This window comes from Aotus nancymaae, unplaced genomic scaffold (assembly GCF_030222135.1).
Source record: "Aotus nancymaae isolate 86718 unplaced genomic scaffold, 86718_ANA_hifiasm-v0.15.2.pri h1tg000076l, whole genome shotgun sequence".
Lineage (NCBI taxonomy): Eukaryota > Metazoa > Chordata > Mammalia > Primates > Aotidae > Aotus > Aotus nancymaae.
The window spans coordinates 11264377-11517903 of NW_026988491.1; the positions used below are offsets into that span (position 1 = coordinate 11264377).

Here is a 253527-nt window from a genome sequence, read left to right on the forward strand (position 1 = left end):
TGCTGTGGCCCTTTGGTTATGATGAGCCTTCCCTCTGGAAGATGTGACACGAAACCAGCAGCCTGGCGTTGCTAGCGCCTAGGAAAACGCCCGGCACAGGGTAAGCCCTCGGTAACTACTTGCTGAAGGTGTGACGTGGTCACTACAGTGGCTTCACATTGAGTAACAAGAGAAGGGGGGCAGGAGAGCCTGACCCTGGCTGACACCGTGTGCCCGGGTGCCCTGCACACCCCTTACTTCACTTGTCACAGTGACCTGAGAGGTAGCTTAACCCCCACCCGCTCCCGGCCAAGCTCAGGAGGAGGCAGAAGAGGCCGGCGGCTGGGAGCTAGGCTCTGGTGTCCATGATCCTGGCTTGGCCACCCCTTGGCTACGTGTCTTAGTTCTCTGACTCCAGCTCCTCATTTGTAAAAGGGGGATGGTAAGACTGCACTATAAGAACTAAATTAGCGAATATATATAACACATGCTTAGTTCATGTAGAGACATGGCAGGTCGTAAACAGGAACCAGGGCAATTTCCATTATCGCCATTATCACTGGGACAGGCCCAGGTCGGTTCACCCTGAGGCCGGTGCTCTCTGCACAACGTCCCTCCCTCCTCTGGAGGGGGAGTGATGGAGTCCTCTGGGGCACAGGGGCTGAAAGAAGCCGAGACCCCCAACGGAGGGTGACAGGGAAGGCCTGGGACGCCAGATCTTGGCCGGCAGCCTGATGTAAAAGGCGATGAGACACCTTGTGGGTCTCCAATCAGGGGAGTGAAACGATGAAAGTGGTGTTTTAGAAGATTAATCTGGCAGCAGAAACAGGATGGAGAACAGTCGAGCTCAGTGCATACGATGACGCCGGCTGCCCAGCTCCCCCAGCAAAGCGAAGCCCCGGGCCTCTGTGCTTAGGCTTCCCGGCAGCTGGATAGGCCAGGCCTCCAGCAAGAGACAGGCACCAAGGGAGGCCGGCAGAGGGCACTGTTCTCCCGGTGACAGGAGCCACCTCCAGGGAGGTCTGGCATCTGGCTAGCCAGGAGCTGGCGGCAAAACAGATTCAGAATGAGGAGGGCGCCGATAGCCCTGTCTCAGCCTCGGGACAGCTGTGGGAAAACGTATGAAAATGCTGGGCCAGGCCCTTTCAAAACCCCCCGCGGGCTCTGCTTTTGCAGCGGAGGCCCTTTAGGGAGCCAGTGCGACCTGCTGCGCAGAGCGGGCAGGACCACCTCCTCGGGCAAGGTGATGGCCGGAAGCACCAGCCTCACAGAAGGGAGGGCCAGGGTTCTGAGTGGGGCTCCCGGCTGCTCTGGAACTGGCAACGACACCTCGGCCAAAGTGCACAGTGGAGCTAGGGCCACCCTGGCCAAGGGAGGAAGGAGCTGCTGCTTCTACATTTTCTCTAATTTTATTTAAAGGCGTCATTATATATTAACAGTGCAGAGGTAATTCTATCTTCTCTGATAGCACGGCACGGTCCGCTCTAGCCTTTACATCAGTGCCTGGAAAACCTTCACCTTCTCCTGGTACAGCTGGTGGAACTGCTTGGCCAGGCAGTGGAAAGGGGCTTCAAAGTTTTCCATCTCCTTCTGGAAAGACAGTGTGAAAAGTTAGCTGTGTTACTTACAGAAGGGTCAGCGGGCCAGCACTCACTCAGTGCTTGCCTCATTCAGGGGCTACCCACTTTCCGCCTCATTTCATCTTCAGATCCTTTGGGGTAGTCACTCTCATGATGCCAATTTTACAGGAAGGAAACTCAGATGGATTCAGGAGACTCACAGATGAAGGTACCTTGCAGGAAACCACACCCCTTGTGAATGGTGGAGCTGGGGCCTGAACCCACATCTGTGTCTGCAGAGCCTGCGGTTTTAGTTGCAATCACTGTACGTGTGATGAGATGTGAAAATGAGACCTTTCTCGCTTAGTTTTCACTGAGGCTCCAAAGGCCAAAGCAAAATACCAGACGATCAGGAGCCCCTAGTCCCGAAGAAGAGCTAGACAGCAGGGGGCGCCCTCTTCCCAGGCTGGTGCTGGACCCCGGCTTGGGAGCAATCCAGGTGAGGCTGCGGCTGGCTGAGCCAGGAGATGGCTGCCAGTGGGACGGCCTCGCTGCCTCCCCCATCAAACTAAACGGCCACAGCTGTACTTCCCTGGACCAGCGGGGCCAAGTAGAGCCAGCTGGAGCTTTCTTAAGGGGCTCAGCTGGGACCACCTCCGGGAGGGTGATGGGTCCCAATAAGAACAAACAGCCAGGAACCGAGGCTGCAGGAGGAGTGGAGGGAAACCACCTGTGAGAAGCAGCCTGCAGGTGACACAGTGCCACTGATGGGGGGAGGGGCATCTCAGAGGTGCCCACGAGGCACCAGCTGGACCCACCCGGCAGGTATGGAGTGGGCCACGAAAGACCCCAACAAACACACCACGCTGCTCACTCTGGTCTCTCCCTCCCGAAGCCTGTGAGAGGAGGTGCGGCTTTAAATCAAGTTCAGAATTTTGATAGTCATCCAGGATGGGGCACTTTAATAACTGAAATAATGAGTATTTTTTGACTAAAGGAGCCCCAAAGAATTTCTGTTAAGAGAGAAAAGAGAAGTTGAGGAACCTGCACTGGATTTTATCTTTGGGGTGGAAAAAAATGGGCGCCTCCACGGTATGAGGGGACAGGCTGGAGGGGAAGGAAACGGCGCCCTCTCAACAGCCGCTCTTGCTCTGTGGGTGCCTGGGTGCAGTTAAAAAAAAAAAAAAACTTCTTTGAGAAACAGTTGGCAGAAAAAGGAATGTACTACTTTCAAGACAGTAGCTCAAGCTATGAATGCACTAAGGACCTGTTTTGAAACGATCCCTGGCAGCTAGCAAAAATGCAACCTTGAGAAGAGGCCGTGAAGTATCCCCAACGAAACAGAAGGATTTCCAAACCGAAGAACGGTGCAGAAGGCATCAAGCTCAGTGCCTCTGCTTCACAGATGAGTAGTCTGGGGCCCAGTGGGTTGGTGCAGGGCCCAGCCCAACATCCAGATTCTCCAACTGGGGAAGAGCTGCCTTTTCTTGAGGCCAGCTGGGATGAGAGAAATGTGCAGAGGAAACCAAGTCCCATGGAGAAAGTCACCTGGACTTGCCAGCACGGGAAAGCTAAGCAAGGAAAACAGTTGGCCAAGAGGAAGAGAGGTGGTAATGCTGAGAGAGTGCTGAGGAGAGAGTGGACAGTTTGGAGCTAAGACGGGCACTGACAGTACGCTCCCAACAGCCAAGGACTTGAAGGCCATCACCCTCCACTGGACACAGAGCAAGAATTCAGTACCTCCCACTGGGCACCCCTGGTTGTGCAGAGCATAACGTGCTAGGCAATGCCAATATCGGAGTCGAACACTGCATCCGTCAAAATTAGAGGTAAGAATCGGATGGGAAAAGAATGAGGCCTACATAGCACCTGCATGGGGATTTCTAAATGGATTCGAAAGCACTCCAAAATGCAATCTTGGGAAAACTCAACAGAAAAGGGAAGGAATTCAATGCAGGTGAGCCTCAATAGACACCATGGAGTGCTTCTGAAATAGATGGAAACTGAACTATTTTCCAGGTACATTAAGAGGGTTGCCAATGACAGGAATCCTTTTGTCTGATGACTAATCATCCTCTCGCTTACAGAGTCGGGACACCTGTGGAGGAGGTCTGTTTAGCATGAAGGATTCTCAGGGCAGGTCCAGGCTGGCGTTGAGTCTGGCCTAGAATTCTGTTCTGCAGAGTCCCGAAGCAAGCTCCAAGGGAGGCCAGGGTACCCCTCCTAGAAAACCCAAGTTTTCCAGCTGGACAGGCCTGACTTCTAGTCCCGTTTCTAGCTCTTGTTTAACTGTGCGACCAGGGCAAAGCTACCTACACAACCTTTCTGAGTCTCTGTCATCTGTATAACAGGGACAGGAGTGTTACCTTGTAGGATTAAAGAAACAATGTGTGCAAAACAGCACACAGTAGGCCTTCAACAAACGTTACTTCCCACTCCTTGCTTGGCTGGGGGGGGCAGTGATCACGGATTGTTTTTGCACTTGTTTGTATTTAATTTTGTCCAACTCCTTACAGCAATGAACAATATTTTTAAATATTTTAACTTCTGTTTGAAGAAATGCTTTGCAGTTTTTCTTTTTTTTTTTTTGGCCTGAAATTTTCAAATATTGAAGGGTGTTAGTCAAAGAACCATGTAGGGACCTCCTTTGGGTTGGCAGGATGGTCACTGCGGCGTTTAGGCAGAAGAGGAGATGGGCTTGGTGTCGGCTTGGCTGTGTCTCAGGCTGCATTTGGTTATGTTTCCTTTTTAATTACAGCTTTCTTAAGAGCTGCCAGTGATGCCTCTGTGAGCCTCAACTCAGGGGGGACTAGTTAACTTGCACAGATAATAGCACGTGCTTACTGCAGCCTCTTCAAGCGTAATTTACACCCACCCACTTCAACACCTGAACAGAGTTTAAACAGGGAGACCACTGGCCTTTGGTGACTCATGTTTTGGAGGTGGAGGTGGGTTTTAATTTCTGAGTTCTATCAAGTGTGCCAGGGGATGTGGGATATTGGGGTGTGGGGACAGTTTCACAAATGAATGGAGGAAGGGGGAATACTGAAATCCTGTTTGCTAGGGGCACTACAGCTCACTGCTTTTCACAAAGGTGAGCGGCAGAAAAGATGAGGAATCCTCTATACAGGAAAAGCTCACTGATTTGAACTTCATTAATTTAGCATTTGTGATAAACTGCACCAGAGCCAAGGGTGATACTAACTCTGCACAAGCCAGGATACAAGGATTTAGTAATAACAGTATAAACAAGATTACTAGGGGCAATGTTTATACCTGAAGAAGGCTGACATCTACTGAGTGTTAACCAGGCACCAGACTTTGTGATCCGTGTTTGATGTGCACCGTATTACCTAATTCTCATATTTAGGAGAAGGGATGTATTTGATTATCCTCATTTTACAAGCCTGAGGCACCAGCAGGTTAAATAACACATCCAGGAACTCACAGCTAGTTCTGCTACTCAAAATGGGAGGTAAGGGCGCCTGCCTTTAGCACTATACGTTTCCTAAGGAAGCATCCTGCTTTGGGGGTTTTATAAGCTCGGACAGCAGCGTTGGGGTTATTACTTGTGGGGGTCTGGCTTGTAGACTCTGACTTAGCAATGGATGAATCAAGCACACTGACACACAGATACGATGCATTGCTAGTTCGCCTGAGGGTCCTGGTGGCTTACAGGCATTTTGGAGAGTGCTGTAAACAGCTGCAACTGCTGGCCGTTCTCAGCTAGTGAGATGTGCATATACCTGTAGAGAAAGTTAACTTCCTTCTGAGAGGGCTGTTTGGCTTAAAGGTTAGTTTAAGACATGAGTAAACAAGTTAGTTAGGTCAACTCTTTTACATACTTTAGCCACCTGCTTTACTTATTAACTAAATGTAAGGGGATTTGGGCTGCTTTTAGCTGAAACTTATTGAAACTATAAAAAAACTTTTAGGCCTTCTAGAAGGGTTTGAGACTATATTCTGAAACTTTTTCTACTAGTTTTCCCTTGATATTTTTGCTGCTTCCCACAGAGCAGCACTGGTGAAGGTTCTTAGGAGCCACAACAGAAGTGCCTAGAGCCAAAGTCTAGTTTGAGCAGACGATGACCTCCAGAATATTAACCAGCCCATGGCTCTTTTAAGGGCCACAGAATCAGGTCTAAAGGCCACAAGGTGAGGTCCAAGTTATGACCATGACTGTGCCAGGCCTGGGTGGTCTGCCCAGCTAGCAACCCTGGCACGGGGCCCGGCGACCCACACCTGGGCCCCTGCTGGCTCTGAGATGGATGTTCAGGGCCACTCCTGCTCCTACAGGACAGATCATTACTTTATGCCCTTCCTAGTGGAGTCTCATGTGATGTGTCTGCTTGGTGTGGCCTGGGTCACATGCCTGCACCTTGGCTTCAGGGAGGCTGGGACTTTAAAACTCCCAAACAGAGGAAGCAGGTTCCTAGGTGCTGGACAGATAAAATCAGCATATACTAGGCTGGTGCAAAAGGAATTGAGGTTTTTGCCATTAAAAGTGTACTGAAGATGCTGGTAACACATAACTTGCTTTTTCTCCTTCCTGAGGTCTTCTGCTCTTTGTGGCCTGGAGTCACCCTGGGGCTACAGCAGGGTGAGGACAGGTGGCACCGATGGGAATTCGGGACCATGAGTCCTAGTCCTGGCTCTGCCCTTCACTAATCATGTGACTTTGGATAAGTCACTTGAGCTCTTCAACATGGGAATGGAAACTGTGGGGCCAACGTCTGGCTCACAGGACTGATTGTGAGGCCACATGAAACAATGTTCCAACATCTGAGCCCATAATATCACGTGGAAGCATCAAGGGTCATGCCCACCGCACGCAGGACACTTGTATTTCTTACTAGGTGAGATCCAACTTTTCCCAGGGTTGGCTGGCTCATCTGCCTTAGTGCTATGTCTGAGTGGCTACTGCTATATTGAGAAAAGATCCTGGGCTAAGAATGTAAACACCACTTCCAAATGAGACTCTGCATATGGTGGAATAACAGCTCCCCGCACGTGAGGTCACAGGAAAGACCGCTGCCAGCAGAGGCCCACTCCAGACTTGGCTACGAGGCAAGCGGAGCTACTCACCACGGATGTTTCAAAACATTCCAGGCCCTGGCCCAGAGCCCACGCCTGGGCCTCGGCGGAGTCCACTGCTCGTCTGCCGGCCAGGTCTATCTTGTTCCCAACTAAAACACCTACTCAAAAGAAGCAACCAAAATATGGCACTTTACTGTCACAGGCTGGAAGGACAGTGGGAGGAGAGATACGAGCACTATTTTTGAGGGGTGTAAACCATCCTGACAGCCGCCTGACTGTGGTGGTGATCCCCATAGGGAAAGCTGGGGGGTCTCTCGTGCTGGCCCCAAAAAGACCAGTGGGCTTTGCTTTTCATGCACAGCTTCTGCCAGATCTGTTTTCTAGACCTCATGTGTATCTGTCTCCCTTGCCTTCTTAAAAGGCTGCAAACGGGCGAAGGCGAGGGCCAAATTGATGTGCGCCTTTGTAATAATTCCTAGCACATGCAGCAAACTGTAAACTGGTCATTAATACTAATCTAAGGACCTGACTCGGAGTCAGGGATTCAGAGGTAATTTAGTTCAGCTCCCAGCTGCATCAGCTGCAGCTAATTTTTGAGCCTGTCTCTGGAGATCACTTTCCTGGTCTATAATGAGGAGAATTTGTTGATCTCACACAGGGATGGAAAATAAACTGATTTAAAGCATTCAGAAGTGACAACGGGACCTGAATGTTTACTTGTATCCCACATACAATGAGGAACTCTTCCCTGGGGTTAGCTTTCTGGAATTAACAACTGATATGAAAGAGCCCTCCCCTGAGTCTCCCCACAGCCCTTCAAGGTGGTGTCCTCATTCCCATTTCCTGGACTGGGAGAGGTGTGGGAACTCACCATGGCTGGCATGGCTGCTAAGCAGCAGGGCCAGTGTATGCCCTAGGCCATCAAAGCCCAGGGTCCCTTCTCCGCCCACAGCTACCTCTGCAATGCCCTAGTGTTCTTGAACCGAAGGACAGAGGCTGCTGGGAAACATGGGTGTCTGCAGCTCCCACCTGGGAGACAGATGCCTGGAGCCTGGGACTGAGCCTTCTCCAGCCACTTGCCGCAGTTCTTGAAGGACTGTTCATTGGTCACATCATAGATGAGACATAAGACGTTGGGACTCTCCCACTGTGCAAGAGGGACAGGATGAGCATGTGTCAGTAACAGAAAAAGCGACTTCAGGGCTGGGAGACAATCTGGCCTTCCAAGGGAAAGGATATGGAGGGGTAGAGGGAAATGAAAAACTATAAAGGGGATGGGAGTCAGAAAACAGCCACAGCCACAGAAGTCAAACAATTCTCCCACAGGAATGAATGGGAGGGCCACGTTCAGTGGCAGGAGGCAGGGGCAGTGCTGTGGAGGACGAGAGCTCATGTCTGGGCCAGGCTCTGCTGGGCACTTCTGTGTATTGCTGTGAAACCTCCCAACTTGGTAGAGTCAGCCTGAATATTCCCACTTTGTAACTGAAGAAACCCAATTCAGGGAGGGTAAGTGACTTGTCCAGGCCAGAGAGGCTTTAAAAACAACGACACCGATGACAGAGACGGGGGACAGGGGAGTTCTTCTCTATCTGGAAATCCGCTTTCACCTGCTGCCGGCCTCATTCATTCATTCATTCTCCCGCTCATTCTGATTGAGAGCCCACCACCATGTAAGTTACATGTTTGTGCTTTGCAGCCCTGAAAGTAGATTCTTTCTTCATCAGCCAGCCCTGGAAGCTTGTTTGCTTGCATCTTCTTAATAAGGGCTGGCTGTTTAAAATGCAGAGGGCACTTTCTGCTTCTCCTGCCATGTCTGCATCAGCCTAATCCAAACCACACTGACAAGTGGACAGGGCTCCATGACCCAATTAAGAACCAAGGCTACACTCTCAGGGGTTGTTGCCGTCAGGAGCTGCTCAGAGTCCCGGGACGTCCTGCTGCCTGCTCCTGGACATAGGATGGCCCTGTACAGGCTGTGGGTGTGCGCCCTGGTGCTCGTGACTCTTGGTCATGCCCTGGTTTCTGCACCATTAGGACCATTTCATGCCCTGACCTTGCACCATTAGGACCTGGTTTATTTCTGGGGTGTCAGTAACCTCCTAGGGGACAGAGGAGAATCCCTTTCCCTCCAGATTGGATTCCCATTCGGATCCTTGGAAGGCCAGCCCAGAGTCCACTCTGGAGGGCTCCTCCTCATCCTACAAGGCTCTGCTGGCTCCTGGCAGTGTCCAGGATGGGAGGACTGTACACTACACTGATGAACCCTTCACTCCACAGATTCAGTCTTGAACTTCTGCTAGAACACACTGAGCTCTGCTACATGCACACAGGAGACACCTCAGCATGGTTTTAACTCAGGAAACCCTCCATCCAGGCTTCGGTGAGGGGGTCCTGGAGAGGTCTGGCATCAAGCAAAAGCCAGAGCGGGTGAGCCAGGAGTCAGGGCCGGCTGGAGGGAGGGTGTGAGCTAATGGCTCACATGGCCTGGATTTGCCCAAATACATCTTCCTTTCTGCCAGACATGGCAGCCCCAGTGCCAGGCCATGCACACGGTAGGCAATTGGGATGAACATCATGAACCAGTGCATGAAGCCACCCTGCATGAAATCACTGTCATTAGATCTGCTTCTCTTAGACGGCAAAGAAAAGGGGGCAGAAAAGTTTCCATTAAAATGTGGCTGTTCTTGGAAAGGCAGGGGAGGGCTCTGGAGAACTCAAACCCTCTAATTAGCTCACTGGCCCAGATTAGTGGAGACTGTTACCGTGGAAGGTACAGCGAGCGGATCCTGTGGGGCTGGCGGGACACGGGTGAGCGGGGCATGGTGAGCCCTGGGCAGCAGCGGGGGCATGTCCCGCAGCAAACCCCAGTGGAACAGCTCTGTGGAAGTCCCGGTCCCTGCTCCAGGGGTGGGCCAAGAAAGTGAGCCTCATCATAGGCTAAGGGCTCTATGGCACTCTCCAGAGGGGCAGGAGGCAGTTGGTATTGTTCTGGGAGGTAGGGGACACCATCTGCAAGGGCACCATCAGGAGGGGGTTGCTCAAAAGAAGGGAGGCCCCGCAGGGGGAGGGCTGCAAGGACTGTGCCGCAGGGCTCTTTGCCTGTTGGCTCCTGGCCACCCCAGAGCTATGGCCCGGGCAGTCACGCACATCAGCCATTCCGTTCTTGCCAAGTAGCCACGAGTCCCGGGCTGGGAGGAATGCTCCTTAAAGAATTTTGCCATGGGAACTTTGTGACAGCACAGTGCAGTGAAATTGCTGTGTGAGCACTCTCAGGGGCAAACGCTTTGGCAGGAGGTGGTAGTGGTCAGGAAAAAGACCACGTGCTACTTGCCAATTTATCCAGCATTTCGGAAAACAGCTCCTTGCCGGCAGAGTCAAAAATGAAGAGTTCCTACAATCAGAAAAGCAAAAGTCTTCCATGGACAAACCACAGGCTACGTACGAGTCACCAGCACCACCGTCAGCTCACCCCCGACTTGTCTTAGGGTGAAATACAGGTACCCACATTTTCATACAGGCTCTGTCTTTTCTCCCAGGCACGAGAGAAGACGATGGGGAAAGGAGCGAACTGCAGAGTCTTAGGCAGTACAACGGGTTCTCGCACCAACCAGCACTTTCTGTGCAGAGTCTCACCTCTCCTAACCCTGAGTGCAAAAATCCCAGGAACAAGCTGACTTCCCACCTGGCAGAACAGAATGCTAAACAGGCCGACAAGCACTCTGGTTTCCAAAAGGTCACTCTGCACTTTGTTAACCAAATTGATTTTCAAATCTTAGAACATTTCTTTCTAAAGGAGGTCACTGAGTAGGCCTGGGGAAGGTGTTTAAAGTAGGACATTCTGCCACCCTTCTGGGATGGCTAAGGTGTGATGCGGAGGGTGTGGGGTGACCCTTCCTGCCCTGTCCAAACCTTCCCCCGCCCAGGTGAGAGCCCCCAGTGCTGCTCCCCTAGGAAATCTCCCCTCGGCGACCCCCCGAGCTCCCTCCTGGCACTGGGTATTCCTGGGGCCTCTGATGCCCGGCATATGCCGTCTGAACATCGGTGCCACAGTCTGTTTGTGTATTGGTTACCTGTGCACCCATCTTACCTTTGTCTATAACAGAAGTACTTATACTGTTTTTTTTGCTCACAGACCTGTTTAGGAATCTGATGAAAGCTACAAACCCTCTCTCTAGAAAAGCACACACAAACATGACATCTTACAATTCAATTTCAAGAGCCCCAGGTTCCCATAAAGACTCAAGAAACTTGATAGTAGATAACAAGCTCATTGAGGGCCAGGTCCATAGCCTAGTCTTCCTCCTTCCTCCTCCTCCTCCTCCTCCTCAGTCCCTCCCTTGAATGCTTCCCAATTCTATTCCTAAATGCTCAGACAAACCCAGGCCATCACCTTGTTCCGCATCTCTCCTAGGGAGGCTGGTGTGACCACAGGGACCTTGACGCAGCTGGGGTAGCCCTGAGTTCCCTTGGGTAAAGGCATCACTCACCACACTGTCTCCCGTGTCAGGAACTGGCACTGTCTTCACCACCAAATCTATTCCTGTTGTCTGCCGAGGAACACCAAGAATGTTAGCACTGAGGGCCCCTGAAGGGGGAGCGTGTTACGGGAGGACACACAAGCACCGCAATCCCAGGAGGGCTATCTCCAATGGAAGGGTCTCTTGATGGGAAGTGGCTCAGCGTGCATAAGTCAGGGAGGACCAACTGGTCCTCTGCACCTCCCTGCCCCCAAGTGAGCTGCTACACATGGTGACCAAGTTGCTTGGGGCCAGTCTGCTCTGCAGCTGACCTCTCACCCCAGGCTAGTGGAAAAGACCATCTCCACGTGGCCCTTCAAGCAGCCTCTCAACAGCCAACTTAAGGCTTCTTCAAGGAACTTTGCAGTCACTCGCTCATGGTGAACCGAGCACTTGTCTTTAAGCTGTAGCCCCAGCTCACCAGTGTATAGCTCTTCTGGAAATGGGCTCCATCACTGCGGAACATCTGGGCCAGGGCGGTCTTGCCCACTGCTGGGTCTCCTGTTAGGTCAGAACAGAAAAAACAATGCCCCAGTCCTCATCTGACTTGAGAATCTCCCGCTGCAGAACATTCGTCTAGAAACCAGAAACTTCAATGAGTTTTCAAAGATGGACTTGCCTCTCAGGGGACTTGTTCTGAGGCCTCGGGCAGGGCATAGGTCAATGAGACTGATCTGCAAACCTCACAACAGCGAGAGCACATTTCTGCACAGCTAAGCCTTTCATCCACAGGAACTGACCCAGAAGATAACAGAGCTTACGGAGGGCTTTGGGGCTCTGAAAACAGAACTGACGCTCTTCCACTGAAACGCGCCCTATGGGGAAAAGCTGTCACTTCCAAACTGGAATTTACTTTGAAGTCTTGAAGGTAAAGAAGTATGACTGGCACTGACATGCAGACTCACCTGTCAACTGACCCAATCTGGGTCAACAGCTTCCACCTGAATACTTTTTTGGGGTCGGGGGATGGGGGCTGGGAGGGTCTCTGCATTTGTGGGAAGCAAGAAGTCTGAGGCTATGTTCATCATCCTGAAATCTGTTTCCAAATGCTATGCTCCGTCTCGATCACAGAGTGCCTGTTTATGACCCCAGGATTCATCTTCCCAGGGGCCTCTCCACTGATTCTTTTTTTTCTTTTGAGATGGAGTTTTGCTCTTGTTGCCCAGGCTGGAGTGCAATGGCACAATCTCGCTCACCGCAACCTCTGCCTCCCGGGTTCAAGTGATTCTCCTGCCTTAGCCTCCCTAGTAGTAGGAATTACAGGCACGCGCCACCACACCCTTCTAATTTTGTATAGTAGAGATGGGGTTTCTCCATGTTGGTCAGGCTGGTCTTGAACTACTGACCTCAGGGGATCTGCCTGCCTTGGCCTCCCAAAGTGCTGGGATTACAGGCATGAGCCACCGCGCCCGGCCCCTCTCCACCAATTCTATCTGCAGTAGCAGCCATCTCCACCAAGCTTGTCTCTTGCCTACTGACTTGATCTCCCTTTCCTTTGCTGGTCAACAGCCCCAGAAACTGGTCTCTCAGAACTAAAGGTTTATGTCGCAGTTTTCAGTCTGAGACCTGAGTCTTTCACAAGACTGCTGGGAGCCATTTAATCCAGCGCTCCTCCTGTGCCCGTCATGGATGCTGGAAACTCTCCCTGCCCATCTTTAATTCCCCTTTACCCTCCCCAATTTCCCTCCCCTGGCTCTGCCGAGCCTCCTCTGATGCCGACTGTGTCCATTTGCAATCTCTTTTCCTCCCGAGTCTCACATGGACTTGCACTCCACCGTCCAGGCCCCGGCAGAAAGTGTGCTTTCTGCTTCTCATCTGGATCCTTAGCAAAATCAGCACCGTACTCTGCGGCTTCCCGCTCGCATCACTTGGTGCCACCTCTTCACCTTTGCTTCCCATTTTACAGTCGCCTTCAACACTTCTTTCCTCGACTTCTCAACAGCCTGCCACTGTTCACTTTTCAGTTTTGACTTTTCCCACCTATAATTTTCTCTTGTAAGACAATTATTTCACTGCTTGTGGCGTTTCATTTTATGTGAACTCCTCTAGGTTTGAGTGAGCTATTGAGGTCCTGCTTTTCTATTTGTCACCACTCCTTAGATGGGAACCAACATGTGCTGAGCCCCACTCATGGACCTGCTCACACAATCTCATTCATTCCTTCCCCCCGAAGCTATCATTACCCTTGCCTGACAGATGAAGAGACTGAGGCTCAGAGAGGCTGGGTTGCCCAGGATTCCAACCTCACACTCTTCCCAGGCCCTGCTCCTCTCCTAGAGCTCAGGGACCACTTTTGACCCCCCTCCTTTTTTTGAGAGGGAGTCTCTGCTGCCCAGGCTGGAGTGCAGAGGCACAATCTCGGCTCGCTGCAACCTCCGCCTCCCGGGTTCAAGCAATTCTCATGCCTTAGCCTCCTGAGTAGCTAGGACTACAGGTGCATGCCACCACAGCTGGCTAATTTTTCTATTTTTGGTAGAGACAGGGTTTCACCATGGCCAGCCTGTTCTCAAACTCTTGACCTCAGGTGATCCGCCTGCCTCAGCCTCCCAAAGTGCTGGGATTACAGGCATGAGTTCTGACCCATTTTTAATGCTGCCCCTCTAGGGCCTCCTCACCTCAGCCTTCCATGACACTGGGGCAACCACCACCAAGACTGTCCCGGGGCACCCATCTATCTCGGAGCAAGCAGAGCGCATCGCTTTTCCTTCCTTGGGCCCTGACTGTGCCCACCCTCCCACCTCCAGTTCTGCTCCTGAATCCAGCTGGAAATCAGCTCCTCCTGCTTGTGAGATTCCCCACAGATTTGTTCTGCTTAATTTCATAAATCTTTCCTCTGACTGTCAGTCAGAGTCACCAACACTTACGGGAAACCGCCTGTGTTGGCTATGAGGGCTCAGAAGCACAGGGAGGTGAAATAACTGATAAACACATTTGCAGAGCAACAGGATGACAAGTGCAAATTCAAATAGCACAAACTGAGAACCAAGGTGTCTGGGGAGCATCGAAGAAAGAAATGAAGGGGAGGGTTCATTGGTGAGGGAGGCTTCCCAGGGGCAAGGACTGGGCCTGGAGGTGACAGCAGGCAGGGCTCTGCAGGACACAGAGGATGACGTCTGCAAGGGCATGATGTGAGGTCACCTGCGACCTCACAGTTGCCAAGGCCGATGGCCTTTTCTTGGTTCTCACCCTCCTTGACGTCTCTGAAGGATGAGTCAGCCTGAAGCAGCCCCTTCCTTCCTAAGTCCTGTCTCTGTGGCCTCGGTGACCCTGCCCTGGCCTGGTTCTCCTGACATCTGCCCCTCGAGTGTGGGCATTCCCATGGGCCTGTCCTTGGTGGCACTGTGCTCCCAGTCCACTCCGTCCCACTGACTCTCGTCACCTTGACTGAAGGCAGGATCTACCTCCCAAGCTTTGTCTGTATATCCAAAAACCCGTGTGCCTTGCCACTAGAATGAAGGACCTTCTTCCAACCTCAATCTCTCTACGGCCAAGCTCCATCATGCCCTGGTCCTGCGTGGGTTGCCCTTCTCGCCCATGCTTTCTGTTTGTGATGCCCCTGGGTGTTTTCATTGTCCCCAGATTCAACGGGTCACCTTGGACTGCTCCTCCTTCCTCCCATCTCCAGGAGGCCTCCCTTGCATTCCTGACCTCCTTGGCTAAGTTCTCAGGCTCAGCCTCCCTGCTGACCCCGCCCCAGTGAGCTTAGACCGCGCGCCTGGTTTTCTGTCTCAGCCCCGAGTCCATCCTGCCGTGGTGTGCTGGGGAGGGGACTCTACAGACACGTTTCTCCCTTGCTAGGAGGTTCCCGTTAGGCTCTGCCAACGGGGGTTCTGGAGGAAGAAGGGAAGTCCGGGGTCGGGGAGAGGACATTGCTCTTCCTGCCTCTTCTCTTTTTTCTTAGCACCACCCTAGCAATGGCCTGCACCCCAGCAGCACTAACTGCTTCCTGTCTCTTTGTGTGTGTGTGTGTGTGTGTGTGTTTGCACTCTCAGACCAGCCTTATTGTTGCCTCCTGAGGAGCCAGCAGCAGCGGGCAGTGCCCTCTTCTCAGAGATCTGCACCTTGGCTCCCAGAGCCCCTCCTCCCTGCTTCTGGGCTCTGAGAACCCCACCTGCTTCCCTCTGCTTCCCCAGCCCGAGAGGCAGTGGCCCTTCTTCCTGCAGTTACTACCTGTGCTGCCTCAGTCTCCCCTTTTCCCTTTCCAGTCCTCCGGCACATGTGTAATTAACATCCTACTGAAATTCTCACTGTTGTAATGCCGAGTAGAGTTCCTGGTTTTCGCCTGGCCCCTGACTTATGTAGTCCTGGGTACCAAGAGTGGTCTCAAAACACGGACCCTCCAAGATGGTTTGGAACTGGTTTGGTGCGTCCTGCCCTGAACACAGGGCTGAGCTCTTCCCAATGGAAAATGGGTCCTGGTGCTCTGTGGCATGTGCTGGTGTCACACAGCGGGTGACTGAATTCCTAAGGTGCCAGCACCAGCTGGGCTGGGCCCCTTCCTCAGGGGTCTGGACCCCAGCTCCCTGGGGCTGTTTAAGCTTCTGACACCCACAACCTCTGTCTGCCACTCTGTGTCATCTCAATGCTGCCTTCTTGCTTCTTCAGTTCTCCAACACCTGATGAAGCCATTCCATATATTAAAATTTCTCTGCTGAAATGACTGCGTTTTCTGCCTTCCTGACTGCACCTTGACTGAAAACGCTTCCTTTCTCTTCCTTTTTCTCCCTGCTCTAATCCGCCCAGAGCGTGGCATCAACAGATGGGCCCTCATAACACAGTGCCCCCATCTTGGCAAACCTTCACACAAACCCACTGAGGATTTCTTCATGGCCCACCCATCCCCATGGTCAGCACTACCTCACCTTCCCACTCTCTCCCCAACAATCCCTTACCCCAAATCTAGGCTCTGCATTCCTGTCTGCCCCGTCCCTGGAAATTCCTCAAGGCCACCCCCTTCTAGGTACTCCTAGACCAAATTCAAATCCCGTCCATTTCTGCAAGGAAAGCTCAAATAATATTCTTCCTGCACCGCCTTTGAAAGCCATCTCTCCCTCTGTCTTTATGTGTGTGGCTAACGCAGACCAATGCTTACTGGTAGCGTGAGATATGACGTCAGAGCAACCCTCCCAGGAAGCTCTATTACTATCTCCATGTATATCAAGAGGCAGAATATCATGGTACTTAAGAGCGCAGACTCTGGAGCCAAACTCCAGCTCCATTGCTTTCTAGCTGTTGTGACTTTAAATCAGCTACTTAACCTCTCTATGCCTCAGTTGCAAAATGTGTAACATAGGATAATCCTAGCAACTACCTTGCAGAATTGTTATGAGGATTTAATGAGTCAATATGTACAGTGCCTGGCAGATAATACTATTTAAGTGGGTTTTTTTTAAAGTAAACAAAATATAGATAAATGTCACATGCTGTTTCCTCTCTTCTCCAGAACCAGAACAAGTAGCAGCTGTGCCTTGAGGTATTTCCCAACCTGGCACACAAAGAGCACTCGCTGTGTGTTCGCTGCGCTAGAACTTCTCACGCACATCTTAGTTCTTCCTTGAGTGCAACTGACTCACGCTTGCATTCCCACTGTACCTTGCATGGTGACTCACACATAGTAGGTGCTCAGCCAGTATCTGTTCAAAGCATCAACACTTGAACTGAACATCAGCTCCTTCAATGACTAGTTATGTGAGAGAAAAAACAGAGCAACTCAGTTTAAACAGCAGGGCTATGGGGCGTGGATGGAAAAATAAAACCAATGCTGTAGGTGTGTGTGGGTATGTGTGGGTGTGTGGGTGTGTGTGTGTGCGCGTGTGGTGGGCATGGCAAAGCGGGCTGATTTCTGGGCTGAGGTCTTTTGGTCCCCGGAAACTTTCAAGAGGAAATGCTGTGGAGGCCTTGAAAAGAGGTTTCAGGCCAGGCGCAGTGTCTCACGCCTGTAATCCCAGCACTTTGGAAGGCTGAGGTGGGTGGCTCACTTGAGGTCTGGAGTTCAAGACCAGCCTGACCAACATGGTGAAACTCCATCTCTACTACAAATACAAAAATTAGCTGGGCATGGTAGCATGTGCCTGTAATCCCAGCTACCTGGGAGGCTGAGACACGAGAATCGCTTGAACCTGGGAGGCAGAAGTTGCAGTGAGCTGAGATTGTGCATCACTGCATTCCAGCCTGGGTGACAGAGTGAAACTGTGTCAAAAAAAAAAGTGTGTGTGGGGGGGGTAGGCGTGGTGGCTCACACCTGTAATCCCAGCACTTTGGAAGACTGAGGCGGGCGGATCACTCAAGGTCAGGAGTTCAAGATCGCCTGGCCAACATGGTGAAACCCCTTCTCTACTAAAAAATATGAAAAAATTAGCTAGTTGTCGGGGCAGGCACCTGTAATCCCAGCTACTCGGGAGGCTGAGGCAGAAGAATTTCTTGAACCCAGGAGGCAGAGGTTGCAGTGAGCCGAGATTGCGCCATTGCACTCCAGCCTGGGCAACAAGAGCGAAACTCCATCTCAAAAAAAAAAAAAAAAAAAAAAGGAACAGAGGATGAGGATCATGGCTTGAGGACAGCGTAGCCTGGGCTAAAGCCCTGGAAATCAGGTCGGAAGCCAGGGTCTGGATCACACAGTTCTGCTACTTCCAGCTGTGTGACCCACAGCTAATGTTCTCATTTTTCTGGAACTCAGTTACCTCATCTGTAAATGAGGATGGCAATACCACCAATCCTACAGGGTTGCTGTGAGGATTCAGTGAGACCACCTGTAATCAAGGGTCTATCCCAGAGCTGATGTACAAAAAGTGATCAGTAAGTTAGCTCCACGCTGAAAACCGAATTTAAAAGAACAGAGATAAGCCCATTTTTTTAAAAAAAATATAACTTCAGAAAATAATGTTCCTACCTTATCCATAAAGAAATTAAAGCTCAAAAAAGTGCTTTGTCCAAGACGACACAGCCAGTAAGAGGAACAGGCAGAATTACTTTTGTTACAAAACACTGCCTCCTCTGGTGCTCTGGAAACAGGAGACTCTCCTGAGAACCATTAATTTCTTTTGCTTCAGTATGATTCAGTTACTACTGTCAGTCATCTTTCTATGTGACCCTTTTACTTTCAAATTATAAAAGCCATTAAAAATATGATCATTTGCTTTCAGTCTGGAAGAGGGGACTTTTTTAAAAAAGGAATCTCTTTTTCTCTATGTAATTTCTCACCACTTCTTTCCTGAGCTGGTGGGGAAGCCTGGAAAGGTCACAGCTTTCAACGGAAACACAAGTTAAGAGTTTTGGAGTCGGGCAGACCTAGGGGCTGAAATCCTGTATATGACCTTCACTAGGGGTTGACCTTGGCTGACATCTCTCAGTGCCTCAGTCAGTAAGATCAGAACAATCCAGTACCCACCCCAGAGTGCTACAGTGGGACGATTTCATGAAATATGTGTGCCTCGTGTGCAGTAAGGATCCAGTAACGTGCATATGTGTTTCGTGTAGTCAAAGGTCTATAATCCAAGCTATTGTTTTTCTAAATATGCAGACTGATACCGTGCACTAAAAATACGTAAGCCACATAGTCATCCATTCTAAAAGTATTAATTGAGTATTACTATGTTCCAGGCATTGTTCTGGGCGCTTGGGATGTATCGGTCAACAAAACAAAGATTGCTGCCTTCGGGAGACTCAACATTTATGTCCTTCTTGGAGTGGGGCAGCACAGTAAATTTGGGTCTTAAAGACAACACATAAGTGCCTTTTGCGAACTCTGGTCACTACACTCCTGTCACCGTTATCAGAGGGGGTGAGGTCAAGAGAAAAAAAAATCCCACAGTAAAGACGCCCAAAGCCACTGAGCCTAACTTCAGTAAATGTTTAGCTGAAGGACTCAAGGTTTGCTCAAGTTCTGTTTTAGCTCCAGAGTTTTAACTAGTGATTTTTTAACGAGTCCGTTCAACTGGTGAAGGTGGTCTCAGCGTATGGCAGGGAGCAGGGGGAATCCGCTGGAGCTGCGAATGTGCCCTGGAGGATCATTCTTTGGCGGTTAATGTAATTTACTGTATCAGTAATGGCAGTAACTCGCCTTTGGGAGAAAGATAGGAAAAGAAGGTAGGAAATTTAGGTGAACAAAAGCTTTGGATGAATTTTGAGGGCTCGGGACTCCAGAGACCGCTGTATTCAAGCGCAAGTTTTCAGACTCACCTGCCAGGATGCATTTGGCTGCCAGCTTCACCATGGTAACCAACACTCCCGCGAGCCGTACCCAGAGGACAAGAGCAGCTGCTAGAGGAGCGAGTGGGTGGGCTTCGGGCCCTGGGCCGGCCTGGAACGGGGAGGTGGGGAGGGCTGATCTCAAGGGCCGGTGGCCGCGGCGGGCTGGGGATGACCGGGCCCAGCCCTCCTGGGCTGTGGGCGGATAATGGGCGCTGGGAGCGGGTGGGTAAGGGGGTCCAGGTGGGTCCGGCTCGAGGTCCGACACGGCAGTCTGAAAAGATGCAAGCGAGCGGACACGGCCTGTGCTCCCGGCCCAGCTCCTCAGCCAAGCCCTCCCCAGCGGGGCCAGGGAAAGATTTCCTCCCGCCCCAAGTACCGCGCCAAACGCACACTCCCGGAAACCATAACCCACCTGCCCCGCCTCCGATTGGTTGCCGCCAAAAGCTCCCACCCTCGAGGGCTCGAAGAGATCCAATGGGAGTAGGGGGGCGGGGATGATAGCCTTTTCTTGAGACACAATTCGTAGAGTTATTTGTTGTTCAAATTCATTCTGCTGGACAAGTGGTTGTAAGTGACGTCAGTCAGCTTTATATCCCGCCCCTGCGGAGCCATAGAGTCCCGAGGAGTAGAAGCCTTCGCGTCAGGACGACAGAAGCGGTAAGAGAAGCTTTTTGACTGGTCGGAGGCCGGCTTGACCCGTCTTCGGGAGGAGTGGGGATTCGCCACTCCCGCTGTCCTTCTGGAAGTGGGTTCGCCTACCAGGGGCGAAGTCTAGCAGGTCGAGCTCTAGGCGTTCTGGGGCGATGCCAGCGCAGTGGGTCAGGCCGCCGCTGCTGAGGCCGTATTGACTTCGTTTGAGTTCGCAGCGGTTCTAGTGGCTTCCCCGGTTCCCGGGTTCTGCACAGCGCGGCTATTATAGTGCGTCGAGAAGTTCAGTTCCTGCCCCGCATCCCTCAGGGAAATCTCATTTTAAAAGCCCAAAGATGTTATGAGCGTTAAAATCTAAAATATGAAGGTGTTTCAAGTGATGTTTGTGAATAAAGGGAGAACGGATACACTTTGATGGGGCTGAGCGGTGAGACTCGGGAACTTGACGTCGTACTTTCCTCTTAGTCCATTTACTGTCTTGCAAAAGGAGGATACATCACTCACCACGTCGCCCGTCACCCAGGGAGGCTCTGTCTACGCGACTGTTTACCGGGTTAGGGGTGCCTCTTGCACGTGGTTGGAGAGTGAGAGACCTAAATCACTGCCGTCTTTCTGACCTGGGAAAGTTAACTCATCCCTCAGCCTCTCAGGGTGGGCCTAGGAGAAACCACCTCGTGGGGTGGTTGGGATGGAAGGAGAGAAACCTATGAGTTAGTAGGTTCACCAGTGATTGTGGGGTGCATGAGAGAGACGAAGCTTATCTGGACAGATTTGGTTTATCATCGCTGTCATTGGTTGGCCGAATGTACCCCCTGTCCTCACTCTCTCGGGGCCCCTGGGATTTCTGACGGCCCATGCTGACGGGAAGAGCAGCCCCTCAGTAAAGGTGCCTGTGCGAAGGCTCCACATTCCCTCCAGACACCTAGAACATTCCACTTCTCCACCACTCTGCATCTCAGGGTGGCCGCCAGCCTTGTGTCGGGGAATGCACACACACACACTATGAATGACTGACAGTTTCGGCTCTGAATCTGGAGTAAAACAATGCAAGTTGTCTGAAATGTTCTTTCCTTGGGATTCATTCCTGGCCTTATGGCAAGTGGGGTTCAACCTGGGGGCTGCCCATCTGTGATCTTTGGTAAAGAAAAGAGCAACATTTAGACAAGTCACTGTGCCACAGGTGGATACAGAACTCCCTACACCTCCAGGAGCATTCCTAACCCTGGGTGGGTGGAGAGGAAGTCGGGAAGGATATTCTGGAAGGAGAGCTTCGTAGGAATTTGCGAGGTGGACATAGGAAGGCGAATTCTGGGTGGATGGGTCAGCACGTGCAAAGGCTCAGAGCTCTGGGAGGGCAGAAGATGGAATACACAGTGGAATGGCAAGGCCCAGAGTAGAACCCTTGTTTGAGGAATTCATTCAACAAATATTCTGTTGAGTGCTTACTAAGCACTGGGACATAGAGGTGGACAGAACCATCAAGCCCAGTGGAGTGGCAGATGATCAGGCAATGAAGATCTATGATTGCATGTTGTCACTGTTGAATGTAGAGAACTTGGTGCAGGAAGAGTAAATACCCCACACTCTGATGATCCCTGGACCGCCACATTAGCATCACCTGGGTATTGGTAAGAAATGCATATTCCCAAGCCCCACCCCTGACCAGCTGAACTCTAGAGGTGGGGCCCACAGTCTGCTTCCATAAGCCCTCCTGGTGATTCCGACAGATGCTCATGTTGAGAACTGGTTTTCTTTTTTATTTTTTGAGACAGAATTTTATTCTTGTTGCCCAGGTGCAATGGTGCAATCTCGGCTCACCGCAACCTCCACCTCCTGGGTTCAAGTGACTCTCCTGCCTCAGCCTCTGAGTAGCTGGGATTACAGGCATGCGCTGCCATGCCCAACTAATTTTTTTTTTTTTTGAGATGGAGTCTCGCTCTTTCACCCAGGCTGGAGTCAGTGGTGCATCTTGGTTCACTGCAACCTCTGCCTTCCAGGTTCAAGCGATTCTCCTGCCTCAGCCTTCCTAGTAGCTGGGACTACAGGTGCACGCCACCACACCTGGCTAATTTTTTGTTTGTTTGTTTGTTTTTGTTTTTTTAGTAGAGATGGGGTTTCGCCATATTGACCAGGCTGATCTCGAACTCCTGACCTCATGATCCGCCCGCCTCAGCCTTCCAAAGTGCTGGGATTAGAGGCATGAGCCATCTCGCCTGGCCTCCCCAAACGTTTTCAATGTGCAGTTGGTTGAATCCAGAGATGTGGAACCCATGGACGCAGAGGGCCAAATGTATTCCATATTTATTAGTTTATTTGTATGGTATCTGTTACCCTCCACTAGAAGGTAAACTTCATGAGAACCGACACTTGGTCTCTTTTGTTCACCTAGTATCTAGGACAGTCCCTGCATGGCCAGGCACTCGGTAAATATTCATAAGAATGAATGAATGACTCTCATAGGGTTTACCCTTCTTGTGCATTCATTCATTCAATAAGCACCAACTCTTGAATCCCAATTTTTGGGCAAGCAATGGGCTTATTGCTGGGAGGTGTGCCATGACCATTCAGATGGGGGTAACCTGATCCTGGGTCTTCTCCCACCCCCAGCCTGCACCCCTAGCTACACCCGTATGCTCTGTGGAAGAGAAAGGGTTAACAGTGCTGCTTCCCAAAGCCAGAGACTAGACTGCTGTGGCTGATTACCGGGGCTTTGGGTAAGAGGGGAGTGGAGGGCAGCTGCTGACAGGTTGTTCCTAGGAACTGTTCAATCATCCTGGGGTTGAACATGTCCCAACATCCCTGATGAGCAGCATGTGGATGAGCCGCAGCTCCCTGCCAGGCACAGCAGCAACATTCCATGCACAGTGCCAGGGCTGATCGTGCCCACTGCAGGGCCCAAGGTCCTTCGCCATTGTGCCATGACAGCCAGGGGGTTCTCCCTCTGCTCGGGCCCCATCACAGTCCCGTCATTTATACGGTGTAACAGCAGAACTATTGGATACAATCCAACAATTGGGTAAATAGGAGGTTTTAGGGGAAATTAAATAATTGAGAGTTATTCTGCATGAATCCTCAAGAAGAATACCTTTCGTACATTAAGGAAGATTTGCTCAAGTGCCCTTGTGTCAGAGGCAATGCCAAAAAGAGAGAACTAGGAGATCTGTAGGAATTTTATGTATTTAGATCAGCGTTTCCCTACCTCGGCACTATTGACATTTGGGGATGAAGAGTTCTTCGTTATGGGGGCTGTCCTGAGCAATATGGGATGTTTGACAGCACCTTTCCTTGTCTTGCCACCTTTCCTCTATCTCAATCTCCTCCCACCTGCTCCTGTAGGCGCTTTGAGGCTCAGAAGAGTCACCACATGCAGGGGGTCCCCAGCACACCTGACACGTAGTAAGACTCAGTGGGCATCAGCTCTGATGAACAGCCACTGGGGTGGCGACGACTCCGTGGAGGGAGATTTATAATGCGGCCGTGCCGTTCTGTTTTACAATTTCCTATAATGCATCTGGTGCACTGCTTTCTCTTGGTAATGACCTTTGCTGTTCTTTTTCCCACTGTTCACGTGGGCCTGGTTGTTTATGACTCCGCTGATGCAGTGCTTGGCGGTGGCCATCTCAATAAAGGGCAGGGGAAATGGGATTGACTCACCTTCTGTGCGCCCGGAATGCAAAGTGGAGCCCTGAGCTGTGGCCTCGGCGGGGCACGGAGGCCGTGATATCCCGATTTTGTCAGCAGGGGGCAGCAGCCGCCGGGAAAATATCTGCTGCAAGAGGAGGGCTGCCGCCTTTTGGTTTACTTTGCTGCCGCCTTTATTTAAAGTTGAGCAAATCATCCCTCCAAAGCCACCCCGGAGGCCCCCTTGAACAGCCCGAGATACCCCATCTGCAGAAGCCAAGAGCTGCTTTTCCAGAACGTTCCACGTTAGTGCGTCTCTGTCCGTTTTTTCACCAACTGAGAATGAGAGGCGGAGACATCCCCTGGGCGCCTCCCTTTGAGACGCGGTGCTTTGATTTACAACCCGGAGCCCAGGGCTCCTGAACCCCGCTGGAGGTTTCTTCTCGCACCTGCTGCCGTCCCTTGTGCCTGCCTTCCACACTCCACGTGTAAAGCCTGTGTGGTGGTGGTCGAGAAGGGGCCCAGGAATTCCGGGTGCCTCAGGCTGAAGCTATGTCAAACTCTGCTAGAGGCAAAGTTAAGGGGGTCCCTGATGCTCTACCCTTTTTTTTCCCTTCCCCAGCCCCTACTCTGTATAACACCACGCAGCTGCGCGACACCATGCGGGTCCCAGACCAGCCCTCTTCCGGCAGCTGCACCCACGCTCAGGCCCATCTTAGTTAATTCCTCATCTCCCGCTGCACGTGGAAACTAACAGCCGAGTCTCATTCCTCCCTCAGGCCCTGGAATGCACTGTAGACCCCCTGTGCTCCATTTTCCACCCAGCGGCCAGCATTGTCTTTTAAAAAATCTTAATTTCAGTTAGGTAATCTCACCCCAAGGTTTAACATTTAAAAGAGAAAAATCTACAGAGAACACCCCCTCCCGTCCCTGACAGTTGCTTGTATACCTTTTCCGAGAGATTTTACATCTATCCCAGCACAAAGGTGCATACACATTCTTATTCTGTCTCTTCTCCTCTCTGCAGATAGAAGCCAGCACCCACACTCCAGCATTTTGCTTTTCCATCTAATGTACTTTGGAGGGGCCCCGTGTCTGTATTCAAAGTGACCCTCGGTCTTTTGTGTGGCTGAGCCCATTCAGCTGTAGAAAGCGGTGTTCCTGAATCTCATCACACTTCCACTGAAAGTCCCCCAAAGCCTTCCTGCTGTGCTTGGGGTACAGTCCACCTTCCCCATGGAGCTATCAGCCCTGGTGAGCAGGCAGTACCTCCTACCTGGCCAGTTTCATCTTCCGGGCAGCTGGCTGTCTGCATCCTCACACTTGACTTGCCCATTCTGCCTCAGGACCTTAATCCTGCCGCCCCCACTGATCTAGTTAACTCCTGTATGCCTTTCTCAGTTCAAGCATCACTTGCCCTTCACATCCTGCACACTCTGGATGCCAGTGGCAGTCACCACCACTTGTAGTTACCGGTAGGACACACCACTGCAGGCTCTAGAGGCAGACAGACCCCTGGGGTTCAAATCCCATCTCCACCACTTCCTCACTGTGTGACCTTGGGCAGCGGACTGCACCTCTCTGTCCCTGTTTCCTCTCATGTGGAATGGGAGCATGAATAGATCCCTGGTCCTGGGGTTTTGCAGTGGGGATTAAATGACTGGCCAGAGCAAGCCTCTTCTACCTGTTGCTGCAAACCTTTGAGCAGGGACCGTGTCTCCTTGGCAGCCATCACATCCTGGTGCCTGGTCGATAGTAGGAATTGTATAAGTAAGCATCAAAGTAAGCATCAAAATGACTGCACTTTAGTATGGGTCTCTAGGAATCATTGTCTTAACTCACTGGTTCTCAAACTGAGCACTTCATGATACTAGTTAATAGAATAATAACAGCCCAGACAGGCGCAGTGACTCACGCCTATAATCCCAGCACTTTAGGAGGCTGAGGCAGGTGGATCATCTGAGGTCAGGAGTTCGAGACCAGCCTGACCAATATGATGAAACCCTGTCTCTACTAAAAATACAAAAATTAGCTGGTGTGGTGTAGTCCCAGCTACTCAGGAGGCTGAGGCAGGAGAATCACTTGAACCTGGGAGGTGGAGTCTGCAGTGAGCCAAGATGGCACTGCTGCACTCCAGCCTGGACGACAGAATAATTCATCTCAAAAGAAGAAAAAAAATTAATAATGATAATAACAGCATGCCATCACTACCCAGGCCAGGCTGTCTCCTTAGATTGTGTCATCTCACCCTCACAACCATCTGGACAGGCAGGTAGCATTATGATCTCAAGATCCCTATTTTACAAGTGAGGAAACTGAGGCACAAAGAGATTAAGTGGCTTTTGTCAGAGGTCACACAGTAGCAGAGCTAGGAGTCAAATTTGGGAAGCTTTCTAGGAAACAGTAAACATTTGGAAAACATTGTCTTAACCCAAAAATGCTTATCTCTGTGACTAAGGGAGGGAGCTCTGCCTAATTCTATTCTGGGCAGGTATCAAGATGAAGCTCAGATGCCCCTTCTTCCCGCTACCTCCAACCCTGCAGCCCACATCCTGATCTACCCCTGGACTCCCAGAGAGGGGAGGTGCCTGCTCTGCTCACACCGATCCATCTAATTAAGAATTTGCAGCCCCCGATATCCCCTCTGGCTGGTGCCCTGACTCTTATCCCCTCTGAGCCTTCTGCATCTGCTGCCCACTGCCACCCCTGCTGCCAACACAAGCTCGAGCCCTTCCCAGATCTCCAAGGGAGACCATCCCTTGTTTCCATGTTTCACCCTTCAATGTATGGCACCTCCAGGGATTCTCCCAGCGCTCTTTCATTCCCTCACCTCCACTTATTCCATAATATGCTGCAAACCATCTTACCCCCAACCTGTGTCAAAGGTCACTCATCACTGGGCATGGTGGCTCATGCCTGTAATCCCAGCATTTTGGAAGACCGAGGTGGGCGGATCACTTGAGGTTGGGAATTCGAGACCAGCCTGACCAACACGGTGAAACCCCATCTCTACTAAGAATATAAAAATCAGCTGGTCCTGGTGGCACGTGCTTGTAGTCCCAGCTACTTGGGAGGCCGAGGCATAAGAATTGCTTGAACCCAGGAGGCGGAGGTTGCAGTGAGCTGAGATTGCACCACTGCACTTCTGCCTGGGTGACAGAGTGAGACTGTCTCAAAAGAAAACAAAAAATGTCACTCGTGGCTGGGTGGTCAAGTCCAATGCCAGGGTTTAGGATAGGGGACATTTTGCACTTACCATGTGCCAGGCCTGGAATAAGCACTTAAGCAACATGGTAACCACATGAAGTGAGGACTATCATTATGCCCATTCTACAGATGAGGCATAGGGAAGTTTAGCAACACACTAGCCATGAATCCACCTTCTTAGCCATTGACCACACTATCTCCAATGGAGCATCTCTGCAGAGGTGGCATGGCCTCTCCTTCCTCCTGGCATTCTCGAAGACACCTCTTCTCCTGCTTTTCTTCCTGCCCCCTCCCCATCCACTGGGGTTTCTCCCATGCCTTGGAGGCTTCTCTGCTCCCTGCTCCTGAAGTGGCTCCCCTAGGGCTCATCCTGGCCCTTCCTTCCCTCCGGGGGCTTCCTGGTGAGCAGTTGCTCTGTGACTTGACAGACAGCAAGCCACTTGACATGGCCAGGCTTGGGACAATAATACCTGTAATCTCCTTCTTCTTTAAAGGTTACCATGAGGGTCAAAACTGACACCACGTAGTGCCTAAGACATGCTTTGCAAACTGTGAAGTGCTGGACAAAGGTAACAACTGTCCCTGTTACCATGATCAGCTCCGTTTAGAGATTGGTTCCCTCATTCTCTCCTCTAAATATTCTTGGTGCAAGTCGTCAAGCACCCAAATGTGGCATCTGGGAGGTGGAATTCAGCAGCCTTCTAACAGGTTGTGAAAATACCGATAAGTGTTCAGGCTACAAAGTCGGGGGGCAGGGGGGTTTCTCCAATGGAATCGCAGGGTAAACACAGGCTGGCCGAGAGGAGAGGGTTACCCGACTGACTGGGCCAGCCGGGCAGGCCTCCAGGCCACCTCCTGAGCCTCTTGGAGCTGTAAACAGGCGTGATTGTTTTGGCAGGAGACATCCCACTCTGGCTGTCAAAGAGGAAGCTGATGAGATGCAAAGCAGCCCAGACCCTTTCAATTTCTCCCACACGAGGGTGGTGTGACCAGTGGTGTGAACACTGGTAGAGCGATGGAGGATAGACATTTAAGTCAACAGATCTGAGATTAAAATCTGTGCAAAACATGTGTCTATGGCCCACTCTCAGGAGTCCCATCTCGCTTGCTGGGAAAGATTTTGAAAATCCTACCAGTTTTTGTTGGGAAAACACAGTTTTGAGATGTGCTGAGCTGGAGAGCGAGTTCTGAATTGTATAAAATACTCCCTGAATGCTGGACTTCACCTGTCTGATAGCTCTTACCTGGGCTCCATCCATTTTCCAGAGGAGGAAACTGAAGCTCAGTTAAATGCATCAAATGACATGTGGACACGAAATAGCTAATAAGAAGAAGGACTGAAACGAGAATTCAAATCCTCTCTCTCCAAACCTGACCCCCCTGGCTTACTGGCTGGGTGACCTCGGGAGAGCTCGTGACCTTCTCTGAGCCTCTGTTTTCTTATCTGTGAAGTGGGGCTGATGGTAAGACCTACCCCTGAGAGCTGAGAGGGTTAGATGGGATTCTACAGGGAAATCACTTGGCCCAGCTGAAGAGTAAACACTGAGTGAATGGTCCCTGTTATTACCACTTTAGAGCCCACGGTTGTTAAATACATAGATGAGTGGATGAATAAATAAATGCACTCTTATCTCTACCGAGGACTGGAAGCTTTCTTTGCAAGAAACCCACGAAGTGTAGGCAATTTCCTTTTGATGGCAGTAAGTGCCCACTGAAGCAGTTTATGGTGGCAGAAGAATTGGGCCTCGCTTCTGCTGTAATTCACATTCTTGAAGATCATTCCAAAAGCAGAGAAAGGGCTGGCCCCAGCTCATCCGAGATACGATCTCTCTGGTGTTGCTGACAAGGTGACATTTTGGGTGATTATGCAAGAAATCTTCCAAGGACGGACCCTCTGCTCCAGCAAAAAGCTTTGAATTTTGCAAAACTGCCAGAGCACAGCAGTTTCTCCTCTGGCACTGGCTCACCCGGTGAGCTTTGCAGGCATCCCAGAATTGACTCTGAAGTACTGTGCCCATCCCATGGCCCTCTGCTGGCCTCTTGAGAGTTAACAGATGTGAGCGCTGGAGGAGAGAGTTACAAGTGGCCGGGGTGGTAAGAGCAAGGTCGAGGCTTCTTGCTGGAGCACAGCCAAGGCGGCCTCGCAGGCTCCCTGGTGAATACGCAGAGCATCAGAGCACGCTCTGTTTCCACAGCACGGTGTTCAAAGGCCTGGTCCCACAGCGACTGCTTCCCTGCAGCATTCTGCTCTGGACTGCGGAGAGCTGGCTGCTTTCTTTTCTTTCTTTCTTTTTTGTTTGTTTGTTTGTTTGTTTGGAATTTCGCTCGTCGCCCAGGCTGGAGTGCAGTGGTGCGATCTCAGCTCACTGCAACCTCTGCCTCCTGAGTTCAAGCGATTCTCCTGCCTCAGCCTCCTGAGTGGCTGGGATTACTGACATGCGCCACCATGCCCAGCGAATTTTGTATTTTTAGTAGAGGCAGGGTTTCTTCATGTTGGCCAGGCTGGTCTCCAACTCCCGACCTCAGGTGATCCGCCCCCCTTGGCCTCCCAAAGTGCTGGGATTACAGGTGTGAGCCACTGTGCCTGGCTGGCCCTTTTCTTTCTTAGCGTGAGAATGATCTGTCTTTCAATTGCCCAACTTAGGTGGCACATCTTCTATGGTACCTTTTTATTTTTAATTTTTTTAGAGACACAGGAACTCCTGATGTTGCCCAGGCCGGACTCAAACTCCTGGGCTCCTGTGATCCTCCCTCCTTTGCCTCTGGAGGAGCTGGGACTGCAGGTGCACACCAACGCACCCTGTACGGCACCTTTTTCTGCCTGTATTGGTTTCTCAGGGCTGTTGTAACAAGTGACTATAAATTAGGTGACTTGATAGAGATTTATTCTGCCATGGTTCTGGAGGCCAGCAGTCTGAGATCCAGGTGTCAGCAGACTCCCTGTGAAGGCTCTGGGAAGAATCTCTCCTTGCCTCTTCCGGCTGCTGGTCCCTGGCTGTGGCAGCATCACCCCAGTCTCTGCCTCCGCCTCTACTGGGCTTTCTTCTCTGGACTTCTGCCCATCTTCTCGTTTTCTGTCTCTTTTAAGGACACCTGTCATTGGATTTAGGGTCCATCCTAATCCGGAAGGATCTCATCTCGTGATTTGTATGGCATTGATTAGAATTATGTCAGCTTCAGGTGCAGACTGCGGCGACTTAACCAAACAGGGGCCTGTTTTCCTTCTGTCACAGGCACTCTTTGTCATTGTTGTTTTTGTTCGTCTGCTTTTAGAGATGGAGTCTCGCTCTGTCGCCCAGACTGGGGTGCAGTGGCATGATCTCAGCTCACTGCAAACTCCACCTCCTGGGTTCAAGCGATTCTCCTGCCTTGGTCTCCCAAGTAATTGGATTACTGGTGTGCACCATCACACCTGGCTAATTATTATATTTTTCGTAGAGATGGGGTTTCACCATGTTGGCCAGGCTGGTCTCAAACTTCTGGACTCAAGTGATCTGCCTGCCTCGGCCTCCCAAAGTGCTGGGATTATGGGCGTGAGCCGCCCTTAGGCTGGCAGCTTGCAGGCCAGCGGGAGGGCTTTAAGGAGCCATCAGGGACCCAGGCTTCTCCTACATTTCTAATGCCACCATCATCAGCTATGTCTTAGTTTCTGTGGTCATAGGAAGGCAGCTCTATCTCTGGGCACCAAGGTTGCATCCTAGACACAGTGAAAGAGGAAGGCCAAGGCCAGAGGCTTCTGGGTCTCCTTCTCCAGAGGCTTCCGTGCAAACCCCACCCAGGGCTGTCTGTGGACACCCATAGACCAAAACCGTGACCCCTTCTCAGGGGAGTATTTTCCACAGGGCACTTTGGTGCCCTGCCCCTAAATGGGGTTCTGATGGAAAGAAAGAGGTGAGAATTAGTGGTGAGTAGGCAACAGTGATGACCAGTGGGTAATAATGTCACCTATAAAAAATTAAACTTCAGCTGGGGGCCATGGCTCATGCCTGTAATCTCAGCACTTTGGGAGGCTGAGGTGGACAGATCACCTAAGGTTGGGAGTTCGAGACCAGCCTGGCCAACATGGAGAAAGCCTGTCTCTACTAAAAATACAAAATTAGCTGGGTATGGTGGCGGGCACCTGTAATCCCAGCTACTTAGGAGGCTGAGGCAGGAGAATCGCTTGAACCTGGGAGGTGGAGGTTGTGGTGAGCCAAGATCGCACCATTGCACTTCAGCCTGGACAACAAGAGCAAAACTCCATCACACACACAAAAAAAGTTAAACTTCACAGCATACGCACGTCCCCAGGTCACTAGAGCATAGCCTCGATATTCTAAAGGACACGAGATAGTATGTTTGTGAATGCCCATCACGTTTCCCAACCTCCACCCTTCCTACACTGCAGCAGCTACCTGTCTGTACACTGCTGCCTGACCTTGAGGGAGGCTGGGGCCAGGTGTGGGCACTAAGGTACGTCCAGAGGAGCAGTGTCAGGAGCAGCAGCTGGTGGTGATGCCAGCAGTAGGAGACAGCATCAGAGCCAGGAGTGGCAGGCACACTGCAGGGACAGACAGCCCCCAAGCAGAGCAGCCCGCAGGAGGGACAGGAACTGCAAACTCATCTCCTGAACGCAGTGACATCAGAACATCAGAGCCTTAACTCCACTGGTATTCTGAACCCTGGGTCAGGTCAAGAAGCAGAAAATAAAAAGAACGGCCTGGAAACTTCTCTGCCTCTTTAGGAAGTGGCACTGTCTTTGGATGCATCCGGGTGACACCTGTGCTCAGTAGATATCTGGTGAATGATTGATTCCACAAGGCAACCAGAAGCCAGCAGGAGGACAAATGGTTTTTTAATGACCTGTAAGGCATCTCAGATCACAGCACCTCCGAGTTGGGAGGAACATGTTGTCTAGGGGAAGTCTCCTGCTGGTGCCTGAAGACTTCTTTCAAGTTCCCTCATCTCTGTTTGCATGTCTCTCTTGACGGGATGCTCACTGCCTTGCTGAACAGCTGGTCTTACTGCTCTGCAGCTCCAAGGGTAGACGGGGCTTCCTTAGGTTTAGTCAAGAGCTGTTGCCTGCTCAATCCCACTAGTTGGTCCTGATTTCGTGCTTGCAGAATCACACAAAATAAATCCAGTTGCTCTTCAGATTCTACTCCCTGCCTCTAGTTATAGAAAGTCTTAATCTTCTCCACATGTGGGTACTTTGCTTTCTTTTTTGCTTTGTTTTCTGTGTTTATTTACTCAACAAAGCTGTATTAAGCACCTCCTTTGTGGCAGGGACTGTACGCAGTGCTGGGGTTACAATGGTGAAGGATTCTAGCTCGCAGGAAACCTATGAACCAAACAGGGAAGATGAGTGAGGACGATGATGATTGTGGTGAAATTCACATAATACATAATTAACCATTTTAAAGTATGCAAGTCCGTGGCATTTAGAGCTTTCACAATCTTGTATAACCACCACTTCTAGCTTCAAAACTTGTCATCACCCCAGAATGCCTTGTGCCATTAAGTAATCACTCCTGTCTGTCTCCTGGAAACCACCAATGTGTCTTCTCTAAGGACTGACCTATTTTGGATATTTCATATATTTATTTATTTATGTATTTTATTTTTTTGAAGACAAAGTCTCATTCTGTTGACCAGGCTAGAGTGCAATAGCACAAATTCAGCTCACTGCAACCTCTGCCTGCTGGGTTCAAGTGATTGTCTGTCTCGGCCTCCTGAGTAGCTGGGACTACAGGCATGTGCCACCACTTTGGCTAATTTTTGTATTTTTAGTAGAGATAGGTTTCATCATGTTGGCCAGGCTGGTCTCAAACTCCTGGCCTCAAGTGATCCGCCTGCCTCAACCTCCCAAAAAGAAACCAAAACACGTTTTTATCTAAGTTTCTGTGTGGATATGTTTTCATTTCTCTTGGATATGTACCCAGGAATGGAATTTCTGGAACATATAGAAACTCCTGTCCCAGAAACTTGTGTCCTAATTTTTTTGTTGTTTTTTTGAGATGGAGACTTGCTCTGTCGCCCAGGCTGGAGTGCAGTGGCATGATCTCCACTCACTGCAACCTCCGCCTCCCGGGTTCAAGCGATTCTCTTACCTCAGCCTCCTGAGTAGCTGGGACTACAGGCATGTGCCTGTAGTTGAGTATCCCATATGCCTGTAGTTGAGTACGCCACCATGCCCGGCTAATTTTTTGTGTTTTTAGCAGAGATGGGATTTCACCGTGTTAGCCAGGATGGTCTTAATCTCCTGACCTCGTGATCCGCCTGCCTTGACCTCCCAAAGTGCTGGGATTACAGGCGTTAGCCACTGTGCCCAGCCTCCTAACTTTTTAAGGAATGGGCAAACTATTTTTCACAGTGACTGCACCACTTTATGCTGTCACCAGCAATACATGAGAGTACCAATTTCTCAGCATCCTTGCCAATACTTCTTATTTTCATGGTTTTTGACAAGAGCTATCCTGGTGGGTGTACAGGCACCTCATTGTGATTTTGTCGCATCTCCTTAATTACAAATGGTGCTGAGCATCTTCTCATGTGCCTGGTGGCCATTTGTATATCATCATTGGAGAAATGTCTCTTCAAGTCGTTTGTCCACTTTTTAATTGGGTTGCATGATGGTTAATTTTATGTGTCAATTTGATTGGGCCACAGGGTGCCCAGACATTTGATGAAATATTATCCCGGGTGATTCTGTGAGGATGTTTTGGGATAAGTTCATATTTAAATTAGCTGAATAAAGTGATTGCCCTCCCTAATGTGGGTGAGACTCATCCAATTAGTTGAAGGCCTGAATGGAACAAAAAGGCTGACCCTCCTCCAAGGAAAAGAAAATTTCTTTAACCTGGCTGCCTTCAGCCTGAGATATTGGCTTTTTTCCCCGCCTCTGGACTCAGAAGCTACGCCATCAGCTCTCCTGGGCCTCCAGCTTGCCGATTCACCCTGCAGATACTGGGGCTTGTCCATCTCCCTAATTGTGTGAGCCAGTTCCGTATAACAAATCTTTTGTTGTTGTTATTGTTGTTATTGAGACAGAATTTTGCTCTTGTTGCCCAGGCCGGAGTGCAATGGCACAGTCCTAACTCACTGCTGGGACTACAAGCATGCATCACTATGCCCAGCTAATTTTGTATTTTTAGTAGAGATGGGGTTTCACCATGTTGGTCAGGCCGGTCTCGAACTCCCGACCTCAGGTGATCCACTTGCCTCAGCCTCCCAAAGTGGTGGGATTACAGGCATGAGCCACCGTGCCTGGCCACAACAAATCTTTTTATGTACTATATACATGTGTGTACACACATACACACACACACGCACACACACACACCCACCCCTACAAGTTGAGAAATCTCAGATCTGAAAATCCGAAATCTGAAATGCTCTGAAATCTGAAACTTTTTGAGGGTCATTGTGATGCTCAAAGGAAGTGCTCATTGGAGCAGTCTGAATTTTGAATTTTTGGATTTGGAATGCTTATTCGGTAAATATAATGCAAGTACTTCACAATCCAAAAAAATCCAAAATACTGCTGCTCCCAAGCATTTTGGATAAGGGATACTCAACTTGGGCATGCACACACATACATATACCCAGAGTCAATTAGTTCTGTTTCTCTGGAGGACTCTAATATAGGTTGTTTTTGTTGTTGTTGAGGCACAGGCGTTCTTTATATATTCAGGATTCTAAATCCTTACTAGATGTAGGATTCACAACTATTTTGGTCCCTTTGAGAAGACAGATGGTTAGAGAAGCAATTAATATGAAGTGGAGTTCGCAGGGGGGCAGGAAGCACAGGGCAGGAGCCCCTCAGCACTGAAGCTCCCGAGAGCTGGCTGATGTATCATGGAGCCAATGCTTCTGGCACTGAGTAGGTGCTCAATAAAGAGTTATTGCCAGTAAGAATGAGCAACTACACTTGGATGTTGGGTGGGAACAAACAGGCCTCTCCAGAGGGAGCCTCATGGAAGCTGAAGCCTGAGGCTGGTGTCGCGATGAGCCAGGCTGGGGAGGAACAGTGAAGTAGCTGAAGGAATAGCTTATGTGAGGGCCCAGAGGAGAGGGAGGACATGGCAGTTTTGAGGCATGACACATTCTATGTAGTTGAAACACACAATGCAGGGAATGAATGTAGGGTTGTGGGGGCTACATGGGGGAGGTGAGAGAGGAGAACGCAGGAGAGTAGCGAGAAAGGGGAAATGTGGACCGGGCCAGACATGAGGGGCTTTGTGGGCCGTGAAGGAGTTTGGGGCCCTCTGAGAAAGAGAGAGGGAGAGCAAAGCTATGAAGCATTAATGAATGAGTGGTAGCCATAAGAAGGCCCTGTGCTCTCAGGGTCCTGGGAGGATATAGGGGAAGCTGACTCCTCCAGGCTCCTCGCAGTTTAAATTCTGGCTCTGTCCCCTATCAGGCAAAAAGTGGGGTCAAACAAATGGATTCAGGAGTCTCAGTAAAGATACTTAAGCTGCATCTACTCATCTGTATGACAGGGGCCGTGAGGAGCCTGCGGGCTCCAGCGACAGGCTAGAGGATCGTGTCCTAAGCCCCCAGATTTGACCCTCACAAGGTCCCAAATAAAGGACACAGAAACACATGTCTTCTACCATTTCCTGCGAATGACTTTTCTGAGGGGGTACAGGGAGATGGGAAACTGAGGCAGGGCAGGGCAACTGAGAGTGGAAATTGAGGGGGGCCTTTTGCGGTACAGTTTGGGGTCCAAGTGGGGAGCTCAGGCCTTCCTCCTCCAGCGGCACTGATGCAGGAGGAAGAGAAGGGAGCCGAGAACACCAGGCCTCTGTCCCATTTGCTGAACCATGTCTTGTCAACAGTCTTCTGGGTCTAAATAAACCAACATCAGATTCACCCAAATTGAATCTTCCTAGACTGATTTTGTCTCAGTGGCCGCAGGTGCCTTGAGGATGGAGAATCTTTACTGGGGAAGCAGAGGGGAAAAGAGGCTGAATGCTTTGGGAAGTGATTGCTTCAATGAGGTCAGCCTTCTAAAGTGTTTAGCTGTACCGGACACAAGAAAGCACTCAGAAATTGTCAAGTCAGGGAATACATGTTTGCAGTTTTCACTTTTATTCGCTGTGTGGTTTGGGCAAGTTGCCTAACCTCTCTGGACTGTCCTGTAAAAGATAGAGAGACATCTCTTCCTTGGATGGCTACGGTGTGGATTAAGACAAGGTACCTTAGTCCATTTGGACTGGTATAACAAAATGCCTTAGGCTGGGTAATTTATAAACAACAGAAATTTATTGCTCACAGTTCTAGAGGCTGGGAAGTCCAAGATCAAGGTGCTGGAAGACTGGGTGTCTGGTGAGGGCTCTCTGCTTCATAGATGGCGTCCTGTTGTTATAGCCTCACATGGTGGAAGGGTGGAGAGCTAGCAGCCTCCCTCAGGCCTCTTGTATGAGGGTATTCATCCCATCCATGAGGGCTCGACTTCCATGACCCAGTCACCTCTCAAAGGCCCCATCTTCTAGTACCATCACCTTGAGAGTTGGGTTTTGACTGTGAATTTTGGAGGGACACAAACCTTCAGACCATAGCAGATGGTATATGCAAAGTGTCCGGCAAGAAGCAGGGGGAGACAGCCCCAGAGCTGCAGCCCTAAACAGTCATATTCTCCAGGGACATGATTGACAGCAGAGGGCGGCTCAATCCTGACTCTCCCACCCATCCTTCCTCTCCATGGAGTCTTTGTTCCGATTCTCCTGGCTCGTCTTCCCTTCCCCACTGAGTCCCCTGTCTCCCACCTCTGGGATATCAACCCATCCAGGGAGCCAGTGATCATTCATCACTTGATGAAGCTGGGCTGCTCCTGGCTCTTATCAAAACCACTCAGGGACAGATTGATTTGAGGCCCTTCCTCCGGCCTGAGCTTTCTCCTTCCTGCTCCCAGCCTCTCAGACAGAAAGGCATGGAGATAAACAGCGAGCCTCCTCTGATCGTGACAATGAAGAGACAGAGCTGCATTCAGCGGATGAGAAAACCCAGACGTGGCTGCTGATGCGGGTGTCAGGCCGATGGGTGGCTGGAGACTGAGGAACTGGACTCCAGTGATACTCAGCCACAGAGGGGTGTGCTGGGTGGGGAGGGCTTCCTGTCATGCTTGAATTCCTTACTGAGCTAGCAGGTCCCCATGGATGGCACTATGGCAGGGATGGGATAGCAGGGGCCTGGGGCCAAGCCCCGTTCTGCTCTGCTCTGCTCTGCACTGCTATGTGGCTTTGAGTGAGTCACAAGCCACGCTGGGCCTTTGTGACCACATCTGCATCAGGATGAGTGAAGCCCAGCATCTTTTTTGGTGCCAGGTCCTGGGATCCAGCAGGATGGGCCCCCTGCAGACAGGCCCTGATTTCAGGCATCACATGGTCTTTGGGAGGGGTGGATGGGAATCAGATTGTCACATACTGTTTTTTTCATTTCACTTACAGGAGGGGAGGGGCTCTAATGTCAGTGGAGGTGATGCTCCAGAGTGGATTCCTGAGGATGAAGAGGACTGAGCCAGGGAAAGGGGGGTGATGAGGACAGGGAGGCAGAATGGTCCAGACTGAGGGAGAAGGGCTGGGATGGAGGCTGGGTCATGCCCATAGGCAGGAACTCTGTGTTTGGCTCTGGGATTTGATTCTATAGATTGGGCAGTTGCTGGACAGCTTTAAACAGAACAATGTGATTTGATATACGTTTTGGAAAGAGCCCTTGGGCTCTGGGTGGAGAGTGGGTTTGGGAGGGGGAGGGGAGGCCAGGAGACAGGCCGGGGACCACTGCAGGGGTCCCTGGACACCAGGGCGGTCCCCCCAGTGTCTCCCAGAGACTGGGAGAAGCCAGCCCCCTTGACATGGTGAAGGTTGCAGTATAGAAAGATGCCAAAGCTGTGTTCCAGACACTGACTGGATAACAGTCGTATTTGAACAGATGTCTATGTCTGAATTGGAGACTCTTTACAAATGGGAGACCCAGGCTGCCAGGCTCCCCTGTGTCACGTCCAGTCCTGCCCGTGAGGGGGCCCAGATGTAGATGGTGACCAAGAGCGAGACAAACGGCCAGCCAAGTGGAACATGATACGGGAGGCAGGAGGAAGAGGGCTTGGCGAGTGACTGCCGGGTTCAGCGAGGCTGTCCCTTGTCATTCCACCTCCCCCGCCACACTCCCGTGCTCCCTTCCCGTCCCCCCTCCACACAAACTGCCCACCGCTGTCACCTTGTGCAGTGAACAGTGGTATGTTGGGTCATTAAGCTCTGCATTTAATTCCAGCTCTGCCTCTTGCTGGCTGTGTGTCCTCAGAGGGCCTCGGCTTTCTTGCCTGTGACGGGGGTAATGGGAGTGCTTATTGCTGAGGCTTGTTGAAAGGAGGAAATGAGGTGCTGTGGCTTAGTAAATAGAACCCTCCCACTCCCAAGGTGGCTGCCATTGCTGCTGCCTCTGTTATCCCTCAGGGGCCTTAAGCCCTTGCAGGGAAGCTGTTTCCTCCTTGACCTGCCCAGGCCCCAGGCACAGTCTTTTCATGACAGGGTCCTGGAGCCTGGAGCCTGGAGCCCGGCATCCCCCGAGAGGTCAAAGGGCCATGCTCTCCCACCTGTGGCTGCTGCGCCGTTGGCAGCCCTGAGTCTGGATTGCACGGTGTAGGCTGTCATTCTGGTGTGGAACAAGAGGCACTGAGGCCACTCCAGGCCGGCGGGCAGCTGTCACTGTCGTCCTGACCTGCCTATCCTCTTGCAGGGCCCTGATCTGGTTTCTGGGTGAAATGCTCTGGCTCCCCAGCCCCAGCCCCTCCCCCTGCATTCCACACAAGCCTAGCATGGGGGGCCCCCTTCCTCTTCCCTAGCTCCACCTCGGTGTGTAAAGTTGGGCCCTTTGAGACCTCACATGAAGACCCATGTCTGCATTGATTCTGACTGTGGTCAGGAGCATGTGTGTGTACACACGCCCTCATGCCTGCCCACTGCATATGCCACTCACACACATTCCCACTCCCAGGCTCGTTCCCACGTGCTCCACCTCTGGCTCACCTGCCACCTTTCTGGAGGACTTGGCGCCTGGCTGAGCCCCCTGCAGGGCAGCCCTTTGGGGTTTGCTGCAGTGTTGACTTAGTTCCCAGTACTGGTCTCGAATCCCCTCCGAGACCTGGGCCTGCCTGCTCTGAGCCTGGCTGCCACCCTGGATGGGGGTCTACCCATCCCTGCCCCTCAGCCTAGGTCCTCATGGGTTGTCTGCTTGGGGCTGGGCCCTCAGGGAGAACCTCCCTGACTGCCCTGCCCAGGGCGGCACCTCAGAGCACAGGGGAGGTGGCAGGGCGTGGAGTCTGGTGAGAGAGAGACTATCACTCCAGTGCTCCCTCCCCACCCAGGGAAATCTCAAATAACCTCCCCAAGGCTGTCTTGGGGAATAGCAGAAGTTATTCTGCAGGGGCTTGGCCGTTTTCACCCTCAGTATCTGTCCCCACTTCTCGTTTCCACAGGGGCACCCCTCTCCCACTCTCAGGCCATGAGCCTTGTGTGTGACCCACCCCATCTGTCTCCAATCAGGATCCCTCCTCCCGGCCTCTGTGTCTGATTCAGGAAGGGACACGGCTCTGGAGGTGATACTGGGGGTGTGGTCCTGGAGCCTCTCTGTGCTGGCTGTGTAACTTTTGGCTGACATTTAAATTCTATGTGCCTTAGCTTCCTCATCTATACAAGGGATGTAACAATAGCACACATTTCATAGGGCTGTTGTGCAGATCGAATCCTGTAAAGGGCTCAGCACAGCGTAAATGCTCAGTAAACATTAGCTACTAGTATTAATGGGACTAAATCTGGGGCCTTCTGATGGAGTGGTTGGGAACAAGAAGTTCTTTTTTTTTGCTAGTAATGCTGAATGTTCACCTTGAGCTGCTGGGGGAATCTTATCATCATGAAGGGAGAGCCCTCCTGATAACAAATTCAGCACAAAGGAAAGCAGTGCTCAGAAAGGGGAAAAGAGGGACTTAGTCCTGATGATATCACTTGAGTCCCTTGATCCAGCTGTTCCTGAAGACCTACCCCTAACTATTCAGGCACATAAGCCAATCAAGTCCTTTGTTTCCTTCCTTTTTAGCTTAAGTTACTTGAGTTGGGTTTCTGTCATTTGTAACAAAAAGTCTTCATAGTATCCATCCATCTATGTGTCCATCCATCCATCCACCCACCCACCCATCCACCCATTCATCCATACATCCATTCACCCACCTACTCATCCATTTACCCATTTGTGCATCCATCCATCCATCCATCCATCCATCCATCCATCCATCCATCCACTCATTCATCCATACATTCATTCACCCATCCATTCATCCATTTACCCATCTGGCCACCCATCTATCCATCCATCCATCCATCCATCCATCCATCCATCCATCCATCCATCCACTCATTCATCCATACATTCATTCACCCATCCATTCATCCATTTACCCATCTGGCCACCCATCTATCCATCCATCCATCCATTCACCCACCCATCCACCCACATATCCACCCATGCATCCATCCCCCCACTCACCCACCCATCTACCCACCCATCCGTCCATCTACTCATCCACCCATCCATCTAGCTTATCCATCTATCCATGCATCCATCCATCTATCCATCCATGCATCCATCCATGCATCCATCCATCCACCCACCCACCCACCCACCTACCCATCCACCTACCCATCCACAGACCTGCATTCAAACCCCAACACTAACAAATTCTATTTCTGTGGGCTTAGACATCTCATTTCCCCTCTCTGAGACTTAGTTTTTCAGAGAATAGGAGTTTCATCACCTACCTTATGGGGTGGTTTTGGGGAGTAAGTGGGTAACCTCTGTAGAGTGCCATGCTTAGTACTTAGTGTAGAAAAGAGGGTGTTCCCTTTCATTCCCTCCTATCACATCTTTTCTAGCTGTTGAAATCTGGCCCCCACCCCCTCCCAGATGCATCTAGAAAGCCAGTGCCTGACCAGGCCTGGGTCTTCCTGAGCATGCAGAGTCTGACTGGTACAGCCTTTATTGCTTCTTCAGCATTTTCCAGAAGAATGGTGTCATTAGGGGGTCACAGGGGATGGGGGGAGTAAAAAACATAAACAAACTGAACAGAAATGCAGGAGGGTGGTAAGAGGGGCTGAGATTCAGTGTTCAGGGCAGAGAGGTGGAAGACCTGGGGCAGTCAGTGCTTCTTAGCTTTCAGCCACCAGAGTGGAGAATTCTGCAGAAGAAAATGACAAAGGAAAGTGAGTCAGAGGCGGGGGTGCAAAAGAGACTGTTCACCTGACTGTGGGACCCTGGGTGGTGCTTTCTCTGGGGTCTTGCGTCTGCTACAGGAGACCCAGAGAGTGAGTGTGAAAATGAATGAATGAATGAATAAATGAATGAATAGGCAGGTGAGTGACGTGAGTTGGGAAATGATGGGCCTACCATATCTTTTGCTTCATCATGTCTTACCACATGCAAAAGTATTAATAATAGCTACAATAATAATCATAGCAATAATAACAATAATAGTTTTCTGAATGCTTATCATATGCCCGTCACTATTCGAAATACTTTATAGGCAATATCTTATTTGCCTCAGACAATAATCCTATCTGATGCATTTTATCATTGTTCCTATTCTAGGGATGAAGAAACTGAAGTTCAGGGTCCAGCAATATTTCTGGACTTCTCTGCTGCTTTTCTCCCCAGAAGAGGAGAGAGGACAAGGAGTTTGCTGCCACATGCTACTATGTGTCTCTGAGATGCCATGTCCCAGCTGCTGGGGAGCAAAGGTTCTCAGGCAAGTCCCCACTGCCCTAGAAAATGCAGTGTTGTCTCAGCCAGGAACGGTGACTCATGCGTGTAATTCTAGCACTTTGGGAGGCTGAGGCAGGTGGATCACCTGAGGTCAGGAGTTTGAGACCAGCCTGGCCAACATTGGTGAAACCCTGTCTCTACTAAAAATGCAAAAATTAGCTCGGCATGGTGACACACGCCTGTAATCCCAGCTACTCAGGAGGCTGAGGCAGAATTGCTTGAACCTAGGAGGTGGAGGTTGCAGTAAGCAGAGATGGCGCCACTGCACTCCAGCCTGGGCGACAGAGTGAGACTCCATCTCAAAAAAAAAAAGGAAAAAGGAAATTGCAGTATTGTGATGTGGGGAGAGCACAGGCTGGGGATTGAAAGTTAGGGGTTCCAGGCCTAGTCTGGCCCTATTTGCTGGAAAGTGTATCTCTCTGGGTTTCAGTTCCCTCATCCATCAGTGGAGTGAGGAGAGGGGCCAGTAATAATTCCTTGGGAGAGACAAATAAAAATCTCATTGTGAAATGGTTTCAAAAAGGCCACAAAAAGTATCTGGGACTTATCTGAGGTGAGCTGCATCCTCCCTGGACTTTGTATGGAAGACAAATGTAAAAACCCACTTAGGCAATTTCTTGGTTTTCATCACTGTACTATGGTTATGTAAAATATTAACATCAGGGGAGCTGGGTGAAGGGGGCACAGGGCTCTCTGCACCATTACTGCAGTTCTTATGTAAATCCACAATTATTTCAAAATAAAAAAGTGAAAACACACACACACACAACCAAACCAACACATGCCATGTTGTAGAAATAACCTGGCACTGCCCCTGGCCAGATGAAGGGACACAGACCTGGGCGCCTCACCTTTCCGAGATTTGACTTAGGAAATAGACACCACCCTCTCCCGTCCCCAGGCTGTCCCCTAGGATAGGAAAGGTGGGTGACCTGGATATGGGGATGCAAGGTGGGAGAGAGTGAGGGTCCACCAGCTGGTCTGGGAACCCCCAGGCTCTCTGGCTGAGTGGTAACAGCAGTGCCAAGGATGGAGTCTCAGATAGATACCAAAACCACAAACACTCATACAGAATCCCTCCCATAGGGCAGGCGCCAAAGTGCTTGCTTTCTCAGCCAGGAGCCTGTGATCTTCCAGGACCTAGGTAGGGCAGGTGGTTCTTTTGAGAGGTCTTTTATTAGTAGTACTTTTATTAATTATAGCTAGTAAATAACATTTATTGAATGCCAACGTCGGAAGCATTTTGCACGTATTGTCTCATTGAGTTCTTATGACTACTCCATGGGAGACACACTGAGGCTCAAAAGTTAAGTAGCTTGACCATGGTCACACAGCAGACATGATTCAAGCTAGAAATGCTCTTAGGCTTCTTTCTTCTCCCCAGTAGTTTCCAACCTACTTTGACCTAGGTATAGAGTGACACGTGTCCCAGCTCAGATATCACCATCCCAACACATTTGTCCTTTTTTATTGACTTCATAGTCCTTGGCACTCTCTGAAATAATCTTATTTATGCACTTATTTTTGTCAGTCTCCCCCTCTAGAATGTAAACTCTAGAGGGCAGGGGAGCCTCTCTCTTGTTCACTGCTCTCCTGGCAGCCAGAGTGTTCCTGGCACACAGTAGGTGCTCATAAATAAACACCGGGTGCATGGTTAGAGGGATGGATGGATGGATAGAGGGAGGGAAAGAGGGAGGGATGGATGGAGGGGTAGATGGATGGCTGGAGGGAGGGAGGGATGGATGGAGGGGTAGATGAATGGATGGATGGAGGGATGGATGGATGGATTGGGAATGGATGGATGGAGGGAGGGATAGAAGGAGGAATAGTGGATGGATGGATGGATGGATTGAAGGGTGGGTGAATGGATGGGTGGATGGATGAATGGATGGATGAGATGGGTCATGAGTCCTGGATGGATGGATGACATGGGTCATGAGTCCTTCTTAGGGTTCACAAGTTCTGACTTACACCATATAATTCACACAACAGTCTAAGAGGATTCTAATTTTATAGATGGAAACACGGAGGCTGGAAGGTGAGGTGTCAGGGCCATGTGGAAAACAAGAGGCAGAGTGCAATGGTGCAGTCTCAGCTCACTGCAACCTACGCCTCCCGGATTCAAGTGATTCTCCTGCCTCAGCCTCCCTCCCAAGTAGCTGGGATTACAGGCACCCACCACCACACCTAGCTAATTTTTATATTTTTAGTGCAGACAGGGTTTCACCATGTTGGCCAGGCTGGTCTCGAACTGCTGACCTCAGGCGATCCACCCACCTCGGCCTCCCAAAGTGCTGGGATTACAGGCGTGAGCCACTGGGCCCTGCCAAGTCAGGCATTTTGGAGCCAGACTTTGGGAAGTACTTTGGAGCTGTGGGGTTTTTGAAAGCCCCGCCCTGCTGCCCACCCTGCAATCTGCTCTGAAGCAGTTAGGACGTCACAATAGCCACATGCCCTGGCTTTCTGCAGAGAACACAGAACTCTAATTTTATCCCCTCAGAACCTTGAACAGGGAACTTTGTAGATAAATTGAGGGCAGAAGCCACTTCTTCCGTGACTGCCGTATCTGCCTCAGGGCTGAGCTCTTGGGAGCCAGGCAATTAACTAACAGGTCTCCTAGCCACACGCCTCCTCTAAAATGCTCAGGTCTGTCCTTAAAGAGAAACAAATGACCACACAAAGATCCAGGAAACTCTAGGTCAGTTGAATTGGCTGTCGTGGGATTCCAGAATGGGGAATGGAGCTTTGCATGACGAGTTCTGGTCTTGACTTTGCCATCTGGATAAGACATGCATGCTGTCCCTGGATAAGATGCCTCATCCTCCCTGGTCTTGGTATTCTTACAGGTGAGTGTCAGGTGTAGAAGACGCCTTTCTGACTGTCACATGGTGTTTGAAGCAAGCAAGCTGGGGTTAACTCCCAGCTCTCATTTCTTCTTTCTGTGACCTTCAACTAGATACGTTGCCTCGCTTGTAAAATGGAGCTCATGATAGTACCTAGTTCCTTAAGTCATTCAGAGCAGCCAGCACTAAAGCTCTTGGTCACAGGCCTGATGCATGGCAAGCTCTTGGTATCTGGCGGTGTTGCAACCCAGGTGTTTCTACACCTCAAGCCACTTTGACACCAAGGCTATAAATGCCTGGCTGCTGCCTGGCAAGAAGCGGGGGCTCTAAATGGTACTGTCACTGGTATTTGTTAACATTCTTGTTCTTGTTGCCATTATTTATCTCCATTATCCCAGCACTTCCTGCCTCCACCCTGGTACCTACCTACAACCCTCCAGCAACCCTGGACCTAAGTCTGAAACTTGTTCTGTCACTACCTGGATAGGTGGTCATCCATCACTACTTTAGCTCTCTGAGCCTCAGTTTTCTCATCTGTAAAGTGGGTATAACAATGCCTGCTTGTGTAACTATTAGAAAGACCAGAGAGGGTAATTTCCCTGGCACATAGCAACTGGCTTACAAGCATTTGTTTCACCTCCTCTGTGGATCTCGCCAGCACAACAGACACGGGTTGGGGCTTTGACATAACGTTAACCACAAAAATCCTGAAACTAAGCAGGACAAGGAAGATATAAACAAAGGGCACGGAAAGCCTAAAGAGCAACCAGCTGCCCTGGTATGAGTTTCCAGCTCATCTATCCCAGCAGAGCCAGCATCCCATCTCTGCCACACCCATCCATGACAACTAGTTTCTGATCCTCAGTTTCTCAATAAAATGGGGATACAGAGACTATCTCCTTATAGGGTTATGGTAAGGGCTCCATGAGATAGTGGAGGAGAGCCTAGCACAGTGCCTGGCACACAGTGGGAATGCAACTAAATCAGCTCTTAATGTTGACAGGTAGGAAAGACAGTGTTCCTTTGGAGGCATCCAGAATGTTCATTCTCTTCTAAGACTCGCCAGTACGGCATTACCTTTGCAGTCTAAAACCTCGCCCAAGACCCCCTGGGGCCAGTTCACAGATGTCATCATTGTCCAATCAGAAAGAGACAAAGGAGGCAGAAGGTGGGGACAGGTGTGGGAGGGAGGCAGCAGAGGGAGGATCAGAGGACTGGAGGATTCTGTTGTTTTCTTTCCCTTAGGAAACTGAAATTAGCCTAATTAGGTCTGCCCCAGTCTGAGGCTGTGGGGATTGGATGAATTTAGAAGCTATTGACAGGTGAGACCAGCTCACGCTGATAGCCCACAGCGAAACTGAGACGGCCATTGAGTCAGCGGCTGGAAGGCTCTTTCCCTCCCTCTGTTGCGATGATGACCGGGATGAAGGAGCCGGCCTCCTGGTTTATCACCTCGCCTCTAAATAGCTCCCAGGCTAGGTTTCTTATAAATTGGTATGGCAAGCAAGGATCACCTTCCCATCCCAGAGAACTGGGAGGCAGGGTCACGCGGGGCCAAGCCAGACAGCCGCAAGGAGGCCGCGTCAACAGTTCTGGGGCTTGCTCCGTGCCAGGCACTGCGCGGTGTGTTACTCCATTTCATCCTTGTCGGCTCTCTCATCTTCTTTTTTTTTTTCAGGGAAACTGAGGCTGAGTGTCACTCAGCTAGGAAGATTCTAACAGGTGTGGCTGGGGCCAGGGTACGTCTCTTCCTCAAGGGTTGGCATTAAATGGCCCTGCATTCTGACTCCAGCTGCAACCCCTAGAGGCAGAAGGAGAGGGATACATGGAGAGGGAATGTCTTTTTCCACCCTAGCAGCTGCTCCCTTTCGCAGGAGGCCAGTTATATAAAGAAGGCTGCTTCCTCTCCCCTTGCTAAATCTTTTCTAGAGCAGCATAAGGCCAGAGCTAGGGAAATCCACACGGGAATAAAAGGAGCAGATTGTTAAGCACAGAAGCCATTTATAACTAAAATGTCTCAGCTCAGCTTAGGGGAGGGAGTGGTGGAGTCAGGAGACCTGGGTCCCGTTGGGCCAAGGACTTCCTATGTGACTTTGGCACTTCCTGTCTACGGGGCCTCAGTTTTCACATCTCTCAGTGGGGATCACTGTGTCCCCTAGACCTCATTGAGCTGGTACCAGGGTGCAATGAGATGGGCAAAGCACTGTGCACCTCCAGGCTCTGCCCTCAGGACCCTGGCCTTGATATGTACATCCTGCCCTGCTTGGAAATCAAATCCCCGTAGCAGCCAGAGGGCTGGAATTACAGAGAGAGGCAAATTCTCCTTCTATCCCTCTCACTTTTCTCCCGCTTTAGACTCAGTTTCCTTTCTGTTGAGGATTCCACCACTTTCAAAAGGTTTTAGGTGTCTTACGAGCAAAGCATTCCCATAGAATAAGCGGAAAGGAGTAATTTCCAGAACATTCCCTTCATTCGAGCAACAACCCTGTATGGTGAGTATTTTCCTCCCCACTTTCCAGAGGTAGGAATGGAAGTCCTGAGAGAGGAAAAGATATAGCCATTCCCACTGCGGGTCTCCAGCATTTGGCTTGCTAATTTCTGCCTGACTCAGGTACTCCAGCCCCAGGCCTTAGGCTACCACTCTGCCTCTCAAGGTAAATAGGCTACTTAAGAATGAAAGAAAACAGATTTTGTCAGAGGGAGGCAGAAAAGGCAAATTCCTTCAGGCGTGTGAGTGAGTGGCGGGGGGCGCTGCAAGGTTAGGCAGTAATGATGATGGCATTTTTCAGCAACAGAGCAAAATGCAAACCCCAGACTCTTGAGATACACTGAAAGCAGAGGACGGGGGATCCGTCACGGGGAATGGGTTTCAGGAAGGACGTAGCTAGGACTATGTGCATGCATGTGTGCACATGGGGCATGAGAATCTTCTCTGCAGCAAGATATTAGAAGTCAAGGTTTGAAGAGGACCCTGATGCTTTGTAGCAAGTTGCTCTGCCTCCCTGGGCCTCAGTTTCCTTGTCTGTACCCGTAATAAAGATATCTTGTAGAGCTGTCGGGAGGTTTGAATGAGCTAAAAGAGGTCAGGCCTGTGTGCAGTACTTGGCTCGCAGGAGGTGGGAATGGGTGCTCACCTTGATTCCTGTCGGTCTGCACATCCTGCGAGGGCAGGCACTGAGTGTGGAAGGCCCGAGCTGCGGACACATTCCCATGTGAAGCATGATGGCAAGGGTCCTGGCTGGACCACTGAGCCTCCATCCTAACTCTGCTACAGAGAGACCCTGGACACGCCACTTCTCGCAATGCCTCAGTTTCTTCACTTGCAAAATGGGGATAGTGGCGGCATCTACTTCCTAGGATTATCGAAAGGCAGTGGTTCTCTAAGTGTGGTTCGCCAGATCATTAGCACCATCTGCTAACTTGTTAGGAATGCAAAAGTGTAGGTCCTGCCGAAGGAATCAGACACTCCTGGGGCCTGGCACAGCCATCTGTGTTGCCAGAGGCCTCCAGGTGATGCTGACAGCCGCTCCCAGTTGGAGACCTGTTATGAAGGTGAAGCGCTTGAAAAGGCACCTGCCACATAGCCCGCCGTGTCTGCTTTTTGTGCCTGGGCTTTGCAACAGCAGCTGCTTTAAAAAAAATTTTTTTTGGCACCCTTCACCTCTTTTTCTAGTTTCTCTTTCCTTTTCAGCCTTAACCTCTCTCCCCTGCCCCCATCTCAGCTCTGCACCAGCCTTTCAGGGTGGCCTTTGAGAATCAATCAACCACATCTATAAAAGCCTTTGAGCTTCCTGGAAGAAGTTGCCCCAGAGACAGGAATGCAAAGGGTTATTATTAGAACTTTGTCTTCCTGCCCCCTCCCTTCAATACAGGATCTTCAAGAACCTGGTAAATATCACTCACCTTTAGAAGGACAAACAGAGCTGGGAAGAGAGGCAGTCTCGGGTTTGGGGCTCCCCCAGCACCTGCTACCGACAGGTCCGCACAGATCCCCACCCTCGGCTTGCCAATCTTCTCCCCCTCCATACAGCAGTTATGCATCCTCATCACTGCACAGTGCAGCCCAGAGCTGGGCATGTGTTTATTCATTCATTCATTCAACCCATAAACTTTTCTTGTTCTCCCACTATGGGGCAGGCCCTAGTCTAGGTTCTGGGATTAGAACTGAATGAAGTTGCTGCTCAGTGGACCTGACATCCTAGTGGAGGAGAAAGAAATAGGCAAGAAGTCAAATAAATAAAATCGTCTTATGGTAAACTAGACTGAATGAATGAATGAATGAATGGAGTGAAGCAGGCAGCACAGGTCATGTGCTTCAGAGCTCAACAGACCTGACTTCAGATCTTGATCTTTTCTCTTCCTAGCCTAAAGAGTTTATGCAAGCCCTTAGCCTGTCTGAGCCTCAGTGTGCACATCTATAAAATGGGAATCATAATAGTATACACTTCAATGATAACTAGGAAGATTAAATGAGTAAAATGCTAAGCACAGTGCCTGGCACGTGTTGAGTGCTCAGTGAAGTTAGATGCTATTGCCATCATCATTCAAGGTCACACAGCTGAGCCTACCTAGAGAAGTGGTCCTCTGTGTACAGGTTAATCCACTGGGACATCTGTGAAATCCCAGAGCTGGAATGCACTCCCGCAATTGGCTAGTGATCTGCCCCATGGTTTTACAGACGAGGCACTTTGTGATCACAGGGGGCCTGGGACTTGCCCCAGATCCCACCAGGAGTTGAAGGCATCTTCCAGCTAGTAGGTGAGGCTCAGGCCCTGTGGTCTTTAGAGGGAGCGACAGCAAGGCAGAGTATCTGAAACAGAATGTCCTGGGACCCCAAAAGTTTCTGCGTCCCAACTTGCCGCCTATTGAGCATCCTTGTACCCACCCTTCCTGCATTAGGGTGTTGGAAGTGAGGAAGGGGGCGTCTGCATCCTCCCACTTGAAAAGCGTGAGCTGTGGGGCCCCATTGCCTCAGGGTGGTCTGTGCTTATTGTTTATTTTATGTCTTGCCTGTGAGCTCAGTGGTGGCTGCACAGGTGGGCCTGGACCATGCTGTTGGGTTTGAATCCTGGCTCTGGCCCTCGCTGGCAATGTGACCTTGCACTCCCTCCCTGGGTTGCTCTTTCTACATCTGCACTTAACGTCCTCTGTCATCCCAAGGTCGAATGAGGTAACCGAGCCCAGCCCTAGGGTGGACGCACATGACATCCCCAGATAATAATTCTTTCCTCCCATTGTTGGCAAAACAATCTTCTTGCCCCTTTCTGAATATACCCTAAACTTTCCAGCCTTGGCTGATGCCAACGCCTTGCTTGGACCCCACTCCCTCTGCCCCCCGCAGTCTGCAACATAGCCTCCAAGTCTGCACAAAATGCCTGCTGCCTGCACCTCTGCCTCTGGCTGGCACTATCACTCATTTGTGTATATGCGTAGAGCTGCAAACAATGTGCAGATAATAAAAACGACGTTGCATGGCAGGGCGCGGTGGCTCACGCCTGTAATCCCAGCATATTGGGAGGCCGAGATGGGTGGATCACTTGAGGTCAGGAGTTTGAGACCAGCCTGGCCAACATGGCGAAATCCCATCTCTACTAAAAATACAAAAATTAGCCTGGCATGGTGGTGTGTGCCTGAAATCCCACCTACTCAAAGGCTGAGGCAGGAGAATTGCTTGAACCTAGGAGGCGGAGGTTGCAGGGGAGCTGAGATTGCGCCACTGCATTCTAGCCTGGGCGACAGAGAAGGACTATCTAAAAAAAAAAAAAAAAAGATGGCATTGCAGTTGCCATTTATTGAGCATTTACTATGTGCCGGGCACTGCAGGCCACATTCCCATGTTATAATGCCTAGTTTACAGACGAGGAAACTGGGGCTCAGGGCTAAAGAGCAGCTGCTCAGGGGCACCCAGCCAGGAAACGGGCCTGAATTATTTTTACCTCCTCCATTGCCGGGCACAGAGTTGCTACTTAGTCAACATCTGCTGGATTTGTTAAGAGAGTTTAGTTGATGCTTTAAGATCTGAGTGTGGCAGAGAGGGAGGCAGCGGGGGAGGGAGGGAACTGGGCCAGGTCTGACTTGGTTTTTCATGTAGCTTGTCTGTGAGCAGCCAGCCGTGAAGACCCGGCCCAGGGCTTCTGAGCTACGGCATATTGGCTGCAAATAAAAATGGAAGGCAGGTCTAGAGGCCTGGGTCAGGGTTCAGGTGGGAGCCAGGCCTTGGGGTGGAGCTGTCTGAGAAGCAGATTGGTGGGGATGGGGTGTGAGGGACAGTCTGCCAGGCACTAGAAGCCCCAGGAGCAGCCAAACCAACAATGCCTTTCTAGTACCCTCTACTCCAGAAGCCCCAGGAGTGGCCAGGCCAACAATGCCTTTCCAATACCCTCTTTGAAGCCACCTCCCTCCTTCCCAGCCACAAGAAGGGTAGCTGGCATCAGATGGCCAGGGGACCCCCTACATTTGACCTTAATAGTGATTCTCCATTCTCATTACTGGCAGGAAACAAGCAGAAATAAACAAGAAAAAAAGCCCCATAACTCATACATTATGAAAGTACACCTACTTTCATAATCCTTATACCTTTCCCAAAGCAATTTTGTTTTCACAGAAACTTAATTTTCACAATGAGCCCCAATAGGTCTTAGGAGAAGCTCATGCACCCATTTGCCAGGCAAGGGAACGTAGGTGTGCAGAGGTGATGTGTTCAAGATCACAGCTGGCAAGGGGCAGAGAAGGAGCAGAGCACGGGGGTCTGGGCTTATACTCAGGCAGCAGATGTTTATGAAGCACCTGCTTTGTGTCAGGTATTGGCTAGATACTGGGGCTAGAAGGATGAATGCAACCTATTTCCTAGTTTTAAAAAAAAAAAACTAACAAATACGTATATAGCATTTAATCCATGCAAGGTACTATTCTAAGCACTTTACATATTAACACATCTAACCCTCATAACCATGCTATAAGAACTATCATTATCTTCAGTTCAGAGATGAGAACATGGAGGCCCAGAGTAGTTATCTAATTGTGCAAGTTCACACAGCTAGAAAGTGGTAGGGCTGGGATTTGAACCCAGAGATCCTGGAGTCCAGAGGCCAAGCACCTACACACAGTTTTCTCTGAGACTAGCAGAAAAGCCTATCATGGGAGAAAATGGCAGCTTAGCATGCCATTTTCTCATCGAGACCCCACTCCACCACTGTGTCCTAGCCCTTTGCACTAGGCTAAGCACCGTCAATGTCCATTTGCCCACCTGCAAAATGGAGGTAATTCCCACAGAAGTCATAATGCTAAGAGATGGCAATGCAGGTGTGCTCTATGAGTGCCACATGGAGCCTAATGCAGAAGGAAGTGGATGGTGGCCACCGGCCTCTCGCCTGTGCTGAGATCGAAGCTTGCAAAGCAAGGCAGGACCAGGTCTTCCCCGTCCAAATTCCCCGCTGCTTTCTGACTTACTGTTTTTCCTGGCTCTGCTGTGAGGTTAGAATAGTATACTTGAGTAAAGCCCTAACAGGTTTTGAGACTTGGGGTCACAGGACACCAGGACAAGATGCTGAGGAGGACAGGAGTTAGGAATTTCCATCCCTGGAATCTGAGAATGTGAGAGGCAGAGGATCCTTGGGGATTAGTCGGCCTTGTTTCCTTGGATTACAGATGGGAGAGAGAGGCCCAGCGAATGAGAAACACTACCCAAGGTCGCAGAGCTTGGATCAGTATTCATGCAAAAGTGCAGGCAGAGTTCAGGAAAAAAATCCCAAATCCTCCTGCATCCCCTATCCAGCAGGAAAAAAAAGAATCTGTTCCTTTAGGTTTTTACATTAGGATAATACACCAGTTTTTCTTTGCCTGGAGTATGTGGCAGAGCTCTCAGATCTAGACTGCCTTTTTTCTTCTAATCTTGGGGAATGAGGGACCTCCATACCATCCCTTCCTTGTGACAGATGTAGCTTCAAACTTTTTGCATCCAACACCTCAATATCCACAGTATGCCCAGACCCCAGGTCACGGCTACCCACCGTCAACCCCAATTTTGCCATCTCCATCTTTGTCTCCAGCAGCCATCAGCGTCTTAGTTTCTTTAGCAGACAGGTCTCTGGCATCTGGGGAGAAGCCTTTTAGGATGAATCTGGAGGAGAAAAGGAAGAAAGCCGGTGAGGGAGTCCGGCCGAGGTCGCCTCGAAGGACACTGGATGGAGGGTGGGCTGGTGTCTGGTGTCTGCGTGGGGAAAGGGGTGGCTGCGCTAGGTAGCCTGGTCAGTGGCTGTGCTGTCATGGGTGAGTATTCAGGGAAGGACAGGCTGTCCTTGGCGAAGGGTCGATCCCACTTCAGGGAGGGTACCTACATTGGTTAATTTTTTTTTTTTTTTTTTTTTTTAACTGATCAAGCACAGACCTACATTCTATACATTGGTTAATTTATTCAACAAATATCCACTAACAGCCATTTCTGTGTCAGGCCTATGCTGGAAAGGGGGGTCACAGTGGTGATCTTTGGAAGGCACTGGAAAAAATAAGGAGGTCATGTGCTCTGAGAGAGACCACATGGTGTGATGGGCACAATGAGAGGAGAAGTGGAGGAGGGCGCTCAAAAGCTGTATCCACCCACCTAGGGCGAGGGGAGGAGTGGGGAGGCTTCCTGGTGAAGGTGATGCCTGGAGGACAGGGGGAAGTCAGCCTCTGCGAGTGAGAGAGAGAGAGAGTGTGTGTGTGTGTGTGTACGCGCGCGTGCATAAGTGTGCATGTATGTTGGATGTGAGTGGGGAGAACATGAAGGTTCTAGACAGAAGGTACCCTTGTGAGACAGTTTTAGGGGACAGACAGGATGGGTGGGCAGGTGCCTGCTTGAAAGGCCTCTTTTTTTTAACACCCACCCCTCTTCTTTTTTTGACAAACTCAAGGCTATCTTGGCCAGAAAGTGACATAAGGCAACCTGGGTCAGTAGACGTGGCTGGGTGGCCGAGGGGATTGTGGCAGGAGATGCTTTTGCAGATGGAAGCATACATTTTGTTAGCCACAGTCTTTTCCTTCTCTGCTTTTCTCCAAGGACCCCTGGACCCCTAAAGCTGGTTCTGCATCCCTGGCTTGCCCAGAAATTGCACCAGCCACACTGGTACAGGAAGGCTAGGGTCTGCAGGATGGTGGAAAGTGTCTTTTAGACAAATGAAAATCAATGAGATACTTAAGTGAATGGTTTCTGCCCTGCCTGTGGTGTTAGGCAGCAAGAAAGACTACCCCTTCATTTGTATTAAATTATTAAGTAGCATCATTCCATTAGCAATATTAAGTGGCTATAATTTAACCTAGTTAGCTGCACTTTCAGCAGAGGTACTCTTCTGAAGCAGCTGCGCCGGGAAGCCTTCTCCCCTGGCCCCCTGGGTCCAAGCCCTGCCTTCAAGCACGGTTACTTTCTGTGAAGGGGGCAGAGTGAAAGGCATGTCTGATGGACACTTGGAAGCCAGAGTCCCAGCCCCCACTCCCTCGTGCGCAGCCTCAGGCTGGGCAGCGCCTGCAGGCCTCCGCTTACCCCAGCTCATCCTCCTCGATGAAGCCACTTTTGTCCTTGTCCAGGATGTGAAACACCTTCTTCACGTCGTCCGCACTCTTTTTCTTCAGGCCGACCATTTGGAAGAACTTTTTGTGGTCAAAGGAGTCGGCAGCTGTGTCGGGAAGAGTAGGGTCAAACAAGGACCAAGAAGGGCAGTAGGGAAGTGGAGGAGAATGGGGGATGTCGAGGCATTTGTTGATGGATTCCCACATGCCAGTCATGGGGAATGAGAGGTATCCACCTCCATTGGAGGCTGAGGGAGCCCGGGCAAGGGAGGATGCCCTGTCCAAGGTCACACAGCTGGGAGTGGAAGAGGTGTGTTCACACCCAGACCTCCCTGGCTCTCAAGCTGGCCCCCACACCCCGCCTCCACTGCACCCATTGCTGATGATAGGAGTAGCACCTAAGAACCAAAGACTTTTGCTCTTCTGAGAACCTTGCATCCATGAAGCCTTTTGGGTGTCAGTTGGTTGGGAGTGGGCTGGGAAATTGAAGGTGGCATGAACGTGGTAGCGGGAGGAGGGGGAGGAGGGTTGACCTTCTTTCTAGACCGCAGACTATATTGCCAGAAAATTGACATAGAAAGGACAAGTTTCTCTCAAGGTCACACAGTGGGAGGAGGAGGGACAGACCCAGAAGTCCTGACTCTACGCAGAAACCCATTTCTGAGGCAGTGGGAAGGGGGTGTTGGGAGTCTCACAAGAATTACGCAGTTAAGTTTCTTCCCAGATGGGCTTCAGGTCAAGGGGGTGGGTTTCCCAGGACCCTGGGAGGGTGGCTTGTGCACAGGGGAGGAGGTGCGAAGCAGAAAGGAATGGTGGTCCTTTACAGCCTGCAATTTTCTATGTCTTGGGATCCTCTTTTAGAACACCCGGGGAAGGGTACAAGTTTTGATCATGTACCGTGTGTGTAGGGGGTGGCTGCTGAAGTCATGTTCTCTTCCCCTCAGCACTGGGCTAGAGGCAAGGAAAGTTGCCCTGTCCACCTCCGACACTAGACTGAGCGACCCAGTTCTAGTAACCCTTCTGCCCAGCTAGGTGACCTTGGGCAAGTGTCTGTCATCTCCAAGCCAGTTCCCTGATTTCCCCATCTGGGCGACAGGGGAGGAGGAAGGCGGGCACCTAAGTGCTGAAGTCCCGGGCAGCTCGGGCGGCTCAGAGAGGTGAGACTGCCAGTTCCCCTCCCCGGCTCGCCTAAGGAGGTTGGAGGTTTGAGGCTCTGAGGATGCCCCGTGCAGGATTGGGCAGAGCTGCGCGCCGGCTCCAAGGTGACCGAAGGTCACCTCGCCTGCAGGTCCGTTGCTGAACCCCAGTAAGGGAACTAGGACACTCAGGGGGCCAGCAATGGCTGCCGCCTGGCGGGAAAAGTCCTGTCCAGAATGAGGGTCCAGGAAAGGGGTCGCTTGGAAAGGAGGATGCGCCCTCTCCACGTGCCTTAGGATGTCTGGAGAGCGCATACAATGACCCTGGAGGTCTCTCCTCCGACCCTGGTCTTCGTCCTTGGTCCCGGACCCTGAGTCCTCCTAGCGTGGCCACCCGGCCTTCGGCACCCTCAAGTTTCTGTTACTTGGGCAGGGCGCCTGCTTCCCCGGCCGCTCCCCGCGCCAAGTCCGGCCCGGACAGAGTTTGGGAACTGCCAAGGACGCCCCCCGCCCCGACCCCGCCGGCGCCCAACGGGAAGCCTGGGCAGGAGCGCGCTGGGGAGGACCCGCGGCGGGGCTCCGCGGAGTGCAGGGGCGCAGGTGGTGGACGAGGGGGAGAGGGATGGGGAGGGGAGCGCGCTGCTCACCGCTAAAGGCTCCCACCGCCTTCTTGATGTCTTCAGCGTTGAGCAAGTCTGTCATCGACATCCTGCAAGTGTTTGAGCGGGCAGAGCAAGTGCGAAAAGATTAAAAAGTGCTTTTCTCATCATTTCTGCTCATATGACCAGCGCTGCAGTGCTGCGCGCCGGGCGCACGCCCGCCGGGCCTGGCATGGCGCCAGGGGCCCGGGCTCTGAGCGCAGCGGGAGAGGCTCAGTCCAGCCGCGAGGCTGAGCAGGGCGGGCCGCGGGCAGGAGGGCGCGCGGACCTGCTCGAGCTCCTGCACCGCCAGGCCGGGGGTCCTCGGGATCCCAGGGGCTGCGGCCAGGACACGAGGGGAGGGGGCCACCTCTGGGATTTAGGGGGCACCGGCATCACCAGCGGGGTCTGGAAGTCCACCTGCCATCAAGGGCACGGAGGAAGTGCGGGATCTCCGATTTTGGCACCTCAGAGGATGTTCTGCTGCCTGGGGGAAGATCTTGAACCTCAGGGGCCAGCCTGCACCCCGGGACCCCTAGACCCTGCTCGCTTTCTCTCTCCACTCCTACCTCAGCCTCTGCTCTGGTCTGTCCTGGATGCAAATTTATGCTGCAAAATCTGAGCTCTGAGGTCCTGAAACCTGACCCGACAGACTCAGGGAGGAGGTGGCAGGGACAGGTATGGGCCGGAGTTGCTAGGGCCTCATCCCACATCTGGCCAGTGATGCACATTCTAGAACCTGATTTAAATTTTTATTTTTTAATTTTTTGCTGACTTGATTTTTCAAAGAACAATTCTCAGATCTCTTGCTTTACTGGTCTCCTGGGCCCTGGGGTCGTGGGTCCAGAATCCCACTGCTCCCATAAACTTTTTTGGGCAAAGTAGGTTGGGGGGGTTACTTGGAATTGCTATGCTTCCTCCCAGGAAGCCCCACATATGTTTGAAAGGAGGGTAGCACCTTCAGACCACACTTTCTAGACAACATAAGCAGGCATAGGGGTCTGAACTTCACCTCTGGAATATGTCACGGTGCCTATCTTTATGCAGCCAGAGACCGGTTGTGTTCTTCCCCAGGGTTCCCAAGGTTTCAAGCTGCAATCAGCTGCTTCTAGAGTGTGTGAGCACTGTACGGGGAGTCAGGAGGCCTGTGTTCTAGATCCTGGGCTGCACTAAGTCCCTGGGTGACCTTCGGTTGTGACCTTTGCTGGGCTTCTGTCTCTCTGATGTGTTGATGTCAGTGGTCCTTTGCAGTGGGACCTGGGAACTCCAACTTAAGGTATGAGCAGGTAGGCAGGGCCTGGGGCTGTGATTGCCCTGGGTGGTGTGGACCAGGGAGAGCAGCTGTCCAGCTCCCCAGTAGCTCAAATTCCCTGACACTCACTGTCAACACTGTCTCCTGCAGCTCAGCCATGGATGGCTGCCCTTCCTGGAAACCTTAGGACGCCACGGCTGGCTCCAGTTGCCCCCTCCCTGTGAGTCAGCTCCTTCAGGCCACAGCCTGCCAGTGTCTTCCAAGGCACCCAGGCTGCAGCTCCTGACCTGATGCGTCTTGGCTCCAGGACTTCCCAGGACCCCTCAGCTGCCCTGGCCCCTGCTGCTACTGCTGTCACTTCTGCACCTTGTCCCCAACTGGGCTGCTGACTCAGACATACTGGGCTCCTCTGCTATCATTTCAACTCCCAGGCTCTGCTCACTCCAGGGGCCTAGTTGGAGAACTGATTTCCCCAGCCGAAGGACGCTTCAGCTATGCCAGTGGAGAAACTGGGGCAGCAGAGAGTCTGGGAGTGGCCGAAGGACACATGGCGAAACAATAGCAAGCAGGGCCCACCCCTAGGCTCACTCACGTGGAGTTCAGTGACCCTCTGTATGAGCCTCTCTGATCACCAGCTTCATCAGGCCCCACACATCTCAGCCACACACTGGCTCCTGGTGAGCCCCTAAGCAGTGACCCTGTGACAAAGGCTGGAGCCTCGACAGGAGCCCAGTCTTCCTCTGCCTCCTTCCTCTATCTCTGCCTGCTGCTGAGTTCTCCCATCAACTTGACACCCCCTCCTGGCCTGAGTCCTCCCAGCCACAGCACCAATGTCGTTAGGTCACCCATCAGCCCTCAGTAGTCCTCCTCTGGCCTCCTCTGCCCTCTGGGTCCCCTTTGATGGCATCACCAGCTGTCTGGCTTCACCCTGGGGAATTTGAGGCCCAGCCACCAGGGAAGGGGGAGGGGTTTGCCCCAGGCCACACCAGGAGTCTGGGTGGAGGAGCAGGATTGGGTACTCTCAGCCTCGCACTCCCCAGCTGCCTTGCTTCCAGCACCCCCTGGGTCACTAGGGACAGGGAGATGTTGCTATCCCTTCCAGCTGTCTCATCTGGCTGCATCCCTCTATCCTCCAACCTCGGTTGCTGCCACTCACCTCAGGTGGGGGTGGAGGGCTGGAGCCTGCACTGAAAGGCTGGGCAGGTGGGAGGTCCTGTCAGGAAGTGAGCCTGGTGGTGGGATGGCCACCTATATAGGCTTCTGCTCTGGCTATTTTGGGAGGTGGCGCTCTCCGCAGCCCCTGGCCCCCTCCCCTTCCGGTGTCAGGTACTCCCCAACCACGGTGCTGGGTGTCTGTATCACATTCAGCCTCCCTGGACCCATCAGGCCAGGCCTATTAATAACTCTTGGCCCCTGCTTCCCTCCAGCACCCAAAATTGAGGCCCAGGCAGGGCTTGCCTCTTCCATGAAGCCTTCCGTGACCACTGTAGATGGCAGCCATGTTTCCTTCCTCCAAATCCTGCCAGGAAAGGAAAAGAAACAGCAAGGAAAAGAATGAAACAAGAATTGTCCTCTGTGCATGGGGCTGGGTCCCATTCTTAGGCTTACATGATCTCTCACTCCAGTCTTGCCAGGTACATGTGGCCGCTCTCGCACATAAGTGACCTGCTGCCCAAAGCTGTGGGCCTGGGGCTGGGAGCAGACTCAGCACTTCGGTGCAAGGATCTAGTGCAAGGATCTAGAGGAGATGTTCTGCAAATTCTCAGCCAAGTGGCTTCCTCTGTCTGTTTCAGTCTTTTCATCTGTAAAATGAGCTCAATCCGAGGTAAACTGTGCTCTCTAGATGTGCTAGGGCCAGGGGAAAATGGACCCCCTGAAATTGTATTCAAAATGTCACATGCACATGACATTTTGAGAACGAAGGCCCTAGCCGGGCGTGGTGGCACATGCCTGTAATCTCAGCTACTCGGGATGCTTAGGCAGGAGAATCTCTTGAACCCTGGAAGCAGAGGTTGTGGTGGGCTGAGATCGTGTCATTGCACTCCAGCCTGGGCAACAAGAGTGAAACTCTGTCTCAAAAACAAATAAACAAATAAAACATAATGAGGAGCAAAGGCCCAAGCCCTTTATAATTTGCAAAGAGACCTCTGATGTTGTCTGTCTTGGATTGGAGATGACCGTCCAGGGATGTGTTTTGAGAAGCATGAACAGTCAAATAAATTCAACAAATATGTAGCGAATATCTAACCTGAACACCATGAAGTGTTCCTCTCCTCATCCCTAACCTGAAAATAATCTCCAGGGCACTGAGATTGTCAGTGGTGGGGTCTAGTTCTTGACAGTGACATGAGGAAGCCCAGGCTCCATGTGAAGGCTGTTTGGAAGCTCCATGGATACAAAGAGCCCAGGGCGGGCTGTGTGGGGGAAGCTGGGGCTGGAGCCTCCTTGAGTGTGGTGCTGGGGCCTGGGTGAGGTTGGTGGTGGTGGTAACAGGGAGGAGTGTGCAGATGGGGGGGATCTCCAGGGGATCATCTTCCAGACTTGGGGTGGTGGCATGAATAAGAGGGACAAATACAAGTGGACCCTAAATTTTCAAGCTGGGGTTTGCTGAAGAAGGAAGGTGTTGATTTTGAAGGCGGGGAGTCTAGGAAGGAGACGATGCTCATTTGGGGGGATGATACAGTGAGTGGTGTTGAATCCTAGGATGTTAGGGCTGGGAGAGCCTCCGTGGTGATCGGCTACAACCTGCTGCAAACCACATCATGTTATACATGAAGAAACCGAGGCCGAGGTGACTGACCCAAATCCCCCAGAGAGTAGTGGAGGAGCCAAGAGCTGCTGCTGGGTTTAGGGGGGCTGGGGAACACTGGTGGAGATGTGTCTGAACTCTGGAGTGAGGTCAGGGCTGGACACAGGGGACTTTGGTAGTCATCAGAGAGGTCAAGGAATTGAAGTCATGGGCATGGCTGAGCTCAGGGAGTAGGGATGCAGCAGAGCCTTGAGGATGAACCCTTGAGGAAGATCCCTGGCTGGGGCCTAGGAAAATAATCACACTTATTTGTGGAACACTGTGCTGGGTCCTGCGTGCATAGCATCACACTTTGATTCTTGTATGTGGGAAGTAAAATGGTTCCCCTCTAAAATTTCCTTTCTTGTTAAAGAATAAGTCATAAGTGTGCTAGTAATTCTTTGTGAAGCGCTATCCTATGTAGCTGACAGACAGGCCATGCTTACAGGCATGTAGTACATTCTATGTCCTTGTACTTTAACCAAGATACCTGTGCTGGACGTGCTCACAGGCATGTCCCAGCTCTCCATGGCCTTTACCTGTTTAGAAAAGTTTTAAGTTGCTAGCCAGTCGGGTTTAGTTTAGATTGTGAGGTCTGGCTCCAGCCAATGGAGATCAGACACAGCAGTAAGGATGACCCCAGATGCGTAGGGGATAAATTTGTGTGTATTCCTTTGTTCATTGTACTCTCGTCGCAAGATGGCTAGTGGGAGTACTCTTCCTGCAGCCCAAGAAGTAAAAATTGCATTGCTGAAAGATCCTTTGTCTCAGTGCTGATTTTCTTTGTGGCACCGAGCATCTATTTTCAACATTGTATCCCCTTAAGAAGTAGGCAAAACCTTCTTCATTTTACTGATGACGAAAGAACAAGGCTCAGAGAGATTGGGCAGCTTGTCTAAGGTCACAGAATGGAGGTAGGATTTCAGCCCAGGTTCTCTGACTCCAAAGCAATTGCTTCTTTCTACCACACTATTCTGCTTCTAGGATGAGACCAGAAGACCGGGGCAGCACCTACCACAGGTGAATTCTGGGGAGCCCAGATGGCCTTCCTCTTTGTCCCCATAGGTCTTCTTCATGTAGCTCTAATTGAGCAAATCTAGATGGGCTGAACCATGTCATGTGTGTATGTGTGTGTGTGTGGGGGGGGGTGGGATGTGGATTTATTGAGCACCTACTGTGTACCTAGTGCCTTATGTACTTTGTCTCAGAAGTTTGAAGAAATAGTGTCTCAGAGAGTTTTAGTGACTTACCTAAGGCCACACAGGCAGGAGGTAAATGGGAGAGCTGGGATTTAAACTGAGCACTTTCTGATTCTGAAGCATCTTTCCCCCTACAATACTTACAGCAGGGTAAAGATGTCCTAAAGCCTGAGTCGAGTATCTGGAAACATGACCCAGTTTCTTTTGCTCTGAATCTGTGTTAATGGAAGCAGCCTTCATTTTATTAATTTGGTTAATTTTACAAGGGCCTCGATGCCAGAAAATGGGTTTATCAGTCAGGTCTGCTTTTGCCTGTAAGTAATGAGAAAATCTGACTCAGGCCAGCTTAAGACAGCAGGGGATTTGTTAACTCATGCAACTAAAAAGTCCAGGAAGGTTCAAGCATGGTTTGAGCCAGAACCCAAACACCCTTCAGGAAGATGCTGTTTCTCTTACTTCTCAGCTATACCTTGTGCCACCCTCTCAAACTGGTTGACCCCTGAGAGTGGCAAGATGGCTATCCCTGCAATGCCACAAATTTTCAGATCCAAGTCCTTTGGGGGAAAGGGAGTCTACTGCCCAAGAGCTTGCTCAAAAGTCCCAGAGCTATACAAAAATTAGCCGGGCATGGTGGCGTGCTAGTAGTCCCAGTTACTCGGGAGGCTGAGGCAAGAGAATCACTTGAACCCGGGAGGCAGAGGTTGCAGTGAGCCAAGATTGCTCCACTGCACTCCAGCCTGGTGACAGAGCAAGACTCTGTCTCAAAAAAAAAAAAAAAAAAAATTCCCAGAGCTGCACCCCATTGGTTGTGATGGTTGTGATTAGCTCAGCTTGGCCTACATCATCCTGAACTGTCACTGCTGATTACGAAATGCACACAGGCCTGGGGCATGAGATACCCTTCAAGCTTGGAGGGGGCAGAATGTCAACCCCATTGGAATGGCCTGGAGAGGAGGACTGTCCCTGGACAGAGAAGTGAGGGGTTCTGAGCTGTCAAAGCCCATGAAGTGGTTGTTGAGGTGAGTCCCTGGGGGCTGGGGCTGCCCAAGTGTGCCAGGTGCAGGGGAAGTTCATGCTCTAAGTCCTTGGTGAGAGTAATGCCAGTTTCCCTGCATCAGACTTCTAGAGCATGACTCACTTTGGGGCCTAAAGTTGCCTTCCGGGACTTATGACCACCACACCAGGTCCATCCTGCTCTACATGAGACCTTGCAGACTCCCACCTGCCTAGGACCTCTGCCTGAAGGCAGCAGCAGTGCTCAGTGGAATTTTCCTCTAGCTTCAGGGTTTCTTACTGTGAGCAGAAAGGAGGCCTGTCAGTAGCTAGGCAGATGCCACCATCTCACACTGACACCCCTTTCTACCCCGTAAAATGAGGCGTGGTCTTTAGCTGAGCACAACCACACAGTTCCAGTAACATTTATGTTACCTGAGTGGATCCCATTTTCTTTTTTCTACAGATGAAAACTTTTTTTTTCTTTCGTTTTTTTTCTTTCTGAGATGGAGTCTCACTGTGTTGCCCAGGCTGGAGTGCAGTGGCACAGTCTCTGCTCACTGCAACCTCCGCCTCCCAGGTTCAAGCAATTGTCCTGCCCTAGCCTCCCAAGTAGCTGGGATTACGGGTGCGTACCACCATGCCCAGCTAATTTTTTTGTATTTTTAGTAGAGAGGTTTCACCATGCTGGCCAAACTGGTCTTGAACTCCTGATCTCGTGATCCGCCCGCCTTGGGTTCCCAAAGTGCTGGGATTACAGGCATGAGCCACCGCGCCCAGCCTACACATGAAAGCTTTTTACGGATAAACCAAACTGAGGTTCAGAGAAATCAAGTCACTTGCCCAAGGTCATGCAGCTCACCAGGACCAGAGCCTGGTCTGCCTATCTCCACTCATGCCCAGTGCTCTCCCCAAAGTCCGCTCTGGCCTCCCAGCTGGTGGAGGGGAGGAGGGCAGTGTGTGTGGGCCAGCAATCTCTTAGCTGCTGCCTGCCAGGAGACGAGCATTCAGCTGTTAGCTTTGCTGGTGATATTTCATTAGTTCACACTATTTCCACCTGCTGTGGCTGGGAACAGGATACAGAGTTCCTCATGTCCAGAGCTCCGGCAGGCTGGGTGGACATCACAGGATCTAATGATATCTATGAGATCAGCCCTGTGGGATGATGTGTATTAACTTGAAGGAATCTCGGTGGCATTCCTGAGAGCGAGTTCTCTAGCCTGTGGCCTTGTTTCCCCTTCCTCCCCTCACCCATGCTTAAGCATGATTTCCCCCCCGGGAGACAGCGGCCACCGGGAAGGCAGTCCTGAGGATGGTAGGGGCACGCAGACAGACGGCCCTGGGTGCCTGCCCCGGCTCCACCCACTTCCCCACTGTGTGACCCTGAGCCAGTCAGTTCACCTCTCTGGGCCTCAGTTTTTCCATCTGTAAAATGGAGCTAAGGAGGAAGCTGTAGTGAATACTAAATGAGATAGTGTCTGAGAAAGGCTACAAAATCTGACACAAACAAGAATCGGGGGTTGCCGTTGTGAGGAGCTGCCCTTGATCCTGGCCTGCCCCTGAATGAGAGGACCCAGAATCGCTTTATGGATAGAAACCTGGAGAACCAGAGTTGCCTACCTTTGAAAACCGCTGGCTCGCCAGGAAGGTCTCCAAGACCAGGACCCAGTGTCCTTGCTGGGGAGATGAGGAGTCACTCAGAGGGGAAGAAGGGGAGATACGGAGAATTGAACCTGGAAGGGGCTGGGGCTGGGGCTCAGACCCACTGTGGTCTGGAAGGTCCTGGGGCTCTGGGAAGAGGGTGGGTTAGGGCTCAAGAGGCCCGGGTGAACGGAGCTCTCGGCCACCTGGGTTTATGCTCTTCCCTGAAAGACTCCATCCCATCCCAGTGGTGCCCAGAGGAACCCCAGGACAGAGTAGAATGATCCTTGATGGAGGTGTGTGTCTGTGTGTACCTGCATCTGTGTGGTGTGTCTGTGTGTGGTGTGTGTGTATGGTGTGTGTGTGGTGTGTTTGTGTGTGGTGTGTGTGGGGTGAGGGTGTGGTGTGTCTGTGTGTGGTGTGTGTATGTGGTATGGGTGTGTGATGTGTGTGGTATATCTGTGTGTGGGATGTGTGGGATGTGTGTAGTGTGTCTGTGTGGGGTGTGTGTGGGGTACGTGTGTATGGCATGTGTGGGGAGTGTGTGTGATGTGTCTGTGTATGGTGTATGTGGTATGTGTGGTATGTCTGTGTGTGGTGTGTTGGGTGTGTGTGGTTTGTCTATGTGTGGTGTGTGGGGGGCATATGTGTGTGGTGTGTGGTATGTCTGTGTGTGACGTGTGTGGTGTGTGTGGTATGTGTGTCTGCATGGGGTGTGTGGTGTGTGTCTGTGGTATGTGTGTGGTGTGCATCTTTGTGTTTGTATGGCATGTCTGTGTGTATAGGGTGTGTATCTGTATGGGTTTCTGTATGGTGTGTCGGTGTGTAAGGTGTGTGTGGTGTATACATGTGTATTGATGTACGGCATGTCTATGTATGGTGTGTTTGCATGTGTATTGAGGGAGAAGATGAGTTTGCATGTGTGTGTGTGTGTGTGTGTGTGTCAGAGACAGGGTGCAGTGGCATGATCATAGCTCACCACCGCCTTGAATTCCCAACCTCACGTGATCCTTCCACCTTGGCCTCCCAAAGCACTGGGATTACAGGCATGAGCCACTGCACCTGGCCTCTATGTGTTTTTTGGGGACTCCCATCCAGTGCTCTTCCCTGGCTCTTGCGAGGGCCAGTGGCTGACCCTGTAGAGGCATCCGACAACCCACATGTGTCCTCTTCAGCATCCAGCTTCTTTGCATCAAAATCAGGCAAGTTCTAGTGCTCTGAACTCTCCCATGGCGAAGGGGGAAAATCAAGGGCTCACCTCTAATGACTTATCTACACCCTGGTGCTATGGGCTGGCTTTGTCCCCCCAAAATCCCTATGTCGAAGCCCCTCACCCCCAGTACCTCAGAATGAGAGTGCATTTAGAGACAGGATCTTTACAAAAGTGATTAAATTAAATGATTAAATTAAAATGAGGTCTTTAGAATGGGTCCTAATGCAATATGGCTTGTGTCCTTACAAGCAGGGGAGATTAGGACACAGATGCACACAGGGAGGAGAAGCCATCTACAGCCAAAGAGAGGCCTCAGAAGAAAACGCCTTGATCCCAGACTTCTGGCCTTGAGAAGGGTAGGGGGATACGTCTCTGTTACTCAGTCCCCCACCCAAGCTGGCTAACACACACGCCGGGCAATAGAAAGAGCCTGCTGAGGGTGCTTGAGGCAGAGGGTCTCCATTCCCATGATCACAATGCAGATGCAGCTTTGAATTCCCGACCTCATGTGATCCTTCTACCTTCGCCTCCCAAAGCTTTGGGATTACACATGCTCGTGGAAACTCTCAAAATCCTTTGAAACGGTGACATTTCCTTTCTCTTAAAAATTTTATTATAAATATGACATGTACTTTTTAAAGAAACAATAGAAAATAGAGGAGCTACATAGGGCCGGGGGTGGGGGGCGTGTCACCAGTAATCTCTTGCTACCCAAATACAGCCATGGTTACCATTGATGTTAGAGGCTTTCTGCCCTCTCACTTCTACTTGACCATCTACCTGCTGATCACCCTTCATTTTGTAGCATGAATGTCACCTCTTACCAGAAGTCCTCCTTGGTTTCTTCCCCGACCTCATGCCCCTCCTAGAACTCTGCATTTGCCCTGATAACGGCCTCCTGTTATTCTGCTTGTTCTCTCTGTGTTTCCAGTTGCCTTTTCAGCTGGGAGTATGAGGCACCACCACAGCGTTCAGCTTCTTTCCAGGACAGACTCCAAGGAGAATAAATCAAATGGGGGATGGTTTTATTTTTGGCTCTGTGTGCACAGTGCTCGTTCTCTTAAGACATTCCTGGATTCCTACTTACAGTGCTGTCGAAATCCACTGATTCACCTGCACTTTAGAGGCACCTGCTGGTGTGTAATTAGCCTTCCAGGAACTGTGGACTTCCCTGGGAGTGACAGCCTCCTGTCCCCGCGAATCTTAATTCCTGATCCAAAATGGCAGCCCACCTTGCGATAAGGGAGGGTGCTCTGGGGAGCAGGGAACCGGGTATTTGAAACTGGCTGAGCAAATCTGGAATGTATGGTGGCTATCTGCCTCTGCGTTGCTTCAGCCAATAGGGGGATGCTTCGTGTTGGTACCAATGTAAAGGCCCCAGGTAATACAGTGGATGTGTTTTAAGGACATTGCTGAACCAGTTTTTCTTATTAAATATTTATTGCTTTCATCCTGATTCTGGGTCAAATTCGACTGAGAAAAAAATGTTTTTCAATTCAGAGGCTGAATCAGTTTGAAAACGCAGTAGTTCCCATTTTGTTTCAATACTGCAGACTAACCCACAGCTCATGTTGGGGTTTAGGACCAAGGTTTGCAGAATGGCAATGGCTGAGAATTGAGAAATAAACACAAACACCAATCGAGGCAGAGAGGAAAGGAACTGAGGTGGCAGGATGGCCCTCCCCGCTTCCTTCCTCCCTCTCCTCCTCCTCCTCCTCCTCCTCCCCCCCCCTCCTCCCCCCACCGCTGTCTCTCTCCCTCTTTGTTCCTTTCTTTCCTGTTTCCTTATCTTGCCTGTCTTTTCCCCAAGTCTCAAGAGTGCTTGGTCTCACAGGTCTACAGGATTAGAAAGCCCTTAGTCACCAATCCAACCATCTCATTTTCTAAAGGTTTTCCCTTGTATTACTTTTTAAATTATGGTAAAAGAAACACATAAAATTCACCATGTTAACCATTTGTAAGTGCAGAATTCAGTCCTGTTAGGTGTATTCACATTGTTTGTCAAGCATTACATTTTACAAATGGGAACCTTGAGGCGCAGAGAAGGCATACGATGTCCAAGAAAAATGGCAGAGGAGGGACTCACCTGGGTCTGTGGATCTGACTTCCGGGCCCTCAAAGGAGGGCAGGACGTGTCTCAAGGGATGAGGAAAGGTAGAAGGGAGAAAGACAAGGCACACACCAGGGATGCTGTGTCGACTTTAGGCCACAGTGTGAGCTCTGCTCTCTGCTCCTCAACTAGAAAATGTGTAAAATATTAAATAATGCTCAGTGAAAGAAGCCTGACCGAAGAGGTTACATAGCATATGTGTATGAACTATCCAGACAAGGTCAAATTGGAGACAGAAAGCAGGTAGGTGGTTGCCAGGGGGCTGGAGGGAAGGAGGAATAGGAAGTAACTGCTCAATGGGTTTTATGGGACCCAGGTCAATGTGGCACCAAGGAATCAAGGAGGGCTTCTGGGAAGAGGTGATGCTTAGGCCTCTTTGATTCCTTCTCCCTGCTCGCACACCACTCTCATATTCACCTGTGTTGACTATGATCATTGCTGTGGAGCAATTGTCCATGGAATTGTCTGCTCCCAACCTGACTACGAGCTTGTGGAGGTCAACTGTTTAATGGATGTTGAGGTCAATTGCATGATGGGGTGATAAAAATGTCTGGGACCCAGATAGAGCTGGTGGTTGTACAATGTTCCGCACACTCTGAACTCTGAAGGCATCAGATGCCACTGAATTGTCTCCTTTAAAGCAGTTCATTTTATGTTACATGAATTTCATTTCAATTAAAAACATCTCCCATTCTCCCCACAAGATCCTTAGTGAATCTGATAGATGACAGCATATCAGATGACTGTGACTTTTACTGATTGTATTAGTCATTTCCCACACTGCTATAAAGGCATACCTGAGACTGGGTGATTTCTAAGGAAAAGAGGTTTTTTTTTTTTTTTTTTTTTTTTTTGAGACAGAGTTTCGCTCTTGTTACCCAGGCTGGAGTGCAATGGCGCGATCTCGGCTCACCGCAACCTCCGCCTCCTGGGTTCAGGCAATTCTCCTGCCTCAGCCTCCTGAGTAGCTGGGATTACAGGCACGCGCCACCATGCCCAGCTAATTTTTTGTATTAGTAGAGACGGGGTTTCACCATGTTGACCAGGATGGTCTCGATCTCTTGACCTCGTGATCCACCCGCCTCGGCCTCCCAAAGTGCTGGGATTACAGGCTTGAGCCACCGCGCCCGGCAGGAAAAGAGGTTTAATCGGCTCACGGTTCTGCAGGTGGTACAGGCTTCTGCTTCTGGGGATGCCTCAGGAAACTTACAATCATGGTGGAAGGGTGAAGGGGCAGCCAGCATGCCTTACATGGCAGGAGCAGGAGGAAGAGGTGGGGAGGTGCCATATACTTTTAAACAAGCCGCCATCCAACTACCAACCTGAGGAATCCTTAGAGATAGTCTCCCATTGAAGATTGAGGTTTAGGATGGTTTTTCCATGGCAATAGATCCTTGAACTACACCTAACAGTTTCTCTTTAGGGTTGGGGATCATAGTACCCCAAAAGCTCTCTCTAAAGAACAACCTGCAAACTTCGTCTTCTCTACTTCTTCAACTTTAACCCTTTTATGCCTTCCAAGGCATGAAAAGTCAACAGCCACTAACCTGATTTTTTTTTTTTTTTCACCTTCTCCTTTGCAAGTCCAGCACGAAGGATCTAGAACAGGGCTTGGCAAACTATAGTCTGTGGCCAAATGAGCCATGGCCCACAAAACCTGTTTACCGTCTGTCTGTTTAAGAAAAAGTGTCCAGTTTGAAATATGATGCAGGCAACAGTGTCTGATGGGCCAGGCTCATGTCACCTGCTCATCTGTATCAGTCTGCATGGACTCAGTTGTGCTGCAGTAACAAACAATCCCCCAAGTTTCAGGGACTGGAATCTCACTTTGGAATGTGAGAACAGGTAGCAGCTCTTATCTTAGACCCTCAGCTAAAACCTAGGTGGAAATACTTGCATTTTAACAGACTGTTACGGATGTTTGATGAATGGAGCATTCCATGTCCAAATACATTCAAGAAATGCACAATGATCACTCCTGTAATCCCAGCACTTTGGGAGGCTGAGGCAGTCAGATTACCTGAGATCAGGAGTTTGAGTCCAGCCTGGACAAATGGTGAAACCCTGTCTGTACTAAAAATACAAAAATTAGCCAGGCGTGGTGGTGTGCACCTGTAGTCCCAGCTACTCAAGAGGCTAAGGCAGGAGAATTGCTTGTACCCAGGGGGTGGAGGTTGCAGTGAGCTGAGATTGCACCCCTGCACTCCAGCCTGGATGATACAGCCAGACCCCCTCAAAAAAAAAAGAAAAAAGAAAGAGAGGGAGAGAGAAAGAAAGAAAGAGAAAGAGAGAGAGAGAGAGAAATACACAGTAGAAAAATAAAAGGCAAACAAGATTCTTTCATTGCATTGCAGTCTTCTCTCCAAGGGGGGAAGAAGAGGTCTGTAATGTGCTATTGTCCTGTATCTCCTGGACCCTTTCCGCTGGAGCACCTCCCTTGACACTTGAGGAACTCCTGTTGCTAGATGCAGGATGGTGGACACTGAGAGAGGCACCTGGAGCCAGGCAGAGTTTTTCCATCCTGTGTCTTCATCTTACCCTTTTTGCCCTCTTTCTTCCTTAGGGTTATCTGGCTGACTGCTCATCTGGCCATAAGCCCTTTTGTTCCTTTTAGGACATGAGAAACATACAGTTCCCAGAGGGAGATGAGGAGGGGAGCCGGGGATTTTGCTTTTGAAGGATGCAAGGAAAGGACAAAGTTGAATCCAGTGATCTCACTTTCTTTCTTTTTTGTCACCATTAAAGCTATGATTTGCCACTTAGCCCCTCTTGGAACAGTTTCGTGGTTCGCTGGAGTTACTTCTGAGCAGATTTCTTTATGATCAGAAGGAATATTTTATACCAGGAGGAAATTATTCTGCTCAGCCTTCCTGCACATTCCTTTGACATGGCAGGTTCCTCTATTGAGGGCTGTTTTAACCTCTAGCTTCTCCCTTTGATATATTCAGAAGTCCTCAGAAATGCTGAGCCATCATCCTCACTCCTGATGCCTTTGCTCTCCTGTTTGCCATCATTCTGGGAACTAAAAAAGAATTAAATTGTGGTGGAAATGGTCGCAGAATGCTCTTTTCTCTTTGGAAAGCTAATGTTAATTTGGTGAGAGATTTATGCAGGAAGCTTAAAGAATCTGTTCAAAGAAACATTGAGTTGATTTTCTAATTGACCACCAAGGTGCATTTACGTGTGTGACATCTGCAGATGCTACACACATAAAGCTTTAGTGATTTGGTGACTGGCAAAAAGGCAATATTTTTTCTGATTGGCATAATTTCCACGTCCAATTTACTGGAACCCTGTGAGTGACCAAGACACCTTTTCAGTGAAGTCTACTGCTCTATGTGTTCAAAAAACATAAAATTGAGAGGTTTGGCCATGGTTGTGTATGTGCATCATCTGTGATCCAAGTGGAATTTAATGGTGGAATTTGGGGCTTAACAATGGAATCATGGGGGTGATATTTGGGCCTCAGGGCACTTACTCCGCAGAAATGAGTGATGGGGCCTGTGTTAGTCCATTTTCACACTGCTGACAAAGACATATCCAAGACTGAACAATTTACAAAAGAAAGAGGTTTATTGGATTCACAGTTCCACATGGCTGGGAGGCCTCAGAATCATGGTGGAAGGTGAAAGGCACGTCTCACATGGCAGCAGACAAGAGAAGAGAACTTTTGCAGGGAAGCTCCCCTTTATCAAACCATCAGATCTCACAAGACTTATTCACTATCATGAGAATAGCAGGGGAAAGATAGGCCCCCATGTTTCAATTATCTCTCACTGGGCCTCTCTCACAACACCACATGGGAATTATGGGAGCTGCAATTCAAGATGAGATTTGGGTGAGGACATGGTCAAACTGTATCAGGGCCTATTCCTATGGAGCAGACTGTGTGTGTGTGTGTGTGTGTGTGTGTGTGTGTGTAAGGTTGTCAAGTCAGCAAGTGGTCAGGCTCCTCCTGGGCTGGTTCCCACCTGTCTTCAACACCACCCAGGTGGCGTGCATGTCTCATGGCTGTTGTGCTGCCTGAGCCTGTGTGATTGGAGCGGGAGCTGGCATTTCTCCAGCCCCTGTTTTCCGCCAGGTGTTTTGTGGTGCTTTCTAATTGTTCCTCCCAGGAGCCTCCTTGCAAGCTGGCGCCGGGCTGCACTTTTGGCCCAGCCTCGATGTGCCGGCCAGTTCAACTTGGGAGCCTTCAGCACTGAGGGCCAGCCCCAGTCTGCAGTGTCTGCACAGGATGGCCAGTCCCTGCCAATCCGGCAGGTCCTCAGAGGCCAGGCTGAGCAGCTGGGGCCTCGTAGCAGGACACAGGGTCACAGCTAGACCCAAGCAGAGAGTCTGCTGGGCCTGAGTGTCCAGGTGTGAGGGAAGGGCTTCCTCCCTCCAGAGGACAGGGATGCAGGTTCCAGCCAGGTAGACCTTCCTTCCTGCTTTGTGACTATGTCCAGAGCAGGGAGAGTCTCATCCACATTCCTAATATGTGACAGGAGCAGCACGGGGCACACCCACTCTGCTCACTTGAGGGATCCCCAGGAGCTGCTCTGGGGTGCCTGAAGCCTCGCCATCACAGCTGGCATGTGGCCACCATGAGTCCTTTTTGTTGTTGTTGTTTTTCTTTTTTGAGATAGAGGCTCACGCTGTCGACCAGGCTGGAGTGCAGTGGTGCGGTCTCAGCTCACTGCAACCTCTGCCTCCCAGGTTCAAGAGATTCTCCTGCCTCAGTCTCCCAAGTAGCTGGGGACTACAGGCATGCGCCCCCATGCCCGGCTATTTTTTTTTTTTTTTTAATTTTTGGAAGAGACGGGGTTTCATCATGTTGGAAAGGCTGGTCTTGAACTCCTGAACTCAGGTGATCCACCTGCCTCTGCCCCTCAAAGTGCTGGGATTACAGGTGTGAATCATCGCACACAGCCCATCAGTTCTCTTGTACTGTCGACCCATGTCTGACCTTTCCTGTGCCTACGCTACCATAGAGGATAAATGTAAACCAAACACTTCAGATGGAAAACACATCACTCTTCTCCCAATTCTCAACCCTCAAAGTGCTTCCCTTAGCACATGGAAGAAAATGCCACCTCCTCCCACAACCTCACTTTTCACTCAGCCCTTCCTCCTTTACTGCCGGTGCTGATGGCCCTGCTGGTCCTAGAACATACCTTGGAATCTTCTACCCCGGATACCCACATGGCCGTCTCTAGGACCTCATCCCAGTCTCTGCACAAATGTCACCTCATCAGAGAGGCCTTCCCTGGCCACCATGGCCAAAGAGACACCCAGCCCTACCCTCATTTCTCTCTCTCTCTCTCTCTCTCTGTCTCTATCTACTTCCTTTGCTTTGAAATTCTCTTGCTGCTTGACTGTGGATTATATATTCCTTTGTTTCTCATTTTTCTCCCTCACGAGAAAGAAAATCTCAGGTGTTTCTTCACTGCCACAACAGTGCCTGGCAATAATTGAGTCCTCAGTAAATATATGTGGAATGAATGGATGAATCTTTACAATGATGGAAGTAACTCAGTACACACATGGTACCCCGGTGGCGGGACTCTAAATGCTTCTAATTGAAGGGAGATGCTGCCGTGACCAGATTCCAGGAGGGAAGGGAGAGCGTGACCCCCAGCCCTCAGGACAGATGGGGAGTGGCTGCTCCCACCACGGCTCACTGAGACGCATCTGATACACTGTGTTTGCCACTCCAAAGTTTAATTTAGCTGATGTCTTGGCTGCAAGCAACAGCTGGTAAATTTAGTTGGGGGATTAAGAAACATATAAGATGCATAGCTCCTTAAAAGGAGCTGGATGTCAGGGGAAAACCAAAGCCGGGCGCATCCTGAAGTTGGCTGTGAAAGGCAAGGCAGCCGCCCTCTCGGAGCAGGCCAAGGGGCTGTGTTTGCTAAATCTTCCGAGGGGTGGCATCCCTGCATGGAGGTGGCGGAGGGCGAGCCCAGACACATCCAGTGGCTGCCGTGTGGCTGAGCAACCCAGGGAAATTCCTTCAACCTGCTGGCAAGGATAGACACAGCTCAGAAGACATGAGTCTGCCCAGAAACCATAAACAAATAGATTGACAAGCATTACTGTAGCAAATGTAAAACTTGTGTGGGACCAAAAAAAAAAAAATGCCATAGACCAAGTTCAAAGCAAACAACAAAATGGCCAAAAAATACTTTCAGACAAGTGCTAGAAAAAGGACCAATGCTGTTGATTTGCCAAGAGCTCATAATCAATAAGAAAAAGATAAACAGTCCAGTAGAAAAGAGGGGGCTAAGGCGTAGGCAGGAGGGTGATAGGAAAAGAAATACAAATGGCCAATAAATGTATGAAAATATGCTCAGCCTCCTCTGCCTTCAGAGAAATATGAACCAAAATCAGGTACTTTTTTTTAAAAACTTATCAGATGGTCATTTTTTTTTTTTTTTTGAGACAGAATCTCGCTCTGCAACCCAGGCTGGAGTGCAGTGGCTCAATCTTGGCTCACTGCCACCTCTGCCTCCTGGGTTCAAACTATTCTCCTGTCTTAGCCTCCTGAGTAGCTGGTATTACAGGCACCTGCCACCACACCCGGCTAATTTTTGTATTTTTAGTAGAGACGGGATTTCATCATGTTGGTCAGGCTGGTCTCGAACTCCTGACTTCATGATCCACCCGCCTTGGCCTCCCAAAGTGCTGGGATTGCAGGATTTAAGTACTGTTGTATTCAGTGATGGCAATGAATTAAGACAATGCAAATTACTATTTTAGGAGGGAAGTTTGGAGATTTCCATCCAAATTAAAAATGCACATGAGGCTGGACGTGGTGGCTCATGCTGGTAATCCCAGCACTTTGGGAGACCAAGGTAGATGGATTGCTTGAGGTCAGGAGTTCAAGACCAGCCCGGCCAACATGGCAAAACCCCATTGCTACTAAAAATACAAAAATTAGCTGGGCATGGTGGCAGGCGCCTGTCATCCCAGCTACTTGGGAGGCTGAGGCAGGAGAATTGCTTGAACCTGGGTGGCAGAGGTTGCAGCGAGCTGAGATCTCACCACTGCACTCCAGCCTGGGAAGAGCAAGACTCTGTCTCAAGAAAAAAAAAATACAAAAACAGTACATGCTCTTTGACCTAGCAATTTCACTACAAGGTGGTAAGCCTCCAAATATTCTTTTACTTTTAATATATGACTTTATTATATGAATAAACATGAATATCTCTCAAAGGAACATTCATTTCAGAATACAAGCACACCTCATTTGATTGGGTTCTGCTTTGTTGCACTTTGCAGATACTGCGTTTTTCACAAATTGAAGGTTTGTGGAAACCTTGCATCCAGGAACTCTATCAGTGCCATTTTCCCAAGAATGTGTGATCACCTTATGTCTCTGTACCACATTTTGGCAATTCTTGCAATATTTCCAGCTTTTTCATCATTATTATTATTATTATTTTGTTTGTTTGTTTTGAGATGGAGTTTCACTCTTGTTGCCCAGGCTGGAGTATAATTCCACAATCTCAGCTCACTGCAACTTCCACCTCCCAGGTTCAAGAGATTCCCCTGCCTCAGCCTCCCCTGTAGCTGGAATGACAGGCTCCTGCTACCATGCCCAGCTAATTTTGTATTTTTAGTAGAGATGGGGTTTCTCCATGTTGGTCAGGCTCGTCTCGAACTCTTGACCTCAGGTGATCTGCCTGTCTTGGCCTCCCAAAGTGCTGGGATTACAGGTGTGAGCCACTGCAGCCGGCCTGTTCATTATCATTGTATCTGTTACGGTGATTTGTGATCAGTGATTGTCGTTGATGTTTCTATTGTAATTGCCATGAGCCATGACTATGTAAGGTGTCAAGCTTAATCAATAACATTGTGTGTGTTCTCACTGCTCCATGGAATGGCCATTCCCTGTCTCTCTCGCTGTTCCCTGAAACACAAAGGTATTGAAATTACGCCAGTCAATAACCCTAAAATGGCCTCTAAGTGTTCAAGTGAAAGGAAAAGGCCTCCCTCTTACTTTAAATCAAAAGCTAGAAATGATTAAACTTGATGAGAAAGGCATGCCAAAAGCCGAGAGAGGCCGAAAGGTAGGCACCAAAAGGTTGGGTAAGTTGTGAATGCAAAGGAAAAGTTCTTGAAGGAAATTAAAAGTTCTACTCCAGTGAACACATGAATGATAAGAAAGTGAAACAGCCTTATTGACGATATGGAGAAAGTTTGAGCGATCTCGATAGAAAATCAAACAAGCTACAACATTGCCTTAAGCCACAGCCTGATCCAGAGCAAGACCCTACCTCTCTTCAATTCTGTGAAGGCTGAGAGAGTTGAGGAAGCTGCAGAAGAAAAGCTGGAAGGCAAAAGAGCAGTAAGGCATGAGGTTTAAGGAAAGAAGGTGTCTCTGTAACATTGAAGTGCAAGGTGAAGCAGCAGGTGCTGCGGGAGAAGCTGCAGCAAGTTATCCAGAAGATCTGGCTAATATCACTGATGAAGGTGGCTACACTAAGTAAGATACTTTCCATGTGGATGAAACAGCCTTCTTTTGGAAGAAGATACCATCTAGGACTTTCATAGCTAGAGAGGGGAAGGCAATGCCTGGTTTCAAAGCTTCAAAGGACAGGCTGACTCTCTTGTTAGGGGCCAATGCAGCTGGTGACTTCAAGTTGAAGCCAATGCTGATTTACCATTCTGAAAATTTTAGGGCCCTTAAGAATGATGCTAAATCTACTCTACCAGTGCTCTATAAATGGAACAACTAAGCCTAGATGCAGTACATCGGTTTACAGCATGGTTTGCTGACACTTTAAACCCACTGTTGAGACCTATTGCTCAGAAAAAAGATTCCCTTGAAAATATTACTGCTTACTGATAATGTGCCTGGTTACCCAAGGGCTCTGATAGAGTACCAGGAGATTAATGTTGTTTTCATGCCTGCTAACACAACCATTCTGCAGCCCATGAATCAAGGAGTAATTTCAACTTTCAGGTCTTATTATTTAAGAAACACATTTCACAAGGCTTCAGCTTCCATAGACAGTGAGTCCTCTGATGGATTTGGGCAAAATAAATTGAAAACCTTCTGGAAAAGATTCACTGTTCTAAATGCCATTCAATACATTTTTGAATCATGGGAGGAGGCCAAAATATAAACATTACAGGAGTTTGGAAGAAGTTGATTCCAACCCTCATGGATGACCTTGAGAAGTTCAAGACTACAGTGCAGGAAGGAACTGCAGATGTGGTAGAAATAGCAAGAGAAGTAGAATTAGAAGTGGAGCCCGAACACATGACTGCATTGCTGCAATCTCATGATTCAACTTGAATGGATGAGAAGTTGCTTTTTTATGGACGATCAAAGAAAGTGGTTTCTTGAGATGAGATGTACTCCTGTGAAGATGCTGTGAATATTGTTGCAATGACAACGAAGGATGTAGACTATTCCATAAACTTCATCAATAAAGCATCAGCAGGGTTTGAGAGGATTGATTCCAATTTTGAAAGAAGTTCTACTGTGGGCAGAATGATACCCAACAGCATCACACGGTGCAGAGAAATCTTTCTTCCAAAATCCTGTTAATGTTGACGTTTCATCTTGCTTGGTGATGATGATGATGGTGGTGACTATCACGGTGATGATGATGATGGTGGTGACTATCACGGTGATGATGAGGATGGTGGTGGTGATGATGAGGATGGCGATGGTGGTATTGATTATGGTGATGACAGGAGAAAGAATAAGACCAGGGGCAGAGGAGGGACCAACACAAGAAGAATGAAAAGGAGGGAAAAAGGGAAAAACCAACCGGAAGCTACAGTGTGCTAGGCACTTTACATTCATCAGCTCATTCAATTCTTTTAATTATGCCATGAGACATACAGTAGCCATCCCCATCTGAATTTTATGATGGAGCAAACAGAGGTCAATGTTGTGACTTGTCTGAGGTCTCCCAACATGCAATGGTAGAGCCAACATTTGAACCTTCAGCTCTGAAGATTTCTTCCTAGTTCCATGCCTTCTCATAGTGCCCAGCACAGCATTTGGTACATAGTAGGTGCTCTCATAATTTATTTCTAAAAGAGTTTGTACCTCAAAGTTATGCTTTGGGAGTTGCTGCAAGATTTGTGGCCCATTTTTGGGGTGTCCCCAGAGTGTGCTGGTTATTAAGCTGTCATCTCATAGAAGCCCCTCATTCATCCTTCCTTTTTCAGCTCCTGGTCTAAGGCTGGGATACTGCAAACCAATTTCTACACTGCCAGCTTCCTCCTGTGAGGTCCTGCCACTGGTGGGTGCTAGAGGGAGCCTGCGAGGCTGGAGGAGAAGAGCCTTGTGCTTTCCTTTCCACTTGCCCATCCCCTCAGCATTCTCTCAGCCTCACTTATTCACCCAGCACTGGCCCCTCACCCTGGCAGCAGCACTTGGTTGCCACCTCCAGTTTTTCCCAGAACCCTCCAAATCAGCCCCATCACAATCCTTCAAGATCTCAGGATCAACTGGCCAGTGCCCCCTCCTCAGCCATCCACATCCCAGCTTGCGGAGTCTCTTTTTGGAGCTTCTGGGTTCTGTTCACCACCATCTTTCCCCTTTGTTCTGACAGCCCTGGGCCAAAGCTCCTTCCTGAAGTTACTATCTCTAGGCATCTCAATTAAGTCTCCTTTTGCCTTTTCCATCCCCAGAGACCTGTCTGACCGATTCCCTATATTAAATTCCCTCTGTTAAAGTAACTGGTGTATGTGCTTTCTGGTTTTGACTGGACCCTGACTGATGCATGAGGTCAATTTGATTTGGACAGGACAACTAGACTTTCTTTCTAGTTGTAACCATCCTTCAGTTCTCAGTCTTGGGAAGGAGGGAAGAGAGAGAGAGAGAGAATGAATCAGACTAACACAATTTCACATCAGAAGTAAAGCTTGGCCATGAATAAATAAATGGATTTTACAACTTACCTAGCTGTCTCTGTCCTCTTAGTTTTTGCTTCCTACTTTTACAGCCCTGGCAGGCAAAGGTGTGAGTGCAATGAATCGAAGTCCTTGGAGTCTGGATTTGACCCCTTTCAGCATCTTCACTCTGGTCTCAAGCACCAGAGAGGGTCATGTTCTGGCTCAACTGGGGCCACAAACTCTTTCCTGGATTTATTCTTAGAATATCAAAGTCGGACTGAAACTGTCAAAGTGTTTTAGTAAATGCCGAGGAAAAACAACTAAGTAAATGCAAAGAGGGCATGGATGTAAGCAAGTCTTGCTTAGTGCCTGGAGCCTGTTTGCAGCCTGTCCTTCAAGAGAATCCACAGAATCATGGCTTTCCTGGTCCCTCCCTGCCTAGTTCCTGGGCTGCTTCCTTGAGAACAGTGCCATCTGCCACCTACTCCCATGGCTGTCTGCTTGGCTCCCTGATCCTATTAGTGCTGAGAATGGTGAGTTAATTCATTTATTAATTCATATATTAATTCATGTAACCACCCTATGAGATAGGCACTCCTCTTAGCCCCATTTTACCGATGAACAAAACTGAGCCACAGAGAGGCTAAGTAACTTTCCTAAAGTCACTCAGCTGGTAAATAGCACGCTAGAATTTTAACTCAATTAATCTGGATCCAGTGCCTTCCTCTGATCGAACCTCTCAGTTCTGTCTCAGGGACATCCCTCCTCTCCAGGATGCTCATTCTGCAGGGACATGGCCTCATTTTTGCATACTTCCATAGGCTGTAAGCTTATTCCTTCAAAAGGCAGCCTGGATTATTAGAAAATTATTTATATTGAGCCTGCATTTCCTTTCTATTTGCTTTGAGCCCCATTCCTGGATTTCCCCTTCAAGACACAGAATAAATGTACATTTCTTCAAAACCAACGTGCATCTTTTTCTGAGTTCTCCCCTCTTCTCACATTGACTATGCTTGTCTGACTCTGCTGTCTTCTAGTATTGGTCCAAAATTATGCTTTGGGAGTTGCTGCAAGGTTTGTAGCCTATTTCTTTGGAAGTCCCCAGAGTGTGCTGGTTATCAAACTGTCATATCATAAAGACCTCAATTCACTTCGCCTGTAGCTCCCGGTCCAAGGCTGGGATTCTGCAAACCCATTTCCACACTGCCAGCTGCCTCCTGGACTGGTCACTTACACACTCTTTGCCTTCACTTCCTCATCTGTAAAGTGGAAATTGAATGAGTACACATCTCGCTGGGTATTTTATCTGAAAAACCCCTGGAGCAGTGCTGAGCATACAATATTGTTCTGCAACCTTAACCTGCCCGATCTTTCAAATGGGCAGGACTATTGAGGCTTGCTTGGTACACGGTGCGGTTGTGTGGAACCAGCCACAGACCTGTGATTTGGCTTTCTGTCTGTGTATCTCCACTGTCCTCCTCCTCAGACCCTATCATCCCTGCCCTGAGCCCACCCTCAGCCCAATGACCAGTTTCTAGTTTTGCCCAGCTGCAACCTCTCTTCCCTTTAGCACCTATGGTGTTCTTGATAAAACACAAACCTCACCCAGTTCAGATCCTTCCCGCACCTCTCCTGGCCTGCCTGATCAAGTTCAGACACCATGGCTTGACTTATAAGCCCCTCTTTGGTTCAACTGCTGCTGACCTCCCAGCCTCTCCTCTCCTGTTTCTCCCCTACTCCTTCATCTTGAACCAAACGTAGCAACTCCTGGGTCCCTAAGCCTTGCCTGACTTTGTGTTATACCTGCTTTGCGTCTGATTCCGCAAGGCCTAGCACTGTGCCTGGCAGCCATCCGAGGCTCTGCAAACCTTGGCTGGTGTGTGATCCAAATAGGATGATGTGGAGAAGTGGATGCTCTGTATGCCACTGCTGCATCGGTGGCAGTTTACGCCATTATTTTTTCCAGGGGTCATAGTCAAAACGATTGTCTGATCCAAGAGCAGTGTCCAGGTGGCCCCAGATGTGCTGAGCATTAACCATTTAGGTGCTGGATGTGAGGAGGTTCTGGGTGTGCCGGGGGCGGGGGTGACACCGGCGCTGGGGGTGGGGTGGACAATGCGTGGAACCAAGTGCTACAGATGCATGTCCACATTGTAACAACTGGTACAGCTCCAGCGTTCTCTGCAGAAAGCGCTTTCTTTCCCTGGGGTCCCATTTCCTTCCCTTCTCTCCCCAGCTTCCCCAGGCCTTGCCTTGTTGCTCTGCCGGCCACCCCAGCACAGCCCTCTCAGAAGGCTTTTATTTTGAAACCTGCACAGGGGCTCTGGTGACCTGTTTTCCCCAGAGTTTGCCCACAGGGCTTGGAAAGCCTCCCGGACTACATGGCACTGTGAACACCAATCTGGCCTGGTTCTTTTTGCCTAAAGATCCCTCACCCCAGGCCCCCACTCTCAAGATGGGGACGATGGAACGTGGAGCCCATGGCATACACTAAACGAACAACGTTGAACGGCATGTAAAATAATGGTTCACCACCTGACACCATCCACATGAGCTTGCAGATTGGCTTAGCCTTTGAGAGGACAGGTTTAGGATTGACAGCCCTCGGGCAGATGGGAGCCGGGTGACCTTGCACCGGGGGTCCTCATCCATCAGGTAGGATGATGATCTCCAAGCGGGAAATCCTCTCTCCTATGTGGCTGTTGCTTCGTGTTTTTCATGGCATCCAATGGGTTAGCTTGTTGGTTACCCATCAGGTCCATGGAAAGCCATCTTTGAATATGTGACAAAGTTGGAAATGTCTGCAAGGGAAGCAGCAGAAAGTGGTTGAGGTGGCCCTTCCATGCGGGGACTCACTGTACAAGGGTGTATTCGTGTGAATACAGGCCTGGGCGCAGTGAGGTTGGGGGAGCCACCTGCTCCAGGAATTTCAGCTGGGAAAGGAGAGGAATGAGGCTGGAGTCAGGATGGAGCACAGCTGGGTGAGAGCGATATGGACCCATTTTCTTAGCCACTGCAAGGCCTGGAGGGATGGGATGTGTGGGGTTTGTCATATCCAGGAAAGGCCTCCCCGGAGTTTGCATGAATGACAAATCTCAGGACCAATGACAAGGCCAGGTGCGCCCCTGTTGCAATTATTCAGGCAGGAGGGGAGGGAAGTCTGAATTGAAGCCCAGGCTGAAGGGATGGGGAGGAGCAGTTGGAGGGTCCTTAAAGAGGTGAAATACATTCCTGACAGATTGGCCGTGGCAGGTGAAGGAGACAAGGAGACCAAGGTGACTCCAGGTTTCTGGCTTCCGTAAATGGTGGAGACAGAGCTCAGGAGGAAGAGCCGCTGTGGAGCGAAAGGAACCACCGGCTTGGAGGGGCTGGGGGGACGCTGTGGGGAGGAAGGGGGTCCAGGAGGCAGCTGGGACACACGGCCTGGTGCCCAGGGAGTGACCGCAGAGTTTTCCATGTGCAGATGGTAACAGAGTGCTCAGGAGTAAGGAAACCCCCACCCAGAGCATGTGTAGGGGAGAAGGTGGCTGAGAGTGGGGAGGCACCTGGGAGGAGCCCTGGTCTCAGAGGAGAAGGTGTGGGAGCAAGTGGTGCAGGGGTTGGGGGAGCAGAGGCAGCATTGCCGGCATTAGGTAATAGCAGAAACCTGAGCTGCAGAAGGACCCCAGGTGGGGGCTGGGGATAGAGGTACACTGAGGGCTGCAGGCTGAGGATAGGGGTACACTGAGGGCTGCGGGCTGGGGATAGGGGTACACTGAGGGCTGTGGGCTGGGAATAGGGGTACACTGAGGGCTGCGGGCTGGGGATAGGGGTACACTGAGGGCTGTGGGCTGGGGATAGGGGTACACTGAGGGCTGCGGGCTGGGGATAGGGGTACACTGAGGGCTGCGGGCTGGGGATAGGGGTACACTGAGGGCTGCGGGCTGGGGATAGGGGTACACTGAGGGCTGTGGCTCAGAGGCCACAGCTAGGAGCAGGTGGCCAAAGGGCCAGGAGCTGAAAAGACAGTTGCAGAACTACCAGGACTACGTGTTACAAAGCTCTCTGGTTCCTGGCTGTGCAATTCCGAGAGAGTGGGGAAACCTGAGCAGTTGCGCCACACTGTGGGCATGAGAGAGGGAAAGCTCTCCCCTTAATATAGAGGGTGGAGCTCACGAGGAGCCAGAGATGCGTTTATTTCAGTCACCTGGGCCCTGGCCTCGCTTTGCAAGAGGGGAATGCCTGAGACAGGAAGCCCGTCCTACTGTGAGTCTACCCACTTGCTTTGTCTCCTTCTTCACTCTTGGCCTCCATCCTCCCCTCCTTTTCTCCTTCACTTCCTCCCACAAGTGCTTATTGGTCCTGTTTTGGACACCGGTGATTCATAGATGAATGTGACATGGTTCTTGCGCCCAAACGTGCCGGTGGTATGGAATCTTTAGCAGGAGGGGATGAGAAGTGAAGATGCTGACAGAGGCTGGAATTAAGGTGACATCTCTAGCTGGGGAGGGTGCTGACCCCAGTCTTGAAGGGAAGTCTTTGCTCAGTTTTGGATCTCGGATGATGCAACGAATCAAATGGATGAAGAAAAGCCATAAAATTATAGAGATGGGAGGAAAATGGGGAGAACGCATCAGGAGAAGTCAAGTTGATGTACAGGATGATGAGCAGGCAGAGGAAGGGAGGAAGACATGGTGCCTAGACTGGAGGGAAGGTATGGGGTGGGCGAGGGGCTTCAGAGTGCTGCAGTGCAGAGGAGGGAGGAGAGGGCTTGTGGAAAGGGGAGGTTGGCATTCCTTTGTAGTTCATATTTGGAGGCATGACTAATTTTTGAATACGGCCTCAGGCAGATGCTGGTCAGCCTGAAGCCACTGCTTTCCTGCTGGCTGTAGATTTTTCCCCTTTTGACACCTTTAGGAAAGTCAAATTCCAATATATCTGTGCTAGGCAAACTGGAGCCAGAGGAGCCCTGCTTTCCTGGGCAGTTTCAAAGGCAGTGGCATCATAGCAGCAGCAGGAATCGCAGGTAGACCCTCAGGGAGCATGGGACCCTCGGGCAGCTGTTCTGCCTCACCCCTCACCCAGGATTCACCTTCCTGAGCGCTTGTTATCTCTCTATGTGAACTGTTGCAAGGGAGTTTCTTTGCTGTTAACTCTGGTGCAGTGTCCACACAGACCTGCTTGCTTTTATAAATAAAGCTTTATTGGAAGATAGTTATGCACATTCAACTATTTATTATTTTTGGCTGCTTTTGGGCTGTGACAGCAGAATTCAGCACTTGTGACAGACAACTCCCTGCAAAGCCTAAAATATTTACTATCTGGCCCTTTATAGAAAATGTGGGAAGTAGAAAAGTTCATCTTTCAAGTTTCCTATCTTATTAAATAATAAATCGTAAGTGTGCTGTTAACTCTTTGTTAAGCCCTATGTAGCTGATAGACATGCCATGCTTACAGGCACATAGTATATTCTATGTCCTTGTACTTTAACCAAGATATCTGTGCTGGACATGCTCACAGGCATGTCCCATCTTGCAGCCTATGCCCCTTACCTGTTTAGAAAAGTTTTAAGTTGTTAGCCAATCGGGTTTTAGATTGTAAAGTCTGGCTCCAGTCAACAAAGATTAGACACAGCAGTAAGGACAACCCCAAATGCGTAAGGGATAAATATGTCTGCTTTTTCTTTGCTCATTGTACTCTTGTGGCAAGATGGCTAGCGAGAGTACCCTTCCTGCAGTGCAGGAAGTAAAAAAGTAAAAATTGCTTTGCTAAGAGATCCTTTGTCTCAGTGCTAATTTTCTTTGGGGCACCGAGCATCTGTTTCCAACAGAAAACATTTGTCACCTGGGTGTGGTAGCTCACACCTGTAATCCCAGCACTTTAGGAAGCTGAAACGGGTGGATCACTTGAGGCCAGGAGTTCGAGACCACCCTGGCCAACATGGTAAAACCCCGTCTCTACTAAAAATACAAAAATTAGCCTGGCATATGGCAGGTGTCTGTAATCTCAGCTACTCAGGAGGCTGAGGTATGAGAATTGCTTGAACCCTGGAGGTGGAGGTTGCAGTGAACTGATATTGTGCCACTGCACTCCAGCCTGGGTGACAGAGAGAGGCTCCATCAAAAAAATAAAATAAAAAAAAAAAGAAGGAAGGAAAGAAAGAAAGAAAATAAAGTATTTGACAATCCCTGCTCCAGTGGGTAGGGTACAGGTTCAGCTGCTATAACAAGCACCAATAAATCAGCTGCTTAAACACAAACACAATAGAAACAATCTGAACAGAAGCAGGGTCAGAGATCCAAGCTGTTTTGTTGCTTAACTATTCTCCATAGTTGGCCTCTCCAGCCAGCTGGAAGGGAAGATGGGAAATGGAAGACACACCTTCTCTCTTTAAGGGCACAGCCTGATGGTGTGCCCATGGCTTCCCTTCCCACTCCATTGGCCAGCACCTGGTCACATGGTCACAGGTAGCTGCGAGGTAGGTTGGCAAATGTTCTCTTTAGCTGGTTGACCACGAGTCCAGCTGCAACTCAGGGACTTTATCACGAAAGGAAAAAGGAGAGAGTGGATCATATGGGATGTTAGCAGTCTCTGCTGCACCTGATCGAGAAGAACAAAGACACAGAGTGCAGAAGAGAAGGATTTGGCGTTCCCTGCAGGGTATTGGAAGAAAATCTGTAACATGCTCAAATGAAGTAGGTGTCAATAACTGATATAAAATACCTTCTTATTCCACTTCCTCCCCCAAATATTTATTAAGCCCTCATTTACGTTAGGCTCCATTTGGGTGCATTTTGCAGGTAAATAACCTGAGGTTCGGGGTGCCTGGGTGAGCTGTTTGAGTTCATATCCAGAGAGTGAGAGCTCTTCCTGCCTGACTGCCCTGCTTCCCTTGGGACACCCTGGAGCTGGGTGCTGGGTCTTGCTGCCTGCTAGGCTGGCTGGGTTTGGCAACACAGAAAACACACAAGTTATGTTGCAAGTGAGAATTCTACAGAGGAGACGCTTGAACAGATTTTGGATGACTGAAAGGGAAAAGGAGACACTGAGGTAACCAGAGATAGAAACTTCAGGAAGCAGCCATCACTCCTGTGGCCATGGGAACAGAGGGGAAGAGAGTGGGGTTGCCTCAGGCTGGAAGCTTAGAGCTCGGGGGAGGAGCTGGGACTCAGAACTGCAGACCTCTGAGGAAGGGATGGGGTGAGACTGGCTCTGGAAATGTTTAAAAAACGACAAACTAGAATCAACTGCTGCTGGGCCAAGATGGCTTCCAGGGCAGGGCAGTTGGGTCCCTGCAGCAAATTCAAAGGAGCAAGCCCCTCCCTCCTCTCCATCCTTCCAGTCTCCCTCCAGCACCCCCTCCTGGCCAAGAGCCGCGGAAATCAGCCGGCAAAGTAGAAACAGGGTTTGGAGTCCCAGCTCTGGCCCCATAAAGCAGAGGGTAGAAAAAATGTTTGGAGCTGGGAGAAAATCGTTTAATAACCATCCCAGAGGCTGTGACTCATTTAGACTCCCAGTCTGTACAGACCTGGAGCCACTGCCTCTGAGCCAGTGCACACTGGGTACCTTGGAGCCTCTGTCTCCTGATACATGGGTCGGTGGGAATGCAAAATTGTTTGACTGCTTGGAAAACAGTTTTGTCCCCGCTCCCCCGTTTTTTTTTTTTGAGAGGGTGTCTTGCTTTGTCGCCCAGGCTGGAGTGCAGTGGCGTGATCTCAGCTCACCTCAATCTCCGTCTCCTGGTTTCAAGCGATCCTCCAGCCTTAGCCTCCCGAGTAGTTGGGATTACAGGCGCCCACCACCACGCCCGGCTATTTTTGTATTTTTAGTAGAGACGGAGTTTCACCATGGTGGCCAGGCTGGTCTCGAACTCCTGATATAAGATGATCCACCCGCCATGGCCTTCCAAAGTGCTGGGATTACAGGCGTGAGCCACCACGCCCGGCCTGGAAAACAGTTTTCCTATAAAGTTATATATGCATCTGCCATATGACCCAGCATCTCTCTCTCTCTCATCCAAGAGAAATGAAGCCACATGCTCACTCAAACATTTATGCTTGATGTTTGTAGCCCCGTGGTTTTAACAGCCTAGAAAAAAAACCTGGAAAGCAAACTGGGGGGAAAAAAAACGTAATGTTCATGAACGTGTGCAGGGAAAACAACTTATGTTATATCCATACAAAATACTACTATAAAATACTACATATAGAAAATACTACTTGACAATAAAAAGAATGAATACTTACGTACATATCAACATTGGTGAATTTCAATAGCGTTATACTATGTGAAATAAAACAGGCAGAAAATATCACATACTCTGTGGTTTTGTCCGAAATTTCTGAAATGGCAAAATAGCACGATCGAAAGTGGATTAGTCATTGCCAGGTCTTAGGGGTAGGGGAAAGAGATTGGCTGCAAAGGGTCCTGAGGGATCTTTTGAGAGAATGGAAATGTCTTATATGATGATTCTGGTGTTGGTTACACAACTGTTGAAACCCATGGAATTGTATACTGTAAGTTGGTAAATTTTATTGTGTATAATTTGTATCTTGATAAAGCTGAATTTTTTCTTAAATATTGTATTTGGGCTCTGGGGTACATGTGCACGTCCTGCATCCTGCAGGATTGTTACATAGGTGCATACATGCCATGGTGGTTTGCTGTCTCCACAGGCTCCTCCCCGCCCCCCCTACCCCCACACCCCCGTCACCTACATCAGGCATTTCTCCCAGTGTTATCCCTCCCCATCCTTCCTGCCCCCTGCCGCTGTCCCTTCCCTCCCCCCCTCCACCCCCACACCTAGGTCTGTGAGTGTTGTTCCCTTCCCTGCGCCCAAGTGTTCTTATTGTTCATCACCCGCCTATGAGTGAAAACATGCGGTGTTTGGTTTTCTGTTCTTGTGTCAGTTTGCTGAGAATGATGGTTTCTAGGTTCATCCATGTCTCTACAAAGGACATGAACTCATCATTTTTTATGGCTGCATAATATTCCATGGTATATATGTGCCACATTTTTTTGTCCAGTCTATCATTGATGGCATTTGGGTTGGTTCCAGGTCTTTGCTATTGTAAACAGCGCTGTGGTGAACATAGGTGTGCATGTGTCTTTATGATAGAACAATTTATAATCCTTTGGGTATATACCCAGTAATGGGATTGCTGGGTCAAATGGAATTTCTATTTCTAGATCCTTGAGGAATTGCCACACTGTCTTCCATAATGGTTGAACTAATTTACACTCCCACCAACAGTGTAAAAGTGTTCCTATTTCTCCACATCCTCTCCAGCATCTGTTGTCTCCAGATATTTTAATGATTGCCATTCTAACTGGCATGAGATGGTATCTCAACGTGGTTTTGATTTGCATTTCTCTAATGACCAGTGATGATGAGCATTTTTTCATATGTTTGTTCACTGCATATTTGTCTTCTTTTGGAAAGTGCCTGTTCATATCCTTTGCCCACTTTTGAATGGGTTTGTTTGTTTTTTTCTTGTAAATCTGCTTTAGTTCTTTGTAGATTCTGGATATTAGCCCTTTGATGGGTAGATTGCAAAATTTTTTTCCCTTTTTGTTGGTTGCCAGTTTACTCTAATGATTGTTTCTTTTGCTGTGCAGAAGCTCTTAAGTTTAATTAGGTCCCATTTGTCTATTTTGGCTTTTGTTGCCATTGCTTTTGGTGTTTTAGTCATGAAGTCCTTGCCTATGCCTATGTCCTGAATGGTATTGCCTATGTTTTCTCCTAGGGTTTTTATGGTGTTAATTCTTATGTTTAAATCTTTAATCCATCTGGAGTTAATTTTTGTATAAGGTGTAAGGAAGGGGTCCAGTTTCAGCTTCCTGCATATGGCTAGCCAGTTTTCCCAACACCATTTATTAAACAGGGAATCTTTTCCCCATTGCATGTTTTTGCCCAGTTTGTCAAAGATCAGATGGTTGTAGATGGGTGGTGTTGCTTCCAAGGCCTCTGTTCTGTTCCATTGGTCTATATCTCTATTTTGGTACCAGTACCATGCTGTTTTGCTTACTGTAGCCTTGTAGTATAGTTTGAAGTCAGGTAGTGTGATGCCTCCAGCTTTGTTCTTTTTGCTTAGGATTGTCTTGGCTATGTGGGCTCTCTTTTGGTTCCATATGAAGTTTAAAGTGGTTTTTCCCAGTTCTGTGAAGAAGGTCAATGGTAGCTTGATGGGGATAGCATTGAATCTATAAATTACTTTGGGCAGTATGGCCATTTTCACAATATTGATTCTTCCTAACTGTGAGCATGGAATGTTTTTCCATCTGTTTGTGTAGAGCCTGGAGCAATGGGACACAGGCCCATGTACCACGATTTTATTCTGTTTGTAGCAATTGTAAATGGGAGTTCGCTCATGATTTGGCTCTCTGTTTGTCTGTTATTGGTGTATAGGAATGCTTGTGATTTCTGCACATTGATTTTCTGTCCTGAGACTTTGCCGAAGTTGCTTATCAGCTTAAGGAGGTTTTGGGCTGAGACAATGAGGTCTTCTAAATATACAATCATGTCATCTGCAAATAAGGACAATTTGACTTCTTCTTTTCCTAATTGAATGCACTTTATTTCTTTTTCTTGCCTAATTGCTCTGGCTAGAACTTCCAATACTATATTGCATAGGAGTGGTAAGAGAGGGCATCCTTGTCTAGTGCCAGTTTTTAAAGGGAATGCTTCTAATTTTTGCCCATTCAGTATGATATTGGCTGTGGGCTTGTCATAAATAGCTTTTATTGTTTTGAGATACATTCCATCGATACCTAGTTTTTTGAGCGTTTTTAGCATAAAGGGCTGTTGAATTTTGTTGAAGGCCTTCTCTGCATCTATTGAGATAATCATGTGGTTTTTGTCTTTGGTTCTGTGTATGTGGTGAATTACGTTTATAGACTTGCGTATGTTGAACCAGCCTTGCATCCCTGGGATGAAGCCTACTTGATCGTGGTGGATAAGCTGATAAAGCTGATTTTTAAAAATTGAAGTAGAACGTTGTTAGAAGTGATGCTTCTTCCCTTTGCTTCTAATACCACCCTCCTGCAAGGCCCTATCCAAGTAGTGAACTAAGGCATCTTAAAAGAATATAAACCCAATTGTATCACTCCTTGTTTAAAACACTTGGATGGTTTCTCTTTCCTCTTAGAATGAAATCCTGAGACTCACCATGACCTGCAAGTCCATCTGTCCTGCTCACTGACCCTGACATGTGTCGAGCCTGGAGCAATGGGACACAGGCCGATGTACCATGATTCTAAATATGTACAGTTATGAGTCAAGCCAATAGATGGCTAAAAAGTAAGTTCTCTCCTACTTTGACAATGTACCTTCATGACAAACTGGAACATAGAGTTTTTAGACTCCTTGGAGTTCTGTCCCAGAATGTAAGGTTAATTAAAGGCAGACTGTAGGCTACAGCCTACTTCCCTTACCTTTCCACCCCCGGATCCATCTGAAACCTCCAGGCTACCTGCCAGGCCGCTGTAGAAATTTGTATTTGTAACCTCTAGGGACTGAAGATAGCACTGGAGGTGGAACTGAATGTAAAACATGTATCTCCCAGTTTTCCCCAAATTGTACTTGATTCTGTGTGTGTATACATTGTGTGAGCATGTGTGTGCATGCATGTGTGTATTTGCATGTGTGTGCATGCATGCATGTGCATTTCTAGGTGCCTGTGCATGTGTGAATGTGTGTGCATGTGTACATGTGCATGTGTATATGTACCTGTGTGCACATGTATATATGTGCATTGTGTTATTTGCATATGTGTGCATGTGTATATGTGCCTGTGTTATGTGTATATGTGCCTGTGTTATGTGTATATGTGCCTATGTGTGCATGCATGTGTATGCATGTGTATATGTGCATGTGTTGTGTGTATATGTGCCTGTGTGTGCATGTGTATATGTGCATGTGCGTTATGTGTATATGTTCCTGTGTGTACATGCATGTGTGTATAGATACATGTATGCATGTGTATATGTGCATTGTGTTATGTGTATGTGTGCATGTGTGTTATGTGTATATGTGCTTATGTGTGCATGTGTGTATATGTGTGTGCATGTGTATGTGTGCATATATGTGCATGCATATGTATATGTGCCTTGTGCACGCATATGTGTGCCTGTGTATGTGTGTGCATGTGTATATGTGCATATATATGTGTTATATGTATGTGCCTGTGTGCATGTATATATGTACATGTGTGTATGTGTATATGTGCCCATGTTATTTGTATATGTGCCTGTGTGTTCATTCATGTGTGTGTATATATACGTGTGTGTGTATGTGTGCCTGTGTGTGCATGTGTGTTTATGTACCTCAAAAGCAATGTAAGCTACTTGAGGGCAGCAACTGTGCTGGATTCATCTCTGTATCTTTTATACCTGGTGCAGAGTGGATGCTAGATGAATGCTTGTGGAGTGAATGAATGAATGAGGGCCAGCACAGCATAGTTATTAACAAACAGAGTGGGTCTTGAAGTCAGCCTGATTTGAGGTCCACATCTTACTCTGCCTGTCATTAAGCAAATCACTTTGATTTATTCTAATCCTGTAAAGCCTGGGTTTCCTTATCTCCTGATGGGGTAAGAATACCACTATTTTATGGGGGCTGGTGTGAGGATTAAGTAACAACAGTCAGAGCCAACATGAACCAAGCTGGACTGTGGGCCAGGCACTGTACTAAGGGCTTTGCAAATGCTGGCTCACGTGTTCCTCCTGGCAATTTTACCGTGTAGGGGTGGTTATACAGTCAACTCTCAGAGTGACTTGGCTGTTACCGTATTTATGAGGGTGGAGAGGAGATTCTGCTCAGAGAGCAGCTTCTCTTGAGTGCAGCTCAGATTCTGGCTGATGGGGCGGTCTGGAGAGGTTGTCGGAGCTAGTGGCTTGCGCACTCTGCCTGGCCGGCTACAATTTGACCCTCTGCTTGGCCGGGTCCTTCTAATGTGACTTATGACATTCAACCTCTAGGTGGCGCTGCAGAGCGAGGACTTGACTGCTGATCGCGGCGCCCCCTGGCGGTCTGTTCCCGTCAACACTTAAGATTAAACGCAGAGCCGGTTCCGCAAGTGAAGTGCGTGTCCTGGTGCCCCCGCGTGGTAAAAGAAGATGACAGATGCGGAAAAAAAGTTAGAATTTAATGTTAATTGCGTGACAGAGAGGACCAAGCTGTGCAGCAGGGGGAGTCAGTAAAGAGAGGGACCAAGCCACACCAAGGAATGATCGTCAATAATTACATTAACGTCTAGAATTTACTGACCACCTACTATGTGCCAGGCACTGTCCTAAGCATTTGGTGTTCATTGCCTTATGTAACACACCTCTAGTAAGTACGTGTCTCAAGAACAGTGGCTGTGTTTCATTTAGGACCTAGCACACAGTAGGTCTCTGGCACATAGTAGGTGCTCAACACATTTGTAAATGAGTGAACAATACAATAATCCTACAATTTTCCCCTCCAAATAACAGTAATGTAGAGGCAAATATTATCTCCATTTAGAAAAACGAACGATGGTGGGAGAGGTTGCACAGCTAGTGCATGACAGAGCCAGGGTACATGAGATTTAGACCCAGCTCTGCCGTGTGCCAGAGTTTCCTAAGAGAAGAGCAGGCTCTCTGCCTTCAGGGAGCTTGCTGTCTAATTGGCTGCATCTATACCCTCCCTGTCTTCAAATACTGCATGGGGGGCCTGCCAGGGATGGCTATTTATGGCTCAGGGAGGAGGTCCAGTGAAGTTTCCCTCATAAATTATAAAGGAAGACACATGTGGGTCAGGATTGGGGAATTGAGTGCATGAGGGATCCCCAGGAATCTTACACAGTCCAGTCAGGGATTTTCCTTCTCTTACCTGGGAGAGTGGCTGATGTAGGCAGCAAGCATTTGCCCTCCTCTTCCCTATCACGGAGTTTCAGTTCCTGTGGCTGGAACTCTCAGCCCTGGCTGCTGGCTGCTTTTGAGTGGTGGGTTTCCTCATCTCCAAAATGGGGGCGATGGCTTATCTTGTATACCCCAGCCCCTGCATGAGGAAGGATTGAAAAGTGCTGTGCATTTTTTATGATTTGCACATCCAGTTTCCATTCAGATTCTGGGGTTCCCCCAGGCGTGGTCTGGGTGTATTAGACTTTTTCCTGGGGACGTGGTTATGAATGGACATTAGTAACTGGTGTTATGAGATGCCCAGATGCCTTTCTCTGAATGGCCTCTGGTATCTGTTTTTGAGTTCTTGAGTATATATATTCTTTTCAGCATTCCATGGCCTTTATTATTGTCAGGCTGTCACTGAACTGTCACTTGCATTTGACTTCCCTGGGGAATTTTCTTCCCTCTCCTAACTCACTACTTTAAGAGTTGGCAGGAAGAGAGGACCAGTCTCCTTGTTTATTTCTTCTGTGAATAGAAGATGCCAGTGTCAATGCATAGACTTTGAGCTACCAATTCTGGCCATTCAATGGCTTTTTTTGTTTGTTTATTCAGAGGCTGTGGGATGTGGAGGTTATAAAAAATCAGGTCTCCATATGTGAGAGGTCACTTCAGGCATTTCTTTGCATTTACCCAAAACAGACTCCATCGATACTTGATTAATGGAACGTGTGAAGGGCTTGGCTCCTCTACCAGGACGTTCCTCTGCCTCATTCTCCCTCTGTAGCAGCAGCAGCAAGAGCCCAGTTCTGGAGAGGGAGTAGAAGGTACGGGCATTGCAGCAGCAGCAGGACGGGAGCCCATTGCTGACAGAGGGCCTGGCCTCAAATTACACTGTATCAGAGCTCGGGCATAAAATTAGCAGCAGTGCTCTGTGTGTGAGGAGGCAGAGAAATACCTGTATTCAGCAGAACCATGGGCAGGGTCAGAAGAAAAGGAGAGAAAGAGGGGAGGAGGGGAGGAACTGGCCCATCACAGGCTCTTCCCTGGACACCCTTGTCCCCCAGGTGGAGAGATGGCTTCCCAGTGGCTGAGTCAGGGCCACAGGAGGTTTTGGGGGGTAGTGGGGGCTGGGGTTTGGGAAGGCCAGACCTGAAAAAACCTGGGAAGGTAAAGTTGAGGGCTTGACCCACATGAAACACACACACACACAGATGTACACACCGAAAATGGTAAAAAAGAATAAGCAACTTCCAAGTGTCTACGCACTTTGATAAATTTTTCTACTAATTCTTACTACAACTCCATTAGGCAAGCCTGTTTTACAGATTGGTGAAGAAGAAAGGTTCAAAGAGGACATGTCAGCTTGCCTGAGTTCACCTATTATAAATGCACTCGTGTTTATACTCATTGGGCACTGATTTCAATCTGAACACCTAAGTGTATTCTCTCCTACTCACAAGGCCACCACTATACACATCATATGCTCTTTTATAGACACAACATAAACTCACACTTGCCTACACAAGCTGTATGTGTTTAGACACACATAGGTGTTTCCCACTGTAGGCATATGCTACACACACTATTTACACAATCACCTGCAAATTCTGTATGCGCTTGCTTGCTAAAATTGTTTTGCCACTTCCTGCCCTTCCTGCCAACTGGAGATCAACGTCTTCCTCTTCCCTCAGTTATGGCTGGCTGCTTGCACCTCTTGCTACTCACAGGCACCTGCACTAATAACCCTCTTCTGTTATTTCCGCATCTCATGTTTTATCCTCTAGCCTGGGAGCCCCGAGACACCAGCAACTCATTGGACTTCTTGTTTGTATTATTTCTAGTTCTTCGGGTGTGAATTCTTCATGGTGTGGAGGCTCTGAGCAGTCTTTCACAGCTGATGATTTGTACTTTTTGTCTGTGAGTTGACAGAGCAGGCCCTGCAGAGTCACTAACTCCAAATTGTTTTTATGTAATGCCTCGGCTTAGGGTTTTTGCACCACGTGGGCAGCTTATCTCCAGGTCTTACACCAGTGCAGAGGGCAGGCTTGAGGCTGCTCCGGTACACATGTCCCTGGTTCCACCCATAGCCTGCGAGAGGACCTCAACTCCTGCCGTGACTCCAGGCAGATGGCTAAGAAACTCTGTTCCCATAATGTTTTGACACCCACTTCACACGGAGAGCTCAGATTTGCCTTCCTGCCAACAGCACAACCTATGGCCTGTACCTAGTCCCAGATTTGGCATTAAAATCTGAGCCCCAGCAATGCATATCCAGTCTCGGTTTTCCCATGGGCTGTGTGCCATGTTCCCCTCTCCCTGGCACAGATTTCTGACCTCTCTCTTTGATCCTACCTGAAAATTATGCTTTCTTGTCTTTCAGCCAGGATTTGCATGTGTAAAATTGTTTAAAAGGCCTTTCTGCTCTGCATCTGTGAATATGAGTGTGAGAGTGTGTGTGGCTGCTGGGGAGTTACGGGTGTGGCTGTGACTATGACTCCTGTGGACCTCTTCTCGGAGAGGTTCCTTCAGAATCAAATAGCCACACGTGTCAGGAGCCACAGTCACTGAGTAGCAGTGTTTCATTCATTCAATGAAGACTGGTTGAGCACTTGCAATGTGGCAGGCATGCTGCTAGCAGGGAGGCAGTCATTAAACATACAGATACACAAACCTCACATGACAATAGTTATGCATGCTTTGCAGTACGTGTGCAGGGATCTGTAAGAGAATGTAGGTGGGAGGGCCTTCATTTAGGGTGAGGGGTCAGGGAAGTCCTCGCTAAAGATGTAACTTCTAAGCTGAGATGCAAAGGAGGCAGTGAAGCGCTCATTCCAGCAGAGAGGATACCATGCGCGAAGGCCTTGGGGTAGATGTCTTAGAACATTCTAGAAATGGAAAGGAAGCCAGTGAGAAAAAGGGAGCTCAGGAGTGGAGGCTGGGGAAGGCTGCAGGGCCTCAAGAGCATTGGAGGTATGCAGAGCAAGGACTCCAGACTTTCTCCTGAGCACAGAGTGACAGGGCAGGACAGTTGAAGCAGGGAGGGTGAAACTCACTCTGACTGGCAGACCTGTGAAAGAGGATTGGCTGGGCATGGAGAGCTAAGGATGAGGAAAGGATACCCCAGAGTGCCAGGGAACACAAACCAAACTTCACACTCTAGGACAACAGAGGCTAGAGGAACCAGGAGGGCTTCCTGGAGGAGGTGGCATTTACTCTGGGCCTAAAGGATCACAGGAAAATGGAGGCCAGCATTCCAGGCCTGGGGAAGAGTTTGGGCAAGGCTTAGCAGTGAGAGAATGAGGGTTGGGCTTGATGGGCCAGAGGATGTGAAGTTCCCCAGGGGAGGGGGACCCCCTGATGGCTGGGACCCCATCTCTGATGGAGCAAGGCTTCTATGCCCAACTGAGGCTTGACACCAAGGATTGGCATCAAGGAAGTGGATTGCTGCAAAACTGGCATCCGAGGGTCCACTTCCTCAATTGCTGTGCAGCTGGGAGGTAAGAGGAAGTGTGGGCCATAGGCTAGACCCAGAGAGCCTGAAGGAGGAGCCTCTGCCAGAGTGGAGAGAAGCAGGCCTATGCCTCCCCAAAGGCAGCTCCCGGGGACTCCCAGGACCGCAGACTGAGACGAGACGCAGGGTGGCTGGAGGAAGTGAGAGGTGAACTCAGCCTGGGACCAGGTGGGCGAGACTCTCCACCTGCTCCCTGGGACCATCGCCCACCATGGCTGTGGCCCAGCAGCTGCGGGCCGAGAGGTGAGTGCCGGGGTGTGGCTGCCCCCAGGACTTCTCACTGCTTCTAATAGGCCTTGGGGACAAAGGCTGGTCCTTCTGCAGCCCCCGACCAACAGGAGAGGCTGGGGTTGAGTCAGAACCCAAATACTCAGAAATGCAGCCTCTCAGAACAGCTTTAAGGAACCTCCGAGCTGTGGCTCACCATCCTCAGACACAAATGAGAGCACGGAGGCTCCAAGAGGGTGAGCAACTTGCCAACGGCCACACGAGTGAGTGGGAGTGTCTGGAGAGGAACGCACTTGTCCCGGGTCCCAGGCTGGGGCCCTTTGCTCCACATGGTGATCAGCACTTTCCATCATCTGTGCAAACAGAATTCATAGAATCTGGCTTGTTCTTCCTCTATTCAGGGCTTGGCTCAAATGCCACCTCCTCCAAGAAGCCTTCCCTGATGGCCCCCACCTCACTGCTGTCTGATCCTTTGCCCTGTTCCCCTTTTCTGCCTAGTCCTTATATTCCTGGAATAATATAGGCTCATTTATTATTTTTTTCTTTAGCAGTGGCTCCCCCGTGAGAAGCAAGCTCCGTGAGAGGTTCTGTCTGCTTTGATCACTGCTATATCCCTAGAAGTTAGCTCCTTCCTATTGCGCACCAGGACCAAGGGCTCCATAAATGTTGCTGAATGAATGAATGAATCCATGAATGAATGGATGGATGGATCTTTGAGGTGGAAAATGTCTTCGATTCTTCTAGTCCTAACTTGCCATTGTACAGATGGGAAACCTGAGGCCCAGGGAGAATAAGATACTTACTCAGGGTCACAGAGAGTGGCTGGCAGGGCTGGGGCGTGGACACAACCTCACCAGGGTCTAGCCTCGTCTCTTGGCAAGCATCTCCAGAATTTTTCCTCCATAGCCAGGACTGCCCTAGGAGCTGTGAAGGCCTTGAGGTCACAGGGCCTGGCCCTGCACCCACTGGATTGGAACAGCAGGTGACTGCTGTGATTTATGTGGAGGCCACTCGGGGGTCATCAGAGACAGGCCAGGCTGGCGTGGGCCTACGAGGGGAACCTGCGGGGTGGGTGGGGACAAGGGCAGCAGAAACAAATGCTTGCGGGGAGTCCGTGTGGCCCTGCTGAGCTCAGAGCCGGGTCCTGGAGCTGGGTAAGGCTGGCCAACATGAATTTCTTCCTCCTGACACGTTCTCTTGGGGGACCCAGCTGCACGCAAACTTGAATCTTCCGGAAACAGCAGCTGTTTGAGGCTTGGACACTTCCTGCTTTCTGGGGTAAAAGGTTCAGGGGATGATGGTGAGACCCAGTTGGCAGGCCTGTGGGTGCCCTCTCCCCGGCTCCCTGTCCCCTTTCAGCCGCCTTGGCCCTCAGACAGGGTGGGACTGCCTTTCACGAGGCCTTGAGCCAGGCACTGGGGGCACGGGGGCTCCCTGTACCTCAAAGACCTCATCTGAGAGCAAGCCCGGATTATTCTGCAGAGAGTACAAGGCGAGGGTGCAGGTTTGCAGAGCAGGACTTTCTAGAACCCCAAGGCAAGACATCCAGGGATGGAGAGGGCTGCTGCAGGGGTGGCAAGTTCGGTTCCAACAGACATATTTTGAGCACCACTATGTGCCGGGTGCCACAAAACCTGCCCTGGCTGCCCTCGAAGGATTCTTCCAATTTCGGCCTCCCTGAGGACAGGCTCCAAAGTGGACCATTCATGAACGGCACTAGTGTGTCTTGAGCCAGAATGTCCCAGCCCAGCAGGGCCTGGGTGGGGTCCCCAAGGGGGGCGGGGGCGGCTAATCCAGGGAACTTCCAGTTGGGTTTGCTGCTCTTCTTGCCTGCCCCGCAGGCAGCCAGGCCATTCTCACACTGCCCATCAAAACACTCCATAAATGCAGACGGGGGTAGTGGCCGTGTATTGAGCACCTACTGTATGCCGGGCTCTGTTCTGGGCACTGGGACGTAGGGTGAGCAGAGTCCCTGCCCTGATGGAGATTTTAGGGCTATGTTTGTTACAGATGAGACTGCATGACCACCCGGAGACATAAGCACCTCTCTTGTCCCCATTTTACAGAGGAGGGAAGGAGCTGGAGCACAGGGAGGAATCTTCCCGAGGGGGCTTGGTCTTCTTATCCCCAGGGCTGTTCCTGTGCCTCGAGCATTTGCCAGCATGTGTCCTGCTTGACCCCTTCCTCGGCCCTGGCCAGCCCAGGGAAAACTCAAGGTCCCTCTGCGAGGCATCGAGGTGCCTCCTGAGCAGGTCCTGCCTGTCTCTCCGGCTGTTCTCTCACCGTGTTCCACCTCCCCGCTCTGTGCTCCAGCCATGCTCAGCTCCCTGCGGTTCCCTGAACCTGCCCTTCTTGAATGGCTGTGGCCTTTGCACCTGCCGCTCCCCCTGCCTGAAAGGCCTTTTCTGCTGTCCCGTGACTAACTCCTCTTTGCTTTTCCTGTCTGACCACTGGTGCTGCTTCTTCCAGGAAGCCCTCCTTGACCACCCTTGGCCCGAGGATGCCCTCTGACACTGCTTGAGCCGCCATAGTACAAGCTCCTGCTCCCAATGTCTCCTGCCTGCTGCATGATCGATTCTTTGAGGGAATATAATAATGGCCAGGCTCCTGTGCTTTGCCTTCTCAGCACTGTGCCTGTTTGAATTTTGTCATTATTTGTTTAGTGTTCACCGTCCCCTTCCCTTCTCCTTGGAGCTGTGAGCTCTGAGAAGCCCATATGTCCTAATGGGCTTAGAACAGTGTCTGGCCCACAGGCAGTGCCACATACAGGTTCGCTAAAATTATAATTATTTTAGATGAGGGCACAGGCTGAGAAGGGCTGGGATTTTTTTAAAGTTCACACAGCAAGTTGCCGGGAAGCTCAGAGAGTGGGGCAGTATGGTGGGGTTTGGTAACAAAATTCTGGAGCCAGACTGCTTGGGCTCAGATCCCAGCTTCCCGACTTACTCGGGCTAATCTCACTGTGCTTCAGTCTCCCAATCTGTGCAAAGGCGACGCTGTCTTAGAAGAGCTCCTGGTGCCCTCAGAAAATAGGTAGCTGCTGTTCTTATTACCCAACCTGCCTGCTGCCCTGCTCAGGGCTGTTCCTACCCTTCAGGTTCCTTCTTGCCCACCACCGCTGCCCCCCCCCCAGCCCCGCCACCATCATACTGCACAGGAAATTACCCAGGACAAGCACAGCCTCAGGGGAGAAAGTGGAGGAGGAAGCTTTTCCCAAGGGTATCACCACGGGGGCATGTCTGGAGAGTGGGGCCGGGAGAGGGGATTTCCTCTACCTGCCCATTGCCACCCTGAGTCACCTCCGGGTGCAGCACCCTGAGTTCTGATGCAGCCTCAGATCCCAGGTCATGTGGGTCCGGCATGCACTGGGAATAGGGTGTGTAGACTCCTGAGGTCCCAGCCAGCTCTGGGGCGTTGGCCTTGGCAGCCCCTGCAATCCTGCCCGCCCCACGTTTCCCAATTGCTGCACCAGAAGAATCACAATTGCTTCTTGTTTCCTTGCCTGTCTCCAAGTGTCTGGACTCAGTGACCTCAGCAACCCCTGGCTGTTCCTCCTTCCTCTCCTTGGCAGTCTGTTTTCTCTTCCCCTCTCTGTCCCTCTCAGCCCCCTCCTCCATTCCTTGATAGCTCTTCATTGAGTCAGGAGCGGGGGTCTTACCCACAAGCCACGTGTTTTAGAGACGAAGTTTCCCTCTTGTTGCCCAGGCTGCGATCTCGGCTCACTGCAACTTTTGCCTCCCAGGTTCAAGTAATTCTTCTGCCTCAGTCTCCCAAGTAGCTGGGATTACAGGCATGCACCACCATGCCTGGCTAATTTTGTATTTTTAGTAGAGATGGGGTTTCCTCATGTTGGTCAGGCTGGTCTTGAACTCCTGACCTCAAGTGATCTGCCTGCCTCAGTTTCCCAAAGTGCAGGGATTACAGGCGTGAGCCACCACGCCTGGCCCAGAAGGGTCTTCTTATCTGGCCCCTTTTAGCCAAGACCCCCATGCTGAGATCCTGAGCTACACAGCAGGCCTCTCAAATTAGCATGCCCGAAACTGAATCCATCAACCCTGCCCCTCGCTGCCATCCTGGCCAGAAGTGTGGGTGTCACTCTTCACACTGCCTTTTCTTTCACCTCCATATCCAAATAATTCCCAACCTCTCCTGGTCATAACTTAGGAACAAGAAATTGGTAATGTGTCTGTTGAAAATTCATTAGGCTGCAGGGAATGGGAACACAGATGATGGCTTAAACAAACAGGGACTTATTTGGTCACATAACAAGAAGTCCACTTTGGGAGGTCAGGAGTTTGAGACCAGCCTGGCCGACATGGTGAAACCCCGTCCGCACTAAAAATACAAAATTAGCTAGCTGTGGTGGCACATGCCTGTAATCCCAGTTACCTGGGAGGCTGAGGCAGGAGAATCACTTGAACCTGGAAGGCGGAGGTTACAGTGAGATGAGATTGCACCACTGCTCTCCAGCCTGGGAACAGAGCAAGACTCTGACACACACACACACACACACACACAAAAGTTCAGAGCTAAGCCCTAGTTGGTTCTACAGGCCAGTGACATCAGGACTAGTATCCCAGAGATTCCTTTGGCCCTTCTCGTGTCTTGCTGCATGCAGACAACATAGCTGCTGTAGGTCCAGATGTCATACTTGCTTCAAGACTGCCTTCAAAGGGGAAGACCATGCTGACCTTGTCCCTCCCTTGGAATCAGAAAAGTGAACACTCTGGAGAAGCCCCTCCACCAGGCTTGCTCTTAGGTCTCATTGGCCAGAACTGGTCACATGGTTGCTCCTAGCTGCAAGGGAGGCTGGGAAACAGGAGCTACATGGTGATGCTTGGCTCAGACTCATCATGATCTATCACCTCGGGGCTAGGCACGTGGCCGCTCTAAACAAAACCGGTGCTTGGCTGGCCAGGAGGAAGCAGGGGATACAGCAAATGCTCAGTGTCCACCAAGAGTGGTGGCCATTGTGTCTATCTCCCCCTGTCTCTGCTGTCTGGCTCAGGTGCACACAATCTCTCAGTCAGACCACTTCAGGGCCTCCCAGTGCTGCTCTCTCCCCTGAGTCTCTGCCGTTCTTTCCTCCCCACACGACTGCCTGAGCTGGCCCCTAAAGCCAACATCATATTGTGTTTTATTTTATTTCTTTTTTTTTTTTTTCTGAGATGGAGTCTGACTCTGTCACCCGGGCTGTAGTGCAGTAGCATGATCTTGGCTCACTGCAACTTCTGCCTCCTCATTCAAGCCATTCTCCTGCCTCGGCCTCCTGAGTAGCTGGGATTACAGACACTCGCCACCATGCCCAGCTAATTTTTTGGTATTTTTAATAGAGATGGCGTTTCGCCATGTTGGCCAGGCTGGTCTCAAACTCCTGACCTCAAGTGATCCTTCTACCTCAGCCTCCCAAAATGTTGGGAAATACAGGCATGAGCCACCACACCCGGCCTGTTTTACTTTCTTTCAAAGCCCTATGTGGCTCCCCATTGCTACAGAAGTTCCCTGCTTGGCCCCTGGGACCCTCAGACTGGTCTCACCTGCCCATTCAGTCTCAGATCACACTGGCCCCAGCCACACAGATCGGGGTCCACTCCATAGGTCATGCTGCTCCCACTGCCTGGAAGACCCTCCCTAGTTTCCACCTGGCAGATGCCTCTTCTACCCTCTAGACTTGCTCACATGTCACCTCCTTTGTGAGGATTTCCCCAACCTGGGCACAATGAGGCAGTCTCTCTGTGGGGCTCCCATAGCACTCCACCCAGGGCACGTGTTGACTTTGTTTACCCCTGTGACCCAGGGCCTAGGACCGGGCCTGGTATGGAGATGTTTGATGCCTTGCTCCAGGACGAATCTGTGCAGTTGACAACAATGTGTTAGACTGTAATTTGGCTATTGCCTTATGGCCGCCAGCGTCCCATCCCTACACTCAAGGCCTGGGCTGTGTCTTGTTATCTCCGTATTTCCAGGGTCAGTGGCTGGACCTGGTCGGGGAAGGGGTGCTGAGAGACCAGTGTGGGATCCACATCGTTGGTTCACTGTGCACTCTACCTCATACCCGGTGAGCCCACCAAACACATCAGGGTGATAACCAGGATTTCTTTTCCTCTGCTTCGCACAGCGACTTTGAACAGCTTCCGGATGACGTTGCCATCTCAGCCAACATCGCCGACATTGAAGAGAAGAGAGGCTTCACCAGCTACTTTGTAAGAGACATTCCAGGTCCTTCACCCGACAACCTCTGAACTTCCACTCAGCTGACCTCTGAACCTTGCACTCTGACCTCTGAGCCTCCAACTGTCTGATCTCTTAACTTCTGTCTCAGTGCTGCTACTCAACAGGACCTATTTTGCCCATTTGCCATTATCCTGGGAGATTCTGATTATTGCATCTTGGGGCAGGTCTAGTTCATATCTAGTGGGTAGAATCCAGGATGCTGCTAAACACCCCACCGTGCGCAGGACAGCCCTGTCCCCGGTAAAGAACTATCCTGCCCCAGCGTGGCATGAAGGTTGAGAAACCCTGATCTTGTCCTTTGATCTCTGAACCTCCACCTGGAGAGTCGGGGGTGAGGGGCTTTGGTGTTGCCGCCACAACACTCCTGTCATATGCAGACACAGATGGAGGGGGCACCCTGTGCCCGCAGCACAGCCAGCGGTGGGTCCACTCTGCACCGTGACCTTCAAGTGCAGAAGGGATGGCTGCAAGGGATGGCTCCTCATTTCTTGGGCCTGAGTGTGGGTATGGCCTTTTTCCAAGGGCTCTTGTCTCTACTGCTGGGTCTCACTTCCTCAACTTTTTCCAGCTTTTTTTTTTATTTTTTTAGCAAAGCTCGCCTACTTCTAGGGCACCAGCCTTTTGACTTGACAGGTGTCTCCTCCTCCAGAAATCCTTCTGCGTCCTTATCCTCATCATTTTCCCCCTACCCCAACCTTCTCCTCCTCTTTTCCCCTCCACCTCCTTTTAGCTTCTGCTCCTGGCCTCTGAGCCCTCCCCCAACCCCTGTCCTCCCTAGGTTTTTGTCATCGAGGTGAAGACGAAAGGAGGATCCAAGTACCTCATCTACCGCCGCTACCGCCAGTTCTATGCTTTGCAGAGCAAGCTGGAGGAGCGGTTCGGGCGGGAGAGCAAGAGCAGTGCCCTGGCCTGTACCCTGCCCACGCTCCCAGGTAGGCACCACTCCCATCCTGCTGCTGCTGAGCTGTTGGCTCTCCTTCCTTCCAGGGCCCCGACACTGTCCTGTGATTTTATCTCAACCTCATGTGAAAACTGTTCATGTAATTTACAGCCCCGCCCCCAGCAGTCACGAGCTGCTGGCCCTCCCCGCACAGCTCCCCTGCCTCTGGCTGTGGCTTCCACCCCAAGCACTCCAGCCTCACAGCCACAGAGCTCTGATGATCTTGGTGGCCACCCACTCCTGCTGTTTACTACTAGGAGGCCACAGTCTGGAGCACGTCAGCACCCGGCCTTCCTTCCTTGGAGACAGGAATCCCCGAGTCTGGCCCCTAAACACAGTGACTCACCTCCCGGCCTGCCCTCAGCTTCCTCCCACGAGACCAGCCCTCTGACTTCATGGTCTCAGCTTCCAGCATCCCTGTGGCTCTCCTTACTCCCCTGTCCTGCCAGGAAGCTGGGCAGGATCATGCCTCTGCTTGCAAAGAGTCCCCTCGCCCCCTGGCCTCCTGGTCCTTCCTCCCCGGCTGCGTCTTAACGTGCACCTTGGACAGCGCCACACCCATAGCTGCTCAGTACCTGCCCCCAGGAGGAGGAAACCCTACCATGAGTGGGTTACATGGGGGTGTCTCAGCAGTGCCCTCCATCCCCTGCAGGCCAGAGAGAGGGAAACCATTGTCTCCCTTCCCCAAGCCTCAGGGACCCTTCGCCAAGCTCCGCCCCTGCCTCCAGCTTGTGTTCTCTGTATCTCTGTCTCTCTCTCTATCTCAGCCTATGACCCTGCTCCTCCTTATCCAGCACCACCAAGGAACTCGAAGCTCCCCCAGGAGTCTTCCTGCTCTAAGCCAGCCTCCCCTCTCAGACTCCATCACTTTCCCTCTTCTCTCTTTTGGGGGTCTCCACTGACAATCCCATTTTCCTTGCTATCTGAGGATAGTCCTGGAGATTCAGGCAAGTTGGGGAGCCTGCAGGAACACAGCCTTTGGGAAGGCAGGTGTCTGGTGGGAGCACAACATTCTGGAGCTCATGCACCTGTCTTTGGTTCTGACCCTGATATTCATCTTCTCCTTGATATACCAACTCCCTCTACTAAGCGTCTCCACAGCCTCAACCCCCTTCTGTCTTTAAACAATTCTGAGCCCTGAAACAGCGTTCTCACAACAAGCCTCCCCGAGCCTCCGTGTCCCCAGGGTCCCCAAAGATCTCTTTGTTCTTCCTTTGGCCTGCACTGCACCTTGACAATTCATGCACTGTCTCACCTTGGCATTGCCATCCTCTCCTTAACCCCTCAGCTTGGCTTAGCTCTGACCACTCCACTGAAATTCCTCTCGGTGCGGTGGGCCATGACCCATCACTTCTGGCTTCCGTGGGCAGTGCCAGGCCTCATCTTCATGCCCCCACTCCTCTGTTAAGCTTTCTCCACCCTCCCGAGGCACCAGTGCCTCCCAATCCCCTTCCCATCTTACTGGCGAATCCTTCAGTGTCTCTGTTACAGAATCAACCTTCTCTGCCGCTCCTTGGAAGGTGGGCGTCCTCTGAAGGGACGTCCTCTGTCCCCTGCCTTGTCTTCTCATTCCAAACACTCACCCTGGCAAACTGACCCATGTCTGGGACTTTAATTGTCACCTTCTTACTTCTACCTCCCAAATGTCTAGCTCTAGCCCAGACCCTCCTACCACCACCAGCACCAGCACCAGCACCAGCACCTCTGTCCATCTCCTGGACACCAGGAGCCAGGCAGTTTCAGGCTTGCTTCCTCCTGGGGGTTCTCTAGGTGAATGGTCCCACCAGTACGCCCACCTGGAGGCTCCTGGAGGGGACATTTGTCTCTCGGTTGCCTGTCATGTTTCCTTTTTTTCCAGAACATTCTGCCTTGAGCTTGAGGAATTGTTCATTCATCTACTCAACATATATTAATTCATCTGGGCATGATTCTAGGCCCATGGTTCTTAACCTTGGTGGCATATGGAAGTGTCTGAGAGGTGGAAAGAATCCTGGTTCCTGAGTTCCACCCCCAGAGATTCTGATTTAATTGCTCTGGGGCAAGTGCTACATAGTGAGATATTTACAAACACCTTGGGTAGCTTGAATGTGCAGCCAGGGTTGCCACTGTCCTGGGTGAGGGGGCAACGGTTGTGAAACAAGCAGACGAAAATCCTGCTCTCTTCCTACTAAGAGTCGGGTGCATGAGAGAGAGAGAGAGAGAGAGAGAGAGTGTGTGTGTGTGTGTGTGTGTGTGTGTGTGAGAGTGTGTGTTTGGATGAGCAGGCAGTAAACAACAACAAAAAATAAAACAAGAAAAATAGCAGCTGGTGATAGCACAGCTCACAGGAGGAAACCTGGAAGGGGAGATGGTACCAGAAAAGGTAATAGGGAAGACTGCCGAGCCATCGGGAAGGGGCTCTGGCCAGGACTCCTGGCCTGCAGGGGCAGCCCTGAGCCCTGGGGCCATGTTGGGCCAGGCTCCTAGGACAGCTCTTTGCTTCTCCTCAGCCAAAGTTTACATGGGTGTGAAACAGGAGATCGCTGAGATGCGGATACCTGCCCTCAACGCCTACATGAAGGTACCAGCGGGCCTTGCCACCTTGGCACGTGGGAGGGCATGGAGTGTTGGTGGGGAGCCCAAGTACCATCCCTGGGTGTGGCTTTGGGAACTAGGGCTGGCTCTCTGGCTCCAGTGGCCCCATCTTCAATCCCTAAAGTCCTGGCCTGGGGAGAAAAACAAGATGGGTTTTTCTGTTAGGGTTCCAGGGATAGGCACCGGAGCAATGGAGAAGGTGTAGGAGCCACACTTGGAACTGACAGGTCTTCATTTAGTGCTCCGAGCCCACAGGTGAAAGTCTGTGCCAGGCGTTAAAATACAAAGGTGAATTCCATCCAGTGCCTGCCCCTGAGGTACCCACTGTTTCGAGGGAATGCCAACAGGTGGATCATGAGATCACACGGAGGCATATGTGTGCCTCCATCATGGGGCGTGGCCAAGCAGGCCACAGGTTGCTCTTATAGCATCTTTGTGCAAACTAGAGAAAGCCTTCTCTGGTCCAACACACCCCCTCACCTGAGCATGGGCTGGATTTTAGCTACACTCATGGGTCTTGGTTGGGTGCCCTTGTGTATTCTCAGACCTGCAAACTCTGCCTCTCTATGAGATAAGAGCATAGAAGAAGGAGCATCTTAAAGGCAGAGGCCAAGATGGTCAGGAAAGGACTTCCACCAGCCAGAGCCATCTAGGAAAGGGGCAGTGCTCCTCATGAGGTGGCCGTCAGTACTCCATCACTAGAGGCCTGATAGCGACCTCAGGAAGCTGGCAAGGGAAGCCGTCCTCTCAGCCCAGGGGCATCCTCAGGGCTGAAGAGCACTAGTCTCTTTAGTCTTGGCTCTGACATGGACTGGCTGGTTGATTTGGGGTGAGTTGCCCATCCTCTCTAGACCTTGGTTTTCACACCTGTGAAATGGGGCAGTGCCCTCTGGTATCACAGGAGTGAAGTTGGGATCTGTTAGGAACAGGATGAGAAAGTGCTTTGCAAACTGTGAACCTGCTTCCAGAATGTGAGAGATCTTTGATTCTTGGTGGTGGGAGGGAGCAGATGGAGGGCAGAGGAGGTGGGAGGAATGAGGAGAGAGCAGGTAGCTGCAGGAATCCTGGGCTCTGAGCAGGGAAGGGGGAGGGAGGGAAATTGGGTGGGCTCTAGCACTGGTGGTGTCTCCCCTCAAAGGGGCATGTGACAACTGCTCCTTCAGGGTGGTTGAGGCTCTACCCTCCTCCCCCTGGGCTATAATGAGGGAGTGGGCTCTAGAGGGAGGGAGGGAAGGAGGAAGAGAAGGTAGGAGGCAAGGATGGGGAACTGGGGCTACTCATTCCATACCTGGTCTTAGCAAACAGCAGTCCAGAGGATCTGTCTCAGCCTATTTGTATCCGATTGGGTTCCTGAGATCAGTCAGTGCAGCCATGGCAACCCCATCCTGTGCTTGCATACCCTCAGAGATGGGGAGCTCACTACCACTCTGCCCTGACCCAGGCTGCTTGTCCTATTGTTGGGCAGCTGTGAGAAAAGCCCCCAACTCTCTGTAAGTCCTACCCACTGGTCTCACCCTGCCCTCATGAAGAATGTGAATCACGTGCTAATGACAATTGCCTGGAACTGTGTGAAGACTTTTGACTGGCAACCAGGAGGCTCTTGATACACGTTTATGGATAAATGAATAATCTTATTTACTCCCCTCAATCACTTGTGAGTTAGATGCTAGAGAAGTGAAGTCAGTGTGACAGAGAAGTTAAGTAGGTGCGATGGGATTTGAACTCACATCTCTGTGACTGCAGGGTTTGAGCTCTCACTCACTGTGCCTCACTGTAATGAAAATGGCAGTAACGATGATATCTCACTCTGGTGGGCACCTGTTGTATGCCTGGTGTTGTTCTCAGGGTTGTGCATATGTTTACTCATTTAATTCTCACACAGCCCCACGAGGGAGAGGCTATTATTCCCCATTTTATTAATGACCATCTGGAGCCAGGTTTGCCCTAAGCCACCCAGTTGGTGACAGGCAGAGCTGGGATTCGATCCCAGGAGCCCCTGGCTCCTTAAACACCTCCCAGGCTGTCCCCATATGACAGCCTTTTCTGGGCTCTGCATCCCCAGTTCATCTGGGACAAAGTTCCCCAACCCCACCTCATCCTGCTGTCCCCATGGGATTCTCTGCAGGGCTCTGGGTGCCTCTGGAGTTTCAGCACCCAAAGCCAACCTCCGTGTCCCCAGACCTGTGTGCTTGGAGCTTGGTGAGATGACCCCGCCAGGCTCTGGGTGCTCACAGCCTCACAGCTTCAATGTCTTTGCATCATGGTGGTGTAACCAGCTTGGATGGAACAAGGACACTGGGTCCCAAGTCCAGGTCCTGCCCCAGAGCTCTGCTCTCCTGGCCAGGTGCTTTCCCCTCTCCAAGCCTCAGTTTCTCCAACTATGATACGAGATTAAAATATCAGGAAGCATTTTGTAGGCTATAACGCCACCAACTATTGTCTCACCTTGAGCTGTGGGGTAGCCTTTAGTGGCAGATGGCTCTGGGTGCCCCAGCTCTGTCCCTTGCTAGGCTGTGTGGCCTTGGGCAGATCCCTTCACCTCTAATCCTAACCCACAGGATGTCATGAGATGGGGCAAGGGCACACATATGACATCCACCTGGTAAAGTCACCGCCAGGTCATGTTACCTGTCATCACCATTATTGCTGTTTCTGGAGAACTTTAAGTCTTTTCCGAATGGACTCCTCTCAAGCCCATGGTCCCTCTCCTGATCTTGGACCCAGGAGCAGAGCTTGTGAAATGTTACCTTCAGCATGTTGAGTTTTCTTTCTTTTTTTTTTAAACAATACATTTCTGTTATCAGGCATCATACATTAGTAAAGAGAGGAGGGCTAAGGTCAGGGCTTGGGGATGGGACATCTGGGCTGAGGGGTCCCGATCTTTCTACTGACCACCCCACTGGTCCTGCTGTTTCACCCACACAGAATCTGCTCAGCCTTCCAGTCTGGGTGCTGATGGATGAGGACGTCCGGATCTTCTTTTACCAGTCGCCCTATGACTCGGAGCAGGTGCCCCAGGCACTCCGCCGGCTCCGCCCGCGTACCCGGAAAGTGTAAGTGACCAGCCCCTGGGCTCCCACATGGCCAGAGCCCTGGGACCCTGCTGGAAAAGCATCTCTTTTCCCCAAAAGGAGAGAAGGAAAATACAGATCAACCCTATCCCTGGACGCTTCAGGATGACTTGGTTTATTAGATGGGTTTGGAAAGTTATGCTCAGGCTTAGAGGGACAGAGGGTGTGTGCCTTTCACTGTGATAATGAGGACTGGAGGACAAGGACTGGGATCTTGACTCCAGAGAGTTTGGTGCAATCACTGGGGTGGCCCAGAAGCTCTGGGTGCCTGGAAAGAGTTGGGGGCAGAGAGGACAGAAGAGCTGCTCCATCCACAAACATTCCCTAAGTGTCTCTGGGAATGCCTTCTCTCTGGTGTGTTGTAGCTCCGTGGGGCCAGCTGTGGCTCTGGTTCTATCACACTGGCAGGGCATGCTGCTGCTCCATTTTTCCAAAAAGCCCATCCCTCCTACCAAAAATTCAAGCCACTTATAGACCGCTGGGCTTCCGAGGCCCAGGTCACTGCTACTAAGAATTCTGGGAAAGCAGGACGGAGCTCTTGAGCTCCCCACCAGCTTCTCCCTCCACGTTCACCCACCAGTGTCTCCAAGGGTCCTCTCCATGCCTGGCATCTCCCCTGTGCACACAGGCAGGTGTATCTTAATTCCAGCTGTGCCACGTGGCAGCCACAGGCCCCAGAGCAAGGCCCTTCACCTCTCCAAGCCTCGGTTTCCTCAGCTGAAAAATTAGAACAGTCACATTACATCGGAGCTTGGTTGTGGGAGCAGAAAAACGGACAAAAATGAAAGGCACAGAATGAGCGTGTAGCTGCCTCCCCACCTGCTTTCTGAGCCTGGCTTCCTGATCCGTAAAGAACAGTCCCACCTCCAAAGTGGTTGTGAGGATTTGGGGACAAGTTGCTGGCCCGGAGGAGCAACTGCAGCCACACTGCAGCATCTTCTCTCTCCCCTGCCTTCTCCACTCCTGGCAGGGGCTCCTCTGGACACAGAAGCAGGAAGCTGGGCTCTTAGGGAATCACAGGGCTGACAAGCCCCTCTTCTCTCTTCACAGCAAAAGCGTGTCTTCACAAGGCAACAGCATTGACCGCTTGGCAGCTCCGAGAGCAGAGGTACCCTCACTGGCCAGGCTCTCACCCCGCGGGCATCGGTCTTGGCCCACCTGCCACCACTGGGCCCCTCCTGCTGGGCACTGCTGTGTGTCTGGGACAGTGCTGGGCACCGGGAGGAAGGAAGGGGCTACAGCTGCATCCTCTGCTACTGAGGGTCCCCGAGCCCAGCTGAGGGGAGGGAAATGTGACCGGCATGAAGAGCCAGAGAACACTTCCATCCGGACTCTCATCCGGCCAGTTTGCCTGGACCTCCTCCGAGTCGGTCTTGCCTTAAGCAGAAGCTGCAGAGATGACTCAGACAAGGCCCAGCTCACGATGAAGCCTGGGGACCAGTGTGGGTACTTAGTCTAGAGAGTTTGAACCCTTCCCTGTGTGCCCACCCCCACCAGGTCTGGAAGGAGCACCCATCCTGGAGTCAGGGAGATGTGGGTTCAAATCCCAGCTCCTCCCTTAAAAAATGAGGTGGCTTCAGACAAGTCACTTATTCTCCCTGAGCCAAAGTTTCTACATCTGTAAAATGGGACACTAGAGTATGTAAGGCACTTCTATAGGAACTCAGTGAGTGAGTGTTTTCTCCCTCTCTCCTTACTGCACGCTTCTCCCTAGGCCCTATTTGACTTCACTGGAAACAGCAAACTGGAGCTGAATTTCAAAGCTGGAGATGTGATCTTCCTCCTCAGTCGGATCAACAAAGACTGGCTGGAGGTGAGTTTGGAAGTGAGAATAGAGGTGAGGATGGAGGTGAGATTAGAGCTGAAGATGAAGGTGAGGGTGGAGGTGAGATTGAAGGTGAGGGTGGAGGTGAGGTTGGAGGTGAGATTGAAGGTGAGGGTGGAGGTGAGGTTGGAGGTGAGATTGAAGGTGAGGGTGGAGGTGAGATTGGAGGTGAGGGTGGAGGTGAGGATGGAGATAAGGGTGGTGAGATTGGAGGTGAGGGTGGAGGTGAGATTGGAGGTGATTATTAGAAGTGAAGATGGAGGTGAGATTGGTCGTGAGATTAGAGGTAAACATGGAGGTTAGGATAGAGGTGAGGAAGGTGAGTTTGCAGGTGAGGATAGGGGTGAGTATGGAGTTAAGGATGAAGGTGAGGTTAGAGATGAGGTTGGAGGTGAGGTTGGAGGTGAGAATGAAGGTAAGAATAGGCTGAGATTAGAGGTGAGGCTGGAGGTGATGTTGCTTCAGGCATTGTGTGGGGACAGAGACTGAGGATGGTACCGGAAGGCCTCAGGGAAGAGGTGCCATCTGAGGATAGTCCTGGAGATCCAGGCAGGTTGGGGAGCCTGCAGGAACACAGCCTGTGGGAAGGCAGGTGTCTGGTGGGAGCAGAACATTCTGGAGCTCATGCACCTGTCTTTGGTTCTGACCCTGAAAAACTGGGTTGCTTAGAGCAAGTAAGTTAACCTACTGAGTTTAGTTTCTTGGTCTGCAACACATGTCTCAGCTGGGTCACTATTGATATTGGGGCCAGATGATCCCTTGTGGGGCTGTCCTGAGCATTGCAGGGTGTTCAGCAACATCCCTGGCCTCTCCACTAGATGCCAGCAGCACTGCTGAGTTGCAACAATCAATAGCTCTCCAGACATTTGCTCCTGGGGGGTGAAATCGCAACCTCTTGCATAATATGGGACAACAGTACCTACCCTGCCCGCAGCAATAAAAGCTGCTGGTGAAGAGCGTGAACTCAGAGCCAGCCTGTTTGGGTCATTTCCTAGCTCTGTGTTTCACTAGCTTTGCGGACCTTTGGAAACTTACTCAAGCTTTGTGGTTTCCTTTTCTGTAAATGTTTCTTCATCGGGTTCCTGGAAGGGGTAAAGGAGGTGATAGATGTCCAGGGCTCGCCCCAGAGCCCGGATGCGTGGCGCCTGGCCAGGCACTAGGGTCCTTAGGAGACGTAAATGAAACTTTGAAGCCAGGGCCTTTCCCAGTCACTGCTTTGTCCCAGTAACACCCACAGAAGGGCTCTGTTCTGACTCAGTGAGTGGAGGTAGGAAGTGGCTGTGTTTGACCTTCGCCTGGGGCAGGCCTTTTGTATTAGGTCCTGTCTTTAGACTTACTGCTCTTGTGGGGAGTGTCTGAAGAAGGTTCTGGGACAGATCCAGAGGCAGGGTCAGCCCCTGGGGGTGCCAGGACCTTTAAAAGTTGAATTGGGTCCCTGGCATCCAGGCCCTGGAGAGGAGCTAGTAGTGGCCACTGGTTTCGCCAATTCAGCAGTTTCCATTTTACCCTAATCATAGATTTCTGTCTCAGGAACTCAGGGCTCTTACCACTGCCTGAAGGGTATCTCTGGGTCGCTTTCCAGAAATCAAAAACATGTATCGCCTTCCTGTTTTCTGGAAAGTCCTACTTATCAGTATGCTGGCAAACTTCTGGCCTCAGGCTGAAGGAGGGGCAGGGGGTAGGGAGGGGACCACTTTGAGCCTTTGGTTAATATGTTTGTAAAATGGCATGTGAAGAATCCATATTCCATAGGGTCGTTGTGAAGATGAACAGAATGTGTGCACAAAGGCCAGGCAGTGGCTGGGTCTGGGTCTGGTTTCTGGCTACTTGGTCTAGAGGAGGGGCGCAGTTGTATCTGCTGAACGAATGAGTGAGTGGATCAGCAGCAGGCCCTTCACCACCCATCATCCTCTTCCTCCTCTGTTCTATTTCCCTCCCTAACACCTACCGCCATCTGACTCACTGGATAGGTCACTGTTCACAGGTGGGCATGACCTGTCATTCCTCATCATACTGGAAACTCCACTGGGGCAAGGAGTTTTTTTTGAGACACAGTTTTGCTCTTGTTGCCCAGGCTGGAGTGCAATGACGTGTTCTTGGCTGACTGCAACCTCCACCCAGTGGGTTCAAGTGATTCTCCTGTCTCAGCCTCCCAAGTAGCTGGGACTACAGGCGTGCGCCACCACACCCAGCTAATTTTTGTATGTTTAGTAGAGATGGGGTTTCGCCATGTTAGCCAGGCTGGTCTCAAACTCCTGACCTCAGGCAATCCACCCACCTTGGCCTCCCAAAGTGCTGGGATAATAGGTGTGAACCACCACACCCAACCCAAGGACTTTTATCTATTTTGAGATCCCAGAGCCTGTCACGTGGCTGGTTCTCAAGAATTCTTTGTTGAATGAATGAGTGAATTAATGAGTGAGATAAAAGCAGCTTTCCATATAAATTCAGATTCTGACATATTGCAAAACCTAAATATAAGTCTTTTTAGAAGTGACCAGCTCAATGAACTTCCTTGCTTTCTCTCCTCCCTCTACAGAAGAAGACCCGGACCTCGCCTGCCTTTCCCCATCATTAGAACGGGGCCGAGGGCTCCGAGGCGTGGCTCTGCTGCCTCTCCTCTCGCCAACTGGTCTTCCCTTCCCTTCCTCTGCAGGGCACTGTCCGGGGAGCCACAGGAATCTTCCCTCTCTCCTTCGTGAAGATCCTAAAAGACTTCCCTGAGGAGGACGACCCCACCAACTGGCTGCGCTGTTACTACTATGAAGACACCATCAGCACCATCAAGTCTGTGGCCTGGAGGGAGGGGCCTGTCTGGCCTTCCTGCCATCCCTACCACCACCATCCCTCATATCACCCTCCCATGGGTCCCTCTCCCACTCCAAAGCCCGCAGTGGCTCCCAGATGAGCCACAACGCTGTAACAAGACATCAACATTCAGGATAGCTTGGCCAGCCTCATTACCGTTTCCCCCACCCTATACCCCACTTCCAGCCTGATGCCTCCTTACCCCAACCTGTCACCCCCACAGGGACATCGCAGTGGAGGAAGATCTTAACAGCACTCCCCTATTCAAAGACCTGCTGGAGCTCATGAGGTGAGGGGCTGGGAACGGGGCTGGGGATTCAGACTCTCTGGAGAAGGGAAAGCAGGGAGAAATGTCAAGCACTAGTATGAAGGTGCTGGGGGTTTTGCATGTACTTTGCCTTCTCGTTTTATCTGCAGCTCAGCCTGCAGGTTAGGTGGCATCTCCCCACTTTAGAGATGAGCTGGGAAGCTGCAGAGAGGCTGGAGGACTTGGCTGAGCTCACACAGGTTGTGAATTTAAATCTGCAGCTGGAGCTAAAGTCTCTCTGGCTAAAAGCCTGGACTTGAACCATCCACCATCAGGGACTCACCACCTCCCCAGGTCCAGGACATTGTTAGATGTTCTTTTATAAAATGGTAATCTCATCGTGACATTTCTGACCATAAAATTTGTTCCAACTCATTATATAAAAAAAAAAATGTCAGAAATCATGCCGGAAAGGTACAAAGAAGTGAAATCGCCTCCTAGTTTACCCCCTCATTACGTGACGTACACTCAGGTTTCTTTAGTACTTGCACCCCCACACACATGCACACACAAAGGTTACTTTGGCTGCGCAAAACCTTTCTGTGGCTACATCATTAATGTGGCCTTGCCCTTTTGCTGGCCTCTTAGGATTTCTTCTACTTTTTTTAACTACTCTAAACAACGTTGTACAGACCATCTTCATTCAACTATTCAATGACTTATCTGATTATTTCCTTGTAATGATTTTCAAAAAGTGGAATTGGGGATCAAAGCGTTTGCAAGTCTCATAGGCTTCTGCCCCACGCTGTCAAATTACTGGCAGAAAGCTCAGATCAATTTCTAGGCGCTCCAGCCAAGTAGAAGAATGAGCATCTTCCCGCAGCCATGCCAGACAGTTTCTGTCCTTACAAGATTCTCCTCAGTAGTCTCACGCAGGCGTCTCTCTGAGGCTTTATACAGCCCTACTCTGTGCCCAGCCAAGCCCACTCTTCTTCATAACAACTCCTAAGCCTTTAGCACATTTACACACAAGACATTTCAGGCTGCGCCACTCATTTCCTGTGAAAGTCTCTGCATTTTTTTTTTCTTTTGAGACAGAGTCTCACTCTGTTGCCCAGGCTGGAATGCAGTGGTGCAGTCTCGGCTCACTGCAACCTCTGTCTCCTAGGTTCAAGTGATTCTCCTGCCTCAGCCTCCTGAGTAGCTGGGACTACAGGCGTGTGCTACCATGCCCAGCTAATTTTTGTATTTTTAGTAGAGACAGGGTTTCGCCATGTTGGCCAGGCTGATCTCGAACTCCTGACCTCAGATGATCCCCCCTCCTTGACCTCCCAAAGTGTTGGGATTACAGGCATGCACCACCGCGCCCATCCTCTTCTCCCTTTTAGGCCTCAATATCCCTATCTGTACAATGGGAGGTTGGATTACTTGGATGATACGGGCTTGTATCAGGCTCTGGTCTTTTCTAACTCCTGGCTTCAGGACATAAAATTCTTTTTACCCCTCTTCCTATCCCTCTCCTATGCTTAGGCCCTCTGATTAACCCTGACCATTCCCGTGCAGGCGGGAGTTCCAGAGGGAGGACATTGCCCTGAATTACCGGGACACGGAGGGGGATCTGGTTCGGCTGCTGTCGGATGAGGACGTGGCGCTCATGGTGCGGCAGGCTGGCAGCCTCCCCTCCCAGAAGCGCCTCTTCCCCTGGAAGCTGCACGTCACGCAGAAGGACAACTACAGGGTCTACAACACGATGCCCTGAGCTGACGCCATCCCTGGAGCAGTGAGGGGTCACCAGCAAGAGCCGTCAGCCCTCAGAGGAGATTAGGACCAGGAAAACCTGGGAGGATGGGGCAGACTTCCCGTCTCCGAGGCAAATGGACCTGTGGGGCTTGTATTCTGTCTCTTTCTACTCTTTACATCTGATTTAAATAAACCATTCCATCTTAAAGGGGCAGGCTAGGGGACAGAGTAGGTCTTTCATGGGGAGTAAAATACCATTTCATGAGCATCCACGGGGTGGGTCATTTATATCCGGCAGGGGTCCTGGCTCTGAGACCCCCATCCCACCACCCCATTTTCTTGCTCTGTCCCTGTGTGGGGGGAAACCTGAGGGTCCCCAAGCCACGCCCCTTCTCCCTCCCACTGCTCCCCTTTTCCTGGGATTTGCCACCCACTCCACGGAAATGATCTGCTCTGGGTACCCTCTGGGGTCACACCCATGCCAAGCCCTCAGCTGTGTGATGAGCGCCAGGAGCTCTCCTCTGCCTTCCTGTATCTGCTGCTCTGTAGGGCAGGGAGGCAGGTCTCAGGGTTGGTTGTCTCCACTGTAAGTAGGAACTGGGGGAGGACTCTGGTCTCATCCAAGAGGAGGGGGACACAAAGTGACGGGATAGCCTTCTCTGAGCTGAATCTCCTTCTATCCTAATCTGCCAAAAATTACACAGGTGGCACTCCCAGAATGAGGGTGTGAGGAGCTTGGTGGACACTCTCCCCCGGGAAACAGCAGTTTAACTGATGAGAAATACTTTAAATCAACTATTTAAAGTATCTAGAAATTGTTTAAGGGCACTGAGCACATGGAGATCATTACGTCTCAGTAAGAACAGCAAGTCGGTGGCATTTGAGACACACGTGTTCCCATCCCCCACCCCCAGCCCCATGTGATGGAAACTCCACACCAGATCCTCTGCCCTGGATGGATGCAGCCAGGAAGATGGGCTCCCTCATCCCACAGCTCCTAGCCTTCCGCAGTTTCACCCCAGGAGGAATAGGCTGCCAGAATCTCTTCTCTCTGTAGGTCTGTGCTGTGGAAGCACTATTCCAGGTCATCACAGAAGAGAGGACTGAGTTTCCTGCGGTTCCCATACAAAGTACCACAAAATTGAGCTTAAGCAACAGGATCAATTGTCTCACAGTTCTGAATGCTAGGTGTCCACCGGGCCATGCTCCCTATGAAATCCGTAGGGAAGTCCTTCCCTGCCTTTTCTTAGCTTCTGGTGGTTTGCCAATAACGTTTGGTGCTCCTAAGCTTGTAGATGTATCGCTCTGTCTTCACATGGCGTTCTCCCTGTGTGCATTTATACTGTCTTCCCTCTGCACATCTGTTGATGCATCCAAATTCCCCCTTGTATAAGGACTCAAGTCATGTTGGACTAGGGCCCATCCTAATGATCTCATTTTACCTCGATTACCTGTAGAAACCTCCTATTTCCAAATAATGCCACATTCTGGAGTACTAGGGCTTAGGACTTCGTGCGTGTGTGTGTGTTTAGACATAGTCTTATTCTGTCACCAGGCTGGAGTGCAGTGGCACAATCTCTGCTCACTACAACCTCTGCCTCCTGGGTTCAAGTGATTCTCCTGTCTCAGCCTCCTGAGTAACTGGGACTACAGACGCGTACCACCACACCCAGCTAATTTTTGTATTTTTAATAGAGATGCGGTTTCACCATGTAGGCCAGGATGGTCTTGATCTCCTGACCTTGTGATCCAGTCACCTCAGCCTCCCGAAGTGCTAGGATTACAGGCGTGAGCCACCGCGCCCGGCCAACATGTCATTTTTAATTTCAACATAACACTTCAACCCATGACACTCCCTTTACCCACTCAGCTCCCACCACTGGGGCAAGGGCTCTGCAACAGGCGTAGCAGGCCAGGAATGCTAGACCTTAACTCCCTGGCAGGGCAGGTGCCATGCTGAGAGGGCCAACCTGAGATCAGGGGATACCATCCTCCACTCCAGTGCCCACTCACAGAACAGATATCCCTCCTAGAGAAGCAGGCTGATTTGCCTATCCCCAGCTCTGGTGCCGTGGTACAGAGGTTCTGCCCAGGGAGAGAGTCAGGACTTCAGGATGGAGAAATCCACAGCTTTTCCTTAGGGGACCAATTCTATTTGGAAAGAATCCTGAAGAAGTTGACAAAAATAATGGAAGTCTTGATGGCCAGCAATTAAGGAAGGATCAGATACTAATGGCATCAAGTGAAACGTAAGCCCAGAAATTTCACAGAGAACCAGGTAAAGAAATAATCAAGAAGCTGGTCGTGGTGGCTCACGCCCGTAATCCCAGCACTTTGGGAGGCCGAGGCGGGTGGATCACCTGAGGTCGGGAGTTTGAGACTAGCCCAACCAACATGGAGAAATCCCTTCTCTACTAAAAATACAAAATTAGGCGTGGTGGTGCATGCCTGTAATCCCAGCTACTTGGGAGGCTGAGGCAGGAGAATCGCTTGAACCTGGGAGGCGGAGCTGGCATGAACCGAGATTGCGCCATTGCACTCTAGCTTGGGCAACAAGAGTGAAACTCCATCTCAAAAAAAAAAAAAAAGGAAATAACCAAGAATGGTGATTCTAGGACTATAGTCATCCCCGAGGACTCAGAAGATTGTGCTCCCATGCCGAGCTGCACCCACACAGGACAAATCAGAGTGGAAAGTGTGGGAGACTTGAAATCATTTCCTAAATCACATACAGACCCATCAGCAAAACACACTAGCTCAAGAGGCTTAATTAAGCATAACCTCTGAACAAACAATGGCTGAACAGTAAGTTAATCGGACTCAAAGGGGATTCTTAGGAAGCCAGGCTTAAAAATAAAATTACACTCATTTCCTGGTGGTTTGGAAGACTGGGTACGCCCAGGCTGGTCACTCTCAGGAGTGACTGGAGAAAGAAATGCTGGGCTATCAGTTCCTGATTAAACATGGGGCAAAGTTGAACCCTGAGCCGTGAGAGATGTTTCCAAACCACATTCACAGCCAAAAGTAAAGGGTGAAACCAATCTAATTAAGGGGGCTTAAGCACAACTTTTCACCAATAAGTGGTTTATGCAGACTCAAGTACAACCTCTAGAAAGCCAGGATAAGAGAAAAAAGCAAAACAAAACAAAATCAAGAGGAAAACATATGAGCAGGGACATCATGAGCTGCACATTGTAGGGGAAACAGATCTCACAAAATTAGTTCAGTGAAGTCACTAAACAAGTAAACACATGACAAACCAAATAACAGCATTAAGCCCTAGAGGGAATAGCGGAGCAGTGTCTGGAGTTGCTACAGGACAGTTCCTGATACGGTTTGGATCTGTGTCCCTGCCCAAAGCCAATGTCTAATTATGATCCCCAGGTTGCAGGTGGAGCCTAGTGGGAGGTGATTGGATCATGGGGGTAGTTTCTCGTAAATAGCTTAGCAACATTCCGGCAATGCTGCTGTGATAGTGAGATCCCGTCATTTAAAAGCGTGTGGCGCCTCCTCTTTCTCTCTCTCTTCCCCCTGTTCTATGCCATATAAGAGTTGCCTGCTTCCCCTTCGTCTTCCACCATAATTGTAAGGTTTCCTGAGGCCTCATCAGAAGCAGAAGCCACTAGGCTTCCTGTATCGCCTGTAGAGCCAAGAGCTAATTAAACCTCTTTTCCCCATAAATTACACAGTTTCAGATATCTCTTTATAGCAGTGCAAGAACAGGCAAATATAGTTCTCAACAAAAAGTTATGAGAATTGCAAAAAAAAAAAAAAACAGCAAAGTGTGATCCATACACAGGAGGCACATAAAAGCAGGCAAAAGAAACTGCCCTTGGAGGGAGCATTCAGATGCTGGACTTGGCAAACAACAACTTCATATTAGGACTATGTTTAAAGAACTAAAGGAAACCATGTGTAAAGAATTAAAAGAAAGTATTATAACAATGACTCTTCAAATACAGAATATCAATACAAAGACATAAATGATTTTTAAAAAGAGAACCAAATTGAAATTCTAGAGTTGAAAAGAACAATAATTGAAATGAAAAGTCCACTAGAGGGTGTTGAACAGTGAGAACACATGGACACAGGGAGGGGAACGTCACACACCGGGGCCTGTCAAGGGTGGGAGGCTAGGGGAGGGATAGCAGGGGGTGGGGGGATTGGGAAGGGATAACATTAGGAGAAATACCTAATGTAGATGACAAGGGGGTGGATGCAGTGAACCACCAAGACATGTGTATATGTATGTTACAAACCTGCACGATCTGCACATGTACCCTACAACTTAAAGTATAATAATAATAAAATATCCACTAGAGAGGCTCAGTAGTAGGTTCGAGTTGGCAAAAGAATGTTAGCAGAGAAAGTATAAACAAATTGAGAGATCAATAGAGATGATACAATCTCAAGAAAGAAAGAAAAAGGAGTGGAGAAAAATGAGCAGAGCATCAGAGAAATGTGGTACACCACGAAGTGCACCAACGTGTGCATAACAACATTACCAGACAGCGACGAGAGAAAGAGACAGAAAAAAGATGAAAAGAAATCATGATTGGAAACCCTCCAATTTTTATTTTTTTTAAAACCGCCGATTACATATCCAAAAACCTCAACAAACTCCAAGTAGTAGAATACAAGGAAAGCCACACTTAAACACATCATAGTCAAAATGTTGAAAGCCAAACTTAAAGAGAAAATCTTGAAAGCAGAAAGGGAAAAAAATGACTCGCCACATAAAAGGGAACCTCAGTAAGACTAACAGCTGATTTCCTGTCAACCAAGAATCTTACATACAAAAATCTATCATTCAGAAATGAAGGTGAAATTAAAACATTCCAAAATAAGCAAACACTGAGAATATTTATTGTTAAGCAGACTTGCTTTACAAAAAAAATTAAAGGAAGTTCACTCTAATGACTTCATTTTAACTTGATTAGCTCTGTAAAGGCTCTGTCTCATGTAAGAGCACATTCTGAGATACTGGGGTTAGAAATTCAACGTGTCTTTTACGGGAGAATACAATTCAAACCAAACAGTATGCTAGAAAATATCCATTTAAGAAAAATGTTAAGACCTTGCAAGATGTGTTCTCCCAAACCCAGTTATTTGGCTTCTAGTTTGTTGCCTGACCACATTCACCAAGAAAATGTTCTGCAGGAAAACAACCAGACCTTGGCTGGGACACATTCTTGGAGGAATTGAGCCTCACAAGAAGTAAAGGAATTTTCTGATGACTCTTCCACTCCCCACTCTTAGGGACAAACTGTGCAAGCTGACACCTTCCCCCACTCTGATTGCTCTGCAGCTGCATTCCTGAACCCCTACCTAGGTGCCACATCAAGGCTGCCAGACGTGCTACAATTAAGCAAAGCCTGATCTGGGCAGCTCAAGGGAGGACAGGGAGAACATGTTGGTTATCCATACTTGTAAATTCCTGTTTGACACATATCTGTAAAAAACTCCTGGTTTCTGTCTGTTTCTTAAAAGACTGCTGCCACAAAAGACACAGGATGACCTATTGTAGGTCTGTTACAAGTTGACAAACTATCTCTGTGCCTGTTACCAGTGGATAGATTACCTCAGTCCTGACACTCCCTTATGCCCCTCTCACCCCATATAAACCCCTCGTTTTGTAAGCTCAGGGCTGCCCCCTCTGACTGTTACAGAGCAGCCCGGCAGGTTAATAAACCTTGCTTCCCTGAATTTTGGTCTATTCTCCTTTCTCTCGGCTACCCTTACACCCACCAAAAAAACTATGGTAGGAGCAGGAGCCAGAATACAGAGCGGTTGGGGCGTTGTTCTGGCACACAGAGGCAGTGCAGAGTGCAGAGCCATGGGGAGGCCGTGAGGTCAGGAGGCTGGGCCAGGGTCTTCTGTCCCAGGCCAAGGCCCTGGAGGTGAGCACTGAGGTGATCCTGAGACAGTGGCATTCCTGGTTTTCAGCAGAAGCAGAAGAAAGTCTCCTCTGGAGTGAAGTATTTCCAGTTTAGGCTGACAGGAGTGTTACCCTGATTAACATCAAGCAAGAGGTTCATACTCAAAGATCACCGTATCTGTGAGTGAGAACAGGCAGAGGCAGTAAACAGTAGCTTTAGAGCCCCGGGGACTACAGATTATTGAATTACGTGACTGAAATATTTAAAGAAATAGAGAACATAATCATAAAGATGAATAAGCAGAAAAGGATGAACAGGCACGTTTTCAGAACCATAAAGGAAAGAAGGTATGAATGTATCGATGTGTGTGCATATGTGTGTGTATGCACATATATATTATCCAAAAGGTAAGTTGGTAAAAAGCCCAAATTTATCAGAAATTCTGATACCATAAACATAGATGGATTTGATGTATGAGTTAAAAGATTGAATTTTTAAAAATCTAAATCTATGTAAGTGTCGTATATATGAAACACACATAAAAGGTCATGAAAACATTGAAAGTAAAAAAAAAAAAAAAGAATGAAAATGATATTCCTGGAAACTACTCACCAGAAGACAGCTGGGACGTCTACACAGACTCACAGTCCACTTTTGTGTAGACTTGGCGCTCGAGCTCACTTGGTGGCACTCCTTGACCCTGAACTGAGTAGTTACACTTACCAGCCATACATGTCGCTGTTATTCCCTGATATTTTATTGCTTTTGGAAGGATGACTTTGATTTTATGTATAACTGAAGTAAGAACACGTCAAAATCAGAAGTGGAAAGCTTTTGCTGATAATGAACCTGATGAAAATCGCATCGGTGGATTTGCTAGGTAATGTTATCCGATGAAAACCTTGGCTCCCATCAATTGGCAGTGAGCATCAGACTGCTCTGCAGAATGGCTGATGAGGGTCCACCAACTGCTTACCCCTTGTTGACTGTTCTTGGTGTACCACGTGCTACAGGAACACACAGGATACATTCGGAGGTAAATGGAAAAAGTCAACATCCACCATCTTCGTAGGATGCATCCAATTTACTATCTGTCAGTACACAAACTAGACACCATGGGTAACCAGAGACGTATTTTCTGACTGATTAATAACCTTTTCATACCAGCGGTACACACTCATGGCAGGGATTCTGGCTTGGACAAAAAACCAGTTGTTAGATGTTATCATTCCTGGAAACTGTTACACATACCTCCTTCCCAAACATTTTGTGGAAAAGCAGTTTCAGCTTTTATTTCCCCTAGGGGAATATGTGCATTTGAACCTGACTGCAAAGAATTTTAGAGGAAGGTAAACACTGTTTTTCAGCCTGTGTGCTTGCTGCAGTCACAGAGCCTAAGATTCCATGACTCCTGAAAGAGTCCAGTGTTAAGAATGTCATGTACACAATTGACAGCGTTTGGAATGATGCTGGTAAGACAACATTAACACAGGCTTGGCACAGACTCTCACCATATGGATGCTTGCAAACAAGTCTGTACATAAAGGCTTTGCAGAATTTTTTGTGACTAATGAGAAAATGATGACATAAGACTTCATTCTTGCACAAAAAGTTTATCAGCTAAAAGTGGAAATAACTGAGAAGAACTGATACCAAAGAAATGTTGAATACCGCAACTCAGCTATTGTTCATTCTTTGCTTGGTGGGGAAATTGCTGACAAATACAGAGAAGGGTTGACGGTAATTGTGATGACGATGATGATGCAAATAACACCGAGTAAAACATTCCCATTAAAAATATGGTGAATATCTAATTGGTTAATTATGGGCCTTGAACTATCCACAATGAATGGTGAACAGGGGATAATGGAAAATTACCCAATTAGAAACAGACTTCTCAAGTAGTCATCCAAAGGAATAGGACCCTGGAAGAAGTCATTAAAAAGGCAATGGATGGGAGTGTGCTTCTTGGTTTGAGGACCCTGTTCCTGGTACATCATGAGATGTCCAGTAGGAAAAATGTGGCATCCTCAAGTTAAGATAATTCAAGGTGCATTTAATAAAGGGACTGTTTACAAAGACATAGGCATCACACAGGAAAACCTCGAGGAATAGTTCAGTATCCCAGGGATCGGACCTCAGACCTGTTACATTCCTGGGCCCAAAGGAATGAAGGGAAGGAGTGTCTACAAAACCTGAAAGGAGGGGATTGTGTAGACAGGACCTCCTTAGAAGCACCGGTGATCTTTGGCTGGTGGGTGAGATTGACCCAAAGTAACCCTGCAGGGAGGGGACCAGAGGAACAAGTACCCCTCACTCCTCTCCTTCCCCCTTCTGATCTCAGGGGAGGGGTTCCCCACTGCCAAACAGAACCAGAAGCCCTAGGGCCAGGCTGTTACAATCCACACAGGTTAGCTTCCCAAGGTAGAGAGCAGGGCGGAAGAGAGACGGAGTAGATGTGAGTGGGGAAGTGAAGACATCTGGCTCCGTCCACACCTTTTGCCCCTCACTATATATGCTTATCCTTTAGCCAAGTGAAAATTGCACGTTCCCAAGACAGGGAACACAGGAACTGATGGCACTGTCGGGTCATATCAATACAGACAGACTCCTACCCGAAACTGAAAGTGTTCGCTGCTACAGGTATTCCTTCTATAAAGCGGTGGAAGGGTGATGACTGAAGTAATATACACATAGCTGTTAGAATCCCCGCATCTGCAGCTGGTCACATGTCCAAAGTGGATATTTTGAGCACCTGTGGCATGTGGTGATACAGCACTTTGTCTCTTCCTTATAGCCTCAGGAAATAAAGAGAAAGTTTGTTCAAGAGATGACGGTAGCGTTCACCGCCCTAGGATGTTACCAGAAAGTAAAGAACAATAACCCCAGGACAGGGAGGCTGCTGCTACTGCTCAAGCATCTACAGCATTTCCCTGGGGGGATGCATGAAGGCAGCAGAGAGACATTCTCAAAATAAACAGCGAGGGAAATGCAGATGTCAGAGTCATAGTGTGGGGGCTAAAGTGACTCCATCTTGGAAGCTGATCCACCATGTTGACTTCTGATTAACCCCGGTTCCCGGAATGCCCCTCAGACTTCATTTTAGCTATTGTTCTTTGTGTAAGGACACAAGCCTACCATAAATCCTGCCTTTTGATCAAATTAAGCATGTGTACCCTTTATGGTGTGTAATCCCTGAGTCTGGGGGATAATAGTGTGGAGATCTACCTGTCTCACAGTTGTCCAAGACCATGCTTCTGTCTCTAAGTTCTCAAATAAAACCACCCCACAACAAGCTGGATTTGTTTGCTTCCTTCTCTGGTTTCCTGGCTCCTATGTTTGTGGTTCGCTTTGCATGTACAGCCTTAAAAAAAAACACTTTTAATGGTCAGATGTAACAATAGAGAAAGTACGTGAAAGAAAAATAGCTGAAAAGTAGCAAGCTAAAATTCCGAAATCAGAAGTTAAAAAAAAAAAAAAAGAACAATAGAATTAGCTCAAGGAGGGAAGTAAAGACTTATAAAGATAAGACCAGAACTCAACATCACCAGCGCCACCACCAACAAAAAATACGACAGAAAAGGCCAACAAAGCCGAAATTGGGTTCTTGGGAAAGACTATGATAAAATTGATGAAGGTAAAATGAAAGAAGAAAAAACAGTATTAGGAATGTAAACGGACCATAATTATAGATAAAACAGAGGCTTAAAAGACACTGAGCCAGGCGTGGTGGCTCACACCTGTAATCCCAACACTTTGGGAGGCCCAGGCTGGCGGATCATGAGGTCAGGAGATGGAGACCATCCTGGCTAACACGGTGAAACCCCGTCTCTAATAAAAACACAGAAAATTAGCTGGGAGTGGTGGCACCTGCCTGTAGTCCCAACTACTCGGGAGACTGAGGCAGGAGAATCACTTGAATCCAGGAGGTGGAGGTTGCAGTGAGCCGAGATAGCGCCACTGCACTCCAGCCTGGGCAACAGAGCAAGACTCCATCTCAAAAAAAAAAAAAAAAAAAAAAAGACAAGACACTGAGAATTTCATCAAAAGCTTTATATTCTAAAATTTAAAATTTAGATTAAACAAATACTTAGAAAAGTATAATTTGGTTTAAAAAATCAAGAGAACTGATAGCCGAATTTTCCTTTATTAAATAAATTGAAGCTGAAATGTTGCCTCCCCAGTCACATACAGTTTTCTGGGCAAGTTCTACCGAACATTAAAATAGCAGATTATGCTAATATTACAAAAATATCATCCAGAAAATAGAAGATAGACTATTTCCCGACTCATCTATGCAGCAAGAATAATCTTGATGCCTGTCTTAGTCTGTTTTGTGCTGCTATAGCAGAATACCACAGATTGGATCATTTATAAAGAACGGAAATTTATATCTTGCAGTTCTGGAGGCTGGGAAGTCCAAGGTCAAGGCACCAGTAGGTCAGGGTCCAGTTTCTCTGCTTCCAACGTGGCACGTTGAGGGCTGCGTCCTCCAGAGCGGGGGAACACTATGTCTTCACGTGTCGGAAGAGCAGAAAAGGAAAAGGGTGATTCCACGCCTGCAAGGCCTTTTTATAACAGCATTCATCCATTAAACGCTTCCCAAAAGGTTCCACATCCCAACCCGTGACATTGGAAATTAAGTTTCCGACACAGGAATTTTAGGGGACACATTCAGACCACAGCAATTCCCAAATAGACAAAAGTAGTACAAGTGGTCAGAATTATAAACCAATCACATGTGTGAAGATAGAGAGAAACGTTAGCAAGCTAAATCCAGCAGGAAACATACACACACGCAAAGATAATATAAATGCCTACATTTGGTTTAACCCAGACATACAAGGAAAGCTTTGCGTCTAAACGTGTATAAATATTATTCACCATCGCATAAGAGAATAAAGGAGAAAAACTACATGATCATCTCAACAGATGTGGGAAAAAAATTGATACAATTCAAGACCGAGTCACAAATTTAAATTAAACACACGTGCACATCTCTCACACACCTCTTAGTATACTGGGAACAAAAGGGAAGTCTTTCATCTAATAAAGGCTCTCTTCAAGAAAACCTGCAGCAAACATCATTCTAACATTTAGTAGAAGCACATTAGAATATAGTAGCAGTTCCTTCACATGGTAGAGAGGCAAGAATGTCCACTATCACTCGTTTACCAACACCGAAGGGCCCCGCCAGGCCAGCAGGGCATGAAGAAGAAATTAAAGCATAAGAATTGGAAGGCAAAAGCATATCTGTTATTATTCACACAGTTGTCTACATTGAAAACCCAATAGAAAATGTAGGCAAATCATTCACTATGATAATAGAGCGTCACTTTGTGGCTGATTCTGTTAATGCTAAAAATTGATTGCCTTTCTATACAACAGCAATAAATAATTTGAAAAGAATTCTTTTTTATTTTTGCTTAGAGACGGAGTTTTGCTCTTATTGCCCGGGCTGGAGGCAATGGCACGATCTCAGCTCACTGTAACCTCACGGGTTGAAGCGATTCTCCTGCCTCAGCCTCCCGAGTAGCTGGGATTACAGGCCTGCATCACCACACCCGGCTAATTTTGTATTTTTAGTAGAGACAGGGTTTCTCCATGTTGGTCAGGCTGGTCTCAAACTCCTGACCTCAGGTGATCCACCCGCCTCAGCCTCCCAAAGTGCTGGGAATACAGGAGTGAGCCAATGCGCCCGGCCAAGAATTCTTAATAGATGCTATTCACAACATCAATACAATCTTAAGGTACTTGGAAATAGATCTAACTAAAGGCACGCAACACCTGTATGTGTAACATGGTAAAACTTAACTGAAAGTTAAAGAAAACTGAAATAAATGGAAAGACAACCCATGTTCATAGCTTCAAATGAAGCTAATTAACAATCAATATACAGTTCATTACCTTCAATGTGAAGCTAATATTGTGCAGCTGCCAGTTCTCCCAACTGATCTGTAGCTATCCATGGGTTTGATGCAAATAGAAAAACATCCCAATAATTTCTTTCTGCTTTTGGTTTTATTCTGTTTTTGTGTAGAATTTCATAAACTTTTTCTAACATTTATATAGAAGAGCAAAGGACTTGAAATAGCCGAGGTACTCCTGAAGAAGTATGAAGTGAGGAGAGACGATCTCTGGAGCAGTAAGAATTATTATAAAGCCATGTAAATGAAAACAATGTAATATTGTCCCAGGGACTGATAATTTCGCAATGAAACAGAATAGAGAGCCCAAAATACTCGATCTGTGGTAGAAGTAGATTTGCGGGGTAGTTGGGGGAAGGAGAAATAAAATCAAAGAATGATGCTTGGGCAATTGCTAGACCACACGGAATACAAAACAAGTGAGACTGGATCCCTAAATTGGCCACCATTCCAAAAGGCAATTTCGTGCATTAACTTGTAAGAGGGAAATGTAATACTTTGAGAAGATATGTAGGATACTATGTACCAAATCTTGGAGTAGGGAAGAATTTCATAAATAAAACAAAAATAAATCAATATTAATAAATTTGACTATATTAAGCTCAAGATGTTCTCACCATCAAAAGACACAAGAGAAGAGGCGCAGTGGCTCAGCCTGTTATCCCAGCACTTGGGAAGGCCCAGGTAGGAGGATTGCTTGAAGCCAGGAGTTTGCAACCAATCTGGGCAACAAAGTGAGACCTTGTCTCTACAAGAGAAATTTTAAAGTTAGCTGGTGGGCCTGTAGTCCCAGCTACTCCGGAGGCTGAGGCAGAGCAATCACTTGAGCCGAGGAGTTCGAGGCTGCAGTGAGCTACGATTGCACCACTGCATTCTAGCTGGGGTGACAGAGACCCTGTTAAAAAAACAAAACAAAACCAACAAACACAAAAACAAAAGCAAAAAGAAGAAGACACAAGGAAGAGAAAAGATAAGCCAAAAACTAGAAGATATTTGCAAGACCTGTGTTGGAAACAGATGCTCGGTGCTGCAATGAAAAACCAGCACTGAGACAAAGGATCTCTTAGCAAGGCCATCTTTACTTTCTAGAGAAAGGGTGCTTTTGTTAGCTATCTTGCTGCGAGAGCATAACAAATAAAGGAAAAGCAGACATATTTATCTTTTACTTATTTGGGGTTGTCTTTACTGCCGTGTTTGGTCTCTGTTGGCTGGAGCTAGACTTTACAATCTAAAACTAAATTCAATTGGCTGACAACTTAAAACTTTCCTAAACAGGTAAAAGCAGTGGGAGCAAAAGGAAAAGAGGAAGTCGAACTATGGAAGGGACAGGAAGTTGCTTGCGAAAGGACTTAGAAAAGTAAGAACGTAAATACCTTAGTTCGAGTACAAGGACACAGAACGTTCTATGTGCTCGTGAGCATGTCTAGCATAAATATCTTGGTTGAAGCATAAGGACATAGAATGTACTTACTCTTTTGTATCTAACAGCTACATAGGACAGGGCTTATTAACAAAGAGTCACTAGTAAAAAGCAAGAAGCCTTTGAAGAACGTCAGTCTTTAAAAGAGACTATTATTTCTAACATTTATTATTATTATTCTTCAACAAGATAAGAAACTTTGAAGAGGAACTTTTCTACTTCCCACGATGTGTAACTGACAAAAGATTAGTATCTAGAATATATCAAGAATTCTCACATATTAATAAGAAAAATACAGACAACTATATAAAAATGGGTAAAGCCATGATGAGATTATGCAGCCATCAAAAACGATGAGTTCGCGTCCTTTGTAGGGACATGGATGAAGCTGGAAACCATCATTCTCAGCAAACTGACACAAGAACAGAAAATCAAACACCGCATGTTCTCACTCATAGGTGGGTGTTGAACAATGAGAACACATGGACACGGGAGGGGAGCATCACACACTGGGGTCTGTTGGGGGGAGACAGGGGAGGGACAGCATGGGGTGGGGAGTTGGGGAGGGATAGCATGGGGAGAAATGCCAGATATAGGTGAAGGGGAGGAAGGCAGCAAATCACACTGCCACATATGCACCTATGCAACAATCTTGCATGTTCTTCACATGTACCCCAAAACGTAAAATGCAATAAAAAAATGAAAAAATTTAAAAAAAAAGAGGCAGAAAAAACACAAATGGTCAATAACTATAAAAAGATAGTAGTAATAAGAGGAGTACAATTAGTTCAATCTCTTTGGAAGACAGTTTGCATTTATTTTGTAAAGTTGAATGTTCTCAAATCTTATGACTCAGCAGTGAGCTCTTGCACGGGACCTTGGGACATAAGCAAAAACATTCATGGCAACTCTCTTCCTAATAGCCCCCAACAAATGTAAGCAACCCAAACATAGCTCCAGAGAAAAATAGGTTCATAGAGTGATTATGAGAAGACAATGACGACATGAATGATTCTTAGAAATGTAATTGAACGAAAACTCAACTATCAGAAGATAAGATTCTATTTTTTAAAGCTCGAGAACTATGAACAGAAATAGCAGATACAAAATTTAGGATAGTGGTGATTTCTGGGAGGGAGGTAGCAAATGCATAGGAGAGGTAGGTATCAGTAACCAGTACTGAGATTTGTTGGAGTACTTGGGGTTTAGTGGGTGGAGGAGTGGGTTCACAGCTGTTTATTATACTTTATGGCTTAAATAAACATTACACATAATCTTGTATGTATCAAATGTGACATTAAAGGTAACATATAGTTTACAAGTTTAAAAATTGGTTTCCATAAAAGATTCTTACTTTCCAGTTTTTGGAACTTTGACTTCTTTTTGCATAAATGCATTATTTTGATCTGTTATGCCAGGAGAGCATTGCTGGCCACGTGGTAGGAATGGGGTTTTCCTGAAAGACAGGTTGGGATGAGGCTGTTGTGAGCCTCCCCTTGGAGAGGAAAGGGTGAGGCACGAGTCCAAGTCTAGCCTTGCCAGCTGGAGGGAACTGGAGCTCTCTTCCCAGGCTGAAAACTTCGGGACTTTCCGCCTTTGAAGGTCTGGTTAATGTTCTGTTTCCCTGTGAACAAGTACCGGGATTAACCTTATAATAACCATGGGTCGGAGGTTTTTCCTTAGGGAGAATGAGGAATGGGATGAAGGAGAGGAAGGACAGGTTCAGCTGGGCATGGGAGCTGGGGTGGAGAGGGGGCAGTTCATGCTAAAAAAGCGAGGCAGACAGCCACCCACTTAGAGGTTGCTAGGAAGACAATGAAAGAAAGCAGGGAAGTCGCCCCCGGTGGTGATGAGTGAGTTCTCATTCAGTTAGTTAAATAACCACACGATATTCACTTGTTTAAAAGAGTCTAGGACCTCCCCCTTCTTGCTCTCTCTGGCTGCCTCTCTTGCCACGTGACACACCTGCTCCTGCTTTGCCTTCCTCCGTGAGTAAAAGCTCCCTGAGGCCTCCCCAGAAGCTGAGTGGACGTGGCACAATGCTTCCTGTGCAGCCGGCAGCACGATGAGCAAACGAAACCTCGTTTCTTTTTGAATTACCCAGTTTCGGGTATTTCTTTACAGCAGCACAAGAACAGACCGAAATGCCAGCTGAACAGCTGCCCCTCCTCACAGGTCTCAGGTTCATCTTCTTCCTCTTGATTTTTCAGTTTTTATAAGGGTGACCTCTTCCCTTTTGCAAAGGGTCAAAGCTGCTTCCTGCAGTCGTTACCACCGTGATACCTTATAGTTCTCCTCTCTCTCTCTCTCTCTCTCTCTCTCTCTCTCTCTGGCTCACTCTCTTAATCTTTTAGTTACCTAGTTAACACCTTTGTACTTAATTAACAAATCTTTATGTTAACCTCTTTCTGGTCAGATAATTGGTGTGATTTCTGTCTATAGGCTGGATCCTGACTGATAACGATAAATATAAATTAATCATATTTATTGCATGTCATTGCCTGGGACTTAGAAGGTCTGTATTTCAGACCTCATTATACTATTATTATATAAACTAATCAAAGAAACAGTCCCCTGGACTAGCCTCTCTCTAACTCTATTCCCATCCTCTTGGGTTACAATGTTCTACCAGCTAGAATGCTCTTATTTCCAGGAAATAATAATACCTTTTTAAATTTATATATGCTGTTTTTTCAGAGTTCATTGTGTGCCACATAGATGTTTATGTTCATTTTCTTATCTGGTCCTCATAACAACCCCATGAAGTAAATACTATTGTTAGTATTATCTCTGTTTCACGGACGAAGGCGTTAATACCCGAAGAGATGAAAAGACTTGCTGAAGGACACACAGCTGTAGGTGGCAGGGCCGGAAATCAGCCCCAGGTGGACGCACCCCGGAGCCCGTGTTCTTCACTTGTTGGTTGCCGCTGGCGTGGAAAGAAGCCAGCTCTGAATCCCAGCTCTGCCACTAACGAGGTGAATGACCAAGAGGTCGGGGTATTGGCTGGGTGGCTCTTGGGAGATGGCAAGCTGAGCAGGTGGAGGGAAGGAGACCAAGGATGGGCGCTGGTATCATCAGGATTGCTGGGCGCCGACCAGGTCATTGGTAGATGCCAGCAATGCGCAATGAGCTGCAGATGAGCTAAGGTTTCTAGAAGGCAGGAATGACGGAGAGAATCGCCCTCCAATGGATCGGACTGCGAGGAAGCAGTGTGCCCAGGGAGGACAGGCCTGAGTCGGCACAAGAGGGTTGCATGAGTGTCCTAGGGCTGCCGGAACAAAGTACCACACAGGTGGCTTCAACAACAGAAATATGTTGTCTTCATCCTGGAGGCCGGAAGTCTGAGACCAAGCTGTCTGCAGAATGGTTCCTTCCAAGGGCTGTGAGGGAGAACCCGTTCCAGGCCCCTCCTCTTGCTCATACAGGGTATGTTCACGTTGACATGATGCCGTCTCTGAATGTGTGTCTGTCTCAGCATTTCCCCTCTGTACAAGGAGGCCAGCCATGTTAGATTTGGGAAGCATTCTAATGACCCCATCTCAGTTTCATTACCTCTGTAAAGACCCTGTCTTCAAATCAGGACATATCCGGAGGTATTGGGGGTTAGGACTTCAGCATGTGGATTTGGGGGTAACACAATTCAACCCATAACAGGAATGAAGAGAACAGTCAGAGAAAAGGAGCAGGAGATGTTCTAGACCATGAGTTCCCACAGGAACAGGGAGGGGCTTGGACAGGGATCAGACAGGGGATCCTGGTAAGAGGACTGATGTATGGTGGACTTGGGGATGAAGAGCTGGGTCTTGAGGGGTGCCCTGGGAGCCTGGGTTTCTGGCGGTGACTAGGGAGAGGCAGAAAGTTGATGTGCTGGGCCTGGCCATGAGGGTAACCTTGGGGAAGTTGGTGACCAGTTCCGCCTGGCCTGGGGCCACCGGACAGCTGGCATTTCTTCCATTCTTGGTAATTTGGGGTCAAGTGGGGAGTAAAGGCTTCCTCAGGGCCCACTCCCTTAGGCAGCATTGAGAGTGGGGGTTCATCCTCCTGGAAATAAAGGGACAGGAGGTCTCCTCCAGGGCCACGAAAGCAGAGTTGGTGTCACTGAGTGTCCCTGACGGTTCTGCACACGGTAAGGGAAGGGGATACAGTTTTGGAACCTTTGTGACTCCCCTCAATCAATCACATTTTCTACCTCTGTCAAGTTCCCTCTTGTAGTCAGCAAGAAAGCAAAGAGGCTAAGAATCTAGAAGGCCCTCCTGGCTGGTGTGAGGTGCCCTGATAGAGGGGAGCAGGAACCCTTGAGGCTGCAGGTGCCGGGGCCCCTTGAGAAGAGGCAGGCAATGCGGGGAATTTGGGGCACCCACAGGAGGCCGGCTGCGGATGCACTGTAGGCGGCCCCATGGGCTGGGCTGGGTGGAAGGAGCCATTGGGGGTCAAGTCCCTGAGGCAGCTCCCAGGTGGGAGGGACCCTGATGGCCCCACACCATCTGAATCCACTCAGCTCTCCTCATCTGCCTCCCATGAAACCTCAACTACCATCTGCTGTGAGTGGCCCCATGTGTCCAGCTAGCTCCCCACCCCCATGCCAGTCACCCCGGGACACATGCTTACCACTTCCTCTGTCTTACTATCAAACTATCACTAAGGAAACTATCAATTTGAAGGAATCAAATTATGCAACAAAGAGAGGTCGGGTAAAACCACAGTCCAGAGAGAAGCAGGGTCTCACAGAGACCGCAGGGGACTTGTGCTTGGAAGTAGGGACAGAGTCTGAGCACTCCGTGCATCCTGGACAGGTCCCTGTCAGGGGACAACCTGCCTGGTTCCTGCCTCCTGGTGCCCCTCATCACCAGGCTGGCAGCTCAGATCCATACCCAGCCCTGAGACATGCCCTGACCCGAGTCAGGAGGGACTTCCAGGAGGAAACTTGCTGTTTCCCAGTGCTCCTTGATTCTCGGTTCTCATTCTGGCACCAGCTCTGATTCTGACAGCCGGGGCCCACTTACACCTGACAGCTGAATTCCTACATCCCTTCCCATGGCCTAGAAAGCTCAGACTGGAGACTACCTCGGCCTTCTCCATCCCAGTTCCCCTCCTACCCCTGCACCTGGGGCCCAGCTCCCTGTTGACAGCCAGCCCCTCAGAACAACCTGCTTTCCCCATCACTGTAATCAGCCTGGGGTGGGGACACCCCTCTCATTGGGCAGCTTTTACCTGCCCATAGTAATGGCCTGAAGTCCCTTAGCCCTGAAGCCTCCTACCTGGAGAGCTTGAGAAAGAGCCCCATCTCTAAGAAGGGAGCATCGCTTCTTGAGAAAGTGTTTTCCTGCAACTTCTCACTCGAGAGCAGTTGTTTTATCTGCATCTGTGGTAGATGAGAAGCTGATGGCTCTTATCTTCCTCATGACTCCAAACCACACAGTTCGGTTCCTGGTATCTCCTTTACTACATTGGCCCAGCCCTGAAAACCAGAACGTGGTTTCGGGAAGAGGACGTTTGGGCTCCCTGTTTTCGACTCAGGATGCTCCTGCTGGTGAGATGTGTGTTGGGCACTTTTCTGGCTTTGGAAGAGCTAAAGATTCAGGGCAAAGTCATTGAGATGGTGCAGGGACGACGGGGAGGTGGAGCAGACAAAGAAGGCCTTCACGAAGGGGAATAGAATACACAGCTTATTAGTGAGTACAGCAGAGTGCCGTCAGCTGCAAGCAACTGAAAAACCACTGAAAGTAGCCAACGAACAAGGGCTTTGTCATTGCTCAGACACAGTCTAGAGACACAGTAGTGCCACGCACGGCCGCGTAGGGTCTCAGCCTCTTCAGGAACCCAGGTGCTTCCCCTCTTTCTGCTCTGACAGTTCAGAATGGGAGTGACAATGGCCGAGGGGACTCCAGGTATCACATGCAAAGGACGATGCCCAGAGGTAGAAACAACATCTTCCCTTGCAAGGTTTCCCTTCATGTCTCATTGGCCAGGTTGAGATCGCATGTCCCTTCCTACGCCAATCACACGAAAGAAAAAAATTACTGTGAGTACCTTCAACTAATCAAGTTCCACCTTCTTGGGACAGGGGATAGGAATATATTTTATATCCAAGATCTTTGGCTCTTGGAGGTCTGTATCTATTGTTGGTTGTTTCTGCTGACTCTCACCCATGGTGGCTTGTTTCCTTGGGAGGTCTGTGATTGTTAGTATGGGCTCCTACGTGGAAGCATGTGGCTATGTGGAAAGTCAACGTGGTTCAATGAAAAGAGATGGTGTCTTCTACAGTCAACCAGAATCTTGTGCCTGAGTGACATCTGGGATCCAGCTGTTTCATTGCTCCTCCAGGTGACTGGTCAAGTTGGCGTTTGTACTGAGTCACATAGTTACACGTCCATGTTGTCATGCCTGTTCCCTGTCAGCACAGCTGCCTGGAGGGAAGCTATGGGAAGCAGGAGCCAGGAGCAGGCAGACGAGCTTGTTCTCTCTCCTACACCCTGCCTTCTACCCTCCACCACCTTCTACGTGATCTGCCAGGACCCCCGCCCCTTCCCAGTTCCTGAGATTTAGTTACATAGAGGAAGTCAGAGTGGCAGGAGGGCAAGGTCTTTGCCTTTCATAAACAAAAAGGAGACTGTTTATGTATCCAGGGGTTAGGGTGAGAAACAGAGGTCTGGGTTTCACAGTGAGTGTGTGGATGAAATTCTCTATGGGACACAAAGCTTGAGATGAGCCGAGAGCACATATGGGGACTTGGACACGCCACCACCTAAGGGATGGGCAAAGAAAGAGGAAATGATGGCGAGTGTCCAAGAGCCAACAGAACGAGCTTGTCCAACCCGTGGCCTGCAGGCCGCATGCAGCAAATTCAGAAAAACATTATGAGATTTGTTTGCGATTTTTTTTTTTTTGAGATGGAGTCTCGCTCTATCACCCAGGCTGGAGTGCAATGGTGTGATCTTGGCTCACTGCACCCTCCACCTCTGGGTTCAAGTGATTTTCCTGTCTCAGCCTCCCAAGTCATTGGGGCTACAGGCACCCACCATCACGCCTGGGTAATTTTTTGTATTTTTAGTAGAGATGGGGTTTCACCATGTTAGCTAGGACGGTCTCCTGACCTCATGATCCACCCGCCTCGGCCTCCCAGAGTGCTGGGATTACAGGTGTGAGCCACTGCTCCCGGCCGATTTCTTTTTTTCCTAGCTCACTGGCTATTGTTAGTGTTAGTGTGTTAGTGTATTTTATGTGTGACCCAAGACAATTCTTTCTCCAATGTGGCCCAGGGAAGCCAAAAGACTGGACACCCCTGAGCTTGAGAAAGGGAAGAAAACAGGGAAGTGTGGTGTCCTGGAGGCCGAGGCACAAACAGTCGTCCAGAAATGAAAGCTCAACAGTGCCAAATTCCGCTGCCACTGAATAGAAGGTAGTTCTAGAACTGGGCAAAATGAAGGTTCTCGTTGACAAAGCATTTGTGGAGCAGGTTTCGCTGGGTTGGAAAATAAGTGAGAGGGAAGAAATGCGGACAGTGAGTGCAGGCGGGGCCTTTAGGAATGCTGAGGAGGTGTAGCCTGACCATCCCAGTTAATGCTGGAATCTGCCCTCCCATCACCCATCCCTTCCCCTAAAATGTCTCTGCTTCTTTGTTCCATTGCACTGACACTCACCTTCCAAAATGTCATTTGCCTTGTGTTCTTTACTAATGTAGTAAGTTCACTGCTGATTGTGTTTCTCCCCTGCAAGACTGTAACAGTCTCAAAGGCAGAAACCTACATCTCTTTTAGTCGCCATATGTCCTAAGTGCCCAAAGCAAGGGCTTGGCTCCCAGTAGGTGCTTAGAAGGTTTGGTTCAATGAGCTGAATGACTGAATAGGGAGAAGTACAGGGTTTGGGAAGAAGGCAGGGGGAAAAAAAGGCTCTGCTTTTAGAGTTGTGTGCAGCCTGATTGTTTATGGCTGAGGGAAAACAACTTGTGGGAATTCGTGACACAAGGTCTTAGGAGAGATGAGTTTCAGATCAGGCTGGGGGAAAACAACCTGGTTTAGGGAAGCTGGGAGGAGTGAAGGTACCTACGGCTGGAAGGCGGGCTTCTGGGGTGTCTTAAATAACTGTGAGGGGCTTAGAGTCAAGGCCCTGGGTAGTGGGAATTCCCTAGGTGATGGGTTTTTTGTTTGTTTGTTTGAGACAGTCTCACTCTGTCGCCCAGGTTGGAGTGCAGCACCGTGATCTCGGCTCACTGCAACCTCTGCTTCCCAGTTCAAACGATTCTCCTGCCTCAGCCTCTGGAATAGCTGGGATTACTGGCTAATTTGGTATTTTTAGTAGAGAGTGAGTTTCACCATGATGGCCAGGCTGGTCTTGAACTCCTGATCTCAAGTGGGTTTTTTTTTTTTAGCAAGGGAGCAACACATCACTCTGGTGACAGCTCAGGGTCACTGTGCTGCACAACTCAGGAGACACCATTTACAATCCCATAGAACACAATGTGAATGGCGCCCCCTGGAGTTGTGCAACATGGCAGCCCTGTGAGGAAGGGCAGCTGCTAAGAGGGATGTGAGGCAGGACCCTTTGGTGGGAAGCTCTTGAAGACTTAATTAAGATCTACTAGGGGTTTGCAGAAGGGACAGCAGAATGATCACAAATCAACCTGACAGCAGGTGGGAAGGGAAGAGGGCTGGAGGGCCTGGGTGTAACTTGTTTATGGGAGGACCTTCAGGACAGGGGCTGGCTGTGCTAGGGAGATAATAAATTGAGGTTTTGGTAGTTGCAGTTGCTCAAGAACAAAGAAGGAAGTCCACTTAGATATGGTAACATTGAAAAAACATGTGATAATAAATAAATTCCCGCATAAGACCCGCAGAGGGAATTTAGCACTTACCCAAAAAGCACTATTGGAAGAATCTGGAACTTTTGAGATTGATGTAGGGTGGCCACACTTGTCCTACTAAAATCATCTTTTAGTGTCTTTCCTACTTGATCCAATTGCATCCTGTCCGCTCCACTCAATTCAACTACATTCTAGTCCATTCAGTAGACGTTAATTGAGCGTCTACAACTCCTCAGCATTGGAGATAAAAAAATAAGTGGTATAATCCCTGCTCCTGATTGGCTGTCAGGCTAGCCAATGGAGAGACAGAAATACAAGCAGCTACAACTGAACATGGAGGATGCTCAACTAGGGGTTCTGCAGAGGAACAGGAGAGGGCAGAGGCAGGATCTCACCAAGTTTCCTGTGCATGTGGGGCAATGCTGAGCCTCCCTTGGTCATCTTTCTTCCCAAAGTCCCAGGAGCTGGAGCCTATGGACGAAGAATGAATAGAAAGCTCTGATCCCATATTCACTCCTGGATTCCTCACTGAGGCCATAAGAGGTAGCGCTGGCCTCAACTCAGCCCCCGAGTGGCTGTGACCTTAGGGTGCCACCTGCTACCTGTGAGCCTGGAAGTGGGTCTGGGGTGAGTCTTATGGGAAGTTCCCTTGACTGCATGGTGTTCTCACCGCTAGCCAGGTCAGAGAGTAGATCCCAAGGATGATGAGTTGGAGGGCAAAAGCCACCACCTCCAGGAAGCCTGCCAGATATACCTTTTGCTCTGCCTGGCAAGAACCTCCACCGATTCCAAGGTCTAGCTCTGGGGATGCCTTCTCTGTGGATTCTCCTCTGATCCCCATCGAGATGAGTCTCTGGCTTCCACATGCTTCTACTTTGAGTGGGGGTCCTCATTTTCCTGGTGCATGGGTCAGAGAGGACCCCTGACTCAGAGTAGAAGCATGCCCTCTGTAAATTGTAAATTCCATGATGTCATCTCCATATTTCATTACCTGGCACATAGCGGGAGTTCAGTGCTCTTTGAATGGATGAAGACATTAACAAATGTCAAATCGTATATCCTCCACAACCCATGCCCACGTCACTGCCCCGGAAGTCTTCCCATGCCTCCTTTATGGACAGTCTTCTCTCTTTTCCGCATACTCCAATAAGATGCTGTCTGAATGCCTATGCTAGAACAGGGCTGGCAAACTTTTCCTGTTAGGGGCCAGATAGTAAATATGGCTTTGTCAGCCATGAAGTCTCTTGTTTTTGACTTCACTTTGTCATTGCAGCACAAAAACATCGTGCAGTGACAGAGAACATAAATGAATGTAGCTGTGTTCCAATAAAACTGTCTATGGGCTGGGTGCGGTAGCTCACTCCTATAATCCCAGCACTTTGGGAGGCCGAGGCAGACGGATCAGTTGAAGTCAGGAGTTCGAGACCAGGCTGGTCAACATGGTGAAACCTCGTCTCTACTAAAAATACAGAAATTCGCTGGGCGTGGTGGCGGGCACCTATAATCCCAGCTACTCGGGAGGCTGAGGCACAAGAATAGCTTGAACCCAGGAGGCAGAGGTTGCAGTGAGCTGAGATCACACCACTACACTCCAGCCTGGGTGACAGAGTGAGACTGTCTCAAAAAAAAAAAAAAAAAAAAAAAAAAACCAGAAACGAAACTATTTATGGACACTGAAATTTGAATTTCATATAATTTCCACATCACAAAATATTATTCTTATTTTGCTATTTTTACAACTATTAAAAATTTAAAAAAAAATTTAGCTCATGGGCTGAACTAAAAGAGAATGCATTCTATTTTAGCGTGTAGACCAGAGTGCACCAGCACCTGCTAGAGAGCTTACTAAGATCGACTTGCTAATAGGCTTATTTTGGTCTCGCCTATTAGTCTATAAAAAGAAAAGGCGAATTAGGAACACAGCCTTTGGATGCAGATGTGTTTGCATGAATATTCTGATTCCAGACTCCCTCTCTCTTTTCCTTCCTTTTTGGTCAAAGTCACTGAGCAGGCCGGCTAAGGGCCAGAAGGCAGTTCAAGGGTATCAGGACTCAAACAAGGAGGGGGTGTCAATTTCCTAGGGCTGTCATAATAGAAACTGGGTGGCTTAGAACAACAGCAACGTCTTGTCTCACTGTTCCGGGGGCTAGAAGTCCAAAGTCAAGGTGCCGGCACGGCCATAATCTTTGATGTCTCTAGGGAGAATGCTTCCTGCCTTTCTCCAGCTTCCGGTGGTTACTGGCAATCCTTAGTGATCTTTAACTTGTGGGATCCTGCCAGTCACATGACTTTCTTCCTGTGTGTCCTCAGTTGTTTCATCTTTAGGGCTGTCTGTCTCCATGTTCCCATTTACTCTGTATGTAGATAGCTTCCTTTGCTGTGCAGAAGCTTTTTAGTTGAATTAGGACCGGCTTGTCAATTTTTGTTTTTATTGCAATTGCTTTTGGGAACTTAGTCATAAATTATTTCCCAACACTGATGTCTAGAATGGTGTTTCCTAGGTTTTCTTCTAGGATTCTTATAGTTTGAGGTCTTATATTTAAACTTTTAATCCATCTTGAGTTAATTTTTGTATATGGTGAAAGTTAAGGGTGAAGGGTAAGGGTCCAGTTTCATTCTTTTGTGTATGACTAGCCAGCTGTGACAGCATCACTTATTAAATAGGGAGTGCTTCCCCCATTACTTATTTCTGTCAACTTTGTTGAAGATCGCTGGCTGCGGGTATGCAGCTTTATTTGTGGGTTCCATTGGTCTATGTGTCTGTTTTTGTACCAGCGCTAAGCTGTTTTGATTATTGTAGCCTTCGTATAGTTTGAAGTTAGGTAATGTGATGCTTTGGGCTTTGTTCTTTTGGCTAAGGATTGCTTTGGCTATTTGAGCTCTTTTTTGGTTCATATGAATTTTAGAATAGTGTTTTTTAATTCTGTAAAAAACAACAGTGGTAGTTTGACAGGAATAGCATCGAATCTGTGGATTGCTTTGGGTAGTATGGCCATTTTAATGATACTGATTCTTCCAGTGCATGAGCACGGAATGTTTTTCCAATTGTTTTTGTCATCGGTGATGTCTTTCAGCAGTGCTTTGTAGTTTTCCTTGTAGAGATCTTTTACTACCTTGTTTAGCTGTATTTCTAAGAATTGTGTGTGTGTGTGTGTGTGTGTGTCTATTGCAAATGGGATTGCATTCTTGATTTGGCTCTCAGCTTGAACTTAACCAGTGTATAGAAATGCTACTGATTTGTGCACATTGATTTTGTTTCCAACTTTACAGAAGGGGACTTTTGGTGGAGTCTTTAGGGTTTTCTAGGTATAAAATCATATCATCAAGGAAGAGAGAAAGTTTGACTTCTCCTTTCCCTGTTCAGATGCCTTTCATTTCTTTCTCTTGTCAGATTGCTCTGGCTAGGGCTTCTGAATGACAGAATTTTTAAAAATCACCATTTGGCAATGATTATCATGATGTCTTGTTAAATTAAGAGCATCATTACATATTGAAATAATTGGAGTGTGGGAGTGGGATGACAAAGCTAAAAAGTATCTCCCTACCAAATGCTTATGAATTTTGGAGGGGGAAGTAACTTTACAGTAGAGAAACTTGATTGATGTCAAGTTAATCAAATGATCAGAGCGAACAACATTAGTGATGGAACAGATTGACAATGAAAGCTGATAGGACTCATCGAGAATAATCCAGCATCACTTTTATGTTATTTTGGCCAAAAAAGTATAACCCAGGTCTAATCATCAGACAGAGCCAAATCAAGGGACATTATTCAAAACAACTAGCTTACAATCTTGAAGATGTCAAGGAAAAAAAATCTTTTTCAAATTGGAGACCAGAAAGACATGGCAACTAAGAGCCATGCACTGTCCCAGGTGGACCCTTTGCTACAAAATACATTATTGAGACACCTAGTGAAACTCAAAAGGGGTTTCCACATGAAGGGTATGTTAGAGTTCTTTGTACTGTCCTTTTAACACTCTCTGTATTTTGAAATAGTTTCAGAATAAAAATGGAAATGGAAAAAAATGCTATGTTAACATACACTAGTTATACCACTTTTGACAAGTGATTTTCCTTTTCATGCCTCGCCTTCTTCATCTGGAAGTTGAGGACAGTAGCAGCTACATGAAGGTTATTGGGGAGAGAAGGAGAAGCACTGAGCCCAGGATCTACTCACAGCATAACTGCTCAAGCCCTGGTCATTATGACTACTCCGTTCTTGCCAACATTTTCTTGGGTCTCTTAGTCTCTAAAAGATCATCAATTGCAAGACACGGTATTTTACATACCACTGAGGGGGAAGTGATTCAATGAATTCCTGACAGTGTGATTCTTCTCTCTTAGAACTTTTAATACTTATTGAGAGAAGTCTTTTAGACTTATTCAAATGTAGATTTTTATCCTCTGCTGCTCTGATGACTTTTAAAAGGAAAGGATCAGTCAAGTGAATTGTTTGAGGTGCTCCTAAGGCTTCTTCATATTTTGGGTCTGGTGTTCGGAGTCATTTTGACTTAGAGTCTCGGGGTCTTTGTTTCTCCACCAGACAGCATCCTCTGTGCTCTCGCGGGCTTCCAGCCCCGCAGCCTCCTAGTCCCACCGAGGAGCTCAGGAAAGACAGGTAGAGTGGGGACACCTGGGAGAGAAGAAAGGTCGTGACGTTGCTTTAATTCCATCCTCTCCAGCCTCAGAGAAACCCCTGCAGGGCCTTTTCATGCCAGGTATGGATGTCCCACTGGTCTGGTTGGAGTGCCTGATAGAACCACCCATGCCTTCCTCCATCCTGGGCTTTCTCTGCTAGGGTGAGGCCCCACCAGCTATTCTTGGCCAACCCTGCCCTTCCTGGTAGGAGGAAAGCAAAGAACAATCAAGTCAGAATTCCAGTAGCTTCAGAGCAGGTTCCTGCCCCTCCATTCCCTCCATTCCCCTCATTCCCACCAGCTACCCTTTCCCCTGGAAGGCAGCCCCACACAGGAGGAACATGATTGCATTTTCTTGTGTCTTGGCACTGTGACTCATCCTGTCTTTATTCAAACTTTTCATATTTGGTTCACCATGAATATTTTTTGCATTCATTGGGATTTTTTTAACCATATTGCATTAAAATATGACATCTCAATTACTGCATTTTGAGATGCCTGTTTACGTTTTGAGCCTGAGAGAGTGCCTCATTCACCTTACCTTAACTCTGCCAGCCCTACTGTGCTCAGGGAGCTATTCATTCATTCACTTATTCATTCACTCATTCATTCATTTGCACACAGTCACTAAAGATCTCCTCTGTACCAGGCCATGTGCTAGGTACAGAGGAGACCTTCAGTCTGTATTTGGGAGAGAAATGCAAGCTGGACACAAGCCAGCCCTGAAGATAGTGTTAGGGGAAAGACAGCCATGAACACACATGACCATATTGCACATGTTGGGGTGGGGTGGCAGGCAAAGAGGACGTCAGGGAAATCAAAATGCCACCAGCTACCACTTGTAGGGGGTTCTCATGTGCCCAGCTCTGAGCTAAGGTCTTTCTACACAGTATCTGGTTGGATTCCCTCAACAGTCCTTCCAGGTTTGCAGATGCTTCCGTGAAAGTAACAGACAGATGGATGTCCCGAGGCTTGGAGAAGTAACGTGCAGGTGATTTGCACAAGGACACGCTTTAAGAAGCAGCGGACTTGGAAGTCCAACCCGGGTCTGTCTGGCTCTGGGCTCAAATCAGCTGTGATTATTGCAGCCCCTTCCACCTGCATCCCCATCGAGGAGTCAGGGAAGGCTCCATGGAGGAGGCCCTGCATCAGCTGAGGCTTGAAGGAGCCCTAGGAGTTTATAGAAAGATAAATTGGAGTAGAAGGCCTTCTGGAAGTCGGAAAAGTCACGTGCACTGTCAGCAAAGTGGGCCTGGACTGGTGCTGCTTCCTCTTTCTGCTTTTGTTTCCGACGACACATAAATAGGAAGTGTGGGAGGCTCAGTCTGGCTGGAGGCTCCAGAAGAAGGCTGGTCTCTCCTGCCACACAGAGGTATGGCCCGGCGTCCAGGAGCAGGGCTGAGGGGCGGGGTCAGAGCAGGGGGGAATGTGGGGAGTCCAGGATGGAAAAGGAACAGGGGGAGCCTGGGGGGTGTCCTGTGGACAACGGTGCCCTGGGGACTTAGGGGAGTTAGGGCTTGGACTCTTGGGATGACCTGAGTCCAGACTCCTGGGGCAGCCAGTGGGTGGGGAGACAGGCAGGGGTGCCAAGCTGCTTGGGTGTTGGACAAAAGCTTTGGGTAGGACTCGGCGTCACCAGGGGGATCTGGTTGGTCCTGGCGGGAGGATGCCTAGTGCGGTAGAGAGAGCTCAGGCCCGCGAGTCAGGTACCGGTGGCCTGTATTGGCTTTGTCACTAAGATGCCGGTGGCAATGAGAGCACCCCCTCTCCACCCCGGGCTTCTGTCTCCTCATCTGTGGAATGGGGAGCATGGATAGTCCCCGACCTCTTGGTTTAGAAAGAGAGAGAATGGATGCCTATGTGTATGCCTGTGCGTGCATGTGTGTGTATGCCTGTGTGTGTATTGTGCATGTGTGTATCCCTGGGGATACAAGAGAGCAGAGAGACTGAGAGGCAGAGGGTGAAACCTGGAACCTTGCTGCGCTGAGGCCCAGTGCTGGGCGTGGTGTGGCTCAAGCTCACGTTGAACTTGAGAAAGAGCCCAACCTTTGCCCAGAGACATAGCAGGCACTATCCAGCAATCTCTCTCTCTCTCTTTCTCTCTGTTTTTTAAGTTATGACACTCTGCCCTGCTTTTTTAGGTTGGGGCCCAGGTGTGTGTGTTCTGTACCCAAGTATGTCGGCTGGGTGGGTGGATATCTGGGGTGTCTGTTTCAGGGCTTGTGCAGGTGTGTGGACTGACCCTGAGAATGAGAGGGCAGGTGCTTTATTGGGACCTGGTCAGACAGGTGCTGGTGACGAGCTGCATATGTGCCATGTTTAGTCTTCAAAGACCCTGCTGTTATATTTTTGTATAACCAAGTTCTAATTTTTTTCTATCATCTTTCCTGCTTTTTAATCATTTTATAATGAGTAAACATTTCTTATTAGCTTTTGGTCACTCTTTTTCTCATTCAGCAGTTTTATTTATATTGTTCCAGGATACAGATATACCAACACCACAGGATAGTTCATGAGTTATATAAGGAATGTATTTAATGCTAAACAAGCAACTACACAGAAAGCTGCCTTAATGAAAATTAGAATAATCTAGAATTACATAGCACAAGAGACAAAGTCTCTTTTCCCTAGTTCCATACCTTACTCTTTCCACCACGTGTATTCTTCCAGAACATTTTCTAAGCATGATATAAGCATATAGTTTTTCTTTTCTTTATTTCCCTTCCTTTCCTTTTCTTTCTTTCTTTCTTTTTTTATTTTTTGACACTGAGTTTCACTCTTGTCACCCAGACTGGAATGCAGAGGCATGATCTCAGCTCACTGCAACCTCTGCCTCCCAGATTCAAGCGATTCTCCTGCCTCAGCCTCCCACATAGCTGGGGTTACAGGTGCCCGCCACCATGCTTGGTTAATTTTTGTATTTTTAGTAGAGGTGGGGTTTTACCGTGTTGGCCAGACTGGTCTTGAACTCTTGACCTCAGGTGATCCGCCTGCCTCAGCCTTCCAAATTGCTAAAGGCTTGAGCCACTGCACCTGGCTGTTTTTACAGAAATGGGATTATAATATATATATGTGTATGTGTGTGTGTGTGTATATATATATATATGAATATTTCCAAATTTCTACAATAATACATATAGATTTAACTCGTTACGTAATTCTAAGAAATCTGTGGCATTTATTAGGATGGGAACACCACAATTTATCTAATCTCACGTTGACAGACAACTAGTTTTTTTCTAGTTTTTCCACCTCTATGAAAGCGTTTCTGTAGCCTAAATTAATAAGTGCAGAATTACTGTGCAAGAGGTTGTGCGTTCGAAATTTTAATAGGTATTGCCAAATCAGCCTCAAAGTAGCTGAGCTAAGCTGGCACACCCAAGGTAATGCATAAAAGGGCCAATTTGGCCAGGTGTGGTGGCTCATGCCTGTAATTCTAGCACTGTGGAAGGCCGAGGTGGGCGGATTGCCTGAGCTCAGGAGTTCAAGACCTGCCTGGGCAACATGGTGTAACTGTCTCTACTAAAATAAAAAAACTTAGCCAGGCATAGTGGTGTGCACCTGTAGTCTCAGCTGCTAGGAAGGCTGAGGCAGGAGAATAGCTTGAACCCGGGAGGCGAAGGTTGCAGTGAGCTGAGATCGTGCCACTGCACTCCAGCCCGAGCAAAAGAGCAAGACTCTATCTCAAAAAAAAAAAGGGGGGGGAGGGGGTAATTTACCATTAGAGAAATTATCAATCTTCTAATTTTGTCCAATATTATGAATGAAAATTCTCATTGTTGCTTGATTTTTTTCTTTCCCTGATTATGGGTGAAATCCTACATTTTCTATATGTGTATTGGCCTTTTGGATTTCATTTATGATGGACGTAGAGAAGTCTTTTGTTAACATGTTGAGTTCTCTGTCTTTTACGTCTTAACTTCTGGAGTGACTCATTTATTATGTGTATTAGTAATCCATTTATATGTATTGAAAAGATACTCTCCCAGGTTAGCACTTATCTTTTTCTTTACCATGGTTAAGATGAGTCTTATGTCATAGAAAAATGTTTTCGTTGTTAAGTCAACCTGTCATTACTTTTTACTTTATGGTTTCTGGTTTTGTCGTCTTGTTCAATCTCTAAGATTATAGAAAGAGTTATAATCATTTTATTATTTTGCTTTTGACTTTTAGATTTTTAGTCCAGCTAGAATTTAGAGGGATGAATAATGTGTAAAGTAACTTTTAAAAATAATTACCGTCTTAATTGTCTCAACATTGCTAATTATGAGTGTGCGGTTTCTCCCCTCCTCAGTGATTTGAAATGCCCCTCTTACTTCCTAAGATTCTATATGTAGCTGGTTATTTTCCATACTGTTTTCTGTTCCATTTGGCTACCACTACATTCTGTATTATTTTTCTAGCGAATAGAGCAAGTCTCTCATCTTGGGTTTGTTAGAATTTAGAATCAGTTTGCCAAGGCCAGTCTCAGTGGCTCATGCCTGTAATCCCAGCACTTCGGGAGGCTCAGGCAGGCAGATCACTCGAGGTCAGGAGTTCGAGACCAGCCTGGCCAACATGGTGAAACCTCGTCTCTACTAAAACTACAAAAAATTAGCCGGGCATGGTGGTGCGCACCTGTAACCTCAGCTACTCAGGAGGCTGAGGTGGGAGAATCCCTTGAACCCAGGAGGTATAGGTTGCAGTGAGCTGAGATCACGCCATTGCACTCCAACCTGGGCAACAGAGTGAGAACTCCATCTCAAAAAATATGTATATCAGTTTACCAAATCCATTAAATATCTTTTTGGAATTTTCATTTTGATTGTCTTGAATTTAGAGATTATTTGAGGGACACTAACCACTGGAAATAAAGGCAATAGTGAGAGCATCTGGTGCGAGCCTTTGACAGGAGGACACGAACGTCCCCCGCTGACTCTGACATTGTCTTTGGTTTCTGGCAGACGTTCAGTGATGCCAACATTTCCTCCAACGTTTCTTCATTTGCCAGGGTTTGTCTGTTCATTTAACCAGAAATGCCTGCCTATTATTAAATATTTCAGAGCATCTGTCAAGATAAACTCATCCTTCCCCTCCAACCCTTTAATCTGTTCATCTGTTTATTTGAATCTTAAATAGATTTCTTGAGAGCTGTCCTTCCATATATGGAGTATCCTCTACTTGGCCATGATGTGTTCTTTTTTTGTTTGTTTGTCGAAAGTGATTTATTTAAAGAGAGAGAGAAACAGGAGAAGGAGAGAGAAAGAAACAGCTAACTCTCACACTGAGTGAGAGAATCCAGAAAGATGGAATCCAGGAGAGGAAAGCAGCTTCCACACTGAATAGAAGGGAATAGAGAGAGATGGAGTTTAGGAGGGGAAGACAGGCTTCCACGAGAGAGTGTGGAAGGGGACTCCAGAGGGGAAATCCAGGAGAGAGAAAAACAGCTTCCACGAAGGGAGGGTTCATGGAAGGGGACATGATGTGTTCTTTTAAAAGTCTTCGTCAGGTTGACCTAGGAATCGTTTTTGTCTGGAGTGAATTCGTATTTTGCTTCCCCGCCTCCCCAGTTTTTATTTCTACCTTTCAATTTCTTCATAAGCTTGGGAATGTTTATGCGTGTGTTTATTTTGAGTAAGAAGGTGTTCGGTTGTTCTCTTCTCTTTACTCTCTCTTCCTTTCTCTGTCCCTCCCACCCCTTCTCTGTCATCCTTCTGTCCCCATGCTTGCTCTTCATTCTTAGTGATTTTTAATTTTTACATTTTTAAGGATATAAAATGTATCGAACTTATATTTTGTGGACCAGGCAGCGTGGCTCACGCCTGTAATCCCAGCACTTTGGGAGGCCAAGGTGGGCAGATCATTTGAGGCCAGGAGTTTGACACCAGCCTGGCCAACATGGTGAAACCCTGTCTCTACTAAAGACACAAAAAAATATCCAGGTGCGGTGGCGCATGCCTGTAGTCCCAGCTACTCGGGAGGCTAAGTCACGAGAATCGCTTGAACCCAGGAGGCAGAGATTGTAGTGAGCCGAGATCACACCATTGCACTCCAGCCTGAGTGATGGAGCGAGATTCTATCTAAAAAATAATAGTAATATTTTTTTAAACTGTATTTAAAATGGTATCGAACTTATATTTTCTGCGCTGGGCGCAGTGGATCATGCCTGTAATCCCAGCGTTTTGGGAGGCTACCAGCATTTGGGTTTATTTAGCACATATATGCCTTCCAATACAAGCGGAGATCTTTAGCAAGTTTTCAGTTCTCCTCCACTCTCCACCCCAGCCTCACGGCCTACTCTCTTGTTAAAATCATCTGAGTTTTAGTTAATATTCTTCTTTACTTATCTATAAGTGTTGCTGGTTTCTTTGCCTTAATATTTCAGCCTTTCTTGAACGTTTTTTCCTGAAATCTAACCTAGAGTACTTCTTTTTCACAAAAGATCTGAAAAACTTTCTTTGTCCTTACATAGCAAACATTTTTTGTGTCCTTTAAATGTCAAAGAAAACTTGGCATTTTGTGATTCTAGGTTTAAACATATTTTCCGTTGGTATTTTCAAGACCTCGATTTAAAGTTCAGGGTCTCTCACGTGAAATCTCTTGCCAATCTGACCCTTGTTCCATTCAAAATATCCTGTTTGTTTTCTTCTGGAAACATTTCTAGGCCTGTCCTCATATTCTTGCAAGATGGAAAATTTATCAGTGAGAACTAGATATAGGTCTGTTAAAAGGAATCTTGGGAGTGAACCCGGATCTCTGTCCCCTACTTCAAAACTCCATTGTAGTAGCCTCCCTTAAATACAGATTCCTACTGTCTTTAAAAAATATTCTAAAAGGGAATCTTGTTCTTTATCGAGTGGCCTTTTGTCTGCTTGAAACCCCTATGACTTTTTCTCCCATTTGTTATTGTATCTGTTTGGTTGCACATGGAAAATTCCCAAGCAACAGTGGCTTAACAACATAGAAGTTTCTTTTTCCCGGCATAGAAAAGACGCCCAGAAGAAGCAGTTTCAGGCTAGTGTGGTTGCTCCAGAGTGACAGCAGGAATCCAGCTTCCTCTCTTTCTTTGCATCATCCTCACATATGGCTTCCATCCTCAAGGTAACCTCATGGTCCAAAATAGCTGCTGAAGCTCCAGCTGTCACCTCCAAGTTGCAGGCTGGAAGAAGGAAAAAAGACAGGGACAAAAATGGACCCCTCCAACCCGAGTCAACTGCCATTAAGCAGCCTTTTTTGGAAGACATACATAATGCTTCTGCTCTCATTTCCTCGAAACACATTTAGTCACTTGACTACACTTAGCAGCAAGAGAGTATATGAAATATAACTTTTTATTCTGTGTAGCAATAAACTCAGCTAAAACCTTGGCTTCTGCCTCCAGGAGGAAAGGGACAAGGTCTTCCACTGCCTTTCAGACTAGGTAGCTGATGCTGTCTGATATACATGCTCTTAATTCACTCCACCGCCTGCTTCCGGATGCTGGAACTCCTAGATTTCTTTCCCAGGCCTTTTCGTCTCCTTGACTATTTGCTCTATTTTCAGTATCTATCTTTCTCATGTGTGGTATCCATTCTGTGGTTTGGCCCATTATTGATTGGTTGTTTTTGAGACAGAGTCTTTCTTCATCACCCAGGCTAGAGTGCAGTGGCACGATCTCAGCTCACTGCAACCTCTGCCTCCCAGTTTCAAGAAATGCTCCTCCCTCAGCCTCCAGAATAGCTGGGATTACAGGTACGCATCACCATGGCCAGCTAATTTTTGTATTTTTAGTAGAGACAGGGTTTCATCATGTTGGCCAGGCTGGTCTCAAACTCCTGACCTCAAGTGGTCCACCTGCCTTGGCTTCCCAAACTGCTGGGATTACAGACATGAGCCACCACACCCGGCCTTTGATTCTTTTTAAAATTATGGCTCTCATATCTTCAAATTCCAAAAACTCTGTTTTTTGCATAGAAGTGTCTTCTTTTAAATGGCTATCATTTCTCAAATCTCCCTGAGAATGCTGATTTAGCTGTCTTAATGTATTCTTTTATTTTCACTGTATCCGTGCATGTCTGTAGAAGTGTCTGCTGGGTCAGTACATGTCAGAATAGACGTGCGCTGTTTTGACGTTTGGGAAATGGAACCACTGTTGGCGTAGTGGTCAGGTACAGAGTCTAGAGGTAACCTGCTACGGGCTTGAATCCCAGCCTGCTCCTTACCAGCCGTGTGATTGTGGACCGATTACATAACGTCCCACCCTTGTTTTCCCATCTATAAAGTGGAGATTCTAGTGGTAACCTATACATAGACGTATTCACCTCCGTAATGCCTGTCTCACGGAAAACACTGAAATACTGTCAGCCACCATCATGAATTCTCTCTGCGTACGTGAATATTGTTTGTGATCTTTGATAAAATCGATTTGCTTTAACCTTTTACAGTAAAAGACACTAACCTGTCCTCCATAATTCTGGTTGCTATGGTTTTTATGTTCGAGTCCTCCTAAGTTTATGTTGCAACCTAATCTCCAATGTGAGACTATCTGGAGGTAGTGATTGGCGCCCTATGAAGACCCCAGCGAGCTCCCTGGCTCCTTCCGCCATGTGAGATTACAGTGAGAAGACGGTGAGAAACAGGCCCTCACCAGATATCGAATCTGCCCGCACCTTGATCTTGAACTTCCCAGCCTCCAGAATGATGACTCGTAAGCCACTCACTCTGCGGAAAGCTGTTACGGTAGTCCTAACAGATTAATACATTGGTGCAAATGTTTTCTGCTTGTACTCTGTCCTTTGCTTTTATGCTTCAGTCAGTTTGACAAAATACAGACGATTTCGCTTTTATGTCCTGCTGCCAGCCTTTGTCTCTGTGATGTCACCTATGCTTTTAAGCTTAACGAGTTCAAAGGCATTCACTCCTATGGTTTGCAGGTTTCGTAGAATGTAACTGTTTACATTTAAATGTGTAATTAACCGGTTGTTTGGGGAATGCTGTAAAATGGGGTTTTAGATGGACCTTTTTATGTTGTTATTCAATTATTTTAGCATTTTTAATTGAATATTTCATCACGTCGCATTGATTCCTGATTCCTCCTTCATCATATATTAGTACATTCTGGGGTCAAGTAGAGGTTGTTTCCAACCAGTGCGTCCATTGATAGATTCTGTGTGTGTGTGTGTGTGCATGTATCTGTATGTGTATGTGTCTGTGTGTAGATGGTATATACATGTGTATATATGTTTAGATATGTATTGTGCATGTGTGTGTGTATGTGTGTCTCTGTGTATGTGTGTGCATGTTTGTGTGTGTATATATGCGTGAATATGTATGCATCTGTGTGTCTGTATGTGTTGTGCATATGTGTCGTGCATATGTGTCTGTGTCTATGGCTCTGTGTGTGTATTTGTGTGTATGTGTGTGAATGTTTGTGTGTATATGTGTGTATATTGTATGTATCTGTGTGTCTGTGTGTGTCTCTGTGCCTGTGTCTGTGTATGTGTGTGTTTGTGTCTGTGTGTACGTTTGTGTGTGTATATGTGTATGTATGTGTATATATGTATATATCTTTGTGTGTCTGTGTGTATGTGTTGTACGTGTGTGTTGTGTGTGTGTGTGTTTGTGTGGGCATCTTGAGTGAAGCTTCCAACAATCTCACAGAAGCAAAGTAGCCACAGTCGTCTGTTCTGCTCTCTTGGGTACTTCCCAGACCAGTGAAATGAAAGTCAGGAAACCCCCGGCCTCCGAGGAGAAAAGGGAACTGGCAAGCGGAGGGTGGGGAGGTGATGGTAAATGGAGCGGGGGTGGGGAGAGCACAGGCTGTGTGTAAGCCAGGACGTGTGTGTGCACGTGATCACGTCCAGGGAATGACACTGTGGCATCCCACACCGAGACTCCCCGGAGCGACTAGGGACCAGCAGCCCATGGGTAGCTTAGTAGGAGTCAAATCCCAGCCCCGCTCTCCACTGCTCTGTGAGGTGGTAGGTGCCAATGACCCAAGTGGGGACCCAGTGCCTCAGGCCATGTAGCCCACGCCCATCACCTGCATGTCCCAGGAGACTGAGGGGCCATGCATGAGGGCCACCTCTCTGGGTTGTCCCCACAACATAGGCGGTGTCCCTGGGGCACGTGGAGGGGGAGGGGCAGCTCACTGCTGACATCTCCTCCTGCAGGCCTGGAGGAGGCAGAGGCCAGGAGGGAGAGGTCCCAGGAGCCTGTGAAATGGATCTGGCTTGGCTCCCAGCTGGGCAGGAGCACGGGACTCCAGGACACTGAGGACCCCGCCCGGCCCATGGCCAGCACCCACCTGTGCCGGCGCCTGCCCGTCCAAGGCTGACCAGGGAGATGGCGCTGGCCCAGGGGCTGCTCTGCATGGCCCTTCTGGCCCTGTGCTGGGGGCACAGCCTGGCAGGGGAAGAAGGTGAGTCTGTGGCTGCAACCCCTTCCCTGTGCCCCTCATCAGTGCTGCACCCTCGGGGAGGCCTGCAGCATATCCCCAGGACCCTGCCCACCCACCCTCCCCCTGCTCCCCTCCCTCTTTCTCTCCCCTGGCCTTCCCTGGGCCTCCCTCACTTCCCACCTCCCACACATTCCCGCTCATCCTGTCCTGGAATGTCCAGCTGATCGTGTCTGGCTTCCCAGCCCACATTTCTCAGCCCAGCACTCCTGGCCTCCAGGCTCCAGGGTGGCTGCTCTGGCCGTCTCCCTGCCCCTCCTTCCCCAGCAGACACTAGCCGAGCCTCAGTGGTTCCCACCTCCAGGGCTTTGCTCCTGCAAGGCCTCAGCCTGGGCTTCTCTCCCTGCTTTTGCCTGAAGGCCCTGCTGGGATGCTCCCTGGCTGTTGGGGTGAAATGGTCCCTCCTAAGGGCTCCCAGAGACCTGGCTTCTTAACAATGCTGGGACCACAGTCTGCTTAACAAACACCAGGCTCCCGAGGCTGAGGACTAGAGGGCAGGGGGAGGGCGCAGGGTAGGACTCTGCCATTCTACATCCCAGAGCTGAGTGTGTGCCCCTCCCAGGCTGCACAGTGGGGCCAGGGGCCAGGCCTGTGCCTGGTGTATGTCTCTGTCCTGGGATGGTGGAGGGGACTGTGCCCAGGCATAGTGCACAGCAGAGGCCCAGAAAGCATGCTGAGAACTAACAGAATAGCACACTTCTGTCAGGAGAGGAGGGTCCACAGCCAGGAGCCCACCCCGGCAGACCCCCTTCCCAAACTAGGGCACCTCTGCCTGGCCACTTGGGGCCTCTGCAGGGACCTGGGAGACCCCCTCCTCAGAGCAGCTGGGGGGGCAGGTGGTGACAAGGGACCCTGCAGGGGAGAGAGGTGACCCCCTCCTGTTCCTCTTGTCAGAAACCGTCCCGATGCAGACGCTTCGCTGCTACAATGACTACACCAGCCACATCACCTGCAGGTGGGCGGACACGCAGGACGCCCAGCGGCTCGTCAATGTGACCCTCATTCGCCGGGTGAATCAGTGAGTAACGCTGGGTGCAGGGTCCACTGGCAGGGGCAACAGTGTCCTCTGTGCCTGGTGTGGGATGGCGGTGTAGACAAGGACAGGTCAGGTCAGCCTTGGGGTAGGAGCAGACAGAGGACAGAGGAACCTGTCCTGCCCCTCCAGGTACCCGCCCAGGCCAGGTGCTGCCATCTGACGTGGGGTTTCTGGGAAGTGCCTTTCTATGCTGATGTTGTTGATAAGGGTGGTGGTGACAGTGGTGACAATCTTCTATTTCTTCCCAATTTAACGCAGTTGCCCCATACGACCTTACTCCCTCCTCACTGTGAGGTAGGCAGGGCCAGGCCACGATGCCCCAGCCGTGCCACCGCCTGCCTGTCCAGAGTTGACCAGGGAGATGGCACTGGCCTTGGAGCTGCCCTGCAAGTTCAGAGATGGGGAAACTGAGGCCCCAGAGGTGAGGCACCAGCCTTGGTCACAAGATGGGCTGCTGCCCCTCTCACCTGAGCTCTCCTGGGCATGTGCCACACAGGAAGGGGACCAGCATCGCTCTGAGGTGTTGGCCAGGGTCTAAATTAGCCTTAAATGAAATAATTAAACAGCTGGAACCAGAGAGGCAGGTGACAACCGATTGGCCCAGCTCTGCCACCCCCCACCCCTCCACCGTCTTCAGTTCCCCAGGGCGCCTCATTATCAGGGGCTGCTCCATTCTACTCAAAGGCCATCAGGCCTTCTCCATTCTACTCAAAGACCATCCTGCCCCTCCCTATGACCTGCTTCCTGCTGCTGTGACACTCCAGCGGACCAGGAGAAGCTCCCCACCCACCCCACACTCACACTCACCACCCACTCTGCCGACCGCTGGGGCCTGGGCCTGGTTCTGAGCTGGGGCTCCTGTCTGAGGCCTGAGCCGGGATCCTGTCTGGTCCTGCTGCTCAGGAACATCAGGGGCCCCAAGTCCCCACTCTGCCCTGTGCCACCCACTGTGCCCCACCCCAGGATCCTTCCCAATCCCCTTGAAAACCTGCCCTGACCCCCTCACAGGTGTGCACAGGCTTACAGCACCCGGGCATCTCCTGACCCCAAAGCCCTGCAGCCCCCTTTTCTCTGCTTCCCTTAACAGCAGTGGCCCATAAAGAGTTGTCCACACTCACCACACCCAGTGTCTTTCCAGCCATTTCCTCCTGAGCCCATTCCCCTAGGATGCCACCCCAACCAGGCCATCCAAACTGCTCTGGTCCAAGTCAGCACTGTCCCAGGGAGCACGATCTCATGGTCGGGCCTCCGCCCTCTTCCTACTTGACCCAAGGGCGGCCCCTGACAAGGAGGACCACCTGGCCTCCTGCACCTGGCTCTGCCCACAGCTCACCCAGCACCCCCGGGGCCCTGCCCATCCTCCTCTTTCTCCTTGTCTGCTGCCTCTTGGTTCTCTTGGCTGCCAAGGATGAGACACCCCAGAGCAGGTCCATGGACCGCCTCTCTGCTGCATCCGCCCTACAGAGACCCCCTGAGGCCACGCAGGCATCTCCCAAAGGCAACCTTGAGCCCACACCTCCCCTAAGCTCCAGCCCTCCAGGTGCACTGGCCTCTCCACTGTCACTTAGACAATAGGCAACTCCAACTCCAAACATCCTCAGCCAAAGTCCCGCCCTCACCCAAGGCTCTGCCGCCTCCGTCCTCCTCACCTCCCTTTGCTACATGGGAGCTCCTAGTGGCTCAAGCTAAACAACTGGGAGGATTTTGTTTTGTTTTTAAGGCGCTTGTGCCACCATTCCTTCCTGACTGCAGCATCCAATCCACCAGCAAACACCGCCAACCTTATCTCAAACAGAACTTGAACCTCACCCACGCCGGCCCCACTGCCCTGGTGCACACCACTTCCTGTCACCTGGATATTCCAGAAGCCGCCTAACTGGGCTCCCTGCTTCCCACATGGCCACACTCCCACCTCGATCTATTCACAACCGATGACCCTCAGGAATCCTTTCAAAGCATTCATCAAAATCTACAACACCTTTGCTCATAACTGTTTCCCACTCACTCGCAGTGAGGTCCAATCCCGTCACGTTGATGGATGGGTCTCCTCGACCTCCCTGTCCCATGCTCTACTCCTCACACACTGGTTTCAGGCCAAGCCATGCAACACATAAACTCTGCCTGCCCCAGGGCCTTTGCACGTGCTGTTCCATTTCCTGAAATCCTCACGATTTGCATAGTCCCTCCCTCATCGCCTTAGCATTCCACCCACAGGTCTCCTCCTGAGAGAGGCCTGCTTGTCCCATATGTCAAATTGCATCCTCATCCCAGCCCTACCTCCTGCCTCACCCGCTTCTTGCTTTATTTATCCACATGGAGTTATCTGTACTGCACACGCTACACACTTTATTCCATGCAGGTGCCCTTCTCCAGGGATGGCAGCTACGTGGGCGGGATTTGTGTGTGTTTTGTCTCTGCCTGGCCCCTGATTCTGGACAGAGCCAGGCACGTGGTGAGCACTCAATGCACCTTTGATGAGTGAGCAGTCCCCACGCACCCTGGGCTAAGCCGTGTCCTCTCCCAGCAGGGACCCTCCGGAGCCAGTATCCTGCGACCTCAGCGATGACATGCCCTGGTCAGCCTGCCCACATCCCCGCTGCGTGCCCAGGAGATGTGTCATTCCCTACCAGAGTTTTGTCAGCTCTGACACTGACGGCTTCTCATTCAAACCAGACCGGCCTCTGGGCGCCCAGCTCACCGTCATTCTGACCCAGCATGGTGAGTGGCTGGAGGCCCTGCCCTGGGCTTGGTTTCCTGTGTGGATGGGGGGTATCAGGGTTGGCCAGGGTAGTCTTGAAGGTGGGAGATTGTGGCTTGGGGTTGGGTGAGGGTCTCTTGAGGGATGAGGGTGTGGTGTGCTTACAGGGAGGCATCAGAGCAGGGACTGTGTGAGGGGCTCCAGACAAAGGCGGCTCCCCTGCCCCTGGCTGCTCCCACCTCCCACCAAGCCCTGGGCTTCCAGCTCTGCAGGCTGCCCTTAAAGAAAACCCCTCTAGCCACCCAGGTAGAAACCCAACTGGTTCAAAACTCTTTCAACTTAGTTGTTTCATCTCATTTCTGCAGCAACCCATTTCCTGGATGTGGCCCTTGAGGCCCAGGAGGCCAGATGCCTCCTCTGAAGTCCACACTGAGCAATAATGACAGAGACGGGTCAGCCTTCCCGGGGGTGCTCTGCCCTGTAGACAGGGAGCTCGTCTCCTCACCGCCCTAGAGGAGGGGCCCCAGGGTGGGCTGCGAGCCCACAGTGCCCATGAAGCTGTCCGTGGTCTAGGAAGGGGTGGATGATGATTTTACGTCTTGATGTTTTATTTGACTCTGTATTAGAAAGAAATATAACGTGCACTTCAAAGTCCTGGATTCAAGGAAACGGTTGCTCTGAATGAAACTACACGTAGAAGGGGAGGTGTTTTATGAAAGGTTTCGCTGATGCGGCAAAAGCCCACCCCAGTGGCAGGCTGGTGGGAGGCCCTGCAGGCTGTCACTAGAGATGCACGCAGAGCCACAGCAGGCTTGGTGCTGTTACTGGTGTCTGTGGCTGCTGCTGAAATGAACAGAGAAGGAGGTGACTAGTCCAGGGCCTCTCTGCTGCTGCTGGCAGAGCTGAGATCTGGCCCAGGACGGTCCAAGTCTCTAGTCCTAACCACTGGGCCACGTGGTTCTCTTGGCAAAGGTCACACGGGAGGGGCTCTGGCCAAGGCTTCCTGCCCCTTTCTGCCACAGCATCATAAAGCCGCTACCAGAGCAGGGGATGGGTTGGACCACCAGGAATCCATCTGAAGTAATATTTCCACACATGGGTTTGATGGACATGAGAGTCCTTTCCTTCCCAAGTAGAGCTCAGAGAGCCCAGGCTGGAGGGAGGGGAAGCATTGAATGTTGTCCCCCGTGAGAACTTACTGACGGTGGCGGGTGGGTGCCTCATGCAGGGGGCAGAGAGCAAGGCCCCCAGGAGATCAGGACAGGCTTCCCAGAGGGAGGAGCTTTGCACCTCAGATCTGAAGGGTAGACAGGAGGGGAGGGCGGGAGGAGCCTCCCTGACAGGGTAAGAGCTATGCAGAGGCTGGGGGATCAGGAGGGCATGGGCAGCTGGGGAACCCGCCCATCACTGTGTCCAGGGAGCATCCGCTTCAAGGGCCAGACAGCAGTGGGGAGAAACAGGAGACACGGGCGGGTGCTGGTCCTGGAGAGGCTTCTGTGTTCTGCAGTCTCAGGGCAGAGCCGAGACTGCATGTGTCCTCTAGGCATGGAGAGTGCTGAGGGAGTGACGTGATCGGATGTGGGGGTGCAAATGCTGGGGATGCAGACTCACAGGGTAGATGGAGGAGCAGGAGTTAGGGAAGATGTTGAAGCCCAGAATGTGACCTTAGAAGTGACAAGGCCACACTGGCCAGGGGATGGGGACGTGGGGGCATGGAAATCCTAGTTAGGACATACACACAATTGATTCATTCAACCTTCTTTCCTTGAGCACCTACATATGCCAACAAAGCAGTCAACACACCGGTCAGCAACCCTGACCTTGGAGATGGCGGCCTGGAAACCAGGAAGGCTTCTGGGGCGATGCAGTGGAGGGCATGGTTTTCCATGGCTTTCATGTTGAAACCCTACAGTTTTGCAGCTGAAGGGCTGAGGCCCACAGAGGAGATGGGTCTTGCTCAAGGTCCCTCACTCGATGGGGCAGGGGTGGCCTGGAACCCCCTGTGTCCACACAAAAGGCCATGCAGGCCCCGACTGCCCCAGCGGTCCAGCCTTAGATGCCATTCACTTCCTCCCTCCAGTCCAGCCTCCTGCGCCCAAGGACCTGCAGATCAGCAGCCACCAGGACCACTTCCTGCTGACCTGGAGTGTGGCCCTGGGGGGTCCCCAGAGCCAGTGGCTGTCCCAGGGGGACCTGGAGTTTGAGGTGGTCTATAAGCGGCTCCAGGACTCTTGGGAGGTAGGAACCACAGCCAGCGCTGACCCAGCCCAAAGGGACGGGATAGCACCCTCCTCCAGCTCCCACTGTCTCTGACAGGATGCGGCCACCCTCCTCTCTAATGCCTCCCAGGCCACTCTGGGGCCAGAGCACCTCATGCCCAGCAGCACCTACGTGGCCCGAGTGCGGACCCGTCTGGCCCCAGGTTCGCGGCTCTCAGGACGTCCCAGCGAGTGGAGCCCCGAGTTTTACTGGGACTCCCAGCCAGGTAATGGAACCAGAGCCCGGGAAATGCCCCATGGTGGAAGGGTGGGCTCGTCAGGAGCTCCTGGCACAGCAGGGGTCCTGGGCTCCACGTGGGGGCTTCCCAGATCTCCTGCTGCCGTTTTTCCAGTAGCGTCCCGGGGCCGTCCCACCTCTACTGTGACCACTGCCTGGTAGGGCTCTGCATCTGTTCACTTTGGGCTTCCAGTTTTCTGTACACCCTTTGCCAATGGCAATTGCAATAATAACAACAGCAGCGCTGTTAGCAGCTGTGTGTTAACGGAGGCTACAGGATGTGCCCGGCTTTCCCAGGTTATTCTGTTCAGTCCCCAAACACTGAAACTTCGATGCTGTTTCCATTCTCCCGGGAGGGTGTGCCGTGCACAGATCTCTCTCTCAGAGCTGTCGGGCACACAGCTGGCAGGTTCAGGCTGAAGTTTCGGCCCTGGTCTTTTGGCCCCAGAGCCCGTGACCTCTGGGTGCTGAATCACACGGTGGGCACCCGATGAGAGCTGTGGGAGGGGTGGCGGGGGGAGGGCATGAGGACCTGTCTCCCTCCCAGGGGACGAGGCCCAGCCCCAGAACCTGCAGTGCTTCTTCGACGGGGCCGCCATGCTCAGCTGCTCCTGGGAGGTGAGGTGGGAGGTGGTCAGCTCCGTCTCCTTTGGCCTCTTCTACAAGCCCAGCCCAGATGCAGGGTGAGCATCTCTTTTCTCCGTCCCCTCTCCTCCTCTTGGCCTTGCTCTCTCCAGGTTTCCTCCTGCCCCTGGGGCCCCAGACTACCCCAAACTCTCCTCCCTCCCATGGGCCCTCCCTCCCCCTTCCCTCAGCTCTGCCGTGCTCCTCAGGGAGAAAGAGTGCTCCCCAGTGCTGAGGGAGGAGTTCGGCAGCCTCCACATCAGACACCGCTGTGGGATTCCCGTGCCCGACCCCAGCACCCACGACCAGTACCTCGTCTCCATTCAGCCAAGGAGGGCAGAGAAACACATAAAGAGCTCAGAGCACAGTGAGTTTACTCCCAGCCCTCTGCGGGGATGGTCTGGGACCAGCACGCCCTCATTGTGTAACCCGAATCAGCTCAGGGCTGCTCCTGGCCCAGTCTTCACGTTTGTCACTTTCAAAGAGATGAAACAAGAGAGAAGCAATGAAACGACAATGGCAGCGGCTGAAAGCAGGAGCAGGCCTTTGAAACCTCGGACCTCTTGTCCGTTTTCCTGCTTCCCTCTCCTACCCTGCAGCTCCCCAAAGCTCCACCGCTGGCCACCCCCTCCTGGTCCTGCCACCAAAACCTGCCCTTTCATTCCTCATCGGATTTTCCTCTTTCTGATTTCCGAAGTTCCCCTCCGACTGATGTTCTATCTTCAGTGTAATTGATCTAGGATGTACTTTTCAACCGGGGGCTGTGGTGTATGCAGATAGCGTTGAGCCTCCCAGGTTAATATCCCTCATTTCTGTGACGTAACAAGGACCCCAGTGCAATGGGACCTCTCGCGTTGCTTCCTGATGACCAAGTTCTTCCGTCCAGTCTTTAGTATATGTGAAGAGCAGAGGCCAATTTGTCTTAGTTACCTGGGTTTGAATATTTCATTAACTCTCTTGGGATCCTCACTGGAAAAAGGAATTCTGATTGTTCAAATGCACAAATATATTAAGGGTCTCATATAATGCCTGGCACATAAATGACCTCAACAAATTACGGGTATTCGTATTATGTTTATACTGTGAAGGCATCAAGGTTATAAGCATTCTCTTTTTTCTTTTGGGTGGACTGAAGCTCAGAGAGGTTGAGTGACTTACTTAAAGTTGCACAGCTATGAGTAGGCAGATCAAATTAGAGTTCAGAACTTCCGACTCCATGCCCAATTTCTGCTTTCTTTACCCTTCGCCTCTTTCGATGTGTGGGTCTGCCAGCCAGGTGGGAGGTGCTGTCTGCAAAGGGCTTCCCCTTTCTCTTTGGCCACTCTCTATTGGGTCTCATCTAGATGTTGTTGAAGGCCTGCTATGGCCGCTGTATTGGGGACTTTCTGGTGGTGAGAACGCACGATCCGGTCCTAGCCTTTAGCCAAATCCCTACACCTCTGGGAGTGTCAAACAAGAGAGTCCATCACACTGGGGGGGTGGCAATCTTTGTCTTTGCCACTGCTTAGCTGCCTTTCCTTAGGGCAAGTTACTTAATGGTTCTGTGACTCAGTTTCCCTGTCTGTGAAATGTGAAGATTAATAGTACCTGCCATATAGGGTTGTTAGAATTGAGCACGATAATTCGTGTTGAATAAGCATGTGTAACAGTGCCTAAAACACAATCAGGCTAGGCGTGGTGGCTCACACCTGTAATCCCAGCACTTTGGGAGGCCAAGGCGGGTGATCACATGAGGTCAGGAGTTCAAGACCAGCCTGGCCAACACGGCGAAACCCCGTCTCTACTGAAAACACAAAAATTAGCTGGGCGTGGGTGGCAGGAGCCTGTAATCCCAGCTACTCAGGAGGCTGAGGCTGCAGAATCTCGAACCCATGGGGCAGAGGTTGCAGTGAGTTGAGATCGCACCACTACACTCCAGCCTGGGTGACAGAGTGAGATTCTGTCTCAAAAAAAAAAAAAAAAAAGTCAGTTGTCTAGAGTAGAACCAGTAGTGGTTTCATTTTTTACTGCAAAAAAAGTAGGAATAACGAAAGCATTGAGCCACATTACTACAAAACAAGTGAATCTCAGCATCTCCCAAGAGAAGACCACTCAGATCAAAACATGGTTAAGTGAAGTGGGGATGAAAAAGATCCAGCCATGAGCAGAGCCGGGGTCTTTTGCCAGTGGAGACAGCCCCACTGTCTAGCATGAGACACAGGGAATGTTCCATTGCGGGGGAGTGATGATGCTCCTGACAGTTTCCCTCCCTCCAGTCCAGATGGCCCCTCCATCCCTCACCGTGAGCAAGGATGGAGACAGCTACAGCCTGCACTGGAAGGCAATGAAAATGCAATACGAGCACATAGACCACACATTCGAGATCCAGTACAGGAAAAACTCGACCACGTGGGAGGTGAGGGCCTTTGCTCAGGGAGGGGAGAAATGCTGAGGAGGGCAGGAGAGGGGGAAGTAACCAAGAGGGGTTCCATCTGCAAGGCGCTGGGCCTTTGGCAGGTGACCAGTGAGAGGGAGCCACTGGGACGTGGTGATCGCTGGGCTGTGTGGTCAGCAGGTCACTGTCCCATCTCTTGGTGAAGTAGCTGAGGTTCGGGAAAGTGGCGTGGCTTGGCCAAAATGAACAGCTGATCCTGAGTTCCCAGGGAACAGGGGACCCTCTGGGTGGGGAGGGGTTGAAAGGCCACTGGGAAGAAGGTTTTCAAAAGTCATGAAATCCTAGGGGTATTTCTTCAGAGGAGTCTCATCTGGACACACACTGAGGCTCAGACAGAGCTGCTTGTGAGTTGGCGGTGGTGGTCGGGGGGCCAGGCCAGGGCTCAGTCCCCTGCCTCCACAGAGGCCAGAGAAGAAACCGCAGAACCAACCCCAGACCTTCAGGCTAGAAATGCAGCAACTGAGACTAGGAGGGCGGTGGGCCAGTGGTGGGGCTGGGAGAGGGCCCTGGGCTCCTGAATCCCCATCTCGGGGTCCAGAGTCCAGTTGGCCTGCACTGCATTCCTGGAAAGGCCACAGTGTGGGTGCAGGCTGCCCCAGAAGGGCTGGGAGCTGAGGAGGCTAAAAATAGGGTGGGGAGGTGGCTTCAGGGCTCCGAGCCTCAGTGCTGTCAATGTTGGGGGCTGCGGAGTCCCCAGTCCCATCCGCAGTGCTGTCCCTGGGTGGCCCTTGGGGAGGCTCCATGGTGGTGAGAGAGAAGCCGCAGCAGGTGTGGGCACGGCAGGAGCTGGGAGCCAGTAAAACTAGGGGTCCAGGTGGGAGGGATTTGCAGCCATGCCCATGGGCCGCAGGGCCAGGCCTCACCCTCAGCGCCAACCCACAGGACAGCAAGACCGAGACCCTCCCGAATGCCCACAGCATGGCCCTGCCAGCCCTGGAGCCCTCCACCACGTACTGGGCCAGAGTGAGGGTCAAGACCTCCCGCAGCGGCTACGATGGGATCTGGAGCCAGTGGAGTGAGGAGCGCTCCTGGGAAACCGAGTGGGGTAGGTGCAAGCTGGAGTCCACAGCTTCTGGCCGGGACCAGCTCACAGTTTCTGACTGCCAGAACATCCCCAGTGCAGCAGCTGTAGCAAGCCTGCCACGACTTGTAGGTGAGCCCTCGTCCCAATTAGATGGTGGCCAAAGAGAAAGGGAAGGCCTTTGTAGACAGCACCTCCGACCTGGCTGGCAGACCCACACGATGAAAGAGGCAAAGGGGAAAGAAAGCAGAAACTGGGCATGAAGTCAGTTCTCCACCCGCTCTTCATGAGACAGCACGGCCAGGCAGAGGAGGCAGACTGTGCGGGTACAGAGATGTGGGGCTCCAGACCCCACCCCACTCAGGCCCCCTTCCCTCCCTTGGGAAAGTGACACCTGATGTGTAATACAGACTGTAAGTGAGGACTTGAGGGAGCAGAGGAGAACAGATCTCACCGTCACTCCTCCTTTAAACTGGGACTTAGGCCTTTGTTAATATGGCCTTTGGTTTCTTAGCTTTGGGGGCTACCAAGCTTTTTTGATTGCTCATTCCAAGTTTCCTGTTACCGTGGAAGCAAGAAAATCTATAGCCGCAGACTGGGTCTTTGGATTGGAAGGTTTTGCTGTGATTCCTTCGTCTCCCCACCTCCCTGCACTTGCTGCGTGCACTCACCCCTCACCTTTCACCATAGTGGCCACCAGGGAACTCCTGTAGAACAAGACAAGGCCACGGGATGGTTTCAGAGAGAGTGAGGATACAGGAGATATTGGGAGCAGCCCGAGTCCACTGCCAGACTTGGTAGCTGCAGGGGCCCAGGGAGAGGGCCCCAACCAAGCAGAAAGGAAGCTTGACCAATAGGCCCAAGGGAGGAGGAAGAGGGGAGTCCTGGAGGAACCTGGCCTTTGAGAGGCTCAGGGCTGGGCTGCAGGAGGTATCAGGGCCTCTGGATGGGCTTTGCACCTGCTGGTGCCTCTGCCAGCATGCCTTTCCCCATCTCTATGTCTCTAGTCCTTCCTGTTAACGAGGCCCAGCTACTATGCCACCTCCTTCACGAAGTCCCCTATGATTGCCATGAACCCATAGCCCTCCCCATAGCACCTCCCCATAGCACCTCCTGTGACTGGAAAGGATCTGACCTTCCCGTGTGCTCCCAGCTCTTTGAACATTGTCGGGGTGCAGACCAATGCCCTTCTCAGCATGGATCTGGCCTCTCTCCCCTAGTGCCCTAAGGCAGTAAGTTCCAGAGCCCTAGGCCTGCACAGAGCAGGGTCTTGGGGGATACCGCGCCAACCCCGCTCCCTGCCCCGAGGTCCACTCCCCTCCCCGATGCTGACGCTGCTCTTCCTCCCCGGCTGCTGAAGCGCTGCCCGTGTGGGTGCTGCCGCTCGTCGTGGTGCTCCTCACCCTCGCTGTGCTTGTGACCCTCCGCTTCTGTGCCATCTATGGGTACAGGTGAGGGGACTCTGTGGGGCTGGAGTGGTAACCGAGACCCCAGAGGGCACCAGGGAATCCCACCCAGCTCCCTCCAAGCCCTACTCTGCCACCTACTTCGTGGGCCTCAGTTTCCCCTCTGGGCATGAGCACGGGAGCAGCTGGTTCTGAGGTCTCTGATGGCTGTCACCTCCCTGGTGTCTTCCAGGCTGAGCAGAAAGTGGGAGGAGAGGATCCCCAACCCCAGCAAGAGCCACCTGTTCCAGGTAGGAACTGGCTGCGAGGGGTGGGGTGGGGGGCTTCTCTGTTCCTGCCTCTCCTGTCTCTGTCCCCACCTCCTCTGTCTCTTCCTGTGGGTTTTGGGTGGTCAGCAGGTAAGTGGACTGGAGAGGGGCTTTGGGAGCTTTGGGAGTGGGGCCAGCACTTGGAAATCCCTTTCCGGGATTCCCTGGGCACCTGGAGTGCCCATGCCTGGCCCTGCTTGCCAGAGATCTGCATGAACCTCAATGGAGGGAACTGAGTGTGGGGATGCCCAGGACAGGGTGGGCTCACAGACGGGGTTCCTGCTACCAGGACAGATGAGGTGTCAGTAGGCAGAAGGGGTCCCCAAGGACAGGACATCTGGGCTGAGCTTTGAGGGTGCCAGTGGTGCCAGGTGGCAAAGGTTGCTCAGCCTCAGGGCATCTCAAGGGTGGAGACAGGAACACTTCAGGAACGGAGCTGAGGAGGTGGGACGGGAGGCTGAGATGACCATGGGGAGAACACCAGCACGTGGGTGGTGGGAGCCCTTTGATCAGGCAGCCAGGGCCAGCTTTGCCTGTGGAAGGGTCTCTTGGCTAGTACGGAGGAGAAATGGGGGTGAGCGTGGAGACAGTGACACCCCAGGTTAGAAAAATCACAGGAACAGCGTCCTGTCCTCAGGTATCAGGGACCAGGGAGAAGTCCCAGCCCCTCTCTGGGCCTCACTTTGCCGGTGTCAAAAGGCCATGGTTAGTCCTAAAGAAGTGGGGAATCTTCTCTTGTCTGGGGGCTCCTTGGACCCCCCTGTACCCCCATCACCCTCTGCCTTGCCCCATCTCCAGGCCTCCTGATGCCCACAGGCCGGAATGTCTCTGTTCTTGCAGAACGGGATTGCAGAGCAGTGGCCTCCAGGCAGCATGGCGGCCTTCACCAGCAGGAGTCCCCCAGAGCAGGGGCCGTGGGACAGCCACTTCTCTGAGCTGGAGGGGTGAGTGTCTGGGCTCGTCGATTGCTCCTGACCTGTGGGGAGGAAATAGGCGGCTGATGCCATGGTGCCAATCAGGGACTCAAGTGAGGTTCCCTGTGGCTCACCGTGAAGAGATCCAAGGAGGCTGGTTTGCACTAAAGCAGGAGGCACCTGGGGTAGATGTGAGGAAGAACTTCCTCTCCCCAGGCTAGGGAGGCCCAGACAAGGGAATTGACCAGAGGTAGAAGAGGGGAGCAGATGGCCTTCCCCTGCTCTGCTGCCTCAGGAGGCATCACACTGCAGAGGCCTCATGGGGTAGCTGGGGCTGCAAACTCCCGGGGCCTCAGCACCTGAGCCAGCAGCTCACGGCTGGCTCCACAGGGAGGGGGGTGTGGCACAGTTGGTAGAATGATGGAAGGGTTGCCTAGTGCACAGGCTGGGTATGAACCTGGTGCTGAAGGAGGATGGACTTTAAGGTCAAAAGGGAGAGGGCTTCAGCCTTGCAGAGGAAGATCTTGAGCTCAGCACGGAGGATGGAGGTCCTGAGCCACAGAGAGACTGAATCCATGTCCCGTGTCCTTCTCTGGGGTCCCTGAGCCCTCAACCCTGCCCTGCTCAGGTTCTCACTGCAAGCTCTGGGGGACATCAGGGCTTCTAGAGAACTACCCCCACCCCGCCAAGACCCTTGCACCTGAGCCAAATCATCTGCCCAGGGCAGTCCCAATTCTTCCGCCCATATTCTCCCCACAGGGTGTTCCTTGTAGGATTCAAGGACAGTGAGGTGTCACCTCTCACCACAGAGGACCCCAAGCATGTCTGTGATCCACCATCTGGGCCTGACATGACTCCAGCTGCCTCAGACCTGCCCACAGAGCAGCCCCCCAGCCCCCGGCCCGGCCCACCTGCCCCCTCCCACACACCTGAGAACCAGGCTTCCAGCTTCGACTTCAATGGCCCCTACCTGGGGTCGCCCCAAAGCCACTCCCTGCCTGACAGCCTGTGCCAGCTGGAGCCCCCGCAGGCAGGTGGGAGTCAGAAGCCCCTGCCTCCAGGATCCCTGGAGTACCTGTGTCTCCCTGCTGGGGGGCAGGTGCAGCTGGTCCCGCTGGCCCAGTCGATGGGGCAGGGCCAGGCCATGGATGTGGAGAGGAGGCCGAGCCGGGGGTCTGCGGGGAGCCCCTCCCTGGAGTCCAGGGGAGGCCCTGCCCCTCCTGCTCTTATCACAAGGGTGGGAAGACAGGACCCAGAGGACAGCCCTGTGGCTCTGCCCACGAGCTCTAAGGACCCTGAGGACCCTGGAGTGGCCTCTGGTTACGTCTCCTCTGCAGATCTGGTATTCCCCCCACAGTCAGGGGCCTCACCTGTCTCCCTGGTTCCCTCTCTGGGCCTCCCTGCAGAACAGACCCACAGCTTCTGTCCTGAGCTGACCGGTGGACACCCTGGAGCCCCAGGCCCTGTGAAGTCAGGGTTTGAGGGCTATGTGGAGCTCCCTCCAACTGAGGCCCAGTCCCCCAGGTCCCCATTGAACAATCTTGTCACCCCTGAGACTAGCAGCCCTGTCCTGAACCCAGGGGAGCACCGGGCAGATGTATCCCCAACATCCCCACACTCCGAGGGCCTCCTTGTCCTGCAGCAGGTGGGCGAGTATTGCTTCCTCCCCGGCCTGGGGGCTGGCCCTGTCTCACCCCGGAGTAAGCCCTCTTCCCCAGGACCCTGTCCTGAGATCAGGGACTCAGACCAGGCTTTGCAAGTCAAGAAGCCCCCGGGCCAGGCCATGCCCCAGGTGCCCGTCATTCAGCTCTTCAAAGCCCTGAAGCAGCAGGACTACCTGTCGCTGCCCCCTTGGGAGGTCAGCAGGCCTGGAGAGGTGTGCTGAGACCCTCAGACCTCGACAGGCGAGGGGACCGAGAGGGCTCGCCTTCCCTCCCGCCCGGCCTTCCTCAGTCATTTCCGCAAAGCCAAGGGGCGGCCTCCTGTTGAGGTAGCTGGAGGCGTGGGAAAGGAGTCAGCCTTGCTCGGGTCCCCTTGACCTTCAGCAAATCACTTCTCTTCCTGCGCGCATGCGCGCGCACGCACGTACACGCCCACATTTTTTCCTTCCGGTTATTTTTAGGTTCTGAATCATTAGAGCTTTCTAGACATATTCCATCTCCCCTTCATTTTCTTTTTTATCAAGTTTCCTTGCCTTTGCCATTTTTCTTCCTTCTTTTGCCACTGATTTATTATGAGAGTGAGGTTGAGGTCTGAGCTGAGCCTTGTCAGATTGAGACGCATCTGGTTGTGTTTAGAACTTGTGTGGGCTGCCTGTCCCCGGCAGGCACTGACGCACATGACATGATTCTCATATACGTGCAGAGACGGGAGTTACCAGGTGGGCACTGTGGGGGTTAGGGTTTGGAAGAGTGGCACAGGTCTGGGCATGCTCAGTGGGACTCAGGGAGTTCAGACTAGCCTCGATTGTCACTCCGAGAAATGGGCATGGTAATGGGGTGTGTGTGTGTGTGCAAGGGACACACATGAGAGGCTGTTTGGGATCTTCTGGGGAGCCCTGCTGGTTGTCTCAGTGATGTCTGTGGGGCCTCCAGTCCCCTGAGACCCCATGTCATGTAGAGAAGTTAAGATCCAAGTGATGGGCAGGCTTGTGAGACCTGGAGAACATCAGGAGGGGAGTCCAGAACCCACATGTACTGCAGAAAAGTTGGGGAAAACTGCTAAACAAAGGAAAATTCTCCTAAAGGCATATACGCTTTCAGGCTTTTAGTCCAAGTGGCTACTCTTTCAGACAGACCCTGTAACCCTCACTTCCACGGGCTGCAGATAAGGGGCTGCTGGTCTATGCCTGGGCCTGCATCAGAGATTATGGTTCTTTTAAATCTTTCCCTTTCAGATACATGAAAAATAATGGCATTAAATTGCTTTAATTTGCATTATTTTAGTTATCCAGTTTGCACATATCTTTATAGGTATCTTAGGCATTGGTTAGTATTTTTTAACTGGGCTAAGTCCATTACGGTCTTTGTTCTGTTGGGTGCTATCATTTTCTCATTAAGTTTTTTCAACTATTTACATATGGCCAGATGGTGGAGTGTTTTTCCCCCAAATCTGTGGGTTTGTCTTATAATGTTGTATGGAGCCTTTTTGGTGTACAAATGTGAATGCTTCTGTGATGTCAAAGAGCTCCCTAGTAAACTCCTTCTTCACTTTTACTGCCAAATTTACAAAGGTCTTCCCACTGCAAAGCAGCATTTGTCTTAATTTATATATATTTTTCTAGTTCTTTTTGTGTTTCAAACTTTTCATGTAAAATTTTAATTATTTTTGAATGGATGGATGTTAGACATGCCTTTGATATTTGTTGAAATTATTTTTCTATGTACCTACAGTGTCACTTTTGTGATATAGGAAATCTTTGTATATATACTGTATCAATTCCTAGGCTTCCTATTTTGTTACCTTGTTCTCTCTATGGCATCCACCATTTTGATTGTTGTAGCTTTATGATATGTTTTAATAAGTGATAAAACAACTGTTCTTGTTATTTTTGCTCTTAAATCCCTGTTCATTACAGCAATGTTGGTGGTCAAAGAAAATGATAAACAACTTAAATGTTCAATAGTGCTGAAATTCATAACAACACTTTAGTACATCGTAAAGTAGAATCCTCTGTTCATAATGAACAAGATGGCATAATGAACAACATGTATTAGAAAGAAGTCTGAGATATTCCAAAATATCCAGACATTGTTAAAGGGGAAGAGTGCGATAAAATGTTTATAATATAAACAAAGCAAAACCCTGAATTTGTGTGTGCATATAAGTGATACGGTGTGCATATATTATAAGTGATACGGCTCCGATGACTGGAGGAACACCAGGGTCCTTAGTCTTCCACCAATAAAACGACATGGAAATACATGGAGTTGTTTTAAAGAGTGGAGTTTAACAGGCAAGAAAGAAGGAAGAAGCTTCTCTGTACAGAGAGGGGCAGGGGGACTCCAAAGTTGAGAGAAGAAACCCTGAGTGCCTTGGAAATCAGCCAGTTATATAAGGAGGCTGGAGGAGGCAGTGTCTTATTTGCATAGGGCTCAGGGTACTGGTTTGACCAGGCGTGTCATTCACGTAACCCCTGAAAAAACTGGCTCTTTCACCCTAGTTTTTTTAATATGCAAATATAGGGCACCATGATGTTCTACACACGTGGGGCTATGTGGGGGCGGCCATGTTGCCAGGCACATATGGGAGCAAGGAAAAGATGGTGGGAATCCCCACGTTGAGTGGACCCAGTTTCTAATGGCCCTCATTTGCATATCAAAGGTTGTGGGTCTGACTCCAAGAGCCGGGGCTTTCCTGCTAGACAAGAAACGTTTTTTGGAGCTGCTTTAAAAGGAACAAAAAATTCCCAAGGACCCCTTTACCTATCTGCTTAAAATAATTTTTTAATCACTTTTATAAAGTGAGGAAATGAATTCTGTTAAACAGAAGGGCCCTTGGTCTTTGGGGTGCTACAGTGGGTACATGATGGCCTGTGGAACACCATGCAATGGAGGGAGATGCAAGGTGCTCTTGGGAAAGTCCAGGAGGGATGAGGAAGAGGAAAGACCGTGAGGTACTTCCTGAGCACCCTGCAGTCCTCCACTCCTGGCAGGACTTTCCCCTCCAGGGAAGGGCGTCCTACATTGTTCCCAGCCAGGTCCCCTTCCTGGCAGGAAGTAATTCAAGAATCGTCAAGGCAGAATGCCAGTGGTTCCCACCTTTCCCTCTCCTCCTCACTGCCCTTCTCCCCAATACAGGAAAAACACAGGAAGAAAAGATGGACACCAATGTCTGAATTCTAAACATCAGGACTCAGTGGTGCCCGTATCTGCGGACTACACAGGGCACTCGGTCACCCAGTGTGTGTGCACAGTCTCATACCCGGCTGGATAGAACCAGAGATGCAAAGTAGAAAATGGAGTTGTACAAGGGAGATGATAATAGTCCCTCACTCTCAGGATTATTATAAGGATTTATTAGTAGGTATGTGTGAAGCACTTGGGCAGATCACAGCATGTAGCTGTTTAGTCTACATGACTTAGTTTATCATTGAGGGTGCTGGTGGGCACCCCAGTAGCATTGAGACTCCCCATTTCTCAATCCCTGGACAAGTGTCCCTTTGGCCTGGGACCCAGTCCTGCCTCCTCATTTCATTCATGTGCCAAGGCTACCTGGTCTGAGAATTGCTCCAAGCCTATCCTGAGACGAGAAGCTTCCTGGCCTGTATGTCCTTAAAAAACTCTATGGGGTGATGGAGTGGAATCTATTCTCTCTTTGGAAGGGGCGAATCTCTAACCCACCCTCATTCCCATTCCACTTGCCTTGCTGGTTTTCTAAGTTGATGCCAGTTTCTTCCTGATAAATGCCAAGTCCTGGTTTCCAGACAGATTCCTGGAGAACCTCCCAGAGGCGGAGATGGTGGTAGAATAGAAAGCCTCTTTGGTGGAATATGCAGCATTGGGAAGGGAACTGAATGTAAAGGGAATTGAAGGACTGTGTGCTTGAGTATTTGGGCTTCAGATAGAGACATGGCCATTTTCTTAGGAAAGTTACATTGGAGATCTTCTCATATTTGGGCAGGCACATGTGGAGGGTGAGTTCAGGCTGAAAAATAGAATGATGAGATGTAGGTGGATTCACAGATGATGAGCTCACAGTAGAAATGTTGAGCCCCAAAGAGGATGATGAGAAACACCTTAGAAGCATCAGGAAGGACCCATGTTCTCTTTCCCAAGAGAGATGAGCTCCAGCCTAACTTATCCTCTACTTGGCTGTGTAAACTTAGGTGTTGGAAATAGATGCTCGGTGCTGCAAAGAAAAATTAGCACTGAGACAAAAGATCTTTCAGCAATGCAATTTTTACTTCCTGGACTGCAGGAAGGGTACTCTTGCTAGCCATCTTTCTACAAGAGTACAATGAACAAAGGAAAACGCACAAATTTATCCCCTATGCATTTGGAGTCGTCCTTACTGCTGTGTCTGATCTCCATTGGCTGGAGCCAGACCTCACAATCTAAACTAAACCCGACTGGCTAGCAACTTAAAACTTTTCTAAACAAGTAAAGGCCATGGAGAGCTGGGACATGCCTGTGAGCACGTCCAGCACAGATATCTTGGTTAAAGTACAAGGACATAGAATGTACTTTTTGCCTGTGAGCATGGCATGTCTATCAGCTACATAGGATAGGGCTTAACAAAAATTATTAGCAAATTTATGATTTAACAAGAAAGGAAACTTTAAAAAGGAACTTTACTACTTCCAACATTAGGTGCGCTCCTTGCTGTCTCTGAACCTGGCTCTGAGCTCTCTTCATCTGTAAAATTTGGGCATTAGAAGGCATTTTTCAGTCTGTATCCCAGCCCCTAGCCCCCAGCCCCTGTGTGCTTGTGGGGAGCCCTTCAACCTCTGTCCCTGGTCCTCCTGTGACCCAGCACCCCTCCGAGCCTGTGGGGTGTGCTCCAGCCCTCTCTGTTCTGCTGACATCCTCATAAGGAGAGCCCAGAGCCCAGGACTCTAAGTTCCAAGCACCATCATCATTATAGAATACACTTGTGGGATACAAGAATCAATCAGAAATGGCGTCAATCCAGAGATGAAAACTTACTACAGTTCCGTTATTACCAATGTTGATATACAAACTTTGAATGTTGACATCTTTCTGGGTAAGAATACCAATTTCTCAACACTGCTTGCTCCACATAGCTCCCGGGTTTCCTCTCCCACACTCCTGCCATGCTTAATAAACACTCCTGTTCAACGATCCCATTGGATAATATCCCTCATCTTTCAGGGCACACTGGTACATTATTCAGATAAATGTATCTGGTAATATGCTCCTAGAAGGAATGCTGCACTTAGGATTAATGGCTCAGGGGGATTCCCAAAGTCTTCATCTTCAATTTCCAAAAATGTTTGGCAGTCTATAGCAGTCATTTCTAGAGTCATTTTGTTTAAATTGACCTCCAGAGACTCAAAACTGAGGAATTGCCTACCTAAAGCATTCTTGTCAAGTCTGTTGTTTTGACACTTGAATAATCAGAGTAAAACATGTGTGCTTTCTTTATTTTTAGCAATGTCTTCCTTTTCTTCATTCTTTTCATTGTCATTATTATGTCTGACTCAAAGATTATTTATCTTGGATATGTACTTGATTTTTGAGCTGTTTTATCTTTGGGAAATTTGGACATGACAAAGTTGACATTTTGCTTCTAATGTATTCCTCATAAAATGTGAAGAATTTTTAAATAGTGCTTTTGCTTGAGGGACCCCTGGCTTAAATGAAATTAAACAGCTTCTGAGTCTCAGTTTTCTCATCCATAAAATGGTAACAATAATAGTTATTTCTTTACCTCATAAAGCTATCAAGAAGATTAAGTGAGATTAGGATAATCATCCTTCCACAAGATACTAAGCTGTTTTCTGTGGACTGTCTGGAGGGTGAGGAGAAGTTGGGGGAAAAAAGGGCTTTTGTGTCTGCAGACCATTGAGAATGTGGTGGGAGCCTGGGGGAAGAGCCCCATTATCGAATGAGGAGCCATGTAGGGTGCCAGGGTGAGGAGCCACGGCCAGTGCCCAGGGGCTGAGCTGGGTGGGGAAACTCTCCAGAGCCCTCCAAAGAACAGCCAGCTCCCCACAGCCCCCTAGAAGCTCCATCCACCTTGCCCCTCTCTTACGAGCAGTCCACCCCCCTCCCACCTGTGCTAGGATGCATCCCATGAAGATGGTTCAGATTCCAAGTGGGGTCACTACCTTCCTACAACACCCAGGACTTCCAAAAGCCCCAAGGGGACCAGCGGGCATCTGCCCCATGGGCCAGGTGGAGGTACACCTCTCCAGATCCCCTTCATCCTATAGTGGGAATAGAGGGGAGGGAGCCACACCATCATTACCAGCAAATCTTAAAACATAAAATTTTGGGTGGTGGAGACTGCCAGCAAGGCTCTGAAAGTCTCCAGGCCCATACACACACACACACACACACACACACACACACACACACGTGTATACATATGTATATTTTGGAGACAGAGTCTGGCTCTGTAGCCCAGGCTGGAGTGCAGTGGCACAATCTCAGCTCACTGCAACCTCCACCTCCTGGGTTCAAGAGATTCTCCTGTCTCAGCCTCCCAAGTAGCTGGGATTACAGGCGTGTGCCACCATGCCCAGTTAATTTTTTTTTTTTTTTTTTTTGAGACGGAGTTTCACTTTTGTTGCCAAGGCTGGAGTGCAATGACGCGATCTCGGCCCACCGCAACTTCCGCCTCCCAGGTTCAAGCAATTCTCCTGCTTTAGGAGACTCCCGCCTACCTACCCCAGAGTAGCTAGGATTGCAGGCATCCGCCACCACACCTGGCTAATTTTGTATTTTTTAGTAGAGGCAGGGTTTCTCCATGTTGGTCAGGCTGGTCTTGAAATCCTGACCTTAGGTGATTCGCGCACCTCAGCCTGCCTCAGTTAATTTTTATATTTTCAGTAGAGACGGGGTTTCACCATGTTGATCAGGCTGGTGTCGAACTCCTGACCTCAAGTGATCAGCATGCCTCAGACTCCCAAAGTGTTTAGATTACAAGCATGAGCTACCACGCCCGGCCACTTTTCTCTGATTTTTAAGAGAAGTGTATTCATACATATACAGCAAGCAAGTGGAATTCCAAGCACAGAGGGCTTTTTAGCATAATTTTGAGAAGGCAACTTTGAACAAAGAACTTGCAAATGCAGTACAATTCTTTCTTGTTAAAGTCGAAGCAAGCTTTTCTTGGAAGGGACATGAAGACCTTGAGATAGCCTGCTTAAAAAAAACAACACAATAGGGAACAAGAAAGAATGATTCCCTCTTCTCACAAGAAGAACATTCTGATGCTTTTGGTATCATGGGGTCTTAGGTTCGACGTGTAGTGAGAGCTAACTAAGACAATTTTTATCTGTTCCTCTGAACACGTGTCTATTCCCATGACTGTGTCATGCTTTTCCAACTGCTGTGACTTACGGCGCGTGTTGATATTTGGCGTCCTCACTCATTAGTCTCCCTTTTCAACATTTTATTGGATGTGATTACGCTATTATTCTTCCAAATTCTCGTCAGAATCAATTTATCAAGTCGTAAAAATGCCCTCTTAGAATTTTTATGGGAATTGCGCTAAATTTAATTCTTAATTTGGGAAGATCTGATAGTTTTGACAACTTTGTAATACTGGCTCTTTTGATCCAATAATTATAGATTTCCACTTATTTTGGGAATTTTACTTCAGCAAATTTTGAAAGTTTTTTTCCTAGGTTCTTATTAGATTCATCTCCAGGTTTTTAGGATTTCAGGGCCAGCCTGCCTCCTCTCTCTCTCTCTCTCTCTCTCTCTCTCCCCCCCTCCCTCCCCCACCTTCCTCCCACCTGTCTCTCTTTCCTTCTTTCTTTTGTTCTCTTTCTTTCTTCTTTCTTTCTTTCTTTCCTTATTTCCTCTTTCTTTCTTTCCCTCTTTCTTTCTTCATTTTTCTCTCTTGTGGCAAATATCTTCCCAACCTATTTTATTGAAAATGATTATTATTAGTGGGAAGGAAAGCTATCGATATTTGTATAAGGAGTATATACCCAGCTCCTTCTTAAGCCTTGTTTGTTGAATAATTCTTATTTAAATCTTCCAGGTTTTCTAGACATACAAGCAAGCTTTGTCTTTTATTTTTAATACTTATTTTACTTATTGTTCCTATTCAGTCACATTTGCTAGGAAGTTCAAAACAATGTTGACTAATTCTTGATGGTGCACACACCTGTCTTCAGTGGGATTGTACAGGGAATGATAAATGCTTGACCATTTGAGAGACTTAGCATTGCTTCCTGAAAAGTCCTCTTTATCCTACTAAAACAAATATTCTGTTCATGACAGCAGGCATTCACCTCTCCAGGGTCTATGTCCAAGGACATGATTCTGCCTCCATCTCCAAGAGGCCATGGGAGGCGTTTTAATAAAATGAGCCTCAGACTAAGACCACACCAGAAGGCTCCCGTGGTTGGGCACCAGTGGCAGGTGACGGGAAGCTCCCACCAAAATGTCCTGAATGTCCTCCTCAGTTTGGTTTGACTTTAGACAGCTTCTCACTGACTCTAGGTCCTGACCACCCTTATTTTAGAGCATGTTTTTTAGAAAACCTGTAATTGAAAATGAGTTCTCTGTACCTTTGAGATGTCAATAAATCTCTTTAAAAGCCTCTTGCTGGCTGCGTGCAGTGGCTCACACCTGTAATCCCAACACTTTGGGAGACCGAGGCGGGCAGATCACCTGAGGTCAGGAGTTCAAGACCAGCCTGGCCAACATGATGAAACCTTGTCTCTACTAAAAATACAAAAGTTAGCCAGGCGTGATGGTGCATGCCTGTAATCCCAGCTACTCAAGAGGCTGAGGCAGGAGAATCACTTGAACCCAGGAGGCAGAGGTTGCAGTAGCCAAAATTGCACCACTGCACTCCAGCATGGGAGACAGAGCGAGACTCTGTCTCAACAAAAAAAGCGTCTTGTTAGGTTACAACCCAGGACTGTCTTTCCCAAGGACATGAAAGCCATCCCTTCAAAGTTTAGTAATCATCAAGGAAGATATCACCCTATCTCTCAGTCCCATGGGAGGGCCGGAAGCTAACTTTGATGGGCAGTTGTAAAACTACCCCCGTCATAAAGATATAAGAAAGTTTACTTTTCCTTTGGGTAAAGCCAATTGGCAAACAGAAATGGCCCATGATCTCCCTCTCACCCCAGTGCTAAAACACCCTCCCACCCTTCTTTCTACAAAGTTGAGGCCAGACTTAGTTCTGGTCTCTCTCCTTTATTGTAGTAGTCTTGAATAAAGTCTTTCCTGCCTGTTAATTCTGTCTGGTGCAATTTTCGCTTTGACAGTTTTCAGCTTGGCGACATGGAAGCCTCAGTGTTGGGACAATCCCTTGAAACTTCAAATTCTTGAGGGAGACAACTGCCCTGGGTTATAGGGGGACTTCTAGTGTTATGGGATTTATTTGAACATCACCAAGCCTGACTAATTATCTCTTTTTTGGGGTTTTCTTTTTTGTAGAGACAGAGTCCCACTATGTTGCCCAGGTTGGTCTTGAACTCCTGGGTTCAAGCGATCTGCCCACGTCGGCCTCCCAAAGCGCAGGGATTACAGGTGTGAGCCATCGTGCTCAGCCTCCATTTCCTTACTGGTTTTGGTAAGATATTTTACAGGCTGTGTATTTCATCTAGCAGTCAGCAAGTGTTTGCACATTGTTATAAATTATGTCTTGTTACGAACTTGTTCTAACGACAGTTCACTCTGAGCAGGCATTCCGCATGCTTGTTACATAATATTTTTGTCTCTGTGCAGCTGCACATCTGCACCATAGTGTAGCTCCCTGTCCCCGGGTGACCGATTGGAACTCGCTTTCTCCATCCCCAATAGGCCTCACTATGTCTCATCACACCAAAGTATTTTTTAAAAGGCTTAATGAAGAGAGCATCCTCTGTATCATCCCCCTGGCAGGTGGAGCAGGTTACATGCCGTAAATACGGTTCAACATTCCTATCTGCCATCTCCTCGGATCCCCTCCTCTGTAATATAGTCAGGTAAATGCCTGCATCCTGACTGCATTTAATGGACCATGGGCCCCAGGTTACAGCACTGAATGAGCTAGCAGAGCCGCCCCCAGCTGCTCGATCTGACAGATTGAAGCCAGGCTCTCTAGCCACTGCTTCCATATTCATCAGTTCAGTTTGTTCAACATTATGTTCCTTCTGCCCTGGTCTCACAGCCTGAAATTCATTCATCCACATATTTCCCAGGCTTCTGACATTATAAATTGGCAGAGGTCTTGCAACTGTTTGGACGCCTCCTCCCAGATCGGCTTTTGTCGTCATCACCCGAGGGTCTGCCAGGATTTTGTGGTTCTGAAAATAACAAAAGGTGGGAGTAAAATCAACAGACTCCTCAAGGCAGCAGTCTCAGGTGAGTTAATTAAAGTCTTCAGGCAAAAGAAGACTGACTTCCTCCAGTCTGGAAAAAGAGCTGCTATTGGTGACTAGGGAGACGAAGTTTGGGGTTTCAAGGTATTTGGATTGATCAAAATCTGCCCACGTGTCCACATTCCAACCTTAGAGTTTCTCTCCTTCCCAAGTAATCCCTTAATTGTTACAGAAGATATCTAGCAAGGTCATGAATTCGATTTCAATTGTATTTTACTTGGAGTTTTTTTTTTAGAAATCCTGGCCCTGCCTGTAATCCCAGCACTTTGGGAGGTCATGGTGGGAGGATCACTTGAGCCCAGGAGTTCAAGACCAGCCTGGTCAACATAGGGAGACCCTCATCTCTACGAAAAATTTTTACAAATTAGCCAGGTGTGGTGGTGCACACCTGGAGGTCCCAGCTACTTCGGAGGCTGAGGTGGGGATCGCTTGCCTGGGAGGTAAAGGCTGCAGTGAGCTGTGATTGTGTCACCATACTCAAATAAATAAATAAATAAATAAATAAAAGCCAGAGCGGAAGAGAGAAAAGAAATCTTGGCCCTGTGACCATAAGAAATAAGGAGTTCTTTCAGAGTAATCTAATAATTCTCTGGTTGTCTATCTTTGCCTTCAGCTGGAAATTTACAGTCCTAAATTTGTCTTTTTTTTCCCCCTCCACTTTTTCCAGTAAAATCCAGCCCGTTCTACAAGAAGAATCTAACCTAAGACTCTTATAACATTTTATGACAACAGCTACTTGGTGTCCCAAGGCCTTGCTTGCCATAGGCAGTTGACCCCAAGCAATTACAGATGCTAATTTAGGTAATTGATTTGTCAAAGCATGTCATGAACTAGTGTCTCACTTTCTACTGGCAATGATGTCACTGTGGTCTTCACATCTAAAAAGATGAAAGGAACAATTCCAGATTCCTATATTTAAATATTTGTTCTCCAAAAACCCCTCCTAAAACCAAAACAACTGTGGAAAGAGCCTGCAGAGCAAATGCCAGAGAAGCCACCGCTGCATGGGAGAAGGGCAAGGACGGTTTTCAAGAGCTCCCAAGGGAGGGGCTGGGCATTTTACTTGCTCCATGCCTGGCCACTGGCGCCTTCAGAAGACACTGTCCTCTCCTTCTCTCCTGTCTTCTAGATCTTTCTCTAGAGCCTCTCACTGAGGAACAAAGTTAGAACCACAAGGAAGGGGCTTCTGGGAAGTCTCTGCCATCTAGAGGAAATCTTTGAAGGGAATGGTGGTGACAGAAAATTGGCATGCACAATCCTGTATAGCTAGATGGTTTCTCTTATAGCTGTTTCGCTTTGAAGACTCCAACAGACCTACACCCTCTGAACTCCAACAGTAATTTTTTTTTTTTTTTTTTTTTTTAACTCCTGACCTCAGGTGATCCACCCGCCTCGGCCTCCCAAAGTGCTGGGATTATAGGCGTGAACCACCGCGCCCGGCCTCTCTGATTATTTTTCTGTTGGGAATTTCCTAATACTGGGCTGTTTTTAGGGCAGGCGACACTGCACTCTCAGCTTCTTCTTTTTTTTTTAATGAGAGAAAGAAAGAAAGAGAAAGAAAAAAGGGGAGAGAGAACAGGAGTCTTGCTCTATTGCCTGGGCTGGAATGTAATCTAAAAATAGGTATTAAAAACCTCTTTTATGCCGATAATCGTGCTTAACAACGGAGACAGGAAGGAATAAGGGAAGAAAATAACAAACAAACAGCCAACCAATATTTCATTTAAGTCTGTGAAATGCTATGCAAATGCTGAAGAGTGATTTACTTCCATTTATGCAGTCACTTTCAAAATAGGTGTAATATGATACTGACAAAAATATATATTCTGTGGACCTGGGATGGAGAATTCTATAAATATTCACTAAGTTTACTTATTCCAGGTCTAAGTTCAAATCATAGATGTCCCTATTAATTTTCTATCTCATTGATCTGTCAAATATTAACAATGTGGTGTCAAAATCTCCCGCTATTATTGTGGGGGAGTCCAGGTCTCTTTATAAGTCACTAAGAACTTGTCTTATGTATCTGGGTGCTCCTGTATCAGGTGCATATATATTTATAATCATTAACTCCTGTTGTTACATTGATCCTTTTACCATTATGTAATGTCCTTCTTTGTTTCTTTTAGTCTTTGTTACTATTAAAGTCTATTTTGTGAGAGACGAAAGTTACAACTCCTTTTTTTTGCTCTCCATTTAATTGGTGAATCTTCCTCCATCCCTTTGTTTTGAGTCTTTGTATGTCATTGCTTGTGAAATAGATCTGGATACAGCATACCGATGGGTTTTGACTTTTTATTCAATTTACCTGTCTGTGTCTTTGGTTGGGGCATTTAATCCATTTAAATTTAGAATTAATATTAATATTTGTGAGTTCAATATTGTAATTTAATGCTAGCTGGTTATTTTGACCATTAGTTGATGTAGATTCTTCATTATAGAGATACTCTTTACGTTTTGGTAAGTTTTTGGGATGACTGATACTGGTTGTTCCTTTCTGTGTGTAGTGCTTCTTTCAGAAGCTCTTGTAAAGCAGGCCTGGTGGTGATGAAATCTCTGAGTGCTTGCTTGTTCGCGAAAGTTTTCTTTTTCCTTCGCTTATAAAGCTTAGTTTGGTGGGATATGAGATTCTGGGTTGAAAATTCTTTTCTTTGAGGATATTGAATATTGACCCCCACTCTCTTCTAGTTTGTAGGGTTTCTGCTGAGAGATCTGCTGTGAGTCTGATAGCCTTCCCTTTATGGGTAACCTGGCCTTTCTCTCTAGCTGCTCTTAGAATTTTCTCCTTTATTTCAACCCTGGTGAATCTAGCGATTATGTGTCTTGGAGTTGCTTTACTTGAGAAATATCTTTGTGGTGTTCTCTGGATTAGCTGGAGTTGAGTATTGTCCTGCCTTACTAGATTAGGAAAGTTTTCCTGAATAATATCCTGAAGAATATTTTCCAGCTTGGATTCATTCTCTTCATGACATTCAGGTATACCTATGAATCGTAAATTAGATCTTTTCACATAGTCCCATATTTCTTGGAGACTTTGCTCATTCCTTTTTACTCTTTCTTCTCTAATCTTGTCTTCTCATTTCATTTCATTAAGCTGGTCTTCGACCTCTGATATCCTTTCTTCTGCTTGATCAATTCGACTGTTAAAACCTGTGCATACTTCACGGAGTTCTCGTATTGTAGTCTTCAGTTCCATTAATTCACTTATATTCTTCTCTAAATTGTCTATTCTCGTTAGGATTTCTTCAAACCTTTTATCAAGTCTTAGTTTCTTTACATTGGGCTAGAACATGTTCTTTTAAGTCACTAAAGTTCCTTATTATCCACTTTCTGAAACCTAAATCTGTTAATGGAACGCACTCGTTCTCCATCAGGCTTGTTCTCTTGTTGATGAGGAACTGTGATCCCCTGTAGAAGGAGAGGCATTCTGATCTTGGGTATTCTCAGCCTTTTTACGCTGGTTTCTTCCCTTCATTGTGAGTTTATCCACCTGTCCTCTTTGTAATTGCCTACTTTCACATTAGGTCTCTGAGTGGACGTCCAACTTGTTGATTCCCAGCGCCGAAATCTGAGCAACCCACTGCACCAGCTAAAACAGTGGCATTAAGATTCGTGGTGCTTTTCTGCCCGGGAATCTCCGGTCTGGCTTCCCTCTTAAGTCCTGTCTTCAATCAGGTAAATGGGCGACTCTGCCTTCCCGGAGCTCCAAACATCGATCAGTCCCGTTTACTCTGCACCAAGAACCGCCGCGCCGGGGGGCCGGCAAAATTGCGACACCAGCCACAAGAGTCACCCTGGCGACCTGTGGGGCTCCTCCGCTGGGAATCTTCTGGTCCATGGGTAACAAAAATTCATCTGAAAGTGTGGCGTCCTCTCGTTCTGTGCATTTTCTCTGGGAGCTACAATCCCGAGCTGCTAGTGATCAGCCATCTTGGATCTCTCTCTCTAACAGTAATCTTAAAAGTGTCATGGAAGTCTGGGTGAGGTGGCTCATGCCTGAATCCCAACACTTTGGGAGGCCGAGGCGGGTGGATCACCTGAGGTCAGGAGTTCAAGACCAATCTGGCCAACATGGTGAAACCCCATCTCTACTAAAAATACAAAAACTAGTTGGGTGTGGTGGCGTGCACCTGTAATCCCAGCTACTTGGGAGGCTGAAGGAGGAGAATCGCTCGAACCTGGGAGGTGGAGGTTGCAGTGAGCCTAGATTGTGCCACTGCACTCCAGCCTGGGTGACAGAGTGAGACTCCATCTCAAAAAAAAAAAAAAAGTGTCATAGAAGGACTTAGACTCTTCCCCTTAATGGCCATTTGGATCCCGGACTGGGGCAAACAGCAACAAAAACCAAATAAGGAATGGAAAAAGGATAATAAATAATATATTTTTATTTTATTTATTTATTTATTTATTTTTGAGACGGAGTCTCACTCTGTTGCCTAGGCTGGAGTGCAGTGGCGTGACCTCAGCTCACTGCAACTTCCACTTACTGGGTTCAAGCGATTCTCCTGCTTCAGCCTCACTAATAGCTGGAATTACAGACGCTTGCCACCATGCCCGGGCTAATTTTTTTGTATTTTTAGTGGAGACGGGGTTTCACCATATCTGTCAGGCTGGTCTCAAACTCCTGACCTCAAATGATCCACCCACCTCAGCCTCCCAAAGTGCTGGGATTACAGGTGTGAGCCAAAGTGCCCAGCCAAAAGTAATATATGTTTTAAAACCTGGCAGGAGGAATTTCCAGATGCCCTCCTGAGATACAGCCTATAAGGGACTGAAGGTGTCTGAGGACAGCAAAGATGCCCTTTTGCTCTGGAGGACTCTGTATTTTCATAGCTGTCAAATAGCATGCTCCCTCTGTTTATTTCTCTCTCTGAATCCCCTTCCCAAGGTTGCAAGTAAAGTCAAACCCTCCAGAGCAAAGGTGCTCCATGTCACTAACAAAGCAATGAAACAACTGTGTGATCCTTTCTGACCTCTCATATTACTGAATTATTTGCTTTATAGCAAGTGACAGCAACATCCTTGAGAAGGTGAGGAAACAGGCACTCTCAGTCTTGCACTCACGACAGTGCAAATTAGTGTGTTTCTGGAGGGCGATTTGCCAACTTCCACAATAACATCTCAACTAAACACACTTCGTTCCTCTCACAAACCTAGCCCATGGAAATACTGAAACTGCCTTTGCAGAATTACAAGTAATGAGAGAAATCTAATGTGACTGACTCTGTCTTGCTTCTCACCTCACGGCCTAAATGTTTTTTTTTTTTTTTTTGCTTATTTTAGTACAGAGGTCAAGAATCTATGAGAGGAATTTAGTTTATAGCTACACTTTCAGGCAAGGAAAACTGATTCCCACACCACACGTGTGGCGCACACCTGTAGTACCCGGGGGGATCACTTGAGCCCAGGAGTTCGAGCTAGCAGTAAGCTAAGATCTCGCCATTGCACTCGGCCTGGGTGACTGACTGAGTGAGACCCTGACTCTAAAATAGCTAAATAAAAAGAACCAAAAAGTGTTGCGTTACGGATGATTTTTACTTTCCTTTATGCACTATTCTCTGTAATAAAAAATGTTGCATTTGTAATCGGAAAGTTAAAAAAAAACGGTTAAAACAGAATTGGTAGAAGAACGGGTTAGACAATCCCTCGAAGAATCTCGTGCTTTGGGAAATCTCCGTGCTGTCTGTAGCGGAGTTGCACCTGTGACGCGGTGGCACCCATCTCCTCCCAGCCCCGCCCACCCGTGACGCGGTGACACCCATCTCCTCCCGGCCCCGCCTCCTTCTTTCCCATCCGCTGCTGAGGCTTGCCTCGGCTTGTGCTGCCACCATGAGGTCGGCGGCAGACATTACTTCATTCCCTCTTCTGCAGGAGCAACCGCTCCCAGCTGCAGTTTTCTCTTTTCATTTTAAGCCCTTGGACTTCAGAGTTGGGGATGGAGCTTTGTGGGAACTTCCAATGTGAAGTCAAGACGGGGAAGGGGCAAGACAGAACGAGATAGAGGGCATCTGTGTGTGCATCGGTACGCGCAGGGCCCAGTGCAAAACGGAAATGTGGGGGCCCCTTGTTCAAAAATTATTAAGACTCTCAAAACCGTAAGACTAGAGCATTGAATCAAGTGCAGCGCCCTCTGAGAACGAGACCTGTGGGACTGCACAGGTTGTAGGCCGCACTCCCACGAAGCCCGCTGGCATACTTGTATTTGAACTTGAGTTAGCAATGTATTTGAACTTTAGTTCGTAGGCTGTGCCTAGGTGTGTATGTGTACAAATATGCGTTATTTTTGTGTATGCATCGTGTTGATGTGCACCTGTTTGTACAAACGTGCTTTGATGTCTTTTTTTCTTTTTTTTTTTTTTTGAAATGGTGTTTTGCTCTTTCACCCAGGCTGGAGTGCAGTGACTCGATCTCGGCTCACTGCAACCTCCACCTTCTGGGCTCAAGCCATTCTCCAGCCTCAGCCTCCCAAGTAGCTGGGATTACAGGCGCATGCCACCACACCCAGATAATTTTTGTATTTTTTGTGGAGTCGGTTTTCACTATGTTGACCAGGAGTGTCTTGAACTCCTGATCTCAAGTGATCTGCCCCTCTTGACCTCCCAAAGTGCTGGGATTACAGGCATGAGCCACTGTGCCCAGCCCCTCCTGTGAACTTTTTACTAAGTATTATTCTAGAAGCCTCATCCTTGCCCACCATAGTTTATACTTCCCCTGAGCAACGTGACCTAGGTGAGGTCAAAGGTAAGGACCTCCAAGTTAAACCACCTGGATTCAAACCCCAGCTCCAACACTTACTAGCTGTATGACCTTGGGTAAGTCACTAGACCTCTCTGTGCTTCAATTTCTGGATCTATGAGGCGATGAGGACACTAAAGGTAGCTACCTGGCAGGGGTGTTGTAATAACTAAGTGCATTCATGTGTATACAGTGCTTTCTCAGCACTAGCTATTATTCTAAATGGGGTCACCCTGTGGTTCAAGTCCCTTAAGTCTGAGAAAATATAGTCTCTCCTTGGTGAATCAACTTCTCTGTGTTGGACATTGCAAGAAGGCTGGGGAGTAAGGTAAATAGACTTAACTAAATATTATATAAAGGCCGGGTGCAGTGGCTCACACTTACAATCCCAGCACTTTGGGAGGCCAAGATGGGTGCATCACTTGAGGTCAGGAGTTTGAGACCAGCCTGGCCAACATGGTAAAACCCATCTCTACTAAGGATACAAAAGCTAGCCAGGCATGGTGGTGCACACCTACAGTCCCAGCTACTTAGGAGGCTGAGGCACAAGAATTGCTTGAACCCAGGAGGGTTGCTGTGAGCTGAGACAGTACCACTGCACTCCAGCCTGGGTGATGAAGTGAGACATTGTCTCAAGAAAAACATCTTTAAAAAAAATTAAATAAATAAATATTATATAAAACAAAATCTAAGGAAAATCCATTGGGGAGGGGGTCACAGGTTAAGATGACGAAGAAACCTGTAACCACCCGGAATTGATTGCATGAAAGGATGGGCTTGCCTGTTTAGGGACAGCCAGAGGGGATGTGCTGTGGGAACCACTTGGGGAGCACGTGAGCAGCTGAACTCTACTTCTAACCTCTGAAAGGCCACAGTGGCCAATTCCCTTCCTTCGGAGACCTGGAATGTTTTACCCTAGGAAGTCTGTGTGGGACCCTGACCTGCTCCAAGACTCTAGTAACATTGACCCCAAATCATCTGGGGCCTGGGGCAGTGCCCCCCAACTTATAACTTCCCACCCTGGAAGCCCCAGGTGGTTGACTTCCAGCCCCCAGGCCACACCCTCTCTCTCCTGACCCTTCACCATCTTGTTTTAAGCTCATCTATGTCCCATATTGTCACCCCTCTGAGCCAAGGACTACATGGTGCCAAACACTCAGCATATGGTATGTGCCCAGTAAATACTGGCCTGCTGGGGCCGGGCACGGTGGTCTGCACCTGTAATCCCAGCACCTTGGCATGGTGGGGTAGGAGGATTGCCTGAACTCTGGAGTTCAAGACCAGCCTGGGCAACATGGTGAAATGCCTTCTCTCCTAAACATACAAAAACTAGCCAGGCATGGTGGCATGCACCTGTAATCTCAGCTACTCAGGAGGCTGAGGCAGGAGAATCGCTTGAACACGGGAGGCAGAGGTTGCAGCCAACCGAAATTGCGCCACTGTACTCCAGTCTGGGTGACAGAGCGAGGCTCGGTCTCAAAAAAAAAAAAAAAAAATACTGGCCCACTGGAAAGGGATTTGGATAGGAGGGGCTCAGGCCTGGCTCCTGCCACTACCCTGGATGGGTCACCTAACCCCTCTTGCTTGTTGTAAGCCAGGGAAGCCAGCATCATGGGGAGGCTGAGATGCCCTCACACAAACTGATTCAGGTAGTGCCAGCCATGAAAGAAACTCAACCCCTGGTCCTGAGAGTAGGCTTACTCCCTTCTCTGATTATCTGCTTCCCACGTGGGATGCCTGCAGTGTGCGCCAGAGGAAGGAAGCGGCCAGGCCTTTGGCAGGTACATTTCTCCATGAGCATCGATAATGGGCATCTGGATTAACACATCAGTCCATCTAACCACCCCCGAAAACAGGGCTACTCTTCCTGGGCTGACCTCCCAGGCTTCTGCACCTGCACTTTTAATAAAATCATTGTCATAATCACAGCCATTGTCACTGATGTGCATAGCTTTCTCTGTCTGTGCCAGACAAAGTGAGGAACAGTGAAAACTATGTATAATAATTTGGAGTGATGCAATAAATGTTAGCGTGATCAAGGTTCTGAGAAGTCTTGCCCAAAAGCAATCTGCGTGGTGTTGTGCAAATCAGCATAACCTGATTCATTTGACAGTGGGATAATTTTTTATATAGCATCTATTAACATGCCACAGAGTTCTTTTAAACATATTTAGGAAACTGGGCCTGGAGGAAGGAAAGGCCTAAGTGTTTATTGCACGTCTATAACTGGCTCTGTGTCAGATACATGGCATGCATTTTACCAGGTAATCCTCAGAATAGCCTCTGAAAGAGGTAGAATTGTCCCTCTATTCGTACTCTAGAAATGAGAATTGGCTCTGACACGTGAGGTAGTCTTCCCAAGAACGCGAGCTAGAGTCTCTTGTTGCCCCTCTACAGAAAATCTGCATTTAAATTTTCCTCTGCTGTGGCTCCTTCTAGTTCCTGTTTATCACAGAGTTTATGATTCTGGGAGGGAAAATGGGAAAAAAGATCAGCCTGCCACTCTGTGACATCACTGACAGTTTGAATTTGCAAAGCGGGCAATGTAAACTGCTCACTTGCAATTTAAACATAATGTGTTCGATTCGGCCTCAGTTTCCTCATCCATAAAATGGAACTGGAGTGGGAGTAGGAAAGCAGGATTAGAAAGATGTCACTAAGTGGTCTTTCTGTCGCTCCTCAGCATGTACATTGTGGGCTTATGATCCCGAAGCTCTGGGCCTGCAATTTGGACACACTGCCACCAGGGAGCAAGCTGGACTGGGATTATAGCCATGGCAGGCTCATCTACCGTATCCCTAGGTTAAAACGTCCTAAATTGATTTTATGGGTGTTTCCTTGAGTGGTACATGGATATTACAGAAGTTATAAAGACACTTTTGAGTCACAATGTGCAAATGAGTCCCTGCATGAATAAAAGGGTGAGCAATTTTTTTCTCTATGTGACCTCATGCTTTCTTACTACCTGGTCCCTATACCTCCTTGAAATTTAAGAATCATTGTGAATTCCACTATCTAGGACCTCAGGAACATGAAGAACAAGGAATGCTATTGGGAACCACGCCAGTGAAATAAAAGACCTTCTTTAAGTTAAAAAAATCTACGCATATTTTATTTACTTTGCCAAGATTACAGCTTTTATCTCTCCAGAATATTCAATGTTTAATTTAAAAGGGTTCCTCTTTCTGAGGATGAATCTTTAACTGAGACAAAGTCATAAAACAGGAGACATTTGCTGCCATATGTCAGAATTGAAATTGCTCACTTAACTTCCGGTCAGTTCACCAACACTGTTTCTCAGACACTCTTGCTAGTGTCTTAGTCATCTCATCAGAAAGCATTTTGGCAGCTCTCTCTCGTAAAGCTGCCTCTGAAAAGTACTCAGTTAAATGCAATGTGAAATTGAGTTTCTGCGGCATCCTTCCCATCCACCTTCCATACTCACATCCATGAGCGATAGAGAGGCTTTGTGGGTACCTTTTGAAGGCTACATCAACAGTACATTTCCTGCTGTGGGGGCTCGTTCTGGAAATTATCATTCTCGCCCGTCATGATGTATTGTGAGATCTTTCCATGACGACACATGCAGATGTGGTTCGTTTCTTTCCACTGCCATAAATCATCCCATCTGTCCACTGTCCAGCCAAAAGGCATGTAGGTTGTTTTACTATTTTAAACTATACGGCAATGGAGATCTTTGCCTGGGCTCCCTGTGTGCATGTTCAAGGGTGTCTCTATGCTATGTAGACATGGAAATCGCAGGTTGTAGGATACAATTTCAATTTTGCTAAATACTCGCCCACCATTCTTGGCTCATAATTCATCAAGCATACGAAAATTTCCATTTCCCTCCTTCTCACCTACACTTGCGTTTTGATTTTTGCCAATCTGTTGCATGTTTTCGTCTGCATCTCTGATTATTGGGGATAATGAGCATCTTTTCAACTCTCTGTGTGGCTTTTTTTGTCATTAACTCTTTGTGTTCCAGACAGACTGTAAAGTCCTAGAAGGAAGGTCTGGATCTCAGATTTAAGGCTCTCACAGAAGACAGCCCCATCCAGGCATAGACTCCGATCTGCATTTCCTACCTCCTAAGCTTGGAGCCCTACCTTCCAAGCTTAACGAGCTACCTGCGGCTTGCCAGATACATCATGCTCCAGCTTTGTGCATACCATGTCTTCTGTCTGGAATGCTGTGCCTCTTCCAGTCCACCTGAATATCCTTACTAATGTTCCACGATTCATCTTGATAACCACCTCCTCTAGGAAGTCTACCATGTGACCGGCACCCCATCCCATCCCAGGCAGAACTAACCACGTTCTCCTTTGTGCTTTTGCTGGCCCCACATGAACATCTCACTGCCTGTGTACGACTTCTGAGCATCTATTTACTGATATATCTGCCTCCCCACCAGACTCTGAACTCCTTGAGGACAGGCACCATGTCTTATTCATTTTTGCATGTACAGCTCGTCGATCAGGGCTGGGCAGGGGCATATGATGGGGAGATAAATCTCTAAGCCAGCTTCTTCCACATCACTCTGCTGCAGACTGTAAAGCTCTGAGGACTGGACTGTATTGCATTCATATTGCTGCTCCCACTGTGCCTAACAGGGCTGAGTGTGGTGCTTACTCAACAAGTGCCACAAGCACTCAGCCCTGTTAGGCACAGCATTGTTGTACTACATACGCTGCAGGATGATTGCCTGATAGAGCAGAAGTGGCTTTGGATAGAAATTCCTGGGTTTGCATCCCTGCTTCCTGTGCATATCATCTTGTACAATTTCCTTAGCCTCTCCAAGCCTCAGTTTCCTCACCTTCATAAAGAGGATGATAACAGCTTTGAGGACTGGCATAAGGATGAAATACAGTTGCATATAGAAACCACATGATACATGATCATATGCATTTCCCACGCTTTCATTTCCATGTCAGAACAGCAGAGTCTGCTTTAGCCACAAGACTTTGGGTGACTTATTTTCAGGTGCCGCATGTGATGGGCACATAGCAATTAATAAAGACAAAGTCTACTGTTTCCAGTGCCAAGAACAGTGTCTTGTGAAATTAGGTACCCAATAAAGAAGTTGAGCTCAACTCTGCACTTTGCACACAATTAGGTGCTTGATAAATATTAAATCAAGTCAGATTCACTTCCCTGTATTGCATTCTGATCCAATCCTATTTTTAAAATATCATTCCTGGCTGGCCATAGTAGCTCACGCCTGTAATCCCAGCACTTTGAGAGGCCAAGGCAGGTGGATCACTTGAGGTCAGGAGTTCGAGACCAGCCTGGCCAACATGCTGAAACCTCATTTCTACTAAAAATACAAAAATTAGCTGGGCATGGTGGTGCACGCCTATAATCCCAGCTACTTGGGAGGCTGAGGCATAGAATAGTTTGAAGCCAGGAGGTGGAGGTTACTGTGAGCCAAGATTGTGGCATTGCACTTTCTCCTGGTGGTGATTTTTGACCTTCCTTTCACTTTTGATCTTTCAAAAGCAAGATGACCACTGGGATAAACTATTATTTTGAGGTCTCCAATGAACCATTCCTGTGTATAGTAATACTCTTATGTAGTCCTCTCTCACAAAGTCTGGGCTTGGCCATATGTCCCTTTGTCCACAGAGACATTGACAAGCCAGGGCAAGGCTCGATAAACCATTGCACATTTAATCTTTTCCCCTCAGAAGGCTCCTTCTTGTAACCCAGTCCCCGTTCCAGAAGATGCTCAAGTGAGCCACGAAGAGAGGTCCCACAAGAAAGACTGATGATCAGCCAGTTCTTCACTGTGGTACGCATCCCAGGTGAGGCACTAAACATGGGAGAGGAGCAGGTGTCTTCACAGCAGGTGCTATACAGAACAGGAATGAACCGTACCTCCTGAGCCCTACCTAAATTGCTCAATCATGAGCGTATTATTGATCATGTGGTTTTAAGCCCACAAGTTTTGGTACTGTGGTTTGGAACACAGCAAATAACCCATAGGTAGAGCACATTCTGAGGGTGCAAGCCAGTGATATGGGGATGGAGGGTGCTGCGGGCTTAGAGGCTCACCAGGTGAAAAGCTTCAGGATCAGCTAGAAAACAGAACTGTCTGACCGAGAACCATTATCTTGGGACTCTTCCCTGGGGCTCCAATTCCCAGGATTCTTATGGGCTGAGGGTGCTTTTGGCAGCTTAAACAATGAGGAGATACTCAGGATCACATTACAGGAAGTCCGGAGACCAGCGGCTTCTAGCCAAGTTGATGGAGCAGCTCAGCGAAGCGATGGAGCATCCAGGATGTGCTGCACGGTCTGCAGTTCCTCTGGTCATAGATGTCTGCCAGGAGCAGTCTGGGCTGCATGGTTCCTCATTCATTACATCAGGAGAGATGGATGCTCTCCCCGCATTCCCAGCAGAGAAAAGAATTTCCCAGAAGGCTGCACATGCCCACAACTTTCCTTACATCTTATTGGCCCAAATTGAGTCCCATGTCCATAACAGAATCAATAATGTGTGAGAGGTGGGGTTGGGGTGGGGGCTAAGTATTACCATGAGAGCAATCAGACCCACCACTAGATCGGATGAAATGGGTGTGGCCAATTCCTCTGAAATCTGTGTCTCATTGGGGAGGAATGGATGTCTGGAAAGAATTGGCATCTCCTAGGGAGAGCATGCAGAATAAGATCCAGCAGTGTCCACTAGAGGACACCTTTCACATAGGGCATGTGGGAGAAGCCAGGCACCCTGAGCTTGAGACAGAGTCGAGTCACACTCAGTTCTCATTCCTTTCCTGGGATAGTGGGTGAAGGTATGTGTGTGTGTGCACGTGTGTGCAGGAGGGAGGACTGGGGGATCGTTTGGACCCCCAAGGCTTCTATCTTCCCCTAGTTGGTCTCTCCAACCCCACACATCGGTCCCCACTCCAATGTGAAGAAAGGCAGCAAGCTCAGAAGGACTCAGACAAGCCTTTCCTTATTGTTAGCATTTTATTTGAGTAGTGGACACCTCTACCGTGTCAAATCTAATACTTTGAGCTCTTGGATTTGCTGTTTTCTCCATATTTCTCTTTCAGTGCTTTCTGCAAGTTCAGGTTCATAGCATTTTTCCGGTGCCACCGACCTACAGAGAGCAGGAGAGGAGCCAGCACAGATCAGATCATCTAGCAGTCTCTGGAGTGCCCAGGTGATGACTCATACCCCTTCCAAGTCCACCCCTGACTCTGTCTCCTGCTCTGGTTTCTCTCTGAACCATAGAGCCAACACACCCTGCCCATGGAGGACAGTTCCCGCCTCCCATCACCCGCAGCTCCCCACTTACCCAGGTCATCCGTCTTCCTGCCATGCCAGTGTTCTAAGTCCCGCACTGACTTCTCAATGACCTCTGGGGTGTAGGAAGCCTTCATGAGGCTCTTTGTCTCCTCAGGAGCCCCTGTGGAATACCATGAAGAAACCCGAAGTGCCCAAGTCAATGGCGATCAGATACTCCATGGTTTATATTGGGTGTCAGTTTCCTCTACGGATGGTAAATTGTGGAAGGGAAGGGGAGTGGGAAGGATTTTAAAGTAAAGCCAAACTCCATCATTTATGGGCAGTATGACCTCAGAGAAGTTTTTAACCTCTCTTAGCTTTGGTGTTTTCATCTATACAAAGAAATGAGATTTTCTTGGATGATTGGGAAGACAAAATTACTGGACATACATCAGGGCATCTAGCAAGTGGAAACTAATACCTGTAACTTAAGCAAACTTGTCTCTATGTTCAAAATTCAAACACACACAAGCAAATACGTTGCAAAGATCAAGAGTCAGCAGAAATGCCAGAGGCTAACTCTCCCAAATTAGCAAAGATTTGAATGATCAGATACAGAATACAAAATAGGTATATTTAATGTTTGAAGCCATAAGAGAGAATAAAAATATAAGCAAGGAATAAGAAACCATCCAGAAACAGCAGATAGATTAGTAAGAGAAGCAAACAGAATTTCAGAAATGAAACATATGATAATTGAAAAAATTAAACTCCATGGATATTAAGATGCCTGGGACTTGCTTTAAATAATCTTGGGTAGGAGTGGACGGGTGGGAGAAAAGATGAAACAAGATCCCCTGTGTATTAATCACTGTTGAGGCTGGGTGGTGTGTGCAACATCTATTTATAAACTAAGTTCTTTTCTTTTCCATAAGTTTGAAAATTGTCATCATAATAGTTTAAAAATAAATTCAATGGACAGGTAAAATGGCAGATCAAATACAGCTGAGAGAAAATGGCAAACTGGAAGATATATCGGAATAAATGAATGTCAGGATGCAATATAAAGAAAAGAATATGATGAAAGAGGCGTTAAGGTGCAGGTTAAATTAAAATGGCCAACATATATATCACTGGTTCTGAAAGGCAACACTAGAGAAAATGGACAGAAGCAACATTTGGAAACATAATGGGTGAAATCTTTTCACACTTGAAAGATGTGAAGTCTTTGATTCAAGAATCATGGGCTGGGTGGGCTCACGCCTATAACCCCAGCAATTTGGAAGGCTGAGGCAGGCAGATCACTTGAGGTCAGGAGTTTGAGACCAGCATGGCCAACATGGTGAAACCCCGTCTCTACTAAAAATTGTAAAAAGCCAGGCATGGTGGTGGGCACCTGTCATCCCAGCTGTGTGGGAGGCTGAGGCAGGAGAATCGCTTGAACCTGGGAGGCAGAGGTTGCAGTGAGTCAAGATTGTGCCACTGCCCTCCAGCCTGGGCAACAGAGCAAGGCTCTGTCTCAAAAAATATATAAAAAAAAAATATTATATTTGCAGTGAACTATGACCACACCACTGCACCCCAGCCTGGGAGACAGAGTGAGAACCTGTCTAAAATAATAATAATTTCTAAATAAAAAATAATAAATACTATTGATATGGTTTGGCTGTGTCCCCACACAAATCTCATCTTGAATTATAACTCCCCTACTTCCCATGTGCGGTGGGAGGGACCCAGTGGGAGATAATTGAATCACGGGGTAGTTTCCCCCATACTGTTCTCATGGTAGTGAATAAATTTCATGAGATCTGATGGTTTTATAAGGGAAACTCCTTTCACTTGGTTCTCATTCTCTCTTGTCTGCCACCATGTAAGATGTGCCTTTCACCCTCCGCCACGATGTGACGCCTCCCCAGCCATGTGGAACTGTGAATCCATTACACCTCTTTTTCTTTCTAAATTACCCAGTCTCGAGTATCTCTTTATCAGCAGTGTGAAAACGAACTACTACAATTATATTTAGGGGTGTGATGTTAGAATCAAGAAGGAGAAAAGGAAGCCTGTTTTTCCTCCTTATATATACACCATTGTCCCAGCCAGGTCAGCCAGGTGAGAAAAGCCTAGTGGTTAAGAATTTAAACTTCAGCCTCTGACTGGCAGGGTTTAAATCCCAAATCTAACTATTCCTACCTCTGTGGCCTTAATTAAGTTATTTAATTTTTCCATGTCTTGTTTTTTTTCTATCTGAAAACAAAATGGGAACTATAGCATTTACCACATGGGATTCATGTGGAGAATAAAATATATATAAAGTACTTAGAGCTGTACCTGGCATACGTTAAATGCTATGCATAAATGTAGCCATCATTACTATTCAAAAGCAGTCATAATCTATAAATAATTATTGGGATTAATTGGTAAGCTTCATTAAGTTTCTGAATATGAGATTAATATACAAAAATAAAAATTGCATCTGTGTATACAGTATCAGCAGCAAAATTAGAAAATGTAATTCTGAAAAAGATATTATTTGCAATAAGCAGCAAAAATAAAGAGATTCATCTAAATAAGTCTAACAGAAAAACCTGCATAATGTTTATAGAAAAAAATCACAAAATGTTACTGAGAGATATCGAAGGAAGACTTAAATTAATGGAGCTATAGACCCTATTCATATATTGGAAAATTCATTACAAAGCTGGTAACAGCCCTTATATTGAGCTGTAGATTCAATGTACTTCCAATCAAAATCCCAGCAGGGTTTTTCATGGAAATTTCCATATATTAATAACATTTGTATGGAAGAGCAAAGGGCCTAGACACCCAAGACATTAACTGGTGATGGTGGTGGAGGGGTGGCAGTGGGAGGATTGCCTGACCAGGTATCAGGCTACCTGTAATAGCTTAGTGATTAAAAGTGTAATATTAGACCAATGGACAGAATCGAGAGCCTGGAAAGCGATCCATGCATATGCGGAAACCTGATGGATAACAGGGACGCTGCTGCAGGCACTGGGAGGAAAGATGAGCCCATTCAGTAAAAGGTACTGAGGCAATCAGGAATCCACATAAAGAAAGAATTGAAAATGAATCCCTACTTCATACTAAAAACAATAATCGGCTCCAGGTGGATTAAAGACTCAAATGTGAAAAAGCAAAACTAAATATTTTAGAAGAAGGAATACAAGATGGTCTCTATGATTCAGCAGAGGATAGGAGTCCCTCAGCCTGCTCCCTGGGTACCTTCTCTAACTCAGTACATAGCCATCCCATCCTTCCAGCTGTTCAGGTCAAAAATGTTGACATCAACCTTCATTTCTGTCTCTCACCCCAAAGCCTGTTTATGAGCATATTCTCTTCTCTCTGCTCCATACAAATATCCAAAATCCTACTACCTCAGGCCACCTTCACCATTACCTCCCTGAGCTGCTATATTGCACAATGGTGCCTCCCAAAATGGGGCAGTGCACTAACCCGGCTTCCAAGCCATTTCTGCCCCAGCTCCCTATGTCCATTCTCCCCATAGCAACTGGAGTGAGCCTTTCACCTGAGCCAAACAGGGCCATTCTCCTGCTTAGAACCTGCCTTGGTTTCCAGCAGGCTTCAGGACCCAGCCTGTTTCCTCTGATTTCTTCTCCCTCACTCCTGTGCAGCCATACCAGCCTCACCAACCTCAAACAGCAAGTGCAAAGGCTAACCCCAGGTGGGTGGAGACAGAGAGGGACAGATGGATGGGCACCGTGCCTCAGGGTGAAGCTCTGTTTCGTAGCGTTTGCCAATTTCCAAGCGTTTTGTTTGTTTGTTTGTTTTTGTTTTTGAGATGGAGTCTTGCTCTTGTAGCCCAGGCTGGAGTGCAGTGGCATGATCTCGGCTCACCGCAACCTCTGCCTCCTGGGTTCAAGCACTTCTCCCACCTCAGCCTCCCGAGTAGTTAGGATTACACACATGCGCCACCATGGCCAGCTAATTTTGTATTTTTAGTAGAGACAGGGTTTCTCCGTAGCATGGCCAATTTTAAGATAGCATTTATATGCCAATCAGTTCAGGGAAACAATTGCCTCTTGTGAGCTGGCCCAAGCTGCTGTGCGCTCCAGTTCTACTTCCCAGGCGGGGTGATGGGACACAGACGTTTTTAAAAATAGTATTCTTTTGCATTTATGTAGACATTATCATGCACAGTTGCATGGAATAGCTATTTGGTGACTGATAGTTGTTAAAGAGAGAAATGGAAGGCCCAGAACAGAGGAAAAGTGGAACTATATTCTCGCTTTCTACCCCCAGCACCATCCCTTCTCCAAGCTCAAAGAAAAATCCAGAAAGGCTTCCAGTGGGTGTCTGGTTCCTCGGGTGACAGGGATCTGAGCCAGGTGAAAGAGGTTTGTCAGGCCCTGGGAGCACTGGAGAGGGCATGGAATGAGGAGAGAGGAAGGATCTCACCAGAAAGAGCCTCATTTCGCAATGAGGTCAAACCAGAATGTGGGGGCAGAAAGAAGCGCCTGCGTGCTGGCTGTGATGGGCATCTGAGCCATCCAGAAGACGCTGGGAACAGGGTCATAGCTAAGGAGATGACTTAGTGGCCGAGGCAGAAAGAACACCTGACTTTGAGTTCCAGACACAATGCCAACTAATAAGAGGTCTATGGCAAATCATCTGAGCTCTGCCCGTGAAATGGGGCTAATTGCACTCCCTCCACCCCAACCAAACAGGACTACACTGACCCAATGGAAACCTCTGTAAATGTCAGAGCCTCCAACCCACCCTTTCTTTCTTCCCAGGGGGTGTCACCTCCAGGCTATGGAGAAGAAAAATGATGGCCAGACAGCTAGTGAATGCTCTTGACTTGCCTCAGCCAAGCGCCTTCATGTGGCACTTCATAAAGTCCTGCCAATGGCCCAGCAAGGGCCACACTCTCGTTATCACCCCCACTGTACCCAGAAGGCAGTGGAAGTTTGGAGAGATTGAGTATCCTGCCTAAGGTCACATCCAGCTAGTGAGTGGCTGAGCTGAGCTTTGAACCAAAGAAACTTGATATTGTCACTGTGACCAAAGTTGCCTGGGATGGGCTGGGGGTGGGAAGCGGTAGTCCTGGCCCTTCCACTGGGTCCTGGGCCTCCTACTGGCAGATTAAGAACCAGAGGTGGGCAGGGCTCAGTAGCTCATGCCTATAATCCCAGTACTTTGGGAGGCCGAGGTGGGTGGATCACTTGAGCCCAGGAGTTCGAGACCAGCCTGAGCAACATAGTGAAACCTTGTCTCTACCAAAAATACAAAAGAAAAAAATTAGCCAGGCGTGGTGGCACACATCTGTGGTCCCAGCTACTTGTGAGGGCAGGCTAAGGTGGGAAGTTTGCTTGCTTGAGCCTGTGAGGCGGAGGTTGCAGTGAGCCAAGATTGCACCACTGCACTCCAGCCTGGGCAACAGAGTGAGACTTCAAACAAAAAAAGAAAAAGGAAGGAAACAAAGGAAGGAAAGAAGGAAGAAACCAGAGGTGTCTGGGGGTGTTAGGGGCTGACTGCCAGCTGGGATGAACCATCCACACACCGAGGACAGACTCGCCAGGGGACTGTATGCTCCCAGCACACGCAAGCTGATATAGAGGACGCGTGGGCATGAAATAAGTGTCTGTGGAGATGTGCCCAGGGATCCTAGACCCCATAAGGAGTGGATATCCCAAAGGCCTTCCCTGCCCAATGGCTGGGAGGCCATGAGTGATCACAGCCCCACCCTTGCCCCTTGACTTGACCTTGAAACAAGTTTGACCGCGTGTTGTAGCCGAGATCATAGTAGTCTGAGAAGATGGAGGAGATTTCCGCAGGACTCTGTTTCCTGCTAGGCCATAAGCTTGCCTTCTTCTGGCCCTGGAAGACTTCACTAATAGCCCTTTGAGCCTGAGCAGGGAGGCAGGGACAACAGACAGGGGATAGGAAAGCAGTGTCAAGCCTCATATCTCCCTCTAGCTCCTCCTCCCCTGACCCTCCCTCCCCACCCCCATTCCACCTTTAACTTGCAGCCCTCAACCTATTCTCAGGGCTGGGGAGCTGGAGTATTCACAGGCCGCAGCCCCAATCCCCCTCACCACCTCCATAGTGGGCAGGAGGCAGGAGGCATCATGTTAACAATCATAAATTCTTCCAAGCATTGAGCACCTACTATGTGCAGCATTGTGTGTCGGGGCAGGGGGGCGGGGTGACTCTATAGGGTCCCATTATTCCCACCATTTTATAAAGAAGGAAAGTGGGCCTCAGGAGATGACCCAGTTCACGCGGCTGGCAGTCCACAGAGCCCTGGCTTGCCTCCTACAACGGAGGCATCACACAGGGAAGCTCCGGGTGGGTGCTTAGCTTTCAGTGAGGCCAATTCCCTCTTCATACTAGTAGGGAAACTGATGCCCAGGAAAAAAAAAAAAAAAAAAAAAAAGGAAACCAAGGAAGGAAGAAACCAGAGGTGTCTGGGGGCATGAGGGGCTGACTGCCAGCTGGGAAGAATCATCCACACATCAAGGACAGACTTGGCGGGGGACTGGATGTTCCCTGAGCTGAGCCCAGGCCCAGGGGAAGGACACCTGGGTCCGAGTTCCAGTTCTGCAATATACTAGCTGCTGACTCTGGCAAGCCTCCTCTCCTCTCTAGGCCTCAGTTTCCCTACTTGTAAAATGTGAATGCAGGGTGGAACTGGATGGTCTTTGAAGCGGCTTCCAGCCCTGACACTCGCTGGCTCAATGACATTTGTGACGTAAGTCACAGGTGGGCAGAGAAACACAGATTTCTTCATTCATGCCCGGGATGGTGGTCGCTGAAGAAAGAAATGTTATCTCCCTAGGCTGGGCAGGGCAGTGAGACGTAGTGACCATGGACTTGACATCAGATGGGGACAAGTTCCTCTAAGTGGGGCAGAGCAGTTAAGATTGTGACCTCTCAGACTTGTTGGTGGTGGGGTTACAACACTTTAAGATGACAGAGTGGAAGGGGAGCCTTGGGAGAAGCCCTTTGTGACCCAAGCAAATCACAGCCGCTTCCTTGGGCCTTAGTTATGCCATCTGTTAAAAAGAAGCAATAACTCCTGCCTGGCCTTCCACACAATGCAGTTGCTATGAGGGTTGAGATGGTGGCTTTGAAAATATGTCTCAGAATGCCAGGGCAGGAAGAACACAGCATTTGACCAAAAATGGTAGATGGATTTGATCCTCAAGTTTCCATTGATTTGTAGTGACTGCCTAGAATGCTATATTGGGTGGAAAAGAGTGCTAGCATCGACTAGCAATGTCTGCCATGAATGCAGGCTGGGAGAGTGGTGATGTGCACACCATGTATTTGTCAGCCTAATCTAGTCCTTGCTTTACAGATATGGAGCCTGAAGCCCAGAGAGGGTAAGTAACATATCCAAAGTCACCCAGCATTGAATAAAAATTCAAAGCGGGGGAGAGAGATCCAAGATGGCTGATCACTAGCAGCTCGGGATTGTAGCTCTCAGTGAAAGTGCAGAGAACGAGAGGACGCCACACTTTCAGACGAATTTTTGTTGCTAATGGACCAGGGGATTCCAGCGGAGGAGCCCCACGGGTCACCAGCGTGACTCTTGTGGCCGGTGCGGCGGTTCTTGGTGCAGAATGAGCAGGACTTGGTCCCCTTTTGACCAATGTTGTTTGGAGCTCTGGGAAGACAGAGTCGCCTATTCAGCTGATTGAAGGACGGACTCAGGGGAGCTAGACCGGAGATTCCCAGGCAGAAAAGCACCATCAATCTTAATGCCGCTGTTTTGGCTGGCACAGTGGATTGCTCAGATTTCGGCACTGGGAATCAACAAGTTGGACGTCCACTCAAGAGACCTAATTTCAAAGTCGGTAATCACAAAGACGACAGGTGGATAAATTTACAATGATGGGAAGAAACCAGTGTAAAAAGGCTGAGAATACCCAAAGTCAGAATGCTTCTCCCTCTACAGGGGATCACAGTTCCTCATCAGCAACGGAACAAGGCCTGATGGAGAACGAATACGTTCCATTAACAGAAGTAGGCTTCAGAAGGTGGATGATAAGAAACTTCTGTGAATTAAAAGAACTTGTTCTAACCCAATGCAAAGAAACTAAGAACTTTGAAAAAATGTTTGATGAAATGCTAATGAGAATAGACAATTTAGAGAGGAACGTAAGTGAATTAATGGAGCTGAAAAACACAACACGAGAACTTCGCGAAGTATGCACAAGTTTTAACAGTCGAATTGATCAAGCAGAAGAAAGGATATCAGAGGTCGAAGACCAACTTAATGAAATAAAACGAGAAGTCAAGAGTAGGGAAAAAAGGATAAAAAGGAATGAGCAAAGTCTCTAAGAAATATGGGACTATGTGAAAAGACCTAATCTACGTTTGATAGGTGTACCTGAATGTGACGAAGAGAATGAATCCAAGTTGGAAAATACTCTTCAGGCTACTATTCAGGAAAACTTTCCCAACCTAGTAAGGCAGGACAATATTCAACTCCAGGTAATACAGAGAACACCACAAAGATACTCCTCAAGAAGACCAACCTCAAGACACATAATCGCCAGATTCATTAGGGTTGAAATGAAGGAGAAAATACTAAGAGCAGCCAGAGAGAAAGGTCAGGTTACCCACAAAGGGAAGCCTATCAGACTTACAGCAGATCTCTCAGCAGAAACCCTACAAACTAGAAGAGAGTAGGGATCAATATTCAATATCCTTAAAGAAAAGAAGTTTCAACCCAGAATTTCATATCCAGCCAAACTAAGCTTCACAAGTGAAGGAAAAATAAAATCTTTTGTGAACAAGCAAGTACTTAGAGATTTCACCATCACCAGGCCTGCTTTACAAGAGCTTCTGAAAGAAGCACTACACATATAAAGGAACAACCAGTATCAGCCTTTCCAAAAATATGTCAAAAAGTAAACAGCATTAACATAATGAAGAACTTACATCAACTAATGGGCAAAACAGCCAGCTAGCATCAAATGGCAGTATTAAACTCATATATATTATTAATTGTATAAAAAGCCAAAACCCATCGCTATGCTGTATCCAGACCCATCTCACATGCAACGATACACAAAGACTCAAAACAAAGGGACGGAGGAAGATTTACCAACCAAACGGAGAGCAAAAATAAATAAATAAAAAGCAGGAGTTGGCAATTCTCACCTCTGATAAAATAGACTTTAAAGCAACAAAGATCAAAAGAGGCAAAGAAGGACATTACATAATGGTAAAAGGATCAATGCAACAAGAAGAGCTAACGATCCTAAATATACATGACTGATCAACGAGACAGAAAATTAACAAGGACATCCAGGACTTGAACTCAGACCCGGAACAAGTAAACTTAATAAACATTTATAGAACTCTCCACTTCAAATACACAAAACACACATCCTTATCAGTACCATATCACACCTATTCTAAAAGCGACCACATAATTGGAAGTAAATCACTCCTCAATAATTGCATAGCATTTCACAGGTTTAAATGAAATATTGGTTGGCTGCTTGTTTGTTATTTTCTTTCCTTATTCCTTCCTGTCTCCATTGTTAAACACAATTATTGGCATAAAAGAGGTTTTCAATTCCCATTTTTAGACTGCATTCTAGCCTGGGCAATAAAGCAATACTCCCATTCTCTCTCCCTCTTTCTCTTCCTTTTTCTTCCTCTTCTTCATTCTTTTTTTCTTTCTCTCTTTCTTTCTTCCTTTTTTTTTCTTAAAAAAAAAAAAGTCACCCAGCATTTAGGACCAGGTCCAGGATTGCAACCTAGGTCTTCTGATTCCCAATAAATGCTCTCCATCCACTAAAAGCTGTCTTTCTCAGGAGACTTGTCCAACTGGAAAACACCCAATTCACACCAAAGGCTTTTAACTGCAAAGTCATTAAGGGTCAGAGTTTCAGAATCTGCCAACCCAGTTTGCACCCTCTTCTCACACAATTGAGTGCATTTGGTTGACTTACTTCACCCCTGAAAGCCTCGGGCTCCTTATGCGTAAAATGAGGACACTAATAGTACCTTCCTCATGGGTTTTTGGGGAAATATAACAGCTTGTTATATGTGAAGAGTTTAAACAGTGAACAGGGCTGCACACAGCAGGTGCTCGGGAGATACTGCTTTCTAGTGGTATTATTATAGGGACTCTGCACTCAAGAGCGAGTTTGTCTTGTGTCCTCATTATAAGACTGCATCACCCTCCTGGCCCCTGCTTTGACACCTGCTCCTCGGAGACCAGCTGGTCCACCATGTTGCTCCCAAACTTGTGGCGAATGTTGTTAGGAATTACGCTGCCTTTCTGGCTCATGGGCGTGCTCCTCTGGTCCTGGTTCCCCAAGCTGAGACCTTCATCTGTCCCCTGGCATGGCTGAGACCCCTCTCTCAAGGTGGCCCTGTTCTCTCTCGAGGAGGATCGAGAGCCCCCATTCTTCAGGGACCTGGACTGTGGGTCCATCCCCAGAGAATCCCTGCTGGCAGCAGTCGGGGGTGGAGGGGGCATCTCCTCCAAGTGGCACTGCCCTAGGGAGCTGCCTTGAGTGCTGGCTGTCCGGGACAGGGGCTGTGGGGATGGCAGACCCTGGTACTTGAAGTTGGAGGTGTCCAAGGAACTGCAGGTTGTTTTCCAGGGGTCCGTGTCCTGCTGGCCCTTCTCAACATTCAGATGGGCCCTGTTCAAACCGGTTGTACCTGAACACAATAAAGAGAAACAGAGGGGAAGGGAGAGAAAAAAAACAGACAAGTGCAGAAAGTAGAGGGTGGGGAGAGAGGCAGAGATGGGGGTGAGGAGGGGGGTGGACAGACACAGAACCCCGGAACTCCAGAGCCAGAGAGAAAACCCAGAAGCCAGAGGCGTGGGTGGGATATTAGGAGTCGCGAGGGAGAAGAGAGGTCAGCCTGCCGTGCCTCCCGCTGGCAGGGTCAGTGCACAGTGCCTGGAGCCCAAGCCCGCCCGCCTTGAGGCCAAGCTGTGTGACCGCAGCAAGGGACGGCCTGTCTGCGCTTTCGTGTCCCCGGCACCATTTGGAGAGTTTCCTTCCCCAATTTTCCATCTTGAAACTTCCTCTTTGCTCCCCTGGTGAGAATCGGGCAGCAGTGGCACTGACAGAGGTGTTCCTGGGGCCAAGCCACATGCCTGGGAAGTACTGGAGTTAGATGGAATCCCCAGACTTGGCTTCCAGTGCAGGGCTGCTCCCCAATACCTGAGAAGTGGCGCCATCCCAGCCACCCCCCAGGCTCTCTCCTCCCCACCGCCTCCCTGTCTTCCACATCCCTCCCCACGGCCCCGCTCCTCTGAGTCTCTTGTTCTCAGCCTTGGTGTCTCCTTACAGCCTGGCCCCACCCTCTACCCCAGATTACAGGTGTAAATGTGTTTGGTGATCTTCCCTCCAAAACCTTCAGACGAGTCCTCCAGTCCTCTTAAAAGATACATAGCTTTGCCAGGTGCGGTGGCTCATGCCTGTAATCCCAGCACTTTGGGAGGCTGAGGTGGGCAGATCACCTGAGGTCAAGAGTTCGAGACCAGCCTGACCAACATGGAGAAACCCCATCTCTACTAAAAATACAAAAATTAGCCGGACATGGTGGCGCATGCCTGTAATCCCAGCTACTGGGGAGGCTGAGGCAGGAGAATCGCTTGAACCCGGGAGGCGGAAGTTATGGGGAGCCGAGATCATGCCATTACACTGGAGCCTGGGCAACAAGAGTGTAACTTCGTCTCGAAAGAAAGAAAAGATACATAGTTTTGTTTCACTTTCATGTATGAATGAGACCAGCGTCATGTGTTACTTTGTAACTTGCTGTTCAATGTACCACCCTGCCTTGGGGATCTACTCAAGACAGTGGAGACAGCCCTAATTTCCCTTCTGAGCCCTGTAGGGCCCCACCACCACCTCTCTGGGGGACACACGGGTTGGTCCAGTTTAGTTTCTCAGAGAAGGTTGCTGAGAGCGTCAGGCTTTGCCAGCCACTGGGGTTTTCATTTCACTCCCAGGGGTCCCTGCTCAAGTGATGGAGCTCGGAGAGGGCCCCTCTCACCTACTCCGCAGGCGACTGCAGACCCTTCCCCAGGGCGGTGGGAGACAGAGAGCTGAGGTTTCTCTGCTTCCCTGCCCACTTTCCCCTCGCCTTCCTTCCTCTCCATGCCTTTGTCCATGGCTCTTTGTCAGCAATATAACCTGCAGAGGGAAAACCTATTCCCCGAGACCAGACTGTCTTCCTTCCTATACCAGGCTCTGCCCCAACCAGCAGGCAGCCAAGCAGAGGGGCACCTCTGGGGACAGCTGGACTGTCAGGACGGGCACGGTGACCCTCCTCAAAAGAGCGGAAGCAGAGAGTGGGAAGACCACCCACCTGATCAACCTCAGCCCCTCTCACCCTGCTCCTGGGGAGACTGAGGCTCAGTGCAGGGACGGGACCCTCCTGGATTCAGGCTCAGGACAGCCAGTGCTACGCTGTGTCCTCTATCAGCACGTGCTGTTGCCATTGCCTGCTCACCCTCAGCCTGCCCTTTGAGGTTATGGGCACGTTTATGGCCCAAATGTGTCTTGTATTCCTGGCCCAGAGAGCCAGTATATTCACCAACTCATCAACTGAGCAAGAACCAACTGCGTGTCAGGTGCTGTGCCAGGCGACGCGGACACAACAGTGAGCTGAGCAGGCCAACCCCATCCTCTCAGGGTTGAATATCAGTGAATGCATGAATGAATGAATGAATGCAGGAATGAATGAAGACCTGCGTCTGGCATTTCAAGAATCTCATTGCAACTGCACCTTTCCTCTACTCCATTCATTCGGCTGTGAAATGGGCAGAGTACACCCTGCTTCATTTGCTGTTATGAAGATCAAATGATCAGTCAGCAGAGTTACCTAATGTGGCCATGTATCAGAATTCTGCTGGGCACTCTTTAAAAATACAGATTCCTGGGCCCCTTTCAGAGCTGCTGCATCAGAAAGGCCCTGAATCTGAGTGTTTAACAAGGCCCCTGGGCATTCAGGTCATTGCAGGAAGCTTTCAGCAGGAGTGCTGCCCCAACTCACTGGACGCTCTTCTTCCCATCTCACCTGCCAGCCCCAGCCACCCTTCACCCTTCACCCCTGGGGACCTTCTCAGAGCAGGCCTGAACCCATTCACTCCTGCATTGCAATCCTTCCTCTTGTTCTTGGGGCTCCACAAAAGTGCTGGCCCTCTCTCCTTTCCAGGCCTTTGCCTGAGCTGTTCCCCCTGCCCGGAGCATTCTCCTCCACTCCTGAGCTATACCACCCCTGGTCTTGGCTCACATGTGACCCCGTATGTACCTCCCTCCCACTGAGATCAGGCCCCTCACCATGCTCCCCCACAGCCCCGTTCTTCTGGTGCACACAAGACTCAGAGCACGAGTCACTCCCTCAGGATGGGGGCCATATTGGGGTGATAATTCCTATACATGGCAGGATGGGGGGGCTCAGTAATTCCGTTCCCTCCTTTTTCCTTCTGTCTTTCTACAGAATGCCTCCTAGGAAGCCAAGGCCGACAGTGGGTCTGGAAGCCAACGCAAGACTGAGGGGGAGGAGGAAGGGCCTGTTCCCTGCCCCCCAGGGAGTCCCTCCAGAAACCTGAATGTGCACGTCTCTGGTCTACCCGTCCTACCTGGCCGATGGCCCCGCTCCATAGCCTCTTGCTGTGGGACAGATGAGTCCAAGTTTAGTCCTGTAAAGAAAGCACCACGTTTCATCATCTCAGATGACACACAGAGTCTCTGTGAGCGAGGAAGAGCTGGCAGCTGAACAGGAAGGCCTGTGGCTGTCTGCCTGCCTGGACCAGAGATTCTTAGCTGCTCCTGGTGCCCTCTGGCACTGCCCAGACCCATGAAGCCTCTGCCCTAACCAGTCATCACCCTTGGCAAGGGCTGCCTCCTGGACTTCTGCAGGCTCTTGCCCTCTCGGAAAAGCCCTGGCCATCCACCCCCACCCCATCCCACCTGTCCTCAAGGGCCTTTCAAGCAGGCTTGGGACCCTGGGCTCCTTTTACTCCTTCGTAATCTTTTCCTTCCATCTCCTCCTCCTCCTCTCCCCCACCACGACCACCCTCAGAGATCCTGGCAGGCCCCTGGCTGTGAATGCCATTGCACCTGCCCCCAGCCTGGCAACCATTTGTCTTCCTGCAGATAGGGTTGTATCCATTTGCTGACCAGTCATTCGTAGCCCGGGAAGGGAAGCAGCGCAACCACCATTAAGAAAAGCCAAGAGCAGGAACCCACACTTTGCTCTGGTGTAAACTCAGTCTTCTCTCTAAGGCCTTTGGGTCATATTAGAGGGGTAGCTTCATAAGCCTCTCCGGCTTTCGTGTTTGTATTCCATTTTCTTATGTGATCTTTTTCTTTTCTTTCCTTTCCTTTTCTTTTTCTTTTCTTTTTGATACAGGGTCTCACTCTTGTCACCCAGGCTGTGGGTGACAGTGGAGTGCAGCAGTGTGATCTCGGCTCACTGCAACCTCCGCCTCCCAAGTTCAAGTGATTCTCCCACTTCAGCCTCTCGAGTAGCTGGGATTACAAGTGTGTGCCACCATGCTCGGCTAATTTTTTTATTTTTAATAGAGACGGGGTTTCACCATATTGGCCAGGTTGATCTCTAACTCCTGGCCTCAAGTGATCCACTCACCTCAGCCTCCCAAAGTGCTGGGATTACAGGTGTGAGCCACTGTGCCCGGCCTCTTTTTTATAATTTATATTATCTTCCTTTATCCCTGTGGGCTCCCCCGCCAGGTTTTTGTGAGTTTTGTAGTATAAATAAAATAAAATCTGGTCGTACAGACACTACTACAAGGTAAGTGTCTTTGTAATAAAGGAGGGAGACACACAGCAAGTCAGATCTGGAAGGGATATTCAAGGACTGAGGCCCAGAGCGGGAGAGTGGCTAGTCTAAAGATCACCCTGTCAGTTGTTCTTCTGGTAAGCTCAAAAACAGGTGAGCACCAGGTCAATTTTCTTCTAAAAAAACTGCCAAGGAAATAAAAAAAAGTCGCACCAAGTTCTGGGAAAAATAAAAAAATGAAAACACTGCCAAGGAAAACACTCCGTTAATTTTGAAATTCATCATTGTTCGATGATTGTGAAACTTCTGATATGACTTCCAATAATCCTACCCTCTGATATTCACGTATTGTATGATCCCATCCCCCTTGAGCGTAGGCTGGGCCTGGTGACTTGCGTCTGATCAAAAGGACGTGACAACGCTGGTGGGATGTCGTTTCCAAGATCACATGTGTGACTTTGGTTTTGTTTGCTCTCTTTCCCTGGCTCTCCTTGGTTTGCTGATGTATATATGAACTCTGAGATCATACATTCGTACTGTCTTAAACACACAGTTTCAAGCTTCTGAGCCTTGTGATCGTTTGTTTTGCAGCGATACATAGCTAATACATATTCCGGTACCGAGAATGGGGTGTTACTATAACAAATGCTTAAACGTTTGGGACTGAATTTGGAACCCAGCAGTGGGTAGAGCCTAAAAGAATTTTAAAAAGCATGATAGAAAAAGCCTAAATCTCCTTCCGCAGTTTGTTGGTTTGTTTTTTAACAGAAATCTGGGGTTGGAAGATGCTGCCTGTGAGGAATATATTACTAGAAATAGCAGAAGAAAGGCCCTTGCTATGTCGCGGCAGAAACAGCGACACTGTCATCTGCAATTATGTGACTAATGAACTGAGTGATTTAGCTGAAGAGTTCCAAACAAAAGACTGTAGTTGCCTCTTAGCGTCTTCCTGCTGCTTGTAGTGAAATGTGAGAGGAAGGAGAAGAATTGAAGAAGGGAGTGCTAAAGAAAAAGATGCCAGTACTTAATGGTGCTGAAGTCTCACCCTCTCCAGATGCCAAAAGATGCTAAAATTAAGAGATGGCTTCAGAGGACTGTCTGGAAAGTATGGCCGAGAGTGTGACTGTACGACCTGTCGTTAAAACTTCAGACAGAGCGAAGGATCAGGGTATTACTCGGTCACACAAAGGGCACTTTAAAGAGATTAAAGATATGCCTGATAAATCCTCTTCACAGAACCATAGGGCCTCTAGGAAGCTTAAGGCTCCTCAACAGGAGCCCCAGTTAAAAAGGGGTGTGGCTTTTGTTCAGTAGAGTGAACCCCTGTAAGTTTTACTGTTGAGAATACAGCATCAGCAAAATGCTAGCAGCTTGGGATAAAAGGGATAGAGACAGTACCAAATGAAAAGATACCATTGAACAAAAAATAAAACTAAAAAAGACAAATCAGAGAATGGAAGCAAGAGTCCAGAGGCTGGGAGCCATGGAGAATTACTCCCAGGCCTTGAAACCTAATCAAGGAATGTCCAACGTTTGTGTGGCTGGATTTCAAAATTGCGATGGACCATTGACTCCGAGTCTCCATTTTCCTCAAGTTTGAATAGGAATGCCGCTAGCTCTTATCCTAGGCCTAGCACGCCATTGTATGTTAGGTGCGTTCAGGGCAGATAGCTTAGTTTCACAGATCTCTGATGGAGAACAATTGAATCTGAGAAGCTATACTTATGGAAAAACACTAGAGGAGCCTCAGCCACACCTGGGGCTGATTTATATGACCAGATTCTAGCTTTTAAACTGATGCTTTAATAGAATTAGTATTTTAAAGCTCTTAGGAGGGGATGAATGTATTTTGCATGTGGAAGGGATGTACATTATTGGGGGCCAGAGGGCAGAAAGTGGTGGGCAGTTGACATGGTTCCTAATGATCCCTGTTTCTTGGTATAATCCCCTTTAGTGTGGACTGGACACAGTGATGAATGGAATGTGGCAAAAATGAGGGACGTCGCATCCATGATGAACTTGTAAGAGACTGTGACTTCTGTCTTGTTCACTCACTGTCTCTGGCTCACCTCATCTGCTCTGATGGAAGCCAGTTTCCCTGTTGAGAGCTGCCCTACGGAGAGGTCCACAGGGCAAGGAACTCAGAGTGGCCTCTTGCCAACAGCTCCAGAGGAACTGGATCCTGCCGTGTGAGTGGGCTCCTTCTCTGGTTGAGCTTTGAAATGAGACTAGAGACCCAAGCAACACCTTGATTGCAGCTTGTGAGAGACCTTGAGATGGAAAGATCACCAACACTGCACCAGTATTCCCAACTCACAGAAACCGTGAGGTAGTAAATGTTCTCTTAAGCCCACTAAGTTTGGGCGTGATTTGTGGTGCAGCAAGAGATAACTAACACAAGTCCTAGGTCAAGCGTTCTCACATCTAGTCAGTCTTCACAAATACCCAGTAAGGTGTTCAGAGAAACTACTAACTTATCCTCTCACAGATGGAGAAAATGAGGCTCAGAAACAACACAGGACTTCACCAGGTGGGGCTAAAATTAAGTTGCACATCTTCAAGCTAGGTGAAGTTCAAGTTAGCTCCTTCAAGTTGGCTTTTTCCTCCTATCCCCATCCCCCATCCCCAGCCGCCCACCTGATGTGCCCACAGGAGCTATGTACCAGTGCACTGCCAGTCCAGAGCAGTCCGGACTGGCTGCAGTAGAAGTGTGGACTCACTTCCAGTTTCTGACCCGGAGAGAGAGATCCCAAGAGACTTTGGTCAAAGAGGGCAGGAAGGTAGCTCCAGTCTGGACAGTCTTCACTCACAGGCAACTCTGAATGGGGAAAAGGAAGATGAAACCCCACATCCTGGAAGAGCCCTGGCCCTTCATAAGTCGCTGCCTCACCTCTCCAATCTCTTTCATAATGGCAGGAAACACGTGAACCACACCGATGTGTGCTGAAGCCCAGGAGTGCAGATCCCCGCTGCAGAACTACTGGTGAAGACCAATGGATGGTTGCTAGGAAGTGGCCCTCCCCGAGATGTTCATTGGAGTTGCCATGGTGATCATTATACACAGGGCTCTGTTACCTCAGAGGGCTGATAGGCCCACCCCTAGGGAAAAGAGGCCAGGAGAAAGCCAGGACTGAGGAGGCAGGAGGGGCTCCATGGGTTGTTCACTCTCTCATCCACTCAAGAATGTCGGTTGAGCACCCACTGCGTGCCAGGTGCGTGCCAGGCACAGGGGACTCAGATGCTACCAAGTGCAAAAGATGTTCTTGAGAGTTTAGAGGACTAAGTAGAGAGAAGAACTAGCTCTGTGTAGGGAAAAGGAGGAAGGACTTACGAAAGGGTCATTTGAGTTGGGTCTTGAAGGGTGCCTAGGAGCTTAACAGTTTAGAAAGGATGAGAATATTAAAGGTATGGATGTGTATAAGAGAACAAATGTACATCAAGGTCAATGGGGAAGGAGAAACATGCATCTGGGACTGTCTGGTTTGGATGCCCAGGGATTAGGGACCAGGGAGTAAAATCAAAGCAGGAGTGGAACAGTGAGAGTCCTCTCTCATTTTCTTGAACAGGAGGGCTACAGAAGGAGCTCAACAAAGTTAAGTGACTCCTTTTCTGCAGGAAGAAGGAGGCGGAAGCCATCGGCGCCAGCACTGGCCCATTCCTTTCTGGCTGTTGCTCAACATGGACAAAGAGTGGGTATAGGGAAGGCCTCTTGCAAGCCCAGCCCTTCCGTATTTCCCTAGGAAACAGAGAGGACTGTGGTTAAACTTCGAGTCCCCAGAATCTGGGCCTGTCATTTATCAGATAAGAGACTTTGGCCAAGTTCTTTAGTTGAACTTTCCTCGTATGTTGTTAGAAACGGGTTCTCTGTGCCACAAAGCATCAACACCAAAACTATGGATCCGTCGGCAAGACAGTTTCACTTTCTGCAGAAAGTGGGCTGCTCTCTGGCCATCCTGCCACAAGAGCACACCTGAACAAAGGGAACAGGAGCGTTTCTAACCTGATGTGGCCACCCGACTGCTGTGTCCAGTTTCTATTGGCCAAAACAGGACCTCACGTTCTGAGCTTTACCTAATTGGCTAGTAACTTAAAACTTTCCTAGGCCGGGTGCGGTGGCTCAAGCCTGTAATCCCAGCACTTTGGGAGGCCAAGGCGGTTGGATCACGAGGTCAAGAGATCGAGACCATCCTGGTCAACATGGTGAAACCCCGTCTCTACCAATACAAAAAATTAGCTGGGCATGGTGGCGCGTGCCTGTAATCCCAGCTACTCAGGAGGCTGAGGCAGGAGAATTGCCTGAACCCATGAGGCAGAGGTTGCGGTGAGCCGAGATCACGCCATTGCATTCCAGCCTGGGTAACAAGAGCGAAACTCCATCTCAAAAAAAAAAAAAAAAAAAAACTTTCCTAAATAGGTAAAGGCAAGAAAGAACAAAGGAGAGAGAGAGACAGGCAAAAGTGCTTCTTAATAAGGGCAAAGGAGGAAACTATCATCTAATGCTCACCTAGGCTTCTCCAGACATGGCAGGGCAACTGTCTGGGACAGCCAAGGAAACTCTGAAGAGGAACTTCTATTTCATTCTCTATATATGTGAAGCAGGTAACACCCAACACTAAGGATAAGGGTGATGAACACATGAAATGTTTTTTTATTTTTTATTTTTTTTGCAAAATGTAGCACATTGCCTTGCACAGAGAGAGATATCACAAATAACGCTAAGCTACTTCCACAAGCAGCTCGTCAGCAAGTCCTTCAAAGTACAGTAGACAAGGATGCCTTTGTCCCCTCCACAACTCCCCCCAGCTCCCTGGTCCAGGCCATCCCCATCGTTTGCCTAGATATCATCTATTGCTACATGACAATATTGCCATACATTTAGAAGCTTAACATATAATTATTATCTCACAGTTTCTTTGGGTCTGGGGTCTACTTGTGGCTTAGCTGAGTCCTCTGCTTTGGAGTTATTGGCCAGGGCTGCAGTCTCATTTGAGGTTCCACTGGGGAGGAATATGCTTCCAAGCTCATGTGGCTGTGGGAGGATACAGCTCCTTGCTGTATCTTTTAGACTGGGGGCCTCAGCTCTCACTGGCTGTCAGCCAGATGCCATCCTCAGTTCCTTGCTATGTGGGTCCCCAACATGACCCTGACTTCATCAAAGCCAGCAAAGGGAGAGTCCCCTTGCAAGATGGGGCATTACAGTATGGTGTACCATAATTGCAGAAGTGGCATCCGTCACCCTTGCCCTATGCTATTGGTTAAAAGCAAGTCACGGGTCTCACCTGCAATGAAAGGGAGAGGGCCACACAGAGCATAAACATAGAGGATAGATACTGTGGGGACCACCCTGGAGTCCACGATCTCCTCTGACAGTCTTTTCTCACTCAACAGCCCAGCAATCCTTTTAAGACCTATGTTAGATCCCATGTCATCCCTCTAATCAAACCCTCCAGTAGCTCAAGCACAGTCAAAGCAGACATCCTCCCATTTATCTGCAAGGCCCTACTCAACGTGTCCCCCATCCTTCTCTGACCTCAGTTCCTCCCACTTTCCCAAGTGCTCCTTTGGTCCTTCAAGACTCTGCTCACCTTCTGCTTTTTTAAAAGGCACCCCAGCCCACCCCACACTCCCTTCTCTTTTCCAACCTTTTCTGCCATTGCACCTTATCGCCATCTGACATACTGTGTACTTGCTTGGTCTTCCCACGGTAGGATGTGAACCACACGTGAGATGGGAAGAGGACTGTTTTGTTAGTGGCGTGGAAGTGACAGGGGTCAGCCCTCCAGACTACCCCAGTCCCTCCACTATAGATTCCACCAGCCTCAGCATTCATCCCCACCACCCAACCTACCAGCCCCAAAGCCGACCTCCTCAGCGTCTCCTGAGCACCTATTTGTTCCAACACCGAGCCAAGGTCTCCAGCCCTCCAGGATCCCATCTTCACTGGGAAGGCTGGATAGTAGGAAGCCGGGAGTCTCCTACAACCCCAAAGAAGGGCTGAGAGCCTTTTTCTGGGAAACTTGAAATCCAGCCACATGGGGCTGATCTACATGTTTTTTTTCTTCTACCATGGCTTCCTGATTCACCTGCCAGAGCCTGGACCTTCTCCCAGGGCTGAAGCTATTTCTCCAGCTCCTCCCTCCACTGCTCCCCAGGGAATCTTAATCTGAGCAAGGAAGGGTGCCCCAGGCACAGACTACCTTCCTTTCACCTGCTCCTGAGCATGGCCTCTTCTGAGAGGCCCTGAAGCCATGTGACAACTCTCTGGACATATTGGGAAGGCCAGCTGTCCCCCGCCCCTACCCAGGAGGCTGAGCCTGCAGCAGCCTGGGTTTCAGCAATCTGCCTTCCTGATCCCCTTCTCACCTGTCTTCCAGGTAGGACCCAGCGTGCTCTGGGACACAGTCCACCTGACATGGGACGGCAGGAGGCTGCTTCTGCCAAAACTGAGTCAAAGTGGTATCCTCAGTGTGGCTTCCCCAGCCGGAGGGGGCTATGGTGGTCTCTGTCCTTCGTGGAGTCTCCAGAGTTTGAAAGAGATGGAAGTTTGGGGGCAAGGATGGAACCCAGGGAGAGGGAGACAAGCACACTACTCAGAAAGGCAAAGTTTATTCCAGTGTTGACAGGGAGAGGGTGAGCCTTGCACAGCAATTCTAAAATCATGTCAATCTCTTTTGCCTAAGAGGTGTGAACCGGCTGCGAGTCACGGGGTCACTAAACCGGCCACAGTTACAGTAAGCAGGAGAGGTCAAGGCTCAGGCCTTCCCGGACTTCCCCTGGGACACACGGGTCTCTGGGGGGGCCCGGCGAAACCACTCGGACCAGGAACCATCGTACACGGCCACATCAGGCTTGCCGCAGAGGTAAGCAGCCAGAGCCACATGGCAGGCGGTGACTCCCTTGCGGCACGTGGCAATGAGAGGCTGCGAGAGATCCACCTTCTTGGTCTGGAACAGAGCACGGAGCTCTTCTGGGCTCTTCTCGAAGCCATCCTCAGTCAGGAAGTTCATGAAAGGCATGTTGACTGAGCCGTGAATGTGGCCCGAGTCCAGTCCTGGGCAGGGCAGAGGACACAGGTTAGGGGAGGTATGAGGGGTGGGGACTAATGGGGCCTGGGGGATTCAGTTGGCTATAGCTGGAAGGATAGATAGCTTTGCAAATAAAAATAGCATATTTGCTCTGCTTGGAGCTCCATTTATTCCTAGCCCTACCTACTATCAATTCTCATTACTTAAGACACCTGTGCCCCCTCCCCTAACACCTGTCTTGAAGTGGGGATGCCCAGAATCACACCTGCTTGAGAGGACGGCAGCATGAATCTCAGCTACACTAACCTTTACCTTGGGCAAATCACTTCACTTCTCTGAACCTCAGTTTTCTCATCTGTAAAATGGGCTCAGTGGTATATACCTATCTTACAGCATTGTTGAGAAGAGCAAATGGGACAAATGAATGCAAATACCATGTGCTGAGAACACAGCAGTGAAAGGGAGAGACAGAGCCGGGCCCTCAGGGAGATTCCAGTCTAACAAGGAAGACAGACGCTAAACAGATAACCATGTAACTAATCAGATATGTCACCCTAGTTTACAGATGAATCCACTGAGGCTTGGCAAAACAAAATGGCACATCTAAGGTCACACGAAAAGATGAAATCAGAGTCGGGATTATATCAGGGCCCCTGGTTTTCTGTGAAGCACAGAGTTGCAGAAAGAGCCTGTGACTTGGTGTGAGACCTAAGGTCAAATTCCACCTTGAGTAAGTGCAGTGAACTCTCTGAGCCTCAGTTTCTCCATAGGACAAAGGGAAATGAGAGTACCTGCTGGGTACTGGCTGCTGTACGGAGCGAATGGCACAAGGAGAGCACTGGCTTTGGGGGCCGGCCCACCCACACTGCGATGCTGTGCCCCCAGCCACGTCACCACCGATGGAGGGTGTCGGGGGAGAATAGGGCGGTGTGGGGCTCTTTGGTCCCCTCCCAGAACTTGGAAGGAAGCAGTGTGCGGGGAGTAGACTGGCTCTGGGGTCCTTTCTGGAACTCTCTCAGTACCCAGTGAGGGCCCTCGGCCAAATCTGGCTTCAGAAGAGCAGGAAAGTAGGGCAAAGGGGACTGGGCCATGGCCAGAGCTGGTGCCACCCACAGGGTGAGGCCACCGGCCAATCCCACACGTGCCCAGGCCACTCCTCTCTTCGTCAAGCCACCCATACCCTGGGAGGGGTGGGGGCTCTGTGGCTGGCCTCACTCCCAGTGCCCAACCTGCTGTTTGGCCTGACACAGGTCTACCTCCATCTCTTTGAGCTCCCCTTGTTCCCCAATCCCCACCACCCTATTCAACCTGGACTATGGGACAGGACTGGAGCAGGGTGGCAGGAGCAGGAGGGGAAGGATCTGAGTGCTGTGGCCCCAAGGCACATGGTGGGGGTATGTGCAGACAAGCAGACCCTGAACCTCCGAGCCTCAGTCTCCCTCCTGCAAAATGGGGAGAAAACCCCACCTACCTCCCAGGTGTGTGGGGAAGTCTAGCTACTGCAGCTAAAAGCACCCAGGGAGCCCAACAGGCACAGGACTCGGTGCGTGATTATGCCAGCGGCGTCCTGGTCCTTTCACCCCAGGGCCAAAGACGATTCCAAAGTCTATTCGCACGAGTCAAGTTGGATTGGCAGTGGTGTTTGCCACCAACTGATCACCAGGTAGATTTCCTTGTCCCTTCTCCACTCCCACTGCCTCACTTGAATAGCCTGAAAATAAAGAATAAGAAAGGCCAGGCATGGTGACTCACCCCTGTAATCCCGGCACTTTGGGAGGCCCAAGTGGAAGAATTGCTTGAGCCCAAGTTTGAGACCAGCCTGGGTAGCACAGCAAGACCCCATCACTATAAAAAAAAAATGAGCCAGGCTTGGTGGCATGCACCTATAGTCCCAGCTACTTAGGAGGCTGAGGTAGAAGAGTCACTTGAGCCCAGGAGGCTACAGTGATCTGTGATCATGCCACTGCAGTCTGGGTGATACAGCAAGACTCTGTCTCAAAAATAAAATAATAAGGCCGGGCGCGGTGGCTCATGCCTGTAATCCCAGCATTTTTGGAGGCTGAGGGGGGAGGATCATGAGGTCAGGAGATGGAGACCATCCTGGCCAACACAGTGAAACCCCATCTCTACTAAAATACAAAAAAATTAGCTAGGTGTGGTGTTATGTGCCTGTAATCACAGCTACTCTGGAGGCTGAGTCAGGGGAATCACTTGAATCCAGGAGGTTGCAGTGAGCTGAGATCATACCACTGCACTCCAGCCTGGCGACAGAGTGAGACTCCGTCTAAAATAAATAAAAATAAATAAGAAAGTTTGATTGACTACAACGTATAAAATTAGAGCAATTTCTTCCTGCTGTGTTTCATCTGTTTTGCCTGGAAACTTGAATCTGAGATGAGATGTGCACCCACCCTACCAACGAGAAACGATTGATAGCTGGCGTCAAGGGCATTCTTTCCCAAGAAACGCACTTTAAAATGTGTCCACATCCAGGCCGTGGGCTGGGTTTAAGTGCATTGGAAAGCACAGGGTTGCAGGCTGTTTTGCTTTGTTGCCCCCATCTCTGATGACACAGCCCCACTGTGTTCTTCCGATTACATAAAGGGCACCTCTTCTGAGTGAGGATGAAGTCAGGGAGTTTCTGTGGAGCCAGCCTCCCACATTGGGCCAGCCTGGATGGGGTGAAGCGGGGGAGCTCACGGCCTGTCTGGGGCATTTAAATGGGCTGTGAGAAGGGCTGAGATGAACCTGGGCCAGGGAACGTTGAAGCACAGCCAAGTGGTGGAAAGGCACGTGGGGCCAGAAAGCCGAGGCTCCCATGGTTCTCCTCCCAAGTCTAGCTGCAGACTTCCGGTGCCCCCATTCCCATAACCTGTGGCATCAGGCACTCAACAGGAGGTGCTCTCCAGAACTTTATCCTCCTCAGCCCTCACAGAGCAGGAAGATTACTCTCTCAGCACTGCTGGAGAGCTATGCTCAGAGAGGTGAGGCCGCTTGCCCCAGGACTCATAGCAAAGGTAAGTGAAGTCTGATTGGTCTATCCCCAACGCCTGTGTTCTTTTGACCACCTTGAGCCTCCCTGGAAAAAAGAGGCTGAGGCTGGGGAATAGATGAGATGACCTTCCGTGCTCGAGTTAACTTCCCTCAGGCCACTGGTAGGCGTAGATTTTTTTTTTTTTGAGATGGAGCCTGGCTCTGTTGTCCAGGCTGGAATGCAGTGGCACGATCTCGGCTCACTATAACTTCTGCCTCCCAGGTTCAAGCAATTCTCTTTCCTCAGCCTCCCAAGTAGCTGGAACTACAGGCGCATGCCACCACACCTGGCTAATTTTTTTTATTTTTTTGTATTTTTGGTAGAGATGGGGTTTCACCATGTTAGCCAGGATGGTCTCCATCTCCTGACCTCGTGATCCACCCACCTTGGCCTCCCAAAGTGCTGAGATTATAGGCGTGAATCACCAAGCCCAGCCCTAGGTGTGGATTTTCATGGCCAGGAAAAGCTGTCTGGCCCTTTCTGCTTTCACTAAGGAATGGAGAGCAGGCAGCCCCAGAAGGCAACCACCCCTTAACCCTGGCCAGGAGGCAACCCTGCACCCTCCCCTGACCCCTCAGCCCGGCTCCCAGTCCTGGGAGGAAGAGATAGGCAAAGGGGATGATTCTCAAACCCATACAGCAGCAGGGAAGCAACCCCATGGATCTGTGACCTTTCCCTCAGTCCCTGGGTTTGCTTACAGCTCACCCCACCCTCAGCAGTGGCCTTGGGAAGCAGCCCCACCTTGAGTCCTGCCAAGCCCTGGTCAAGTCTCAGCCACTTTGCCTTAATAGAGAAGTCCTTTCCCTGTCCCCACCTGCAAAGTGAGACCAAGCCTACCTACCCCTGCCTGCCTCCCTTGCAGGGGTCCAGAAGAGAATATATAAAAAAGCGCTCTGTGCCAGGCACAGTGGCTCATGCCTGTAATCCCAGCCCTTTGGGAGGCCCAGGCAGGTGGATCATGAGGTAAGGAGTTCGAGACCACCCTAGCCAAGATGGTGAAACCCCGTCTCTACTAAAAACACAAAAATTAGCTGGGCATGGTGACAGGTGCCTATAATCCCAGCTACTCGGGAGGCTTAGGCAGGAGAATTGCTTGAACCTGGGAAGCGGAGGTTGCAGTCAGCCGAGATCGCACCACTGCACTCCAGTCTGGGTGACAGAGCAAGACTCCATCTCAAAATCTGCAAATAAAAGTACTCATGAGGGGTCGATACCTTCCTCTCGTCTTCACCCTCACTCCCTCCAAGGAGGAAGGCAAATTAAATTAAGTCGATAAAGAAACCGGCTGGACAAACTCCTCCCTCTGCCTCTCACTTCTTCCAGCCCCCCTCTAAGGTGAGCAGCGCTCCTTTCATGAAGAACAGCTGAGCAATGAAGAGACTTGCCTGAGGCCACATGTCAGTATCACATCCGGATGTAACCTCAGGTCTGTCTGACTCCAGGGCTAAGGGCTTCTGGAGGCACAAAACTGCAGCCAAAGAGGAAGTTGCTTGCCTAAGGTGGGCAGGAAGTAGCTGCCAGGTGTCTAAGCTCTGCTTCTTGCTCCCTTTGGGGTCATTCCTTCCAGAGATGATCCGGGTCAAGGCTTGAGCCCCAGGCCTGCCACCCCATGCCCCTGTGTATGACATTGGGACCACTGAACCCACAGAGTGCCTCCCTGATCCCACCCCAAGCTGGGAACCAGCAACTTGGCAGAGCCTCATGTGCTTTTGTGACCCCAAAATATCTTGTATGGAGGCCAGCAAAGCCTCTTGGAGGAAGGGTTGGGTGGCGGGGGGGCGGGGGGATGTGCCACACCCTCCAGGTCTTTCTAGATGGCCCTGGCCTTTGTATCATTCCTTACCCTTCTCGAAATCCCTTTCCAGCCACTGCTACATTTAAACAAATGCACACTCATGTGGGTAGGGCTGCCGTGACTCTTCTCATTTGATGATAAGGAAACCCAGAGAGGCCAAGCAACTGGACTGAGGTCACCCCAAGCAGGAGTGGCTGAACTGAAATGAGAACCCATGTTCCCTGGTGCTTCTGATGGGGGCTGGAGGAGGTGGGAACAGGATCACAGAGGAGGAACTTCAGCATCCCCAGCCTTCAGGAGGCATTACCCACTGCAGGCCGTTTCCCCCTCTGGGCCTCGGTTTCCTTATCTGTAAAATGAGTGAGGACATTAGGCCTGGCACCTCCAAGCTGTCCCTTCCACTTATTTCTCAGGTTGCTTCAGGGCAGGCTGGGAAGCAGCGAGAGAACCAACACCACTGATCCTACCCCAGTGACAGCTTAAATCCCAAGGAAAGGAGGCGTCTTGAACCAAGGCCAGGAGAGGGCTGCAGGCGTTCCCAGCTGGGATTCTCTGGGAGGTGCCAAATGAACTTGAATCTTCAACTCCAGACCTTCAGGGAGCAAGCTGGGCAAGAAAAATTGGAGGTCTGGAAAAAGCTGTGCTGGAAAGGCCAGAGTCCCGTGCCGTCCTGGCTCTGCCACTAACCAGCTCTGCAGCCTTGACCCCTGCCTCTGTGCACCTAGGTCTCCCCTCTGTCTGATGCGGTCACCTTTCAGGCCCTCCAGCTCTAAGAGTGTGCAAAAGTTTGCCCAGCATTCTCTCTGTGGGAGGTACAGACAGGAAGAGATGTTTTTCAACAAGTCGGACAAATGTTGCACATGATTTAGACTCTGCAGAGGAGGAGCTCTGATGAAAGAAACAGACACCTAGCAGGCGCCCAGCAACAAGTGAGGGCCCTGCTCCTGGACATGGCCAGGCAGGGGCTGGAGGGCACCCAGCAGGAGTGATGGCAGCAAGACTCCAGTCCTGCATCTAGGAAAGGCAGGATCTCCGAGGTTCTCTCTGGTTAGGAGGTTCTAGAACTCAGCATCTCCTCTCCTGAGGCTCCCCCCACCCTCAAGCAGTACCCAATCCTCCTGCTTTCCCTTCAACAGAAGGGGAACTTCTGAGCCACCTTCCTGGGGCAACCAGCAGAGGGCACTCCCTCCCAGCCCTGGGAAGTAGGGGTAGGGCAGCACCGGACAAGTCCTGGTTTATAGCTGTGGTTTAAAACAAGGCAGCACTGGGTTCTAATCCTGGCTTCCACCACTTAACTAAGCAAGTAACTTAACACCCTGGCATCCCATCCCCTCAGCCCCCTGCTGCTAAAACGGGGGCATTCAGCTTTGTTGGCTGAGATGATGCAGTGCCAAGTGTCTGGCATGAAATGGCAGCTGCTGTTACAGCTCTGCAAACAGGCTGCAGCTGCCTGGAAAGGTTATGGAACAGACCGCCTTTGCAAACACCAGTCAGGCACCCTGGGAAAGCTAGATATGGGGAGAGGAGGATCCTGGGGGTGGGACACTGTTGATGTCTATAAGGGTTTCTGTGGGAGAGAGAGGCCTGGAGAAGCTGGATGTGACCTTGGGAGAGCAATGCAAACGCTGGCTAGGGGCAGCTGGGGCCTGGGAGTGAGGTGGCGGACATGTCACTCCACATGGATGCTAGGTGGCTTGTTAGCACGTGGCTATGAGGACACATTCTCGGGTCCTCGTGGAGCCAAGCTGAAAAAGCCTTCTGGTTTGTCTCCGTCCTCTAGTTTTATCGATGGAAAGACTGAGGTCTACATGAGAGGACTGAAGGTCTAGGCCCTGGAGATGGTCCCAGTCGTGCTTATTCCCTATCCTTCCATGCGGCAATACTCCCCAGGGACCACCCAGCACTGGGGCACCTACCGAATGCATCCGGCTCTGGCTCAGTACCCAGGAACCGCCCTTGGGACCGTGAATCCACCAGCTGGAACCTCTTAGATTCAAGGTTCTCCAGCACCTGCTCATAGGTCTTGAGCAGGGAGCGGTCCAGTGTGGCTTTGAAGACGGCAGGTTCAGGGCATGAGAGCTCGGATGTCACGGGGTGGCCCTCCTTCAGCCAGTTCCGGAAGCCACCATTGAGCACTGACACGGTGCGGTGGCCGAACACACGGAACATCCACCAGACCCGGGGAGCGTAGAAGCTACCCAGGTGGTCACCATCATACACCACCACGTGCGTGTGGTTGCTGATGCCCAGGCGGCCCACATAGTTGGCGAAGCCAGTCTCGCTGGGTAGCATCATCTCGTAGGGCGACTCCGTGTCCCGGCACTCCTCTATGTCAAAGAAAGAGGCGCCGGGCACGTGGCGCTCCAGGTACTCTTTGCGGGCCTCTCGGGTGCCCGGTGAGTACCAGGACGCGTCCAGCACCCGAAGGCCGGGCCCCAGCTTGCCAGTCCTGATGGACTCCGCCAGCCACTTGGTGGAGACCAGCGCCCGGTAGAGCACTTGATGAACCATGGCTTCAGCTCTGCGTGTCACCTGGCACGGGTGGGAACCAGGAAAGAGAGACAGGCGTGAGGAGGTCGGTGTGGGCAGTAGGGTGAGGCCTGGGAGAAGCTCTTTCTCCCTCCGCACTCCCCCGGGCTCCTTGTTCCCCAAGCCAGCGGGTCTGGGGTGCGCAGCGGGATAAGTTTGCAGGTTCCCTCCAGAAAGCCGGCCCCGCCCCTCCCAGCGGGACCTGGGGCCCAGAGCAGAGCAGAACAGAAGCTGGTGGGGCAAGAGTTTCCAAGGACTCCAGATAGGGACGCTTTCTGTGGCGGGGGTCTGGCTCCTAGGAGCTACAGTACTAGATCGCGCCAGGAAAGAGCAGTGAAAACATGCCCGGGATAGGGGAACGATGGCATCCTGGGCTTAGAATCCTCTTTCCTTTGAAAGCAGAGGGGTGGGCACGGCGAGGAAGCCCCGCGGGCCGCGCACACGCCATCGCCTGCGGCCTCCCCAGGCAGCCCGAGCTCGCCCGCCTCCAGAATGCCCAAGTCTGGCCCGAGGCTCGCTGCCCTCTGCCCTAGGTGGGTCAGGAGTTCCCCGGGCACCCCGTCCCACGCTCGCAACGCGATCCTTCCCCGGGCAGCAGGTGATCCGGCCGGAGGCCTAATCCCCAGCGGCCCTAGCGCCCGGCCGCCGTCCCCGGCCCGCACTCACTCGCCCAGGCAGCCGCGCTGGCGCTCGCCCCTGCCTGCTGGAGAAGTTGGCAGGTTCAAACCCCTGGCCGCAGCTCCCTGGGCGGCGCGCACCACCGCGCCGCCACCAGAGGGGGGAACCTGCGCCGCCCGCCGCCACCCCGCGCCCCCCGCCTCTCCCCCGCGCCCGGCACCCGCCGCCCCCAGGGCGCAGAGCCTCCAGGACCCTCGGGGGTCTGCGGGGGACGCCAGGTGGCGCGGGGACGGCGCAGGCACGGGCTGGGCGGAGCGGGCGTCCCCCCACGGCCCGGCCGATGGAAGGCTCGGGTAGCCGCGGCTCCGAGTGGCCGCTGCGGTGGGCTGTGCCGGAGTCTCCTCCCTTTGGCCAGGCTGCAGGTTGGTGGCGGGAGGAGGGGACAGCTGCGGGCGCGGGGAGGGGGCGCCGAGCCGCGGGGGCCATGGCGGAGCCAGGAAGCCGGGAGCCCGAGACTCGGGTAACTGCCGCGGCGTGGCGCTTGTCTTTCTGGAAGGGGGAGGGAGTGGCTCTTTGGGGTGCGCGGCGCGGGGCTCCGGCACGGGACCTGAGCGGAGGAAGGGGCGCGGTCTAGGAGGGAAAGTGCGCCGCTACGTTGGCACTAAGGATGACTGTCCGCTTGGGGCGGCCTGCTGGGTTGGAGGGTCGTGGCGAGTGGCGGGTGGGGAGCCTTTGGTGGAGTGGGGTGACCTGGTGCCACCCGAGAGGGTGGGAGGGAGGCTGGACAGAGAGATGAGACCCCGCTGATCCAGAGGCCCCAGGAAGAGACGCTAGCCAAGAACTTGCTAGTGAGTGAAAGGAACTAACATTGTCACGGCCTGCTTGGTGTGGCACTTTGCCAGGTACTCCCTGCAAAGTGTGTGTCACTTAGTTCCCACAGTAACCCTGCGGAGTAGGCCAGGAACTTACTTAGACTGGAGAGAGCGGCAGAGTGAGTTGCTGGAGGACACACCCAGAGTTGAGGCCCCGCCTGACCCCAGGTCTGAAGGCCACGTGGTACCGGCTGCCTTTGTTTACCTGGCTCTTCCCTGATGCCTCATGCTTTTTAAAAAATTGCCTGTTTTTAACTTAGCCAGTTTAATCGTAAGTTGATGTAATTCAATGTTTAATAATAGCTATGTTTAACAACCAGTTGGCAACATTTCTGAAAAGCTCACCACTGGCTCTTGCAAGCTGCGGGACGCCATTGCTCCTCCTCAGCTTTTGCTAGCCGGGGTGGGGGTGCTTTCCTTGTTCCCCAACCCTGACTTTTTTTTTTTTTGACAGGGTCTGGTTCTGTGGCCCAGACTGGAGTGCAGTGGTCCATCTCAGCTCACTGCAGCCTCCACCTCTCAGGCTCAAGCAGTCCTCCTACCTCAGCCTCCCAAGTAGGTGGGACCACAGGCATGTGCCACTATGCCTGGCTAATTTTAAAATTTTTGGTAGAGATGAGGTTTTGCCATGTTGTCCAGGATGGACTTGAACGCTTGGGCTCAAGCAATCTGCTGGTCTCGGGTCCCAAAGTGCTGCGATTATAGGCGTGAGCCACCATCCCTGACCTCATACCCCTTTAAAAAAAAAAAAAGGTTTTGTTCTAAAATGCTCACAGCAATCCTTAAAGCCTAGTATCTGGCGGTTGGGGGAGGGGGTGGGCAGGAGGGACCAGGCTGGGTAGGTCCTAGAGGAGCACCCAAGCTCTGCTCCTCAAGGGGTAACCTAGATCCGGCCTGGGGCTCATGCTTGTCTTGGTGCAGCTGTGTACCCTCCTGATATGAGCCTGGGGCGATTATGTCCTGGGGTTCTCCACTCCTAGGGCACCCCCCCTTACAGTGATCCCAGCTCTGGAATCACACAGGCACCCCTCCACTCCTCCCTGACACCTACAGCCTGCCCTCTCACACCCTCCTCTATGGCCCACAGTCCTTTGTGAGAACTGCCAATCAAGCAGGGACAGTAGGGCAGGGTGACCTCAGGCCTCTGAAGTCCCACCAAGTCCTGACATTCTCAGATTTTAGATTTACTGCTGTCAGTTCCAGGGCCACCAATGAGAGTAACAATAGAAGCAATAATGCAGTTTTATTAAACCGTTTTTAATGATTATTAAAAGCAGCCAGATGTAATGCATGATGGTGGCCCCTCTACATTCATTGTTTAATCTTGGCTCTAAGAGGTGAGGGTTGGAAGCTCCATTATAAGGAACAGAAACCACCCAGAGGCCCTACATGCCCACCGTCACACAACCAGTTAAGCAGTGGAATGGGGTTTAGATTGACTTTGGGGGTCTCTGACTCCCAAACCAGGGCTCTTTCTAAATGGATGATTGGGTGGGGAAAACAAGGATCCTCAAGAATGGGAGACAGTGTTGCGGGGGGCCCAGGGACTGCTGTGGTTCCCACAGTTGGGCTCCTTAGGAAGGAACCTGCAGCATCCGCCAGCACAGCGCCCCCTAGCCGTGGTGTAACAGAAACAGGGATCCCTCCTTAGCCAAAGGCCCCCTGGTGGCCTCCTTACCCTGAAGATCAAGCTGAGGCTTCCGGGACCCTGGAAAAGTCAGACTAGTCTGGACTTCTCTCCATCCAGGAAGCCTTCTCGCCTCTTCTGCTACCACCCTAGGCTGACATAGAGACCCCTCTATGCTCAGTGCTGAACTCTAAACTGTCCTCAATTTCACTGTCTCGCCTGCATCCTGCCTTTTTACCCCCAGGGCTTGGCAAAGGCCAGAGTGCCTCAGTGTCCAGCATAGGGCCTGACCGCGTGGGTGGGGTGCGTTCCTAAAAGTCAGCTGTGGCGAGACTGTGGAGGTGGGCACAGAGTGTCACCCTATGAACTCATTAGACCCTAGTCATCACAGGACCTGGGGCTAGGGGAGTCTAGCCTGAGGAGTCAAATTCTGGCTGCAAATCCTGAGGCTGCTTTCTGTGAACAAGGCCAAGGGACTTATTCTTCTAACTGCCAGTTGCCTCATTCATAAAGCAGGCATCCTAATACCTGCCCAAGGCTGTGGTGCCTAACACGTGACCTGGCTCACAGTGACACTCAGTCCACACATGTTCTCTATCTGCCCCCTTCATTTGGCTGGCAGGACTGCCTGCAGTGGGTGTCAAGGATAGGTGAGGGCTGACCTGCAACCCGAATTCCACACACTCAGCTGTATGCCCTGGTGAGGGCTCAGCCTCTGCCTGGCAGAAGGGGCCCTTTCCTCTCACCTGCACAATGGCGCCTGTGGGCTAGTGGCTTCCCAGAACAAAGGGTTTAAAGCATTTGGGAAGTCAACACCCAGGAAGGCTGTGGGTCGGCCTGGCATAATGGGCTGGTGAGCTAGTGCACTGTCAGCCGCTGGCATACAGGAAAAATGGAGAGGGGAGGGAGGGAGGTGCAAAGTCACTGTCGCTGCTGCTAGACAGAGACAAATGAAAGAGAGAATCCAGGCTGGACGGGCAAAACCTGGCCTTGCCAGACTCCCAGAGCCTGCATAGGGTGTGTGGCTGAGAAGTCCAGATTCTGGTGCCAGACTGCCTAGTGAGAAGCCTGGCACCACTGGGTCAGGTTAGTGCACTTTTTTTTTTTTTTTTGAGATGGAGTTTTGCTCTTGTCACCCAGGCTGGATTGCAGTGGTGCAATCTCGGCTCACTGCAACTTCTGCCTCCTGGGTTCAAGCAATTCTCCTGCCTCAGCCTCCTGAGTAGCTGGGATTACAGATGCCGGGCACTAAGCCTGGCTAATTTTTGTATTTTTAGCAGAGACGGGGTTTCACCATGTTGGCCAGGCTGGTCTTGAACTTCTGACCTCGGGTGATCTGCCTGCCTCAGCCTCCCAAAGTGCTGGGATTACAGGCATGAGCCACCACATGAGGCCAGGTTAGTGCACTTCTGTGAGCCTGAGTGTCCTCCTTGAAACGGGGACAATAATACCAAGCCTCTTAAGGTCACTCATTCCACACATACTGGAGAGTCTACTGTGTCAGGCATTGTTCTAGGGTATTCTTAGGATTTAGTGGTATCCAGCAAGAACTCAGTAAATTCCAGTTACTGTTCCTATTAGGCGGCCAATATAAATGCTTGATGAGTGAATGAATGACTTCCATCTGGGACTTGATAGCAAATAAAGCCGAGCTGTGTCTTAGGGAGGGGTGGAGACTTTGCCCCTGCTTGCCTTGAAGCCAGCCGGGCCTTGCCCCTAGGATACCTCCGCCCAGCAATTGGAGGTGAGGGGCGAGGCCTGGGGCTCTCCAGGAGGTCATGGGCATTAGGTCACTCGGAGTTTGTGTGCTTGTGTTTATCCGAGGCCTGGCAGAGGGAGGCCCCTGGCTACCCACCTCTGTGCCCGGGTTCGCCACCGCTGGTTTCTGCGGGTGTTCCCTGGACTCTGCCCTGCACGGACCCCACCTCCGCCGCCGGCCCTCGCCATTGCCCCAGCCCCAGCGGCGGCCTCTCCCTGCTTCCCTCCTGACATCCTCCCTGTTGCCCAGGCCCGCAGCCCGAGTCTCGCCGCCATGGCCTCGCCGCAGCTCTTCCGCGCGCTGGTGTCGGCGCAGTGGGTGGCCGAGGCGCTGCGGGCCCCTCGCGCCGGGCAGCCCATGCAGCTGCTGGATGCCTCCTGGTACCTGCCGAAACTGGGGCGCGACGCGCGACGCGAGTTCGAGGAGCGCCACATCCCGGGCGCCGCCTTCTTCGACATCGACCAGTGCAGCGACCGCACCTCGCCCTACGACCACATGTTGCCCCGCGCCGAGCACTTCGCGGAGTACGCGGGCCGCCTGGGCGTGGGCGCGGCCACCCACGTCGTGATCTACGACGCCAGCGACCAGGGCCTCTACTCCGCCCCGCGCGTCTGGTGGATGTTCCGCGCCTTCGGCCACCGCGCCGTGTCACTGCTGGACGGCGGCCTCCGCCACTGGCTGCGCCAGGACCTCCCGCTCAGCTCCGGCAAGAGCCACCCTGCGCCCGCCGCGTTCACCGCTCAGCTGGACCCCGCCTTCATCAAGACCTATGAGGACATCAAGGAGAACCTGGAATCCCGGCGCTTCCAGGTAGTGGACTGCCGAGCCGCCGGCAGGTTCCGCGGCACCGAGCCGGAGCCCCGAGACGGTAACGCGGGGGAACCGGGCGGGATGTGGCCGGGCACGGCGTCGGGGGGCGTGGCTTGCGCCTAGGGCAGTGCCCGGTCTTGAATCTTCCTTTATTATTTAAATGTATCTAGTTTTCATTTCCTTTCCTTTTTTCTGTCCTTCCCTTCCCTTCCCTTTGCTTCTTTCCACGCGGTCTGCTCTACCGCCCAGGCTGGAGTGCAGTGGCACAATGTCTCATTGCAACCTCAGCCTTCCGAGCTCCGGTGACCCTCCCCCCTCAGCCTGACCTTGCCTTTAAAGGCCGCTGCCGGAGGTGGGGAAGATTTGACTTCCACTTGCCTCACTGGCTGTATTTGTTAAGCAGAGCAAGAATACCGGCCCCATTCCCTCCTGTGCTTTGAGCAGTGGCTCTCCCTAGGTCGTTGAGAGCGTTGCCCAAGCAGCCCTCACTCGAACACTAGAGATGTGGGGGGTCACTGTGGAATGTGGGGGGGAGGCCCCAGTGTGAGAGAAAAACCCAGAGAGTTGGTCCTGATCAGGGCTACCCGAGGATGGGGGAATGAGGGCGGAGTCAGGGCTGCATAAAACGAAAGTCTCTCCCAGGGGCCAAGACCTGGAGAGCAGAGGGTGGAAGGCGATACTGACCCCAGCATGGCAGAGCCTTCTGCCTGTGGCCTGGATTTCCTCAAGCAAGAAGGCCATGGGAAAGCTCTGTATAACGTGAGGAGGGGTCCCCGCAAAGCAGTCTGGTCAGTGGTGACACTGCTGTGTGTCTTTCAAACATCCCGTGTAAGTAGATACTGTCATCACACAGAGGAGGGAATGGAGCCTTGCCCAAGGTCTCAAGAAACAGCTCAGCCGGTATTCAGACTCCGGAGCCTGCGCACTTAACAGCTGTGAGCAGCCAGGAACGCCCCAGCCCTTTCTTTTGTGCTTTCAAGGGTGCAAGAAACTGGCCACTGTCGCTAGGGAGCTCTCTGAATAGCACTCCCTTGCCTACAGATTGGGTTTGGAGCTGTTTGGGCTCACCATGGTCCAGCATTGTCCTGGGTGGCCTCAGGGCAAGGACTGTCCCTGCTCTTCAAAACATCCTGAAGACTAGCCCAGTACCTGGCACAGAGTCCATGTGCCAGAGGGGCTTGGTGAATTCAGAAGGTCCCTGTCACATGGAATCTTGCAAAGCGATGTTGATGTTACTGGAACCATTGAAAACAGCTGACATCCAACCATTTTTGAACCTACACAGGTGTCAGTTTCATGTGGTTCCGCCTAATGAGAGCACTACCTTGATCCTGTTGGGTTCTTGATCTCAGCCCCAGGGGGTTGAGCAACGCAGGGCAGCTAGCTGGTGGTGCCAGACCCAGGTTCAGACCCCTGCCATGTTTACGTGGGCTTTGTGACACATGACGAGTCACTTGTGTGTGTGTGTTTTGTTTTTTTGTTGTTTTGGTTTTTGAGACAAAGTTTTGCTCTGTCACCCAGGTTGGAGTGCAGTGGTGCAATCTTGGCTCACTGCAACCTCTGCCTCCTGGGTTCAAGTGATTCTCCTGCCTCAGCCTCCCAAGTAGCTGGGATTACAGGCATGGGCCACCACACCTGGCTAATTTTTTATTATTAGCAGAGACGGGGTTTTTCCATGTTGGTCAGGCTGGTCTTGAACTCCTGACCTCAGGTGATCCACCCGCCTTGGCCTCCCAAAGTGCTGGGATTACAGGCATAGGCCACCATACTTGGCCTACATGATGGGTCATCTAATCTCTCTGAACCGCAGCTTCTGCCTCTGTAAAATGGGAGCAGTAACACGGAGCATAAAGACATGGTAGGGGCAAAGGACAGCACGTGTGTAAAGCACTCAACTCCAGGTTTGCACACACAGGTGTGCTGCACACTAGAATGTCCCCAATGCTTATCTCGGTCACACTCACTCACACGCCTAGCAGGCCTGTGTCAAAACAAAGTGAGCTCAGTGCAGCTGGATCAGTGATGAGTATCATTGTCATTATCATTCACACTCCACAGCCTGAGGCCTGGCCGAGTGCACCTGTGATGTGCCACACCAGTCCAGCAGGCAGGGGACACATGCTTTGCTTGGTGGAGTTCAAGGTGTAGGGACAGCCCTCCCTTTACAGTCACCACCCTGGGTTGAGAGTTAATTGTTCTTCCTTGCCCTCAGCTGGTCTCTATGTGATATCTGACCAGGCCCAGTTTCTGCGTCTGTTAAGTGGGATGCATGATCCATTCCAGCCTCTCCACAGACTCGGGAGTGCTGTCTATATGCCAGGGTCTGAGAATAGATACCGATACATGGGTCAGCATCTGCCCATAGGGGTAGAACTTCACTGTGGAGGGAACCCAAGGCAGAAGCCGGCCGAGAGTCTGGATGGCTGATTGGAATCATTAGTTGTGAAAGTTTATTTTGTTGCAAATCCCAGTCCTGCATGAAAATGGGAATATTAGTAACCCCTGCTTCAAGGTGGGATGGTGGAAACGAAAAACACCCAGGAGTCTGCAGAGGCCTGGGCCTTTTCCCATCCCACTCTTTCTGCTACAATCGAAATAATCTTTTGAAAATGGAAATCGGCAGGGCTCAGTGGCTCACGCCTGTAATCTCACTCTGGAAGGCCGACATGGGTGTATCACAAGGGGGTCAGGAGTTCGAGACCAGCCTGGCCACTATGGTGAAACCCCCATCTCTACTAAAAACACAAAAATTACCCAGGTATGGTGGCAAGTGCCTGTAGTCTCAGCTACTTGGGAGGCTGAGGCAGGAGAATCGCTTGAACCCAGGAGGCAGAGGTTGCAGTGAGCTGAGATCACGTCACTGCACTCTAGCCTGGGTGACAGATCAAGACTCCATCTCAAAAAAAAAAAAAAAAAAAAAAAGTCTAGGTTGGACAAGGTGGCTTATAACTATAATCCTCACACTTTGGGAGGCTGAAGTGGGAGGATCCCTTGAGCCCAGGAGTTCAAGACCAACCTGGGCATGATGCCCAGACTCCATCTCAATAAAAAAAATAAAAAGTAACATGAAAAAAGTAAAAATGGAAGCCTGATTTCCCCTTGCAGCCAGGTGAAAGCCCTCAAGTCTTACTCCAGGCCTGCTAAGGCATTCCCATCCCCTTTGGCTTTCCCTCAGGGCCTCTGCCTCCCCAGCATCTGGGCTTTCTCTACAAGGACCTTTAACCCCTCCAAGCAACAGGTGGTTCCCTTACCTCTCAGATTCCCTCTGCCTGGGATACTCTAGGCCCCATCCACCCAGACCCCTTTATGTAACTGAATCCTACTCACCCTTCAGGGCATTCTCAGAGAAACTTCCTCTACCCGCTGAGCCCCCAGCCAGTGTGGCGTGATGGTGGGCAGCATGGGCTTCCCTGGGTTTAACTCCTCCCTGCCCTCACTAGCTTGCTCAAGCTAGTCTTTTTTTTTTTTTTTTTTTTTTTTTTTGAGATGGAGTCTTGCTCTCTTGCCAGGCTGAAGTACAGTGGCGTGATCTCAACTCACTGCAACCTCCACCTCCCAGGTTCAAGCAGTTCTCCTGCCTCAGCCTCCTGAGCAGCTGGGACTATAGGCACCCACCACAATGCCCAGCTAATTTTTGTATTTTTAGTAGAGACGGTGTTTCGTCATGTTGGCCAGGATGGTCTAGATCTCCTGACCTCGTGATCCGCCTGCCTCGGCCTCCCAAAGTGCTGGGATTACAGGCATGAGCCACCACACCTGGCTACACAAACTAGTCTTTGTGCTTCATTCTCCTCATTTGTATAAAAGAAAGGATAATCATTTATTTCCCATAGAATTTTGGGGTGGATTAAAGGAGAAACTATAGCAGACGGGCTCCACATGGTGCCCGGCACAAAATAAGCATTCAATGACGTCAGCTATTGGCCGGGCAAGGTGGCTTACTCCTATAATCTCAGCACTTTGGGAGGCCAAGGCAGAAGGATTGCTTGAAGCCAGGAATTCAAGACCATCCTGAGCAACATAGTGAGACTCCATCTCTACAAAAAACAAATTAAGCCGGACGCGGTGCTCACAGCTATAATCCCAGCACTTTGGGAGGCTGAGACGGGTGGATCACATGAGGTCAGGAGTTTGAGACCAGCTAGCCAACATGGTGAAATTCCATCTCTACTAAAAATACAAAAATTAGCTGGGTGTGGTGGTGCGTGCCAGTAATCCCAGCTACTTGGGAAGCTGACACAGGAGAATCACTTGAACCCAGGAGGTGGAGGTTGCAGTGAGCCAAGATTGTACCATTGCACTCCAGCCTGGGCAACAAGAGCAAAACTCCATCTCAAAAAAAAAAAAAAAAAAAAAAAAAATAGCTGAGCATAGTGGCATGTGCCTGTGGTCCCAGCCCCTTAGGGGGAAGCTGAGGCAGGAGGACTGCTCGAGCCCAGAAGGCTGAGGCTACTGTGAGCCATGATCATGCCACTGCACTTCAGCCTGGGCGACAGATTGAGACCCCACCTCAGTAATAAGAATGCCAACTATTGCTATTGCTGGCATTATTTTTTATGACATGCCCCAGGCCACCCAGTAGGGCATTTTTGGAACACCCTTCATACTGGTAATTATTCAGTTGCCTGTCTGCCCTGCCAGATTAAAACTCCTTGACTACAAGTGCTGCACATTCTAGCTAGGAGGGGTCTTGTTTATTGCTTTGCTGTTCCTAGGGTACATAGTCAGGAAACCTTGGGGGCCAATTCTTAGGTTCAAAGTTCAGTCAGTAATTTGCTAGATGTGTTGGCCTTAGGTGGTACTTAACCTCAGCATCATCATGTATAAAATGGGGACTCCTCTAAACAGTGCTCAACTTTCATGGTTGTGAGAATTTTTATTTTGTTTTGTTTTTGAGACAGAGTTTCACTCTTGTTGCCCAGGTTGGAGTGCAATGGCGCGATCTCAGCTCACTGCAACCTCTGCCTCTTGGGTTCAAGCCATTCTCCTGCCTCAGCCTCCCAAGTAGCTGGGATTACAGGCATGCACCACCACGCCCGGCCAATTTTTGTATTTTTAGTAGAGATGAGGTTTCTCCATGTTGGTCAGGCTGATCTCGAACTCCCGACCTCAGGTGATCCACCCGCTTTGGCCTCCCAAAGTGCTAGGATTACAGGCGTGACCCATGGTGCCCAGCTGGTTGTGAGAATTAAATGAGATGGTGGATATAAAGGATTTAGCACCATGCTTGCATGTGATGCTGTCACTACCTCGGCACCACAAATACTAAGCACCATTCATGTTGTCCTTCTATCTGTCCCTTTCTTCCTGCTCCCCTGCTGCAGGCATTGAACCTGGCCACATCCCGGGGACCGTGAACATCCCCTTTACAGACTTCCTGACCCAGGAGGGGCTGGAGAAGAGCCCTGAGGAGATCGGCCATCTGTTCCAGGAGAAGAATGTGGACCTGTCAAAGCCACTAGTGGCCACATGTGGCTCTGGCGTCACAGCCTGCCACGCGGTGCTAGGGGCCTACCTCTGCGGCAAGCCTGATGTGCCCATCTACGATGGCTCCTGGGTAGAATGGTACATGCGTGCCCAGCCTGAGGATGTCATCTCAGAGGGCCGGGGGAAGACCCACTGAGGCTGGGCAGGACACAGGCAAGCTTGGGTGATGCCAGCCTCCAGCAATGCCCGGCCTGGTAACTCTGGCTCTGCTTTAACTGAGAGATTCTTTCTTCATTCAGCTCAAGTGGCTTTTGGGGTGACATCCCAGAGGCCAGAAATTCCATTGACTTGTTGGCTGCCAGTGGGGGCTGGAGGAAAGGCAGGGGCAAGCACTGGAAGAGAGAGGCCGCAACTCCGAGCTGCCCACGTGCTGCTGAGCTGGGGCCCCACCTCTTTTCTGTTTTATTTTTGAGGAAATAAAACAAAAGTGCTAAATCCTTGTAGCTCTGGGGCTGCCTCAGTTTCCCTAAGGAGTCAGGGGTTCCATCATGCCCAGCAAAGGTCACTCTGGGGAGCCTGAGGGTCTTGGGGATCCTGTCTCTGCCTTCCAAGAGGTGCTGGGGCCTCGGTGCTCTCCACTCCTGTGACCGGGTAGCCCCTAGCAAGCTGTTCCTCACCCCGTAATCCGGGTAGTCTCCCTTCTGGCATCTGGGCATTTCAGGTGACTTTTGCTGTGACAAGTCTGTGGTCCCACCCAAAGCTGCTCCCTCACAGGTAAACAGTACCTCTTATTTCCAGAAGGAGGTGGGTCCAGAGCTTAAAAGGAGGCTGCGTCATGCCAAGGAGGAATGTCCCAGCCCAGCTGGGATGTTCTAGGGAAGGGCTGAGCTGGTCTGAATTGGCGGAAAACCTGGCTCTAAACTCTGGAACAGAGCCTCACGCTTGAAGGCTCCTCTGGAATTCCCGGAGTGGGTGGCTCCAGGGAGTTTGATTCTTTCTGCTCAAGGAGAACCTCTCTCCTTATTTCCCAAGGGTAGGGGCTCCATCCTCCTTGCCCTGGAGTTATCCTTTGTGCAGAGGTGGATGTAGGTGTCTGAGAAGGCCCCAAATTCCCCCTTACTCATCACGACCTGGATCGCCCCTCCCTGTCTTTCCAGTCCCCAGGCACCATCTCAGCAGCGCAGGCGCTGTGTCCTGCCAGTCAGTACTGGGGAGAACTTGAAGTTATCTTGTCGGCCCTTCCTTTGGAAACAACCAGAGAGGGGCAGTGACTTACCAAGGTCACACTGTGAATTTATGAAGAGCCAGGGCCAGATCCAGATTCCCTGACTCAGTTTACTCCTCTTTTCACCTGACTGTATCCCCTCAACTTCCCTCTGTGGTTGAGTCATTTCCCAAGTCCGCGGGGACAGGAGAAAACAACACAGCACATATCTTGGTTTTACAAGTAAGAGCTCTAAAGTAACTCCCAACCTCTCTGAGCCTCAGTTTCCTCCCCTACAAAATGGGAATTGTGTACTTCTGAAGAAGAGAATTGGATGAGAGCCTTTCCGACAGTCCATTGCACAGTCCCTGTTTTCTACACTGGGGGTTCTCAGCCTCAGCACTGCCGACATTTGTACTGGATGATTCCTTGTCTTGGGGGCTGTCCTCTGTGTTGGGGGATGCTTGGCAGTGTTTCTGGCCTCTGCCCACTAGATGCCAGTAACACTGCCCAATTATGACAACCGAAAGTCTCCAGATGTGGCCAGATGTCCCCGGGGGGGGGGGCAAAAATCACCCCCAGTTAAGAACCACTGCTCTAGGGGCAAATAACACAATTGACCACTGCAGCCAGGAAGAGTGTAGATGGGGAACCCCAGCATGGAGGGGCTCCCCAATGCCCCATCATAAGTACCTTCCCCAAGAAGCTGAAGTGAAGCATTTTAGATACTCCCTCCTTTCTGGCCGGTCTCAGACAAGCTTTATTTTTACTTCCTGGAATGGGTCCGCCCCTTGGAGGAGACAAGTTTGTCGGCAAACATGTGAGGTTCTGATCCAGTTTCCTCTTCCTCTCCACACGAGGCTGCCTGACCTCAGACATGCTGCTGAGACTCTGCAGGCTTCCGTTTCTTTTTTTTCCCCCAGAAATGGAGTCTTGCTCTGTCACCCAGGCTGGAGTGCAATGGCACGATCTCGGCTCACTGCAGCCCCTGCCTCCAGGGTTCAAGCAATTCTCCTGCCTCAGCCTCCTGAGTAGCTGGGATTACAGGTGCCTGCCACCATGCCTGGTTAATTTTTGTATTTTTTTTTTTTTTAGAAAGAATAAGAAGAATGAAGAAGAGGAAGAAAAAGGAAGAGAAAGAGAGAGAGAGAATGGGAGTATTGCTTTCTTGCCCAGGCTAGAATGCAGTTTAGTAATGGGTATTGAAAACCTCTTTTATACCAATAATTATACTTGATGTAGATAGGAAGGAATAAGGGAAGAAAATAACAAACAAGCAGCCACCCAATATTTCATTTAAACCTATGAAATGCTATGCGATTACTGAGGAGTGATTTACTTCCAATTATGTAGTCACTTTTGGAATAGGTGTGAGGTGGTAATGTATGTTTTGTGTATTTGAAGTGGAGAGTTCTATAAATGTTTATTAAGTTTACTTGTTCCGGGTCTGAGTTCAAGTCCTGGATGTCCTTGTTAGTTTTCTGTCTCGTTGATCTATAAAATCGTTAGCTCTTCTTGTTACATTGATCCTTTTGCCATTATGTAATGTCCTTCTTTGCCTCTTTTGCTCTTTGTTGCTTTAAAATCTACTTTATCAGAGGCGAGAATTGCATCTCTTGCTTTTTGTTTATTTTTACTCTCTGGTTGGTTGATAAATCTTCCTCCTCTTTGTTTTGAGTCTTTGTGTATCGTTGCATGTGAGATGGGTCTGGATGCAGCATACCGATGGGTTTTGGCTTTTTATCCAATTAGAATATATATAAGTTTAATAATGGCATTTGATGCTAGCTGGCTGTTTTGCACATTAGTTAGTGTAAATTTTTCATTGCGTTAATGCTCTTTGCTTTTTGATATATTTTTGGAAAGGCTGATATTGGTTGTTCCTTTATATGTATAGTGCTTCTTTCAGAAGCTCTTGTAAAGCAGACCTGGTGGTGGTGAAGTCTCTAAGTACTTGTTTGTTCGCAAAAGATTTAATTTTTCCTTCGATTATAAAGCTTAGTTTGGCTGGATATGAAATTCTGGGTTGAAAGTTCTTTTCTTTAAGGATGTTAAATATTGGTCCCCACTCTTTTCTGGCTTGTAGGGTTTCTGCTGAGAGATCTGCTGTAAGTCTGATAGGTTTCCCTTTATGGGTAACCTGACCTTTCTCTCTGGCTGCCCTTAGTATTTTCTCCTTCATTTCAACCCTAATAAATCTGGCAATTATGTGCCTTGGGGTTGGTCTTCTTGAAGAATATCTTTGTGGTGTTCTCTGTATTACCTGGAGTTGAATATTACCCTGCCTTGCCAGATTGGGAAAGTTTTCCTGAATGATATCCTGAAGAGTATTTTCCAACTTGGATTCATTCTCTTCGTCACATTCAGGTACACCTATCAAACGTAAATTAGGTCTTTTCACATAGTACCATATTTCTTGGAGACTTTGCTCATTCCTTTTTATCCTTTTTTCTCCACTCTTGTCTTCTCGTTTCATTTCACTGAGCTGGTTCTCGACTTCTGATATCCTTTCTTCTGCTTGATCAATTCGACTGTTTAAACTTGTGCATGCTTCGCGAAGTTCTCGTGTTGTGTTTTTCAGCGCCATCAATTCACTTATATTCCTCTCTAAATTGTCCATTCTCATTAGCATTTCGTCAAACCTTTTTTCAAGGTCCTTAGTTTCTTTGCATTGGGTTAGAACAAGTTCTTTTAATTCACAGAAGTTTCTTATCACCCACCTTTTGAAACCTGCTTCTGTTATTGGAACACACTTGTTCTCCATTAAGCCTTGTTCAGTTACTGATGAGGAATTGTGATCCCCTGTAGAGGGAGAGGCATTCTGATTTTGAGTATTCTCTGCCTTTTTAGGCTGGTTTCTTCCCTTCATTATATATTTATCCCTCTGTCGTCTTTGTAATTACCGACTTTCTAACTAGGTCTCTGAGCGGACGTCCAACTTGTTGATTCCCAGCGCCGAAATCTGAGCAATCCACTGCGCCGGCCAAAACAGCGGTGTTAAGATTGATGGTGCTTTTCTGCCCGGGAATCCCTGGACTCTGCACCAAGAACTGCTGCACTGAGGTGCCAGTAAAACCACCGCGCTGGCCACAAGAATTGTCCTGGTGACCCGTGGGGCTCCTCCGCTGGGAATCTCCTGGTCCGTGAGCAACAAATATTCATCTGAAAGTGTGGCGTCCTCTCGTTCTCTGTGCTTTCACTGGGAGCTACGAGCCTGAGCTGCTAGTGATCAGCCATCTTGGATCTCTCTCCTCAATTTTTGTATTTTTAGTAGAGTCTGAGGTGGGAGGATCGCTTGAGCCCAGGAGGTCAAGGCTGCAGTGAGCTGTGATTACACCACTGCACTCCAGCCTAGGAGACAGAGTGAAATCCTATCTCGAAAAAAAACAAAAAAAAACCTTCCTTACCAGTATGAGGATTACACGAAATAATCCGTAGAAACTGTTTTGCTTGGTGCCAGAGTAAACATCAAGTGTTTATTTCCATAAGTTTTAAAAAGGAGTTTTACTCAGCAGTATTTCTGGCATTGAAGGAGAGAGAGTGACAGATAGAACCATGTTCCAGCCCTCTCAAAGCTTCCAAACTAGGGAAGAGAAAGTAGTCCTTTAGAGTACCTTTCCAGAGGGAAGGAGGTACTGTGAAATGAGCTATTTCACAACAGACTCATTTTACAAGTGAGAAAACAAGCTCAGAGAGGTTCAGTGATTTGCCTCGGGGCACACAGCTGTTTGCTGGAGGAACCTAACTGGAGTTAGAATTCTCGGGAGGAGTTTGTCCAGCGGATCTTGCCTGCGGTTATTTCCCAGATTCCAGGATCAAGGTGAGAACAGGCACATGTGAGAAGCTCAGTGAAGATGGCCACATGTTTCTCAGCTCCACAGGGAAAACCTGGGCCGTGAGAGTTAATCAAAGGGTTTGGGTTAGGTGTTCTTTTGCTACCCCAGTCCAACCTCCAGCGAGGAAACCGAGGCTGATCCCAACCCAGGCTTTTTTTCTCCTGGAAGGTCCTCCTTGAGTCTGGACAGGCTCTGAGTTGACCTGCCCAGAGGTGGGAGATCTAGCCGCACCTTTCTAGGACTCACAGAGCTTCAATGTAACTTTGCAGCTGGGCGCGGTGGCTCATGCCTGTAATCCCAGCACTTTGGGAGGCTGAAGCGGACGGATCACCTGAGGTCAGGAGTTCGAGACCAGCCTAGCCAACATGGAGAAACCCCCGTCTCTACAAAAAATACAAAAAATTAGCCAGGCATTGCAGCGGTCAACTGTAATCCCAGCTACTCGGGAGGCTGAGGCAAGAGTATCACTTGAACCAGGGAGTGGGAGGTTGCAGTGAGCCGAGATCGTGCCACTGCACTCCAGCCTGGGTGACAGAGTAGGACTCTGTCTCAAAAAAAACGAAAACAAAAACAAAAAAAACTTTTGCAGGAGTTTGTTAGGAATGACCTAGACACACACCCTCCCCACAGCTCCGCCCTGCCTCCTGCAAGCCTGACCTCCTGGAATAATTAACCATTCGCTGCAGGGTCCTGGCCTCTGCCAGGGCCCACCCCACCCACCCTGTGTGTTCGAGGCAGGAACTTGCAACACTGAGCAACAAGGATGATGAAATTTTTGTCCACTTGGCAAATAAATACTTGCTCGGCGCCCCCTCTGTGTCAGGAACAGTTGGAAATGTGTTTCCAACCTTGCCTAACCAGCTGCTCTGGAATGTTTCCACTTCCCGGGTCATTGCCTCCAGGGATCAAAGCCCCCATCCGCACAGTGGGCTGACTATGGATCCATGCGGTGACCCGGTCCTGGGGCTGTGGAATCAGCTTTGCACTGGACCCCAGAAGGTCTGTGTTCCCGAACCTTCCTGTTGGGGCCTCAGTCTTCTCATCTGAAAAATAGGAGCAAACTCAGCTCTGCCCTGCCCAGTGTGGGTGTCAGGTGTCACACCTACTGGAATAACCTCAGCTGTATAAGCACAATGGAGCTTTATTATTTTTAACTCACAGAGGATGAATCATTTGGGGGAAGATGAAATGTTCAGGTTAACGCAAAGTGTTATTTTAAGCCCCTGAATTTTTAGCCTATTAATCTATTAGAGGTGGAACATGGCAGGCTGACCTTGCCTGAACCCCCAGGGGGCTTTGTTTGATCCCTTTGATTGCACAGTGATACCTGCAGAGGCTGCTTGCCCCTAAACGGTTAGGACTTTGGGGTTCTCAGGTCCTTGATACTGAATCCTAGCTGACTGGCCTTCTGGTTTACTGTCCGTGTTTTCTGGAGTCTCACTCAGCCTGCTTCAAGGTGGGCGCACTCTCTAGATAATGCCACCCTCCAGATGGCTTCAACCACTGTGCTGAGCCAGTGACTCTGGAATTAGGACCTCCCGCAACCCAATTCTGCCTGAACCCAGATCCCCGAGTCATGCCCTGACAGGCTCCAGCCCTGCTCCTCTACCTAAGTCCCCTGTCTTAATGTGCACGGCCACCACCCGTGCGTGGGTCACCCAGGCCCAGACCTGGCAGCAAGTGGTCTGAGACTCTGCCCCACTTACCCACAGCCGGTCAGACCTCTACCTCTACTCCCACCGCCTTGGTCCAGGACCCCCACCCAGCCCACGCCCACACTCAACCTGTCTCATCCATTCATTCCAGGGCACTTCCTAGGGGCAGGCCCTGAGGTGGCAGGATCTGGGGGCATGGAGGATAAAGACCAGCCTGGAGAGTGAGCATTAGCCTAATGGGAAGGGACAGGCAACAGTGTGACCAGGAGTATCTGAGAGGCAGGAACACAGAGCACCACCATGGTTTGGGGGGCTGGTCTGGGTCTGAGAGGCACCTCTGCACCCTCACACAGTCCCTTTGATGAATTCCCTGGACTGTGCCCCCTCGCTCCAGGGAGCGATGCAGCAGGGGACAGTTCAAAGGGCAGCCTCTGGAGCACCCTGACCTCGGACTCCCTGGCCATGAGTGTGGGCAGAGGGACCTGGATTTCCTCATCTGTGATGTGGAGATAATCTGCTTTAGAGGGTTGTTGTGAGGATGAAATGATTTGAATAAGACATAGCACCGAGAGCAGAAGCTGGCCCCATAAGCACCAAATCCATGGATTGGTTTGATTGTTTGTTTTGAGACTGAGTCTCACTCTGTCACCCAGCCTAGAGGGCAGTGGCACAATCTCAGCTCACTGTAACCTCCACCTCCCAGTTTCAAGTGATTCTTGTGCCTCAGCCTCCCGAGTAGCTGGGATTACAGGTGCGTGCTACCACATCCAGCTAATTTTTGTATTTTTAGTAGAGGCAGGGTTTCACCATGTTGGCCAGGCTGGTCTCGAACTCCTGACCTCAAGTGATCTGCCTGCCTCGGCCTCCCAAAGTGCTGGGATTATAGCAGTGAGCCACTGCACCTGACCACCGTGTTGTATTGTTACCGTTACTGATCTGTCTTGCACCTACCTCACCTGCCTCCCTTGGCTGGGCTGTAAACCCTTGAGGGGGTCACATATCTTATTCATGTTGCTTGTCCTGGTGCCAGCACAGCAACTGACATGGATGGGGTTGTTGGCTCAGAAAACGTTGCCCTAAAATATGGCTCTCTGACATGAAGCAGCCTCAAGGTCTGTCTGGCCTCCCTGCCTCCTTCTCTGAATCCTCTGTCTCTTCCAAAGTGCAGGATGAGTTTCTTTATCTACCTAGGAACTGGACCTGCCAAAGAGGAACACAATTACCTTCCCTGGAATATCATTAGCTGAAGTTAAAACTCATATCCCAGAGGATATGAGATTGAACATTAAACACACCTAGAGCCTAGACAAACTTCATCCCAAACCATTATCTGCTTTCTTTCCTATTCAATTTCCGAAGAAATTATTCATTAGCATCTGAACATTGGACTCATTCATTTGCCACTAAAAACCATTGACTGTCCTTCAAATTGCCATGTGTCACTCATCTCTCCTTCCCCATGAAGAAGGGCATATGCACCTGTACCCCACTGGGTTGCTGGGGAAGCTTTCTATGACTCCCTCATGCTCTGCTTGTTGAAATTAATTTAGACTTTTCTCCAGTTAATCTTCTCTTTGTCTGCTGATTCTCAGCGAACCTTCACGGGGAGAAAGGGAAGCTTTCCCTTTGTCTCTGCAGGGGCCAACAAGTGTTTGACATATACGTAAATACACTGTCAGGGCTGAGAGACGCCTTAATAATCCTTCCTGCTTACTGTTTCCATGTGCCAGAGAGGATGCTAAGTGCTTTGCCTCCATTTACTCTAACAATCCAGAGAAACGGGTGGTTTTTGGTTTTTTTTTTGAGACGGAGTTTTGCTCTTGTTACCCAGGCTGGAGTGCAATGGCGCGATCTTGGCTCACCACAACCTCCGCCTCCTGGGTTCAGGCAATTCTCCTGCCTCAGCCTCCTAAGTAGCTGGGATTACAGGCACGCGCCACCATGCCCAGCTAATTTTTGTATTTTTAGTAGAGACAGGGTTTCACCTTGTTGACCAGGATGGTCTTGATCTCTTGACCTTGTGATCTACCTGCCTCAGCCCCCCAAAGTGCTGGGATTATAGGCGTGAGCCACCGCGCCCGGCCGAAACGGGTGTTGTTATTATCCTCCATTTTCCAAGTGAGAGCATAGACAAGGAGATGACTTGCCTAAAATGGCAGGCAAGGTTAGATCTGGGGCTGGGCTCTCAATCCCGGATGGAATGACCACAGGGCCTTTTGTCCACTACAAGACAGAACCGGGGAGGGGATCACAGAAGCGGGAGCAGTCTTCTCTCTGGGTGGGGAGGTGCCATAAGCCCCTTAAAACACATAAGCATGTATGCACATGCACACAAACACCCGCATGTTCACGCCTTTGTACACAGGTGAACAGAACAACTAAAGGCTAATTTACTTGCCTGGGCTAGATGTGTGCCCTTTGATATGTCTCTCCAGGAGTTTTTTGTTTTTGTTTTTGAGACAGAATTTTGTCTTGTCACCCAGGCTAGAGTGCAATGGCGCGATCTCAGCTCACTGCAACCTCCACCTCCTGGGTTCAAGCGATTTTCCTGCCTTGGCCTCCTGAGTAGCTGGGATTACAGGCATGTGTCACCACATCCGGCTAATTTTGTATTTTTAGTAGAGATGAGGTTTCTCCATGTTGGTCAGGCTGGTCTCGAACTCCCGACCTCAGGTGATCCGCCCCTCTTGGCCTCCCAACGTGCTGGGATTACAGGCGTGAGTCACTGCGCTCGGCCATCCAGGACTTTGTTTTTCAATGCTGCCTGATTGACTTCAAAATAAAACCAAGGCCAGGCATGGTAGCTCATGCTTTTAATCACAGCACTTTGGGAGTCCCAGGCAGGAGGATTGCTTGAGGCCAGGAATTTGAGATCAGCCTGGGTAACACAGTGAGAGCCTATCTCTACAAAAATATAAATTAGCTGGGCCTGGTGGCGCACACCTGTAGTCCAAGCTACTCAGGAGGCTGAAGCAGGAGGATCACTGGAGCCCAGGAGGAGTTCAAGCCTGCAGTGAGCCATGACTACAGCACTGCACTCCAGCCTGGACAACACAGCAAGACTCTGTCACTAAAAAATAAAAAATAAAAGGAAAATAAAAGCAAGAAAGCATGTGAATATGAATTTTATTCACCTTGGTTTATTTCTTTTCTGGAGGTGCCTTTCTCACCTTCGGCAAAATGGCAGGTAAATGCCCCTCCTCTAAACTGCAGAAAGCAAATCAGGGTAGAAATTCAGTACCAGGCTGTGCTTGCTTTTCCGATGGCTGGAGCTACGCAAGTGGGAATAAGGAGCTGAGTGTGATTCTAGGGAAGGAGAGATGCATGATGGGCAGGGACAGGCAGAAACCACTAGAGACAAGAGCCGCTGTGGTCTGGCTGGGAGCTCCAGGCCAGGAGGAGCGTCTCTAAGAGCAGAGCCAGAGCCCCCGAGGGCGGTGTGGGTCCTCCAGCGTGCCCACACTCATGTTACCTGCTTGTTCACCATGCCCCTGGCTCTGAGACATCTCTGGCTGCCTGGTTGCCCTTCCTCGGCCCTGTACTTATGTCTAGCCTCCACCATCTTGACTCGATGGCCCCTGGCATGCCCCACTGAAGCGTCTGCTCTGGCCAAGCCAGCTCCCACCTGGACTTGCACCCCAGCCTCCCAAACCCTCCCAAGCTAGCCTCTTCCTCCTTATTTATTGTGTGGGTTGTGCCAAGAGCCAGGCTGAAGCAGGCAGTGGGGAAAAGAGAAACCACATGGGGAGGGGATGCGTGTGACCGTGCAGGGAGGACCCCAATACCCTGCATGGAGGCTTGGCTAGCGTTCGGCCAGGGGTCAGCTGAGGCACGGGCCTGGGGCTTGAGCCCCTTGGAGAGGAGATAGGGCAGGATGGTCAACCTGAGGTGAACAGAAAGCGGTTTTGGAACTGAGGTCCTTCCAATGCAGCCCTGGAGGTTAGAAGCAGGAAGGAGAATGGGAGACAGAGCCAGAGCCTTGGAGCAGGGGTGGGGTGGGAAGCCCTGGAAGCTGCAGCTCGCCTGGCCTGGCCATTGCGCAGGAGGTGTGGGCGTGTGAGGCTGGCTGGCAGGTTCAGTCCTGGGGCAACAGATCGCAATAGAGAGTGAGGCTGAGTATCATTACACTAAGTCACATGCTCGCCATTCAAGGACAGCAGAGTCCAGACAGGAGTTGCAGGAACTGGGCTCTGAATTATGATCACACTCAATCCTTTATGTTCCAACCCATTCTGCTGCTTTAAAAACAAATTTGACCATAAGAAATATTTATTAAAGACCCAAAAATAAAATAGCAGAATAGGCAATTAGAAGGAGTTGTGAATTCACTGTTTCTAAATAACAGGGTGTGTTTTGCTTTTTGTTTGTTTGTTTGTTGAGACAGAATCTCACTCTGTCACCAGGCTGGAGTGCAGTGGTACGATCTCAGCTCACTGCAACCTCCGCCTCCTGTGTTCCAGTGATTCTCCTGCCTCAGCCTCCCAAGTAGCTGGGATTACAGACGCGTGCCACCACATCCAGCTATTTTTTGTATTTTTTAGTAGAAACAGAGTTTCACCACGCTGGCCAGGATGGTCTCAATCTCCTGACCTCATGATCCACCCTCCTCGGCCTCCCAAAGTGCTGGGATTACAGGCGTGAGCCATGTGCCTGGCAAAATAACTATTTTTTTAAAATAAATAAATAAATAAATAATCGTTTGAGGAGACAACACCTATACTCTGAATAAATCTGAAAATGTGCCAAAGGATTCACAGGAGTCTCCCTCCCAGCCCAGCCGCAGTGAGTCAATTCTTTCCTCCCAAACGCTAGGTCAGTTTCTTGTGTATCATCAGAGATGATTTGCGCATCTAAAATAAAGCACATATATGTGTGTATATATTGTACATATCGCCTCTCTCTTCTTTGTCCATAGCATTTTGTTTTCAGATAATATGATAGTATACCTGAAAAACCCCAGAGAATTAATAATAAAAGTTACTCAAACAATAAAAAAAAATTAGTGAGGTGTACAATTAACATGTGGAAATCAGGCTGGATGTGGTGGCTCATGCCTGTAATCCCAGCACTTTGGGAGGCCAAGGTGGGCAGATCACTTGAGGTCAGGAGTTCAAGACCAGCCTGACCAACATGGCAAAACCCCATCTCTACTAAACACACAAAACTTAGTTGGGCATGGTGGCACACGCCTGTAGTCCCAGCTACTCAGGAGGCTGAGGCACAAGAATCTCTTGAAGCCGGGAGGTGGAGGTTGCAGTGAGCTGAGATCATGCCACTGCACTCCAGCCTGGGTGACAGTGAGACTCTGTCTGAAAAAAAAAATTAACACATGGAAATCAGTATCCTCCATATACTCAAACAATAGCCAGTTAGAGTATATAACTGTAGGCCAGGTGCAGTGGTTCACACGTATAATCCCAACACTTTGCAAGGCCGAGATGGAACGTGAGAGGATCGATTCAGCCCACGAGTTCAAGACCAGCCTGGGCAAGAGAGTGCGACCTTGTCTCTACTTTTTTAAAAAAGAGAGAGAGAGACAGAGAGAGAGACAGAGAGAATGTAATGGTAGAGAAAAACCTCAGTTACAATAGCAACAAAAAAGGATTCAAAAGGATAAAAAAAGCAACTTAACAAGAAATGTGCAAAAATAACCTACTAAAAGACTCAGAAGTCGGTTTGAACAAATGGAAGACAACCCTCATCCTTGAATAGGACAACTCAACGTCATAAAAATGTCAGTTCTCCCTAAGAGAGTTTAAAAATTTGACCCAACCACAACAAAAATACCATTAAGCTTCTTTATTGGGGTAAAAATGCTGACCCAAGTTCACATGGAAAATCAAACATGCAGGAATAGCAGGAAAACTTTGAAGAAAAAAAAAAGCTACAAAGGGTCTGACCCTACAAGACTCTGACTCTAAAGACTCTGGAATTAAAACAGTGTGTGGCCTGTGCATGTATAGACAGACCAACGGACCAGAATAGCGAGTTCTGAAATAGTCTCAAGTACACAAGGAAACTTAGTGTGTAATAAAGGCATCTCAAACCACTGGGGCAAAGAGGGACTTTTTTTTTTTTGAGATGGAGTTTCACTCTGTCGTCAGGTTGGAGTACAGTGGTGCGATCTCGGCTCACTGCAACCTCCACCTCCCAGGTTCAAGAAATTCTCCTGCCTCAGTCTTTGGAATAGCTGGGACTACAGTTGCGCGTCACCATGTCCAGCTAATTTTTATATTTTTAGTAGAGATGGGGTTTCACCATGTTGGCCAGGCTGATCTCGATCTCTTGACCTTGTGATCTGCCCGCCTCGGCCTCCCAAAGTGCTGGGATTACAGGTGTGAGCTGCCACATCCAGCCCCGACTTCTTTTTTATGTAAAAGACAGGGTCTTTTTCTGTCATCCAGGCTGGAGCACAGTGGTGTGATCGCAGCTCACTGCAGCCTCAAACCCCTGGGCTCAAGCAATCCTCCTGCCTCAGCCTCCCAAGTAGCTGGAACTACAGGCGCATGTCATCATGCCCAGCTCCAAGTAACTCTCGAATGTGATATTTTGGCTGTTTGGACTATACATACTCAGGCAAAATACAAAACAAACAAAAAAAACTTCCAATAACAAATATTGAATTCTTGTTAACAAGTTTGCTTTTCACAATGTTAATAGGTTACCAGGTATAAAACTAGGACTGGGCAAATAAGTAAGCAAATATATTAAAGATACTGGGGGCTGGGCACAGTGGCTCACGCCTGTAATCCCAGCACTTTGGGAGGCCGAGGCGGGCGGATCACCTGAGGTCGGGAGTTCGAGACCAGCCTGACCAACATGGAGAATCCTTGTCTCTACTAAAAATACAAAAAATTATCCGGGCATGGTGGTGCATGCCTGTAATCTTAGCTACTCAGGAGCCTGAGGCAGGAGAATCACTTGAACTCGGGAGGCGGAGGTTGCAATGAGCCGACATCACACCATTGCACTCCAGCCTGGGCGTCAAGAGTGAAACTCCGTCTCAAAAAAACAAAAAAATGATACTGGGAACAAACATTTTCCCTACTGGAAAGAGGACAAAGAAATATGGAACAGAAGAAGGCTTGAATGAAGTCTGTGGTGCTGGACTGAAGTTGGAGATACCAGTGTGAACTCAGGATTTGTGCTACAGACTGGTGTAGAAACAAGTGTGTGTGTGTATGTGTTTCCCAGCTCTAGCTCTGTTCCCTGAGATTTTCTGAAAGCAAAGACATCCTAGTGCAATGAGCCCACCAAGTGCTCGGGTGTTGGTTTTATCTTTTTTTTTTTTTTCTGAGACAGAGTCTTGCTCTGTCGCCCAGGCTGAAGTGCAATGGCGCAGTCTCGGCTCACTGCAACCTCCGATTCTCGGGTTCAAGCCATTCTCCTGCCTCAGCCTCCAGAGTAGCTAGGATTGCAGGTGTCTGCCACCATGCCCAGCTAAGTTTTGTATTTTTAGTAAAGATGGGGTTTCACCATACGGGTGTTGAACTCCTGACCTCAAGTGATCCGCCCGCCTTAGCCTCCCAAAGTGCTGGGAATACAGGCATGAGCTACCTCGCCAGGCCAAGTATTGGTTTTAAATCCCATTATCCATCAAAAGGAACTGGAGCTGCTGGGGCAGGGAAAGTATAATATGAGCCCAGACTGTTTTTGCTGGGCCAGAAAGGAAGGAAGAACTCAAAAGATAGCAGGGATGAGTCAAAAAAATACAAGAGCCAGTTGGGAGAGGGGAATGAAGCCTTGCTGTTTAATGGGTACAGAGTTTCAGTTTTGCAAGATGAAAAGAGTTCCGTGGATAGATGGTGGTGATAGCATCACAACCATGTGAATGTATGTAATGTCACTAAATTAGACACTTAAAAATGGTTAAGATGGTAAATTTTATGTGTATTTTACCACAATGTTTAAAAAGATTCAAAGTTTAAGAACCTATTTTTTAAAAAGGGCACAGGGGCCGGGCATGGTGGCTTACGCCTGTAATCCCAGCACTTCGCGAGGCCGAGGCAGACAGATCACGAGGTCAGGTGTTTGAGACCAGCCTGGCCAACATAGTGAAAGCCCCGTCTCTACTAAAAATACAAAAATTAGCCAGGGATAGTGGCATGTGCCTGTAGTCCCAGCTATTTGGGAGGCTGAGGCAGGAGAATTGCTTGAACCCGGGAGGCAGAGGTTGTGGTGAGCCAAGATCGTGCCACTGCACTCCAACCTGAGCAACAGAGCGAGACTCCGTCTCAAACAAACGGAAAACAAACAAAAAAACACAGGAGACACCTTGGAGGGTCTTCCAATGACCAAATCTTAGACAATTTGAGCATTAATATAAGTAACAAAAGTAACAAATTATATCTCATAGAATAAACTAAGAATCCAGTAGTTCATACTGATACGAATGAATGAGAAGGGAAATATCTCCCTTCCACAGAATATCACCTAATAAACGCAGCAGGAATGATGGAATTAGAAAATCAGTATTTGGCAATCATCATAGTAGTATTTCAGGCAGGAATAATCAATGAATACTAAAATCAGTGATGTGATAAAGCAATTTGACAAGAAACAGAAGATGAACATAGCCTCACTGTATTTCTTCACAAGAGCCTAATTAATTCAAAGGGAAGTCAGGCTGGTGGCTGACGCCTATAATCCCATCACTTCAGGAGGCCAAGGAGGGTAGATCACCTGAGGTCAGGAGTTTGAGACCAGCCTGGCCAACATGGTGAAATCCAGTCTCTACTAAAAATACAAAAATTAGCTGGGCGTGGTGGCATGCACCTGTAGTCCCAGCTACGCGGGAGGCTGAGGCAGGAGAATCGCTTGAATCCAGGAGGTGGAGATTGCACTTTTGAGCCAAGATGGCACCATTGCACTCCAGCCTGGGCAACAGAGTGAGACTCCATCTCAAAAAAAAAAAAAAAAATTCAAAGGGAAAGGAGTAACTGTACAGCTCAGAAACTTGGCAGACACCACCTTAATAAAATGATCAGCCCCAGCTCTGATCTCACCAGTAATGGGATAATGGATATCAGGCTCCTCAGACCTGCTGCAGTGGCGAGAACACAAACATTTCTATGGGAGTCCTGCCAAAATTTAGTCATGAGGAAATATCAGACAAACCCACACTGAGGGTAATTCTATCAAAAAAAAAAAAAATCACCTATACTCTTCAAAAATGAAAGAGAGAGAAACTGTCCCAGATCAAAGGAGAACTAAAGAGACACGACAAGGGAATGCAAGGTGTCCTAGACGGGATCCCAGATGCTTTTAGCATTTTCTTTTCTTTCTTTTGCTGTAAAGGACGTTAGTGAGACAAATGGAGGTTGGAAGAAATCTGTAGATAAGCTATGGTATGTATCAATATTCACTTCCTGACTTTGACTATTGTCCTGGGGTTACGGAGATATCGTCCTTGTTTTTCAGAAATCATGCTGAAGAGTTTAGGAGTGAAAGGTCATTAATTTTGCAGTTTACTTTTGTATTTATTTATTTTTATTTTTTATTTTTTTGAGCTAGAGTCTCACTCTGTCTCCCAGGCTGGAGTGCAGTGGCACGATCTTGGCTCACTGCAACCTCCACCTCCCGGGTTCAAGCGATTCTCCTGCCTCAGCCTCCCGAGTGTTACAGGCATGCGCCACCACGCCCGGCTAATTTTGTATTTTTAGTAGAGACGAGGTTTCTCTATGTTGGTCAGGCTGGTCTGGAACCCCTGACCTCAGGTGATCCACCCTTCTCGGCCTCCCAAAGTGCTGAGATTACAGGCGTGAGCCACCGCGCCCGGCCCAGAGGATGCTTTCTCTAGAAGCAGGTGTTGGGGTGCCTTCCCATGGAGGAGGTGCATGGGGTGCCTCCCCTCTTGCAGGTTGAGTGAGAGGGCTTCAGGGAGGCCATCTGCAGAGCTTCACTTGTGTGTCCTGGACTCTGGGGTCTCCGAGGCTGGGAAGGCCCGTGCCTGGAAAAGCCTGCAGCCTGGCCAGCTGGTCCTTGCTGGGATCAGGAGGCACAGCTGTGCAGTGAGTCTTGTCAGGGCGGGGCCTGCCTGTAGGCTTTTCTGGACCCAGCTGAGAGCTGGCTGAAGGGAAAGGGCTTGGAGCTGTGCGGAGTGGGACTTGGTGTGTGAGTGCACAGAGGCTGGAAGTGGGGTTGGGGAGTGGGTGGCCAGTGGCACCCAGTCAGCTGATCCTTGAGTAGCGTCCCAAGGGGCAAACCAGAGAAGACACTGCCCAGGAAGAGACCTGTAGTAGGAGCTACTCCCAGCAATGGGGGCACCAAAGAACCCCCAAAACACCCTGCCAGAAACGGGCTAGCTTGAAACATCTCCAGCCATAGCAAAGCCACACCAGAGAACAAAGGACACCAGGCAAGAAAAACCTTTCCCGCTCTTCCTTCCACCTGCATCCCCACTCCCGCCATGGAGGAAACAGAGGGAGCCGGAGGGTAGAAGGAGCTGGACAGAGGATGGGGCCAGAGCAGCACAGGGCGCTCCTTAGGTTCCTCCTCTGTAAAGTGAGGTCACGGCCACATCTCCCTGTTGGGTTAGGGTTAAAGGAGATCATCCACCAAAGGGCTTGCTGCAGTGCCTGGCACATGGGAGTGCTCATAAACGTCCTCTGGCAGCAGGCACAGAGTCCACGGGACCCAGGGGAACAGACAGTAGAACCCTGGTTCTGTGCGCTCAAGCTGTGGAATTACATGCATTGGAGATAGACGTTGAGGCAGGAGGAGAGTCCTGGGGAGGGGAGGCTGGTGCGAGTCAAGGGGGATGTCATGGCCCCAAGTCTGGACAGCTGAGCTTCTGCAAAAGGAACCAACAGTAGCAGACACGTGAGCGGGCAGGCGCCCCAGGGCTGCTGTCCAAGACACTCCCCAAGGACCTGGGCAGGTGTGGGCACTCCCTGCTGGTGAAGAGGCGGCTCCAGCCACTCTCCTGCCCAGTCAGGTCAGGCTGGGAGCCAGCTGAGACCCACCCTGCTGGCTGAAGGGAGGGGAGCCCATGCCCAGGTGGTCCAGCAGAGGCCAGAGGAGCCAACATCACTCCCACCCCCACTGCACCTTTGTGCAAATTAGAGAAGGCACCGCTTCCTCCAGTCATTCCTGCCCTTCCTTCTACCCACAGCCCCACTCCCACCAGGGAGGAAACAGAGGTGGGGCAGAGGACAGAAGGAGCTGGAGGAGAGGCTGGAGCCAGACATTCCCACGCCTGTCACAAGCGCTGGGCGTCATGAGTCAAGGTCCCAACGTGGAGCAGAGATTCAAACCCTGGGGCATGGGCCTATGCAAGCCTGATCTTATGCACGAACAGCTCTAGCTGGTCAGGAAACACTCCCTCTGATTGGATATGCTCGTTTCTCCCCTCAAGTGACCTGCAAAGGTGCAGGCTCAAAACCAAATACCCCTACACCAAGGATAAGTAGCAGCACTGGCCCCAGGCAGTGACAGGATTGGATTTGACATAAAGAACAGAAAAGGCTAATCAGAATGTTCTGACGTGCTGAATGTGGGGAAGAGGAGAACTGAAACCAAAAAACCCAGCAGGGATGAATGACGTCTTAGTCATAAAACTGACAGCAGCTGTGAATTAAGCCACTCAGAAGTGAGGCAGCCTGCTGCTAAGCTGAGAAGGTTCAAAACAGGACTCAGTGATGTGCTCAGGTGAGAACTTCAGGATGTATCTTGTGTTCTTTCAGCTCTATCTGGAGCAGAAAAAAAAAAAAAAAAACATCTGCGCCATTCTAGGTCAGGAGGGGTTGGCAGGAGGAAGTGACAGCCATCCTGCTTTGGAGCTGGGATCATCTGGGTCGCCTTTCTCCCTGCCTTTCCCTCCAATCCCGGGAAGCAGGAGTTGGTGGGCTTGGTTCTCCCCTGACCAAAGAGAAATGGACGTTAAGGAGCGGCCTTTGCATCAGGCACTGACATTGGGTCCAGACAATGATAGACAGGGTGGGAGGACTGACTATGGGACTGACAGGGTGGGAGGAAGACCAGTGTTCCCTGGTCTTCATATGGGCTGGGGTGGGTGCGTGGGGAGTGCCCTCCACCTGTTAGCTCTTTAAATCCTCACAAGAACAGCCTGAGGTAAGCACTATGATTGTTCTTAATTTAGAGATGGGGAAACTGAGGTTCAGAGAGGTTGACTTTCCAAAAGTTACCCAGCTGATAAGCCATGAAGCCTTGGCTAGTATCCTTGTTTGGGGGCCTGTACCCCTTAACCATATCTCTGTTCTGTTTCACTTTCAAGTGGAGTCCAGAGCCATATTAAAAAGTGTCTGGACCGGGTGTGGTGGCTCATGTCTGTAATCCCAGCACTTTGGAAGGCTGAGGTGGGATGATAGCCTGAGGCCAGGAGTTCAAGACCAACCTAGCCAACAGAGTGAGACCCCATCTTAGAAAATGACAATAAAAAATAAAAATAGGGGGCCAGGCGCGGTGGCTCACGCCTGTAATCCCAGCACTTTGGGAGGCCGAAGCGGGTGGATCACGAGGTCAAGAGATCGAGACATCCTGGTCAACATGGTGAAAGCCCGTTTCTACTAAAAATACAAAAAATTAGCTGGGCATGGTGGTGCATGCCTGTAATCCCAGCTACTCAGGAGACTGAGGCAGGAGAATTGCCTGAACCCAGGAGGCGGAGGTTGTGGTGAGCGGAGATCGTGTCATTGCACTCCAGCCTGGGTAGCAAGAGCGAAACTCCGTCTCAAAAAAAAATAAAAATAAAAAAATAAAAATAGGGCCAGGTGTGATGGCTCACGCCTGTAATCCCAGCATTTTGGGAGGCCAAGGCAGGCAGATCACGAGGTCAGGAGATTGAGACTACCTGGCTAACACAGTGAAACCCTGTCTCTACTGAAAATACAAAAAGCGGGACGTGGTGGTGCACGCCTGTAGTCCCAGCTACTCGGGAGGCTGAGGCAGGAGAATCGCTTGAACCTGGGAGGTGGAAGTTGCAGTGAGCTGAGATCACACAACTGCAATCCAGCCTGGCGACACAGGGAGACCCTGTCTCAAAAACAACAACAAAACTCGGTGCTGTCCACATCTTGCTGCAGCATCCACACTCCTCAGTAGAGAGAGGCAGCCCTAGGTGGGGCTGGCCCAGGAAACATGGGGGCTGTTCCTTGCCTTCCTGACTTCTCTCTCTTTTTTTTTCTTCTGAGACACAGTTTCCGCTCTGTGGCGCAGGCTGAAGTGCGGTGGTGAGATCATGGCTCACTGCAGCCTGGATCTCCTGCTCAAGGTATCCTTCCACCTCAGTCTCCCGAGTAGCAAGGACTACAGGAACCCGCCACCACGCCTGTCTAATTCTTTTAAATTTTATGTAGACACAGGGATCTTGCTATGTTGTCCAGGGTGGCCTTGAACTCCTAGGCTCAAGAGATCCTCCCACCTTGGCCTCCCAAAGTGCTGGGATTACAGGAGTGAGCCACCACATCTGACACCTTCTCAACTTCTACTCCTCAGGTGAACTCCTTGTTTCATTCCGACTGGCCCACACCTGGCCTCTGGAATGCTCTCATTCCTCCCCATCCAGCTTCACTCTTTCCTCTTTCCCCTCTCACCCTCCCCTCCCCTCTCCCCACCTCCCAAGATCCTCCCTGGACCCCTTTCTCTGCCTTCCAGGTTCAAGTGATTCTCCTGCCTCAGCCTCCCTAGTAGCCGGGATTATAGGCATGCGCCACCCTGCTCCGCTAACTTTGTATTTTTAGTAGAGACAGGGTTTCTCCATGTTGGTCAGGCTGGTCTCAAACTCCCGACCTCAGGTGATCTGCCTGCCTCGGCCAATCAAAGTGCTGGGATTACGGACATGAGCCACTGCGCCTGGCCTCTCTCCGAGACTTTTCGTGTCCTCTTGGGGAGGTCTCCACCACTCCCCAGGATAAAGCTAAGCTCCACCCATTCTCTCCAGCTCACGATGCTTTTCTGAGTATCACACCTGGAGGGACAATTGTCACTTTCCCCACAGGAACTGCAAACATACATCGCTCCTAAACCAACCTCCCCATCCCCCTGCTGGCTTCCCACATCTGCTTCTGCTTTACAGAACCGCCTTTGACTTGCTTCTAGCCGGGAACCAGGGTGGTCAGCCTTACTCCTCCTCCTCCCTCCCTCATGGCCCCTTGAACCTGAGTCCTTCAAGTCCACCTCCCAAGTGTCCATTGAATCCACCCACTCCTGTCTGGTCCTGCTAACATCATCATGATTTGGGTTCCCCCTAATCTTTTTTTTTTTTTTTTGAGATGGAGTTTCTCTCTTGTTGCCTAGGCTGGAGTGCAGTGATTCAAGCAATTCTCCTGCCTCAGCCTCCCAAGTAGCTGGGATGACAGGAATGCACCACCATGCCCAGCTAATTTTTTGCATTTTTAGTAGAGATGGAGTTTCATCATGTTGGCCAGGCTGGTCTCAAACTCCTGACCTCAGGTGATCCACCGGCCTCAGCCTCCCAAAGTGCTGGGATTACAGGCGTGAGACAATGCGCCCGGCCTGGGCTTCCCCTACTGTTGACCCAGATGCAGGTGGTCTCCTAACTGGTCTCTCTGTGCTTCAAACCACCCTCCCTGCAACCTAAGGGTGATCCACATTGCAAATCTGACTGTGTCACTCCCCTGCCTGCCCCGCTTGTGTGGATGAAGAAGTGTCTCCTGCTCTAGTTTTGCTTTAGCTGACAATGGTCAAGCGCTCACTAAGTGCCAGCAGTCCTGCTGATTTTCCAGGGCGACTTCACACCCATCTCATCCGCCCTTTCATGCCTTCACCATAATACATGCCAGGGACTGTGCTAGGTATTCTTTTCTTTTCTATCATTTTATTTTATTTTTTAAAAAATAGCGATAGGGGTCCAGGCACGGTGGCTCACACCTGTAATCCCAGAACTTTGGGAGGCCACAGCAAGAGGATCATTTGAGGTCAGGAGTTTGAAACAAGCCTGGCCAACACAGTGAAACCCCATCTCTACTAAAAATACAAAAATTAGCCAGGCGTGGTGGTGCACGCCTGTAATCCCAGCTACTCGGGAGGCTGAGGCATGAGAATTGCTTGAACTCAGAAGGCAGAGATTGCAGTGAGCCGAGATAGCACCACTGTACATCAGCCTGGGTGAGAGAGTGAGACTCTAGCTAAAAAAAAAAAAAAAAAAAAAAAAAAGATAGGGGTCTCACTATGCTGTCCAAGCTGGTCTTGAACTCCTGGGGGTCAAGTGATCTTGGCTTCCCAAAGTGCTGGGATTACAGGTGTGAGCCACAGCACCCAGCCTATGCTAGCTGTTTACAGACATGTCATAAGCTAATCTTTACAGGAATCCTCTGGGGTCACAACTATTGTAAGTCCCATTTGGCAAAAGAGAAAGCCAAAGCTAAGAGAGGAAACTGCTCAGGAGCACACCCGGTGAGTTACAAGGAGCAGGATTCCAGAACACCTTTGATCCACTCCCTGCCAAGGAGAAAAGCTTTATGCAGAAAGCAGGACACTGGGGGGTAACAGGGCAACTTCTCCCAGCGCAGGGCCAGGCTGCCCAGTGTTCGTGCCCTCTGTGGATCCCTGACATCCCATGGGCGGGGAGCAGGAAAGAGGTCTTGGTGGTGGAACTGCGCCTGGAAGCCACCTAGGTACTCATTCACCAGCTATGTGAGCAGGGCGGTCACTTCGCTTCTTTCTGTGGCTTCATCTGTAAAATGAGTATAGCCCAAAATATCAGACTCACAGGGCTGCTGAGAGCTTAAATGAATAACACACATATACAAAGCGTCTGACATACAGGTGCTCAGCCACCCTCAAGTCCAGCTATGTCGTCCTCCA

The 253527-nt window shown here is 49.5% G+C and overlaps 7 protein-coding genes across 26 annotated transcripts; 3 read left to right on the forward strand and 4 right to left on the reverse strand.

The window, feature by feature from the left end:
• Positions 1-1386: 1386 nt before the first annotated feature.
• Positions 1387-19698, reverse strand: IFT27 (intraflagellar transport 27). 2 transcript variants are annotated; one of them, XM_012476389.2, is made up of 7 exons: positions 19271-19698; positions 11514-11593; positions 11063-11122; positions 9907-9966; positions 7605-7722; positions 6624-6733; positions 1387-1569 (listed from the first exon to the last, which is right to left on the reverse strand). In XM_012476389.2, exons 1-7 carry the CDS (start codon positions 19302-19304, stop codon positions 1471-1473), a joined length of 561 nt encoding a protein of 186 aa, XP_012331812.2. In that variant the 5' UTR covers positions 19305-19698; the 3' UTR covers positions 1387-1470. The 2 variants fall into 2 exon arrangements, with proteins under 2 accessions (XP_012331812.2, XP_064224068.1); XM_064367998.1 differs by lacking the exon at positions 9907-9966.
• A 195-nt stretch (positions 19699-19893) lies between these two features.
• Positions 19894-114981, forward strand: NCF4 (neutrophil cytosolic factor 4). Of its 7 annotated transcripts, none has more exons than XM_064368000.1 (12): positions 41443-41531; positions 88870-89021; positions 90701-90858; positions 101449-101533; positions 102343-102496; positions 104994-105064; positions 108004-108131; positions 109200-109257; positions 109864-109962; positions 112631-112761; positions 113006-113071; positions 114593-114981. In XM_064368000.1, exons 3-12 carry the CDS (start codon positions 90839-90841, stop codon positions 114786-114788), a joined length of 1008 nt encoding a protein of 335 aa, XP_064224070.1. In that variant the 5' UTR covers positions 41443-41531; positions 88870-89021; positions 90701-90838; the 3' UTR covers positions 114789-114981. The 7 variants fall into 7 exon arrangements, with proteins under 7 accessions (XP_012331783.2, XP_064224072.1, XP_064224070.1 ...); XM_012476362.3 differs by lacking the exon at positions 41443-41531 and adding an exon at positions 81969-81988; XM_012476363.3 differs by lacking the exon at positions 41443-41531 and adding an exon at positions 82193-82210.
• PVALB (parvalbumin) lies at positions 40749-58208 on the reverse strand. 2 transcript variants are annotated; one of them, XM_012476368.3, is made up of 5 exons: positions 58117-58201; positions 55718-55779; positions 53909-54041; positions 52401-52510; positions 40749-40964 (listed from the first exon to the last, which is right to left on the reverse strand). In XM_012476368.3, exons 2-5 carry the CDS (start codon positions 55776-55778, stop codon positions 40936-40938), a joined length of 333 nt encoding a protein of 110 aa, XP_012331791.1. In that variant the 5' UTR covers position 55779; positions 58117-58201; the 3' UTR covers positions 40749-40935. The 2 variants fall into 2 exon arrangements, with proteins under 2 accessions (XP_012331791.1, XP_012331789.1); XM_012476366.2 differs by lacking the exon at positions 40749-40964 and adding an exon at positions 43546-46192 and having other exon boundaries at positions 58117-58208.
• Positions 114982-130032: 15051 nt separating the features above from the next.
• CSF2RB (colony stimulating factor 2 receptor subunit beta) lies at positions 130033-168598 on the forward strand. Of its 9 annotated transcripts, none has more exons than XM_064368003.1 (15): positions 142329-142810; positions 149841-151376; positions 151569-151816; positions 152747-152870; positions 155413-155606; positions 157667-157824; positions 157903-158071; positions 158630-158765; positions 158898-159073; positions 160962-161101; positions 162023-162185; positions 163522-163612; positions 163800-163857; positions 164716-164819; positions 165549-168598. In XM_064368003.1, the coding sequence occupies exons 3-15, from the start codon at positions 151741-151743 to the stop codon at positions 166672-166674; spliced, it is 2715 nt and encodes a 904-aa protein (XP_064224073.1). In that variant the 5' UTR covers positions 142329-142810; positions 149841-151376; positions 151569-151740; the 3' UTR covers positions 166675-168598. The 9 variants fall into 9 exon arrangements, with proteins under 9 accessions (XP_012331793.1, XP_012331792.1, XP_064224073.1 ...); XM_064368005.1 differs by having other exon boundaries at positions 149841-150103; XM_012476370.3 differs by lacking the exons at positions 142329-142810; positions 149841-151376 and adding an exon at positions 130033-130973.
• Positions 168599-190495: 21897 nt separating this feature from the next.
• CIMIP4 (ciliary microtubule inner protein 4) lies at positions 190496-208563 on the reverse strand. 2 transcript variants are annotated; one of them, XM_012476378.2, is made up of 6 exons: positions 208441-208563; positions 204388-204447; positions 200983-201430; positions 196520-196664; positions 190846-190956; positions 190496-190647 (listed from the first exon to the last, which is right to left on the reverse strand). In XM_012476378.2, exons 3-6 carry the CDS (start codon positions 201259-201261, stop codon positions 190550-190552), a joined length of 633 nt encoding a protein of 210 aa, XP_012331801.2. In that variant the 5' UTR covers positions 201262-201430; positions 204388-204447; positions 208441-208563; the 3' UTR covers positions 190496-190549. The 2 variants fall into 2 exon arrangements, with proteins under 2 accessions (XP_012331801.2, XP_012331800.2); XM_012476377.2 differs by having other exon boundaries at positions 200983-201449.
• Positions 208564-212134: 3571 nt separating this feature from the next.
• On the reverse strand, positions 212135-220653 carry TST (thiosulfate sulfurtransferase). The gene is made up of 3 exons (XM_012476397.2): positions 220600-220653; positions 219321-219936; positions 212135-212601 (listed from the first exon to the last, which is right to left on the reverse strand). The coding sequence occupies exons 2-3, from the start codon at positions 219913-219915 to the stop codon at positions 212303-212305; spliced, it is 894 nt and encodes a 297-aa protein (XP_012331820.2). The 5' UTR covers positions 219916-219936; positions 220600-220653; the 3' UTR covers positions 212135-212302.
• A 367-nt stretch (positions 220654-221020) lies between these two features.
• MPST (mercaptopyruvate sulfurtransferase) lies at positions 221021-231549 on the forward strand. 3 transcript variants are annotated; one of them, XM_064368007.1, is made up of 4 exons: positions 221036-221071; positions 225059-225677; positions 227004-227009; positions 227148-227200. In XM_064368007.1, exons 1-4 carry the CDS (start codon positions 221036-221038, stop codon positions 227198-227200), a joined length of 714 nt encoding a protein of 237 aa, XP_064224077.1. The 3 variants fall into 3 exon arrangements, with proteins under 3 accessions (XP_012331816.1, XP_064224077.1, XP_064224076.1); XM_012476393.2 differs by lacking the exons at positions 227004-227009; positions 227148-227200 and adding an exon at positions 230944-231549 and having other exon boundaries at positions 221021-221071; XM_064368006.1 differs by lacking the exons at positions 221036-221071; positions 227004-227009; positions 227148-227200 and adding exons at positions 221316-221978; positions 230944-231549.
• The last annotated feature ends 21978 nt before the right edge of the window (positions 231550-253527 follow it).

Bases quoted from the DNA above. Each gene is read 5' to 3' on its own strand.
- IFT27 (XM_012476389.2), bottom strand. From the start codon at position 19,304: ATGGTGAAGCTGGCAGCCAAATGCATCCTGGCAG. The intron at 9,967-11,062 runs GTGAGTGATGCC...TTCTGATTGTAG, and splicing joins CTGACACGGGAGACAGTGTG to GAACTCTTCATTTTTGACTC. The intron at 6,734-7,604 runs GTGGGAGCTGCA...TCTTTTGAGTAG, and splicing joins TCCAGGCATCTGTCTCCCAG to GTGTTTTAGTTGGGAACAAG.
- NCF4 (XM_012476360.2), top strand. From the start codon at position 41,377: ATGAAGAAACTGAAGTTCAGGGTCCAGCAATATTTCTGGACTTCTCTG. The intron at 41,532-101,448 runs GCAAGTCCCCAC...TGCTTCGCACAG, and splicing joins TGGGGAGCAAAGGTTCTCAG to CGACTTTGAACAGCTTCCGG. The intron at 109,258-109,863 runs GTACCCTCACTG...GCTTCTCCCTAG, and splicing joins TGGCAGCTCCGAGAGCAGAG to GCCCTATTTGACTTCACTGG.
- PVALB (XM_012476366.2), bottom strand. From the start codon at position 55,778: ATGTCGATGACAGACTTGCTCAACGCTGAAGACATCAAGAAGGCGGTG. The intron at 52,511-53,908 runs GTAAGCGGAGGC...TTTCTCCTCCAG, and splicing joins ATCGAGGAGGATGAGCTGGG to ATTCATCCTAAAAGGCTTCT. The intron at 46,193-52,400 runs GTGGGTAGCCGT...TTCTGCCTCTAG, and splicing joins TGGCAAAATTGGGGTTGACG to GGGTTGCAGCTGGAGTCAGA.
- CSF2RB (XM_012476370.3), top strand. From the start codon at position 151,741: ATGGCGCTGGCCCAGGGGCTGCTCTGCATGGCCCTTCTGGCCCTGTGC. The intron at 159,074-160,961 runs GTGAGTTTACTC...CCCTCCCTCCAG, and splicing joins CATAAAGAGCTCAGAGCACA to TCCAGATGGCCCCTCCATCC. The intron at 161,102-162,022 runs GTGAGGGCCTTT...GCCAACCCACAG, and splicing joins AAAACTCGACCACGTGGGAG to GACAGCAAGACCGAGACCCT.
- CIMIP4 (XM_012476377.2), bottom strand. From the start codon at position 204,409: ATGGAGCGGGGCCATCGGCCAG. The intron at 201,450-204,387 runs GTAGGACGGGTA...TATTGTGTTCAG, and splicing joins GGAGCGGGGCCATCGGCCAG to GTACAACCGGTTTGAACAGG. The intron at 196,665-200,982 runs GTGTCAAAGCAG...CTCCCTGCTCAG, and splicing joins AGCTGGTCTCCGAGGAGCAG to GCTCAAAGGGCTATTAGTGA.
- TST (XM_012476397.2), bottom strand. From the start codon at position 219,915: ATGGTTCATCAAGTGCTCTACCGGGCGCTGGTCTCCACCAAGTGGCTG. The intron at 212,602-219,320 runs GTAGGTGCCCCA...TGCCCTGCCCAG, and splicing joins GCCAGAGCCGGATGCATTCG to GACTGGACTCGGGCCACATT.
- MPST (XM_012476393.2), top strand. From the start codon at position 221,036: ATGGCGGAGCCAGGAAGCCGGGAGCCCGAGACTCGG. The intron at 221,072-225,058 runs GTAACTGCCGCG...CCTGTTGCCCAG, and splicing joins GCCGGGAGCCCGAGACTCGG to GCCCGCAGCCCGAGTCTCGC. The intron at 225,678-230,943 runs GTAACGCGGGGG...CCCCTGCTGCAG, and splicing joins CGAGCCGGAGCCCCGAGACG to GCATTGAACCTGGCCACATC.